The 273639-nt window shown below is 49.7% G+C and overlaps 18 protein-coding genes and 2 long non-coding RNA genes across 30 annotated transcripts in view; 9 read left to right on the forward strand and 11 right to left on the reverse strand.

The window, feature by feature from the left end:
* Nucleotides 1-491: 491 nt before the first annotated feature.
* On the forward strand, nucleotides 492-47817 carry Rusc2 (RUN and SH3 domain containing 2). Of its 2 annotated transcripts, none has more exons than XM_052176339.1 (12): nucleotides 492-719; nucleotides 35269-37368; nucleotides 42362-43000; nucleotides 43199-43384; nucleotides 43475-43615; nucleotides 44408-44484; nucleotides 44706-44880; nucleotides 44973-45078; nucleotides 45604-45650; nucleotides 46010-46829; nucleotides 46919-47056; nucleotides 47141-47817. In XM_052176339.1, the coding sequence occupies exons 2-12, from the start codon at nucleotides 35337-35339 to the stop codon at nucleotides 47340-47342; spliced, it is 4563 nt and encodes a 1520-aa protein (XP_052032299.1). In that variant the 5' UTR covers nucleotides 492-719; nucleotides 35269-35336; the 3' UTR covers nucleotides 47343-47817. The 2 variants fall into 2 exon arrangements, with proteins under 2 accessions (XP_052032299.1, XP_052032298.1); XM_052176338.1 differs by lacking the exon at nucleotides 492-719 and adding an exon at nucleotides 26318-26906.
* Fam166b (family with sequence similarity 166 member B) lies at nucleotides 47752-49817 on the reverse strand. Its single transcript, XM_052176340.1, is given in 7 exon segments — nucleotides 47752-48116; nucleotides 48119-48145; nucleotides 48148-48438; nucleotides 48441-48558; nucleotides 48686-48882; nucleotides 48953-49176; nucleotides 49756-49817. Coding segments are annotated over 7 exon segments (1125 nt in total). The 3' UTR covers nucleotides 47752-47910.
* Nucleotides 49818-62675: 12858 nt separating this feature from the next.
* Tesk1 (testis associated actin remodelling kinase 1) lies at nucleotides 62676-67138 on the forward strand. The gene is made up of 10 exons (XM_052176341.1): nucleotides 62676-62896; nucleotides 63043-63164; nucleotides 63299-63347; nucleotides 63900-64046; nucleotides 64382-64464; nucleotides 64620-64710; nucleotides 64858-64941; nucleotides 65042-65131; nucleotides 65278-65407; nucleotides 65951-67138. The coding sequence occupies exons 1-10, from the start codon at nucleotides 62693-62695 to the stop codon at nucleotides 66832-66834; spliced, it is 1884 nt and encodes a 627-aa protein (XP_052032301.1). The 5' UTR covers nucleotides 62676-62692; the 3' UTR covers nucleotides 66835-67138.
* On the reverse strand, nucleotides 67068-74458 carry Cd72 (CD72 molecule). 3 transcript variants are annotated; one of them, XM_052176342.1, is made up of 9 exons: nucleotides 74193-74430; nucleotides 73996-74103; nucleotides 73345-73416; nucleotides 72815-72904; nucleotides 72065-72397; nucleotides 69331-69479; nucleotides 68685-68794; nucleotides 67606-67740; nucleotides 67068-67376 (listed from the first exon to the last, which is right to left on the reverse strand). In XM_052176342.1, exons 1-8 carry the CDS (start codon nucleotides 74272-74274, stop codon nucleotides 67611-67613), a joined length of 1074 nt encoding a protein of 357 aa, XP_052032302.1. In that variant the 5' UTR covers nucleotides 74275-74430; the 3' UTR covers nucleotides 67068-67376; nucleotides 67606-67610. The 3 variants fall into 3 exon arrangements, with proteins under 3 accessions (XP_052032302.1, XP_052032303.1, XP_052032304.1); XM_052176343.1 differs by lacking the exon at nucleotides 67068-67376 and having other exon boundaries at nucleotides 67692-68405; nucleotides 74193-74458; XM_052176344.1 differs by lacking the exon at nucleotides 67068-67376 and having other exon boundaries at nucleotides 67692-67753; nucleotides 74193-74450.
* Nucleotides 73981-100596, forward strand: LOC127680709 (uncharacterized). 2 transcript variants are annotated; one of them, XR_007977005.1, is made up of 3 exons: nucleotides 73989-74072; nucleotides 96398-96488; nucleotides 100504-100596. It is a non-coding gene; the product is annotated as an uncharacterized LOC127680709 (long non-coding RNA). The 2 variants fall into 2 exon arrangements; XR_007977004.1 differs by lacking the exons at nucleotides 96398-96488; nucleotides 100504-100596 and adding an exon at nucleotides 78673-78947 and having other exon boundaries at nucleotides 73981-74072.
* On the reverse strand, nucleotides 99289-100842 carry Sit1 (signaling threshold regulating transmembrane adaptor 1). Of its 2 annotated transcripts, XM_052176346.1 has the most exons (5): nucleotides 100744-100842; nucleotides 100484-100622; nucleotides 100338-100396; nucleotides 100135-100196; nucleotides 99289-100041 (listed from the first exon to the last, which is right to left on the reverse strand). In XM_052176346.1, exons 1-5 carry the CDS (start codon nucleotides 100784-100786, stop codon nucleotides 99808-99810), a joined length of 537 nt encoding a protein of 178 aa, XP_052032306.1. In that variant the 5' UTR covers nucleotides 100787-100842; the 3' UTR covers nucleotides 99289-99807. The 2 variants fall into 2 exon arrangements, with proteins under 2 accessions (XP_052032306.1, XP_052032305.1); XM_052176345.1 differs by having other exon boundaries at nucleotides 99289-100196.
* A 5469-nt stretch (nucleotides 100843-106311) lies between these two features.
* On the forward strand, nucleotides 106312-117254 carry Ccdc107 (coiled-coil domain containing 107). Of its 4 annotated transcripts, none has more exons than XM_052176350.1 (7): nucleotides 106312-106504; nucleotides 106570-106721; nucleotides 108138-108198; nucleotides 108285-108375; nucleotides 108453-108568; nucleotides 108643-108843; nucleotides 117211-117254. In XM_052176350.1, exons 1-7 carry the CDS (start codon nucleotides 106393-106395, stop codon nucleotides 117237-117239), a joined length of 762 nt encoding a protein of 253 aa, XP_052032310.1. In that variant the 5' UTR covers nucleotides 106312-106392; the 3' UTR covers nucleotides 117240-117254. The 4 variants fall into 4 exon arrangements, with proteins under 4 accessions (XP_052032310.1, XP_052032309.1, XP_052032311.1 ...); XM_052176349.1 differs by lacking the exon at nucleotides 117211-117254 and adding an exon at nucleotides 110213-110311; XM_052176351.1 differs by lacking the exon at nucleotides 117211-117254 and adding an exon at nucleotides 110213-110311 and having other exon boundaries at nucleotides 106313-106498.
* Nucleotides 109091-112884, reverse strand: Arhgef39 (Rho guanine nucleotide exchange factor 39). The gene is made up of 9 exons (XM_052176348.1): nucleotides 112663-112884; nucleotides 112422-112516; nucleotides 112072-112192; nucleotides 111606-111724; nucleotides 110983-111053; nucleotides 110612-110740; nucleotides 110108-110337; nucleotides 109822-109910; nucleotides 109091-109701 (listed from the first exon to the last, which is right to left on the reverse strand). Exons 1-9 carry the CDS (start codon nucleotides 112798-112800, stop codon nucleotides 109659-109661), a joined length of 1035 nt encoding a protein of 344 aa, XP_052032308.1. The 5' UTR covers nucleotides 112801-112884; the 3' UTR covers nucleotides 109091-109658.
* A 3155-nt stretch (nucleotides 117255-120409) lies between the features above and the next one.
* Ca9 (carbonic anhydrase 9) lies at nucleotides 120410-127624 on the forward strand. The gene is made up of 11 exons (XM_052176353.1): nucleotides 120410-121032; nucleotides 121881-121910; nucleotides 122175-122345; nucleotides 122470-122612; nucleotides 122695-122787; nucleotides 124231-124297; nucleotides 125705-125862; nucleotides 126009-126144; nucleotides 126279-126305; nucleotides 126729-126810; nucleotides 126927-127624. Exons 1-11 carry the CDS (start codon nucleotides 120639-120641, stop codon nucleotides 126991-126993), a joined length of 1368 nt encoding a protein of 455 aa, XP_052032313.1. The 5' UTR covers nucleotides 120410-120638; the 3' UTR covers nucleotides 126994-127624.
* Nucleotides 127625-128605: 981 nt separating this feature from the next.
* On the reverse strand, nucleotides 128606-137832 carry Tpm2 (tropomyosin 2). Its single transcript, XM_052176354.1, has 9 exons — nucleotides 137568-137832; nucleotides 137009-137134; nucleotides 133764-133897; nucleotides 133543-133660; nucleotides 133364-133434; nucleotides 133153-133228; nucleotides 132544-132606; nucleotides 132353-132422; nucleotides 128606-128758 (listed from the first exon to the last, which is right to left on the reverse strand). Exons 1-9 carry the CDS (start codon nucleotides 137679-137681, stop codon nucleotides 128676-128678), a joined length of 855 nt encoding a protein of 284 aa, XP_052032314.1. The 5' UTR covers nucleotides 137682-137832; the 3' UTR covers nucleotides 128606-128675.
* Nucleotides 137833-145110: 7278 nt separating this feature from the next.
* On the reverse strand, nucleotides 145111-175252 carry Tln1 (talin 1). 2 transcript variants are annotated; one of them, XM_052176355.1, is made up of 57 exons: nucleotides 174978-175252; nucleotides 169485-169647; nucleotides 169152-169249; nucleotides 168724-168853; nucleotides 168487-168639; nucleotides 168160-168302; nucleotides 167938-168065; nucleotides 167201-167261; nucleotides 166369-166473; nucleotides 165893-166048; nucleotides 164338-164439; nucleotides 164123-164199; nucleotides 163364-163544; nucleotides 163102-163215; nucleotides 162890-162998; nucleotides 162495-162703; nucleotides 162260-162358; nucleotides 161140-161307; nucleotides 160660-160954; nucleotides 159902-160068; nucleotides 159003-159131; nucleotides 158767-158883; nucleotides 158568-158681; nucleotides 158281-158415; nucleotides 158014-158142; nucleotides 157740-157842; nucleotides 157428-157636; nucleotides 156965-157084; nucleotides 156586-156783; nucleotides 156286-156425; nucleotides 156015-156108; nucleotides 155841-155930; nucleotides 155615-155737; nucleotides 153983-154126; nucleotides 153441-153602; nucleotides 153102-153242; nucleotides 152835-153016; nucleotides 152543-152675; nucleotides 152133-152234; nucleotides 151887-152057; nucleotides 151648-151797; nucleotides 151454-151555; nucleotides 151259-151378; nucleotides 150012-150158; nucleotides 149736-149902; nucleotides 149467-149650; nucleotides 149256-149381; nucleotides 149047-149163; nucleotides 148135-148320; nucleotides 147938-148045; nucleotides 147433-147538; nucleotides 147118-147242; nucleotides 146893-147018; nucleotides 146719-146781; nucleotides 146425-146607; nucleotides 145780-145908; nucleotides 145111-145676 (listed from the first exon to the last, which is right to left on the reverse strand). In XM_052176355.1, exons 2-57 carry the CDS (start codon nucleotides 169612-169614, stop codon nucleotides 145551-145553), a joined length of 7626 nt encoding a protein of 2541 aa, XP_052032315.1. In that variant the 5' UTR covers nucleotides 169615-169647; nucleotides 174978-175252; the 3' UTR covers nucleotides 145111-145550. The 2 variants fall into 2 exon arrangements, with proteins under 2 accessions (XP_052032315.1, XP_052032316.1); XM_052176356.1 differs by lacking the exon at nucleotides 174978-175252 and adding an exon at nucleotides 170946-171021.
* Nucleotides 175253-175384: 132 nt separating this feature from the next.
* Creb3 (cAMP responsive element binding protein 3) lies at nucleotides 175385-179962 on the forward strand. The gene is made up of 9 exons (XM_052176360.1): nucleotides 175385-175812; nucleotides 175899-176055; nucleotides 176130-176200; nucleotides 176314-176403; nucleotides 178032-178138; nucleotides 178245-178313; nucleotides 179104-179188; nucleotides 179267-179351; nucleotides 179438-179962. The coding sequence occupies exons 1-9, from the start codon at nucleotides 175666-175668 to the stop codon at nucleotides 179764-179766; spliced, it is 1140 nt and encodes a 379-aa protein (XP_052032320.1). The 5' UTR covers nucleotides 175385-175665; the 3' UTR covers nucleotides 179767-179962.
* On the reverse strand, nucleotides 179894-192079 carry Gba2 (glucosylceramidase beta 2). The gene is made up of 17 exons (XM_052176357.1): nucleotides 191256-192079; nucleotides 187090-187181; nucleotides 186804-186919; nucleotides 184226-184444; nucleotides 183692-183931; nucleotides 183362-183464; nucleotides 183048-183201; nucleotides 182844-182969; nucleotides 182488-182660; nucleotides 182181-182285; nucleotides 181886-181993; nucleotides 181636-181787; nucleotides 181411-181517; nucleotides 181157-181299; nucleotides 180961-181076; nucleotides 180686-180877; nucleotides 179894-180427 (listed from the first exon to the last, which is right to left on the reverse strand). The coding sequence occupies exons 1-17, from the start codon at nucleotides 191576-191578 to the stop codon at nucleotides 180149-180151; spliced, it is 2748 nt and encodes a 915-aa protein (XP_052032317.1). The 5' UTR covers nucleotides 191579-192079; the 3' UTR covers nucleotides 179894-180148.
* LOC127680720 (uncharacterized) lies at nucleotides 181197-191261 on the forward strand. Its single transcript, XR_007977006.1, has 5 exons — nucleotides 181197-181292; nucleotides 181505-181683; nucleotides 181931-182013; nucleotides 190715-190828; nucleotides 191049-191261. It is a non-coding gene; the product is annotated as an uncharacterized LOC127680720 (long non-coding RNA).
* Nucleotides 192080-192123: 44 nt separating the features above from the next.
* Rgp1 (RGP1 homolog, RAB6A GEF complex partner 1) lies at nucleotides 192124-201041 on the forward strand. 2 transcript variants are annotated; one of them, XM_052176358.1, is made up of 9 exons: nucleotides 192124-192232; nucleotides 192589-192723; nucleotides 193090-193226; nucleotides 193480-193563; nucleotides 193661-193810; nucleotides 194045-194191; nucleotides 194390-194517; nucleotides 194693-194882; nucleotides 196594-201041. In XM_052176358.1, exons 2-9 carry the CDS (start codon nucleotides 192608-192610, stop codon nucleotides 196815-196817), a joined length of 1176 nt encoding a protein of 391 aa, XP_052032318.1. In that variant the 5' UTR covers nucleotides 192124-192232; nucleotides 192589-192607; the 3' UTR covers nucleotides 196818-201041. The 2 variants fall into 2 exon arrangements, with proteins under 2 accessions (XP_052032318.1, XP_052032319.1); XM_052176359.1 differs by lacking the exon at nucleotides 192124-192232 and adding an exon at nucleotides 192254-192414.
* On the reverse strand, nucleotides 197047-198042 carry Msmp (microseminoprotein, prostate associated). Its single transcript, XM_052176361.1, has 3 exons — nucleotides 197805-198042; nucleotides 197506-197614; nucleotides 197047-197227 (listed from the first exon to the last, which is right to left on the reverse strand). Exons 1-3 carry the CDS (start codon nucleotides 198040-198042, stop codon nucleotides 197047-197049), a joined length of 528 nt encoding a protein of 175 aa, XP_052032321.1.
* A 38649-nt stretch (nucleotides 201042-239690) lies between the features above and the next one.
* Nucleotides 239691-258933, forward strand: Npr2 (natriuretic peptide receptor 2). Its single transcript, XM_052176362.1, has 22 exons — nucleotides 239691-240996; nucleotides 241702-241907; nucleotides 248016-248129; nucleotides 248411-248546; nucleotides 248777-248871; nucleotides 249041-249173; nucleotides 249390-249474; nucleotides 250829-250949; nucleotides 251101-251175; nucleotides 251371-251448; nucleotides 251818-251922; nucleotides 252033-252104; nucleotides 254237-254396; nucleotides 254612-254767; nucleotides 254851-255019; nucleotides 255169-255315; nucleotides 255770-255893; nucleotides 256043-256111; nucleotides 257796-257970; nucleotides 258041-258139; nucleotides 258400-258491; nucleotides 258605-258933. The coding sequence occupies exons 1-22, from the start codon at nucleotides 240330-240332 to the stop codon at nucleotides 258668-258670; spliced, it is 3144 nt and encodes a 1047-aa protein (XP_052032322.1). The 5' UTR covers nucleotides 239691-240329; the 3' UTR covers nucleotides 258671-258933.
* A 95-nt stretch (nucleotides 258934-259028) lies between these two features.
* On the reverse strand, nucleotides 259029-261872 carry Spag8 (sperm associated antigen 8). Its single transcript, XM_052176363.1, has 7 exons — nucleotides 261158-261872; nucleotides 260297-261074; nucleotides 259998-260172; nucleotides 259790-259835; nucleotides 259597-259711; nucleotides 259436-259498; nucleotides 259029-259339 (listed from the first exon to the last, which is right to left on the reverse strand). Exons 1-7 carry the CDS (start codon nucleotides 261193-261195, stop codon nucleotides 259163-259165), a joined length of 1392 nt encoding a protein of 463 aa, XP_052032323.1. The 5' UTR covers nucleotides 261196-261872; the 3' UTR covers nucleotides 259029-259162.
* A 79-nt stretch (nucleotides 261873-261951) lies between these two features.
* On the reverse strand, nucleotides 261952-264307 carry Hint2 (histidine triad nucleotide binding protein 2). Its single transcript, XM_052176364.1, has 5 exons — nucleotides 264192-264307; nucleotides 262680-262820; nucleotides 262470-262574; nucleotides 262236-262308; nucleotides 261952-262136 (listed from the first exon to the last, which is right to left on the reverse strand). The coding sequence occupies exons 1-5, from the start codon at nucleotides 264270-264272 to the stop codon at nucleotides 262045-262047; spliced, it is 492 nt and encodes a 163-aa protein (XP_052032324.1). The 5' UTR covers nucleotides 264273-264307; the 3' UTR covers nucleotides 261952-262044.
* A 3484-nt stretch (nucleotides 264308-267791) lies between these two features.
* Fam221b (family with sequence similarity 221 member B) overlaps nucleotides 267792-273639 on the reverse strand; it is a 6686-nt gene continuing 838 nt past the window's right edge. Inside the window, exons 1-6 of the mRNA XM_052175463.1 lie at nucleotides 273562-273639; nucleotides 273265-273408; nucleotides 268781-268891; nucleotides 268411-268608; nucleotides 268175-268294; nucleotides 267792-267829 (exon numbers count right to left, since the gene is read on the reverse strand). The exon at nucleotides 273562-273639 is cut by the window's right edge and continues 838 nt beyond it. Of these exons, the coding sequence (XP_052031423.1) occupies nucleotides 267792-267829; nucleotides 268175-268294; nucleotides 268411-268608; nucleotides 268781-268891; nucleotides 273265-273408; nucleotides 273562-273639 (689 nt within the window). The remainder of the gene's footprint in view (nucleotides 267830-268174; nucleotides 268295-268410; nucleotides 268609-268780; nucleotides 268892-273264; nucleotides 273409-273561) is intronic.

Below are 273639 nucleotides of genomic sequence, written 5' to 3' on the forward strand. Positions count from 1 at the left end.
CTCCACCAGAAGCAGCATGGAGGCACTGGTATCCTTTATATACCCAGCACGGCATGGGCTGCCCTCCAAGGAGTATGGGTGCCAGATTTCACCCTGACTGTGCATGGGGTACTTTTTAAAAATACCAAAGCCCAAGTGCCATCCTGCCCACAGCACACCCCAGAGGCTGAGTTCACTGGTCTCAAGGGAAGTCAAGCTTTCGCGGTTTTGTCCTTGTTCTTTGGGGTTTTTGTTTTTTTTTTTTTTTTAACATTTTTTTTTTCATTTTTTTCATCGTGTTCTCTTGGAATCCACAGTGAGGCTCGCTGCCTTGGGCGAAGCTGGAGGTCACGCGCACCTGCTCCGGAGGTCCCCTGGTCTACGCACCCGCTCCTGCGGCTCAAGCGCAGGGCGGCGCCGCACTCCGCCCGCTGGCTCCCGGCAAAGCTGTGCGCGTGACTCGGTGACTCGCGCTGTGCGCAGCGCCGCAGCCGGGGAGGTGGGCGCGCCCGCGGGCTTGGCGGGCTGAACCAACGCGCCTCGCGGAGGGGCCGCGCGAGGGCTGCCCAGAGCGGACCATCGGCACCACGCCTGCAGGGGGCGCCGGGCGTTACCAACGCGCGGAGCCGAGGGGAGCGGAGGGGAGCGCCGGCGTGGGCTGCCACGCGACCCCTGGAGGCGCCGGGAGGCGCGAGACGACGCCGCCCGCGCGGAGAGACGCGGCCGAGGCCAGAAGCAAGGTAGGCGCGCCTCTCCTGAGGCGATCGGGACCCTGGACACCCACTGCCTCCACATTGCGAGGGGTCCCTCGGGACGGGGCCTCAGCTTCCAACTCACCCTGCCCTTCGCTAGGCGCCCTGCCTGGCCGCCCCGCCCTCGCGCCTCCCCTCTGCACCCTCTGGTCCCTGGCTCTGCTGCAGACCCTGCTGTTCGGAGAGCCAAGGAACCCTCCAGAAACCCAGCACCATCCTGCCCTTTGGGCACCATCTAAGGTCCACCCCCAACCGTCTCCTCAAACTGTCCCCCTTCCCCCGAGACGCCTGGACCGGCTCGTGCCAGCCATCGCTGAACCCACATCTGTGTCCTCACCGTGAGAGCACAGCTGCCTGTCATTCGGGCAGTGACCTCAGTGGGTCCTCTGCGCCCTCCCTCTGCGCCTTTGGATCCCGGTCCCCAAGTTGGTCCTTGCCCAACGCCTGCTTCCTTCCTCTCTCATTCTCACCTACTTTTATCTGGAGAAAACCTTTACCTCGCCAGTGCCCCATTACTACCCTCACCTGCCACAAAGGACAAGGTGATCCATTGTCATAGACTAGCTGTGGATTCCCAAGGTGGCCCTGCAGATACCAAGAGGGCCATGCACTCAATACTCATTTTTGTTTCCCCTGCCCCCAGCTCAGTGCCTGGCACATAGTAGCACGAATTAAATACCTTATGAGCAGGTGAACGAACGAACGAACGAACGAATGAATGAATGAATGAGTGAGTCCAATGCAGGGGCTGCGGGGCAGGATAGGTGTGTCTATTACATAAAGCTGGAAGGGGATTCCATTTGGGGCATTAGTTCTGTCTGTCGGCCTAGGAATATACAAAATCCATTCGTTCTTCCAGTTTCATTTGCATTAGGATTTCTACATACCTACTGTTTATGTTTTGTTTATTTTTTGAAGGCAATCTTAAGGCTTCAGAGATTCTTACTGGTTAGTTCCTTAGAGGTTACCCAGATAATCTAGAAAGAGCTTTGCCAGGGTTACAGCTCCTCTTCCCTGGAGACTAGATGCTCCTCTCCCTGGGGAGGAAGTCTAGAGCCAGCCCTAGCCCTAAAGTCTGACTGTAGGTAGTTGGTGCTTCGGGCAGGTTGAAGAAGCGAAGGACCTTGGTTAGGGTCGGGGTTCCGGGATCTATTTATGGCCCAGGCTTTAAGGAAAGTAGGCGGTGTTGCTGGATGATGAAATAAGGTTGGGAAACGGGTAGCCGCTCTCAAGCTAGGAAGTAGTGCCTGATCAGAGCACCTTCCGGGGCTTCGTTGAGCCTAAGCCGCAGTGTGGCTTCAAGGGAAGACGCCATCTAAACACTGTACCTAGTGCCCCTCCCGCTGCCCGCACTAGACCGTCGTTCCTTGCTGCTTTTCTCTGGTTTTTATAGGATGGTGAAAGGCCCTTTTGTTGTTGGTTGGCTGGTTGTTTTATTTTGTTTTCTTTGACCGGGTCTCGCTTTGTAGCCCTGGCAAGCCTTGAACTCATAGACATCTGCCCGCCTCTGCCTTCCAAGTGATGGGATTAAAGGTGTGGGACACCACACCCAATTTGACCTTCACTGTTAGAAGGTAAGCCTGCCTTAGAGGGTGTTTTTTTTTCTTGTCTGTGTCTGCTTTGATTCTCCTACCCTTTGACTCGTCTTTGTAAAATGAAATTCTAGATCACAGAAACTCAGCATGGGGAGAGACTCCTGAGCCTAATTAAGCAATATGACTTTATACTTTCCTTTTGTGTGATCAGTATATTTTTTTAACAGAACTTTCTACTTTTTCTGGCCTAGGCTCCTTGTGGGCCTCAGTAACCCCAGATCAGAACAGTCTAGATTATTGATTTTTCTCCTCAATCCCAGAATGTCAGAGCATTGCCAAATAAGATTGTTGCCCAGTGCCGGGCGGTGGTGGCGCGTGCCTGTAATCCCAGCACTCTGGGAGGCAGAGGCAGAGGCAGGCAGATTTCTGAGTTCGAGGCCAGCCTGGTCTACAGAGTGAGTTCCAGGACAGCCAGGACTACACAGAGAAACCCTGTCCTGGAAAAGCCAAATCCAAAAAAAAAAAAAAAAAAAAAAAAAAAAAAAAAAAAAAGATTGTTGCCCAGTTAAATTTGAATTTCTGATAAACAACAGAGCCCTATAATTTTACTTGCTAAAACTGGCAACCGTAGTTCATGGGGAGGCTTATGTGTTCTATTTTCCTCTCAGGGCTCACTTGCATATTTAGGACAATAACTCACCCTTTTCTTCCTGTCTGCCTGTTACTCATGCACAATGACTGTGCATTCTGCAAAAAGTCACTTGACCAAGGAGGTCATGCAGTCCGTGCTAGGCTAAGGACAGGCAGGACTGGGAAATTCTCTGACTGCTCTGCTTACCCAGAAGGTACCCGCCAGCAGTGGTTTGCAATATTGTTCTTCATATCCAGTGGTTTGTCTTACGTGGGAGCACCTTTTGGGTGGCCAGGTAGTTACACTGCTCTAAGACACTGGCTTCGGGCGTTGGGGTGGAATGGTGGGTGTGGGATTCTAACAAGAGTGTAACTGATAACACATTCTCTGTCATACTAAAATTACTCTCCTGTTCGTTATGATAAAACTTTGTATTGTACAGCCATCTTCATCCATTCTTAGAACTTTTATCTTTTTACATTTTTATTTGTTTATTTATTTTTATGTGTATGGTGTTTTGCCTGTTCGTGTCTGTGCACCAAATCCATGCAAGAAGCCCTAGCAGGCCAGAAGAGAGCGTCTCATCCCCCTGGGACTGGAATTAAGGATAATTGTGAGCCAGCATGTGGGTGCTGGGAATCGAACCCAGGTCCTCTGGAAGAGCACTGGCTGCTCTTAATTACTAAGTCATCTCTTTAACTCCTTTTCTCATCTCCTAAACTGACTCTGCACCAGTGAGACTGACTCCCCACTTCCCCGCCTCTCATCTCCTGGGCTCTGCATTTCCTTCTTTTTTTTTTTTTTTTGGTTTTCCGAGACAGGGTTTCTCTGTATATAGCCATGGCTGTCCTGGAACTCACTCTATTGACCAGGCTGGCCTCAAACTCGAAATCCACCTGCCTCTGCCTTCCAAGTGCTGGGATTAAAGGTGTGCGCCACCACTGCCCAGCCAAAACTTGATTCTTTTACCTAACAATGTTTTCAATTTTATCCATGTTATAGCTCATATCAGAAACATCCTCATAGTTAAGGCTGAGTAACACCGTGTGTGTGCACACACATGTGTGTAAACATGTGCATGCCACATTCCGTTTGTCTATCTGTCGGCATACTCTTGGGTCGCTTTCACCTTTTATTTGTTAGGAATAATGCTGGGAACGAATATGACTGCCCATGTGATGAGGTCCTTAAGGTTTGTGCGTATAGCAGGAAAGGAGTTGCTGGGTTATATGATAATTGTGTGAGTTTATTTTTATTCCAAGAACCAGCATAGTTTCTCAAACACTGTACACGTTCTCACACCCTTCAGTGTGCAAGGGGTTGTCTGCTTTTCCATATCCTCACCAACACTTGTGATCCTATAGGTTTTAAGTAGCTATCCTTATGAGTATAAAGTAATGTCATTATAGGTTTTGTTTGTTTTGTAATTCTGTCTTACGATGCCAGGAGTCAAATTCAAAGCCTCTGGAACTCCAGTGAAGTGTTCTCCCTTTAAGCTGAGGCACAAGCCCTTCGTTCCACACTGACCTAGGCCTCCTGGGATTGCCCTTGCCCTCGGGATGTAGTGGGAGCAGGCCTGGAGCTAGTTAGTGATCCTCCTGCCTCAGCTTCTCAGGTGGCTACCTTCTCCCTTCCCTCCCAGGCTCCCTCCTGCGGATTTGTTTGCCCTCCACCGTTGCTGAGCTGTGAGGCGTGGTTTGTACATTTACTGCTGTAGCTCTTATTTTGGGAAATATCTACTCAAGTCCTTGCCGTTTCTTACTGGGTGGTTTTCTATGGCTGAGTTACTTGAGTTCTTTACATTTTTAAACATTAACCTGCCAACCAGATACGTGCTTTGTGACTTATTTGCTCCTGTCCCATGAGCTGGCTTTTCTTTCTTGATTATTTTTTGTTTCTTTTAGACAAGGTCTGTTTAACCCAGCCTGTCAAACCCAGGCTGACTTTGAACTCAGTGTACAGGTCTTTTATTTCTTTGACTAAGTTTATTCCTAAGTTTTTTTTTCTTTTTGGTGTTATAATATACAGAATCATTTTCTTAGTTTCCATTTTGGATTTTTCATGGTTCATGTGTAGAAACACAACTGATCTCTCCCTGTTAATTTTGTGTCCTGTAACTTTACATAAATTCTTGTAAATGCTTTTTGTGGAATTTTGAGGGGGCGTTCTGATTGTGGGATCACTTTATCTGGGGATAAAGATAATTTTCCTTATTTTTTAATTTGGATGTCATCTACTTATTTATCCATTGGCCTCACTTCTCAGGCTAGGCCTCCTGGTAACTGGTGAACAGAGTTGGCATAGCAAAGTGTACTTACTCTCAATACCTAGTCCTTACGGATCGGATGATTTGGTATCTAAGTCCTCAGGTGACACCTAGGGAAAAAACGGTCCATTAATTAACAGTAGAGAATTGTGGGACTGGAGAAGTGGCCCAGCTATGAAGAGTCCTTGGTTCCTGGTCAGAGGACCAGAATTCAGTTCCCAGCACCCATCAAACACCTTACAACTGCCTGTCACTCCAGCTCCAGAAGCTCTGGTGCTCGGTTATTTTTTTGGCCTTAGTGAACCCTTGCACATGTGCATATACACATACAGACATACTTACAGTCATGTAATTTTTTTAATCTTTAAAAAACAGAATTGGCAAAGTTACATTATAACCTATGTGGTCTAAATAAGAACAAAAGTGCAGCTAAGGTTTTTTGTTTTCTTTATAAAGGTTTTTTTGTTTTCTTTATATATATATATATATATATATATATATATATATATATATATATATATATTGAAGATTTATTTGTTTTTATTTTATGTGTGTGAATGTCTTGCCTATATGTACATACGTGTGCCCTATGCATACCTGGTGCCCCTTGGAAGCCAAAAGAAAGCATCAGAGTTTTAAGTTGCCATGTTGGTGCTGGGAACCAGTCGCCTGCAAGAATGGCACACGCTCTCAGCCAAGGAGATGGGGGAGGGGGGAGTGATGGGCCTGCTGTATGTAAATGTGTGAAATTATAGATGAAATGGGTTCGACCTGTCTGCCCTCTTGCCTCAATGTAGCTATCCTATGCTCCAAAGGCTTCATTTATTTGCTGGAGAGCTAAACCAAAAAGCTGCAGGTGGAATTTTATGAGTTGGCTGAGTGTGGTGCAAGGGTCCTAGAATGTTTGTTGTTCATCGTTTTGAGACAGTCCACTATGTAGCATGGGCCGGCTTCAAACTCGGGATTTTCTTGCCTCGGCTGCCCCAAATTGCTAGGTGTACAGCAAGTGCCAGGCTCTGGAAAGCTGTTTGTCCCACTGAGTCATGGGTCCCAACTAATCAGAAGTTAAGAGACATGGTTGGGTTGGGAGACTACAACCTGTGCAGCTGTGCAGCAGTGGTTTGAGAGAAACATTACCAAATACTTAGTGCGTATGTCTTAGTTTGGGTTTTACTGCTGTGAACAGACACCGTGACTGAGGCAACTCTTACAAGGATGACATTTAGTTGGAGCTGGCTTACAGGTTCAGAGGTTCAGTCCATTATCATCAAGGTGGGAGCAGGGCAGCATCCTGGGAGGCATGGTGCAGGAGAGTTCTGCATTTTCATCTGAAGGTTGCTAGTGGAAGACCTACTTCCAGGAAACCTGGGGTGAGGTTCTTAAGCCCACGCCCACAGTGACACACCTACTCCAATAAGACCTCACTTCCTAATTGCACCACTCCCTGGGCCAAGCGTATACAAACCACCACCGCGTACATACCGTCCTAATTCCTAGGAAGCTCTTGGCCTGAAGTCAGTGAGCTGAACAGGGCCAGCTGAACTGTAGATCCTTCTCTCCTTTTGACTCTAAGGCCTAAACTCATTTGTCAACTTGTTTTATTTGGGCCTGAGTTTAAAAAAAGATGTTTTTCTAGTCATACTTTCTTGTTTGCAATATGACAACTTGGGGTTTTGATTAAGTACAGATACAGTTTAAATATCTGTGTGCATGGAGATACTAAGAACCAGAGGGCTCCTGATTAGAAGTGACTTCCTCCAATTTTACCTAGACATATGCTTTCAAATTTTAAGAGGAGAACAAAAAATTCTACCTGCATCACTCCTGAAATCACTGTTGGGAAGTCTAGCATAAGGCCCAGGTGCTCACATACCTAAAAATACGCCTAGGAAGGGGGCTGGAGAGAGGGCCCAGCAGGTAAGAGCGCCGGCTGCTCTTCCAGAGACCGTGGATTTGGTTCCTAACACCCATGTTGTGGTTAACAATCATTTGAAACTCTAGTTCCAGGGGATCTGAAGCTTTCTTGTAGCCTCTGCACATCATGCATGGATGTAAAAAACAAAACAAAAAAAAACCCCACATAAATAAAAATAAAGCTTCTATGTTTTGTTTTTTATTCAAGACAGGGTTTCTCTGTGTGCTCCACCCCTGCAAATGTCCTGGAACTCACTCTGTAGAGTACACTAGCCCCAGACTCTCAGAGATCCACCTGCCTCTGCCTTCCAAGTGCCGGGATTAAAGGCATGAACCATCACTGCCCAGCTTAAAACAAAAAAAAAAATTTTTTTAAATCCATAGATAGCGCACTGCCTGGCTTGAAATAATTTAAAAACAAAATCCCTCGGAAGGGCAGATGGTGCGGCTTTGTGGACCACCCTGGGAAGTGCTGCTGTTCCAACTGTAATCTCACCTCCTCACCCTGCACATCTCAGCTTGATCAGTGTAAGGGCTTTTCTTGTTTGGTTTTACTGTTACTGTTTTGTTTTGACACATGGTCTCACTATGTAGTCCTAGCTGACCTGCAACTCACTATGTACACCAGGCTGGCCCTGAACTTGCAGAGATCCATCTCTCCTTCCTCAGAGATCCACCTCTCCTTCCTCCCAAGCACTGTCTGGGATCAAAGGCATGTGTCACTCTACCCAGCTAAAACAAAAATCTAAGAAAAACCCTATGGAGTGGAGAAATGCTCTGCTGCTAAGATCACTGGCTGCTCTCGTGAAGACCCGGGTTCAGTTCCCAGCACCCAAGCATCATCTCACAACCACCTGTAACTTCCAGCTCCGGGGGATCTGACACCCTCTCTGGCCTCCTCGTGCCATGAAGAGGTGCTCATACATACATGGTGCACATGCATACATACACGGTGCACATGCATACATACACGGTGCACATGCATACATACACGGTGCACATGCATATATACACGGTGCACATGCATACATACACGGTGCACGTGCATACATACACGGTGCACTGCATACATACGTGGTGCACATGCATACATACACGGTGCACATGCATGCATACATGGTGCACATGCATACATACATGGTGTACATATATATATGCAGGCAAATGGTTCATACACATAAAATTTTTTTTTAAATTTTTGAGGCATAGTCTCACTATTTAGTCATAGGTGGTTTGGAACTCATATGTAGACCAGGCTAGCCTTGAATATACAGAGATCTATGTGACTCTCCCTCCCAGGTGCTGGGATTAAAGGTGTGTTAGGCCTGGCCATAAGGGTGGAAATGGAGTCTCTGAACCCAAGGTTTCTCAAAAACCTAGGAAGAACTTACTGTCTTACAGTTTTTGAAATTCTAAATTTATTAAGAATGATTGAGGGGCTAGAAAGATGGTTCAGTGGTTGGGAGCACTACTCATCCAGAGGACCCAGGATCAACCTCCAGGGAGCACCACTCATCCAGAGGACCCAGGATCAACCTCCAGCTCTCACGCGGTGGGTGGTTCACAACTCTCTGTAACTCCGATTCCACAGAATCCGATGCTCCCTTCTGGTCTCTGTGAATCCCAGGCATGCACACGGTGTGCAGACTTACATGCAGGAAAAACAAAATAACAATGTTTTAAATGTTTAAATGGTTGAAGTTCAGGCCTAGATCATAGTGTTTGAGGAATGGTTTAAATATTCACGTTAACAAATTATTTTCACCGGGCAGTGGTGGCGCACAAGTCCCAGCACTTGGGAGGCAGAGGCAAGTGATTTCTGAGTTAGAGGACAGCCTGGTCTACAGAGTGAGTTCCAGGACAGCCAGGGCTACACAGAGAAACACTGTCTCGAAAAAAAAAAAAAATCAAAACCAAAAATAAATTATTTTCATGCAAAAATTCCTGGAATGTTTGTGAAAGTGGGGAGGCAGGAAAATGACTGGTATTTCAGAAGAGATAACATTGGTGTGGCTGAAAGTCTCCCTCATGTTTGCTAAGCTGGAGTTCACTGAGATACTGGGACAAACAATATCAGAGGGGTAACAGGAAATGAGACCAGACAGTCGATTCAAGAGTTTATGGAAGGCTAGGGACAGCACATGTCACCAGCACTTAGGAGGCTAAGGCTGGAGGGTCCTGAGTTTAAAACCAGTCTGGACGGTTCAGGACATTTGAGGTCAGACATGCCTCTAGGGCCAGATTCTCTCTCTAAAGTGGGAAGAGAGAGTAAATATCAAATGGAAAATTAGATAGATAGAAACCTTGTGAGTAGCCAGTCGGTGCCACCTGCTAAAGTTACGAGCATCACAGGTCAGTGCGCATGAGTCGGCAGATTTAGTTTAATAAATAGTAAGCTTAGTTATGAAGCTACGGAGCAGTAGTTTCTGATGAGCAGCAGTCCCCAGCTACTGTGTGCTGCCCTCCCTGCCCTCCAGTGACCCTGCCCTCCAGTGACCCCCCCCCTCCTCGCTCTTCTGTGTTTGTTGCTGTTTTGTTTCTGACAGGGCCTCGCTGTGGAATCCTGGCTGGCCTGAATTTGTTATGTAAACCAAGCTTGTCTCAAAGTCGTGAACATCCTGCCTCTGCCTCCCTAGCGAGTGAGTGCTAGGATTGCAGGCCTGTGCCAGAGCCCCGAGACCCTCTGTCCTCCCTGATCTAATCTTATTCCTGTCCTCTGATTGCTTCTACCAAGATCACCAGTGGACTCCAGGTCGTCTGCGACCTACCATGCCAGAGAGTAACTACTGCCGCCAGGTCCCTTTCTGTTCACTAGCTATGTGCCCATTTCTAAGACTACATTTATTTATCCCTTCTTTTACTTATTCATTATGTAGTCCAGGCCACAGCAGTTCCTCTGCTTCCTGAGATTTTCAGACAGACAACCATACCTGGCTCACAGCCTCAGTATGGCGTGTGTGTGTGTGTGTGTGTGTGTGTGTGTGTGTGTGTGTGTGTCTGTCTGTCTGTCTGTCTGTCTGTCTGTCTGTCTGTCTGTCTGCTTCTGAGCAGGGCCTGTAGCCTAGGCAGACTTAGAACTTACTGTTTACTGCATATCAGATCTCAACAAGTTTGAAATACCTTTTAACTTCCTAGCATAGAAAGCAAAATCTCAGCATTTATAAACTACCTTCTTCACAAGTCCCAATTAATTTACTGTCTTGCATTTACTGAGACTTGGAGGTGTGTGAACACTATTGCTGTGTACTTTATTGTGTAACCTTTGGAATTTTCTGTCTCCCTCTCTCTCTTTTTTCCCTTAATTTTCTATATGATTTGTTCCTGAGTCTCCCCTAAGTTCTTTGGCAGAACTGAAAACACATTTAGTGTCATTTTCTAAATGGCCACCCATGTTTCTTCCTCCTCCGCCCAGAGTCTTAGTCCGCAGCCTCTACTGTTTAAATTCCTCTCAGGCTCAGCCCAACACCCCCGGCTCCCTCCAGACCAGGCCCCTGTGCCTGTCCTCGCCAAGGTTTATAGTGTGTGGTTGACATTTGCAGCGCTCAACCTCCCTGGTGCTGTGAGCTTTAATACAGGTCCTCATGGTGTGGTGACCCCAACCACACATTATTGTCATTGCTACTTCATAACTGTAATTGTGCTACTGTTATAAATCATAATGTAAATATCTATATTTTTCAGTGATCTTAGGCGACCCCTGAGAGGCCTTGTCCCACAGGTTGAGAACCACTGCTTTATATGACTATAAACGTTTATCTTGTGCAAGAATTGTTGAGGCTTGAGGGAGTCCTAAAGTAAAGCATTGATAAATAAGACGACTCCTCCTCCTCCTCCCCCAACCCCCATCACCGTCTTTCTGAGACCAGGCCTCTCTGTGTAGCTCTGGCTAACCCAGAACTTAGACCAGGCTAGCCTCAAACTTGCAGAGCTCCATCTGCCTCTGCCTTGTGAGTGCTGAGATTAAATGTGTGTGTCACCACCCCCAGCAAGAGCTTTCTACAGCCATGCTGTGGGCATAGTGAGGGTTGTGTGCTGTTCTGTGTGGAAATAAAAGATTTTTTTAAGAAGCTTGCACCTCCCCCATGGGCTCCCGTGGAGCACTCACTGTGTTCTGTTGACAGTGGGCGATTCAGTTGGTCATGTCATACCTAGCTGTGTTTATTGGATGGGGAGTTCTTGATTTGCAGATAGCATCAAATTCACTGTGCCTTTCTTTCTCTGTGTTCTCTTGGGATGTTTCTCATGAGAGACTCACTTCACAATTTACAGAGGAACAAAGAACAGAGTTGTGCAGAAAGGTCAAAGAGTGTAACGCAGTCACCTCCTGAGCAGAAAACAGTGGCCGTGATTAGGGACATGGCCCCCTGCTCTAAATGAGTATCAAAAGGTAGGAGCAGGAGTTTGGATTCGAGCAAAGGAGATTCCTCATCCATTATTTATGATACTTGTAATTTACGGAGCCCTCACTAAATACCAGTCACTGTCTTTGACGTTGTATACCTTTCCTCTTAACTCTTCTTTCCACCTGTAAGAAAGGTATTAGTATCTCTAATATAAAAATGAAATAGATAAATGGCTTAGTGGTTAAGAGCACTTGCTGTTCTTAAAGAAGACCTGGGTTTGATTCCCTGTACCCACATGGTGGTTCACAATCATCTGTAACTCCAGTTACAGGGCATCTGATGCCCCTCTTCTGGCCTCCAGTGCTACCAGACACTCTGCGGTGCGCAGACATACATGTAGGTAAAACACCCATGTACATGAAAACTTATAAATAAATAAATAAATACATAAATCTAAAATTTTAAGTGATTTGATACTGAGAATGATCATATCCCTCGCCTAGTGTTGTGGAATTAGTCCTTTATAGAATTGAAACCAGACAACTGTAATTGCAGCTGCACAGGAGGCAGAGGCAGGAGGATTGCAGTTTCTGTTCAACTTCATCTATACAGCAACAACCTGTCCTAAGGAAAAGTAAAAACAGCCAGATGTGGTGGTGCATGCCTTTAATTCCAGTACTTGGGTGACAGAGGCAGGTGAATCTCTGAGTTTGAGGCCAGCCTGGTCTATAGAGTTTTAGGACAGCCAGGGCTACAGAGAGAAACCCTGTCTCAGAAATAAGGAAGGGAGGAAGGGAGAGAAGGAAGGAAGGAGGAAAGGAAGGAAGGAAGATTAAAAACTGGAAAGTATACCCATTTTTCATAGCTGTCTACATTGATCACAAAGAAATAAAAACAAACAGCCTGGCGTTGTCCTGGGCAGTCAGTGGTTTGCTTGTGTGGCTTCTCGCGCCTTAAGTATAAATGGGAAATGTAAACAGGGTTAAACTCCAGCGAAATCCATGAGTCAAAGCAGACCTCAGCTAGGGTCAGGCTGTCGGTCTCTTCTAGCAGTTGTATTCGCTAGTACAATGTAAGCAGATCTCATTTTAAAAAGATGGGGTTGGGGGCTGGAGAGGTGGCTCAGCAGTTACAAGCACTGTCTGCTCTTCCAGAGGTCCCGAGTTCAATTCCCAACAACCACACAGTGGCTCACAACCATCTGTAATGGGATCCGATGCCCTCTTCTGTTGTGTCTGAAGACAGCTACGGTGTACTCATAGACATAAAATAAATAAATAAATCTTTTTTAAAAAAAATATGTTGGGTCTGGAGAGATGGCCAGTGCCCAGGATCCCTGGCTGCTCTTCCAGAGGACCCAGGTTCAATTCCCAGCACCTACATGGCAGCTCACAGCTGTCTATAACTCTAGTTCCAGGGCTTCCAACACCTTCACGTAGACATACATAGAGGCAAAACACCAATGCACAGAAAAAAAAAAAAAACTTAAAAGAGAGAGAGGGAGGAGATGTTAGCTGGAGCTGGTGAGATGGCTCAGTAGTTAAAGGCTGCGGCTGCCACACTGCCAGCCTGAGTTGTCAGTTGTCGGGGACTGAACTCCCTGGAGCACACTTGTTGGAAGGAGAGATTTTTTTTATTTCTTTCTCTTTTTGACTTTTTTTTTTTTTTAAGACAGGGTTTCTCTGTGTAGCCCTGGCTGTCCTGGAACTCTGTAGACTAGGCTGGCCTAGAACTCAGAAATCCGCCTGCCTATGCCTCCCAGAGTGCTGGGATTATGGGTGTGCGCCACCACCGCCCGGCAGAAGGAGAGATTTAACTCCTCAAAGTTGTTCCCTGACCTCCGTAAGCAATCATGACACACCCCACCCCACCCCAAGTAAATAAATAAATAAATAAATAAATAAATTTATAAATTTTTAAAAACATGCTTGGTAGCTGCTGTACACATGCTGTGTGTACATGACGCCTGCTGTGTATTCATGCATGTTCATGTGTACATTTGCGTATATCTGTGTGTGGCCTGGAACTTGCCAGTTAGGCTAAGCTCTGTGTTTCCACCTCCCCAGTGCTGCTGGGATCACAAATGCACACTAGCTTGGTTGGCTTTTTGTTTTTAAGATGTATATATTTATTATATGTAAGTACACTGTAGCTGTCTTCAGACACTCCAGAAGAGGGCATCAGATCTCATTATGGATGGTTGTGAGCCACCATGAGGTTGATGGATTTGAACTCAGGACCTTTGGAAGAACAGTCAGTGCTCTTAACCACTGAACCAATTCTCCAGCCCCCTGGCTGGCTTTTTATGTAGGTTTAATCAAACTCAGATCCTCATATTTGTTCAGCAAGCATGTTAGGGACAGAAATATTATTGCCACAGCTCCAGAACTATCGTGTGTGTGTGTGTGTGTGTGTGTGTGTGTATGCGCGCGCGCATGTGTGTGTCTACATATATATTAAAGATTTATTTATGTTAATTGTATTGTACAAATGCTTGGTTGTATCCTATAAGTATATACGTTCATGGTGCCAATGGGATCCAGAAGAGGACATGAAATAATCCCCTAGAACTGGAGTTGTGGATGGTTATGAGCTGCCCTGTCAGTGCTAGGAACACACCCAGGTCCTCTATAGCAAGAGATCTAACCACTGAGCAACCTCTCCAGCCCACTTTATATTTGTGCATGTTCACTACTGAAAATTGAACCCAGAAACTTATACATGTCAGGTAAGAATTCTCTCTGAATTCATTCCCAGAGACTCTTAAATCTTATGATTTAACTGTTTGGAATGCAGCCATTCCCAAGGCCTAAATGATAATTTGCATATTCATGTTTCAGTGGGGGTGGTGCCAGGTAGGCTCAGCTTTGCACACCGCCCAGCCTGGATCGCATGCCTGGAGCGGGAAGGGTGTGTGTCTCCTGGAAGCGGGAAGGATGGATGTGTGCTTCCCAGGTCCCAGTTGCTGTGCTGCTGGGTTGGGCTGTTGGATTCCCGAGAGCCCACCTCTTTTGGAGTGGGCACTGAAGGCCTGATACCAATGGACTTTGTTTTAGCAAACGGACTTGTCCTTGTTGCGAGGTTTGTTTGTGTCTGAAAGCGGATTATGCAATATTCTGTCCCCACATGAGCCTGGTGGGGCTGCGGTTGGCAGTGGGAGTGAACACTCAGGTTTCCCAGACCAGAACCTCCCTGTATCTAGAGATGACCCCAGTATAGGTTAACCAAGCAGGAAATGCCCAGGCCTTCCTTGAAATTCTAAGCAGTCTGAAGAGTCTTCCAGATGGAGCTGGAAGAGCTCCCAGCAAGGACAACAGCCTTATGTAACTTTATAGACTGCCCTCTTCCCCCCTGCCCTTTTAAGGGAAAAAAACAAAATGTTCCTTGACCAGTGCCGGACTTTCTGCCACACATCCTGCATTCTTTCCTCGATACTCAGCAGCATGAAGAGCTAACGGCAGAACTGGAGACTGTGAGGCTAAAGGCTGAGGGAGGGAGCGGGCAGAAGGAGGAAGGGGCGTGGAGCAGGCCGTTCTGGGTCTCACGCTGCCACTCCAGGCCCAGCCTGAAGTCAGCTGGTGTCCATGTTTCCCCCCGCAGCATTCCCACACCCCAGCAGGGGAAACCGGAATCAGACTGTAGACTGTCTACACTTGCGATAGCTGCAGTCCAGGCTGGAGAAAGACATCTTTCCAGTTTAGAGATATAGAGCTCTAGCCCGATATGTATAAGGTAGGGATGCACTTTGAGCGTCTATCGTGTGTCAGGCTTTAGGCTAGGTTGAGAAGCTACGAAGATGAAGATGCAAGCAGCCGAAGAGGAAAGAAAATAATGGAAAAGCATTGTTAAATGGTTTATAGCCCTTGGGGCTACGTGCATACTCGTGGTGTGCATACTCGTGGTTTTATTTCTCTCGTAAGGATGGCCACTGGGGTTGTAGTCATCTGTGAACCATTATGCTAATCAAGGCTTAACAAAGTTATAGGAAAATCTGAAGGATGTGTAGGCGTTATCTAGACCACTGCAGAGCAGTTTCTACATAGCACAGAGGTGATAGAGACCGCAGGGCAAAGGATGAGGCTAAAGAGACTGTAAAGGATCCGGTACACCTTGAGAAGTTTGGAAAACCTCTAAGTGACCATAATTGTACAATTTACAAGGCACAGTATGGTATTTCTCTGTATTTATATACCGTCAAATGATCAGGTCAGGGTAATTGGCACACCCGTCACCTTAAACATTTGCCAAAATCCTCTCTGATAGTCATTTTGAAATATCCAGTCAGTTATTCTGTCACGAGTTTTCAAGCAAGAGAGTAACGTAATAGACAGCATTTTAAAAGGATGACTCCAGGTTTCGGGTTAGACGTTGTAAATGTTCAGACAAGCGATAATTATAGGTTACTCTTTAATGGCAATAAAGATGGGGACCAGTGGACAGGATCAGAAAGACTTGATTCTTGAGGTGTAGTGGGACATCTAAAGTAGAATATGCATTAGTAACAGAAATCCAAACTGCCCGTGACTTTGACAAGATGAAGAGTTTACTTCTACACAGCACCTGCACAGTCCTGGCCAGGGAGGCATCCCACAGCCGCTCACCATGCTGGCCACAGCAGGGCCTTGTGCTGCTTCCCCTGGGCCTCTTCATAGCCCTAGCCAGGTGCGGTACTCATCACACCTGCCTTACTGGAACAGGGAATCGAGGAAGGATGCATCCGGTCTATCCTGCAGAGACTGCCCCGAAGGCTGCACACTTCCCCCACAAGCATGCCCAGGGCTGCGAGGGGCGTGGGAGCACAGAATCTAATCTGGACAACCTCATTCATGGTCAGCCAGGTCACCAAAGCAGAGAAAGAGTAAGGAGGGATATTTGCTTGGCAGCTAGCCGTCTGGGCTTTGGGAAGGTAGGAGATTCATTCAGTTCAGCCCAAAGTATCTACAAAATAGCAGAGGCGACACCAAGCTCTTGAAGAGACCTCTGTAGCCACGAGGCAAAGGTGAATATGTTTACCTTTTGTTTTAGTCTTCTGAAATATGAGTTCAAATAAGCCACCAGGTTACGTGCGAATATAACCGTATTGATTTGAGGTCAGTCACTACAACAGGAAATTGCTGTGCTTGTGATTTTTAATATCTTGTCATTTATTAATAGTCATATTATTGCAAAGGGCAAACCGGAAGATTGCTGCTGTTTTACAGCAAAATCTAAACAAGTCTCAAGGCATTTACTTAGTGTTTCTCTCTTCCGAGGACTTGAACAGTGTATTAGATTAGCGTGGTAAGGACAGAACTTTGGAGTGAGTCAGACCAGAACTCCAAGCCCAGCTCTGTGGTCCTGGATAAACTTAATCCCAGACAGGATGGGTTTCCTCAGCTGCAAAGTAGGCCTAGATTATCTACTCTGCATAGTTAGTTACTGTGATGATTAGAAATGTGTTTATGGCCAACAGCTAGCATGTGGGCCGAGTACCTAATAAGTCACGGTTAATACTCTAAGGATTAACTATTTAGCCGTCAGCCATTTCTTTCTTTGCAGTGTGCTGTACCTGGGGAGATAAAATTCATAACCACTTCCACATCATTCATAGGCTGCTTCTACAGCAGTTTGGTTCCTATTTATGGTGTCTGGAACTATTTGTGATAGTTCTTACATGCAGGCAGTCCTGTCTCTACTTAGAAGGGCCTGAGCCCTACCCTTAGATTTTTCAGCCATATTTGCTATATCCAGCCTCTCTTCTGTTCTGACCCATAGCATACAGGGGAGTCAGGGAGAGGTAGGTCCCTGAGGAGTGGAGGGAAAGACCCTGCAGGAGCACAGGGTGGTGACACTAAGGAGAATTAGAGAGCTGGTCTAGGCTCCTACTGAACTCTAGAATGCTAACACAGTAACATCTGCTGTCAGCCACATGGGAAGAAGAAAGTTTCTCAGCACACCCAGCACAGGCAGAATTCCTAGATATCCATCTTATATAATGAGGCCTTTAGGATCTAAAACAACATGCATATGTGCATATGTACATACATGCTTACATATGTGCTTACATATGTTCACTACATATGTGTGTTCATACATGATGCATACTCACTCTAGAGCTGGGGTCAGCAAATTATACTCCAAGCCATGGTGGTTTTGCTATGCTTTTACTAAGAGTAATTTTTACCTTTTTGTTTGTTTGGTCGGTTGGTTGGTTGGTTTTGTCAAGACAGGGTTTCTTTGTGTAGTCCTGGCTGTCCTGCTCTGTAGACCAGGCTGGCCTCTAACTCACAGAGATCCATTTGCCTCTGCCCCTGCCTCCCAAGTACTGGTATTAAAGGCATGATGATTTTACATTTTTAAAGGGTTGTACACTTCAAAATTTCTGACTGTAAAATTCAAATGTTCTTACTACAAATAAAGATTAGGTATTTGGGGTGATATCATCCACTTATTCCATATCATATGCATAACATCACTTTGAAACCTATAAGTATACGACTATAAATGGTCAATTTACAATGAAGTGTGTTTTTCAAAGAAACACCCAAGGGTGCATTGCATAACTATATTACCCATAGAGACAAATATCTGCTCTCTGGCCATTTCTGGATTGAGTTTGCTGGTCCCTTAGAGCCCCTTCTCCAAAGGCAGGTGGGTATCATTAGAGCTGGCGAGAGAGGTTCACACGTCTGTTTGGAATCTCAGAAAAGGCAGTGGCAGGAAAAGTACATCAGTGTCAATGAAAAATAGATTTCTTTTTCCGTCTCTAAGGATTGTAGAGACCGGGCCAGAGGAGTTGCAGGACAGAAAGGGCAAAGGCTTGTGCTGGGTTTGGGGTACAATACTGCCTTTGTTTCAGCCGTCACTGTTGCTTTCTGGGGCCCTTTAAACCATGGCCAGTGAGTCCTGCTGCCAAATGTACATCAAGTGGAACATTAGCCTCAAACCAGTGGCCTGGGCCACTGCAGTCAAGAGAGTTAGGTTTGCAACTCCTCCATAGAGCAAGGGGGCTCGTCCCTGCTGCTTCCCTGTCTGTGTTCTTTCTTACACAGTAGTAAGTCACTGCCTTCGTTGCTAAGCAGGTTCTTTTTGTTTGTTTTGTTTTGGTTTTTCAAGACTGGGTTCCTCTGTGTAGCCCTGGATGTCCTGGAACTCACTCTGTAGACCAGGCTAGCCTCGAACTCAGAAATCCACATGCCTCTGCCTCCCAAGTGCTGGGATTAAAGGCATGTGCCACCACTGTTGGGCACTCAGCAGGTTTTTAACTATTCACCTGCCACTCTTCAGTATGGCCCCTGTCCTAGAAGAGGGAGGAGCCCAGGAGGAAACCATGCCCTATAAAATTCTGACTGCGTGAATAATTACAGTTCTCAAATTCTTTGGTCCAAGAGCCAGGTGGCAAACCTGGAGCTTGTGAGAACAGATACCTACCCCGTGTGACCCAGCACATCAGAGGAAGTGGCGAGAACTGAAAGCAGTGTTCCTATCCTCGGGCAGCCCACCACGATCCCGGGCACACTAGCCTCCGAGGGAGCTGGGCTCAGATGCTTCTATCACCAGCGATCAAATCTGGTTGTCTTTGGGACTGCCTTGTTGTTCTGATGATCAGCAAGATGGGCCCTGAGTGGTCAAAAAAGAATGTACTGACTGAGTTCACACCCCGGCTCCTCAAGGCAGCTGGTGTCACTGAAGTGGCTGAGTCAGGCAGCGCCGGGAGGTGAGGGAGTCACCTTCCCCTGTGTTTGTCTGGTGTTTTGCACCTCGGCATTCCTACCTGACGCGTGGCACATTTTTATCATTCTCCAGCAGTCTGCTGGACGATGAGTGGCATCATTAGGCAAGCCTATAGCTATTTACATGAGCTGCCCAGCTGTCTGCTTCCTGTCAGCCTGGGGGGGGGGGGTGGCAGGGAGAGAGCTGTCAGGACTGCCTTGCAGGGAGATGATGGAAACAGCCTTGGGGCTCCACTTGCTGTATGTAGTCAGCATATATACGGCTACTGGGATGCATTCTATAGGCCTTTGGGAAGAGGTGACATGGGCGCTGGCTTCTGGCCAGGCAGCTGGTTTCTTGGTGACTCTGGCCAGTTGTGAGCTGTAGGAGTGCAGCCCCGCTGGCACAAATTTCTAAGAAATCTGATGTTCCTATTGGAAACTATGCAAATCAGAGGAGGGCACTCCCAGCCTGTTCTTTGTTTCCATGCCCTATAACATTCTCCCAGGTATTCCTTTTCTTCCTCTCCTCAGCATACACAGTGCCAGCCTGCGACACGGACAAGGCCAAGTTTGGGAACGTTGAGTCGAGATCTTCCCTGACTTTGTTCTGATCACTTTAATACAACCAGTGTGTGTGTGTGTGTGTGTATGTGTGTGTGTGTCTGTCTGCGCATATGTCCTGACCAAGACAAGCCATTAGCTCATCCTGACTGAGGGGCGTGCTCTGGGTGGCAGCTTTCAGTTTGAGGTCCGTGTGATCCCACAGACTTGGGACTAGACGTCTGTCTGTGGCATCTTCTGCTTCTTCCACTCACCTGTCTGTTAATGCTGAGAACTGTTTTCCACAAAGCTAGCTTCCTCCAGAACTCAAGTTAACAACCCGGAGAAGCCCGAAGCCACTCCTAGAGTAGGAAGCTGCCCTACATTTGGCCAGTAACCAGTAGAACTTGATACTGACGCCGGAGTGTAAAAATAAACACCAAGTACAGTTCTGTCTTAATCCACCACCATCAGAGCTGCTATTATTAGCCCGTAGGCTGAATAGGCAGCTGTGATGGGCATACAACAGCCTGGATAGACCTCTCCCGCCATCTTGGGACCAGACAGCTCCTCCCCTTGGCCAAGCTGAGGGGTACTCGGGTGCATGAGAAGTACTTCACTCTGGGAGCATGTGTTAGAGCAGGTAACTAGAGATAGGATGTTTGCTCTGGGAGGTAGAGGGGGAGTCCAGGAGAACCTCCCAGTGTAGATGTGATGGGCACAGGATCATGGACCCCAGTCTTAGTGAAGGGGAAAAAAGGAAGGGACATGACTGTCCTCCCATCTCCCTTGGCTCTGTTTGTGGTGTTTGAGACAGTGTGACTTCCAGTCTAGACAGGCCTGGAACTTGCTGTGTAGCTGAGGACGGCCTGCCTCTCTGTAGCGCTAGAGTCGCAAGCGTGCACCACCATGCCAGCTTATTCCTTTGGCTGCTAGATGATTTGCCCACAGATGCCGTAGACCTAAAGGCTTCAGGTTTTTCTGGAAACTGGGAAAAGAGAAAAGCAGCCACACTGGTCATCTGCCACAGACAGAAGGATAGTGGTGACATATTGCTGAGCACGGCTGCCAGGTGAGACATGAGCTCTTCACTTTAGTTCTACCTCAAGCCTCTGAGGGAATATCGCAGCAGTTTACAGTCTGATGCTGGGTGAGGCTGACTGATTTCCCAGAGTTCCATGGGTCAGATTGGAACCTGGGCCCGTCGTTGTTACAGCAACTCCTTGCTCTGTACATTTCATAGCCTAACCTCTTGAATCCTCAGGACAGGGCCCCGTAAGTGAATGAAAACAAAACTTACGCTAACCTTGGTCTTATAACTAAAGCAGATACCGTTGTCATGTCTTTACTGATACTACAAAGGTTGTCCCCAGTGTTCTCCCCCAGCATGGGGAGCTGGGCTCTGGACGCTGGTGCCATCTGAACTCTACTGGAAAAATAAGGCACATCCCGGAAAGTCCCAGAACCCCTGTCCCCACTGCTGAGAATGTGGCCAGACTGGAACCTGGTTGCCTAGGGCCGTGAGCCTGAGATGACAGTCACACTGAGGCGTGTGTGTGTGTGTGTGTGTGTGTGTGTGTGTGTGTGTGTGTGTGTGTTAGGGGGAGGCGTACTTGGAGATTTCCTTGAAAGGCATCAAGGGTTCCCTCTGCTCTCTCTGCCACCTCCCCCACGCTGGTCCCACAAATGGTGTTTGTAATTCAATCTAGATTCCTCTCGTAGCCCCTTCTCTGTGCACATGTGTCCTTTTATTTACAGCTCTGGACAAACTGATTGGCTAGCCGTTTGGCACCCTGCATGCTTCAGTCCACTGTCTGGGAGAAGGGGGAACAGAAAACACAGGGACTTGGCTCCCCAGAGCCCAGGGGCTGAAAGGCACTGCCAAAGGATTAGCAAGGTGTTGCCCGCACCGGACAGTCAGAAGCAGATTCTTTGACCCGGCTGGCTGCCTTACTCTCCTGCAAATTAGTCCTTAAGAACTTTCTCCAAGCAACACAGGCCACTCTGGGCTCCAGCTCCCCCTCTCCTGTCTCTAGCCTTGGTGGTTTCTTGCCTCCTGACTTCTCCTGTGTCTGGCACTGGGAGACTTAATCCTGAGGCCTGTTGACTGCTGTTTTCCCCACCCCTCATCTGAAGATCTCAGTCTGTTAAGGTAGGACCTGAATCTCGCCACGTTTCCTGGTGCCCTCCTTTCCCCTTTAACCTATGCTCGGGAGAAGGAGGGTTTGCAGCAGGCTCTCTATCTCTTGAGACATCCCTGTGACGTTAGAAGCTGGCACTAGAGAGTGAAGAGGGCCTGTCTGCACGTTCATGCTGAGATGCTGAGGGCCAGAAAGTGCCTGGCTACTAACCTTGCCTGGGAACCTTCCCCAGAGTCAGGACTTGGATTTGGTTTACTCTGTAATTATCCTGGAAGGGACCGTAAGAGTGGCCAGGTGCCGGGAGGTGAGCTAAGGGTAACAGGCTGAGGAAGAAAGCCAGACATGCTGGAGAGATTGGTAGAAAAGACTGATTTTCTAGGTAAGAATCCCTTCCCTGCAGCAAGAGACTCTGGAGCAAAGCTAAGATTATTATTGGGTTTTTATGGAACAAAGAAAACCGACTCTTGGTCAGTGCCCACTGTGGTTTGTTCTTTTCCTGGGTGTAATTGCCCAGGGCTGAAGTTTCTGTTCATTGACTGGGACCTTGGGAGCACTAGTCCTGCGGAGACTCAGGGGCTTGAAACCAGCCTGTGTGAGGTCTGCCATGGGTTCTGTCAGTGATGTTTTAAAGCTGCCTGTGCACCGTTGGTTCATATAGGAGCAGGCAGATTTGGGAAAGGAAGGTATAGCCACCCCAGGTGGTCCTGTTCTGCCACAGAGCCAGGCCTTTGGCAGAGTGTTTGACTTTTAGAGTCGGCAACATCCACAAGCCCAAAGCAGAACAACTTCTGTGCTTCGAAAGAGGACGCTATATTAGGGACGCCTAATAAGGAAGCAGCTGGGGTGTCTGGGACAGCCCTTCCAGAACACTCCCAGCATTCGGGCCAGCCTTGTTTAGAGTCCAAAATAACATGAAACCAGTTAGGAACAGTAAGTATCCTTGTCAGCTAGGAGCGGCTACACTCAGCGTCTGGGGACGCCAGACGACCTTGGGGCGTTGGCTGCCATTCCTTTGGTAAAAGCAGACTCCAGAGGTCATGGCCAGGTGTGCTCAGACATCTGGCAGCTTGTTTTTTCTCCTGTAACTCAGTCACCCGACACCCCAGCCAACTACAGCTACAGTTCTCCAATCTGCAAATTCTTTGAGCATGTCTGGATATTTCCTATAGGAAAGTTGGCACCATCATCTAATCTCACGGCCTCTGAAATCGTAGAACCTCACAGCCAGGGAAAGGTGGTTCTTTTCTAAAGAGTTGATTTAGGAGCCATGTGTGTGTGCATATGTGGAAGGATGCATGTGTGTCTATGCATGTAGACCAGAGATGGTCTCGGGTGTGCTCCTCGATCACAGTAAAAAGACCTTAGTGCTTTGAGGCGCGGTTTCCACTGAACATGGAGAGCTCACCTACAAAGCTAGACTGTCCAGCAAGCTGCAGGATCCTCCTAGGTCCCTGGCTCAGGAATTACAGGCATTACCGCCCTGATGCTTGGACTCTCACATAAATGTGTGGATCTTAGCCGGGCAGTGATGGTGCATGCCTTTAATCCAAGCAGGGATTTAATGCCCATCAGGCAGGCAGATTTCTGAGTTCAAGGCCAGCCTGGTCTACAGAGAGAGTTCCAGGACAGTCAGGGCTACACAGAGAAACCCTTTCTCGAAAAACCAAAAAAATAAATAAGTAAAAAAATAAATCTGGATCGAGGCCCTCAGACTCGCACGTCACTGACTGGGGTCTGGCGCCCCCCCCCCCCCCCCCCCGCCCCAGATGATTTCTGCCAGCTCACCATTTATTTCACAATTCATATTCCCATGCCCGACAAACCATGTTCAGTCCTAACTTTGCCTTTGACCAGATGTTTCTAGAATTTTTCCCTTTAAGGAGCATAATCCGTTTGAGTTGCAGTCAGAGGCCCCACAGTCTCGAGACAGAGTTGGTGCACATGGAGGTTTAGTGCCCCTTCAACCTGGAGCAGATCAGTTTGGTGCATTAAGGCTGGAAAAAAAAAATCAAAACCCTTGTTCTAACTCTGGTATCACTTCCCCAATCACAGCGCTGCCCTGCCCACCCCAGAGGCATACTGGCAATGATCCTAATAAAACTATGAGACCTTTATCTTAGATGATGATTCCTGAGCACCCCCACAGTACCTTGTACATAACTGAAGTCATGCAGATGCTCACCGTGTGATCTTGGAGATAGATGGCTGACTTGACAGAGTACTAACCCTGTGGACATGAGTCGCTGAGTTCAGACCCTTAGCACCCGTGTAGAGGCTGGACCCAGTGGCGTGCCTATAACCAGGCAAGTAGAGAAGGCAAAAACAGGCAGGTCTCTGTGGCTTGCTGACTGACAAAGTGTGCATGCGCCCACCAAACCCTGCACACAAACACACATGCATGCAGGATTTGCAATCTCTGCGCGAATGCAAAGCCGCGGGGCTGCCAGCAAGTCTGTTCTACAGGTAAAGGTGCTTGCCTCTGAGACTGACGGCCTGGGTTCAGACTGAGTCCTTGAAAGTTTACCTCTGACCTCCCTATGCACACATGGCATGGCTGTACACACACGGGCACACACACGCTAAACGCAAAAGAAAAAAATTGCCTCGGGATACTTCTAGATCAGAAAAATACAGTTTATCATAATTTATTTTAATTTGTCTTAATTTGAGCATTTGCTGTTAGATCCAGTCCTAATAGTTTGGGGTGATATATGGCCAAGTGCAGGTTGTTGCTGGCTTCACATATACCTGAATGGAATAGCATCAACAAAAGTACCCCCTTCTTTCCAAGTAAGTTCCCCGAGGTGAACGGTCAGCAGAGTGATTACGGGAAAGGTCGGGACAAAGGTGCACGGAGATTGCACAGTGCTCTCCTCTGTCCCTCTTTGAAACAGGGTTCTGTTGTGCAACTCAGACTGACCACAAATTCAGTGCTTTTCCTCAGCTGCTCAGATGCTAGGGTCGCTGTGCCTGGCTCCTGGGGCACCAGGCATGCAGTAGGGTAGTAAGGCCTGGTCTGTGCTGTGCGGAACCAAAGGAAGAACGGAGTGGGCGTGGCTAGCCCTGCAGACACGGGGTCATCTGCCTCAAAGACATTTCCGGGACAAAGACCCCAGGCCCAGAGCCCTCATGGGAATTAAGTAGTTAGTGCACCATGCACTTGATCACAGATGATGTTGCTCAGCCTACGGCAAGCCCCAGAAGTAGTCTCTCAGCTCCAGGAAAGGCAAGCGCCCTGTACCATTCCAGCCATCCCAAGGAGGCTGCTAATGACTGCTCAGGGTTTAAGTTCCTCCCTTTCCTTCTTCCCCTTCCTCATTGTTCGCTACTTTGTAGGATCAGGGGGCCGTTGATCCCCAAGAAAGTCAAGGTTAGACGTGAGTCTCTGGCCATTTTCTTCTTCCCACCTCTATAATTCAGCTCAGTTCAGCATGAAGTCAGGAAACAGCACGGGTCTCATGAGGCGGGGAAGACACAAGAACGGAAGATGAATGAGAAGGTGCATCCCTGGAACCCCTGCACGGCCTCCCAAGGCTTCAGGAGACCTGAAGCCCAGAGTCTTCACGGTGGAGTCGAGGTAGCATACGAGCTCTACCATGGGTTCTACGTCCACGGAGTCAACCAGCCATGGAGTGGAAATATTCAGGGGAGGAGAGCTTGCCTGAGACACATAAAGCCTTCAGTTCAATACCCGGTTCTGGAAATTGTATTGTGGGGAGAAAAGACAGTTTAGAGCAAAATCAAATGTGCAATTCCGTGGGAACCACTGAGCCTGCCAGGAGGGCGGCTGTTTGGTTGGTTGGTTTTGTGGGGTTTTTGAGACAGGGTCTCTCTATGTGGCCACACTAGGATTCTCTATGTAGACCAGGTTGGCCTCGAACTCACAGACATCTGCTTGCCCCCGCCTCCCAAGTGCTGGGATTAGAGGCATGTGCTGCCGTGGTCATCCTGGAAGCTGCTGTATTGGAGGGTAGCATCCGTAAGCAGAGTTCCCTTGCGGTTCATCTGGCTCCTACACGATCCACCCCTGCTGGGTTATTCTCACAGACCACAGGCCCAGAACCCGAACAAGGAAGAGGTGGATGGCTCAGAAGGTCTGCAGGCAACACAGAGACTGTAAGAAATCAGTGTCTTTTTCCAGACTCTCTGCCTAGTTAAAGGAATTCTACTTCCTTGCAACCCTGGTTGAGCCCAGGTCAGCAAACTCCAAAAGCTGATGTGACAGACCCACATCTGGGAGACCCAGCTGCAGCCACCCAGGCTTGGAACACCACAGCCACCTGCTCAGAGAAGCCCCCCACCTCCCCGTGGCCCTGGGCTTTTCGAAGGAAGCCCACCCTGAGGGACCCTAGGAACCCAGCGCTGAGCCTGGGCGGCTAGAAAAGTGCGCCTGCTGTTTTGCTGGTGGAATGCAGATCCGTCATTGGAATTTCTGTTTTGTTTTGTCTTGTAGCCTCTGGGTGGGGCTTCCAAAACGTCCTTCCAGGATGACCCTCCACCCTAACTCAGCTGGAAACCTCACTGAAGAAAAAGCTGGGAAACAAGTAGTCATTCACTGTAGGGAAAAAAGAGGAGGGAGGGACTTCTGGCCAAGGTCGAAAAGGAGCAGCCCGGGAGGGGACGGAAGGAAGGAAGGAAGCGCCCCGGCTCTGCCCAGACTCCGGAACCAAGAGAAGCTAGGCTGCGCTCTCCCTGTTTCTTGCCGCTGTCTGGAAAGTCTCCATCTTCCAGCACCCACTGCCCTCTGTGGCCGTCTTCTCTCCCCATGCCCCTCCCCCAGGCTCGCAGGCTGCGGGGACCGACCGGGAATTGAGCGGCCGCACTGTGGGCTTGCCTGCTCCTTCTCCTCCCTAACCCTCCCCCTTAGTAGCAACGTCACCGCAGCCGCGGCGGCAGCGGCAGCAGCAGCAAGGAGACAGGCTGAGGTTGCGCAGCCTTCCTGCATTGGCTAGGATGCCATTGTATTAACAGAAATCAGATCTTAGAACATCAGCCCGGTTCCCCTGTGCGGGCGTGAGGACCAGTGAGTCAGCTGAGATTGTCGAGGTAGAGCAGCGGGCGTGCAAAAGGAGCGGGAGCCACCCGGTCCAGCTTCGAGGCTCCCTGCAGAGGTACGGCTCTGGGGTGGGGAGTGGGAGGTCGCAGCTAGGCAGAGGCAGGACTGTCATTAGCATCTGGGCTCTGGTTTCTGAAGGGTAGCTTTGTCTTTAGGAAAGGGAAGGGAAGAGTGCCGGCATGCGCAGACAAACTCATCTCTGCACGGAAAGAAAGGAGGCTATTTGCTCAAGAAAGAGATCCCATTCTTTCATTCTTTCTTTCTTTCTGGGAATTTCTAATGAAGCTGCTGTAGCTGCCGTTGTCAGATCTGGACACAAAGGCTGAATGGGTGGAGGTCCTTCTACAGCTCTTGGAAGTTTATGCTGGAAACCACGCAGGGATCCATGCATTTTTTCAAGAAGGTTGGGTGGATTTCCCACCCCACACATGCATACATGTAGGCATACCTCCCCACACATGCACACATGTAGGCACACCTCCCCACACATGCATACATGTAGGCACACACACTGTAGACGCTGCCATAGGAGCTGCCAAGCTCCAGGTTTGGATGCAGTTAAGCTGGAGAGAGGGCGATGCTGAAGGCACCTGACCTCTTATGTGATACTCCGCACTCTTACATGGATGGAGCAGCTTCCTAGCAGGAAGGGACCTAACCATAATTATACTAAACTAACACCCTCCGGTCCACCATCCAGCCGCCCTCTTCCCTTCCATCCTGCCCTAGAAGACAATCAGCCCCACAGTGGCTCTCCAGGACCTCAGGTCAAGGTCAGATTACTGAAGTATAACAATGAGTGCCTTTGCCTCCCTGCTAGCTCTAAAGAAACCAGAAACAAGCAACTAGGTTCCCTGACCAACAGAAGGATGCTATTGGAGAACAAAGCTTTCTTCTGTAGCGGGTTTGCCTGTAGGCAGACAGATCCTCAGTTCTGTTTCCACCATTCATCCCGGTAGAGAATTCGGGGACTAGACTGTTGTACAGTGTGTGACTGAGCATTTGGGGAGTGTCGTGAGGGTAGGTTAGTTCCCAGCAAGCCGAGGACTGTGAACGGCCGAGCCAGGCGTGACCTGAGGGGCAGGAAGCCGGATTGACCGGTGTGAAAACAAGGGATGAAAGAGCCCATGGGCTCAGACTAGTTGGTAGAGCCTGGATAAGTGGCCACGACAGTGCGTGCTGTGGAACGGAGGAAACAGGTGTGGGTCTTGACCCGGCTTGAGGGAGAGGACGGGCCACCCTCAAGCCCTTGAGAATGAGTGGTAGTAGACACCCTTGAGAGGGACATGCCCCGCCTTGGGGCCATTCCAGCGGTGATTGTGAGTAAACTATCTATACCCTGCCGCCTCGGGTTCCGCTTGTGTTAAATGGATGTGAAGATGCACACTTCTAGTCTCAGTACTCAGGAGGCAGAGGCAGGCAGATCTCTGAGTTCGAGGCCAGCCTCACCTACAGAGCCAATACGAGGTGAGCCAGGGCTACACAGAGAGACCCTGTCTCAAAAACAAGTGAACTAATCTTCACAATGAAAACGCCTGTGACTATTTGGGGATGGAATTGGAGATAACTGCATCTGTGCGCCTAGACGGCACGTCTTCCTGCTGGCTGAGCCGCCACTCTGTCTCCCAAGTCAGACATAGGTAGGAGGCTCGTCTGTGGGAGCTTCCTCCTCCTCTCTTCATAGGAACAAAAAGTGTGAAGGAGTTCATTCATCTCAGAGTTCTCATTACCTGTGGCCACAGTGCTGGATTTGCTAGACTCCCGGGAAAGAAGTCTTAGATGTACTCCAGTGTGGGGGACACAGTCAATTGGCTTATTAAGTTCTTCCTCTTTTATTGTTTGAGTCAGACTCAGCAGCCCAGGGTAGTGGGAACCGACTGTAGCTCAGGCTGGCCTTGAACTCCTAACCTTTCTCCCTCCCCCACAGTGCTGCGGTTCTAGGCGGCACCTCCCCAGCTCTCATTTCATTCCTTTTTTTTTTTAATGTTCAAAAATTAGGGTTCCTGGATTCTATCTTAATGCTATTATGTGTTTGTTCAGACAATAGCTTTGGTATTTGTAATACTCTGGCATTGAGCTATATTTCCAGGCCTCTCTTTTTCTGATGTAAAAAAATATTTATGTATGTGAATAGTTTGCCTGAATGTATCTATGAATCCTCGGGGAAAATCTAGTATTGTGTGTAAGGACAATCTCCTTACTTAGAGAAAACTATTGTCTATATACATGGTATTATATATACACGGATGAAACAGAAAAAAATGAAAATCATCCAGAATTGCTCATCAGAGGTCTGCACTGTGAATATTTTGTTGTGTGTTTCCCATTCATATAAACATAAAGAATAATAAAGATAACTTAGAAAAATATCATATATACATATGTATACAGTTGATCTTCCATTTCCTCTTTAAGTCAGTGCTCATGTTACCACATTAACATTGTTTTGAGCCATGGTCTCACTGTACACCCAATCCGTATTTGAATCCTGGGTGGGAGAAACAACTTCTTCAGCCTTCTAAGTAGCTGGGGCCACAGGACCTCACCACGATCGGCTAATAGCATAGGATTGTTTTAATATCTCTCTCTCTCTCTCTCTCTCTCTCTCTCTCTCTCTCTCTCACACACACACACACACACACATCACAAGCACATGCATACATTTGGGGGTGGGTGGGGTTTCACTTTGTAGCCCTGGCAGACTCAACAAAAGGCCTGTACCACACCTGACTGTATATTTTTAATTGATTGGTCGTTGTTGGAACTTTAGAGCCTTGTCATCCTTGTTATCCTCATAGCATGTACTCAGTGTGTGTGTGTGTGTGTGTGTGTGTGTGTGTGTGTGTGTGTGTGTGAGAGAGAGAGAGAGAGAGAGAGAGGGAGAGAGAGAGAGAGACCCATTTTTTTGTAAAGGAGATAGGAAGTGAGGGGAAATTGTCTTATATCAAAGCATCCTAAAAAGTCCATTGCTCTTGTTCCTCAGATGTCACTAAGCTGTTGTCCCCCATTCCCTCTCTTGTTCTTACTTTTTTATGCAAATGTTCAGCCCTCCAGGCCATCCCCCCAGTGTCCCCCAGCAGGCCTTCTGTCTTACTCCTCATCCCAGAAACATAATCTTTTGTGGGTTTTGATTTTGTTTTTTGAAACAAGATCTCACTATGTAGCCTTGGCTAGCCTGGGATAGCCTTATTCTCAATACGATTCATAAACCAATCTATTCACTGGGTAGCCATTGCCAGTGTCTGATAGCAGTACACTTTTATCACCCCACAAAGACCCCCCTTATCCATCAAGCACTTGTTCCACACCCCTCAGCCCTTGGGAACTGCTAATCTACCTTCCATTTCAGTCGGTTTTCCTGTCTTAGACATTTCAAATAAGTCATTCACTAGGAGTCATTTGTGACGGCTTCTTTTACTTAATATCACCTCCTAAGGCTCCTTCATGTTGTAGCGTGTTCTAGTGACTCAAGCTTTTCTTGCCAAATAATAGTCCACTGCAGGTGTATATCACATTTGTACTAATTTTTAGCTGGTATAGAAAATAATGGGAGATAAATTACACCTTACTTATTCATCCATCAGCTAGCGGGCATTGGGGTCTTGCCGTGCTCTTGGTTGCTGTGCGTGCTGTGCTGTGAGCACGTTGATAGTGGCTTCTGTGTGGTCCACCTCTCCCCTCTGAGGTCAGTCCTCGAGGTGGGCTTCCCGGGTCTTGTGGGCCAGTCTGTGTAAGCGTCTGAGGGATGGCCAGACGGGTTTTCAAGGGCCTGCACCAGGACGCTGCCCCCAGCCACGTGTGAGGGTTGTAATCTCTATGCCAACCCCAAGCTTGTGGTTGCTGTATGTTTTGGTTTGGGGACTCTGTTGGCAGAGTGGTGGCATCTCTGTGGGGTTCTTATTTTCTTTTTTTCTTTTCTTTCTTTCTTGTTTTTTTTGTGATGTTTGATTCATTATTCTTTTCTTTTTAGTAGATATATTCTTTACATTTCAAATGTTGTCCCCTTTCCTGGTTCCCCCTCTCCCGAAAATCCCATAAGCCATCTCCCCTTCCCCAATCAACCGTCCCCCGCTTCCCTGTCCTGGTATTCCTCTACACCACAGCATCAAGTCTTTCCAGGACCGAGGGCCTCTCCTCCCTTTGATGTCCAACAAGGCCATCCATCCTCTGCTGCCTATGTGTCTGGAGCCATGGGTAACTCCATGTGTACTCTTTGGTTGATGGTTTTGTCCCTGGGAGCTCTGGGAGTACTGGGTGACTCATATTGATATTCCTTCTGTGGCGCTGTAAACCCCTTCAGCTCCTTGGGTCCTTTCTCTAGCTCCTCCATTAGGGACCCTGTGCTCAGTTCAATGGCTGGCTGAGAGTGTCCCCCTCTGTATTTGTCAAGTACTAGCAGAGACTCCCACATGATAGCTATACCAGGCTCCGGTCAGCCAGCACTTGTGGGCATCCACAGTAGTGTCTGGGTTTTGTAACTGTATATGGGATGGATCTCTGGGTAGGGCAGTCTCTGGATGGTCTTTCCCTCAGACTCTGCTCTACCTTTTGTCTCTGTATCTCCTTCTGTGGGTATTTTGTTCCCCTTTCTACAGGTTCTTATTTTCTGATGACAACTGGCATTGCCCATCTTTTCTTCCTGCTAAACCACACAGATGTGTTCTCTAAAGAAACATCTACTCAATCATCTACACATCTACTCAGTGATGGGCACGGAGCACTTCCAATCCCAGTTCTCTGTAGGCAAAGGCAGGTAGACTAATGTGTGTTCAAAGCCAGCTTGGTCTACACAGTGAGTCCAGGGCCATCCAGGGGTATATAAGGAGGCCTGTCAGAAAACAAACAAACAAACAAAGAAAGAAGTTGTAAGAGTTTTTTGTATAATTCGATTAGAAACCACTGTCAGACATGTGATTTAAAGGTGCTTTCCCCCGTTCTGTGGGGTGGCTCTTGTGTGTGTATGGATGAGTGAATGCATGTTGGCTTCAGGGGTCATTACTCAGGACCTTGGATTTGAGCCAGGGCCCCTAGCTGGCCAGAGTCCTGAGCAGTTGCCTGTCCTGCCTCCCCAGTGGAGGGTTTCCAGGTGTGTGCCCCTGTGCCCTGCCTTTCTAATACAGAGTCCGGGGAGCACGCTCGGCTCTCCATGCTTGCATGGTGAGCCCTTTACATCTGACCTGCCCCCCACTCACTTTCTACCTTTTCAGTGGTGTCCTCTCAAGCACAGCGAGCTTTAATGAGCTAAGGAACAACAACCATTGGGTTAGGTTTCCCAGGGATTACGCTCGAGCTGGTGATGATCTCCATGCGTAGAGTGCTTACTTAGCGTGCATGAAGACTCGGCTAAACCCCTTAGCACAGATAAACCAGGCAGGGTGGTACTGCCTGTGATTCCAGCACACGGAAAGTGGAGGCAGGAGGACCAGGAGTCCAAAGTCATCTTTGGCTAGATGTGGATTTGGAGGACAGCCAGACCCTGTCTCCAATTTTCTTTTTATTCTTGTATTTTTTCTTCTATAACTCTTAACCTTGTAACTTAGTTTAAACTCTCTAGTTTTTGCTTTTCTACATCCATGCTGAATATCATCCTCAACACAATAGCACTTACAAATCCAGTAAAGGAGGCTTCCTCTCAGCAGGCTTAATTTTAATATGATTTAACATACATAATTGTAATGTACAATTATGTTTAATTATAACTTACTCTATATAGTTATTGGGCATTTGCATTTCCCTTTAATGCATTTCCTGAGGCCTATGTAACTTATCTGCCCATTACTGTATTCCACACGCGGAGCTCGGCCCTTTGGTCTAAATGAGTTAAACTTGGAGCAATCGATGCTGTCAACGGTTCAGGTAAATGACTGAGAGAAAGTAAATGCAGAACTTAGAGCCAGGGTAGGTAAGGCAGAAGAGAGAGTACAGGCTCAGAAGAAATTAGTCCTGGGGTCTAGGGGAAAGAGACCTGAGTCTGAAGCCAGGCAGAGGGTTTGAGAGGTCATTTCTACACGGGGCCAAAGACCAGAGGGCCTCACAGCCGACAGAACTTTAGCCTCTCAGAGATAAAACTTGGATAGAGATTTTCCAGGAAATTCCAGTAGTGAAGGTTCTAGGCTACTGGTTTTCAACCTATGCATAGTGACCCCTTTTGGGAGTCACACGACCCTTTCACAGGGGTCGAATATCAGGTATCCTGACGATTCTAAACAGCGAAATTATGGTAATAAGGTAGCAACAAAATTTTTTTTTCTGAGACAGGGTTTCTCTGTGTAACCCTGGCTGTCCTGGAACTCACTCTGTAGCCGAGGCTGGCCTCGAACTCAGAAATCTGCCTGCCCCTGCCTCCCAAATGCTGGGATTAAAGGCATGCACCACCATTGCCTGACAACAAAAATAATTTTATGGTTGGGAGTCAGCACCACATAAGGAAAAGGGTCGCATCGTTAGGAAGGTTGAGACCCCCGCTCTAGGTTAAAACCAAGCTAAACTTGGGTACTTTAAAGGTTCTGAACCCTGACCTAAAGCCTCAGAACCGTGTTAGGCCCCATGTGTGCCAGGTCTGTGTAGGAGTGTGACAGAGTGATGGGCTGGGGAGGAGAGTGGTCAGCTCCCGGGCAGGGAGAGGTCGGTGTCAGCCATGCCCCATGTCCCCTCTACTGTGTTTGTGAAGCTGTGTTACCACAGTAACACAGCTCTCAGACACCAAGCCACCAACCAAAGAATACCTGTGGGCCAGAACGAGGCCCCCAGCACGTATACCGCAGACGTGTGTCTCAGTCTCCATGTGGGCCCCACAATCCCCGGAGCGGGGGCTCTCTGCCTAGAGCTGTAGCCTGACTGGTACGTGTCCCCATCGAGGCTGCCTTGTCTGACCTCAGTGGGAGAGGATGGGCCCAATCAGTCAGAGATATGATGCACCAGGGTGATCCCCCCCCCACACACACACATTCTCAGAGGAGGAGAGGAAGACCAGGAAGAGGAGTAGCATTCAGGATGTAAATAAATAAAAAACCAGTAGTAGCCCACAGGAAGCAGAGGGATAGGGGCTCTGGGACCCATAGGGAAGACAGAGCGTACGCGCTGGCCGACTTTGGTCAACTGGTATAGAATGTTTTGAGATACATTTCTTACAAAATTATAGCTGATATCTATGAACCTATGACATATGTCTAATTTATTTCTCCTCACCTGTAAACTTTCCCGCCACAGCTGTGCAGGCATCGCTGTCCCTTAGCGCCTTGTGCTCTCCAGACACTCTACATGGTTGTTCTTAGTTATGTCGTGTGAGTGTGTGTGAGAGAGAGAGTGTGTGTATGTGAGAGTGTGTGTATGTGTGTGTGAGAGAGTGTGTGTATGTGTGAGAGTGTGTGTGTGAAAATGTGTGTATGTGTGTGAGTGTGTGTATGTGTGTGTGAGAGAGAGAGTGTGTGTGTGTGTGAGAGTGTGTGTGTGTGTGTATGTGTGTGAGTGTGTATGTATGTGTGTGAGTGTGTGTATATGAGTGTGTTGTGTGTATGTGTGTGAGTGTGTATGTATGTGTGTGTTGTGTGTATGTGTGTGAGAGTGTGTGAGTGTGTGTGTATGTGAGAGTGTGTGTATGTGTGTGAGAGAGAGAGAGTGTGTGTGTATGTGAGAGTGTGTGTATGTGTGTGTGAGAGAGTGTGTGTGTGTGAGTGTGTATGTGTGTGAGTGTGTATGTGTGTGTGAGAGTGTGTGACTGTGTGTGTATGTGTGTGAGTGTGTATGTATGTGTGTGAGTGTGTGTATATGAGTGTGTGTGTATGTGTGTGTGAGTGTGTGTATATGAGTGTGTGTGTGTATGTGTGCATGTGAAAGTGTGTGTGTATGAGTGTGTGTGAGTGTGTGTGTGTGTGAGTGTGTGTGTGGGGGGGTTGTTATTTACTGTTTAGAGGAACATAGGAAGGCCTGAGAGGTATCTCGGCAGGTAAAGACACTTGCCACTAAACCTGGCATCGCGCGTTCACTCTCTGGGACTCAGACGTGGAGGGAGAGAGCAGAGCTACCGCTGGTTGTCCTCTGACCTCCATGCACACACTGGGGCACACTCGTATCTGCAACCACACATTCTCTCATAGTAAATAAATGTAATTGTAAAAAAGGAAAAAGGAGGCGCAGTCCCTGGCGCTACCCCCTCATACATGGCGTTAAAAGAGGCCTGGCCTTTTACTGAACCTGGATACACAGTGGCCTTAAAATGAAGCGGGGCCTCCGGACCCAGCCCGTGCGATGCAGAAAGTGTAGATGTGCCCCCGTGTGTGGTTAGCCTGTGCTGTCAGAGCTCCACCTTGGCCCAGAACCTATCTTCCTCTCAGATTCTTGTCCATCTGAAAATAGTTTGGGCAAGGGCCTGCCCCTGATTTCCAGGGAGGTGACATTAGGTTCCCTTTCTCTTCCAGGTGTCAAGCTCTCCTGATGAAATGTGTTCTGCCCCACTGGGCTCCAAAGGCAGTATCTGGTGCTGTTGATGCCTTTGTTGGAACTTTCCAGAATGGATAGCCCCCCTAAGCTGACTGGAGAGACCCTCATCGTCCACCATATTCCCTTAGTGCACTGCCAAGTCCCGGACAGGCAGTGCTGCGGGGGTGCGGGTGGAGGCGGCGGGGGCACAAGAGCCAATCCTTTCTGCCCCCCGGAGCTAAGCCTCACTCAGCCTGACCACGACCTGGGACAAGCTGACTCCCTCCTGTACACCAGCCTGCACCCGGCGCCAGGGGCACCAACGCGGTCTTCAGACAGCGTCAAGAGTAGGAGTCGGGATGGACGAGGCCCCGGAGCTCCCAAGCGGCACAACCCCTTCTTGGTGCAGGAAGGGGTGGGTGAGACCGGACTCGGTGACCTGCATGATGGCAGCACTGGCGACAGTGTCACTCAGCAGTCCTTCCACCTGCACAGTGCCAGCCAGCCCTTCCACCTGTCTTCTTTCCAGCTGCCACCATCCGGACCCGGACAGGGCAGGCCTTGGGGTGCGACACGCAGTCGGCCTGGAGTGGTGGAGGGGCAGGAACAGGACCCAGCGACAACCTTGAGGACCCAGTGCAGCACTAGCCACTGCTGCCGGCCAGAGCTGGAAGCTGAGACGATGGAGCTGGACGAGTGTGGGGGGCACGGGGGAAGCGGCAGCGGAGGGGGGGCCAGTGACATCTCTGGCTTTTCCTTTGAACAAGAGTGGAGGCTCAGTTCGGATGAATCCCCCAGACGCCCCGGGCGCACCGGCTCGGGAGCCCCGCACGGCCGCTGCAGTAGCACGTCCAGTCAGTCGGAGGCAGCCGACCAGTCCATGGGCTACGTCAGCGACTCCTCCTGCAACAGCTCCGACGGCGTGCTAGTCACGTTCAGCACCCTCTACAATAAGATGCAGGGCAGCTCCCGGGCCAACCTCAACTCCGTCCCACAGTCCTGCAGCGACTCCTCCTTCTGCAGCCATGCAGACACCGCAGACCCCGGAGCCTTCTACCTGGACCTGCAGCCCTCCCCGGCTGAGTCGAGAATGTCTTGCGAGTCCCACCACCCGGAGAACGGGGACAGGGAGGAGGGCTGTGGATGTCCTCACGCCTTGTCCCCTGAGCTCGATGCCAACTGCAACGCCTACCGCCCACACTGTGAGCCCTGCCCAGCTGTGGCTGACCTCACAGCCTGCTTCCAGAGCCAGGCCCGCCTTGTAGTGGCCACACAGAATTACTATAAACTTGTCACCTGTGACCTGTCCTCGCAGTCCTCCCCAAGCCCAGCCGGCTCCTCCATCACCAGTTGCTCCGAAGAACACACCAAGATAAGTCCTCCGCCAGGCCCCAGCTCGGACCCAGACCCCAGCCAGCCCTCTGAGTATTACCTCTTCCAGAAACCAGACGTCCAGCCGGAAGAACAAGAAGCAGAGGGCTCCTCAGCAGAGGCAGCAACCGCCATGGGCCCCACTGTACTTGAAGGGCAGGTGTACACAAATACGTCCCCCCCCAACCTCAGCTCTGGCCGGCAGCGCTCTCGGAGCTATGATCGGAGCCTGGAGCGCAGCCCCCCTGTCCGCCTGGGCTCACTGGAACGCATGCTCAGTTGCCCAGTACGCTTAAGTGAGGGCCCCTCAGCCCTAGCTGGGCCTGCTTCCCCACCCAGAAGGGTTACCTCTTTCGCTGAGTTGGCCAAAGGCCGGAAGAAAGCTGCGGGCTCTGGCTCCCCACCACTTCGGGCGAGTGTTGGAGATTCTTCCCAAGAGTTCTCACCCATCCAAGAAGCCCAGCAAGACAGGGCAGGCCCACTTGACCAGGGCACTCGATGTAGCCATAGCCTGCCATCCATGCCCTTGGGGCCAAGCCTGGACCTCCTTGGCCCCGAACCCTGGTCCACCCAGGTTTGTCAGGGCCCCCAGTTCAGTGAGATGCCACTTCCTGGCCTCAGAGCTGCCGGGCAGGGACCCTTGGCCCAGCCGACGGATCCTGGGCCCGCGCTCCTAGGGAGCCCGGCCAACAGCCACACTCAGAGGGACACAAGAGCTAGAGCTGACGGTAAGGAACTCGGAGAACACCACCACGATATGCATTCGTTCCATACCAGCCTGGACCTCTCTCTCTGGTCCAGCACGTGTGCTGCCCCTGGGGTGGGGCCAGGGGGAAGAGAGAGACAAATCGATAGATCACTAGGACTTGGAGATTGGTGTCCTGGGAAACTGTGGAAGAGTTGCTGACAGAGACAGACTAGGCATGTGGTCAGTTGTAGACATGCAGGGATTTGCAGGACTTAAGGCAGCTCAGGGGCACGTCCAGCGGGGAAGCCACACTGGGGAGCAGCATCACTGATGGTAAGGCTACACTAAAGAGCCTGATACCTAGGCTGAATACTTAGCACGTGCCTCCAGAGGCTGAGGCAGGAGAATTGCTTGAGGGCAGGTGGTCAACGTGGGCAACAACATGAGACCACTTCTGTAAGAAAAAAGCAAAGCAAAAACCCCAGAAGTGTGCAGGTCCTAAGCCAGTGCTCTGTGGTTTATTCCATTTCGAGTCATTACTTTGTAGCAGGGTCTGTACTGAAGCAGTGCTGGAGAGAGAATCTGTCCTGGTGGGATTCCAAGGAAGGGCAGAACAAAGGGGCAGAAAGGAACCCTGCAAAGGTGGTGCTGTAAGGTTTAAGAACATTCTAGGCTCCCAGGAGAGCCCGTTGTACGACGCCACACAGGCACAGAATCTGGCGCTTTCCAGGAACTGCAGTAGACTAATTTAGCAGAGCCGAGAGGGTGGGGATGAACCACTGAAGGGTTTTCGTCGGGAGAGTGGCTGTGTTGGTATTGTTTGATTTGGTTCTGTTTGCTTAATGACACGTTTTGCCTTGCATTTTAGAAAGCTTCTTGGTGGTTCGGGTGGGAGATGTGGAGACGTGTCTTCCCGACAGGAGAGACCAGCACGTAGAGCAGGAAGGCACTGGACTAGGAATGGTAGTGGGCCTCTGGGAGTTCTAAGCAAGCTGCTTTTCTTACTCGGTGATCTCTGGCTCAGCCAGGGCTACAAAGTGAGACCCTGGTAGGGAGGGAAGGAGGGAGGGAGGGAGGGAGGGAGGGATGAAGGAAGGAGTGGTACTTAGAACTAGTCATCCAGAGAGAATGCCTGGAATTACAAAGTGAACAAGGATAGCACCAGGGAACACTGAGACTTAAGGGCTGAGCGGAGCAACCCTCAAGGTTGGAGATCTAACTGGGCTTGGCCGGCATATCTGTAATTCCAGCATTTAGGAAGTGAAGGTTGAAAAATCAATCAGAAGTTTCAAATGGGGTCAGTGAGGTGGCCCGGCAGGTTAGGCCGTCGCTGTCCAGGCTTGGCAGCCTGAGTTCAGTCCTTAGGACTTATGTGACCTCTGACTCCCACACTTATACATGCACACGCACAATGATCATTAAAATATATATTTCAACCAGGCGTGGTGACACACACCTTTAATGCCAGCACTCATGAGGCAAAGGCTTGGTCGGCTTTTGTGATTTTGAGGATAGTGAGCTCCAGACCAGCGAGAGGTCTAAATTATCTCAAAATGTTTAAGTATTTTAAAGGAGGACTGGAGAGGTGGCTTAGTGATTACAGCACTTTGCCAGGTGTCACAGTTGACAGACACCCTTGAAACTGCAGATGCCACCAATGCCTGGTAGCTGTGGCAGCCTTCCCATAATTCCAGGCTCCGGAGGCAGAGACAGGGACACCCAGAACATGCTTGCTACAGAGACTGACCATATCCAAGAGCTCTAGGTTTGAGGTGAATGGGTGATCGAGGATGAACCCCAATATCAACTTGGGGCCTCTGCAAATACTCACAAACCTGTGTACACACATATACATCACATATACACAAACCTGAGTACACACACACCACATATACACAAACCTGTGCACGCGCACACACACCACATATACACAAACCTGTGTACACACACACCACATATACACAAACCTGTGTACATACACACACACCACATATACAAGATAATGGAACAAAAGAACAGGAGAGAGAGAAGAGACAGGAGAGGACCAGCAGCCACTGAAGTGTTTTCATTGAACTAAGACATTTAAAGAATTTCTAATATTTTTAAAAATGTAAGTATTTTTCTTGGGTCAGGGAAATGGTTCAGCCATTAAAGGCATTTGCCAATAGGCTATTTGATCCTGAAGTCTAAATGGGAGAAGGAAAAATTTAACCTATGATTTCCACAGGCCCCTTCCCATACACACACAAAATACGGTTTACATTTTCTTTCACTATTTTGAGGCGGGGTCTTGTACATCGCAGGTTATCTTTAAACTGTGCAGCCAAGGGTGACCTTGAAGTTTTGGTGTTGCTGCCTCTGCCTCCTGCTGGGATGATAGGAATGACCCTCCAGAGGTACTCAGCCCTTAAGACCGCCTTACTGGCAGGCTCTCCACCGGAAGAGCTTCTTCCCCAGTCCCAGTGCGACTTCTCCGTCACGGCAGCCTGCAGTGACCTCTGTCATGGTCTTTCCCCTGATTCTATGCACTCTTTTTAAAGCCAACAAATGAGTTGACAGTTCGTTGAATTTATGGATAGCCAGGGAAAACCAGCTTGGACGTGACTGGAAGAGGCTGAGGCACATCTGGAACCTGAGCAGCAGGATTGACGTTTAGGAAAAGGGATCTTGCCAGATCTTGATAGAACAAAAGTAATAAAGCAGAGGCCAGAGTGGAATTCGATTTGTAAAGTGTCCTTGAGTTGTTTTGGATGAGTAACAGATTGCAAAATGTGCACCAGCCATTTCCAAAGCCCTGCACAGAGGTCGAATCCAGCAGGCGATGGTCCCTCCCTCCCTCCCTTGAAACGCTGAGTACTGACTAGCTTCCCATGGAACTCTGGATTTTAAAAAGGAACCCAGGAACTGGGGCTGCTTCCCAGCTACGCAATATGTGTGATTCTCTGAGCAATAACCACAGATACATTCATATTTCAAGAAACTAGATTTTTTTTTTTTTTGGTTTTTTTGGATTTGGTTTTTTCGAGACAGGGGTTCTCTGTATAGCCCTGGCTGTCCTGGAACTCACTCTGTAGACCAGGCTAGCCTCGAACCCAGAAATCTGCCTGCCTCTGCCTGCCAGAGTGCTGGGATTATAGGCGTGCGCCACCACTGCCTGGCTAAGAAACTAGATTTATACAAGATGATCTGAGACAAAGGAGACCAGACTGAATCAGAAGTAGAGATTTGTTCATTTAATTGTCCGGTTCCCATGATGTGCCCAGGCCCTAGAGACACAGTGACCGAGGGGATTTGGCCCCGACTTTTCTAGAAATCTTGTGAAAAGCAACAGACAGCAAACACGTTAAGAAATACCTCCTAACGCTTTACCAAAAGGAAATGAAGCAGGTTAAGAGGGCTCCTGGGCCAGAGGCCTGAGCAGGAAGGCTGTGATGGATCTCAGGCGGACACCGTGGGGACGAGAGGCTCCAGGGTGTTGGTGTCTAGGAATGATTAAGGACTGAGTGCAGGGATGGAGGACACAGCAAGAAGGCAGTGTCCTCTGAGCACTGGGGCTGGCAGGGAGCGTGGGTCGGTAACACTTCTCCATGAGGCTGTGTATCCATCCCAGTGACTCACTGATGTGAATAGGAAAGACAGCAAACCCAGCCCGACATCACTGTGTGGTAACGTGATGTGGTGGAGAGCACTGGCCCCAGAAGCCACACTCTGGTTTGGGCACCATTCTGGGCTCTGCTATTTCCCATCTGGGTGACCTTAGCTGGAGACAGTGAGGTAATGTCTCTAATTTAAATTTCCCTGATCTGTGTGTAGCAAGGTGGCTCATACTTGTTACGTGGCCAACACTTAGAGGCTAAGGCAGGAGGATCAGGAATCCAAGGCCAGTCTTAGTTACGCAGCAAGTTCAAAATCAGTCTGAACTACATGGGACTCTGTCTCAAAAGACAAACACAAATAAGTCTCTTGATCTGTGGAGAAATAACTGCCTCTTAGTTGGTGAGCCACGCCCAGGGTTTGGGGCCCTGTAAGTATATGTGGCGCCACCTTGTGTTCATTTAGATATCTGCAGCATGAGCCGGGTTTTATTGAGATAACAGTTCATTAACAAATACCGAGGCACCTGCATTGTTCTGGACTCAGTTCTGAGACCTGTAATTTACGGACCTGAAAGGTGTCTGGAAAAAAACCCAGAGTTGGGAAATATCCCTATTCAAAGAGAGCAATAGTGGGTTTTGAAGTTCTTATGAGGGGATCAGGAGAGATCAGGATTGTGAGTGTACTGGGATGAGAAGTTTGGCCGATTTGGCTACAAGTAAACACATGTCTTGCTGCTGAATTTGCTCAAAGACGGAGTGCAGTGTGTGAGTGAGTACAGTGTGTGAGTGAGTGCAGTGTGTGAGTGAGTGCAGTGTGTGAGTGAGTGCAGTGTGTGAGTACAGTGTGTGAGTGAGTGGAGTGTGAGTGAGTGCAGTGTGTGAGTGAGTGGAGATGGTGATGAGTGGAGAGAGCTTGAAGGCTGCAGCACCTGGACCTGTAGGTGGTCTGCGGTTGACCAACATTGAAGGTGTCAGGAAAACCCGAGCAGAGCTGGTGGAGGAGCAGAGTCTGAAAGTCTCCAGGGACCTGGTTCAGGAACAATGTTTCTAGCGAGGCTCTTTTCATTTAAAAAGAAAGCAGAGGCCCACAGCAGGACGGTCAAGGGGAGCTCAATGCTATGGGCTCAGAGCCGTCTGCAGGAAAGTCTAAAATACCTTTGCAAGGGAGCACGTGCTCAGGGAGGTGAGCGCAGAGCCGCCAAACAAGTTGAGAAAGTAGAGAGGCAGAAGGCAGCCCAGGTCAGAATGCGCAGGACGAGTTCCAGGGAGGAGCAGCGTACCCTCCTCACCGGGTTGGGGGTGGGAGCATGCCTGCCCCTGTTGAGACCCTGCAGCCCAGGCTAGCCCATCATCCCCATTGGGTATCACCTCCTAGGTCCTCCTGGTTCTTCCTCGGTGTCTCTCTGTCTCAGTCCTCCTCCATCACTGTCGCTACAGGGGGTGGCACTGAAAGCCGACCCGTCCTTCGCTACAGCAAGGAACAGAGGCCGACCACCCTCCCGATCCAGCCATTCGTGTTCCAGCATCACTTCCCCAAGCAGCTGGCCAAGGCCCGCGCCCTCCACAGTCTTTCCCAGCTCTACAGCCTCGCGGGCTGCAGCCGCGCACAGCAGCCTGCCCCGCTGGTTATCTCTACTGCTCAAGGCCCAGGCCCGGCTCCCTCAGGAGAGCGGCAGGCATTCACGTCGCAGAGCACTGGCAGAGGCGCCAGGAACGCCGGGCCTGAACCAGAGACCTCAAGGCCATCACCCCTGGGAAGCTACTCCCCAGTCCGGAGTGCCGGCCCCTTTGGGTCTAGCACCGACTCATCTGCCTCTACCTCCTGCTCCCCACCCCCGGAGCAGGGCACAGCAGCAGAAAGTCTACCACCATGGAGCCACACCTGTCCTGCTGTGCGCCCGGCCACCTCCCAGCAGCCACAGAAGGAGGACCAGAAGATTCCGACCTTGGCTGAGTACAGGCTTCATGGCACGGGAAGCTTGCCACCTCTGGGACCCTGGAGATCCGGCTTCACCCGGGCAGAGAGTCTGGCTCGAGGAGGTGGCGAGGGCAGCATGGCCTCCAGACCCAACAACGGTACGCCTTCCTCCGCAGCCCAAGCAAGCCCACATCTCCTTGGGGTGGGTTCTTGTGCTTTCCGTGGAAGTCACGGCCACAGCCTCTGTAGGTGTTTGACACATCGGCCTGGCCCTGGCACTTTACACGGCCGGCCGCTGGGTAGAGATGAAATGCTGTCTCCTCCTAATTTGTCTTCTCATCTGCTTCCGCTTCCAGCCAACCACCTATCCCCTCAGGCCCTCAAGTGGCGGGAATACCGGAGGAAGAACCCATTAGGGCCGCCTGGTTTGTCAGGAAGCCTAGATCGAAGGTCACAGGAAGCCCGGCTGGCTCGCAGGAACCCCATCTTTGAGTTCCCCGGTTCTTTGGGCACAGCCAGCCATCTGAATTGCCGGCTGAATGGTGCGTGGCCAAGGTCCCTGGCTGTACCCAGGGCTGGCTGGGAAGGGCCCCGGGGAGAGCCTCTCAGGATTGTTTTCTTCCTCTTTCCAGATCAGATTGCAAAGCCATTGTCTTTGACGTGTCCTGACCTGCAGGACCCCTTCTCCTTGACTGAGAAGCCTCCAGCTGAGTTCTGTCTGTCTCCAGATGGCAACTCAGAGGCCGTGTCTATCGACATACTTCAGAAAAAAGGTACACGTCACACCCAGCGTGGTTCAGGGGTCCCGCCATCGCGCCTGCGCCTGGTATCCTACTACATGATGATCCTTCAGAAGACCTAAATACCAATCGAAAACCCCAAATACCAATAAGGATCCCATGAGCATTAGGGAGGAAGCTTGTGGAGAGTCTGAGTGAGCGAGGGCGGTGGGTCAGGAACTTAGGAAATGAGGCTTCATCCCTTCCCTCACCAAGTTAAGTCCAGTGAGAGAGACCGATATGTAATTTTAAAATGCTTCCTGGAGCCTGGCATGGTAGTGCATACCTTTAGGTTACCACTTGGGAGGCAGAGCAGGTGGATCTCTGAGTTCGAGGACAGTTTGGTCTACATAGTCAGTCCCGGGACAGCCAGGGCCACATAGTGAGACAGTCTCAAAAAGATACAAACAAAGCCCCCAAGTACTCTAGTTGAATACTGTCGTTGAAGCGACTCTGGGTGAGCGTGTTGGTGACAGAAGACAAGGATTGACAGGGGCACGCTGGTCAGCAGGTTAGTGTCCAGGAGCCTGCGAGCAGCTTCAGGGTAAATAACCAAGAGGGCCTAGGGGAGGAGCTCGGCAGAGGAGAGAGCAGAGCTCCTTGTAGAGCCAAGTGAATCAGCCAAAGGTCAGAGAGGGAAAAAAAACCTTCTGTGTAGAGGGCAGCCAACCCCTCTGAGAAAGAATGGGGAGGGGCAACTTCCTGTTCCCCGCCAAGGGGTCGGCCTCCACCAGGTGGGCTAGAGTCTTGCAAAGGGGACCTGGCACGTCAACTTCTCCCTCACAGGGCTGGTAAAAGCCGTCAACACCGCCGTGGACCTTATAGTCGCCCATTTTGGCACGAGCCGGGATCCTGGCGTCAAGGTATGCTGACACCGTCCGTCCGTCCGTCCGTCCGGAGCTGAGCTGTGCCCTGCAGACTCAGATGTCGCTTCCCTTTGCTCTCTTTAGTCCAGAACCCAGAGTTGGAACTCGGGGACGGAAATGGACGGGTGGTGGGGGTGCGGGGGGCAGGGGTGGATCCGGGAGGGCTGACTAAGTAAGACTAAGATCAGGCTTCTCACGGTCACCCTATGTATCTGCAGGCGAAGCTGGGGAACAGTTCTGTGAGCCCCAATGTCGGCCACCTGGTTCTGAAGTACTTGTGCCCCGCAGTCCAGGCCGTGCTAGAGGATGGACTCAAGGCCTTCGTGCTGGATGTGATCATTGGCCAACGTAAAAACATGCCTTGGAGTGTGGTGGAGGCGTCCACACAGCTAGGTGGGTACTAGCTTGCAGCAACCCTGGACTCCAGGCTGAATTCAGGGTTCCAGAAATTCAGAGTGTGATCTCCAACCCCGTCTTCTCCCCAGGCCCGTCCACCAAGGTCTTGCATGGCCTCTACAACAAAGTCAGCCAGTTCCCAGAACTCACCAGTCACACTATGCGCTTCAACGCCTTCATCCTTGGCCTGCTCAAGTGAGTGTGTGGAACAGCAAGATGGGAGCAGCCAGCCCCACCATAGCTCTGCTCTCCCCCTAAAGGGCTGGCTGCCTGGAAGGAGACAGAAGGGGCGTCTGCACCCCACCGAGGGGCAGCCTCTTGCAGGCACCGACACGTCCCACCACTTCCCCTCCACTTCCCAGGCCATGGCCTGGCCTGTTTAGAAAGGAGCTGGGTCTCTCAATGTCCAGGGTCTGCAAACTGTAATCTCTCAGCTGCAACTCTTCAGAGCTTCAGAGCTAAACCTGCCTTAGAACACACGTCATCGTAGCGTGTAGTAGTGGTGGCAGCCCGGCCATTCCCTTTGCCCCAGCAGTCTGTCCTCAGTCAGTAGTCACCCTGACTTACACGCAGGCCGTCTCCATTCCAAGAATTGACTGACTTGTGAATCTCGTGCTAACCCCACTCCCCTCAACCCCGTTGACTTTCCAGATGACATTGTGGGGAGAGCAATGTCATCTGGAAAGTCTCTTCCTAAACTCTTTCTCCATCTTCCAACAGCATCCGGTCCCTGGAGTTCTGGTTTAATCACCTATATAACCATGAAGGTAATGCCCACAGCCTGCCCTGCCGTCCCACCTCAGTATGGGACGTTGGGGAGGACCACCAGACTTTCATTCTCAGAGTTTGGGGCGTCTACTTGACTCAGAGCCTTGAAGCCGCAGCAGACTTGGGGACTCTAGCGGTTAGGGTGGCCACGAACCCCAGCCTTCCTCTCTAAACTCAGAGCTGCCATTTCAGGATGTATGTGCAGCACGCTGCAGCAGGCTCAGTGCTGACAGACAAACAGACGCATGGACGCGTGGATGCGCGCAGTGGCTGCCCAGGGGTGCTTCTCCGAGTCCCCCTCAGGCCAGGTTAGACTTGTGAGTGTGACTCTGTCCCTCTCTCTTCTCTCTTTCCCTAGATATCATCCAGACCCACTACCAGCCCTGGGGCTTCCTGCGGGCCGCACACACCGTGTGCCCTGGCCTCTTCGAGGAGCTGCTGCTGCTGCTCCAGCCCTTAGCCCTGCTGCCCTTCAGCCTGGACTTGCTGTTCCAGCACCGGCTGCTGCAGAGTGGGCGGCAGCAGCGGCAGCACAAGGAGCTGCTGCGGGTGTCCCAGGACCTGCTGCTGTCTGCGCACTCAACGCTGCAGCTGGCGAGGGCCCGAGACCAGGAGGGCCCCGGAGACATGGACAGGGCGGCCCCCGGGGAGCGGGTGAAGGGGGTGGGCGCCTCCGAAGGCGGAGAAGAGGACGAGGAAGACGCGGACGAGGCGGCTGTGGTGGCGGGGAGCTCGGATCACGGCAAGTGGGCCCGAGGGGGCCAGGCTGGCTGGTGGTACCAGCTCATGCAGAGCTCCCAGGTCTACATCGATGGCACTGCGGAGGGCTCCAGATTCCCTCGCAGTAGCAGCAGTGGCAGTGACAAGAAGAAAGCAGTCGGCGGTGGGGGACCGGCCCAGGCTCCACCCCCTCCGCCTCGGGAAGGGGTGGTAGAGGGGGCGGAGGCCTGCCCTGCCCCCGAGGAGACCCTCGGCCAAGAAAGGGGCTGGCCTTTCTGGATGGGGAGCCCCCCTGACTCAGTGCTAGCTGAGCTCAGGCGTAGTCGAGAGAGGGAAGGGCCGGTTGCCCCACCAGTGGAAAATGAGGAAGGGACCACAGAGCCTTCTCCTGGGGGCATCAAGTGGGGACATCTCTTTGGTTCTCGAAAAGCTCAGCGGGAAGCCCGGCCCACAAACAGGTGAGGGTCCCTACAGGTATACGGAGCGGCGGGGCAAGCCTGGTCTCAGGTGGGACACAGGCAGGACCAGAATCTCTCCTCTTCCCTAGGCTGCCTTCGGACTGGCTGAGCCTGGACAAGTCTGTGTTCCAGCTAGTAGCACAGACCATGGGGGCCCGTCGGGAGCCGGAGCCCAGAGAGGACCTGCAGGAGCCACACCCTCCAGCTGCGCCCTCCAAACCTCCGTGGTACGCCCAAGGGCATTGAGTACTGGGAAACTAAACTTGGCTGTGTCCAGGGCTTCTCCGACCCCACACTTGTTATTTCTCCAGCGAGGTGCAGGCGCTGTGCCACCATCTGGCCACAGGCCCTGGACAACTGAGCTTCCGCAAAGGAGATATCCTACGGGTGCTGGGACCGGCTGCAGGAGACTGGCTGCGCTGCAGCCGCGGCCCTGACACTGGCTTGGTACCCGTGGCCTATGTGACATTAACCCCAACTCCAAGTTCACCTCCTGGGAGCAGCCAAAACTGAGGCCTTGTGCATGCTGGTGGCCTCAGGGTCCCTCCTATCCCCCCCCGAGACGCAGAGCCGGAGAGTCCTTCCCAAGCCCCCAGGCTTGGCTACGGAAAGTTTGGGGAGAGCTGGGGGCCACGGGTCTCTGTGCTGGCGCCTGCTCCCGTGCTCAGTATTAATTACCCATCCTCAGTGTCCCAGACCTCCACCCGGGCAAGGAGGGGCGGGACGCAGTGCCGGGCTGCCAACATTTCCATGGTGTAGACGAGTCTGGAGGGAGGTGGCCCTAGTAGGTTCACTAGGCTGAAGGATAATGAAGATAGTTAACAGTATTGGGGCCAGAGTCCTAAGCCCCCCATGCTGTAAATAGGCAGTGACCAGTGCCTGGTCGTCAGAATAGGGGGGAGGAGCCCAGGCTTCTGTTTATGTATGTATTTATTTATTTATTATTTATTTATTACACCTAATAATAAAAAGGTGCTCAGCCTCCAAACCATTTTCTTTGTGCCCTTCCTCCACCCACCTCTCTTCATTCCAAAAGGTTCACTGGGTTAGGATGAGAAGGAAGAACTGGAAATCCAGGTATTTAGGCCGGCAGCTGTTTCTGAGTAATGCTGAGGCCCACAGCATCATGGGTAAGATGCCCAAATGTGCCTCCAAACCGGAACTTATATCCTGTGTGGCCAAGAGAGTCTGTCATGTATAGCCAGAGGTGTGAAAAAACCACTTAACTCTTAGCCAGTTGCATAGTCTCTCTAATCTGCCCTTTAAAATCTGCTCCCAACTCCCCGTTTCTCTAAAGCTAAATCACAGGATCGGACCTCTCTATCGGTTTATTCCGGTTCCCTGAGCACCCCGCCTGCGCACTGCACCCCGCCTTCCCGAAGCCTCTCACAGCCTCTTCTCACCTGGCACGTAGCCTCCATAGTGAGGGACTAGACCCAGATTCTGAAAGTTGGGTCTGGGGAGTGGGGAAAGAGCTTTGGGGTCCTTCTGCGCCCCGCCCCGTGAGCACGTCTGCCCAAATTCCTGCAGCGCCTGGTTGGTGAGCACAGGGAAACTGGAGCCAAAGAGGAAGCGGGCACGGGGCACGTAGCCAGTGAAGCCTGGGGGAGGGGAGATGCCGAGTCAGGACATCCTGGGGTCGACCCGCGCCTTCGGTCTCGACCCGCTTCCTCTCACCTGACATGAAGAACTTCCGGGGGTCTGTATCATCCATGGAGTAGGGGGAAACCTGGCGAGAGACGTTAATGAAGGAGAAGGACCGTAAGTTCAGGCTCCCCAGGACAGCTGGCAGCCAAACCCGATGCCCCAGGCAAAGCCCAAGTGCCCAGCCCCACCCACCAGCCTGCCCATCCCACGGGTACCAGCTTCTGCTCCAGCAGTGGCTCCCCTGCCTCCGGCCCTTGGTCTTTCTCCACCTCTTCCTCTCCCTTGGCTTCCTCGGGCAGTTCGAGGCTCTCCTGCTCCCCGCACCTTAGTGTAAACTCACTCATAGCTTCGGCCCAAACCTGGTTGCAGTTCTTAGCAAACATGAACTTCGCCTGTGGTATAAAACCTAACGGAGATGTGTTAGCTGAGGACACAGTCTCTTCGAAGGAGACACCCATGCAGACCTCCGTACAGACCTGTATACCCAGGGATCAGACTGGAGCTGAGCCTTTCATGCCCGTGCCTGGGAGGTGGCCTCCTCCTGGAGATCACAGGAGACCTTGGAGACTGGATGGGAGGCAGAAGTGTGCGGTGAGCAGGAGGCCAGGCTAGACCAGGAGGGCCTCGGAGTAGCTGACCGGTCACCTGCCCATAGGTCTGGCCCATGCTGAACCGAAGTAGCGGGCAGTGTCCAGTGTACCTGGGGCACAGAATCCTTGCTTAGCTCCAAGACGGACCCTTCCACCACCACCGTCCTGACAGGCGGGAAGGCCCGCTCTGGGTGCGCTTGCAGCAAGTGTGTGTGTGTTTACTTATAGACGGGGTCTCACTCCGCAGCCTAGGCTGACCAAACACCTTTGATCCTTCTACTCAGCACACCACGCTTGGCTCAGACAGGTGCCAACCAGTCCTTCCCCCAGCTCGAGTTTGTAGGTCATTTGTTTTGTTCTTTGTCATTTTTTGCCTACTGGGGACAGGACCCAGCGCCTGTGTGTGCCAGGTAATCATTAAATCAATGAAGCTACTGCATCCCCCAGCCCTGGAACACAGATTTCGGAGCCCCCTGCCTGGGTGTCCAGTCCTTCCTGCTTTAACCTGTTTCCATGGGGAAGACAACACACAGCTTTGTTAGACCCGCCTCTCGCAGCCACTCGATTCCCCTTTCCATACCACACCCCACCATAGACACCCCAGTTCTCAGCTTGGCCCCAGGGCCTGAGCGAACCGTCTCCTATAGCCCAAGCCCCATTCCCAGCAGCAAGCCGGAGACTATTCTTACCCTGGAATATAATGCGGATTCTCAGGGCTGAGCCCTGGGATGAAAGTGTTGACCATAGCCATGGGAACAGAAGCAGTTCCTTTTATTCCCTTCCAGGAGGGACTCTGGGCCCTGTGTACTGTGTCCAGGGCTGTGGGGCCGGAGGGAGGGGGTGGGGCCGAGGGTGGAGAATGAAGGCCCCGAGTGGGGATTGCTAGGGTAAAGTCAGCAGAGCTGGGGGAGAGAGAGTAGCCTCTTGGTCTGCCCTGGGCCAGGTGACATCCTGTCACATGGAGGGCAGAGGCTGAGGGGAATAGCTGTAACAGCCTCTAGGTGGGAGGCAAGGGGTGAGGCCCGCCAGGCCATTTGTCTCTATCTCAAAAGATTCCCTGTTTAAGGCCCTTCCTGGCTGAGGAGAGGGGCTGTGGTGCCCTGTGATGCTTCTGGGAAAAGGCTTCAAGGGGAGCTTGAGTCGTCCAGAGGGAGCTAAGGGGGTGGGGGGAGGGGGAACAGGGCAATCCTAGAGACTCTAGGCTGATCAGTAAGATAATTTGCAGGGTTATTTAATATATAAAAATACAGGGTTATTTACTGGATAGATGCTATACTCCAAATCATCATTAATAATGCCTTGCTCCGCTCAGCACCCTGAGAGTGGCAGAGGGCACTACGCGGAAGGGTCACGAGCCTCTGGGTAAGACTGAGGCGCTGTCCTCACATGCAGCTGCAGATGGTGCTGTTTACCATCTGCTCTGAAGCCCAGATCAATGTTTACCTATGGAGCTGGGAACTCAGGCCCGGCACATGCTAGGCAAGTCCTCTCCCGCCCAAGTATTTGCCCCAGGACACAAAGATATAAACTCAGAAGATGTGAAGCCAGAACTGTGGAGCGGGGCAAGAACCCCCCTGAGGCCTGGCGGGCTTTGACCTCTCTCTGAAGGCCTCAACCTCTTGGAGCAAGTACCCTCCTCTGGCCCCAACTCCTCCAAACTCCAGTGTGAAGGTTAAAATACCTGAGCTTCCTAAGGCTCTGAGGGTCAGCGGCCTTGCTGAGATAGGTAAAGGAAGTAGCTCTAAGGCCCCACAATGCCTCAGCTTCTGACGCAGGGACCGAGGGTGAGTGGTAACCCTGTGGGAGTGGGGGAGGGGCACTCCCACTCAGAGGGCTCAGGAAGGAGAGTCATGCAAGGATTAAGACCAGCAGGCAAGCCAACTTTGCTTTTTAAAGCAATCTAGACTGTTCTGGAACCCTGGACAAGATGAAGGGAGTATGTTGCAGCCAGAAGGGTCCTGAGGGACAGCCTTAGCTCCTCAGAAGGAGACACACAAGAGGAAATGAGGTTGCTTTCTGCCTCTAAATGGTCCTCGATGTGATGGTGGAACACTTGAACCCTTGAGAACGCTTACGGTGACAAAGCCTCAGAACATGAGGGAAGGGCTACACGGAGCGGAAAGGCCGGGTCTCTGGGAGTAACACTGAGCCGCTGAATTCACCTGCTTGTCCAGTCCATTATTGTTAAGGTCACTTTTACTTAGAGCCAAAGCACCATTTCTTAAGACTCTGAAAGCTAAACAGACTCAAAGCTAAATGTGGTAGCACACTCCTCTAACACTAGCACTTGGGAAACTGAGGCAGGAGGATTGCCTGCCTGGCCTACAGAGCCCGAGCCTGTCTTAAAACAAACAACTGGCTCTGATTTTTCCCTCCACTCCATGCTGAGTTTGCCCATACTCACTGCACCTCCGTCCTCTCGACTGTGACACGGGACCTCGGCGTCAGGCAGCCGGCATGGGTCACACACACAGCCCAGGTCTGTTCTGGGCTGAGCTGCTAACTTAACAGCAACCTGTAACATTTGATGGGATGGGGACGAAGAGGTAAGGCCAGTCATGGACGTGGAGTACGACAAGTATGAAATAGAACACGGGAAAGGTTAGAGCTCAAAGCCAAGGATTAGAAAGGGGTCCTTTTCCTCCCCGCGTGTGTGTGGGAGGCGGCTGAGGACAGTCTTGTGTACAGCCCGGGCTCACTGTGTAGTTGTGGGTCACCTTGCTGATCTGCCTCCCCCACCTGAGTTGTAGTTACAGGTATGGGCCACCGAACCTGCCTAGAGAGATTTTCCTGCAGAGGAGATGACAGCAGTTAGAGTCGGGGTATGAGTTACAGCAAACCACACACTGAAGCGAAGCAGCTGGATGGCAGATCTCGTACCTCGTACACACTGGCCCCGGGTCAAGTCCCTAGCACTGCATCAGTGTTTTTACAAGAGGAAATGGGTTCAGAGCTGGAGACGTGGTTCCGAGGGTAGGTGCCTGCCTATCCCGCTTTAGGCCCTGGTGTTGCATGCACTGCATGTAGTACCACTCCCACTCCATCATCACAGCCCTTGGCAGAGAGAAGCGAGAGGAGGGGAGATGGGGAGGAGCCAAAATCATCCTTATCTGTATAGGGAATTTGAGGTTAGCCTGGGCTACATGAAAAAATGAAACACCAGACTTTGTTTAGATTTGTGTTATTTATGTGAGAAAGTGTGCTCTAGTTGGTGGGTAGCCTTGTTTTCCCATCTGTGTAGAGAATATATTTAAGCCCTTGAAGAGTATTCCAACAGGGAAAACAGTGAAATGGCTTGTGAAGGGGGAACTCTGGCTGCCTCTGTGCTTCCCTCCACTAGGGGTCGCCACAGTAACACAAGTAACAAGGGCGCTACCGAGCCTGTTATCACTGTTGGGTGTGGCTGCCCACCTATAAAACAAAGTCCAGTTAGGAAAGCAGCAGCAGCAGCCTGCCTGTGCTCACAGCCTACTGGGCCAGAAGTGCAGCCACAGCTTCTGTCCGCCCTCGATCCTCTCTTCATACGGTTCCCAGTCCATCACTTGACCAGTAAGTCACCCCTGGGCAAGACTCCAGAAGGATGAGTAAGGGGAACATGGTGCCTCACACCGTTGGAGAGCGAGGAAGGATTCCCAAGAGTTCAGAGCCAGCCTGGACTACAGAATGGAACCATTAATGCCACCCTGTCCCCCAAAATAAATACATTAAAGAGAAATATAAGACCTTTGACAAACTTCTGCCAAATTTGCAGCAAGAAGTAAAAAGATTAAAACCCCCCTCCAAATTACATACAACACAATACTTATTAAGAAAAATAGAGGCTGGAGAGGTGGCCCAGTGTTTAAGAGCACTGGCTGCTCTCCAAAAGACTGGGGTTCAATTCCCAACACCCACGTGGCAGCTCGCAACTCTGTGTAACTCCAGTTCCAGGGGATCAAAAACCATCACACAAACATACATGCGGGCAAAACACCAATGCACATAAAATAAAAAGTAAATCATTAAAAGAAAAATATTTTTTTAAAAAAGTATAGACACCAGGGCATAATTCCAAGAGTTTAGTGATAGGGAGGGGAGAACCCAGAGTTTAAGATCATTCTTAAGATCGTCAACTACATAGCAAGTTCAAGGTCAGCCTAGGTAGTCTATTTAAAATATATTTTATATTATTATATATAATTGTTATATATAATAATATAAAATATATTCTCCCCACTGGAGTTATAGGCCAAGTCTTGTTTACGCAGGAGAAGATGTATTTAATAATTCCTCCTCGGGTGTGAACATTCATAACTAACATGTTAGCCAGAATGGAACCCTGGCTTAAACACTCTTTATTCTCCACTGAGCTCTACCAATAGTCTCACTTAGACCACAAAACTCCCTTCTGGGTGTTCCTGTAAACTACTTCTATTTGAATGTTTGAACTTTTGTTTCTAAAAAGTTTAATTTTAAGATGTTTGAATGTTGAATTTGCGTATTTAAACTACAATAAATCAACCCTTTTATAAAAAATTAATAAATAAAATAAAATATATAGCGTAGATAAACTAGTACTGCTTCACAGAGAAAAGCTGGCATGCTAGCTTCGATTCCAGATGCTCACCTTAGATGACATGAGACAAAACAGAGGTGCTGCTTGCGGGCTGCTCCGCCCGACATGCTCAGCCTGCTTCCTTAAAGGATCCAGGACCCCCAGTCCAGGCATGGCACCGCCCACAGTGGGCAGGGCACTACTATCAATTACTAATTAAGGAAGTGCCCCCCCCACAGGCCAGCCCATGGCCCCATCCTAGGGAGGCCTTTGTCTAATTGAGAGTCCCTCCTCTCAGATGACTCTACCTCGAGCCACACTGACATAAAACTAGCCAGCACAGGCATGCACATCTATATATACATATTCAGCATACAAGGTGCATCTGGGTTGTTTGACTTGGCCCTTCAACAGTTTGACTGTGATTGCAGTCACTAGAACAGCCCCCAAGAAGTTACAAAGTAGTGTGGAAAAAAAGAAGAAAAAGGAAAATAAAGCAAAGAAAAGCTGACCACCCCAGGTGTGCTGGAGGAGAAGTGTATTACAAATGTGGGGGGAGCATAGTCAGAGGCAGGGACATCTGGAGAGTCCAGAGTGGACGTGACCCTGAGCCGGGTAGGGTTTGCGGAGGAAGGGGAGGGCAAGAGAAGAAGGGGGGCAGCAGCAGGAGGCCCAAAGAGAGCAGCTAACCCAAATGATTGGATTATACAGAACAGAGCAGCCCAACTTCCTGGGCTGGAGAGTTCAGGGGAGGGGGCAGGGTGTGCCAGCCAGGAAGGCCCTGTAACAGAGGACGCAGGGAAATCAGGCTACCGGCATCTGATAAAAAGGATCTGTTAGTCATTTGTCCCAGGTTTGAAACCTAACACATAATACTAGACTTATCTGTAAGTGACATCTTGGTGTCACATTAGACATTCACTTCATATATCATTGTTTAGAATATGTTTTCCAGACCACCTCCTATGTAAACAGTCTATCTTGAACTTAACGTGGATCTCTGGAGTCTGGGCAGCCCGAAGCTACACAGCTCTGGAGCAGAGCAGCTAACAAGAAAGGACCAGAATAAGGAGTCAGCTTTTGTTCCCAACCAGGCCCCGCCTTGCAGTTCCACCAACTCCCAGAGGCGAATTCAAATTCTGACTCTATCAGTGGTTAAAGCATTGTTTGGAGCAGAGCCCTCTGGATCTCTTCTCTGGAAACTCGCTCACCGACTCCCCCCTGCTCTGCACTTGGTTGACCTTGTGATATCTTTAACACAAACAAGCTGGCAGACAAGCTAGCTCCACAGAGCTGCTCCTGGGGTCCTGCCCTCAGTCACTGTGACAGTGTGCCCAGACCACCCTGCTGGTCTAGGAGGGAACCTGGAGGGAGGTGGAAAGAGGGCACCAGCTCTAACCAGCCAACTTCAGCCGACCCACCGAGTTGTGAGAATGGCTGTGTCTTATGGCACTGTCTTGGGCAAGGGTACTTTGTTTTGGCTGGTTTAGTTTTTGAAACAGAGTCTCTATATAAGTGAAGCTGCCTGCCTCTACCTCCCAAGTAATTACAGTCACACTTAGACACAACTATGCCTGGCTACACGACTGAGATTTAATGCTACATGGCACTCTTGTGATAATATAAATTACTACTCCAAATACCCATATAGTAAACATTACACTTACATGTTAGAAGCATCCCTTTAAAGATTAAGAGTCAGTGAGACGCTCAGTAGGGAAAGGTGCTTGCCTCTGCTCCTAATGGGCCTAAGCGTGCTGCCTGGGGCCCACAGGATAGAAGAGAACCTACTGTACTGGACAAGTTGTCCTCTGACCTCCAAATGCACCCCATGGCAGGAGTGTACACACAGACACACAAACACACACACACACACACATAAATAAATACAAGCACAAACATAATAATGATCAGGCCCAGTGTGGTGTCCCACACCTTTACATCCAGCGCTCCAGAGGCCAAGACAGGTGGATCCCTGTGGGTTTGAGGCTAGCCTGGTCTGCATAGTGTGCTGAGGACAGCCAGGGCTACAAGGAGAAACCTTGTCTCAAAAATACATGCATAGATAGGATCAAAAACCTACCTCCCAGGAGACTGACAAGATGGCAGCCGTGAGTTTTACACCAACCTGGGCTATGTGTGAGCCCTCGTCTTAAGAAAAGCCGGGAGCAAGGTAAGGCCGGCTACTATCCACAACCGCTATCTCACACATTATACTGAAGATCTTAGGCAAGAAATTAGAGATCAAGCACATAAATATTAGGAAATATTTAGGAAAGAAGAATAAAGGAAAGATTTTTAACTTTATTTGAAGTGCAGGTTTTATAGACACAGGTAAAATAATCAGACTTAATATCTTTTTTAAAAGATTTATTTATTATTATATCTAAGTACACTGTAGCTGTCTTCAGACACACCAGAAGAGGGGGTCAGATCTCATTACAGATGATTGTAAGCCACCACGTGGTTGCAAGGGTTTGAACTCAGGACCTTCGGAAGAGCAGTCAGTGCTCTTACCGCTGAGCCATCTCCCCAGCCCCAGACTTAATATCTTAAAAAGAATATTCTGGGGGAGGCAGAGGCTGCGGCTGTGATTCTGGTAAGCACTTGCCTGGCCCTGTGTTGGATTCCTAGAACTGAAAACAAACATACAAAACCAAAACCCTCTTGTACAGCAGCAGTTTTCAACCTGTGGGTCACGCCCCTTAGAGGTAAAACAACCCTTTCACCAGGGTCCACCAAGACCATCTGAAAACACACACATTTACATTATAATTTATAACAGTAGCAAAATTAGTTATGAAGTAACAAGGAAATAATTTTACAGCTGGGGTTACCACACATGAGGGACTATATTAAAGGGTCACAGTGTTAGGAAGGCTGAGAGCCACTGTGGTTGAGAAAAGTTATGCAAGGGCAAAGGCATTAAGTAACGTGGAGACCTAAAAAGGAGGCCCAGGCCAGCGGTGATGCCGAACCCTGGGTCAGGGGTAGCAGGGTGAGCCAAATGTCCACACTGAGACCAGAGTTCAGTGTCTCAGAGTGTTTGCTGATGAGCTGGGTCAGGAGAGAGGGGAGTCAGGGCTAACTCAGCTGTCTCACCTGAGCATTTAATGGGATTTGTTGAGATAGGGAACACTTAGGGAAGACTTGGAATTAAAAGGGGAATCAAGTTTTTGTGCCAGGCATGATGGCACACATCTTTAGTCCCAGCATTCAAGAGGCAGAGGCAGGCAGATCTCTGAGTGTGAGGCCAGCCTGGTCTACATAGCAGGTTATAAGACAGATAGGGCTACATAGAGAAGCCTTGTCTTTAAAAAAAAAATAGTTTTTTACCCATGGGTTTGTCTGTTTTGCTTGAGATAGCCCAATCTGTCCTCCAACTCTCTGTGTAGCTTAAATGGCCTTGAATTACTGATCCTCCTGCCTTCATCTTCCAAGAGTTGGTCTAGTCCATTCATTCCTTAAAAACACGTATTCAGGTGATGAGTCATCGATGTAATTTTACAGTCTGAAGTTCAGAGGCAAGGGCAGGCCAACAGAAAGAACTCAGATTCTTCAACATAGAAGTAATCTTTAACTCTGGGATCAACGACCTGGCCTGCAGTGTGCGTACAGAGAAGTGGGGGGCACTCCTATTGGAAGGACAGAGAGGTGAAGTTAAAACAGCAAAGACCAGTGACTTATGGAGACTGCCAGGAACCAGTGGAGAAAATCAAGAGAAGACGTGTGGCGTGATGATGTGGGATGTCTCAGTTCCCTCCCTCACTGCTGTGAGGTGCAGCACACCCTGGCATAGGCAGCTTAGCGAGGAAGGCTTTGCTCTGGCTCAGCGAGGGTACAGTCCATCATGGCGAGGAAGTCAAGGCAGCAGCAGCAAAAGGAGCTGGCCACATGTGTCTGTGGTCTGGAACCTTCCTCTTCCTCCTAACCTGTAGTAATAGGAACTTTTATTCTCCTGTTTGTCATTTTTTTTTTTTTTTTTTTTTTTTTTTTTTTGGTTTTCTCGAGACAGGGTTTCTCTGTATAGCTCCTGTTTGTCATCTTGGAGGCTTACTGCCTAAGTTCGCTGACCTAGGCCTTGGCCTGGAAACTTTTAGCCTCCATACAATCTAATATAGGCATAGAACATTCTCAGCCTCTGAAACTTGCTGCTGAATAAGCTCACCCTTTTGTTCTTTCTGAACCCTAGCTGGATGGCTCAACTCAGCTGTTCTGGCTCAAACTCCTCTCCAAGATGACTGACTCGAACTGGCTTCTCTTGGCTTCTTACTGAATTACTCTGTTTGACCTCAAACTAATTTTGGCCATTCCACTAGCAGCCTTCAGATGAAGATGTAGAACTCTCAGGTCCTCCTGGCCACTCATGTTCTTGTCTTCTGGTTCCTTCTCATCCCTGGCTTAGTCTGTCTTCACCTGTGTCTGGCTTGTTCTCTCTCTGCAATCTGTCTCTGTACAACCGTCCTGGTAAAACTGCCCTCTCGCCTTTTCTTATTTCTCTGCCCTGCTCTCTAAGTGGCCTTTTTCTCTCTGTTCTGAGAGGTGGGCGTATCCTATTCTGTCAGATCTTTCTCTGACTTGTTACTTTGTCTGCCACTCAATTAGACATCACTTTCAAATATGGGTGCTTCTTTCTACAAACTAACTTTACCTTTATTGTTTGGGATCAAAGATATGTACTAAGGGTGTATTCCAGCCAGAGGGATTGAAGGTGTGTGCTATGGGCTGAGCGACACTACAACTAGAAACAGGTTTTTCCAGGACATGACATAATCTCGGGGTTCACAGTGTGATCAAATATTCTGTAGTCCAGGACCCAAGCCCAGGGAAGGATGTCAAGTGGCTCTTCCTCCTCAGCAGACTGAGTCAAGGCACACCTCACAGCTGTGCCAGGAGACCTGCCTCCTGGATGATTCCAGGCCCAACTAATTGACTGTCAACATCAACCATCACAGGAGACAGTGTGCTAACAGTTTTGAAAACAAGTTTCATGATTCAGGCAATTTATCTTCAAGTGGTTATGATAGTTTTACTTTTTCATGTGTGTGGTATGCATGTGTGTATGTATGTTTTACATGTATGCTGGCCCTTGTGTGTGTGAGAGAGAGAGACAGAGACAGAGACAGAGAGACAGAGATGCAAGCACGTGTAGAGGCCTGCGGCTGATGTGGAACATCATTCTGGATCACGCGTTTATCCACGAGGCAGGGTCTCTCAATCAAACCCAGAGCTATCGAACACAGCCAGCTTGGTCATCAGCAAGTGTTATAAGTCCCCGTTGGGTCACCATTCCCACCTGGTGTTTACATGGATCGTGGAGATCGGAACTCCCATACACAAGTTTTCCACGCCAGCCCTTGGACCACTGAGTGTTCTCCCAGCCCTACAGTGAGATTTTAACCTGCATTATCTAACATCCTTCCCTATCATATTATCTGCATTATATTATACACAGAACTGAAAGACATGTTAACCTAGGTGAAGGATATACATTTGCATAATAAAGACACTGGATGAGGTTGTTTTGAAGAAGGCAGCTATCAACTACATTCAGTTACCTGTTCTTCCTAAGGTCAAATAACCATTACTCCTAGTACTAATCTTCAGGTGTAAATGAGATTTCCTTAACAAAGGAAAACCACAGTAGAAATAGCTGATACCAGTTCTAGTCTAGATATGTACAAAATGAGCATTTTCTAAGATGAAACCTGTCTTATAAAACAGCAAACAGCAAGAAGCTGGAAGCGGTGAGGTGTACCTCTAATCCCAGCCCACTGGAGGAAGTCAGGGGGATCAAGAGTTCAAGGCTAGCCTCAAAGACATTGCAAGTTCAAGGCTAGCCTGGGATCTAAGGGACCCTGCCATTTTAAAAAGGAGAGAAGGGGCAGGAAGGCAGGGACAGGGAACATGCAGGGGGTGGGGAGGAAGGAGGGGAAAGAGAAGAAAGGAAACAGTAAGACGGCTGGAAAACTGCCTTAGATTTTTATTTTGTCTCTGCCATTGACTACGGGCAGACTATTTGGCTCATGGCTCCAGAAGATGGGTGTGGTGGTTTGTATGTGCTAGGCCCAGGGAGTGCCACTAGGGGGTGTGGCCTTGTTGGAGTGGGTGTGTCACAGTGGGTGTGTCACAGTGGGCGTGGGCTATAATACCCTTGTCCAGGCTGCCTGGAAGTTAGTCTTCCACTAGCAACCTTCAGATGAAGTTGTAGAACTCTCAGCTACATCTGAGATGTGATGTAGAACTCCTGCACCATGCCTGCCTGGATGCTGCCATGTTCCCATCTTGATGATAATGGACTGAAACTTTGAACCTGTAAGCCAGCCCCAATTAAATGCTGTCCCTTAGAAGAGTTACTTTGGGCCAGGCAGTTGTGGTACATGACTTAATTCCAGCACTTCGGAGGCAGAGGCAGGCAGATTTCTAAGTTCAAGTCCAGCCTGGTCTACAGAGTGAGTTCCAGGACAGCCAGGGCTACACAGAGAAACCCTGTCTCGGGGGTGGGGGAGAAAGAGTCGCTTTGGTCACGGTATCTGCTCCCAGCAGTAAAACCCTAAGATGGGAATTCCAAGAACATGGTGTCGTTATCTGGCATGGGACAGACATCCCACTGCTCTGTAACATGCTGGAGAGCAGGAACACAGGAAACAAGATAGGAACACTCAGGATGGGTCTGTCCTTTTGTCATGGAGAACCTGTCCTCATATGATAGCATCAGGACATTCATGAGGGCAGTGCCACCGAGAGCTAATTGTCACTATCTTCTCTCAAGTGTCTGTCCCTCCTCTCATAGCAGTTTAGATGGCAATTTAAATTTGACATGTATGTCCAAGGTAACATGTACACCATGGCAAAGCTCATGTCAAAAGAGCCTGGTCAAGTTGGGGAGGTTCCCAGGGACCAGAGAAAAACAGGCGGTCCGAGCATCAACACTTTAGCTGCCAACTCCTGAGCATGGTAGGGTTTTAGTTATGACCTCAGGGCCCCACAATCTTCCCTGGCACCCTTGGGAGAGACTAGAAAACCAACAGTATCCAAAAACTGATAACAGGAAACATTTATCCAGCTTTTCCTGTGAATTGTATCTCTGGATGACAAATAGTTTACATGGAAACTGTGTTAATTTTTTGTCAAAAACCAAGCCCTGCGGAATTATTAGGATTAGTAGGATTTATTCCGGCTCTGGGTTTCGGTGGTTTCTGTCTATCTGGTGAGGAGGTGGAACTGTGCAGTTCCCCACACAGCATCGTCCGAGAGGATTGAGGATACCCATGCCGTGGACTTTCCCTTGATCCCTGAGGCCCCAGATGGCCCCAGACGGTGCCACTCACATTCTAGGTGTGTCTTTCCCTAGGAATCCTCTCAGGAAGTCAAGACACACCCCAAGGTGCTTTACAAATTCGAGACAGGGTTTTTCTGTATAGCCCTGGCTGTCCTGAAACTCACTCTGTAGACCAGGCTGGCCTCGAACTCAGAAATCCACCTGCCTCTGCCTTCCAAGTGCTGGGATTAAAGGCATGCGCCACCACCGCCCGGCCTCCTTGTTTCAATCTACACAAAAAGATTACAAGTAGTTTCTCAGAGTTAACTAATTTAATGCGATGAGTATGTTTGGATGATAACCAGAGTTCCTGGGAAAACGAACGCGCACTGGCCTACTCTACTTTTCTAGAACAACTGTGCATAACTATTCCCTCTCCAAACCTGTATGATTCCCTTATACGGTGCAGTCTCAGGACTGCCTTGCACATTCAGCCAGCCTCGCTCCATCCCGCCGCGAGGTGGCAGGAGGCTCACGGTGGCCAGACCTCTGCCGGGATCCAGTGACGTCACGCAACCCTAGCGATGATTGGCTCCCTCGCCGATGACCTTGAGGGGAGGAGTCAGTGGCAGAGCCGGAAACATCGGCAACAGCGAAAGCCACGTCCCGAGACCGGGCGTGCGCACTCCGAGGATCCCAACCGCTGTAGAGGCCTCTGCACCTCCTCCTCTGGCCTGAGGGGGCAGACTCGCGTCTACCGACGCGGGGCGCAACCTGCCGAAAGGGGTCACACCGCTGGGCGACAGCGAGGGGAGGAGTCACCTTGAGAGGAGGGGTCACAATGACTAGCCGAGTCACTCCGAGAGGTCTCTTTTAGTGAGAGCAACACAAAGAGGAGGGGGTGCAGCACCGAGGGGCCCTGGGTACACACCGATGTGACAGTGTCATCCCAAGGAAAGGTCCCCCGAAGGAGAGCGGGTTCCGAGGGGCAGCGGCCTTTGAGGGGGCGGGATCCTGCCGAGGGGTGGGCTGTGACGGAGGGCGGGGCTTCCTTGCAGGTGCGGGCTTCTTCTAAGAGGGGGTGATTAGGACAAAGAAGTAAGAGGGTGGCCACCGGGAGGAGCGCGGGGATCTCAACTTAACTTAGGGGAGCGGACATGGAGTGAGGAGGGGTCGGGGCAGGTCAGGGATGCGGAGGCCAGAGGTTCCCTACAGCCCTGGGTACCACGACGGGAGAAGACAGGTGTTAGCGAGCCCCGAGGTTTAGCGTGTCGGGGTCAGAAGCCCCTTGAGATGGGCAGTCGGAGTGGGGCGCAGACGGGGCAGGCAGCGGGGTGGATCCGTGGAGCCCGGGGCGCCGGAGAAGTCGCGCCGGCCGTCAACCCTTAAGTCGTCCTGGTGTTCACGCCCCGGCCTACGCGCGGGTACGCACCTGAGGGGGCGTGGCCGGGCCGCAGCCCGGGCTCCAAGGAGTTAACCGCAGACCGGGCCCGGCCCCGCCCCGGGCAGGCCGCGCAGCCTGAGCCCGGCGGCGAAGCGGAGCAGCAGCCGCCCGCGGGGAGCCCGCCGCCGGCGCCCGGGAGCGCCGCCGCCGCCCGGCCCAGGCCCAGGCCCAGGCCCCGCGCAGAGCGGAGAGCCGCGGCGTTCCACCGGGCCCAACTCGCCGGCGCGGCGGGGGCGGGCCCAGGACCTTCGGCGGGTCCTCCAGGAGTCCACCGGGCGGGAGTCCCGGCACCCGGGATCGGGTTGGGCCGGCGCCCATGGCGAGCGCGGCCTGCCCGGGTCCCGGGGATCCCGCCATGTGAAGCAGGCCGGGGCTGGGGGCCCGGCCATGGCCGGGGAACGGCCACCGCTGCGGGGCCCCGGGCCCGGAGAGGCTCCGGGGGAGGGGCCGGGGGGCGCAGGCGGAGGCCCGGGCCGGGGCCGGCCCTCCTCCTACCGGGCCCTCCGCAGCGCCGTGTCCAGCCTGGCGCGTGTGGACGATTTCGACTGCGCAGAGAAGATCGGGGCCGGTTTCTTCTCTGAGGTCTACAAGGTAGGACCCGCGGAGAGGACAGAGGGGCGGGACCGAGCCTTGGACGGGAGGCTAGAACTTCGGGGCCCACAGCCTGGGTTAGAGACCCGACTTGAGTTAGCAGCCAACCAACCTGCCGGGCACACACCGATCCTTGCCTCCCCCAGGTTCGGCACCGACAGTCGGGACAAGTCATGGTGCTGAAGATGAACAAGCTCCCCAGTAACCGGAGCAACACGCTAAGGGAGGTGCAGCTGATGAACCGGCTCCGGCACCCTAACATCCTCAGGTGAACGGCCTAGCCTCTTGCTGGGCGGCTTGCTGGGTGGGAGGGAAAGGGAAAAGTCCCTCAGGAAAGGAAGGAGATGCCGTGGGTCCTGGGCTCTTACAGCCTGTCCTTCTGTCCTCTCCATCGCCTTTCAGGTTCATGGGGGTCTGTGTGCATCAAGGGCAGCTGCACGCGCTTACAGAGGTAAGCATTAAGCATAGGCCAGGAACGAGGGAAGGCACCACACCTCCAAGCCAAGGTGTCAGGGATCTTGGTGGATCTGCTGGGAAATTAAAAAGAAGCCACCTGCCTGCCCAGGACCTCAGGGCCTCCTCCAGCTAGAACCGTCCTGACCTTCCCTTTGGGCAAACCACTTACTAGAATACTCAGCCGGAGTTATTCTGTGTATCCCTGGGAACTTGCAGCCCAGAGGACTTTCTACCATGATGGAGATATTTTGTATCTGTGTCCAACACAGGAGCCACTAGCTACACATGGAGTAGACTAAAGCAAGAGCCGATGTAACAGAAGAATGTCTGATTGTATTTAAACGTATTCCATGGCATAACTGCAGTAGTCCTACAGTGAGGGACAGGGCAGCCTACTATGTAAATGGGAACCATAGAGCACAGACACACCAACCCTGCTGACCGTTGTGAGCCTCCTCAGTGCCAACTGTAACTGCCTTAGGGGTGGCAGACGCAGAATACAGACTGAGCCTTGGCGTTCACTCCCCTTCTCTTTCCGGTGTCCCAGTATATGAATGGGGGCACCCTGGAACAGCTGCTCAGCTCCCCGGAACCCCTCTCCTGGCCAGTCAGGCTCCACCTAGCACTGGACATTGCACAAGGCCTACGGTACCTACACGCCAAAGGTGTGTTTCACCGAGACCTCACATCCAAGGTAGGCTGGCCAAGGCGGGCAGAACGATGAGAAGGGTTTGCAACTGTTAAGTTGTGATTGGCCTGTGCATGTCGGCATGTGGGTGGTAGATAGGTTAGAATGTCGGGGGCCAAGGTGTTGGAAATTACTAAAGAATAGGAATGACAGGAGGGCTGAGGAACTGAGTATCACAGTGAGTATTGAGTGGTGTTAAAATAATGAGGCGCATTGGAGAACTGTGGGGGAGGGGGTTGGGGTAGTGCTTAGTGCTATAGTGACACGGGACTTTGGGTATATACTGGAAGACCAGAGAGGGGACAGGTGTGTGAGGAAGCTTGTGTGTGTGTGTATGTCAGAACTGTCTGGTCCGAAGGGAAGACCGAGGCTTCACAGCCGTTGTGGGTGACTTCGGACTGGCTGAAAAGATTCCTGTGTATAGGTAAGGTGAATGCCCTTCTGACCCTCAGCCTCCCAGGGGTGCCCTATACATGAGTGAACCCCCAGTGGTATTTTCTGTGGGTGGAGGAGGCTTGCCCATCCCCTTTAGTTGGGGGCAGATGTCTGAACAGAGTTCTGACCACCCTGCCTCTGCAGGGAAGGGGCAAGGAAGGAGCCATTGGCAGTGGTGGGCTCCCCGTACTGGATGGCTCCGGAGGTGTTGCGGGGGGAGCTGTATGATGAGAAGGTAAGAGGCCTTGAGGTGGTGCCCCATCCCGTAGGTGCGGTATATTTGGGAACCCCAGCCTTCTCTCTCCGGTACCCCTCCCTGCCACCCTCCCAACACAAGATAACTGCTGACTCCTCCCCCTTGGCATGGCCCACCTCCCTCCAGGCCGATGTCTTCGCCTTTGGGATTGTCCTCTGTGAGCTCATCGCCCGAGTGCCTGCGGACCCTGACTATCTGCCCCGCACTGAGGTGAGGTGACCTCCACTGTGGGTGCTCTGTGGAGCTTGATCAGTGGGCACAGGAGAGCCCACCGAAGGCTCACTGGGCAGCCCCTCCTCTGTCCCCACAGGACTTTGGCCTGGATGTGCCTGCTTTTCGAACTCTGGTGGGAAATGACTGTCCACTACCTTTCCTGCTTCTGGCCATCCACTGCTGCAGCGTAAGTGTCACCCCTTCCCTGACCCCTATCGTGAGTTGTCTTCTAAGTCTGGGGAGATAATGGAGGGAACCCACCGTCTCCGTGAGATAATGGAGGAACCCGCCGTCTCCGTGAGCCTTGAGCGAAGCTCTGTCTTTATCTGTCAGATGGAGCCCAGCACCCGCGCCCCTTTTAGTGAGATCACCCAGCACCTGGAACAGATCCTGGAGCAGCTGCCTGAGCCCACGCCCCTCACCAAGACGCCACTCACCAAGGCTCCTTTGACCTACAATCAGGGTGAGTGAGCGTGACCTTGACCCAGCAGAGGTCCTGCCTCCTGAGATTCAGTTATCTGGAGGAGGCTAATTGGATCTCTGAGTTAAAAAGGTGGGAAGTCGGGTGGGATGGAGAGGCACCTCACAGAAGATGGCTTATTGCTAGAACCCAGGAAGCAGAGGAAGGAGAGAAAAGGTGGGTAGAGAGGTAGCTGGAGGAGCTGGTGATCTGATCAACGGGTTCAGGCATTTGCATAAGGACCTGAGTTCCATCTCTAGGATCTACATCATGAAGCAGAAAACTGACTCCTAAAAGTTGTCCTCTGACCTCCAATCTCCACTGACAACTTTAGTGTCCTGTGGTTCATGGTTCACACGTGTGTTCATGCAGACACATGAATTTTTTTTTTTTTAAGTAAACGAGGTAGCTGGAAACAGCTGCTGTCCCTTCCTGAGCACCCGTAGGACCGCCTTGGTTAAGCTCTGGTCCCAGCACCTTCCGGGGGATTCAGGGCCTCACTCGGAGCAGCTGCTGAGAACAGCGGTCTCATTCCTCTCTCTGCAGGGTCTGTTCCAAGAGGAGGTCCCTCTGCCACACTTCCCAGGCCAGACCCCCGGCTCTCCCGAAGCCGGTCAGACCTCTTCCTGCCACCTTCACCAGAATCGGCCCCCAGCTGGGGGGACAATCTAACACGAGTCAACCCCTTCTCACTGCGGGAGGACCTCAGGGGGGGCAAGATCAAGCTCCTGGACACACCCTGCAGGCCGGCCACTCCACTGCCCCTGGTGCCTCCATCACTGACCTCTGCCCAGCTGCCCTTCGTGAGCACTCCAGACAGCCTGGTCCAGCCCGAGACCCCTGCCCGCCGCTGCCGCTCTCTACCTTCGTCCCCTGAGCTCCCCCGGCGGATGGAGACTGCACTGCCAGGTCCTGGCCCATCCCCCGTGGGCCCCCCGACTGAGGAAAGGATGGACTGTGAGGGCAGCAGCCCTGAGCCAGAGCCCCCAGGCCCGGCTCCCCAGCTGCCGCTGGCTGTGGCCACCGACAACTTCATCAGTACTTGTTCCTCAGCCTCTCAGCCCTGGTCTCCTAGATCAGGACCTTCCCTCAATAATAACCCCCCCGCCGTGGTGGTGAATTCCCCACAAGGATGGGCTAGGGAGCCCTGGAACCGGGCACAGCATAGCCTTCCCCGGGCAGCAGCCCTGGAGCGGACAGAACCCTCACCGCCCCCATCGGCTCCCCGGGAGCAGGAAGAGGGGCTGCCCTGCCCTGGCTGCTGCCTCGGCCCCTTCAGCTTTGGCTTCCTATCCATGTGCCCCCGCCCTACCCCAGCTGTGGCCCGCTACCGCAACTTGAACTGTGAGGCGGGCAGTCTTCTCTGCCACCGAGGGCATCATGCCAAGCCACCCACACCCAGCCTGCAGCTGCCTGGGGCACGCTCTTAGCAGTGAGGCCTGTGATCTCAGGCTTCCAGCCTTGGCCTCCGGGAGACCCTGTAAGGACAGAGTGCACTTGCTGGACAATGCCAGCCCCAGATGGGCTGACTGGCTCTTCTCCCCGTATAGGGGAGCCTCAGCCTCAGCATGGTCTCAATGGACAGAGCACTTCCCACCTGGCCCTGGGCCCACTGTCCCATTGGGATCACAGAACTAGACACAGCATTGCTGACACACAGGACTAACACGTGCAAATTATTTAAAAATGTTTCAATAAAACTGCCTGGCTGGCTCCGGGCCATCCATCCACTCAGCGGAGCGCCCTCCCCTGGCCCATCTCTAGTTTGGGAAGTTCTTAAGGAAGGTCAAAGTCTTTCTGGAGGCTTCTTTACTCTTCCCAAGAATAGTCAAGTTTCTGGAGCAGCTTTCAAGCAAGCAGCAGGTCGCCAGACCAGAATCAGCCCTTAGCTGGGAGTGCTGGAGGGATAGCAGTCTTAGGAATTGGCAGGCCACAGGTTAAGGATGTAGGTCACAAGGTCTTGTTCAAGTGTCTGGAAAAATAAAGCATCAGTGAGCTCCAGTTGACTGTCATCAGCCCTCATCCTATGTTCCCCCAGGCCCTCTTCCGTTCCAGGCCATATCTGTCCCCTTCCCTGCCTAGCCTGGTCCTGTGTAAACAGACTTGAGCCACTGAAGGTGGTGGATGTGACAGATGAGGGAACAAATTTTCCCTCTGTCCTCCAGGCCTCTATCTACATGCCCATGCACACCCTTGCTTACCCAGTTCAGTTCAGATGGATCCCATCAGGAAACCTGAACGCCTCCGACTCACAAATGCAGGGGTGAAGCTCTGTACAGTCTGATGATGTTTTCCACCAGTAGTAATTTTTTTTTATCACGATACAATATTCATACCTGGTGAGCAGAGCTGGGATATACTTCAGACCCCTGCAAGCCCCTCCTTTCCCCTTGCTCTTTGCAAAACCTAGTCCAAATCCTATCTCCTCCTAGGGCCACATGGTTCAGGAGCAGGCCTTAAGACCACAGAGGAAAAGTGCATGTAAGGAGCTGTGTGTGGTGGTGCTGCGTGCGGTGGAGCTGCGTGCAATGGAGCTGTGCGTGGTGGTGCTGGGTGCGGTGATGCTGCGTGTCGTAGAGCTGGGTGCGGTGGAGCTGGGTGCGGTGGTGGGCACCTTTACTCCTAGCACCCAGGAGACAGACCTCAAACTCCATGGAACATGAGGTAGCCACCCTGCTCTGGGTTCCTGGAGAAAGCTGCAGCTGCCCTGCTCGTTCCCGAGACAGTCCTAGTGCCCCAGTTGGCTTGGACCAAGCAGGTTTCTCAGTGTGGGCAGCCTGTCAAGGCTTAGTTATTCCGGCGCCAGCACTCCTGCTGAAAAGCCTTGTTGGAATCTCTTCTCTCGGCCTAATTTGTTTTTGTTTTTAGAGATGTGGGAAGGGGTCTTGCTGTGTAGGCCACACTGGCCTTAATTCACAATCCTTCCTCAGCCTCCTGGGTGCTAGGGTTACAGGAATATGCCGTCGTACTGTTTTGAGGATGCGCTAGAGACCTCCAGGCACTATGGATGCAATATGGGATAAGAATGGGTCAGTGAGGTGGCTTAGCTGGTAGGCACTACAGCCTGGGTGCCATCCCTGAGACCCACACGGTAGAGAACTGACTCCCACAAGCTGTCCTCTGGCTGCCACATGCCACCCTTCCCCCAGCACGTTTTTAATAGCTTAATGTTAATCAGGTAGAAAAACAAGAAACCACAAAACTGATTTGTGGAGCTGTTTTAGGAGCAGGGCTTAAGGAAGTAATAATATTCCTTTATGAAAGACTGAGTTGACAATACCTCCTCTTCCCATTTTGTGTATCACCTTCAGTAAGTCTCATCTGTTGGATCCAGTATGACTCTGAGCCATCTAGCAACTCCTTTAAACTGTTGGGCAGAGAAACCTGAAACTTCAGAGAGGTACATGAAGAACAGTGAGAATATGGAGTAAACTGGCACCCTAGGGGCCTATGAATTTCACTTAGCAAGAGGCCACGCCCATTTACTACATGAATTAATTGTTCTGCATCCCTCCAGTGCTGCAGACACGGGCTCTCTCTCCATCTCACCTCTGAGCAGGGGAAGAATTTGAAGTGAACTTCCGGTCTCAGAGTGTCAGGGCTGTCACTCTGCCTGAGAGAAGCCAATGAAGCCTTAGGCAGTCAAGGGGTTAGGCCAGCAAGCCACACAGGCTGAAGTGGAGATGGCCCAGACAGGTCAGCTCTCACCCACGCTAAGCAGTGGGAGCCATGGGAGAACACGGGACTGAGAAGATGCCAAAGCTACTGCCACACTTACTGGCTAGTAGTGTGACTTCCAGATCTGTCTTGGGGAAGCAACAGAAACCATGGCATGTGTGCAGATGTGCACTGCCATTCCTGACTGACTCGATGACACACACCCCTTTATATACCTCCCTGAAAAACACAGACAAGGCCATGCTCACTGGATAGGAATTCTTAGGTTCGATGAGTGCAGCCAGTTTGGAGGACTGAGATGCGCAGTAGTTTTCGCTCGTCTCCAGACTTCTGGGAGTACGTGAGATGTAAAAGCACCTTTTCTGATGCTGGAACCATCCCCTTGGACAGCAGGTGTCTACAAAGCAGAAAAACTGACAGCCACAACCCTTGGGATAAAGTGACCAATTGGCCAGCTGGTTGTTAAAATAGACACACCAGAAGAGGGCATCAGATCCCATTACTGATGGTTGTGAACTACCATGTGGTTGCTGGGAATTGAACTCAGGACCTTTGGAAGAGCAGCCAGTGCTCTTAACCACTGAGCCATCTCTCTAGCACCCTTCTGGAAACATTTTACTTCTTAACAATATAGGAAGCTTTTTCTAGTGGAGTTAGTATTACTGTCCCTAACAGTAATTAAAATCCATTACTAGCCAACCTTGCCTAGCTCCCATATTGATCAATGGGCTTCATTCATTCATTCATTCATCCCATTTAATCCCTAACATATCTCCACAGCACACTCAGAACTTTGCCACACTCCTCTAGCACATGGCTACATCTCCCTCCACAACTCTGTAAGCAGACGAATGGTTCCTGTTTTTCTAAAATTCTCCATTTCCATATCTCTTATTAAAAATGCCTATCTCTGTTCTTTTCTGGATTACCTTTCAGAAATGAAATCCTGCTGGACAGTGGTGGCACAGGCCTTTAATCCCAGCACTTGGGAGGCAGAGGCAGGCAGATTTCTGAGTTCGAGGCCAGCCTGGTCTACAGAGTAGTGAGTTCCAGGACAGTCAGAACTATACAGAGAAACCCTGTCTCAAAAAAAAAAAAAAAAAAAAAAAAAAAGAAAGAAAGAAAGAAAGAAAGAAAAGAAAGAAAGAAAAGAAAAGAAAAAAGAAAAAGAAATGAAATTCTTCTTTAACATCCCACACTCCTCTCCAATCTTGATCATAATCACCTCTTATCAGACCTAGCTCCAACATGGAAGTCATTCCCTGTCCACCACCTGACACACTGTCTCTCTCTCTCTCTGTCTCTCTCTCTCCCCTACATTTTCTTACGTCTCCATCCAGCTTCATTGTTCTGCACTGTGACAACTTAAAGGAATTTTTTTTTTAGTTTGGTGTGACTGATTTGAAGAAAGTGAGAGAATAAGAAACACGCCTAAAGGTAGGCAGGGCCTTGAAAACCATGTTAATGAGGGAGAGGGGGCAGTAGCCTAGGCTGGGCTCAATTTCCTCATCCTCCTGCCTTAGCTTCTTAGATGCTGAAGTTATGCACCACCATGTCTGTCTCAAGAATGTATTGTTCTATCAAGAAGAAGAGAACACTGATGTTGACTTTCACGTCGGGAGTTGTGCCACACCCGTGTCTGGGCACGCACTGAGTATATTATGCCCGTTGCTGGTTAGGTAACTAGTAAGAATGGCATGGCCTAGTCAGGGCAACATGATCAGATTTGTGCTTTTGAAGGATTTCCCCATAACTAGGGTTGGGTCAGTGGTTAGAGCACTTGCCATACAGGCATGAGGACCGGACCTGACTGTGGTGGTTTCAATGAGAAGGCCCTCATAGGCTCAGCTATTTGAAGGCTTGCTTCCTTGTTTGGGAAGGACTAGGAGGTGTGGCCTTGTGGAAGGAGGCGGGGCCAGGCTAGGCTTGAGGTTTCAAAGACTCCTGCTGCCCCTAGTGAACTTTCTCTGTCTCCTGCTTGTCGATAAGACCTGAGCTCTCAGCTGTTCTGGTGCCTTGGCTCTACCATCATGGATTCTAACCTCTGAAACTACAAACCAATTAAGCATTTTCTTCTATAAGTTGCCTTGGTCTTGGTGTTTTGTCACAGCATCAGAAAAGTAACTAAGACACCAAGTGAAAGGCAGGGTCAGAGAATCCTCACAGAAAGCTGGCCATAGCCATATCGACGAACTCGGGTTTGATTGAAAGTCCCTGCTTCAGGGAAGAGTCTCTTCAAAAAATGACCTGTGCACACACAAACAAGTGAGTGCAACACACCCTTGCATGCATAGAGGAGCTGGGGGAGAGGGGAGGCACACAGTTACACATATGTATGCAGAGAAAACAGAAGCTTAAGGAAATGAGAGCTAAGGACGGGTTCCTGTGATCTTGCTATCTTAAGTTTGGAGGGAGCATCTAGATGCCCCCGAGTCAGGAAGATTTGGACAGTGAACTGAGTCACTGGAGACAGCGTCCCCTTCTCTCCCCACTCATGATCTACCCTAGAGCTGGGTGTATCCTGATATGCCGTAGAGCTGGGTGCACCCCCACTCATGATCTACCCTAGAGCTGGGTGTATCCTGATATGCCGTAGAGCTGGATGCACCCCCACTCATGATCTGCCATAGAGCTGGGTGCACCCCCACTCATGATCTACCCTAGAGCTGGGTGTATCCCCACTCATGATCTGCCGTAGAGCTGGGTGTATCCCCACTCATGATCTGCCGTAGAGCTGGGTGTATCCCCACTCATGATCTGCCGTAGAGCTGGGTGCACCCCCATAAATACAGTGTGCAGCTTGGTCCTCGTCAATAACCGAGTTCACATAGCCCAGGGCAGACACTGTATGCTCACGGCCCCTTTCCTGAACAACTCACTGACTTCTGAGAGCCAGACAAACCCAGCCACTAGACTCCTAGATTCAGTCCATCTCTCATCGGCCACCAGCCCCGTCTCCCTGATCCCGGAGCAGATAGATACCTGATGAACAGGAGAAGAAGCGCCTCAGTGTCTCCCGCGTGCTCTTCAACCTCTGCTCCAGGTCCCTCCTTTGCTCCTCCTCATTTCTCAGGCTCCCCTCGGTCTTCTGTCTCTCAGCCTGGCAGGACTGCAGTTGCTGCTCAGTGTCCTCCTGAGTCTTCTGCTTCTCCTGCAATGTGTCCTGACTCGAGTTCAGCTCTCTCCGTGACTGCAGAAGCTCCACCTCCTTCTGCCTCAGCTGACTTATCGTCTCCCCGAGCTGCTGCTGCAAGCTGCTGTTGGTGGCTTCCCAACTCCTGCTCACCTCCTGGAACTGCCGAGACACCTGCAGATCTGTGTGGCCGTAGGAGAGATGTTGGGTGTAGCCCCACACACCTGTATCCCAATCCCGAGAAGGCTGAGATAGGAGGATAGCAAATTCGAGGCCAGCCTGGGCTACATAGAGAGACCCTTGTTGGGGGTGAGGAGTGCTGCAGGGAGACTTGAGGGCACTTCCTCCAGGTGTACCCTAAGTTTTCAGCATCAACCTTTTGTACTTCTTGAAACTTCTGGTATAATGTCCTGAACTTAAGATCTGGTTGCCTGGACTTTAAGGAATCCTGAACTGGGTAGGGATAAGAAGGCAGGAACACTCCAGTCCCAGCTGGATGTTGGAACAGTGTCTTTGAACTGTGCTAAGGAAAGGCCACTTGGCGGGAGAGGAGGGAAGGTGTTTAGAATGAGTGGGGAATGAGGGGCCCCCATACTCACAGCGAACTCCCAGGCAGATGACAGCCACCCCTAACATCAGACAGGCCAGGAGAAGGCCAAGCAAGAAGTATTGCAAGCAGACTGTAGGACCTTAGGGGACAAGGATGATAGGGAAGCCAAGTGAGTCAGGGAGAAAACGAAAGCATTCCTAAGCAGAGTAAGTGCTAGGGTCTATAGCGGGCGAAAAGGATTGAGGGGGTCTTCCCGGGCTGAAGAAACTAAATTCATGCAGGGAAGGGGCCTAGAGGCTCATGACTAGAGACCATCCGAACAAGGGAATTGTGATCTGGGGCTCCGTGTGGGAACAATCGCTACTGGGATGAGGTAGGTAATGGAGAGGCTGGGCTGTCATGGAAATCCCATAAGCTCATCTGGCGCAGGGCAGAACCCAGCCCCACCCCTCCGGAATGCATGTGGGTACATGGCGTCTGATATCCCCCTGCCCTGCGCCCGCGGGGCGGGCAGCTGGTGAATGGCACGCTGGGGCTGCGGGGGAGGGTGGGGGACAGAAGGAGGGGAAGAATACGCACAGCGGGGAATCGGCCCGAGAGCGGACGACTTCGCGGAGCTCCAGGACGCAGTTGGTTGCTCTGACCTGACCCCTGCCGAAGGGGAGCGCCCGCAGTGAGGATGGAAAGTCCCTGTAACCTCCCTTCTTCCCGCCCCACACCACGCTGAGACCCTCGTCTGCCCTGAGTGAAGGACTGTGGAACGCTGCTTCACTCTCTGAACTTCATCTGCTGCCCCTGGGGCACACGTCCCTGTTGCTTTCCAGGCTTTGGGGATAAACTTAGCTCACCTCTTGCTTGTCCCCAGAAGTGCCACGCCAGAAGGCTCTCCCTCTAAAGCCCTTCTTGGGTCGCTTTATCCACACTCCCTCATATTCCTCTTTTCTCTACTGGGTGTTCTTATCATTTCCTAGGGTCCCTTGTTTGTGACCCTTCGTCCTTCTTCCCCGTCCTCCCCACTCCTGTTTTCCACTGAAACCGGTCTCACACCTGCCTGCCCCATCCTAAACCCAGTTTACTTAAACCCACCTTATCGGGAGGAACACACACACACACACACACCCCTGCTCTACTGATATCTCTTTCTCAGAAACAACCCTGCTTCTTTCTCCAAGACTGCTCTGCACTCCCTGGATGAAGACACCCTCTGTAGGCGTCCTTGGCCCTCCATACCTGCTTTGTCCACTAGTGCAGGGGAAGCCAAGCCTGGTGGCCCTCCTGGGACTGGAGACACTTGCACATTCTCATAGGTGAGTTCTCCATCCTCATAAGCCTCACAGTCTGGAAAGGGAAAAACTCCAAAGGAGTCTGGAGTGAGGTCTGTGGAGTGGGGGTACAATATAATGGGGGGGGGAGCAAGCAGGACTTACCCTGTCCTAAATGGTTAGATGCACTGTTCTTCAAGGGCACTTTCACAAAGCGCAGGTCTGCATAGGTGATGGCGTCAGCCATAGCCCTGGACACCTCTGCTTCGCAGCTGTCCAGCTAGTCCACTGGCCCACACCTCCCCGGCCCCTCTCCTCTCTCAGGCATTGAGTTCTCTGTGTGACTGTAAGGCTCAGCCCTTTGCGCCGTGATGTCAAGTCACAAAAGAGGAAGAAGGTCTCTGGCAGATGGACTCAGTGAAGCAGAGAGGTCCTTGGGTTGGAGCCAGGGGGCCAGAGAGAGACGCTGGGGTCCAAAATACAGGCGCTGAAGCTCCCTGAACCCGTGTCCAGCCAGAGGCCCTCCTCCCGCACCCTGGACCCACTTTGGCCTCCACAGTGCTTCAGATCCTCATACAGGCCCTGGCGAGCCACTGCCTCCTGACAGCCATCCACTGAGATCCATCAGTGCACAGTTGGGACTCTGCCTCTTAACGCACAGGACATCACCGCAGTCACTACCCCAGGTTGCAGCTTCGTCCTCGACCATCAGCTTTGGGGTTCCTACCATGGAGCCTTAGCTCCTCGTTCTATGGGTTACCAGGAGGGGGTCCCTAATTTGGTAGCTCAGAGAAGGTGCATGTGTCCCTTTGTGCATGGAGTGCTCCTGAGGTAAACCTGACTCCTCCCCTCCAGCTGACTGAGCTGTCACCATCCCCAGGAACCTGACCACTTGTGGGAGGATGCAAGGGAGACAGGAACAAGCTGGTTTTCCTCTGTGGAGCATCTCAGACTCCCCACTTCATAGCTTTTCCCTGCTGTCTACCTGACCATGCCTGTGAGCAGCTCCCCCACCCATCTCTCCCTTGATATCCTGTGGTTCCCCCCATCTCCCTCCCCCCATCCTGTTCCCACATCAGAGCCACAGCAGGAATCAGTGTCCACTTGGAGCAGCTTTGGGCTGGGCTAAAGGTCTAGCCTGGAGCAACAATAGTTCTCACACACCCTTCCAGAGAGGGAAGAAAGGAAACAGTGAGTGGGAGATTCAGTACAGGATATGGTGGGCTGGAGAGCTGGTTCTGTGGTTCAGAGTGCGTGGGATTCCCGGCACCCACACAACCCTTCTCAGCCCTCTGTAACTCCAGTCCCAGGGGGTCCCATGCGCAGGCACGGACGTGGTATACAGACTTACATACAGGCAAAGCACATGTACACATAAAATAAAACCTAAAAAAACAAGAAGGGGGTCACCATGGTTTCCTAGGTAGAAATGAGGCAAAGAAATTTCCCCTTGTTCTTGCTAAGTCCTTCCCTTTGAAGGTCCTTGGGGCTGGAGATGTAGCTCAGAGGTCCAGTGGGAGTGTGTGGGTCTGATCTCACTTCCCAGCACACACAGACACACATACAGTCCAAACATTGTCCCATCGTGTTCATCCCTCCAAAAAAATGAACACTTGGGCCAAGTGTGGTGGTGCACTCCTTTTATCTCAGCAATCAGCAGGCAGAGGCAGGCACAGTGAATCCCTGTGAGTCAGAGGCCAGCCTGGTCTACACCAGGAGTCCTAGGCTAGCCAGGGTTATGTAGTGAGACCATGTCTCACAGAGAGAAAGAGAGGGAGACAGAAACAGAGAAAGAGAGACATAGACAGACACAGAGACAGACAGAGACACACAAAGAAACAGAGACACACAAATGATAAGAGGCATTTGTAGAGGAGACACAAGCCTAAGTTATTGTAGGTGAAGAGGTGAGGAGGGTCTCCTAGATCTCAGGGGGAGGGAGACCTTGACAGAGGGAGAGCCCCTGAGCTGAGTGGCCAGAGGTGCTCTCTGAAGTTCTTTTACCACAGTGTAGCCTCTTACAAGAATCCCAAAAGGCCCTCATGTCTTGAGGGTTGGAATGAGCTGAAACAGGATGAGATAAGGAGGTGAGAACAGCCCCCTCTTTGGGCCACATCCGCTCCCCCCTTCACCAGCTGTCCTCCAGCCTCGGGGAGGAAGAAAGAAAGGTAAAAGTTCCTCACCACAGGCTAACCAACTCATGTGACTGGTGGTGCTGGGCAGGGCCAGGGGGTGCTAGGAGAGCCCTTTTGCAGTGGTGTAGTAAGTCTGTCCCCTAGAGAGTGGGCCCTGAAGATGGAGAGCAAACATACCCATCACCTGAGGAAGGTGACTGAGGAGAGGTGGTATAGACACACACTTGTGTGTGTGTGTGCTTGTGTGTGCACAGCCCCCCTGAACTCATAGCCTTTTGGGGTGTCTGTGGGAGGTGAGTGTGTCAAAGTGCCTCTGGAGAAGGAAAAACAGCCTCCCTGTAGGCTGAGGGAGCTGTCGTCTTTTGCCATAGCAGCGAATAATGTGATATTATCAGAAAAGTCATCATAGCTCAGACAGCAGGTTTTACAAATGATTTCCTTTTGGTGGTTCATTAGTTCCTTAAGGTTTCTCTGCAGCTGTTAACGGTCCCTGCTTGATTAAAGTTTCCAACAGCCCAGGACCTTCCTCCAGGCGTGGTGGCAGGGCCTCCCCCGGAGACTGGGCAGTGGACTGGTGACTCCCTGGGGGGCTGTGGGGGGATGGGGGTGAGAAGGAGGGCACAGAGCAGCTGGTGTCGAGGATGGGTGGAGACAGTCACATGGCATCTGGGTACACAGGGTGTGGGGGCGGGCAGCCACATGAGTGGCTGCGAAGAGGCCGGTGGGGATTTCATGGACTAGAGACAATGCCTCCGTTCTCAGGGCCTCCGTATATGGCGAACATGACCTGGATTTACGTAAGGTGCCCAAGCTGAACTTCTAGTATGCACTGGAAAACAGCATCTGTGAGAGTCTTAAGAAAGTGGCCCCTAATCCCAGCACTTGGAGGCAGAGGCAGGCGGATTTCTGAGTTGGAGGCCATCCTGGTCTACAGAGTGAGTTCCAGGACAGCCAGGGCTATACAGAGAAACCCTGTCTCGAAAACAAAACAAAACAAAAACAAAACAAAAAAACCAAAAACCAAAAAACGGAAACACCAAAAAACCCCAAAACAAAACAACAACAACAGCAACAACAACAAAAAGTGACCCCTAGATGGAGCTGGGCTGAGAGGCACAGCTCACCGCATTGCCTTAGAAGTCTTCGTAAGGAGTGGTGTGGGCTCTCTCTTCTTTAGCCCTTTGGTGATGGTAAACTATCTCTTCATGACATTTTCTATTCCCTTCAGTCTAAGGTCAGCCTGTAGAGTCTACATCCAAGCATCCTTGATAGATGAGATGGGACAGATCCTGTAGGCTGAGGCTACCCACGAGAGCTCCTGTCTGTATCCCTCCGTGGGTGTCTAGATGGTCTTGTAGTTTACCGAAGGGAATGGGTAAGGGGACCGAGTCCCCCTCCCTGGGTGGGCATGAAGGCTTCTGTATTGGCATTCTCATTATCTTTCAAAGTTAGACATGCAAGTAGAGATCTGGGCCTCAGTTCTACCCGAACTGTCTGGATGTCAGAAACACTGGGGGCTTTAAGAACTGAAAGATCAGAGCTGTGCATCGGGACCACAATGTCACCACCTAAGATCTGACAGCAGGAGGACAAACACAAATGTTGGACCCTGCTATTTAAGTGCGTTCACTCTCTACCATGTCTAGGTAGCACGGCTGACCTCAGCACAAAATGGAGGCCTCCCTCTCCCAGCGGGACCTCCTCTTTTCTGCCTGACCTTATTTGGGTAGCCTGACCCCCACACCCTCTACCTGAGGAAGGTCATGTCGTCCTTGACAAAACTTGAGGTTCAACTCCATCTTTCCAGATAAGAACCTGCCCAGCAAGCACCCAGCCAATGGGTACATTCATCCTGAAAACTCCTTCCCACTCTCCAAGGCTCATGTAGCTCCCGATCACACCAGATAACATGTATGCACACAAGCTGTTTCACTAAGTTTGTCTGAGAAAGCCGTTTCATTGAGTATTGTCTAAAAGAACTGCAACTCGAAAGTCCTTAGAGAAGGCCCCTCCGTCTCCCTCACAGCTCTCCCAACTGAACAGGGACCCTGCAGACTCCACCCATTCCAGGTTCTGTCTCGTCCTTCCAGCCTGCTGTACCTGATGTCTGGACACCCTGAGGGAAGCAGCAGAACTCAGAACCACAGGCAAAGCCTTGCCTGTCCCTCTGCTTATTACAGAGAATGGGTTGTGGAGGCTGCCTGGGGGAGGAGGGGAGGCCCAGCTGTGAATTTATCATGTGGAAAGGGGTTCATCTTTCTCATTTTGATCATGCAAGTACCAAGCCGCCATCAAGCTAGGCTGTAATTTCATCGTCACTGGCCTCTGGGAAACCCTAACCTACCGACAGTGGCAGACTAAGGACGTCCAAAAATGTTCATACACTAATTCCAGCTGCCTATGAGTGTGTGACTTTATCTGACAAAGCATAGTTGTTTTGAGGGCTCAAGTGAAGGCCCTCTAGTTGGACGAGCACCCCTTCTTTCCTGGTCATCCCACTTTCATTTCAGGGGACCTCAAAGGAAGGTCTTTTCCCAGAGAAGAGAAGAAAGACATCCCAGAGGAGGAAGGGTTGAGAGATGAGATGCAAGAGCTCAACCTGGCTTTGAAGGGAAGGAGCTTGATGAGCCAACGAGTCTGGGCAGCTTCCAGACACCAGGAAACCAAGGAAATGGCGTTCTTCTTGAGCACCTTCAAATTAGCCAACCCTCCAGACGCCAGGTTGACTTTGAACTTGTCATCCTCCTGACTTAATGTTGGAGTGTGATTTTTTTTTTTCAAGACAGGGTTTGTCTGTGTAGCCCTGTCTGTCCTGGAACTCACTCTGTAGACCTGGCTGGCCTCAAACTCAGAGATTTGCCTGCCTCTGCCTCCCAAGTGCTGGAATTAAAGGCGTGTGCCACCACTGCCTGTCTTGGAGTGTGATTTTTTAAGAAGTCTTGTTAAAGTTTATTTCTCTTTCTAGTAAAACCTTGGCTGATTTCTAGACTGTTATTTACAGATAAGAAATAGTAACTTGTATAATCTAGCTCTTGGGAGGTGCAGGCAGGAGTTCAAGGGTAGCTGTGGATACAGAAAAATTTCAACTCTGGCCTGGGCTACATGAGAGCCTGTGTCTTCCCACTCCCACTGTGATATGCTCGCAGTGACAAGTGCAGAGCTGACCTTTATATCCGTAGTCATGTTCTTCCTGTCGCATCACAAACAAGCTGTCTACCGTAAATATGGCGGCTTAACCGATATCTTTCTTTCAGCTTTCTTTCTTCTTCTTTTTTTTTAGTATATGTGCTGCTGAAGCAAGCACTTCTTTTTTGTTTGTTTGTTTGTTTGTTTGTTGTTTGTTTGTTTTTGAGACAGGGTTTCTCTGTATAGTCCTGGCTGTCCTGGAAGTCACTCTGTAGACCAGGCTGGGCTCGAACTCAGAAATCTGCCTGCCTCTGCCTCCCAAGTGCTGGGATTAAAGGCGTGCGCCACTACCGCCCAGCAGCTTTCTTTCTTTTTAAATGTTTGTTTCGGAGTTTTAGACAGGGTCTATCTGTAGTTCTGGCTATACTGAAACTTGATATCTCAAGCTGTAGTAAGAAAATTGGCTTCTTTAAGAACCCAATTATATTATATGAATATGATTTTTATCTTGACCCCAGGTGTGGGGTATGGCTGCCTCCAATTGTCCACAGGCATCATGATTTGTCTCATGCTCTAGGAGAGGTGTGATTTTTGCCAGCTACAGAGAGTTTATGTTTGGAATTCTGGGGACTCTGGAGAAGGTATAAATGTGAGCGCCCTGAGAGAGCTGCCAATGCTGCTCCCCTGCTCCTCCCCTGCTCTCCCCCTGCTGCTCCCCTGCTCCCCCCTCCTCCCTGCTTCCCTGCTGCCCCCCACTGCTCCCCTGCTGCTGGTGGTGGTTCCTAGTGTTGCATTTACTGGATTGCTGGTTTGCTGGTTGGAAATAACTTGATGAAGATTGCACTTGCCTGTAGGAACCCGATGCCCCTGGTCAGTAGAAACTAGTCTAAGAAGAGCTAGCGGGCTGGAGAGATGGCTCAGCAGCTAAGAGCACTGACTGCTCTTTCAGAGGTCCTGAGTTCAATTCCCAGCAACCACATGGTGGCTCATAACCATCTGTAATGAGCTCTGATGCCCTCTTCTGGTGTGTCTGAAGACAGCTACAGTGTACTTACATACATTAAATAAGTAAATAATCTGAGAGAGAGGGAGAGGGGGAGAGAGAGAGAGAGAGAGAGAGAGAGAGAGAGCTAGGCCCTATTTCCCCTCTATCCATCTTCCTCACCTTAGTGTTGGGGGTTGGAAAGGATTGGAGTGATGGATGGTAGATATAAGACTCCAATAAAGTAGCACAAAAAAGTACACCTACCAGTGGTGCCCAAAGTAAGGCTAGGCAGAATGGGAAACTTGGTTTCTAATGCTGTAGAGGAGACGACAGGGTATGAAGGAAGGAATATTCTGTTTTGGAACGCCAGCAAAAATTTATTGCTGATGACACTGGGTTTTCCCTGCTTTGTTCCCCAAAGTGATTTTCTCCTCTTCCTCCTCCTCTTCCTCCTGTATTTTATCTCAAAAAATTTTGGGAGAACGGTTGCACTATTTAAAAAATTGCAAGGATATGGGCAGGTCTGAGAAACAAAAACTGGATGAACTGGGAAACCCAGAACAGTTGCTCTGTTCTCTCAATTTTGAAAGGGTTGCAGAATTGGCCGTGCAACTGGAGAGGTTATGGGTAAAAACGTGGAAGTGCTTGGGAAATGATCAGTGCCAGAGAAAGGGGAACCTGGTGATGGAGAGTCTGCTTCCCGCAGGATGAAAGAGGGAAGCCAACAGGGCTAGAGGGCAGATCTTGGCCCTGCCCTGCATGGTGCAGTTTCGGTTTCAAGTCCCCGCAGCCCCTGGGAAGAGTGGGGAGTCAGGAGGAGCAGGAGGCTGTGCAGGGTGACAGGGGGAAAACAAAAAATAAAAAACCAGCCAGTTTCAAGAGGAAGGGTTATGGGCCGAGTGTGCTGCCAGAGGAGGGCCTGGGGTTATGAGGTCACCATCCGTTTTCCTAGTAATTATGCAGCACATATCTTCCAATGGTGCTGATCATGATTATGATGATAGTATGTTGTTCTATAGAAATGACAGATCTGAAGCATTTTAAAGAGGCTATTATTTCCTATGGAATGCATTCGCCTATGTTAAACAAATATTAAGTAACTGGGCTACCCAAAATAGTCATTCCCCCAACATGGAAAGGTTTGGTGACAGCTGTGCTTGAGGCTGGTCAGCAGCTACAGTGTTTAATGTGGTAGAAGGAGGAAGTCAAGACAACTGAACAAAGAAACAGAGCGAGGGAAATGAATATGGTTAAAGATCAGTTGCGTGGTGGAGGGCGGTATTCCGCCCTACAAGAATGGATTCAACTTGCTGATATCACTATATGCCAATGTTGCTTGGCAGCTTTAAGAGCTTGGGAAGCCAGGCAGTGGTGGTGCACGCCTTTGATTCCAGCACTTGGAAGGCAGAAGCATGAGGATTTCTGAGTTCAAGGCCAGCCTGGTCTGCAGAGTGAGTTCCAGGGCAGCCAGGGCTACACAGAGAAACCCTGCCGGGGGTGGGGGGGGGGAACCTTGGGAGTTGGGAGAAGGTTGAGGAACCCAGGAAAGGATCCACCTCGTCCACTGAGACTGTACAAGGCTCTGGGAAAGCAAAGCCTTCACAGCTTTCTTGCAGGATTGGTGTGAACAAAGCCATATCAGACCCTGATGGGAGACAGGTACTGATAGAGATCTTTGTGTCTGAGAATGCCAATACCAGATGTAAAAAGAGTTATTAGACCATTAAAGATAGAAGCAGCACCAATGAACAAATGGATAAGGGACACAACTCATTGTCTCTCTCGAGCAATCATGCCTGCACCATAGGACAAGCTATAGCTAGACGTCTCAGATATCAAATACCGGTTCTTTAACTGCAGTGAATCCTGTCATTTACAAGGAAATTGTGACCAAGCTGCTAAAGTCTCAGAGCTCAAAAATGTCCAGTGTGGTTAATTGCAAAAAAATACCGTACTTTCTGCCAGAGAAGAGAACAAACCATTTCTGGTGGCAATGGTTTCCTGAGCTATAAACCAGAAAGAACACCTAGGCTTCCCAGGGTGTGCGGGCATTGTGGCAGAGGGTAATGAGTGCAGGGCCAGCAGGGACATACAAGGCAGTCTCTTGCCATCAGGAAATTTAATGGGGGCACTGTTTTCTCAAGGCCCCTGTGGCAAAAATATGAGCATTTCCCTCTGATCAGCCAAGCAAAAAAACCTCAACTAAGTACTACTCATCTACCTCTAGCCCTATGCTGGGAAACTCAAGGTTACAAAGTAACCCCTGGTGCTTACTGTCCTTAAACTTCAAGGGCAGTAGGAATATAAAGACAAAAAAGGGTAAACTATGTATCTCCTTGTAAAAGAAAAAAGAAATGTGGGTTATTCTATCTCCCTTAGACTAAGAAAGCAACAAGTCTCAAATATTTTACATTGGTATGGATTAGTGTATATTGATAGTGTATACTGATAGAAATTTAAGGTTTTATTTGCTACAACATACTCTAAATATGATCCAACTTGTTTAAGGTATATGTGCATATAATTTGAATGCAAGTCATTTAAAAAATGTAAAGTTCTAGTTCTATGAAAGATGATACTGAAAACTGCTTAGGATAATTAGGAATTGGTCACCTTAAGTTATCAAGATACTGAGTTTAGCTAATTACAGAAATGAGCTTCACTCAGCCTCCTGGATATGTTTTCAAAGTGAAAAGTAAATAGCAAGAAACAAGCAGCTTTGGTCTAGTCAGACATCCTTTAGATAGAGGTCCTCATGCACTTTAGAGATCTGCAGAATGTTTCATTTAAGATGTTTTAATAATAAAATGCCTTTCTGACAGAGTCACCGGAGCTCCTGGCAGCCCCCAATCTACTTCAAAGAAGATGTCAGCCATCGAAGAACCTCCACCCGGAGCTTGCTTTAATTGTAGCAAAGGTGGCTGCTAGGCAATAAGTAAATACATACATAATAAAAATAAAATAAAATAACATGCTGTTCAAACTGTGGATAAGCAGGACACTGGGAGGTCAACCGCCAACTTTGCCAAGACAGGGTAGGCCAATTCTTCAAAACTCCTGCTTCACAGATAAGTCTGTCAGATATTCTGGGTCTTCTGACCTAAGATTGGATGCCCACTGACACACAGGAACCTTGGGTGACTGACAGGCAGCCGTCAGTCTCTGACTATACTATCTCTATCTAAACTGTTTTGGAAGCTGCTTGCTCTTCCTGTTACTCAGGTAGTATTTATCCTTCTCCGGTCTCTGATGGGGTTGGGGACTAGATAGTTACAGTCTTACAGTTTTCCTTATTAAAGGTTAAAGACACAAAAGCTTGAGTTGTTTAGGATCTATGAAAATGTTTTAAGGTCAGACTTGAGAGATGGCTCAGCAGTTAGGAGCACTGAATGCCCTTCTGAAGGTCATGAGTTCAAATCCCAGCACCCATATGATGGCTCACAACCATCTGTAATGAGATCTGATGCCCTTTTCTGGAGTGTCTGAAGACAGCTACAGTGTACTTTACATACAATAAATAAATAAATCTTTAGAAAAAATGTTTTAAGATCTAAAAGATGTTTTTTAGGTTGATAAATGGAAGTTAAGAAAACTATTTAGGTACAGAACTCTGGACTCACCAGGGTGGGATAGGGAGTGGAATACTTTCTCCAAATGGACTGGACATTACAAAGAAAATTCTTATCTGATAGTTCTCATAGTTGATTTTATTGTTTATAGTTGATTGATGTTAGAGACAAGGTCATTATTGGACTAAAGTGGGGAAAAGTGGTGATAATTTTGGTTTCTTTAAAAGCCTAGTTACATTATGTGATTGTTTTTATCCCAGATGAGGGCGATGGGCCGCTTCAGATTGTTGTCAGCTGCTAGCTGTGATTGTCTCCTGCTCTCGGAGGGGAGTGGCTTTTTTCCAGATGCAGATAATTTACATTTGGAATTCCCGGGGGACTTGTGAGAAGGTATAAATGCGAGAGCCCTGAGAGGCTGCGGCCAGTCCCAGTCGCTGCTGTCGCCGCTGTTGCTGCTGCTGCTGCTGCTGCTGCTGCTGCTGCTGCTGCTGCTGCTGCTGCTGCTGCTGCTGCTGCTGCTGCTGCTGCTGCTGCTGCGTTTGCTCATTTTCTGGTTTCTGGATTCTGGTTTGCTGGATTGCTGGCTTGACGATATCCTGACAATAAAGATTTAAAGTGGAAACTTCTGGTTTCTTTGGAAAGTTATGTCAGATGATGTTTTGCTGGGGCACACAGGTGAAAGAATGTTTTGCTATAGCAAACACGGGAAAGGACCCATGATGTTTAGAAGGGATCTAAATCTGACCCCACAGACAGTGGGAGCTGGAGCAGGCTTGCCTTGCTCCACGTCATTAGTCTCCACTGACAACACACACGTATCAGTTGGTTCATCTTACACTTGAGTTACTGAGCTCTGCTTGTGGTGACTTCATAGAGAGAAACTGGCCAAAGAACTTCTCGTGAGGTTCCTGTTGCTTCTTGCTGCTTCAGGGGACTCAGCGATTGGTGAGCCCTGTGGATTGAAGCACCCTCGCTGATTTGTGTTTGGTGTTTGCCAGTGGACTGGACTGAGAACAACAAATCACCCCAAAGAACTATTTCTAAGCAGGTCCTCTTTCCCCATAGCCTAATACCTTTCCACTACCTCTGGTGGGTGGTGGACTTGAGGGGAGGACAAACCCTTATTAATGTAAGTTGTTGTGAAAAACTATATGCCTACAAAGAATGGACTTGCCCTAGGAACTCAATGCCCTGAATCAGTAAGAAATAGTCTACAGAGACCCATGTCCCGTCCCTTTCAGCTTCTTTCTCACTCACCTAGTGTTGGGGGATTGGAAGGGATTGGGGTGGAGAAGGGTGGTAGATATAAGAACTCAATGAAGTAAAAATTATGCCTCCATAGACCAGACAGGCCTTGAGCTCACAGAGATCCACCTTTAGCTGCCTCCTGAGTGCTAGGATTAAAGGTATGTACCACTATACCCAGCTCCTTTTTTTCTTTTTTTAAGTATATTTACATTTTGTCAGGCACAGTTACACATTGACAGGCAGCAGGGATTCGTGTAGGAACATTTAGGGTAGTAGAGTCTACTAAGTAAACTGCAGACCAGAACTACATGGTGCAGTGGTTCTCAACCATCCTAATGCTGTGAGCCTTTAATACAATTCCTCACGGTGACCCCTGGCCATACAAATATTTTTGTTGATATTTCATTACTGTAATTTTGCTACTGAACAGTGTCTCTGTTCCTAATGGAACTGGAAATGTTTTCCAATAGTTGTGGCCCACAGCCTGAGCTGGTGAGAGTCTATCCATTTAAGGAGAGAAAAGATTATTAAGCATTTCACACTTGCACGGTCTTAGCAATCGCTGTTGCTTGTTGTCAACTTGTTATAAACCCACTAGCTGACTAGGAGAGCTTGAGACAGAAGGCTGTTCCCAAGCCTGTTATCTGTTTCTAACCCTGGCTCCACAACTCTTCTAAGGGAGCAAAACTCTGGCAATGAGGCAGCCCTGGACACCCCAACATTGTGGTTTGTGACACCCCCATCCCCTCAGCTCCAGCTGGTTAAAAGAAGTGAGTGGGGAACTGAACGCTCCATCACATCACGCGGTCCAGAAATCAACGTGGCGTGAGCCCCTCCAATGACACTTGAGCGGAAATCACAGAGATGACCACTCAGGAGCTGGTGGCAAAGGCATGCACCAGGGAGTCTCTGCTGCCCCACAGAGTAGAGTCCATTCTTACGGCAACTGTGCCCGACTCGAGACTCCTACATTGAGGTGGATAAGGGGCCTGGCAGGGGCGCTTGGCCCTAAATGACAGACACAGAACGGGGACACACAGTAAGGATGCTCCAGGGGCTCTTGGTGCCCTGTGCCCCTTGACCACCAGCTGGGAAAAGATCCAGTTGTGGGGCTCAGGATGAAGTCTGATGAAGTCTGGGTTAAACCAGGCAAACTGTCTTGTCCGTGAAGCACTGCTTAACAGAGTCGAGAGCAGACGGCAGAAGATGAAAATGAACAGCAACTCCGTTTAGAAGAAACTGCATAGTAGGGATTTTATGTTTCACTGGCCTCTTCCTCCTTCTTTTTAAAGAAACTGACTTGAGAATTGATGACTGCATAAAGTTAATTTCCGAGCCAAGTGTGAAGTGTCAGACACTGCCAGGGCATGGAAACTGCTGTAGGACCTTATGGGCGTCCTCCCTAGGTGAGGGCACACGTTCCATAGTGGCTCTCAGAACTTCCTGTTGCTTTTCAGCCTGTTTCCACCCTGGATAGCAAGTGGATCCCCTTCTAGGTTAAACCGCACATCTGGACCCCAAGTGAATGTCGATATGTTTTCATATAGAAAATAGCAAAGTTGAATTTGCTCTGTTGAAGTTATAACAAAATCCTTTGCACATAAATTTTGCCTTGAAAAAAAAATAAGCCTAAAGTAAAGTTGAAAGAATAATACAATAAACACCCCTGTCTTACATCTAGTACGTCAGTCAGTCCAGGCCCAATAATAGAATTATAGCCATTAGGATGTGTGTGTGTGTTCATTTACACACACGCACATGGTTACATGACATAGAACAGCGTGGACTGGCTTGGGTTTTTGTGTGACTTGATTTGACTTGACTTTGAAACAAGGTCTCACTCTGAAGCATGGGCTGGTCTTGAACTCATGATGATAATTCTGCCTTAATCTGCCACATGCTGAGATTGCAGGCATGTCCTACCATACACACACCCATACACACACCTCCTCACAACAACATTCTGGTTACCAACAAAGAGAATACACAATATCATAATGGAGCTAAAAAAAAATCCTAGTGTCTAATTGTAACTTTAATTTTTTTCAAATCCTATTATTTTTGTTTGTTTGTTAGTTTGTTTTTAGAGACAGGGTTTCTCTGTGTAGCCCTGGCTGTCTTGGAACTCACTCTGTAGACCAGGCTGGCCTCAAACTCAGAAATCCGCCTGCTTCTGCCTCCCAAGTGCTAGGATTAAAGGAATGCGCCACCACTGCCAGGCTTCAAATCCAATTTTTAATGATAGTTCTTAAATGCTTTAACCTTCCTTGTAACCCACCATCCACGAGAGGCAGTGGAAAAGAAAGAATGGGGGCAGGGAAGTGGACCTGTTCAGAAAGGTTCTTTGGAGTAATTCCTGTCTGTGTTGTCTGGAAACCAGCAGTTCAGTTCACAGGTTAGCGGACAGTGGCCGCTCATTCGCAAACACCTCACAGATAACACCAGTAGTACAGTTCAGTAGAGCTGGGTTAGCAACAGCGGTGACACGCCCTAGCAGAGACAGCCAGGCCTCAGCCTCGGCTCCAGTCAGTAGGAGGGACACCAGGAGACGTTCTCAGCTGTGCCTCTTTCGGGGAAGCGAAGATCAGAGAAGACTCAAGACCTACAAGCATTATAGAGCTCACTGTAGCAGCAAGCCGAACTCTGTCAGTCACTCCGTGAGTCCTATTTAAACCCTCCTCACATCACGCGTCCTCCACGCGCCTTGCCTCAGCACATGCATCCAATCTGCCCAAGTCCTTGGAAGCCACAACAAAATGCCATACACCACCAGATTTTTGGTGTGTTTCTCTCTATGGCGTCCCAACAAATGCAACTCAACAACACAATGTAAGGGAGATCAATACATGCGTGTCATTAAAAAGGAATCTTTCATCACACGTCCTCTCATGTGCTTGCTTTAGCAGGACATCCTCTTCTGTGTCTGCTTCAGTGAAACGTTCCTTCACAAGTCGGCCTTAGCCTTTCACACCTGTGTCCACTTTAATGAAATGTTCCTTTACGTGTTTGCCTTAGAACAACACCATCCAACCGACTTTCCAAAGAACCCTTAAGTTTCCACTTCATCTAATACTTTCTGTTTAGATAAATACCATTATGTTAGAGTTGTCTACAGTATTTCCTGCAGAAACATGGTATAGAGGTTTGTAGACTAGGGACAAAAAGCTCTGTCCTGTAGCCAAAAGTATAGAAGGCACTGCCATCAGTATAGCCTATGGTGGTCACACAGGACAAAGCTGCCTAATAAATCTTTTAAATGTATTAAACGGAACACGGTTCTGTACACACTACTCCTGCACACAGCACATGGCTCCGTCTGGCGCTGAAGCTTAGAGTCTGCAGTGGGGATGAGAGTAAAGATGAGCAGGACCCATGGGGGGCAGACTGGAGCCTGGATCAGCCTCTCTGGTTGCAGAAGAGGTTCTGCTTTTACCCAGCATGCTCCACTCCCAACTTGGGATGCAAGCCCCACTTGGCACTCACTAAGGGTGGGGCCAGCACCAACAGTTTCCATGTCTTCCCAGGGAAATTGCCACGTTTTTCACTGACACTCATCTACTGTGTGTGGGCTTCTTCCTTTCATCCCATGGTTTAGTCTTTACCTTGCCTTATAGGCTGCACCTGGTCAGAGAATGATGCTCTCCCAGCGTAACGGACACTGCCTGCCATCTTACCGGGGCAGCTGTGTCCACTCGCAAGAAACGCTCAGGATCAGGCCATGACTTAGGCCACGAGACCCTCATCTGAGGTCCCAGCCTCTCTTTCTTACACTGGCATCCCAGATGTGTGTAAGTGAACCCACTGACTGCGGTGACTCTAGGAGGTACTAGAGTACACACACGGTTAACTGAAGGGGACTCCGCCCTTACTGCTATGGGGAAGTTGTTATTCATGCTGGGTTGAGATGTTTCAGCGGTGTGACTGCTTTGAGGTCACCCATGCTCTTTGTAAGTAACTCCTCATCCAAGCTTTGTGAGTCAAATAAACTCTCTGCTTCACTGAGCTGGGCATCAGTAAAATCGTACCCTATGTGGGGGCAGCGCACATTTATTTATATTTACCCAGGAAAAGTTCAAGAAGCACTTGGTGCTTCAGGATGAGTTTGGGGAGACCAGCGACTTTGTCTCTGCTGTAGGTGATGTGATGTGTACCTGAAGATCAACTGTCCGAGGGAGGGATATGTCTTCAAGGGAATCCTGAGGCAGCCATCTTCATATGCTATGGAACGGCAGGCCTCCTGGCTGTAGCAACACATGCATGCCCCTTTCAGGGGTAATAAGAAATGCAACTGAAGCTGAATTGTCTTCCCAGAGGCAAAGTCTTAGTGAAAATCTGTGAGGGCTAGCCCAGCGGGGCTATCCTTCTCTATGTGTTATGGAGTGGCATGCTTCTTTGGTGACTTCTATTTGTCAAACGGGTAGAGACATCTCAAAATGGCTGATGGGCCAGAGAGTTTCTTGTATCTTTCAGCCTCTGGAAGTAGTGCGCAGGAAAGATAGTTATAAGGAAGCTATAGCGGAAGATCAGGGCAGGAGCTTGCTCAGTTAGGAACTGAAGCAGAAACCATGGAGGGATGCTGCTTACCAGCTCACTCGCTATAGTGGTAACGCTCAGCTTACAGCAGCCTAGGGATGGTGCTGCCCACAGCGGGCTACAGCCTAGGGATGGTGCCGCCCACAGTGGCCGCACTCACATCATTCATCAGTCAAGACACACATGGTCCTAGACCAATCTGATCTGGGAATTTCTCAGTTGAGACTCCCTCAGATTGAGTTAACAGCAAAACTAACCAGGAGAGCTGACCACCAGACAGAACGAGATGTTAAGACCCCATCACTGAAGTCATCCCATGCTATTTTTGGAGTTTCAACTACTACTTGCAAGAGACTCTGGGGACTGAGCCTGTTGACGCGCCCCCCCCCCCCATGTAAGAACGAGGCAGAGCAGTTCACTGAACCCTGATCTGGATTCCTGCCAGGCTACACTTCCATCCCAGCTGTGGGTAAGGTAATTCTGTACAAGCTGCTCTCTGGAGGCGATGGAGACAGTCAACCGAAGTGTGAGCTCAACTATGGGGTTGAGACTTTTCAGTGGTGTGGCTGCTTTGGGACCATCCCTTCTCCTGTAGTGACCCCCACTCATGCTCTGAAAGCAAGCCCTAGAAACTCTTTTTTTTTTTGTTTGTTTGTTTGGTTTTTTCCAGACAGGGTTTCTCTGTATAGCCCTGGCTTTCCCGGAACTCACTCTGTAGACCAGGCTGGCCTCGAACTCTTTTGTTTGAACTCGAATATCCATAAGGTTGTACTTTGGTTTGTAATTGATGCCCCACTGAGTAGATATTTGTTTACATTTCCCAAGAGAAGTTCACACAAAACCTGATATTTGGGAAACTTTTTTCACTATTTTTTATGGTGCTGGGTATTGAACCCAGGGTTTTCCTGCACGCCAGGCAAGTACTTCACCACTGAAATGCATTCCTAGCCTTACCTCAGTAATTTTTTAAAAATAATCTTTGTGTGTGCACATGTTTGTACACATGTGTGGGGGTTGGCATGAACCACGACCTCGCATCCATCCATCTGTGGGAATCCTGGGGTTATAGATGCTTGATGTCACTTTACATTCGGTCTGAAGATTCGAACTCAGGCCTTCAGGTTTGCACAAGTGCTTTACCCACCGAGCCATCTCCCTAGCCCTCAGTCAATTTTCCAAACATTTTTCAAACGTTTCCTTGCCCTTTCTTTAAGACTGGAATTTAAGGTTGGGATTATGTTACCTAGACATGTCAATTTTGGAAAACTGACGTCTTAAAATTATCCCTTGTCCTGGCTGATGAGATGGCTCAGCAGGCAAAGGCAGTTGCTGCCAAGCTTGAAGACCTGAGTTCAGTCCCCGCCCCACACCATATCCACATGGTGGAAGGAGAGAGCCCAACCACCGAAAGCTCTCCTCTCACCTCCACAGGCACAGCCCCCCTCCCAAATAAAGAACTAATTGCAATGGATTTTTTAAATGAAAAGGGGGGATGGTACATTGCTTCAGTGGTTAAGAGCACTTGTTGTTCTTGTAGAGGACCTAGGTTCAGTTCCCAGGACCAACAAGGTGGTTCTCAATCATCCATAACTGCAGTTCCAGGGACCCGGCACTTTCTTCTGACCTTTGCTGGAATCAGGCACATATAAGGCACACATAGGTACATGCAGGCAAAACACCCATACACATAAAGTAAAGTAAAAAGCAAAGCTAAAAAGAAAAAGAAATGAAAAAACATTTAAAGAAAGAAAAGAGAATTCTTATTGCTTCCAAATTGCATCCAGTTTCCTTGAGGGGCAACCCTGCCCTGACCCCTTAAGCCTGGGTTATAGACTAAATTCTACTGGTTTGAAATCATTGGACATCTGCTTTTGTTGTTTGTTTGGATTTTTTTTCTTCATATCTCTCAATCATATCTTTATTTGGAAACTTTATCACTTTGCTGTGTGTTTCCCTTACGTAAATATTTATCTGACTTTGATTTATGAAACAGCTAGTCTTGTAGCAGCAGAATTCCGTTCACTTGGGTTTGCTCTGGGGTGAGATGCCTTTGCTTCTCTGTAGCAATTGTTTTCTCTTGTTCCCAGCTCTCACAAGGCTGAGGCATAGCTACGGAGAGTTCAAGGCCAGGATGGGATACACACCAAGACTTTGTCTAGAAAAAAACAGCAAAATTCCTTTGGATAATTACAGTCGGGTCTGTGCTGTCAGACACATGAACTCTTCTAGTGTATAAAGATACAACCAATCCCACAATGTCACGATTACCCTCCCAGCCCAAGGAAACGGAACCTTTAAATTATGTTCACTTTCCACTTTTCTGTCTCCTCACCCCCTCCTCTCTTACTCATCTGGAGTGAGGTTTTCTTCCCGTAATCCCTGCCACCTGACGCCAGCGTTTAATCGAGATCATTTTAGTCTTGGTTAGAATTTCCCCCAAAGGAGTTCCACCTGCCTTGAGCTCTTACTTAGCATGTGTATTACACATTATAAATAGATTTAGATACAAATATATAGGTCAGGGTTTGTTTCCTCTGCTTCTCTCTTTCCTCTTCGTCTTCTGTCTTGACATCTCCACTCTGATTCATCTTCTGTTTGCTTAGCATGTTTTCTTAAAAACCACTTCTCAGATGGGATACTTTGTGGCCTCTGCAAGCCTTTACAGATCTCTCATCCAGTCCTTGGCTGGGTCCATGTTGGAGGCCGTTTCTCTCATTTGCCCACATTCAATTTTGGTGACCTGGGACCTGCCTGCTGGCTGCAAGGGTGTAAAACTTGAGTTTTGAGACATTCTTTTTACTTGCACACACTGCTAGGTGTGTTTCCTTTCCTATCAACCTAGTCTAGAGGCTCAGCCCAGAGAAACAGTAGCTATCATTTTTATAACCTTCCTGTTCCTTTCTCTCTGGGAACCCACAGCCTTTGCATGGTGAATTTCCTGGTTCGGTTCCAATCCCATCATTCGCCACAGAATTTGCATGTCTGTATTTTTGTCTCATGGTTTGAAATAGGTCTTTTTCATTTCCTCGGCTTGTTTAGGGAATTTCAGCAAAGACACTCTGTTGTTTTATCTATGGAAATTATTAGCTTTGCGATCACATTCTGCAGTTGGAGGAAGTATTTCGTGTTTGAGTTTCCAAACACATAACTTTCTGGCAGGGGCTCACCCATCTCTGCTGGTGGCTCCCTCTGCCCTCGGGTTGGTTTGCATTCTCCTCATTACAAAGTCCGAGAAATTTGGTAGTTTAGGGAGAAGTCATAGAAACCCAGCCAAGGTACTGGTTTCTTCTGGATGCAATCTTCTTCTAAGATCTGCTTTCTTCCAGACAGCCTTGGCTGAGAATTGTTTGCAGGGAATTGTCTCTGCCAGAGACCAGCAGACACTGGGTTAACTCCTAGCCTATAGTTGGGAGTTGTCAGAGTGGGTATGAAAGGGACAGTCTCCTTACAGCGATCCACCTGCTTCTGCCTCCAGCGCTGGCATTGAAGGAGTGTGCCCCACTGACAGGCTGTATCTTAACTTTGAAAAAGCGTGTGTGTACACCATTTCTATCGTCAAATGTTCAACCAAGGTCATAGGCGAAGGAGGAAATGGGAAGCTGGTGTGAGGGAGCAGGCAACTTTTGGTGAAGGTAGGGGGTGGGAGGTGGGGGGTGGGGGAGGTTTGTAAACTGGGAAGTAAGATGTTCAGAAACACAGAATCAGAGCCAGAGAAAGCTCCTGCCTCAAGGGATGGGTGGGGCAGGAGCCTGAAAGCCTGCACTGTTGGTGCCAAGTACCACAGCCACAGGTCTGACACTCTCATTCTATTGGGCCTCCAATTTGCCCAATTGTCCTTTGAATTCAGGTTGTTACGTGTGAGGAAGACTATGTGGGTATAGCCCAGCCAGCAGAGCAGAAAAAAAAAATAACAAGGAGGCAGATTTGGTTCAAAATCTCTGAAGATCTGATTACAAAGAACGGAAGTAAGTGCTTCATCAAGCAACAAAGTCCCCCACCTCTGGAAATGTTCATGGAGAGGCTTGGAGGGTCATCCCTGTAAATGCTGTCAATTTAGACCTCGTACATTGCAGCTCCCAACTCCAGTCTCAGGGGATCCGACGCCCTCTTCTGGCCTCCTCCAGTACAAGTCTAACACACACACACACACACACACACACACACTAAAATTAAGTTAAATGATGTTACCAGAGCCTGAGGACAAAGGGTAGAGAAACAAGCTTTACTCAGTGCAACCAAGAACAAATAAAGGGGTTCAGTGTCCCCCAGGTTCTTTTCAAGGGGCTCATGGGAACTTTGCACTTTTAAAGGAAACAAAAAGGGTTTGCACCTCTGGCAGGGATGGAGGGGTGATCTGCCCTGCAAATTTTGCTGTTACTTAGGGAGTGTTTTATCCCCTTGTGATAAAGATTTTGTCAATGAGTCTCTCCTTTCTGGTGTCTGCAGAGGAGAGTAACCCAGGATATCAGGCCTAATGGTACAGGCCTGGAATCCTAGAAACTTGGGAGACAGAGGCAAGAAGTTCAAGGCTGGCCTGAGCTTCATGAGACTCACAGGAAGGAAAAAACTGCCAAACGGCAAAGCTAGAGCAGAATGGAACAAAACGATTTTATCTGGCGCCTCCTTCAGTGTCTTATATCTGTCGTAATCTTATCAGCTGCTGAGGACACTTGCCACCAAGCCTGGTGGCCTAAGCCCTTTCCCCAGGACATACATGGTGCAGGAGATAACCAGCTCAGGAAAATGGCATGATAGTGCATTTAAGCCAAGAGCAGAGAGGCTCATGGGAGAACTGAATACAAAGATGTCAGCTGTTCCACCTCTGTAGCCCTTCTCTGCTGGTCTTCCCACAGAGAATTACTCAGAACTCATGTGATTGCAGGTGGAAAACCTAACTCTGATAGAAACAAAACAGGGAATCCAAAAACCCCAGAAAGGGGGGCTAGTTCTGCTCTTGGTTAGATACAAAGCTTTAAGTGACTAGTTCATTAAGACGTGGCCTCACACAGCCACCCAGCTCTGCCCCCTCCTGGTAGGCAAAATGGTCCTGGAGTTTAAACCCACCTGATAAGCTGAGAAGTCAGGTTACTGCTAGCCAGGCCTAGTGTAGGCCTACATGCTATATGCTATATGCTATGTGCTATGTGCTATATGCTATGTGCTATATGCTACATGCTATATGCTATATGCTATATACTATGGCCCACAGTCCCTCACCACCTGTAAGTGTAAGGAAGTTGAGAACTTCCTGTTGTTCATCTTTGATCCAAAACCCTTTTCCTTCTGCTCCAAAGTTTATAGAGCAACAAAGATGAGGTCTGAGTGAGAGGGAAAGCTGTGGATGTGAAGGCTCTGGTGACTTCCCAGAAACATCTGCCACCGGCTGGTATGATACACCAGGAGGGCGATCCACAAAGAAAGGAACTTGGTACGCAGACTTGTACTGGGTCGGGTGAGGTGACTAACCGGAGAGGTGTGGTTATGTTCCTTGGTTTAGGAACCAGAAAGGGAGTTGCCGAAGTTTGCTTGTTAAGTGCTTAGAATTTGTGCCAGAGCATAAACCTTAATGATAGAGAAGAGAGAAGACAAAAAGAAAGGGGAAAAAGCCAAACAGTGGCACACGCCTTTAATCCCAGCACTTGAGGGGAAGAAGCAGGTGGATCTTTGGGTTTAAGGCCTGACTGATCTACAAAGCAAGATCTAGAACAGCCAGAGCTACACAGAGAAATCCTGTATTGAAAAACAACAAAACAAAAAGGAAGGAAGGAAAGAAGAGAGGAGGGAAGGGAGGGAGGGAGAAAAAGAGAGAGAGAGAGAGAAAGAAAGAAAGAAGAAAGAAAGAAAGAAAGAAAGAAAGAAAGAAAGAAAGAAAGAAAGAAAGAAAGAAAGAAAGAAAGAAAGAAAGAAAGAAAGAAAGAAAGGGAAGGAGAGTGGTTCAGTGGTAGATCTTGCTTAGCATGAATGAGGTCCCTGCGCTAGGGAGGAATAAGAAGAGAACACAGGGAACAAAGGCTTCAGATATTGGAAGAAAAATAAAATTCAGATCACACGCCACTGGGGCTACACTTAAAACAACAACCAACCAAACAAACAGAAACTCAATTATGAGCAATGCTTGCCCAGCTCCTATACCTAGGTGAGAGGTAAGTGCAACGCCAAAGCAGGGGACTACAATTCCCAGGATGCCATGATCCAGGCCGCATCACGCCTGCGCAGAGGTGGTAGCGATGCCGCCTCACGCCCGAAGGGGGCACTGGAGCTTGCTTAGTTCTGAGCGCTTTGAATCCAGACTGAGCCCAGTCTGGAGTTCTAAATCACCTTCCTGTGTTGGAGCCTTGGAGCACTCCGCCCTAGTTCCTGCTTGTGCGTATGTGCTATTCCGATCAGCTCCTGCTCAAAGCCTAAACTGTCTCGTACCCTCCGGGTGCGGACTCTGAACCAGCTTCAGAAGCACAGCCCCCCTCAAAAGCCCACATCCCGATGCTGTGGTTCCCTTCATCCGGTGTCTGTCCCCAAACCACTCTTCCTCCCTCCCACACAGTGTCTGTCCTTGATTGCGACCTAGGTGTCCCTTACAGAGACCCAAGTTGGCATCCTCAAAGGTGCAGAGACCAGAAGCACCCCACCACCATCCTTCTCACGGACACCCTTGTCTACCAAGCGCATGGTTCCCTATTCTCTGGTTGTCTTGGGGACTTTGCAAATGGAAGAGAGAAAAGTGTAGAAATGAAAACCTCTGCTTCCTCTTTCTTCTGTCCTTCAAACCCCAAACAGGTTGGTCGGGCTGGAGCTCAGGCTGAAGGCGGTTTCTTTTTCCTACCCCTGTTCTGCTGTGAGAAGCTGGAGCTAAGAAGGAGCTCACCAGGTTGGATTTTTGGCCGGAGTGGGGTGGATCATAGATGGGCTGCAGAAGAGGTGGAGGAGAGCAGCCAGTGGCATGCAAGGATTGGTTAAACAGAGCGGTGTGTTGCCACCTGGAGAGTTGGGGGTGCGGAGCTTACGTAGTATAGAACTGGGCTATATTTCTGTGATGGGGGCTCAGACCACAAAGATGAATGAATGTATAATGGGTGCCACTTTGGGTTTGTTTTGTTTTGTTTTGGATTTGGTTTTTTCGAGACAGGGTTTCTCTGTGTAGCCCTGGCTGTCCTGAAACTCACTCTGTAGACCAGCCTGGCCTGGAACTCAGAAATCCACCTGCCTCTGCCTCCCAGAGTGCTGGGATTACAGGCGTGCGCCACCACCGCCCGGCTGCCACTTTGTTTTAAAACCTAAATATGTCTAATCCTTCACTTCGTCCCCATCCCTTCTGCGACATTGTTGTTCGATGTTTTGTAAGGGCACAGAGACCACTGGGCTCATTCCGTGCTTCGCTCGGTGACTCTTCTCCACGTCACCAGAAGCAGGAAATCCAAGCTCCTTGGCACGACCGGCTTCTGTCAGGTACCAGACTCATCTTGTTCTTTTCGTTTAAGGCACCACCGCAGGGGCTGGTCAGCAACGCTACAGAAGCCTCCTGGCCTTGCCTTGTGGTGCCCCCTGCTGGACTGTTTCCCACTCTTCCATTGTGATCGGTACCTGTTGAGTCATTTCATCTGTGAACGCCTCCACGGGACTCCAAGTTTTCCTCATTTTAGTAATTCCTAACGTTATTGGGCACTCACAGTCTTAGTGTTTTACATATGGTAATCAAACCCATAAAACAAGCTTTGGGTTTTTTTTTTTCTTGTTGAAGAGCAAGGGTCTGGAGAATAGGCTTAGTATTGTGAGCACTTGCTCTCTCAAAGGCCCCTGGTTTGGATCCCAGCATCCACACGGTGGCTCACAACCATCTGTAGCTCCAGTTCCAGAAGAAGCAATGCCCTCTTCTGGCCTTTGTGGGACTGCACATGCACATGAAGGTTAAATTGTTTAATAATTTTAGGGGGCTGTAGAGATGGCTCAGCAGCTAAGAGCACTGGATCAATTCGGAGCATCCACATGGGGTTCACAACCGTCTGAAACTCCAGTCTCTTGGGATTCAGCGTCCTCTTCTGACCTCCCTGGACTCCAGGAACAAAAGTGGTGCTCAGACGGATGCAAACAGCACACCCACACACATGGGTAGTAATAAAAATAAGAAGAATTTTTAAAGAGCTGAGAAGGTAGCCCCTTTAAAATTGGTAAAATGGGTAAAGTGCTTGCTGTGCAAGCAGAAGGCTCGAAGTGGGATCCCAGCACCAATGGCAGATGTATGTATCCCAGAATGGAAGACTCGGGGACAGGTGGATCTCTGGAGCTCCACGGCCTGTCAGCCTAGACTACTCCAGTAGCGCCAGGGCCCAGTAAGGGACCCTCCCTCAAAAACAAAACCAAACAAAACAAAGATAGAAGCTGACAAAGTGGCTGGGGGTGCAGGGCTTGGGGGAGGGGAAAGGCTTGTGCTGACAGGTCTGAAAACTTGAGCTCAATCCCCGGGTTCCCACACAGTATAAGGAGAGAACCAACTCCCACACAGATTCTACAGAATGTGACAGTCCCCCATCACCTTCCCCACAAGCACCATTACTACTAATAATAATGTGATTTTTAAATATTTGAAATCCAACAAGCTAGACAATGCCTCACAAGGAATATTCAAGGTTAACCTCTGGCCTCCACATGTATACGCATACATGTCACATCTGTACCCTCCCCCATAAACATGTATATATACACATATACACACATAGATACACACACAATAATAAAAATTAATGACATGAATATCTTCCTCATCATACAGACTCAAAAACTGAGGCCCAGTTACTTAGGAACACTCGGGCGATGAGAGGAAGGTGTAGACTTTGAACTCGGGCAGCCTGGCTCTCACACCCACGGGTCCTGATCTGTTGCCGACCTGCCTACAACTACTGCGTGCTGCATAGTGCAGGCTAAGAATAAAGCAGGCGGTGGGTGGGTGGCAGAACATGTTGGATAGAGGTTTTAAACATAAGTAGTGACAAGCAAAGCTGTGGCCAGGACTGTAAGGGATAATTAAGAAGGTAGAATTGGGACTGGAGAGATGGCTCAGCAGTTAAGAGCACTGACTGCTCTTCCAGAGGTCCTGAGTTCAATTCCCAGCAACCACATGGTGGCTCACAACCATCTGTGATGAGATCTGATGCCCTGTTCTGGAGTGTCTGAAGACAGCTCTACATAAATATTTAAAAGAAGAAGAAGGGCCGGGCAGTGGTGGCGCACGCCTTTAATCCTAGCACTTGGGAGGCAGAGGCAGGTGGATTTCTGGGTTTGAGGCCAGCCATGGAACACAGGTGTGGGTGGCACTTATAGGGATGTGGGAGAATGGCTGTGGAAGCTGATGAAGGAGGTAGGCCAGAATGTGTGTGTGTGTGTGGGGGGGGAGACAGATACAGAAGTAACGGACAGAGCAGTTCAGGACCGGCGAGTTTTCAACCCCAGTAGTGACAGGGTGGCACTGAGTATGAGTCCTGTGAATGTTTTAGGATCTGGAGTAGCACCTAGGTAGCAGGGCTTCAGTCTTTCACCCTCAGCATCTACCTCTTCAATCCTTCCCCAGCTAGGCACCCCCAGAAATGCTCGACACAATGCCACAGCTCACCCCGGCGCAGACACACCCTTTAGAAGTCTGTTACAGACCTGGGTAAAAGACAAACATTTTTTTTTTTTGAGATACTTTATTTGGAACCCAGGGGACTCTGTCCAGGGTTTTCAGGTCAGAAAGCAAACTTGGGACCCTTGGAGCCTTCCAGATGTGGGCTCCCATGCATGAAACACACCCACATCCTCTCTGGTTCTTACCCACTCCTCCTGCCCACTTCCTGTGTCTGAGGAGACAATGAGGTATCTGGGTAAGCTTAGAGGGGACCTGGTTAAACCCTAAAAGGAGGGAAAGGTATGAGCAAAGAGTTTGGGGGGCACAGAAATTTACAGGAGAGCATAGGAAAGACAAATGCGGGGGGCTCTCCCTTTGCAACTCCATCCTCAGGAAACCAGGAGCCTTCACACTCTGAGATGTCTGTACGTTGTCATGTGACTTAGGAAGTTCAGGGGAGGTCGTCATCACCTGTCAGCAAAGTCTCAACGTCCTGGAGGTGGTTAGAAGCTCGACATGCCCTAGCCAGGGCAACAGGAGTCCCTGACCCAGTAGCCTAGCCAAACGTGCCCACAGTTCCAGGTCCTCCTCAGCTGGGTGCCGGCTGGCTGTTGGCATAGGCTTGATCTGGGAAGGAAGCCCGGCCTCTGCGTGTCTGGGCACACACGGAGGCATAGAGTTCTGGCTCAGGGCCTGGGGCCTGGGGCTTTGGCTCAGAGTCCAGTGCTACCTCACAGTACTTGATGGGGGTTCCAGAGCTGGGGATCCGACCTTGAGCTGGTCGCAGCTGCAGGCTAGTGTAGCACGTGGCCTCCTCTGCCCCCTGGAGATGCGAGGAGGCTGTTAGCCGGGCTCTGCACCCTCGGGAACGCTCCCCATTTCTTTCCTGGCCCTTTTCTTCGGCCAGCTGACTCACCCGGGCAGGACCTCCGGAGGATGGGTCCTGCTCTTCTGACCTTGGTTCTTGAGACAGCCGACCTGGGACAAGGGCACAGGGATCTGATGAGCTCCCGGTTGCCCCCCCCCACCCCCACACCTGTGTCTCCTTTCTCTCCATCTCCATCCCGGGTACTAGCAGCCTGCCCTTGTGCCCTGTTCCTCCCTGACCACATTGCCTACCTGTCTGTAAATAGTGCAGGTTCCCATACAGGGGAACTTCTTCCACGGATCTTCCAGAGCTGCAGCATAGAGTTTGAGAGAGAATGGGGACTTTTTAGTTAAGAGGGAGTTCTCAGTTAACCCATCCCAGTTAATCCTTCACTCACGGTGGCCCCTGTCCCTCCAGGTTCCTTCTCCGACCACGAGTCCACTGGGACAAGAGTGCAGCCAATGAGATGAGAAGCAGGATTGTCACGACTCCTAAGAGGGCCCACAGTCCCCACGCCTGGGTTATGGAGGGGATCCCTGTGGATGTGAGTGGGTGTGGCTGTTTCTAACCTCCACAAGCCCCTTCCCCAGCCAGGATCAGCAAGAACACGGAACCATATAACCCCTCCCCCAGGAGTCCCCGCCCCGCCCAGCTTACCCTGTGCTAGCTGTTGAGCAGCGGTACAGTTATCTCTGCTCATGACTGCTGCTGGTGTGAGAGTCGCCGGTCAGTCCTGCTTACCGCCTGACAGCTGTCACAGCCCCCCACAAGCCCAGAGTCTCCTTAAACCTGGCCTCCACAGCTCAGCATCGCCAACACTGACAGTGTCAAACTTGATGGTTTCCGGAGAGGAAGGCAGAGAGGAGGGACAGGCAAAAGAACAAAGACCCCGCCCTGTGCCTGCACCTGCATCGCCCTGCGCTAGCTCACAGCTCTCTGAAATCCCCGAGGCCCTGAGTCCCCTTCAGCAGGGCGTAGATTCGGGCCTGAGTGTTCGGTACCGCGCCCAGCTAGGTCCACGGAGGCTCCGAAGAGCAGAGGTGGCATGAGACAGGACTAACGAGGACAGGCGCCCGTAGCCACGGGATGTCCACCATTTCTCTCTGGCTCACGTTGCCATGAGGGAGACATATGTTCGATGATCTTGGCTTTAGAACTCACAGTTCCACTACCGGAAATGGCTGTATTTATTTCTGTAGCCCAGGCTGGCTTCAAACGCAATACGAACTTGAACTCCTGACCTTCTTTCCTCCACCAATCAAGTTCTGGAATTACAGCCATGGAAAACCGCTATGCCCAGTTGAGAGATATCTGTGTACTCTTGTTGTTGCTGCTGCTGCTGCTGTTGTTACTAGTATTATAAACATCCAAACTGTGTGTGAGGCCCTGTCACTACATTAATTACATTAAGGGAATCTCTGACTCAGGCTAACTCAGGCAGACTGGGCCTGTCTGTGCAGTTATTCACCTGCCAGAGAGACTGGTAGAGGATCCCAGCGCTACTCAGTGAAACTCTGTTTCAGGGGTGGGGGTGGGGCAGAGCAGGGAATAGCTCAGTCGCTAAAGGACTTGCCTAGAAATTTCGAAGACCCGTGTTTGAATCTCCAACACCGATATAAAGGCCAGGCTCAGTGGCACACTTCTGTAACCTCAGCCTTCCATGGTCGAGGGGACACAGGGGGGTCACTACAGCTCACTGGCCAGCCAGTCCAGGTGCGTCAGTGCTCCCTGTTAGGTGAGAGACCCTGTCTTAAAGAATACAGGAGAGAGTAATGGAGAGGACACAAGCAGTCAATTTCCAGGCCACACACACTCACACACACACACACACACACACACACGTGTACGCACTCACATACACTCACACACACTCACACACACACTCACACACACACACACACGCACTCACATACACTCACACACACACGCACACACACATACACTCACACACACGCACACACATTCACATACACTCACACACACGCGCGCGCACACACACACACACACACACACACACACCTTTTAAACTGTTTTACAGATCTTAGTTCGGAACTGCGGTGAACAATGGTGAGTCTCTATGATTTCTGTGTTTCCTTCAGCACTAGTCGGGGGTGGGGCTTATGTAGCCCAAGCTCAAGTTCGCCGGCCTTGACCTGCTCTCCACCTCCGGGGGACTGGGACCAAGGCATACTCAGCCAAAGGCAGCTGTCGCTTATCTTTTTAAAAAATATTGTAAAACAGGTGTGGTGGCTTATGCCCATAATACTGGGACACTGAATTAGAGGCCAGCTGGACTCTTGTCTATAGAGCTATAAACAAGTAAATAAAATAAACACACTGGATCTACATAGAAGTTGATTTAGAGAGCAGCTAGTGATGCAGGCCCTTGGCACCAGCAGATTCCTCTACAAATGTTTAGACCTAGAATTTGTTTTTTTAAGAGTTTGAAATTGTTAGGGTTTTGGTTTGTTTTGTTCTGTTTTTGCCACTGTCTTCAACCCCACAGGTAACTAAATATTTTTTACTCTTTAACCAGTAGAGTTAAAATAACTAAGTTGAGCTGGGCACGATGGCTCATGCCTTTAAACCTAGCATTAAAAGGCAGAGGCAGGCGACTCTCTGTGAGTTCAAAGTCAGCCTGGTCTATGTTAGAAAGCCCCAGGCCAGGCAAGGCTACAAAATGAAAGAGACCCTGTTTATATACAAATATACATACAGCCATGAAATAAATAATGATGGACTAGGGCATACCAGTTCATTGGCACAACTCGTCCTGAGTGTGTTCAAAGCCTTGGGTTCATCCCTAGCACCAGGCCCTGGCTCAGAATTTAAGACAAAGAAAATCAGGACTGGAGAGATGGCTTAGAAGTTAAGAGTACTTGCTGCTCTTGCAGAGGACCCAGGGACTGCAGTAGATAAAACAGCTGGAGAAGTTAAGGCTTCGAGAGTCACCGGCTCCTTCAGCTGAGCAAACCATCCAGCAGTGTCGTGAAAATCCTGCTGAATGCTGCTTGGCTAAAGGGAGACGTGGAGAGCGTTCACCAGTACCTCCTTCACCAGTACCTCCTTCAGCGGAAAGCCTCCCTACCCTCGGTGTGAAGCCTCCTACGCACCCCAGTCTCACCGCCTCTCAGCAGGGATGAGGCAGAGCTGCCAAACAGCTGATTCACAGGCCAAGAATTTGGAGTCTTACACCAGTGGGGGTTGGACAATGAATGCAGTTAACTGGTCCCTGTTCACGCTCCAGAATTAAATGCTACTGAAAAAGGAAAATTGGGGCTGGAGAGATGGCTCAGTGGGTAAGAGCACTGATTGCTTTTCTGGAGGTCCTGGGTTCAAATCCCAGCAACCACATGGTGGCTCACAACCATCTGTAAATGGATCTGATGCCCTCTTCTGGTGGGTCTGAAGACAGTTAGTGTACTCACATATAATAATAAGCAAATCTTAAAAAAAAAAAAAAAGAGGAAAAGGAAAACTAGCAATTCAGCAAAATAAAATAAAAATGTAAATATGACAGTAATAAACTAGAGCATAATGAAACTGTGAAAAAAAGAAAGAGCGCTTTTCTAGAGGACCAGAGTCTGATTCCCAGTACCCATATGGTCGCTCCCCAGAGCCAGTAAATAAATAAAACTAAAACTAATGGAACAGTGATTATAAACTTGAGACAATAAACCTGTTACTTAATTCTTAATCCCTTCATTCAAGGTCACCATTCGTCATTTTTATTAATATTTAAGATTTTTCTCAAACTTGTTCTGAAATGTGAATTTATGCCATGTTCGGTTGATCTCCCTAGGAGGTCTGCTCTTTCCTGAGGGGAGATGGAGGGGGTGGGGAGGGGAGAAGGGGGGGGCACTGCAGGCAGGATGAGAGACTACATTTCTAAAATGAATAAATAAAATTCTCAACTTTTTTATTTTTAAGTTTTGAGACAGGGTTTCTCTGTGTAGCCTTGTCTGTCTTGGAACTCACTCTGTAGACCATGCTGTCCTCAAACACAGAGATCCACCTGCCTCTGCTTCCTGAGTGCTGGGATTAAAGGTGCGCATGCCTTTGTGCCCTAACAGTTCTTTAAAAATCTCAGCTGATTCTTTGGGGGTGAGAAGTTAGAAGACCTGGCAATAGAGGGCAAGCGTTCTCTAAGTACAATCTGAGCTGGGCATTGTGACACAGGTCAGAAAGCTAAAGCAGAAGGATTATGAGTTTGGATCCAGGCTAGGCTAAAAAAATGAGACCCTATCTCAAACTAAAAATAAAACAAAGACAAGTAGCTGGGGCTGTAGCCAAGGGGTAGACTACTTTCCCGGCATGTGTGAGGACATTGGCTAGACACACGCCGACCCCGTAAATGAAACAACAAAACCTTATTCTAAAGATCAGGTTTGGTGGCACCCACTTAGAGTCCCAGTGTACAGGAAGAGAAAGCAGGAAGTTCAGAAGTTCTATTATGCATAGAGAATTCTGAGGCCAACCTGGACTACCTGACTCTAAACTCAAAAACCAAAAAGGCCACCATCAGTGACAGTCATTTATCCCATTGGAATGGACCTGAATGTATCTCCAGGCACCGTGCCAACTGGCAGCAATCCAGGTTTGTACCTCTCTTCTTCCCCATCTAAGCTATCTTGGAGCAATCAGACTTTAACAACTCCTGCTGCCCTGCCCTGCCCTGCCCTTCTGCCCGCCTCTCTGGGAAAACAAGATAAGACTCCCAAGAATTAGTCATTTATTTAACATACGTGTACCTCGTGTCTGGTGATTGCCAAGTCCTAGAGATGTTTCTTCCCTCGGAGAGCTAGTGATCTGAAGATGGCCCGGTTGTAAAAGATAACCGGGAAAGAGGCACGTGCTGGCTGCATCTCGTGCCTGCATCTCCAGTAACCCCATCACTCCAGAGACTGTCTCAAACAACACAGTGTGGAGCAGACGGGGTAACACCCTGTCCTGGGCCTTTTGTTGTTGTTGGTTTTTTGTTTTGTTTTGTTTTGGTTTTTTTTGGTTTTTTGGATTTGGTTTTTTCGAGACAGGGTTTCTCTGTATAGCCCTGGTTGTCCTGGAACTCACTCTGTAGATCAGGCTGGCCTACGAACTCAGAAATCTGCTTGCCTCTGCCTCCCAGAGTGCTGGGATTACAAGCGTGCGCCACCACTGCCCGGCCTTTTGTTGGGTTTTGAGAGAGGGTCTCACTATGTAGACCAGTCCTTGAACTCATAGAAATCTGCCTGCCTTTGTCTCCCCACTGCTGGGATTAAAGGAGTGTGGTGCCACATCTGGCAGCTCTGTGAATCTTGTGTGCATTTGAGAAACGGATGCAGGAGGATCAGAAGTTCTAGTCCAGCCCCAGCTACATGAGGATGAGGCCAGCCTAGGTTATTTGAGACCCAGAAAAACCCAGTTGGTTTTGCCTTTTTGGGTCGTTGAACATTCATTCATTCATTCAGTTCCTCAAGTTCTCCTACCACAAGTGAGTAGCCTCAGACGGTAAAATGGGAAAAAAAAGAAAGATGTAGTCCTGCTCTTTGGACTTCCAGACTAAAAAAAAAATTATAGCTATTAAAGAAAGAATAAATTAGAATGTTTTCTTTTCCTTTCTTCTTTTCGCTAGTGATGACTGTGATTCATATCTAGTTCTAAAGGTTGTGCAGAAAAATAAAAGGGTTGTCGCGCTGAGAATGAGCCCCGTGTGGTTGGTGCGCACCAGGTCGCACTGCCTGTGTCACTAGATGAGCTGACGGATGACACCCCGCCGCACGCCGCTCGGCTCGCCCCGAGGGGTCCGCTTCTTGGCGGGCTAACAGTGACTAGCGGGGGAGGTCTACGCGCGTGTGCACGCGGCACTCTCTGCCGAAGGTCCGGGGACTTTCCCCTAGGCGAAAGGATAAGGAACAGGTCCCCCGTACGTAGCCTAGGAAACAGGCCTTCAGAGCGAACTGCTTGGCTCTCCAGGTGAGAGCATTTTATGACTCCAACACACGCTCAATTTTTTGATTATGGTGAGAAAATTGGTTTCTTTAGGCCCAAAATCAATGAGCCATTGTTTTAGTTGTGATACTTTAGGCTGAAAGATTCTGGGGGTATAATTGTTTAAGAACGCTATAGATAGATGGGGCATTAATTAATGTAGGAACGCCAGCCAGGCGTGGTTTATGCAAATATTATTTAAATCAACCCCCGAATGGGCGTGGCCACCTTAAGCGACCCAGAACGGGAGTGGGTGTGGTCTTCTGCGCGTGCGCACTACGACTGGAGGCACAGCGCTGGAACCCGAGGACCCTGGCGCACGGTTCTGATGGGCCAGGCATGGCGGGCGCTGGCCCAGCGTTGAGTATTCTGGGGCTGCTGCTTGCGTCTGCGCTGTTTGGAGTCCTTGGAGAGCGCCCCAGCCCCGATCTGGGGGCACACCCAGGTACCAGCGAGAGCTGCTGGAGGGAGGCCGGGACTGCCTGGTAGAAGCTGACCGATGGCTTTAATCCACAGAACGCCGCTCCCAGGTCAGTCCCGGGGCCACCGAACCTCGGCGGCAGCCGCCACCCAAGGACCAGCGCGAGCGGGCCCGGGCCGGATCGCTGTCTTTGGGCGTTCTGTACACCGCGGCCGTCGTGGCTTTTGTGCTGTTCAAGTGTTTGCAGGTGCGGTTTGGCAGTGGGTTGTGGGAGCCCGGGCCTTAATCTCCTGGGGGCGCCAAGAACAAGACACCGCTGCCCCGCTGTCTGTAAAATCAAGACTAGTTCCTTGATTTTCCCACATTATAGGGGCGTACAATGATCCAGAGAGGTAATGGATGTATGGGGCTGAGAAATTGTAGCTCGTGACCGTTACTTTTACTCCTCCCTCCAGTGAAGAGTGATTTGCATACTGGAGCTCATCCACTTAGTGTGTGATTTAAGTGGTATTTTAACCCATCTAGTGTCCATATGCAAAAAGAGAAGTTACTGCGGAGGCTCCAGCCTTGGTCCGAGGGGTTAATCGCTGCAGCAACACAGTGTCTAGTGTACAAGACTCCTAGCCGTTTCGTGTTCTCCTTGGGAAGGAAGCCCTGAAATGTGAACTGACAGTATATTCTGATGGATTTGAAACTGTTGACATGGAAAGTGGTAGCTACCACCCGGTGCTGTATCTTCAACTCTAGTCAATTACTTGCACTAGGAAATAGGGGCTGAACTAATTAGTAACATAAAACTAGATGAGTTAACGAGCCCAGGCAGACTGACAGGCTAGGATGACGATTGGAATTTAAAGATAGCTTAATAAATTCTAGCCGGGCGTAGTGTTGAACGCCTTTAATCCTAGCATTCAGCGGAGACAGAGACAGGAACAGCTCTGTGACTTTGAGGCCAGTATTCCTGTCTTATGCACGGAGTTAAGCAGTTGGGAAGAAGAGGTGCAGGACTGTGGAAGAGCTGTAGGTGTTGTAGCCGACAGTTTCACAGTGTGTTATAATAACCCACTTTCCAATTAAAGGCTCTGAACAGAGGTTTGTGCATTATCTACCCATCAGAACACTGGGAGAATTGTATTCTAAAAATAAACCACAGGGCGCTACCTTGAAGAGCAAGAAGCACTATAGGTGTTGTTGTGTTGGTGGTGGTTGCTAATCTATAATGGGAGTAATATGAATTGAACAGATTGGGGATTTTTTTTCTTTCTTTTCTTTTTTTTTTTTTTTAACCAGCAAGGACTGAGGGACACAGTCCTGTTATTCCAACTACTCTGAGGGAGGATTGTAAGTCCAAGGCCTGTCTGGACAATTTAGCAAGACTCAATCTCAAAGACAGCGAAGTCTAGGGATGCTAAATAAGGAGACAGGAATATGAGGAGTCTTCAGATTCCTGCTGTAGCGTTTCACATTCCCAAGAAAGTTTTAGCAGTCTGGCCATGTGGGGGCATCCTGACGTGTCGCTTCATGTCCTGGGTAAGCAGCTGGACTAAACAACTGTGATTCTCTGAGGTGGGTGCCCAGAGCTTTCCCTGTGGCTCCTCTCTTCAGTGGCTCTGAAGTGCTGGGGCCTTCGCTGCAGTTTTGCCTTTATCTGCCTGCACAACAGGGTCCAGATGAGGCTGCTGTTCTCCGAGAGGAAAAGAAGAAGAAGAAATCCTTGCAGTCAGGTGAGCTGAGCAGTTAGCGGTGGTTTCTGGGGGTGGAATAGATCAGGGGACTGCGGGAGTAACCGTGTCATTTACCTTACTGCCAGAGCAACAGCTGGTGCAGCTGACACAACAGCTGGCCCAGACGGAGCAGCACCTGAACAACCTGATGACCCAGCTGGATCCCCTTTTTGAACAGTGAGAATTTGTGGGGAGGGTGAGGTGGGAGCAGAGGAGACTTGGACTGGGCAGCCCCTGAGTGGGTATTTCTACAGGGTGACTACTTTGGTTGGAACCCAGCGGGAACTTCTAAACACAAAACTAAAGACCATCCACCACCTTCTTCTACAAGACTGCAAGCCTGATACAGGGGTGGAAGTTCCGGAACCAGGTAAAAGGTTGGGAGGTATCTGATGACTGGGAGAAATGGCTGAAACTGGAGCAAGCCAGTCTTCTCCCTCACAGAGGCCGGCATACCCTTTCCTGAGGACCTGCAGAAAGACGACCAAGAAGCCGGAAACAGTCAGGCCTGCGAAGAGCCCATAAACTGGAGCCCAGAGACATGGAACCTAGCTCCCTCCTGGGAGGTGGAGCGGGGGCTGAGGAGAAGGTGGCCCAAGACGGTGACAAAGGGTCCAGCTGTAAATGGCGGACAACCACCGAAGGGTTAGTAAAAGCAATCGTCTCGTATTGGGTGTTCCTCTGTGCTTTTCCTACTCCTAGCTACACACACACACACACACACACACGGTGCATAAGCCAAGTGGGCTTCCTTTATTAGGAAAAGAGACTGCCTTCCAGAATGTGAATGGAGAAGACAGAGAGAGCTACAGTTCTTCCCTTGTGTTTCTGAGGCTACCGATATGCCAGCCACCAAGGTTCAAACTCCATTTTCTCATGGTTTAGACAGAAATGCCTTTGCAAAAGCAAAACAACACTTTATTAAAAATCCAGTGGGGAAATAAATTATAGAACTTTTACAACATAGGAGGTAGTTCAGGAGGATCTATCAGGAGTTCAAGGCCACTCTGGGCTACATGAAACCTTGTCTCAAGAAAGAAAGAAGAAAAAAAAACACCAGCTATGTACAATAGCCAGCACACACACCTGTAAACCCAGCATCTGAGAAGCTGAGGCAGAAGGAATTCGAGTTCATGGTCAGCCCGGGTCACACAATAAGATCCTTTCTCAAAAATAAAACAAACTATAGGCAAGAACCTCAAAATGGCCCTTACAAAGCTGCAACTGGAATAAACAGCCAGCCACAGCCAGCGGGAGCTTTACCGCCCCCCCCTCCCCCCAGTGGCGTGGCATTAAAGGGGTTTGCTCCACCGAGGCTCCGCCGAATGAAGTACATCCCTTTTGGTCTTGGCTCTACCGTATCTAGAGTTCTGGAATTTTAGGATTCTCTATAGGCATGCCCAGCTGCCGTGTATCCAGGATAGCTGTGAAGTGGCCCAGCACACTTGGAGATGACAATGTCATGTTGCAGAGTCACTTCTGTGGGTCGAGCTCTTCTGGCTTCTGTGGGAAGAGAACAGTTTGGGCACTGGAATGAGTGCGGGATTCAGTGGCCTACAGGGAGGGGGAGGGGCTGTGAGCCAAGGGGCTCCTTCCCATGCTTGCCAGGGAAACAGGGCTTACCTAACAGCCAGAGTCAGGCTGTGGTACCATTGTGACAGCTCCTCCTGGTCAGTAGACATAAGCAGTAGTTTCTCACGGGGAAAGGACAGCTAGGGAGAAACCACTTAGTTCAGAGCAAGTCAGGCTGGGGCCTTGACTGGCTCCATGATGCTAATTCAGGGATAAGTGTGACGCCTTAGCTCACCAATCCCCTTCTTCTCATGAGAAGGGCGCCGGCCCAGGCGATGGGCTGCTTTGCAACCACGTCAAGTATATTTGGGGCCCAGATTTCCCATCTGCTACTTACACTGAGCAATCCACCACAAGGTCCTCCTGAATGGCCAAAGACCCTGCTTAGTTGACACTGGGACATAGGGTACAGGGCTCTACAGACAAAGGTGCCACTCTTCAGCAGGTGCAGTGGGGGCCGAGGCTTGGCCATGAGGAGCACATCAGAGAAAAGGAAGAACATCCGGGGCCGAGGCTCTCCAGCGGGAGGCACCACTAGAAGCCAACCCTGTCGCAGGAACCAGCGTCCTTGAAAATGAGAGAGCCATTACTGTACAGGCACACAAAAGGACAGGAGGCTGGGGAAAGGGGCAATGGTACTGTGTGGCTACGTGGAGGTGTGGACCACTCGAGTCAGTTCTCTCCTTCTGCCTTTATGTGGGTTCCGGGATTAGCCCAGCTCATACGGCAAGCACGGCGTTACCCACTGAGCCATCTTGCCAGCCCAACATGCTGGTGTTGTAGAGGAAGAGGAGCAGATAAGCAAGAGGCAATTGAGTGCAGGGCGAAGTCCACGGTCTACCTGCGGTGAGCCCTTTCGCCTTGCGTCCGCTGAGCAGAGCCTGCACGCGCAGCAGATGCTGGTCGTTCTTCTGATTCTGGCCGATAGCCTGGACCTTCTGCGCAGTCTCACTCACCAGGCGGGCAGCCCCTGGAACAACACCCTGTGCCTCACTTCCAACAGGACATTGGCTTTGAGTAGCTCTTGGTGGGACAAGACAAGCTAGTCTGGGGGCGGGGGTGGGGTCTGGATCAGGTTCTTTCTAGCTTCTTGAAGAAAAGGCAGGGCAGTTAGGGACACTACATTCCATGGAAGACAGGGGCATACCAGACACTGTTGGGGGTCAGAACCAGACAGGCAGCCCCTGCCTGAGTTGAGGAACTAGAACCTACGTGTGAGCTGCTGGTAGTCAGGGCTGTTGGGAACTGTGTTTTCAGCCAAAGCCACGACAAGATTCTCGTACCTGGAAGCGGATAGTTGGAAGTGAAGGGAAGCAGAGGCAGGCTAAATGCCCTGGATTCACAGACTTGCAGATCAGCTTCCCTGATGTTCATTTCTTAACTGTCAGGACAGCCCTGGCTCCTCTGTTGCCCCTCTTTAATCTGGGACTCCGAATCTGGGCTCAAATTACACTCCCATCCTACACTGAAGAATCAGGAGGCTGGGTCAGAAGATGAAACTGAACCAAACCAAGAAGGCTACCACAGACAGCAGCCTATGAGCCCTGAATCAGAACTTCACAAGACTTAGGCCAACCCCTCATCTCGCTGAACTTTTCCAGAGAGCCTGTCTCTGGTGCAGGTTCCTTCAGTATACAGTCCGACAGCCCCAGATCTGACACTGCAGACCCTGGATACCCCTGTGGGGCCACATTTACTCTGGTCAAAGCTTCTTAGAAACAATTTGGCCCAGAAAAGCAGAGTTGGGATTGAACCTATGGCATCCCCACAGAACTTCGGACCTCGGTTACACAGCCTGAGATGATTAATTCCAGCCCAGAGGGATTCTCACGCACTGTTGGAGCCGTTGCAGAGGTAGAGGGAGCAGGTCCTGGAGCTGAAGACCCCCAAATTCAGGGCGACCTTCCTGAAGTTTCACGAACCTCCGAAAACGCTTACTCTTCTTCAGCTGCTCCTGGGTTGAGAGGAGAGTTCACCTCAGGGAGAGAAGCCTCCCTCTCCTCAGAGGACAATCAGCAAGGCGTGCATGCACTCCTGCGGGAAGCCTGGTCCTCCTAGAGTTGTTAGCAAGGAGCTGGGTTCTTGATAGGGTTTCTTTTGTGTAGCCCTGGCTATACTGGAACTCACTCTGTAGACCAGGCTGGCCTCGAACTCAGAAATCCACCTGCCTCTGCCTCCCAAGTGCTGGGATTACAGGCGTGCACCACCACCGCCCGGCAAGAAGCTGGATTCTAATGCAATAAACTAATTAGTTTAGGTTTCTAAATTAAGGGGTCAGGAGGAAGACAGACTGCAGGTTACCTGAAGGGTAGTCTGAGACCTCTCTGCGTTGGCAGCATATTGGGTGTAGAGCTCCAGGTGGGGGCAGAAGCCCTGTAGCCCAGGCCCCCATTGTCCTTCTTCCAAATAGGGAAGCAGCTCTCTGGGTGGGCAAAGGGCAGTAAAAGAGCAATCAACAACTACTCTACACTCCCTCATACACTTCCCGTAACCCTGCCTCGGAGGTAGTGCTATTATCCCATCTTAGAGCTGGAGACCTAGGCAGGGTAAGGCATTGGGCCAACCAACCCCACAGGTGAGAAAGTTTGCTGATGAACTTGGCCTTTGTGACTCGGCTTGATGCTCCCTCTCCCTGCAATTCTTCCACTCACAGGCTGGCGGCATAGATGAGCTCCCAGGTCCCAAACAGGGTCTGGCGCTCTGGTGGTCGTAGCGTCCCTTTGGCTTTCAGGATCCGCAGGAAGTACTGTGGAGGGGGGAAAATACAACTTTCTTAGTCTGTAGCAAGTGAGAGCCAACGTCAGGTGCAGCCAGAAACTGTAGAAGAAAGCCTGAACTCCGACCTCGGGGAAGCAAGGTCTGTGACCTTCCCACACCTCCACCGAGACCCACCGTGGCCACCAGCCCCAGTTGTTCCTGGTAGCGCCGCTCGGTCTCCAGCAGCTCCCGAGCGGTGCAGACACGTTTCCGTTCCCAACGAGCACGCTGCTGTAGCACCGGGCAGCACGCGGCGGAACCTTGATTCTCCATGCTTGACCCAGGATCTCACTCGTCCCGCAGCGCCGCGCCGCAGATTCAAATTCCAACCGCTCAGTGGGCGGGGCCGCGGGGGTGCAGTCCAGGAGCCGAGCGCGCAGCATGGAGCATGCGCGGGCAGCCGCTAGCGGGGAGGGGCGGGGCGGGGCTCGTCTGCCTGTGTCCGCCCCACCCGCCAGGGCGGCGCTCTAGGTGCGAGGTCGCGCGAGTCCCAGGTGTGGCATCCGTGCCAGGCGCTAAGGTGACACCACGGTCTGAACACGGAGACAGAAGACTCCAAAATGCAGACATTGACAAAGCCCCAGTGTCTAACTGTAGAATTGGGAACGTGGGGATAATTAAGGTCCATCCTGAACCCATGCCAGACAGTAGAGCGAGTCTTGGCCAGTCTTCCCAGGGCTTACATTAACTAAGAACCTTTGAGCTTTGGACAAAAGTATGTTAAGGTTTAAGTTAATGTTTGTTTCTACATCTTATTTTCCGTCATCGTTAAGACAGGGTCCTATAATGTAGGCTGGTTTTGAACTGTGTTTGATCATGACCTTGATTTTATCCTCCCGCCTCCAGCTTCCAAGTGCTCTCATCATCATATCCCGTTTGTGAGGTGCTGGGATGGAAGCCACTCAATGCATATTAGGCAAGCACTCTGCCGGCTACATCCCCAGTCCTAATTTATTTATTTATTTTTATTATTTATTTTTTATTTATTTAATTTCATACTGATCTAAGCTTGACCACCAACTAGCTTCTGGTGAAGAGGAGTCAGTATGCTGTGGCAGTTTGGGTTTATTCTCATCTATTCTCTCTCTCTCTCTCTCTCTCTCTCTCTCTCTCTCTGTGTGTGTGTGTGTGTGTGTGTGTGTGTCTGTCTTTCTGTGTCTCTGACTCTCTCTGTCTCTCTGTCTCTCTTTCTGACTCTCAGTCTCTCTATCTATCTCTGTCTCTTTCTCTCTCAAATTTTTCTCTCATAGAAAACATCCCACCACAGTTTTCCCTCCAGTCACTCCCCTCAGTTCCTCTCCCCACCTTTTCCTTCCCTAGTTCCAATAAAAGACAAAGCTTTGCTGTGCTAACTGCACTGCCTTATTTAAAAAGAGAATATTCTAAATTTTCCTTGGGACTTTGAGGAATGGAGATAGAGTTGCGGACAGTTATGACTACCAGATGTGGGTGCTGGGAATCAAGTCTGGGTCTTCTGGGAAAGCAGGGAGCACTCAACTGCCTAGCCGTCTCTCATACAGATACACACATCATTTAAAATAATAACAATAAATATTTTAAATGGGCATGGGGGCTGGAAAGATAGTTTATTGGCTAAGAGTGCTGGTTACTCTTCCAAAGGACCCAGGTTCAGTTCCTGTATGGTGGCCCACAACCATCTTCAACTCCAGTTCCAGGGGATCAGCTACCCGCTTCTGATCTTGTCAGGCACCAGGCAGACACATGACACACAAACTTATACATAGGGAAAACACCCATTTATATAAAATAATAAAATAATTTTTTTAATGTAAAAAAGTTGTAAAAGCTATCAAAATGAGAAAACATTTATAGTAAATATAATGCCAAGAGAGAAATAAAAGGTGATCTACAGAGCTGTTTATGTAATGTGATTTTCTCTGCATAAAAATTAAAAGGCTGGCAAGCGAAGCTATTGAAATCTGACTGTGGTCTGTAATCCCCGGGCGATGAGCCTGGAGATGATTGATGGAATGGTTGTCTCCTGCCCCAGACCGTGGGATGCTGTGGTCAGGGGTCTAAGAACAGGACAGGTGGGGAGATATCTTAAATTCCCCGAGACTCTCCTCCACCTCCCCACATTTCCTGCCTTGAGCATGCGCTATTTTGCAACTATAAAATACATGTCATATTGGAAAACTAACTGCAAGAAACATTAAACCCATTTTGGGCTCCTAGGAATCTGGGCCCTCGGCCAAGAAGCAGGGGACTGCCAGGGTTCTAAGCTCCCTCCAGCTCTGACATTCTAAGAATCCGAAAAATGTCAAAATGCTTCACTTAGACAAGAGAAAAGCAACCTGAAATGAAAGGCTTGGAGAAAAGAGGCGTTTGGATCGGACTGTTTCCTAGTTTGGGGCTCCAAGAAAACTGGTGATACTGACTCAGGTGAATGGAGAGAACCTGGCCTGGTGGCTTACATCTATAATCTCAGTGCATGGAAAGCTGAGGCAGGAGGATTGCTGCAAGTTTGAGGACAGCCTGGGCCATGTAATAAGACCCTGTCTCAGAAAATCAAAACAAAAGAGAAACAAATGAAGGGCAGTGTGTAGAGCTCACATGTGGACGAGCACAGATCACGCCATGTGGATCAGGTTAGCCCAAGCAGTGGGACAGAGATCAGAGCTGGAGACGCAGCTCAGAGGTCTAAAGCACTGGCTGCTCGTGCAGAGGACCTGGGCTCAGTTCCTATTACCCACATATCTATCGGCTTGTGGTACACATAAACTCTCTCTCCTCTCTCTCTCTCTCTCTCTCTCTCTCTCTCTCTCTCTCTCTCTCTCTCTCACACACACACACACACACACACACACAGACACACACACACACACACCAAATGGAAGAGTGATGATGATGAGGTGGTGGTGGTGGCCATTGCCGGGGGCACAGTTTAAGTATGTCATCAACTTTCGAGTATTCTCTAGGTAGGAGGGAGGGGGCTGGGAACAGAGCCCACTGTGAACTGGGCTTGGCAGCGTTGTCCATTTGCTAGAAGAGGGTGAGGCTGAGGAGACACCCTGTGGACACCTTGAAGTGCATCCACTTTAGTTCCTCTACACTGATGGACTAAATGCTGGCTATATAATGATTTGTCCATTTCCGTATCCATGGCAACCCCCAGACTTGCAAGTGTAGCCTTATCTGGAAAAAGCATTTTCACAGATACAACTGAGAGTGCTTGCTGTTGTCCCATTTGTTTATTATTATTGTCACTGTATTTTGAGACAGGTTTTTACTATGTATCTCTGGCTGGTCTGTAACTCACTATGTAGACCAGGCTGGGTTCAAACTCACAGAGATCTGCCTGCCTCTGCCTGGCAAGTGCTGGGATTAAAAGTGTATACCAGGGCTGGAGAGATGGCTCAGCAGCTAAGAGCACTGACTGCTCTTCCAGAGGTCCTGAGTTCAAATCCCAGCAACCACATGGTGGCTCACAGCCATCTGTAATGAGATCAGATGCCCTCTTCTGGAGTGTCTGAAGATAGCTACAGTGTACTTACATATAATAAAAAAATAAATAAATCTTTTAAAAAAAAGTGTACACCACCAGAATCCAGAAGTGGCAACAAGAGAGGCTCCCCCAAGCCTCTGAGGTAGGCTGGTCCTGTCAGTACACCCCAGACATAAGGCCTACGAAACTTTGAAATAAAATTTAAAAAAAAATTCCTTTGCCATAAAATGCCTGGTTTATGGGTTTGTGGTAATTTTTATGACAGCCCTAGGAATAAAAGTGAAATGGGCTGGAACTAAAGGTCGGCTCCAGACAGCATTTGGCACTTGCACCCTCTTCCTCCTCCTTTTGTTTTTAAAATGGTTTTCCTGAGACAGGGTTTCTCTGTGTAGACCTGACTGTCCTGGAACTCTCAGTAGACCAGGCTGGCCTTGAACTCACAGAGATCCACCTGCCTTTGCCTCCTGAGTGCTGGGGTCAAAGGAGTGTACCACCCCCGCCTGCTCTAATTTTTGCTTTCAATCCATGACTAGGGAGAAGGGGGCTTTTCTCCTACTCTACCAATGAGCAACTTCATCTTCTGCAACCCAGCTATTAGAAACACAGATCCCAGTGACCGAAGACTTGGCTTTAAACAGCTGTGGCGGTGCCCTGTGCCAGGCAGGGAGTGGCCCGGCTGGTTAGATTCAGGATACAAGAACCCAGAGCTCTAACTTGCTTTAGGGTTTGGCAGACTCCCGGGTTATAAAGGATCAGAGTCCACATCTCCACCCACCCCAGAGAAATGGCCACAAGGACAGGCAGAAGACTAAGGGACACAGAACCATAGAGAAGAACGTTTGGAAAGCCAGCAAGCCATAGCCAAATGTTGCAACGTTGCGCGCCTACAAGCAGATCTGTGCTCTGAAACCCAGCCGAGGCTCTGCAGAGGGGAGGGAGGGCTGCACCTAGAGGTGCGGTTCACGGTACTGCCAGCAAGCATACAAAAACCCTGACAAGGCTGAAACACCCCAAACAACATTTAGAAAGAGGGAAAATGACTAAAACTGAGATTGGCATTGGGGAAAGGTATGCATGCTGCCCTCAAGCGCCAGTTAACAGTATGGTCCCCTCAGCTCCTGCGGCCTCTCTATCCCAGAGTAGACTAACTATTACCACAGGCTGTTTTTGACATGTCCATCCAATTCAGATATTACAATGTTTCTTCCATGTGCCAGAGTCCAAGCAAAATTCTGAAAACAGCTGACTCTTCAGAGCACTTGATGCATCAAAATGCCGTGGACGGCGCTGACAGCTTCAGGAAGGCCAACGGGGCTTTGTGCATGCTAGGTGGCCACATCCCACTCCCAAAAAGGTGACCTAGAATCCTTGGCTGGCTGCTTTCTAAGGTGAGTACATGGAGGACGGCTTTATTCAGACATAGAAATTTTGATGTGCAATATGACGTATACAAGAACCCAGGGCTCTAACTTGGCTGTATCAGACAGGCAGACAATTTGAAGTCCCATAAAACTGATTTCATGTTAGGCACGATCGTACATAACCCATAATCTCAGTACACAGGAGACTGAGCAAGAAGATTATTGAGGGTTTGAGGCTACAAAGTGAGTTCCAAGCCAACCTGGACTACATAGTGAGATCGTGTCCCAAACAACAACAAATGGGCATTGGGAGCGTCATTGTGGTTTGGCACAAGTCATTAACAATGAACCCTAAGATAAGAGTACCTAACAAGGTGTTCTTTCTGCAGGGAGAACAATAAGTTAAATATCTTATAACTGTTGAATAAAAGATTGAGTCCATGGGCCCTCTCTCATGGAGTACAAGGTCAGAAAGAGCAGATAAAATGTCACAAATCACCTTAATATGAATTGACTTGTGAGCAAAATTATAACTGAGGTTAAGCATTAGACGGTGGTGGTTCAGAGGCACCACTAAACTCTTCCAGACAGAAGTGGGCAGAGAGTTGGTTAAGAAAGGCTTCCTCGGGTTAGCAAGATGGTTCAGCAGATAAAGCCACTTGCCTCGCAAGCCTGACAGGATGGCAGGAAGCCTATAAGGAAAAAAGAGAAGAGACACCCCAGAGGTGTGGGATCGTGTGCTACCAGGAAGCATACAAAAGTTCTGACAAGACTGACATGTTCAGAATATTCAGAAAGAAGGAAAATGAGGAAGAGCTGAGATTGGTGTTGGAGAAGGGTATCCATGCAGTCCCCAAGCTGCAGTTAACAGTATGGTCCCCTCTGCTCCTGTGGCCCATGGCAACCTGAGTTTGATCCCTGGAATCTACATAAAGGTAGAAGTACAGACACACGCACACACACTTAAAAATTAAACTTTAAAGAAAAAAGGCCGAGCGTGGTGGCGCACGCCTGTAATCCTAGCACTTGGGAGGCAGAGACAGGCGGATTTCTGAGTTCAAGGCCAGTCTGGTTTACAGAGTGAGTTCCAGGACAGCCAGGGCTACACAGAGAAACCCTGTCTCGAAAAACCAAAAAAAAAAAAAAAAAAAAAAAAAAAAAAAAAAAAAAAAAAAAAGCTTCCTGGAAAAATTGCCTAGGAGCTGAGTCAAAGAATAGAAGGTCTGGGGAGATGACTCAGAGGTTGAGAGCACACTGGCTGTTCTTCCAGAGGACCTGGGTTCAATTCCCAGAACCCACACATGGCAGCTCACAAGTGTCTGAAACTTCAGTTCCAAGGGATCTGACACCTCATACAAATATAATGCAAGCAAAACACCAATGCACATGAAATAAAAATAACCAGATTGTGTCCCTCAAATAAGGTTCCTTGGATCCTTCTGTACTAGGCATTACCTTTTATTTAGATCCCGAATCATCTAGAAGGCTCTCAAAGAGAAGCTGGGACAGCGGGGTTACCTAGAGTCATGGGATGTAGCCATGACAGGAATAAAAGCAGCTCAATGCATGCAGTTAGCCTAGACACCCACACTGACAAATGCTCGTTACATAATCTTAGATATGGGCATGAAATAGCGTTATTCTTTTTTAGATGCTGAGGCCATGGTGATCTCCTGGGAATGTGAGCTGCAGAAGTAGAGGCTGTCTGCTATTCCGTGCTGCATGCTTGGGGACATCAGCAGTGTCAGAGAGAACGGGAGAGGCTCGGTAGATGGTCATTAGATGGACAGCCCCATGCGTTCTCACTCTGTCAACTCAATTCATAAAGGATCAGGCTGCCTGTGAAATCCACGCTCATAGTTGTCTCCTGCATGGCCTGAGATGAGAACTAGGCTCTGGCATACTCTCAAAAGATTTCTTTTTACATCTCTTTATTTGATGCGTGTGTGTGTGTGTGTGTGTGTGTGTGTGTGCACATGCACATGCTTTGGCACACATCGGAGGGGGGGCAGAGAACAACTTGTAGGAGATGGTTCTCTCTTTCCATCATGTCGATTCTGGGTTCCAACTCAGATCATCAGTCTTTGCCCACCAAGCCATCTGACCAGCAGCCTCTATTCAAAATATTCCATGTCTCTTCTTTGTCCAGAATATCATTCTCTTTACAGTGATTATCCACTCCCTCCCTGTGGGGCCTCTACCTCTGCCTCATAGATGGGAACAGATATTACCTGCTTCCATATTTCCTTGAGGCAGAATTATGATACTTGTCCCCACTCCCTGGAGTGAGAGCTTCTCAGAGAGGAGCCTTCATATTCATTTCCGGATCCCTGGTCCACAGCCCAGTGCCTAACATACCGTAGGTATTAAACAAACACAGCGTGCAAACAAGAATGGCATTCTAGGCACCAAGACAGAGATTCACAAAGGCGGTGCAAAGTTTGGAGAGAGGAATGAAGAGTTTAGCTCTGGGAGCGTAGCTCAGTGAAGACATGCTTGCATGGTACCCATGGCACTCTGGAGTCAGTCCCCAGCACTGAAAAGCAAACAAACAAACAAACAAACAAAGCCTGCGCGCGCGCGCGCGCGCGCACACACACACACACACACACACACACACAAATGATCTGACCAGATTGTTAGGGGAAAAAGCAAGAGACAAGACTGGTTTCTTGGGTGGGGTTTTGAAGACCTGGACGTAGGGAACTAAAGTGGCCACACTTTGGCAGGCAGTGGGGGAGCCATCAGACTCTCAGATGTATACTCAAACAATCATGCTCAGATAGGCCTTCTACTTAGCTGTGAGCCCCCCCACACACACACACCTACTCAACCCTAGACTCCCCCCAGTGTCTTTACCCACCCCTTTACCCAAGTCCAGACTGGGCCAGGATATATGCATGGATTTCTTGCCTCCTCAGCCCAACTCCACGGGGGCCCAGCTTCCTCCTTTCCCCTTCCCTGCCAGGGCCCCGGGAAGCAGGCCAGGCCTAGCAGAGACTGGCCAGGAGCTGGGTGGTGCCAGGGAGAACCTATACAGTGCCAGGTGGCGCCTTGGGTTCCAAGCTGAGCTGGTGATCCAGATAACCTTCTGCCTATGAACACGCCTGCTCCTTACCCCCACCCTACCCATTACCGGACCAGTGTCCAGGCTTTAGTGTCGGGGAGGGGGCATAGGGCCAGACAGAACCTGTGGGACTTTGGCTCCATCTCTACAAAAGGGCACTGTGAGTCAGCCTGCTCCCCTCTAGGCTTGCCCCTCCCCTCCCCAGCTCCTATTTCCGATGCACGTACAGCCCGTCGTCCACACCGCGTCCTGGGGCACCCCAGTCAGCTGCATGGCTTCCCGGGGTCCCAGCCCCTGGGTCCCTTTGTTGAGCCCAGCCCCTACTGTGCAGCTGCTGCTGTTACTGCTGCTCCTAGTGTCTGCTCATTCCCAGGGCCTGTCCGGGATGCAGGGGGAGCCCTCCTTAGGAGAAAGTTCATCTGGGGAGGATGGTCTGGGCGTGGAGGATCTGCCCAGTGAAGAGGGTGCACCTGGAGAGGCGGATCCACCCGGTGGGGAGGATCCACCTGAAGTTAATTCTGAAGCCAGAAAGGAAGATTCCCTCGCGTTAGAGGATCTACCGACTCCTGAGGCCCCTGAGGACAGTCAAGGTTCCCACAGAGATGAAAAAGGTAAGTAGTCATTAACTTCCAAATCTAGGCTCAGGTAAGTCCCCCCCCACCCCCCAAACACACACATCTAGACCCTAGCGGAGAAGCATTCGGCAGTTGTACTCTAATAGGTAGTCTTTCTCCCCTAAAAGGGAAGAAGAACCGAGAATACTCAGACGAGATGAGAAAGAAAAAGGGGAGAAACAGAAGAGGAAATAGAACTGGGGAATGGAGGGGGGGGGAGGGGGGAGGAATAAGTGGGAGGGAGGGAGGAGGGGGAAGAGAGAGAGAGGAATGAAAAGGGACGAGAAGGGGAGTCTGGAGGACACAAGGGAGCTCACAGCTGTCACTCACATCTGATCTGCAGTGTGGGAAGAAGCAACCGACAGGTGGAGGAACTTTGGCTTGCTTTGGGGCCGAGAGTGAGATAGGGTCTTATCGTGTAGATCGGGTTAGCCTTGAACTATTTTCTGCCATTAACCCGCCTCTACCTCCGAGTTCTGGGATTTCAGGTGTGCTGCACCACGGTGCTTGGCTCTAAGCCAGCAACTGTAGACAGGCAAGAGGGATGAGTGGGAAGGTGGGTGAGGAAAGGAAAAAGAATGATGATTTGGGTCTCAAACTGAACCTACAGACCTAGTTTACAAACTCCCGGGAGGTCTACTGATGGCTCCTCCGGTGGCAGAGTGACCGCTGGTGGCAGTGTACTGTGCTTCCCCAGAGCCCTGCTACAGTCCTTTCTAGTACCTGTAACACTCTTGTAAGACATCCCGGGCTGGGAGGCCCCCTGCCAGAGCTAGAGGGAATCTTTTTTCATTCCGGGCACTGGGCTGTAAGGGTGGGCTTATTAATTCTTCTCCTTTATGCAGGAGGTGGCCACAGTCTTTGGAGCTATGGAGGTAAGACACCACCGGCTACACAAACCCAATCTGGGAGCCCAGCCCTGGTGACCCGCCGCACCAACATTCCCAGCAGTAGCTCTAGACTGGACCCAGGTCCTCGCTCTAACTCCACCCCCCCACACACACACACACACCCCGACCCTCGCCTTCGCACCTCCCCTTCCCCCCACCCCACCTCCAGGCGTCCTGACTCCGCCCCTCACTTATCCTAACGGTTCTGTCCTAATCGCCAGACGTCTTGCACCTTTCCTCCCATCCCAGGCACCCTACTCTGGCCCAAGGTGTCTCCAGCCTGTGCGGGCCGCTTTCAATCCCCTGTAGACATCCGCCTGGAGCTCACCTCATTCCGCCGCACTCTGCAACCCCTGGAACTACTGGGTTATGAGCTCCAGCCTCTCCCGGAACTCAGCCTGTGCAACAATGGCCACACGGGTGAGGAGTCTGGGGCGGGACCTCTGGAGGGGAGTGGCAATCGAGCTGTGCTTCAGAGTTCTGCCGGTGCTCGGTGCTCACGTGTGGGTAGACATCTCACTTGCCACTCCCCCCATACACACAGTACAGCTGACTCTGCCGCCGGGGCTGAAGATGTCTCTGGGACCCGGGCAGGAATACCGGGCCCTGCAGTTGCATCTGCACTGGGGAACTTCAGATCACCCAGGTTCAGAACACACAGTCAATGACCAACGTTTTCCTGCTGAGGTGGGCACTGGGCTCTCCCCAGAGGAGCCAAGAGGGTGTGACCAGAGGTCTGGCCGCTATCTGATCCTTACATCCTCTCTAGATCCATGTGGTTCACCTCAGTACTGCTTTCTCAGAACTTCCTGAAGCCTTGGGTCGCCCAGGAGGCCTGGCGGTTTTGGCTGCCTTTCTGCAGGTACCCCACTCACATCCTGTGGGTGCATGCATCTTGCTTAGCAGAGACACCATTCCAACCCAAGCTCAAACTGGTCCATTAGCTCTCAGCCCCATTCACTCCACTGTTCATTCATTCAGCACCAGCAGGGAACCAGCAGGCTTCCTTTAGGAGGAAGGCCGGCTTGGCAGTCATACGTGAAGACCACTAAAGATAGTGGCTACAGAGGAGGTGAAACTTAAATCTTTCACTGGTGGGAAACAAGGAGGAGTACTGCACACAGAGAGGTCAGTTTGAGCAAAGCAAGAGCACGAACCAGCAGGGAGTGCCACAGGCAACAAGCTAGGCCCGGGAACAGTCATTTCTCTGCTCCTGCTGTGGCCCCTCTTTTCCCCTTCATGAAGTGCGGTATTCAGTGACCTCTTTGTACCTGTAATAATCAAAAGCGCACACGCCAAGGGTAGGAGGAGGCCAGGAAGTAAGGACGCCTATAAGACTCACTAGTGTGATGTTCACAGCACAAAGTTCAGAGAAGTGCCTCTGGAGCAGAGTGCAGGCATGAGTTCTTAAAGTGAACGCAGAGGTAGCACAGGTACAAAATACATGATGGTCGTCTTCAGGAATCCATGGTGTGTGTGTGTGTGGGGGAAATGTGTGTATGTGTGAGTGTGTGTGTGATGTGTGTGTGCATGCATATGTGCATATGTGTATGTGATGTGTGTGGATGTGTGGATGTGTGTGTGTGGGGGGGTGTGATATGTGTGTGCGTGTGTGTACATGCATGTGTGTGGGGGTGTGGGATGGGGGTGTGTGTGATGTGTGTGTATGATATGTGTGTGTGTGTATATGTGTGTGTGAGTGTGTGTGTGATGTATGTGTGTGCAGATGTGTGGATGTATGTGTGTGAGTGTGTGGGGGTGTGATATGTGTGTGCGTGTGTGTACATGCATGTGTGTGGGGTGTGGGATATGGGTGTGTGTGATGTGTGTGTATGATATGTGTGTATATATGTGTGTGTGAGTGTGTGTGTGTGATGTGTGTGTGTGTGCATGCATACGTGCATGTGGAGGTGTAGGATGTAGGTGTGTGATGTGTGTGTGTGTGGCTTATGTGTGTGAGTGTGTGTGTATATAAAAACAAAGGTGAATGAAACTATGGGAATTAGCAGGGCCTAGATCTCAAGGGGCCAGGAAGTCTAGGAAACTTTCTCCTCCTTCAGTTTGCCATTGCTAATTCATTTGCAAAGCAAGAGTAATAGAAGTTGAATAAGATTGTATATCCCCCAGCATTCTTAGAGGTGAGGAATAGGGAAAGACTCTGGGAACTCCATCTGATGTTCAGGCCTCCAACTGTAGTCCTAGAAACTGTATCAATCTGCCTAGCACTGTGTCCCACTTATCCTAGCTGTAGTCCTAAAAACTGTATCGATCTGCCTAGCACTGTGTCCCACCTCTGCCCCTGCAGGAGAGCCCAGAAGAAAACAGTGCCTACGAACAGTTGCTGTCCCATTTGGAAGAAATCACCGAGGAAGGTTAGTTGGTGGCTAGCACAATGGGCATATGTGGAAGGAGCTGAGGGTGAACTGGCGCTGACTGGTAATGACTAAACTGATGGGAGGCACATGGCTATGGGGAAACCATTGCCCATAGGCTTGACAATTAGAAATCAACGCCAAACAGAAAAGAAAATTAGAGAAAACAAGCAAAGTTGAGCCTGGTCACGGTGGCCTACCTGGTCGACAGAGTGAGTTCCAGGCCGGCCAGGGCTCTGTAGTAAGACCTGGTCAAAAACAAACCAAACAAAAAGCAAAATAGAGGAAAAAAAAAAATAAAAGAAAATGTTTAAAATTTATAAGACTAAATATGGGAAGCTAAACTTTTTTTTTTTGGAGAACTGTCTATCATTTATAAACATCAAATGTATTATATTTATGAATGTTTTAGAGCAGGTCACGGTAGTACATGCTGATAATACCAGCTTTGGGAGGTTGGCTACCAAGCCAGCCCAGGCTCATGTCTTCATAAAGAATAGGGCTAGGGGGCGGTAGTGGCCCACGCCTGTAATCCCAGCACTCTGGGAGGCAGAGGCAGGCGGATTTCTGAGTTCGAGGCCAGCCTGGACCACAGAGTGAGTTCCAGGACAGCCAGGGCTACACAGAGAAACCCTGTGTTGAAAAAACCAAATCCAAACAAACAAACAAACAAAAGTTGAAAAAAAAAAAGAATAGGGCTAGGGCTGGAGAGATGGCTCAGCGGTTAAGAGCCTTGACTGCTCTTCCAGAGGTCCTGAGTGCTCATATACATTAAATAAATAATATTAACAAAAAGAAATAAAAAGGAAAAAAAAAAAGACTAGGGCTATAGCCTTGGTAGAGTAAGAACACAGAGAGCACGCACACCTGGGGCCTTACGTCCAGAGCTGCAAGAATACTTTAGCTGAAAAGCTCGTTCCTTCCCAGTGACTGAGTCATTTTAAACCTCACTTTACTAGACTTTTAGGTGTTTTGATAAACTGGAACTCATAGAACTCTTGTGTCTGTTTCTTATCATTGCAAATATTACATGTATTTACAAGCTATTCTACTTGTCTCTCTTCACGGGAGTGTGCTCACTAGATAGAATAAAGGCCCCCACCATGAGTTCCATCGCAGTCCCACTTTATTCCAGTCTGGTCTTAAGTCAGCCGTCCTGCACGGTATGGGTGTGTATTCAGGTGACTGAAGGTACCAAAGGAGGTCTTATGAGCTTTTTGCTCGAGGCAGGAGAGATGGCTCAGTAGTACAAGGCCTCCTCTAACCGCCCAAAGCCCTTGACTTCCTTTTGGATTATCCACACATAATAAGAAGCATCGAAACTATACTTGTCCCGAAGCTTCCAAGGGGTGGGGGTGGGGGCGAGAGAGATCTAGGTGAGACCTCAACACGGACCCTTATTCGTAGGCTCCAAGGTTGAGATCCCAGGTTTGGATGTATCTGCGCTGTTGCCCTCGGACCTCAGCCGCTACTTCCGATATGAAGGGTCCCTGACCACACCTCCCTGCAGCCAGGGCGTCATCTGGACTGTGTTCAATGAGACAGTGAAGCTAAGCGCTAAACAGGTGAGAACGGGGTGTGGCATTGACATGGGGGGGGGGTGGAAAATGGGAATGTGGGAAGTGAGGAAGGGCCATGCAGTAAAGACAGAGGGTTGGAGTCCCCTCATTTCCTTTTGTCTTGAGCCTTTATACTGACCACCCTCCCTCAGCTCCATACTTTATCGGTTTCCCTGTGGGGATCTCATGATTCTCGGCTACAACTGAACTTCCGAGCCACAAAACCCTTGAACGGGCGAATAATTGAGGCTTCCTTCCCTGCTGCAGCGGACAGCAGCCCCGAACCAGGTGCCCAGTTGTCTGATAGCCCATGTTGCCATATTCCCAGTCGCGGGTCCCGCCTCTTCCTGGGTCTTCATTTGTACCAGTCTGTCACAGGTACTCATGGGCCCTGGTTCTAATGTCTCCTTTTATCTCTTCAGTCCACGTGAATTCCTGCCTCGCTGCTGGTGAGTCTGGGTCCTTCTTGTTCCTGATGCCGGGGGGGGGGGGGGGGGGGGGGACACACCCTTTTAGTATTTCAGCCCAGGAGCTAGTCTTTACTTTTTCTGTAGAATAAATTTCATCCCTAAATCAATGTGATTGGTCAGGTAAGAGACCAGTACCTCTGGCTTAGTTGTTGAAATAAGGCTCCAGAACTTTCCTGAGACCCCTCCCCCAACACACCTTTCACCTAGCTGCTGGGAGGGGGACCAGGGCTTGTTTCGCCCTTTTCACTTCCTCTCTCTATCCTCCAGATGGCGCTGTTCTGGAAACATAAGCCCTGGGGGCTGCCTGAACGCTCACTGGGGAAAGGGTCAGGCAGGAGTATGGGGAGCCAGCTTGCTGGGAAATCCCGGGCACCCCCTGAAGCAGCCCCTTTCCCCTTCCAGGTGACATCCTAGCCTTGGTGTTTGGCCTTCTCTTTGCCGCTTCCTGCATCGCCTTCCTCCTACAGCTGAGGAGGCAGCACAGGTATCTGTGGCCCTCCCTTGTCACACCCAGCCTTTTCTGTCTAACCCAGAATTCCCAGACTGCAAATGAGCTGTCCTTCGGAGTTGGCTTTCTGATTCTCATTCCTTGTTCTATAGGCACAGAAGTGGGACCAAAGATGGAGTTAGCTACAGCCCGGCAGAAATGACAGAAACCGGAGCCTAATAAGGAGAAACCAGCTAAAGGAGTCTGGGAACCTTGTCCTGCCCTGCCCATTATACAGCTTCTTTTTAACCACTACAGAAATCATTTCCATCTTTTTAACTTTCTTCTTTTCGTTAAAGTATTGTGATAGGAACTTATAGTGAAAAAGCAAGATTGGACTCAATTCTTGCTGGGATTTGATGGTTTTTAAGGCAGGGTCTCCTTTCTTCCTTCCTTCCTTCCTTCTTTTCTTTCCTTTCTTTTTTTAAGACAGGGCTTATCTATGTAGCCCTGGCTGTCCTGAAACTCACTCTGTAGCCTGCCTAGGCTGGCCTTGAACTCAGAGATCCGATTTCCTTCTTAGTGCTGGGACTGAGGGTCTGCACCACTACGACCACCACCCCACAATTCTTGTTTTTACTATGCAGTCAAATGCTCTACCACTGAGCTCTACACCCATTGGTCTTACTATCTAGCCAGGCTGGCCTTGAACTGTGGGTGTATAGTACTGGGGTTTGAACCCAGGGTCTTACCTACTAGGCAAATGTTCTATCCTTGGCCTAAGCTTCTAGTCCCTTCTCTTGAACCCTCTATGCTCCTGTCCCAGCCTCTTGAATGCCTGGCTCATCCCAATTATTTAAAAAATATATAAATCTTCCTAATAAAACTCGTGTATTTGCCTTTATTCCTCAAACTGGAAGGATGTTATATTAATTTCTTATCGCTGCGGGGAAACAAAGCAACTTCCACAGGCTCAGGAGTGTCACGCGCCTGTAACTTTTACAGTCGCAGAGCTGGAAGTCTGCATGACCTTCACGGCCAGCCCAGGTGTGCGTGGGCTGTGTTCTCCCTGACTTTCTCAAGAGCAATTCTTCCATTTTAGATGACGCCTGCGTTCCTCCCTCCTGGCCCTTTCCCAGCATTCCTCGCTCCTGACCCCTTCCCTACATTACTCCAACTCCTTGCTTCCATGGTCACATCTTTGTCAGTAGGCCTCTGACCTCGTCCTCACCCCCACAATCTTTTCTTTCCTCTTTTGCCTTCTAGGCAGCCTCACTCTGTAGCTCAGACTGGATCAAGACTCGTTCCAGCCGTAGTCTCTGAGTGCTGGGATTACCGGTCTGCACCGGCACTCTTGGCTTTCCTAACCTTTGAGGACCCCGACCCTAGCCTAAGATAACCTCCTCCACTTCAAATCCTTTGCTCGTCTGAGTAGTCCCTCTTCTGGCTAAAGTGGCACTTCCCAGGGTTAGGATATGAACCTCTTTGGGGCAAGAACACCTAGCAGTGTGTGTTGGGAGGTTGGCCGCACCTCTAAATTTCAGTTCACACTGGTTTTTACCCCGTGGAGGAAAATCTGTCTGTTCCTGCAGTTTTGCCTTTAGAATGTCTGGCCCAGTGCCTGCTGGAACAGAGGTGTGTCATGGATGGTGGCTCTGCCCTGTGGGGACCAAAGGCCAGGATAGTTTCCAAACCCCTAGAAACCCTTCACTGGGCTCGCTTGCTGAGCCCGGGACCCATACCTCCCCGCCCATTGGAAAAGGGACTGAGCTACAGGGGTAGGAGGCAGGCTTCGCCCAGTCAGGGTCCTTCCAGCTCCACTGCCAACAAAGAAAGGCTTGAAGGGCCCTGGCACGCCAGAAAGATCAGTTTATTGGCCTGAGGAGGCAACTATGTAGTCTGGTAGGCAGGAGGGCCAGCCCTTACAGGTTGTTGAGTTCCAGAAGGGTCTGGTCCAAGGTCTGGTGAATCTCCACGTTCTCTTCCTTGGCACTAGCCAAAGTCTCTGTGAGGGGAAGCAGCAGGTGAGGTGGGGGAGGGTAAACAGGAGGGAACCATGGACAGGGAAAGGTGACACAGACAGACAAACAAACATGTTAGGAGACACTTTACGGACCTGGGGTGTGTTAGGAGACCTGGGGAGTGTTAGGAGACCTGGGGAATGTTAGGAAACTTGGGGCCATGGAAGGGGCAAATGGGTGGATTGTCCAGACACAAATCTTGCTCTAGGCCTTGGCTGGGGTAGTGACAGTAGGATGCGAGGCCTGTGTCATAAACAGGGTGCCTTCCTTTCCAAGATTAGGAAAGTTGGAAACAAAAGGAAAGACAAAGGTTCAGCCAGGAAAGGGAAGGTCAGACAGACAGAACTGGGATAGAAAACAGACCTGCAGCTGCTGCAAAAGCCCTTCTTGTAGAGATCCAAGACTTTAACGACCTTCACTCCAGACCTTTCCTGACCTTCCGGTCCCCTCCCCTGACCCCAGTACCCCCATTTCCCTTTCAGCCATTCCCTCAGATCCTGGAATCCCAGTTAAGTGCACCAAGGGTCAGTGACAGGCTGCGGAGGAGGGAGGAAGGGTGTGCGTGAGGGACCTACGTATAGCCACATGCGTTGATTATCAGACAGTGACAGGCTGGGAGTGCGGTGCAGGAGGGTCTGTGGGAGCCCCAGAGGGCTGAGGGAGGAGGGCTGAGGGAGGAGGGCGGAGTGCAAGGGGCGGAGCCTCACAGGTGAGGACAGCAGAAAAAGCCAGGATCTCAGGAGTGAAGAGTGATTTGAGAGTGAGGACAAGCTCTCTGGAGGAGAACAGCTCAGAGACCAAGTTCAGAGTTTATTAAGTAGTGGAGGGGTGGAGGTCAGTGGACGGTGGATAGGTGGCAGGAGAAAGCCAGTGCCAGAGTAGGTGGGTGGCAGAGGTGGCAGGTGTGTTCCTCAGGCTGGCTGTGCAATGTGGCCAACTGGTGCTCCTCCTGGCTGCCCCCTCCCCTCAGAGAGAGCGGAAAGAGAGGAGAGAAAGGGACCGGCGGCCACAGTGGGAACTCAGAGGGAAGTGATGTCATTGAGTGCGTTGTCCAGCTCCTCGCTGATGGCCTTGTACTTCATCTTCTGTGCATAGACTTCATCTGGGGAGTCCGAAGGGCGGAGGAGGAGAGGGAGCACAGGGAGAGGGCATGGAGAAGGGAGGAGGAGAGGAGGGAGACGGTGGTGAAATGGAAAACAGAATCAGAGGGGTGGGCAGAGGAGAGAGGCCGGAGGACAGGGCAGATGGCGGTCAGGGCTTTCTCTTCCCTGTTTCCTCTGCACCCCAACTTCTCACTACCCCTCTGCAGTCTCCCAGGAGCCTGTGGGCAGTGCTCGGTGCAGGCAGGCGGCCATGCTTAAGAGGGAAAGGAAGGGTGCTGACCAGGAGTCTAAAGTCCTAACACTGGAGATAAACTTCCTGCCTGCCTGAGGAGGCTAGAAACAGGAGACATGAGAAATAACGAGAGTAAATGGTTATCAGAGTGAAAGGGAAAGGCCACCTTGGATGATGACAGGAATTCTTATCCCACCACAGACCAGAAAAATTGTGCATTCCTGTGTTTGCATAGAATAACTTTTTTTTGTTTTGTTTTGTTTTGTTTTTTTCGAGACAGGGTTTCTCTGTGTAGCCCTAGCTGTCCTGGAACACACTCTGTAGACCAGGCTGGCCTCGAACTCAGAAATCCGCCCGCCCCACCCCCTGTGCTGGGGATTAAAGGCTTGGGCCACCATTGCCAGGCTGCATAGAGTAACTCAAAGCAGCACCTTCCATGAACAGCATTGTGTAAACCCTCATCTCTGATCAGGTAGCAGCTGGGGATATAGCTCAATGGCAGAGAACTTGCCTAGCATGTGTGAGGCCTTAGGTCTTAGGTTCAATCCCCAGCACTGAATTTAAAAAAAATAAAATCAAATAGCTCAGTATTTGGTACAGAAGTCTTGGGACTGCAGACAGTTCGGTGGTAGGGCACGTATGAGGCTGTGGGTTCCATCCCCAGCACTGGGGCGGGGTTCTCTCTCTAATATCACTATTGTCTCCTGCTTAGAGATGGTAATTACTAGATTAGTGTTATGCAAGGCTAGCAACACCAGCATTAAAGAGCTTGCAGCCTAATCCTGTAATTCCAGCTTTGTGGAGCCAGATTCCTGGGCATTAGCACAAGTCTGAGTCCAGCCTGGTCTACACAGTAAGACCATGACCAGTGAAAGTCAGCAAGAACTTGGGGTAGGGTCTCGAGTATGTGGGCTCTTGTTTTTAAAATCAGGGCCTCTGGTGTGATCTACCACTGCACCCCTCAGGAATTCAACTTAATTTTGTGGATATGTATGGTGTGTGTGTGTGTGTGCTATGGTGTCTGTGTGAAGGTCAAAGGTTAGCTTTGTATTTAGGTCCTTAACTTCCATCTTGTTTGAGGCAGTGTCTTATCACTTCAGATGCCAGGCCAGCTGAGCTTCTAGCCATTCTCCTGTCTCCATCACCCAGTCTCTATCCTATGGTATAGGAGTTGTTGCTGGGATTGCAGACACAGACTACTGGAGCCAGCTTTTACATGACTTCTGGATATCAGAATTCATGTCCTTGTGTTTGTGGGACAAATGCTTTACCCACTGAGCCACTTCCAAGCCCAGGAATATGTTGTCTTTTTTTCTAATTTAAAAAAAACCGCTGGAGAGATGGCTCAGCGGTTAAGAGCACTGACTGCTCTTCCAAAGGTCCTGAGTTCAATTCCCAGCAACCACATGGTGGTTCACAACCATCTGTAATGGGATCCGATGCCCTCTTCTGGTGTGTCTGAGAACAGCTAATATATCTATCTTCTATCTATCTATCTATCTATCTATCTATCTATCTATCTATCTATCTATCTATCTTTAGAAAATGTCAGCCAGGCAGTGGTGGCGCATGCCTGTAATCCCAGAACTCTAGGAGGCAGAGGCAGGTGGATTTCTGAGTTTGAGGCTAGCCTGGTCTACAGAGTGAGTTCCAGGACAGCCAGAACCATACAGAGAAACCCTGTCTCGAAAAAAACCAAATCCAAAAAACCAAAAAAAAACCAAAAAAAAAAAAAAAAAAAAAAAGAAAGAAAAAAAAGAAAATGTCAGGTGAGACACCTTTTGTCCCAACACTCAGGAGGCAGAAGCAGGCAGATCTCTGGGAGAACCCCTGACTTGAATTTTTTTTTAAATTTCACGTGTATGTGTGTTTTGCCTGCATGTCTGTTCACTGTGTGCATGCCTGGTTCCCACAGAAGCCAGAAGAGGGTGTCCTATCCCCTAAAACTGGAATTAGAGAATGTGAACCACTGTGTAGAAGTTGGGACTCAGCCTGGGCCCCTGGAAGAACGGCCAGTGCTCTTAACCACTGAGCCAGCTCTCCAGTCCCAGCCATCTGCCTTTAACTCTTCAAATAGTCCTCGATATTCTAAGCCCAGAAGCCCTGGGTAGCCTGACTTCATTGCTTGGGCTCTGGGCATGGCTGCACAGGGTCTGCAGAGCCCTGGGTAAGCCAACCCACTTAACAGACCATGAGATAAGGGGCAGGCTGACTCGTCAGGGGTGGAGGGGCATCGGGTTTACCTTCCAGGTCATCAATGGTTTTCTCCAACTTTGCCACAGATCTTTCAGCAAACTCTGCTCGGGTCTCAGCCTGAAATAAAGACAGGGTGAGAGACACGGCCAAGAAAGAGGCCTCCCCAGAGGGAGTCTCCCCTAAGTCACCCTTCTGTCTCATCCCTACCCCTCAGTTTCCCCACCACAGGTCCTCTCACCTCCTTCAGCTTCTCTTCCAGAAGTTTGATCTCTTCTTCGTATTTGTCCTCTTTGGTGGAATACTTTAAAAGACATACACGTGCCTTCAGGGAACCTCTTCAGTGACCCCAAATCCTTTGTCCACACAGAACCAACCCCTCAGGCTCCTGCCGACCTTCTTTAAGCACCTAGCCCTCCCTACCTAAGCCCTCCCCTCCGCTCTGCACAGTCCCTTCCTCACGGCCCCTCCCCCCTATACCTTGTCCGCTTGGGCTTCCAGGGATTTCAAGTTGTTGGTAACAATTTTCAGCTCCTCCTCTAGGTCCCCACATTTACTGCAGGGGTGTGTGGCAGGATGGAGCGTGAGGGCCCAGTGAGGTGAGACAGTGGGGCGGGGTGGGGAGGTGGGAGGGTGGGGTGGGAGGTGGCACAGTGGGGGAGGGGCGGAGGAGAAAAGAGAAGAGCGAAGTGGTGAGAGAGAGTGACAGCCGGCTGTTTGGAAGCCCCGCCCCCGCCCCGTTCCTTCTGCAAGAGAGAGACAGTAGCAGCCTGAGGTGCTGAGCTGGGCAGGGACGTGAGGTGAACGAGAAAAGGTGCCATTGCCTAGAAAGGCCCAGAGAGGCTACTACCTCCTCCTCTGAGGCTATCAGCGACTTGAGTGCCTGGTCCATGGTTCGAAGCTCCTCCTCCAGCTGCCTGGCTCGGCTGGGGGCAGCGAGCATAGATCAGAGGACGGAGCCTCTGGCCTGGGGCACTGCCTGACCGCTGTGCACAGTGTCCCCGCTGAGCCCTCGGGCGGCCTTCTACCGTCCCATTCCATTCGCACCCAGGTGTCCTTACCTCTCGGCCACCTCGGCTCTCTCTTCAGAGCGCTCCAGCTCTCCTTCCAGGATCACCAGCTTCCTGGCCACCTGAGGGGAAGTGGGGTGGGAGTGGGGATGGGGGAGAGATGTAGGTCAGTGGCGAACACTGGGATTTCGGGGACTGCTGGGGGAAAGTGAGTGGGACCAGGTCGTCACCTCCTCATATTTGCGGTCTGAGTCCTCAGCGATGTGTTTGGCTTCCTTCAGCTGCATCTCCTGCAGCTCCATCTTCTCCTCATCCTTCATGGCCCGGTTTTCAATGACCTTCATGCCTCTGAGGAGCAGGGACAGAAGTGTGTGTGGGGCCAGCGCCAGCAGAGACGGGTGCCCCCCTCTGCTGTCCCTTCCCTGCCTGGCGTCAGGGCCCTCTTCCCCACCTCTCGCTCTCATCAGCGGCTTTCTCAGCCTCCTCCAGCTTTTGTAAGGCTGTGGCCAGGCGCTCCTGGGCCCGATCCAGCTCCTCCTCTACCAGCTGAATGCGACGGTTCAGAGAGGCCACATCTGCTTCAGCCTGTGGGGCAGAGGTCAGAGGTCAAAGGACTTTTTATGCCGTAGTTAGGGTCTACTAAACTCCAAGAACAGTACATTTCTTCTCCAGAATCTTAACTTTCTGCTTTTTTTTTTTTTTTTTGGATTTCGCTTTTTTGAGACAGGGTTTCTCTGTGTAGCCCTGGCTGTCCCGGAGCTCACTCTGTAGACCAGGCTGACCTCGAACTCAGAAATCTGCCTGCCTCTGCCTCCCAGAGTGCTGGGATTACAGGCGTGCGCCATCATCGCCCGGCTAACTTTCTGCTTTTTAAGTCTTCAACTTATTTCCCCCGTGTAAACAGTCTTCTACCTAAGTAAAAACATGCATTCTCCCACAAGTTCCATTAGGAGAACTAATGTGGTGCCTCTTCCGGCACTATGCCGGGTTAGCGATTAGGTGATTGGTCCCAGTAGCTCCCCTGAGAGCACTTCAAATGCTAACACCTAAGTCTGTGCCAGCTCTGATTCCTACAAAGCAGAGCCTGGCTCAGGAAAAGGGTGAAATAGGCAAGAATCAAAGATTTTGCAGCTGCTAAAAAGCAGCCAATCAAAAAAATCGAGTTCTGTGATATCACCAGCTGCTGGGCAGACTTCCCAGCCAGGGACTTCAAAGGCAAGGCAGGCCAGTAAGGAACTGTGGCTGTAGCGAGGGGCTCCCTGCCAAGGTGACAGTGGGGTGGGGGAAGGGAGAGCAAGTGATGATACTCAGACTCTGAATATGGAAAGAGCTTTTGGAGCCAGTCCACAGAGACCCAGGCTACCCTGAGAAACAGACGTGGGGAGGAGCAGGATTGCCCATAAAGGAAAATGACAACAGCCGTGTGGTTTTTTAAGAGCACTGGCTCAGAGTCAGACTGTCTTAGAGCCATGGCTCGGCTACTCCACACTTGTTATATGACCTTGGGCAACACATTTGGCCTCCCGAAGCCTCAGTTTCCTCCTTCATAAATCAGAGTTAACAATCACGGCTTCTTAGGACGCCTCTGAGATAATGCACTATTAATCCACAGGACCACAGTGGAGGCTCATAAACTAAACAGGTTTTCAACTCCATGCTGCACTTGTTCAACTGAGCCCTCCGAGGAGGGGTCTGGGACTCTTGTGCCTTTAAGGAAAATTATTTATTTTTATTTTATGTGTCTCGGTGTTTTGCCTGCCTGTATGTATACTGTGTGTGTCTAGTGCCCATGTGGTTGCGAGACCCTGGGAACCGAACCCAGGGTCTTTAAGAGCAGCACATGCTCTGAACCACTGAACCATCTCTCCAGCCCCCTGTCCACTTTTTTATTTTAAAGCTCCCAGTTGGTTCTAATGATAAGCCACCTATGGAAATTGTGATACACTCTGCAAATATGACATTCTGCTCAGAGTCCTCCCTGTATAAAATGCTAGCTAGCCCTGTCTTCTTCTCCAAGACAAAAACATAGAGACCCCTGTAGTGATTTAAGGGCAAAAAGAAGAAAGGACTGGACTAGTGGAGGGGAGGGGAGGAGCTGGGCGGTAGCACTGGGGGCGGGGCAGGGTGGGGCAGACCCTGGGCAACACTGCAGAGCAGGAGAAATGCATCACCATATATAGAAAGCGGTTTATAGCTTGTCCTCCAGGTGCCTTCAGTACCTGGAGTTTGGCCACCTCGAACAAGAAGTCATCATGGGCCCAGGGCCCAGTGACTCAATGTGGAAACACTTTGGGAACAGCATGGGAGAACGGCTCTGGGGGGACACTGGGGGATTACTCTGGAGAGATGGTGGTGGTAGGGCAACAATTGACTGCCACACTTGGGAAGTCTTGGGTCATTACAAGACTGATATCCGCCATGTCTGTTCTTCCGAGCTACAGATGCTGGCTGTTCTCCCACCACAGGGATGCCGCAGTTCCCAGTGGATGAAGGGTAAGCAAAAGAGAGCAGAGCGATGGAGGCAGTGCCTGAGCTAACTGTTCAGGGCAACACTATAAACTTGGTCTCCATTTCCTATTTATGACTGGCAGGGCTGCCCGCTTCCCCAACTGTCCCTGTCCCCCCACCCCACCCCACCCCGAGCTCCTTGGGTTTCCAGTCTTGCCTCCAGCTGTACTGAGCCTAGGTTATTTATAGAGTATCAGATGCCCAGGGTCAACTTTGCTAGCAGCTGCAGGTCAATTCCCTCCCAAGTGCCAGAGCTCAGAGAGAACCGAAGTTGGAGACTAGAGGTGAAGGAAGCCGGGCCCTGGGAGAGGGGAGAGGGCTGGGGGGCTTGGGGGGGGAGAGAATGAGCATTACAAATGTCATCTCAGGTGGTCAGACCACGGCATACACCCTGATTACAGACTCATCTTAAATTTAAAACGGGAAACTGAGGCAAGGAACAGTGAAAGTGGAACATCCAAAGTCACATGACCAGGCTGCCTCTAAAGTCACGTGGCCAGGCTGCCTGAAGATGTGAGCTGGGGAATGTTGGAAAGCAGCAAAGTCCGGTTGGGGACGGGCAGAGAAACCTCAGGGTAAGCAGAGCCTGCCAAGGTGGCTGCTTTGGCAGCTGTGGCCCTGTCCCTCTGCCCTGTGGCCTGGCCTGGGCTCGAGGTTGACAGCTTAATGAGGGTAAATGAGGAGCCATTAGAACCTGAGCGGAGGGCTCTGGGGCAGCAGTCCTGCTGGGGCCAGAGGTCAGGGGTGGGGACTTCCTAAAGGCCCCGTCTCAGATCCGAGCCCTGTTTTTGGAGAGCCTGGCCTCTCCTGCCCCTCACACTCAACCCCAGCTCTCAGACACACCAAACCAGCCGCAGTCTCCTCCTCTTCATTCTCAGAGGGGAGGATTAACCAAGAGGGAGGGGTAAACTCTCACCTCCCACCCTGATGTGGTGACTCTACAATGACTCACCACTTGGTCACCGCACATTCTAAGGGCTGAAACCCAAAGGAATTACAAGGCTGAGCCCTATCGGGAAGTAGTAGGTGGTTTTGATTTACCTAGTGTCTTCGGCTACTTGTGTAAACCTGCCCTCGGTGGTGTTGCAGAGAGGAAACCTGTCTGTTCTGGTGCAGGAGAGACCTGGTCCCTTTCTCCCTTCTCCACCTCACCCCGGGCTCCTTTGAACCTTCCCAAGTCACACTCACATCGGTGGCCTTCTTCTCGGCCTGCTCCAGTTTCTCCTGGGCATCCTTCACGGACTCGGAATACTTTTCTACCTCATCCTCTGTCCCCTTCAGCTTCTTCTGGAGGGCCTGCTGCTCTTCCTCCAGCTGTGGAAGACAGAGATTTGATCAGCCAGCTCTGGGTCGGGCCCAGAGGCAAGGAAGACGGAAGGTCTGGGATGGCTGTGTGTGTGTGTGGGGGGGGGGGGGGGGAGCTTCTAGGAGATACTTGGAGATTGTTGGGGGAGAAGAAGGATAAACGGAAGGACAATCCAGTCAGTCGTGTTAGGACGCCCTGCGAGGAGAAAGCGACAAGCCTCAAGGAGCTAGGACCCATCAGGACCCATCGCAGCTTTGTAATGACAGGAGTGGTAACTTGGCAACCCCGAGGCCATGGTGGGTGAGGTGAAGCCTCTAGTGAGGGCTGAATTCTGGAGGGTCCTGTGGGGCCCAGCCCTCACACTGATGAGAAGGCATTGGAGAGCAGTGTCGAGGCTGGAGGCAGGGGAGCGAGGGGGAGGTTACACGGGGGACCCCCCACCTGCTTGCATCGGTCTTCAGCTTGCTTCTTGTCGGCTTCGGCCTGCTCGGCGCGGTCGATGGCATTCTCCTTATCCAGTTTCAGCATCTGCATCTTCTTCTTGATGGCGTCCATGGCTGCAGTGGGGAGTGGGCCGGCGGCGGGCGAGCAGTGAAGAGTAGGTAGACTGGGCTAGCCGCGAGCACTGGATGCACGGGGGACAGGTCAGGAGGACCAAGAGGGACTGTGATGTCCCAGCAGCGCGGGCGCCTAAAAGGCGGGGAGGAGCCGGGCGGAGCCGGGGGACCAGGACCCTCCCCCACCGAGGCCCAAACCTTGTAGGGGCAGAAGCACTGCCCGGTCTCGGGGCGCGGCCGCCCTTTGCGCCCACCCCTCGGGTCCGCCCCCTCGGGTCCCGGCCCCGCCTCCTCTCTTCCCCAGCCAGCCGTCGGAAGCAAAACCAGCTCACTGCCGGCTGCAAAAACCTTGGTCAGCAGAGGCCACAAGACCCTTGGGCCGGGGGCTCAGCGCTTCCTCTGAGTGACAGGCGGGCCCAGCGGCAGCTGTGGCAGGGGCCCCCGGGGCTATTTCAGGGCGTGAGCTCACGGCAGCTGCCTGGGCACCGAGACCGCGTGCCCTCCCTCGGCTAGCAGCAGCCGCTACCCTTAATTTAGAAGTTTCCTGTAAATCCCCCCAGATTAAATGTCTCTTGGGAGGCGGATCTCCTGCACGCTTCGAGTGCCTCAGTTTACCCCGGGTCCTAGACTCTAGGTTTGCGCTACCGACGTGGAGGTGGTGGCTAAGTCTTTTCGTGTGCTTGGGGAAACTGAGGCAGGACGACTGCTGGCCCCCCAAGGGCGGACCTGGCAGCTGTTAACTTAGTGTTCCTTCCCAGTCTCAGTGCCTAGAGCCAGGTCCTCAGCGCTTGCCCGCCCCGCCCCCCACGTGCCCCGCATATTTTCCACGAGGCTGAGGCCCGGCTGGCCAGGGCGCTCTCCCCACCCCCACTCCCACCCGGGACAAGGCGCTCCCGCCCCCTCGGGCTCTGACTGCTCCCCCCTTCGCCTCTCTCTCTTTCCCTGGCGCCCTCACTCCTCCTCCTTTCTCCCAGCGGACTCGGCGGTCTTCCCCAACCGGCCAATTTGACTCCGAATTTTCTTTTCTGCCCTTTTTTGGGATGTTTCCCCGTGGGGGGGCGGGGCCGGGCCACCGAGGGCCCAAGGGAATGCGGGGAAAAATTACGCAGCCACCAGGCGTAGGGAGCGGGCAGTGAGAGCTCCCCTCCTCCGTGGCTTCCTGCAAACACAGCACCAGAACTGGGCAAGGGTGGCCGGGTTCTCTTTCTGCTCGATGTGGTGGGCAAGGGTAGCGAGCGCTGCGGCGCCCCAGAGAGGGGCGCCTCTCCCAGACCAGCAGATGCAGTGGGGTCAGACGCCTGAGATTTGCTGGTGGCCTGGGGACCACCGTGGGAATCTGGGAAGGGAGGCTGGCGGGTATGAAGGGGACACGGGAGTGAATCCCCATCTGCTCGCTGGCTTCTAACTAGACCTACAGTAACTAGAGCACGTCTGACCTGACCTCGCCGTGGACTCCAACCCACGGCTGTGTGTTCCCTAAACTCTGTGCAAGACAAAGATGTCTCATCCATCTGATAGGCCTATGCTAGACCTCTAGGGTTTAGCTTTCACCTCCTCCTAGTCTTTTCACATGCACACCCCCTGGAGATCCTTCCGGCTACTAATCAGAGGGCTCCTTGAAGATGACAGTTCCCGTCACTTTCTGGATCGGCCAGCGGGGCCATCCATGCTCTTCCTTGTTCCTGGTTCTCTAATTTGCTTGGCTTTTGCTGTCAAAGTTAGTGTGTGTGTGTGTGTGTGTGTGTGTGTGTCTGCGCACACGTTTAAGTTAGTGAAATAGAAAATCCTCCCATTTTCCAAGTGCCCCTCCCTATTCCTTTTGTGCCTTCAAGATTAAAAAAAAAGAAAGAAAGAAGCCCACTCACTTATCTTAATATGGTAGAACCGCTCTTTGTTTGGGGCCCTGCTTACTTCCCAGCCTCACTCCGGTACTCATTCTGAGCTACGGCCAAGGGCTGGAAATAGCCATCTATACCTTTCTTAACAGCGTCCACATTTTCTGCATTCTGTTTCCTCTCTCTCAAACACCCTTCCCCGAAGCTAATTCCTAGTGGCCTTTAAGGCTCAGATCAGGTGTCAGTTCTTCTGGGAAGTCTTCCCTGGCTGACCCCCACTGGCCCTTCCATCCAGTAGGTGCTTGTTTTCCTGTGTGAGCTTTCTCAGCCTGGTCTCCTGCTACAAACGCTTGTACCTGTTTGTCTTGTGCGCCGCAGAGAAAGGTCTTTTGTTCTTGGTTCTGAGTCCTCAATCCTTTCCTTGATCGGCACGGGGCTTAGGCAGTCCTTGGTAAACATTTGTCAGATGTGTTTTTACACAGATGCTTCCAAGCACTCAGACGTGACAACCAATATGGAGAATTTAAAGAAATGGACAGCCTAGTGCAGAACTCAATTATTTTTGGTATTAGACCTCCTTACGCTCTTAGAAATTATTGAGGATTGCTAAATAGCTTTTGTTAAAGTGGATATTATCAGACATCTACACTTACTGTATTAGGCTGCAAGCCTAGAAATGTAAAGATATTTATGAATACATTTTAAAAAAGTCACAAAAGTTGGGGCTGGAGAGATGGCTCAGCAGTTAAGAGTACTGACTGTTCTTCCTAAGGTCCTGAGTTCAAATCCCAACAACCACATGGTGGCTCATGACCATCCATAGTGAGATCTGACGCCCTCTTCTGGAGAGTCTGAAGACAACTACTGTGTACTTACATATAATAAAAAAAATCACAAAAGTTAAAGCTGGAGATGTAGGTTAGCTAGTGTTTTCCCAACATGCACCAGACGCTAGGTTCTGTCCCTAGCACAGCATGTACTAACCAGGGTGGTGCACACCTGTAATCCCAGCACTCAGGAGATGGGGATCTGAGAATCAGACGTTCTAGGTTATCCTCCACTACACATCCAGATTGAAGCCAACCTGAACTACTACAGTTAGGTCTATCTCAGACAAAACAACCCCCACACACCCCTATTATACACTATCATGTTAATATAAATAACACTTGCATTAAAAAAATATATCAGGCCAGAGAGATAACTCAGTGGTTAAGAGCACCAACTGATCTTCCAGAGGTCCTGAGTTCAATTCCTAGCACCCACATGATGGCTCGCAACCATCTGTAATGGGATCTGATGCCCTCTTCTGGTGTGTATGAAGACAGTGTATTCATATACATAAAATAAATACATCTTTAAAAAATATACAAATAAAAGTAGATATTCCTCCCTCGATTTAGTGAAGTATGGCAAATGTATGCATGTATGTATTTTTAAGACAGAGTTTATCAGTATAGCTCTGACTGTCCTGGAACTCACTCTGTCTGAGACCAGGTTGGCCTCAAACTCACATATATCTACCTACTTCTGCCTCCCAAGTGCTGAGATTAAAAGTGTGCACCACCACCACTTGGCAAGAAATTATTATATTTTTGTTATCTGGGAAAGGGTTGAGACAGAGTCTTATATACCTACCATACCTACAATGCTGGTTGGCCTTGGACATCCGAGAATGGCCTTGAATTCTCTCTCTCCTCTCTCTCTCTCTCTCTCTCTCTCTCTCTCTCTCTCTCAGATGGATAGAGTTCATCAGAAGGATTACAGAAAAGGTGAAGTTAGTGTGGTCATAGTCCTAGCACATGGGAGGTAGAGAAACTCCCGGCCAGCTTTGGTTACACAGTGAATTTGAGGCCACCTGGTCTACTTGAGACCCTGTCTTAAACAACTATAACAACCATAACACACACACACAGAGAGGAAAGGAGAGAAAAGAAAAGCTTTTGCTTAAGAATTAAGATCCAGGGGCTGGAGGGCTAGCTCAGCAGTTAAGAGCCATGGCTACATTTCCAAAGGACTCAGGTACAATTCCCAGCATCCACATGGCAGCTCATACCTATCTGTAACTCCAGTTCCAGGATCCAACATCCTCACATAGACACACACGCAAGCAAAAACCACCAATGCTCATAGAAAGTTTAAGGGGAGAAAAAAAAAAGTAAGATTCAGGGCCAGAGAGCTGGCCCCTCAGTTAAGAGCACTTGATGTTCTTGCAAAGGACCCGGGTTTGGTTTCCATAGCAGCTTATAATTGGCTGTAACTTCAGTTCCAGAGGACACAGCGCCCTCTTCTGTCCTATGCAGGTATGTCACACATGTGAAGCACATATACATACACTGAGGTGCAGCACACATGGGTGAACACACATGAACATCAAATAAAAATATTCAGCACCTGAAAGATCTCCACGAGTTCAAGGCCAGAGTGATACACATAGCAAGTTGCAGTTTAACCAGAGCTGCATAGTGAGACCTTTCTTTAAAAAAAAATAAAAGATCCTGATTCTGGGCTGAAGATGTAATTTCACTTGGTAGAGTGCTTGACTGGCATGCATGAGGCATGAGGCACTGAGTTCAATCTCCAGAACCAAATAAACTAGGTACGATGGTCCACACTCACAATCCCAGCACTTTAGAATTGGAGAGAGGAGCATCAGATTCACAGTCTGGGCCAGGCCAGCCTGGGTTTCATGATACTCTGACCTGTCCTGCTTATCTGGACGTGTGTCTGCTCATTGTGCGTGCAGTGTGGAGGCTGGAGGTGGGTGCCAGGCATCTTCTTGTATTGCCCTTTCCTTTGCTTTTATTATGCATTTTGTTTTATTTTTGAGACAGGATGTTGTAATGAGTGTGGAGCGTGCCATTTAGGCTGGGCTGGTCAAGGAGGCCGCAGTACCTGCCTGCCTCTGACTCCCAGCTGTAGGGTACACTCACACACACACACACACACACACACACACACACACACACACACACACACAGCTTTTACATTGGGCCTGTGGTTCCCAGATTCAGGTCTTCATGTTTGAGGCGTCTCCCCAGCCCTGAGAAAGGAGTGATGGCTTAGTGGTAAGAATGTACTGAACCAGCATGAGGCTTGGAATTTCTATCCCAGCACCAACATAAAAACCTAGGTGTGGCCCTTATATGCACCTTTAACCCCAGCATTGTGGGTGGTGGAGCTACCAGCCTGGGCCAGGATCAGTGACAGAGCCAGTCTCTAGGGGATAAGATGGAGAGGGATAGAGCAAAACACCTAATGTCCTCTGGCTACCTCCCACACACATGCATGCACATACAAACACATGCTACATTTATACATATTAAGTGCACACACACCAAAAATCTAGAACAGTAAAGTTGATCAGTTTTTACAATTTATCTAGGACTTTTCTTTGCGAGCAGGTCTCATATAGAATATAGTTCATGTTGGCTTTGTCCTCTCGGCTCTTCTGCCTCAGACTAGAATTACAGGCAAGCGTCAATATCTCTATGATACTGAAGAACACTTTTTGTTTTTTCAAGACAGGGTTTCTCTGTGTAGCCTTGGCTGTCCTGGAACTTGTAGACCAGGATGGCCTCAAACTCACACAGGTCTGCCTGCCTCTGCCTCCTGAGTGCTGGGATTAAAGGTGTGTGTGCCACCACTCTGCTCAAGAACATTCTTAAATAAGTAGGATGTGGCGGTTCACATCGTTAATCCCTGCATGCTGGTGGCAGAGGCAGGTGGATCTTCGTGAGTTTCAGGCCAGGCAAAGACACATAGTGAAACTCTGACTCAAAAAAACAAAAACAAAACAAACTTTCTGAAATGAAATTGCATTTATGCCTTGTGTGACCATCAGTGTGATCTGGGGCCATCGCCTTAAGTCTGTGCTGAGATGAATTTTTGTACTGTGTAATGCTGAGTCTGTGCAAACGGGAGTTCTTTTCAGAGCTTCATTATGAAAATCATTTTGACATTGGGATAGCTTAAAGGGTCTTGGAGAGTCTCCAGAGAGGGGACCTCATCTGAAGAACAGTGCAGGCTGCTGGAGCTTTTCCTCCCAAGTTCCAAGCTTTCGCTGTGGAGATGTCCAGGATTGGTGGCTGTTCCTGAGGACGCCATCAGGAAGTGCTGGCTGGAGTGAGCAGCTGCCCCGGGCATGTAGCTAGAGCTCGGTCTAGATTACGGTTTACGTGGGAGGCTGTGGGGGAGACTTGATCTCCCAGGCCCTGGAGTCACAGTAATATGACATTGAATCTGCGGTCCCTGGCCTGCAGCAGTGTGCAGCGGAGTTACCCGTCTGTGCGTCAGGGAAGTGATAATGCATCTTGATTTTCCAGTGCTTAGCACAGGCATGGCTCAGTAAATATTGAATGAATGAATCACAGGAGACAGGAGCGATGGCAGGAAGCTGGCACTGTCCCTAATGGGCTTCCCTGGGGCGGACACAAAGTATTTCCATCCATTTTAAACTCATGGGAATGGGAGGAAGCTGATAGTGAAAGATACCCAGAGTGGCAGCAAATGAGCATTTTCTGCTTGGAGAGAGAGAGACACTGAAATACACTGGGCAGCAGGATTAGTGCAGAGAGAAGCCTGAGACAGTATGTAAATACCTCCTTGCCTGGCTCTCTCTGAGAAACCTCCAGATAAGCCAGCCAGCTATCAATAACCAACTCTTGCCTGGCCTCTAGGTGGCGCTCTGCCCCTCTAACTATAAAGTCTCAGACAAGATCGAGTTCACCTGTTTTTGACAAGAGCACTCGAACCCAATCAACAATTATACCAATGGAGGAGCCAGAGCCTGGATTTTTTGCTCGATAACTGCATCAGCCAATCCTACACACACAAGAATGCGCACGCACATGCACAACTTTTAAAAAAGGATTTGTGTGGACTCTAGGCCAAAAGCAGGCATTTATATTGCAGTTTCCCCCCCCTCCCCCGAGACAGGGTTTCTCTGTGTAGCCCTGGCTGTCCTGGAACTCACTCTGTAGACCAGGCTGGCCTCGAACTCAGAAATCCGCCTGCTTCTGCCTCCCAAGTGCTGGGATTACAGGCGTGCGCCACCACCGACGCCGGGCTTTGCAGTTTTTTTTTTTTTTAATGTGTGTGTGCCTGTGTGAGTTTATGTGAAGGAGCACACACGGTCAGAAGTGAGCACTGAATTCTCCCAAACTAGAGCCGTAGGCAGTTGTGAGCTGCCGTGTGGGTGCTGGGAACCGAGCCTGCATCCTCTGCAGGAGCAGCCAGTGCTGCCGAGCTCTCGCCAGTCCTTTAGTCCTATTTTAAGTAAAGTTGCTTTTGTAAATGGAATTTTTTTTTTTTTTGGTCACAGGCTAAATCTGCATCTCTCTGTCCTCTCCTGGACGTGAAGAAGGTGCACTGCTGGCCAGACCGCGGCAGGAGGTGCTGTCCTGGGCACGTGGAGCTTAAGCGCAGTCAGTGATGGACAGTGGGGAGCGGCTCTGCGGGCCGTCTCCCAAGCAGGGTGACTGCTGGCCTCGGGGAGAAAGCGCCTGATGGGCAGCCTGCTCTCAACAGACTCCCACTCTCCCCGAAGGCCCCGAGGAAGACTTCCCACCTCCTCACAGAGCCAGGCTCAGCTGTAGAATCACCTTTATTGGAGCATGACCTGTTTGGGTTTACAACCCTCAAACTCCACAGGTAGCTGGGTAGGGATATAGTATCAAAAAGATCTGAGTTGAGCTGATGTGGCCGTGGGGACTGGCTGGAAGCTGCTGGCAGACTGGAGCAGCTGGGGCCCTGGCAGGTTCAAACTGAGGTACGGCAGCATTAATAATACTCTCGGAGCGTTAATACTCTGGAGGGGGGCAGGCACTTAGGGGCCCTGGGGTGCGAAGGCACTTGGGAGTCAGGGAGAGGACACAGCTGGCAGTGGGACTGGGCAGGGCCAGGCCCAGGGTTTGGCAGGCACTTTGGGGGAATGCTGGGGTTGGGCAGCTTGGGCCCTGAGCAGCCCAGAAGGCTTTGGTAGTGGCAGGCACAGTCTCTGGGCTGGGTCTGCATTAAATACACGGGTTTCCTCAGTGCTCGTCTCGAAGCTCTGACGGCAAGAACTTGTACTGCTGCTGCCGGATCTGGGCAAGCTTTTTCCGAGCCTCTTCCAGCTCTCGCTCCTTCCGAAGCATCTCTTCCTGTGCTGCGATAATCTGAGGGACGAAGGGACAAGCGACTCAGGGAGATGTGCAGGAGGGGCAGAGGCAGGGGGTGCTGTGGTCAACACTGTCCCCAATGGTGTCTTCCGAGGCTCACCTGGGCAATGCCCCCAACCATCTTCTCCTTCACCACCACTGTCTCATTCTCCTGGTCCTCGAAAGCTGCAGCCTTCTGGGCCGCCTTCACCAGGTTATCCGAGGCTCTCTTCACGGCATTGCCAGCAGCCTGCAGGGAGCGAACGGCAACTCTGAGGACTCAGGGTTCTGGGTCAGAGACCGTCATCACGGTGCTCAGTGCTAACCATCAGCCTTCCCCAGCACAGGGCCGCCTAGGAGGAGTCTCAGGAAGGACTGTCTGGATGAGGTTGGCCTGTGGTACCTGCGGAGAACTGTCTTGACTGCATTAAGGGGGCACTATCACCTGTGGGCGGCACTACCCCCTGGGCAGGGGACTCTGGTATCTAGGAGTAGGAAAGTGAACCCTAGCAAGCAGCCGTGAGAGCGTGCATGGCTCTCTGCTCTCGCCTGTGAGTGGAACTTAATGAGCGGCTTCAAGTTCCTGCTACCCTGAGTTACCAGCATTGATGGTCTGTAACCCAGAATCGTGAGCCAAATAAACTTTCTCCCCTAAACTGCTTGTTAGGGAATTTTTATCATTAGCAACAGAAGATGAGAAGACCCCAGCATGGCAGTTCACAGCAGCGGAGCAGAGGGACAGTGGATCAGTCAGTGTCTTTCTTACCTGGAGCCGTTTCATTGCTTCAGAGTCCTGATCTGCTTTGACCTTGCAAGCTACCAGGAGCTGGGCTGTGGAGGCGGCGACCTGCTTGGCTGAGGAGATGAGTTTCTCCTGACTGGCGTGGCCCTGGACAGCAGCATTGGCTGCTTCGCACAGATTGTTGGTGGCCGCAGCCACCATACGGGCCTAATGGGACAAGGAGCTCAGATGAGAGGATGCCTCTTGCTCTGGTCCACTCCACCCCAGCCTCCTCAGGTTTACCCAACTCAGAAAGACACCGTGGGTGTGGACACTCACAGCGGAAATGAGGCCCTGAGACCACTGGCCGTCATCCAGGGCGTTGGCTGGAATGGCGCCCACCTGAAGAGGGAAGAAGGCGTGTCTTAGACCTAGGCTGGCTACTTCAGAGCGCTGGGAGGCTGAGGCTGGGGCACCCGCCCGTGCTCGTTCTCCTGGCACTACAGCACTGACCTTTCCTTGGGCCACCAGCTCCCTCTGGGCTGCCGACGCAGCCTTTACCAGGGCACTGGTGGCTGCGGCGATGGACTTGGCGGCTTCCAGGATTTGCTCCTCAAAGTTCAAAGACTCATCTGCCTCCTGTAACGAGGTATAGGGGTGAGGAGTGGGGGGGTGGGGGAAAGGGACAAAGGTGGAGACCTCTTGCCACCGGACAGGTGGGGGGAGAGCAGGCCTGACCTTGGGTTTGGCACGGGGCTTCAGCTGCTCTAGCTTTTTGGCTGCAGCCTCAATGGCAGCTGCGGCTCCTAGGAGCTCATTCTCAGCAATAACAGTCGGGTCCTCCGGGTCCACCCATTCTGTTCCTGTGGGAGAAGGCAGGAGGAGGAGGCTGAGGCAGGGCAGGGCAGGGCGGTCAGAGGCCCTGGGGAGTTTGGTTGGCATCACCTCACCTATGAGGACTAGGAGCACAGGCTAGTTCAGAGCCAACCAGGAAGCAGAGACCTTACCATGACAAGAATTTCCCTTCCCTTCCTGTCTCTCATTACTTCTTACCCTTCATGGCTTCAGCAGCCTGGATGAGCTCAGTCACGGAGCCGGCAACCCGCTTCGAGTGTCCTGTCAACTGCTGCTTCAGTTCTGGGTTAGGCTTCTGAAGGGTCTGTAGGGGGACAGAGTGCATGACAAAGAGCGTCAGGCCCTAGGTTCCACAGTGACCTGTGACACAGGGCAGCCCGTGCTCCCAACCCCAGTCCCAGAGCACTCCACAGCACAGCCCTTAGACACCTGGTCCTCCGCAGGCACACACAGTCAGCATGCTCCACACAGGGAGGGTGTGGCGTGCCACTCACCGGCTGACAAGCAAGAGTGATGAGAAGAGAGGAGGAGGCAGAGGGGAGGCCGGGTGGGAAAAGGAGACAAGAGAGGGAGTCATGAGTGGGAGCAGCCCAGTCCGCAGGGTCCACAGACAGGAGGCTTGGAAAGGAGAAGGAATTTGGAGACGGGTGGTGGGTGGGTTTGGGTGAGGAGCTAAGGCGGGGCCGAGGCACGGCCTCCTTACCAGCAGCACGTGGTCCAGCAGCTCCAGGTATCCATTGGCGCACTCCCGGCCATAGTGCAGGGCTCGAAGCCGCACATCAGGCGCCACTTCTGGGTGGAAAGCTGCTTCCTGTCCCCAGAGCAGCGGGTTAGCTTTAGAGCTTCAGGCCGCCTGCATCCCCCCCTGCAGTCTCCCCACCTCCATGCAGGCATTCCTACCTTGCAAGCCCGAAGCATGTCTGCAATGGCGCGTCGGCTCAGATTGGCTGTGGCAATGACATCTTCCTGCCGGCAGGAATTGCCGGCAGCAACAGCTTTGGCTGTTGCCATAGTAATACCCTTGGTCATTCGGATGAAATCTTCAGGGGTAGAGGTCTTGGCAGGCGGTTCTGGGGAACAGAAGACCTGTTGGAAAAAAAAGAAGAAAGACTTTATTTTGTCCAAGATGGGAAGGCAACAGCCATGACTTAGTTCGCAGATCCATGTGTTCCAAAGTGGTTTTTCTTTTCTTTTTTATTTATTGTTTTCTCTTAACAGAAGTTTCCTCTCCCTCCTCTCCTCCAATCCCTCCTCCACACCCACCCACCCCCAGATCTGGGGAGTGGGCCTCTCAGGATATCAACCAAATACGAATACGGCATATTAAGTTATAGTAAGACTAGGCACATATCCTCATAGTAAGGCTGGAGGAAGGGTCCCCCCAAACAGGCCGAAGAGACAAGCAGTCCTCACTTTCCACTCTTAGGAATCCCAAAAGAACACTAAGCTACAGAACCAGAATAGACACAGAGGACCTCGGTCAGATCCACACAGGTTCCAAGATGGCTGCTCAGTCTCAGTGAGCCCTAAGAGCCCTGGTTAGTTGATTCTGTGAACTGCGAAACTTTTCTAGAGTAGCTACTATGGGCAAAGTCCTTGCAGATATTATTCCTATATCAAAGCCAACAGCGAGCAGTTGGTCACGGTTCTGACTGGAGAGACTGTTTGAAATTTGAGTAGTGCCTTGTGGCCAGGCTGCAGCTCAGCTGAGAGACATGACGGGGTCGTGTGAAGTCTGGTTATGAGCAAGCAGAGTGCTGAGGAATGCAAGCCCGACTCAGTCTATCACCCAGCGCCCCGGCTTGTGCTCACCGCCAGCTCCTGACGTATGTGCTCTGTGGTTGCCTCTAGGGCTCGTGTGCCTTTGGTCGCCTCATCTTCCACAGCCTTGACTGTCTTGAGCAATGATGTCACATTGGTCACCATCACCTGAGGGCAGCAGTGGAAGGGGGAGGAGATCATTTTTAGAAGCAGGAGGAAGAGCGTGAAGCCCTCCTGCTGTCGCCCTCGCTGCTTCCAACCTTTGCCGAGTTCTTGAGCTGCCACACAGCAGGGTCGTCCCCAACTTTGCCCGCTGCAGCCTTCGTCGCGCTGATGAGGTCTCCCAGGGCCTTGGCGACATCCTTTACTGCATTGATCAGCACCACCTGTGTGGGAGAGGGCTCTCTGCTTTAGGGGGAGGGGCAACAGGAGGCAAGGCTCTGGACAGGATCAGGGATGTTGGGTAAATACCTGAGTTTCGGGGTCTTCAGCTCCTAGGCTGGCCGCACCAAGCTTGACGACATCAGCAAGACGGGTGATGGTGGCCACCGAGGATTGGGCGGCCTGTGCCAACCTCTCCTGGCTCCCAGCTGCATTTTGCACTAGGACTTTGGTGTCCTCCACAAGAACCTTTGCTGTCTTTAAGATCCCCTCCCTGGGGAGGCCCCAGCCTGGTCAGCCTTCCTCAGTGTCCCACCCTAGAGCCCAGGCCTCCTCCCTCAGGGCAGTTCCCTCCTCACCGGTGGTCAGCAAAGGTTTCCGCACCCTCGCGGTTAAGTGTGCCAGCAGTAGCAAACATGATGGTGGTGTCGAGGTCAGCGATGATTCCAGACACAGCACTGGCTGCTGTAATGCAGGCCTGGGTACCACGGTTCCCAGCCTGGAGTGCGGCCAGAACATGGGAGACCTGCAGGCAGAGGGACAGGGAAAGTTGCCCATGCTTGAGAGGAAGCCAACAGGTTGGGGGGGCACACAGAGACGGGAAGGACACGCAGCCCCAGGAGATGAGCAGTCACCTTCTCTGACACTCTGCGGGCACACTCTATGAGCTCCTTCTTGGTGTAGACGTCATTGGGGCTACACTGCAAGGCGCCTGCCTTGGTGACCAGAGCGGAACAGCCGTGGCCCAGCTCCTGTACTCGGTGTTTGATGTGGGCACCTATCTGTGAATAACAGAGGGAACAGTGATTTTACAGGTGTCTCAGAGCTTCCTCTGCACCTAGAAGAACTACTGAGCATGCTCAGAAGCTGGAGGAGTGGGAGGAGCAATGGATAGACACTCTTGTGAGCTCAGCATGGAGTTAGGTTCGTGGGGCTCACAGTGAAGGGGAAAACTGACACTTCCAAGTTGTCACATCTGACTCTAAACGTGTGTTATGACATATACACACACTGCAAACATACATACGGTAATAATAAACAAACTTTAAAAAGAAACATGTAGGGCTGGAGAGATGGCTCAGCAGTTAAGAGCACTGACTACTCTTCCTGAGGTCCTGAGTTCAATTCCCAGCAACCACATGGTGGCTCACAACCACCTGTAATGGGATCCAATGCCCTCTTCTGGTGTGTCTGAAGACAGCTACAGTGTACTCAGAAAATAAATATATCTTTAAAAAAAAAAAAGAAACCTGTATCACAGACTAGTGAGTTCCCAGAAAAAGTTCCCAGCACAGCCTCTTTTGCTTTCATATCCAAGCAGGAGTCACTCCTTCACATGGGAATGGTGAGAAGACCAAGAGCTGAGGACTGCTAAGCACCGAGGGGAGGAAGGAGAGTCCACTTATGCTTGGTTACTCTGAACCAGAGCCGGAGACTATGGCCCGGCCTGTTTGGGTGTATGAAGGGTTTGGGGATTAGGCATGTCCTACTAAGATCCAGTTACTCACTTTCTTAGAAAGAAAAGCCAAGAGCTTAAGCAAGGATAAGCTTCATGAATTTGCCACACGAAGTACTAGGGAGGGAGGAGACTCTCAGCCCAGCAGAGAAGACACCAGAGGTTACTAGGGCTGGCCGAGTAAGCTAGGAGGCTGGAGAAGCAGAGGCGGAAGCCTGTGGCCCTGAGCTGTCCCTCTGACTGCTACTGAAGGCTTTGACCTTTACATCCACACAGCCCTGCTCACCCTCTATGGAGTGGCCCTGAAGGCCGCCGCCTCCTATCTGACTAGGAAGGGAGGGAGCAGGCCAGTCCTGGAGGCTGCCGTGGGAACAGAGGCCACGAGCTGGAGTCTCCTGAGAGCAGGCAGCATGGCTCCGGGCTTACCTCCTCATTTTCAGCGGCCACGGCTGCAGGCTTGGCTTGTGAGGCCAGTCGGCCATAGTCACTGGTCAGCTGGTTGGCAAGAGGGCCCAGCTCTTCAGGGCTAGTGTTTGACTTGGTTACCTAGAGACAGGGAAGAGGTGGTGTTCTGAACAAGCTCAGCTCTCTCAGGGCAGCCCTCTTATGTCCCAAACTTACCATCTCCTGAACAGTGACAGCAATGGCCTTGGCCGTCCTAACCATGGTTGTCTGGTAATCTACGAACGAACCTTCTGGCTCACCCATAGGTCCTTCATCTAGCTGAGGGAGGAGGATGAGCAGAGAAAGCCTGTCAGGGCCACTGCTTCTGTGCGCACAGTCCCTCTGGGTGGCCTCTGTCCCCAGGCGCTAACCTGGTTGATGGCCTGGGTGATGGAGTCCACCATGCCGCCAACGACACCTGCAGCACTGGCTGCTTCGTTGAGGGTTGTCGTCAGGTCTTCCACAGCCTCCGTCATCATCTGCACAGCCTCCTCCAGGGCTTCCTGGGTGTGTGCTGCTTGCTATGGGGACACGAGCCAAGAAAGTCTGTAGCCCCCACCTTTCTGGATTACGCTAACAAATACTCTCCCGCCCCTGGTCCCCGTCTTACCTTGGGGTTACCACCAGCCTCCTTGGCAGTGTACAGCAACTGCAAGGCAGACTCCGCCAGTGTTTTAGTCTGGTCCAGAAGTGCCATCTGCTGCGGGTGGCTCAGGGTCTTAGATGCAGCACCCACTGCAGCCAGGGTGAGTGGCTCGAAGTACTGGGCCATTTGGGACACCTGAAACACGACGCTGGCTTTAGTGTCAGGTCCTCCTAACCTATCTCCTCAGACTCCACACCATTCCTTCCATACCTTGTGTCCCAGCTGGGAGGCTTCAGCCCGAGCAGCACTGGCCAGGGGCTCAATGAGATGGGAAATCTCTTGTACCGCAGTGAGCATCTGGGTGTGCAATGCCTGCGGAGGAGCGGGCAGCGGCTGTGAGTGTAACTGAATGGTGCCCTCTGGGCACAGACAGCTGTTCTTCCTTCTACTATGCGTGTGTGAGATAGTGGGGATGGAGCCTCGGCTTTGTGTGTGCGTCATACACTGCCACTGAGTCACGCCCCAGGCCCAGGCCTCCTTCCATAGCTACCTCCTCACCCAGCCCCAGCATAGTCCAGCCTGTGGATGTCTTTGTAACGATATCTCTGAACTCCTTCCTTCTCCCCCACATACCCTTCCCTGAGCCTGAAATCTCCACTCCTGAAAACATTTCTCCTCACCTCTTGAGAGATCCCTTCACGGGGAGCAAGCTGTTGGCTCACAGCAGCAAGAGAAGCCTGGTCTAGGTCCCGCAGGCAGCTGTTCAGAGCCGCAATGGCTGTCTCACACTCCAACTGCCCTGGGGCTTTGTCTCTGCAGATACATCACACATTCCACATAAACACCATCTCTTTAAAGGCTGTTATTATCCGACCCCAAAATCTGGATTAAATGTCCTCTGACAGTGTGCCCTCTCATTCCTCCTCAGTCGTCTGCCACACCTAGTCACACACGCTTCCTAACCCTTGGTACCTCATGCTTGTAATGAGCTTCTTGATAGAATCTGAGACAGTCCGAGAGTGGCCGGCGAGCACAGACCACCGTGGGGGGTCCCGGGGATTGACTGCTAGTGCCCGAGCCGTCTGGATGAGGCCGCCGGCACTCTCTAACATGGTCTTGGCAGAGATTACAATGGGCTCCATGGCAGCTCGGCCCTGAGGAGAGAGACAGAGGCGAGTCACATGACTTAAGCTCACAAACATGCAGTGGCTCGTGGGCTCCTCTGTTACACTGCCTCACCTCAGGGCTGATCTGGGCAGGGATGCTAGAGAACTCAGGGTTGGATGCAAAGGCACTGAGGTTGTCCACAGCTTCCAGCAGAGGGGCTGTGGCTGCTCGGCACTGGGCACGGTTCTCTTCGGTGAAGGCCCCATCTAGTGCCTGAAGCAAGCAGGGAGCCGTAGGACTTAGTACAGGCACATGAGTGAGACCCAGGCCACCCTCGAGAGCTCAGAGGATTGGAAACGTCTAGATAGGCAAGGACAGGAGAATCTAGCAAAAGACCCCAGAAAATGAGTAGGAGACTCAGGCAGAGAAGGTGGCTGGGTCAGGGAACCTGAAAATTTAAACACTTGAAACCTTGATGGTCTTGACAAGATTGGCTGTACTGTTGGCCACCTCCTTGGCTGACTGTACAAACTGGCGCTTGGCAGTAGGATTGGCAGTCCGAGCAGAAGCCAGGCGACAGCTGTTACACAGTGCAGACGTGTGTTTGGCCACAATAGTGGCTGCAGATAGCACCTGAGGAGACAGAGATGGAAAAGCTGTCCCAAGAAAGAATGCAAACCCAAGAAAGCCATTTCAGAGGCGGAGACAAAGGATGGCCCCTTTGGAAGTCTATATGGGAGCTTTGGGAGAAAAAGATGTTCAAAGAGAAACTGGACATGGAGGTGGGAGAAATGGGCACTGATACATTAATAGAGAAAAATCAAAATGGGCCCAGGTGTCCCTAGAGGATGTGCCCTCAGGGCCATGCAGAAGAACAAGGAAACATGGCGAGAAGCACTTGTGGAAAGTGGGGGACGCGTCCCTGCCCTTTCCTCCCTCACACGGGCTTCTGCTCCCTCTTTCCTCTTGCAGTCTGCCCATCCTTGCCCATGGTACCTGTCCTCTCGCATTACCTGGGCCTGGGTACAGCCAGGCTCCCCCAGGCTCTGACAGGCCATCTGAATCGCCTGGTTTGCACGGGCGAACTGTGTGGGCTCCACCAGTCCTTGCTGGCCAGCTTGGCTATTAGGGTCAGAGACACCAACAAGATACGCCGCCTAAGGAGAGATGCACAGTGGTGGAGGGGAGGCGGGTGAGAGAACGGAACTTAGCTTTCTCGGTTCTATGTGGAGACAAGCAGCAATAAGAAACCACAGTTACTCTGCTGAAAACAAACGTATTTTGTTAAGCTGACCCAAATATTTCAGAAGACCAAAAAGGTAAATAGGTTGGGTATGGTAGTGCTTGCCTATAATTCCAATACCAGAAGACAAAGGTGATGGTGAGTTTGCCTGGAGTACATAGTAAGTCACCATCTCAAAAAAACAGAACACAAAAACCAAACAAAAAAACAAAAACCACCACCACCAACAAAAAACCCCTCTCCAAAACTCCCAAGATTTTTAGTGAGCTTCATTTCCGTTTAGAAGCGTGTGTTTGTGGATCACAGAATGAAAACCGCAAGTGCAGCTCACTGCTGAGTGGCAGGAGAAGTATATGGGAGACACGAGCATGCGCAGAGACAGGAGCGCATACATGAGACTAGCCTAGTCTATGTAGTGAGGCTGAGGCCAGCCAAGGACCATTCTGCTAAAAAAGGAAAAAGAGGTAAAAGACAATTCTAGAAGTGTAAGGCTGTTAAGGTAGTTAGCACCAACAGTACCACCGAGCTTTAGCAATGGGACGGATACAAAGTTTTCTATTTTTATAATGGGAAGACATCATAACAATTCATATTTCAATTAACATACAGCAGCTTTGCTTTTTCTTCTATATGTTTCCCGAAAAATAAGAGAAGAACAACAAACCAGGAATATTTCTAGAAGTCAGGCCTGGGCTGGAGAGACAGCTCAGCAGTTAGGAGCAAGAGTTCTTGTAAAAGACCCCCTTGGGGGCTCAGGACCATAACTTGTTTTAGGAAATCTGACAGTCTTCTCATCTCTGAAGGCACTAGACACTCACATGGTACCCAGACATACATGCCAGCAAAATACCCGTTGTACACACTCGCTCAGTAGGGAGCCGGGAAAATCAGACAAAGGGGTGAGGGAAGACTGCAGGCTTCTAGGAAAGAAAAAAATAGCTACAAAGAAATCCTCAGGACAGTTTTTTTTTTGTTAATATTTTTTGTTTTTGTTTTGAGACAGAGTTTCTGTGTGGTTGTGGCTGTCCTGGAACTCACCTTTTAGATAGGGCTGGTCTCAAACTCAGAGATCTACTCATTCTGCAGGTGCTCGGATTAATAGTAACCCTCCTGACACTCCCTCCCCTGTAACTAATAAAAATGCCTCACCCGGGCATGAGGGCGGGGGCTCAGCTGAGGCTCTAGCTCAGTCCAGCAGCAGTAATAAACACCTCACAGCTGGTCGGTGTAATCAAAACAGAGTCACAGCAACCTGCCTGTTGGTATTCAACAGCTTCCAATGACCTCCCTCCCTGACAGAGGAGACCCAGATCTCACACTTGCTTCTTGATGTACAGCCTTGAAGGAGACAGGGCATGCATGGGAAGCGAGAGGTGCTTTCGGGTCCACCTTAGGACATTACCTGGGCGGCCGCCTCAGTGAAGCCACAGAGAGCCTTGGAGGCTGTGGCAATGGCTTCTCCAAACTCCGGCAGATTCCCATTCTTGGCATTTTGGGAGATGCCAGTCATGGCCTCACCTAGGACCTAAGGAAGAGTGGGCATTAGGAGGCTCTGATCATGTCCACTGAGCACCAGTGTAAAGTCACCTTTCCTATCTCCCCTCTCGGCAGCTCCTCGTCCCACTAACCTTTGAGTTCTCCATGACACTGTCCAAGCAACCGAAGTAGGACATGTCGTTGATGGGCTGGACTGGATTCTCCAGGAGCTCTCGGACTGTCTGTGGAGGCAGAGTGGCATGAAGTTGGACTGTCCCTCAGCCCCGGCTCCTCCGGCCCAGCCTGGCCCCATGCTAAAGGCTCACCTCAAGCTGCCGAAGGGCATTGTCACACTCCTTCTGGCCAGGGGCTTGCTGGGTACACATGGTGATGAGCTGGTTGATACTGTCTGTCACCGCCCTGATTGGGGGAGGGGAGTGTGGGACTGAGTACACCACCTTTCCCGAGTCCCGTGCGCATGGGACTGTACATATTTTTCTTTTGCTTTATTACTGCTAAGCCAGAGCGTCTCATGAAATGTCTTCTCTCTGGCCTTCACACAGGTCCCTAGAGCTGGGCTGTCCAGGTCCAGCTTACCGGGCAGCTGCAGCCAGCTGACTCTTGAGGTTGGGAGAAGCAGGGTCTGTGGACAAGGCCTTAGCAGCCAGAAGAAGTTTGCTTGAAGACATGGATATGCCCTTCAAGTTGGACACCACTTGGGCTCGGTCCTCCTGGCTCTGTTAAAGGGAAGGTACACATTATTCTGTCGTATCTGTCTCTATGAGGATCTCCTTTCCCAAATAGTCAAGTTCTATTAGATTAGAGCTGAAGGAAGCAGGAGTAAATCCTGAGCCTGAATGCCCTACTTGCTCTCAACTAGACCCTCTCCCTTCGTACCGGGGCCTGTCCAGCCATCTCCACACCAGCTTCTAGGAAGGTGCTGAAGTCCTGTCCAAATCGGCCGGAGGCGCGAGCCAGGTCCTGAGGGGTTCCCCGGGAGGCCTGCACCAGCTCTGTGGCTGCCTGGTTTAAGCCAGCAGCAGCTTCATTCAACCGGCTCTGTGCTTCTTGAAATGTGCCGGTGCTCGGAGGAAGCTGCAGGGTCAGAGGGCAAGTCAGATGGGTGGGGAAGATGGGAAGAGAATTTAGGAAGGGAAGGCCGGGGTGGTGCACAGCCTGGGATAGTGAGTGGGATAGGGACAGATCTGCATTGGCAGGGGCAAAGGAGGAGCCCAGAGTCAGAAAGCCCTCCATCAGCCGTGCCCAGTCCTCCTACCGAGTCACTCAGGAGTCGCTTGCTGGCGTCTCCCACTGCTCGCAGGGCATTATCCACATCCCTCTGGCCAGGCAAGCAGCTGACACAGCGGTTCAGGGCCTGCGTCACCGCTTTAGCTACCTAAATGGGAAAGAAACAGGGTTGCCAGAGGGAATAATTTGAAGAGCCCCCTTTTACACTGGGGCACAGGAGATAACCAGCTGTCCTGGCACTAAAACTGGAAGAAGAAAGGAACGTTTCTAGCTGAACAAGCTGAGGTTAGGGCCACAAACAATAATAATCCATTCCAAAACACCCACAAGCATCCCTAGCCTGCTGGCCGCAAGGTCTGTGCCTAAGTCTAACAGATCCTTCTATGAGCTGGCCTGAGAACACAGGACGCAGAAGAGCGTGTGCCCTGCTAGGTAGGCCTTGTGAAGAGACCTAATCGGGGGTAGGTAGGAGTCCCTTCCCAACAGCTGACCTGAGCAAGCCTTTGCTGGCTTTCCGGGTCCCCTGGATGTCCAGACGCTTTTTTTGCCTCCTCAATGAGGCTGCTGGCCTTGTCCAGAACATCGCTGGCTGTGTCAAGCACAATGGCCTGCATGGCAGGGTCCGATGTCAGTGCGGCTACACCCCGCGCAGCCTGGGCAAGTGACCTTAGTCCGCCTGCTACATCCCGAGCTGCAATACCTGGGGACACAAAGACCAGAGTTTTGCTCCATCAGCCTCGTTCCCCACGAGCCCCCCCCCCCCCCCCCCCCCCCCGTCTCCTTCTAGCCCCAGGCCTATGTACCTGCATAGTTCTCATTGCCCTGGGCAATCTCCCCCAGTAGCTTGGCGATGGCAGAGCTCACCGCTTTGGTGCTGTTGCCAAGATCTTGGGTACACTTCTCCATCTGCAGATGAGGGGGAGGGGGACGAAGGCTCAGGGGAGGAGGAGGAGGAAGGGAAGGGAGGGGGCATTTGAGAAGGTTCTTGGGGAAGGTTGGCAGTTTCAATAAAGATTCTATGGCACTGCTGAGGAGACTGTCAGGGTTTGAATGCGGGCACGTTATTAGACTACTCACTGTTTCCCCGGGTAAGGGTTTTAGCTTGCCATCTCGAGCTGCTGCTTTTATTTCCTGTAGGTCTTTCTCTAGATTCTGTACGACACTCAGTGCAGAATCCATCTCCAAAGGTCCGCATGCCTCCTGAGCCTGTGGCAGAGGTTATGGCTGTATTCCTGGCCCTCCGGTTACAGTCATCCGTCTTAGAGGCCAGTCTGTACAACTTCTCCCCATCCAGGTGTCTGCGTGCAGCGCCTTAGGTCCCACGGCTAGAAATGGTTGCCCTACCTTCTGAGCTGCAGTGCGGAGCTCTGCCAGGGCCGTGCCTAGGTTCTTTGCACACTGACTCAGCTGCATCGCGGAAGCCTGGTCCTGAATTGTCGGCACCGAGGCTTTTGCTGCAGCCACCATCTTCCCACCCGGCTGTTGGAGAACACACATGCAAATGAGGTACGGCACCCCCACCCCCACCCGCTCTGAACAGACACCCTCAGGGTCAGTTAAGCACTCGGGTTTGGCCTTGACCAATAGCAGACACTCAGACTGTGGGAAGTTTAAGGCGTGGAGGGTCTTGCCTGCAGGAAGCTCTGGCTGGCAGCAATGAGGGCGAGCTGTGCACTAGGGCTGTCAGGTTGGGCCTGGCTTCCTCGGACACCCTGCACCAGCAATGGGATCTGCTCTGCCACAGCCTGAAGGTCGAAATGTCATGAGTACCATGCTTTGGAAACCCTCCTCTCATTCCTCCCCACACCCACACACCTCTTAGAGACTCACCTTGCAGCTCTGCACCAGTAGGGGCTGGGGGCCCGCAGAGGCCTTGGGAGCAGAGGCTGCATGCTGGGCTGCAGCGATGGTCTGTGTAGCAGAGGCTGCAGCTTGCTTGGCTGCATGCTGGGAGGACAGAGTCATCAAATTATACCCTTGGAACGCTGGTTTGCCCATCCACCCGGCACCCCTCCCTCTGCATCCATGCTTTTCCCCTCCTGCCCCGCCCAGATCGCCAGCCTCACCTCCAGGCGCTGCACCAATTTCTTCTTGATGGCATTCTGTGCAGCTGCGTTGGTGGCCATGCGAAGCCCCTCCGCTGCTTCACGGAGTCGCTGCTGCTGCTCCTCACTGTCAGGGTGGGCGGCTGCTCCCTGAGAGGTGACAGTCAGCATCCATCATCACTTTGAATTCAACTCTTTTCTTTGAGCACACTCTTTTCTGACTCTTCTAAATCCAGTTTAAAGCTCATTTGTTTTCCTGACCTAATTCGAATTACCTTCACTGAGGCTTTACCTGCTGAGAGCTGAAAACTGTTTCAGAAAGGATACGATGTTTGGGGTCCCAGGGTACTTAATTTCCACTACGATGTGAATCTTTCACTGGAACTATGCCTGTCCTACAGAACTCTCAGTGTGATTAACTTCGTGTGAACAGGATGGCCTGGGAAGAGGAAGACTTTCCCTGGAGAATAGATCTCAGGGATGTGCAGCAGCTGCAAAGCCCAGGGGACCGCTGGCGAGCCCCTCTGATGGGCTTTGCACCTTGTGTGTCAGTGTCTAATGTGATCCTATTCTGTGTGGCTAGTGGAGACCTCTGAACCAAAAGGCTGCCTGCCGTCACAGGGACCAAGAACAGATACCAAGCAGATGTGGGAGCATCACAAGGAAAGAGGGAATAGTAGACCTTCAATATGAAAGAAGAAAAAGAATATGGACGCCCACGGTCAGAGCCCACTGTGCGCCACAGGGCTGGTGGGCCCTGCAGGCTGGGAGCCAGGACCGTCCTGCAGTTCCTATATCTGCTCTTGTCTTCTTTCTGCTTTCCTGGGGTCATCCCATCAGATGAGGTCCCATCTCGACATCTCCGTCCCACTTCCCTTCAGGGCCCAGCTTAGGGTCTGTACAGAGAAACCACTTTGTACCTTGGCCGCCTCCACCATCTTGGCAGTGGCATCAGCGAGGATCTTGGCAGCACTCAGGAGCTTTCTAGAGTTTTCCAGATCACTCTCCCCCTCAGCATCAGCCTTGATAGCATTGACCAAGTCTGAGGTGGCTTGGGCCAGGATGCGGGCCTGTCGCACCATTTCCCCTAGAACACAGGAGAGCCTCACATAAGAAAGCCAGAGACACTGAGAGAGGAGAAGACGGAGGGTGAGTGGGGCAAACAATGTAGTCTGGGCTTTCAGGAACAGAAGAGACTGGCAAAGGTCTCAAAAAATTTCCTCTGAGGTGCAGGTTTTTGGTTAAGATCTCAGAGGACAGATCTCCTGGGTGAGTTCCCATGAGAAGAAGGGCCAGTTTCCAGCCAGTATTTCTAGTACATGTTGAGAGGATGAGGCAGTCTTCTTTGAATGATTTGGGCTAAGACGCTGAAGTGGAGAAGCTACTTTCCCCCTCTTCTTCCTTGTTTACAAGCCCCGCTGGCTCTTATCCGTGCACCTTGCACCTTCTACTGTGCATAACTCAGTACCTTTTAAAATGCTCCAAGGAAAACAGAACAAGGCTTACACTTCTGCTTACCGGTGGGGAAGTGGAGGCTCGATCGAACCAGCCTAGGGTTACACAGTCGGCAAGGCCACTGTGCTGATCCTCAGAGGCTGGGTGGCCGGAGCTGTAAGGTGAACGCCCAGGGGCTTGGGGTACCCACCCTGGGGCTTTTGTCCCTGGGGGCGACTCTTACCAGCATCACCCATGGAGCTGAAGATATTTTCAGTGACAGTGAGGATGGTGTCAGTGGCTTGGTCGTACCGACCGGCAGGCCCGGCTCCTGTGGCATGGGCCTTCACGTGCTGCAGCAGCTCATTGAGGGCCTGGGTGACAGCCGTGGCCGCTGCTCCCACACCCTGCAACAGCTGTCCATCTTCTGTAGCTGCTTGGGAGGCAGACACACAGCCCTCCACAGCTTTGGCCACCAGTCGTCCGGCCTCTACCAGCTGTTCTTGGCAGACAGGTGAGCTGATTGTAGGTGCTACCACCTATGAGAAAAGAATTTCAGACATGTAGGCAAGAGAAAGAAGCTGTGAGATGGGTCTTTGTGGTTTTCACAGTAGTCACTGGGATGGGTGGTGAGGCCTCGAGTGTCAGAGATAAAATGAGAGGTTTGTGTACATATATTGGAAATATTATTCAGAGGCGCAGGATACAGTCAACCTGTGCTCACCTTGGTACAGGCCACCAGCTGGGAAGTGGACAGAGCACATTGTGTAGCGGCAGCGATGACTTGGGTCTGAAGGCCAGAGTCCTCTGTGCGCTGGGCCACGCTCTTGGCCTTGAGGACCAGGGCCGCTGCGGCACTAGCCACTGCCTTTGCTAACTGCATTAGAACATCCTGGGAGGAAGAGAGCAGCCAGTGAGATCTAAGGCTGAACTTAGCTAGAGCCACGGACACTCCTTACAGGCGGAAGCTGCTTCATTATTCCCATTGACGCCAATCAGAGGACAGCATACGCACAAGCACTCAGAACCTATCCCAAGCCCCTCTACCTTGAGCACCCAGGAGAGACGCTCACCGAGAACAAACCCTCACCAACAGAAACAGAATCTACACGGAAGGGAGAGATGCATGAGGCGGATACACTCGGACAGTGATGGGAAGGAGAGCAGGGAGGACAATGGGATGGGCCCTTCATGTCTCCGAGCTGCTCAGTCTCCGTGTGCAAGGCGACATCTGCAGGCTCTGGAGCAAGACCCTGCCCTACCCTATCTGATCTCTTCTTCAACCCTGTCAGTCTAAGCCTCCCCATCTCCCACCATGTCTGTTCCCCTAGGAGGCTGAGGAAGAGGTGTGGAAGCGAGTGTATGCGGCTCAGAGAGGACCAAGCTGGGAAGGCCCAGGCCAGAGACTGTTACCGTAGGGGGATCGGGGGAAGATGGAGCCCCAGCCCCTCTGGGCACACACATCTGTATGGGAAATCAGTGGGAAAAGTCAGCAGAGGCAGTTTGACTAGGGTCGGGGAAGGGAAGGGGAGGGAAGGGGGCGGCTAGAGGAACCTCATCCTCGGTGGGGCAGGGGTGTCTGGAGATAGCTTAAAGCTGGGGCCATGACTATGGCCAGGGAAGCCAGGGTTAAGAACATCATCAAGAAGTGCCAAACTGAACCAGGAGATTATATTTGTTCTGAATTCTCACCCCACGGGACTAGAAGTTCTCGGTATCATATCTGGAAACATGACTGGGCTGGTTTGGTAGGTCAATTCACAGAAAGAGGAACTAAGTTCTAGAATTCGGGTCAGAGATCACCTCCTAAGAGTGGTGGCTCTGGGAGCTGGGTTATCACCAACCTGGAAGTGGGGGTCAGTGTCACTTTCCCCGATTTGCTGCAACAGCTCCCCACTGGCCTGGCCCACGTTCCCAGCTGCCTGCAGCAGGTTCTGACGGGGCTGTGGAGAGTGGACACCTGTCAGAAGCTGCTTGACGCTGGCCATGTGCCCACAGGTCTCACTAGCTCCTGGGTCACACTTCCTTCTTGGGGTGGAACCCTGTGTCCACCCTCACCACAGTCCTGTGGCCTCTGACCTCAGCGCTGGCGGGCTGAGCACTGCGAAGTAGTTCTGACACTGCCCCTGCAAGGCCCTTTGCTGCTTGCAGAAGGGGCCGGCCACTGCCACCTTCATCCTCCAGCAGGGCAGCCAGCAACTTCACTCCACGGGACATCTCCGTCAGGTTGGAAGAGATGGTGGTGACTGCACAGCCCACTGCCGTATAGTCTGTCTCTGCAGGATCTCCTAAGGACAGAAAGCGGAGGGAGATGTGGAGATGGACGGGGAGACGCACCACTGCAGTCAGAGACGGACACACCCACAACCTGCCACAGCGAGTTAGGGTAGGCACATGTGGAGCGCATCCCACACTCTGCTGTGCACACCTGCTCTCCCACCCTTAACACAAACACAGGCTGCCATCCAGCCTACCTGCTGTCAGGTTCACCACGGAGGCAGTGCCAGCTGTGATGGCATCTACCTGGGAGTGGATTTCATGCTTTGATTCGTCCATCTTATTTTTACGCCAAGCTTTGGAGGCCTGAGAGGCAAAAGCAAAACCTTAGGGTCTGCTCTGGTTTAATTACCCTCTCTACTCCTTGGAGTCCCCACGTGAAACCACTTGGCTTCTACCCCATACTCACGGCGTCCTGGCCAAGAGGTGGTAGAGTATCAAAGTCATCCAGAGTAGCTTGGGCGGCCTGCACTGCCTGCATGCTGGAGTTAATGGTTCCAGTGAGCGCCTGCTGGGCTGAAGTCTAAAAGATAGGGAGAAGAGTAACAGAGACCGGATTGGAACGTTTGGAAGAAAGCAAAGATGAAGTGAGAGGCTGGGGAGAGGAGTATAGAAGACTGCTTACTCATGCCAGGGACCTGTGTGCATGGCAGAGGTGGGAGCGTTCTTACCAAAGGTGGCATGTGTCCTCGGTGCATCTGGCCACTGGTAATCTGTTGCTGGGCAGGTGGCATGCTCCCCACTTGGAAATTCTCAGGACCAGAGGCTCCAGAGCGCATGATGGCTGGGAGAGCCACCGAGCCATGCTCCACTTTCCCCACTCGGTTATACTGCTGCTGAAGGACTGTTGACCTGGGGGGCCAACGAACAGTTACAACACCTCTGCAGCCCCAGGATCTCGGGCAGTGTTCTCAACCTTCCTGATGCTGCAACCCTTTCATATAGTTCCTCATGTTGTGGTTACTATACCAAAACAAAATCCCCAATGCCCAACCATAAAATTAATTCATTACTAGTTCCTAACTGTACTACTGCTACTATTATAAACTGAAATGTACTTTACATCTGATATACAGGTTATATTATATGTGATCCCCCAAAGGGGTCATGAGCTATAGGCTGGGAACTGTTGATCTAGGGGTTACTAAAGTCTCTTGTAGCCTGAGCCTAGAGAAAGAACCATGTGCTGGAGCCATGGCTCAGCAGTTAACAGCCTGCTGCTTTGCAAGGACCAGAACCCATACCCCACAGCTTACAGCCACTGTTCCACCGCACAGGGAACTCCAATTCCAAGGGACCCAACACCTGCTCAGGCCTGAGAGCACCTGAATGTGCCCGCACTGTCTAAGGATGTCCAACGCCCAGTGATTCCGTGCCGTCACCTTACTTTCCCTACTCAAGGAACGGGATCAGCCCAACTCCCTTCCTACTTTTTGGGAGACACTGAGTCCTCCAACATAGTAGACTCTTCATCTCCCTCCAGCCCAAAATGGTCCTTGCTTTTTTTCTGTAAGAAGAGAAGAAGAAGAGTTGAGGCCATCAAGTAAGAGGCAGTCGGCCACTTCCTAGAACTTGGGCCCTGCTTCTAGAGGACTGGCTTAGGGAGCGGGGCCCAAGAAGGCTCAGGCTGGGTGGAAGCACTCACCTTTTTAAGGATGATATCGATGTAGCCAGCAATGAGCTGTGCGATCTGCTCGCCTTCTGTTGTCTGTACTGAGTAGTAGCCATCCTGGTAGTCCCCAAAGTCCTACAATGACAGGGTGAGGACTGAGCAGGAGACAAGTATCCACCCAGTGTGGAAACATCCATCCATCCATCCAACCATTTATCTTATGTATGTGAGTACACGGTTGCTGTCTTCAGACACACCAGAAGCGGGCATCAGATCCCATTACAGATGGTTGTGAGCCACCATGTGGTTGCTGGGAATTGAACTCAGGACCTCTGGAAGAGCAGTCAGTGCTCTTAACCACTGAGCCATCTCTCCAGCTCAACTACTAGTTTCTTTATCTCCCTCTTTACAGGAGAAACTTTGCTTAAGTAGATTTTCTGCTACAGTTTCATATACATGTCATTTAGACTCTTTACCCTTCCCCAGAGGATACAATTGGGAAGACATTAGCAGGGTTATTAAATGAGCATCCTTGAAGGTTGGCAAAAAGATCCAAAGTGGGAAAACAGCACCTCTCATTTCTATTTTCATTATCTGGCACTCTGTCAAGTTGATATCAGTTTTCAAGTCATAAGCTCAGAACCATAAGATCAGAGGGAAAGAGCAACCGTAGTGGCTGCCGCTGAAGGAGGGAGGCTTGTCTTGCTCTCAGCTTTCCTCACAATCCTGCGCACCCCCCCCCCACCCCCGCCTGCTGGTAGAGCTGTGTTCTGTCGGACTTCCTTTCTATTTGCCTTTTTGATACTAAATAGCCCTGGACAGTCTGGTCCTCACTATTAGGTCTAGTCTAGTCTCAAATGCACAGCAAACCCTTTTGCCTCAGAGTACCAAGTGCTGGGATTATACACATGACTACTTTTCTTTCCTTTAAAAAAACAAAAAAAAACTCGCTTTTCTTTCCTTTAAAAAAACAAAAAAAAAATTTTTACTCTTTTTTTTTTTTTTTTGGTGGACTAAACCTTTACATATGCTAGGCGGGTGCTTTATTGCTGAGGTTACAACACCCTGTGGTAGTTTGAATGGCTCCCCGTCCTCACCCCTGCCCTCGAGCATTAGAACACCTGGCCGATGTGTTCGGGGATGCTTAGAAGGGATGTCCTTGCCAGAGAAAGTGTGCCACTGGGGGCAGGCTTTGAGAACTTGAGACTGAGCATTCCCAGTTTGCTCTCCGCTTCCTACTTGCAGTTTAAAATGGGAATCCTCAGCTGCTCCTGCCCCAGCCTGCCTGCCGCCCCACCTCTCACACTGTGACGTGATGGTCTCTCATCCCACTGCCATCATAAATGCTGCATCGGTCAGGTTGTTTTATCGCAGCAATAGAAAGGTAACTCTCCAAGCTCTGCTGAATTTAAAGAGTGTATCCATCACCTAGCCATTTACACACCGTTCATTCTGTAAGAGCTCCTCCATCCCCTAACCTCCACTCCCCACAATAGCTGACTCATGCATACTCAATGCACTGTGCCCTAAGGGAGGGGAAAGACCTTTGTACTTGTTCTTGAACAACCACTGGAGTCCCAGCACCCACCAGAGTAAAGCTCTTGGGAGAGGCAGCCCAGCGTTTGATGTTGGTGAGGCTCCATTCCTGAATCACCTCCTTGGTCTTCTCATCCACACGCATCACACATTCCTTAGTGATGCCCAGCAGCCTGGGCACTAGTTTATTCTTCCCCTTCATCTTTTCCTGCAAGACAGAGGTTGGAATTGGTGTTTTAAGTTAAAAGTCAAATGTAAGGGATATGCTCAGAGCCACTCTGGACCACAGCCGGATGCTGAGGGCTAAACGACTGTGCTCACGGGCAGGCCCAGGACAAAGCTCTACTAGGGACAGAGGCATAAACTGGGGGGAGGAGGGAACGATGGCAGTGGAGGACCGACAACAGACAGGATATACACGGCCAAAGGAGGCCATGATGGGAAAGACTAAGGCCCAGCCAAGGAGTCCAGGGAGACAGGAAGGACAAGAATCAAACATACAGAAAGCCTAAGAAGGGCAGGACTCACCTTGACTAGGAAGAAGGAGACACCGTAAGTCTTGAGGGAACGGGCCAGCTTCACATAGCGTACTTTGGCCTCAATTTCGCTCATCTGCCCACAATTCTTGTGTGCCTGCAAGTAGGAAATGGGGAGAGTTAGACACGTGGGGATAGTACTGCAAAGAAGGCGTCAAGCGAGGGTGTTAACTGTAATGACAGAGTGTTATGGGCACACAGAAGGGCTTAGGAAGGCACAGGTGAGGAGATGCAATGTGGGCTGGCGAAGGAGCAGGAGCAACAACGTAGGAAATGCAGCTAAGGAACGTGCAGATGTTCTGCAGATGGGACTAAGACAAGAGGTAGAGGGCCCAGGACCTTCAGAGCTCAAAAGAGAAGGCCCTCGGGCTGAGCATTCCGAGTGGGGCTAACTCTTTACATGTGGACAAAGATTACATTTCACAGTCCTTTCAGGTGTAACAGCTCAGTGATGCTCCTATCTGGCTTCCAGAGTAAAGGCAGGAAAATGCTAGGTTGAGCCAAGCATGGTAACTCATATTCACAATCCTGATTCTCAGGAGGCTGAGGGAAGAAGATTGCTGTGCTCTGGAGGACAGCCTGGGCCTCAAAGTAACACCCAGACTCAAACAAAGAGCAAAACCCAAAATGGAAATTCCACAGCAAAACTGCTGATGAGCCGGGACTGAAATCCACATCTTCTGCCTTGTTCCATAAGAAGGTGGGAGAGCAGCTTGGAGGGCAGAAGCGAGGTGAGCAGAGATGGAGGAGCTAGGTCCACTCAGCCAGGAGAATCAAGCAGCCAAGCTCCCAGGTCACCCCGACACTTCCCCTACCCCATTCACCTGAAAGATCTTACGCTCTCCCTTCTGCTTCACATACTCCTTGGGCAGGAAGTCCTTCAGGCTACACCAGAAAAGGGAGGGTCAGCATGGAGTGGATAGCAGCAGGGGTATGTGGGCCGTGAACTGTGGGCCTAGAGGTTTGAGGAAATGTCTAGGACAGTATCATCTCTGAGAAAGACTGAGGAAACTTGTCTGCACTGGCTTCTGAGAGAGTGGGAACTCAACACGAGCTCCTGAGTAACCTGAGCCTTCTGTGGGAAGGGGACTGAGGACACTTAGATCCGAGGCTTAGTTCTCTGAGAGAGGGGGAGCCAAGCAGAGAGGAAGCCCCCTACAGGGATGACCGTGCACCTAGGAAACCAAGACAGCCTCATCAAAGTCTCTGGATCCTGAGAAATACCTGTGAGTGAGATCTGGGGACCCTTTAAATTTAATGTTTCCCACAAGGAAAATGCCCTGTTTTACTTTGGCTAATAGAGCAAATTCCTCAGAGAATCTAAAGCAAACAAAAACAAGTTTCAGGGGAAAGGGCAGAGATGCTGAACATTCATTCCCACTGTGATGGGGCCAGCGAGGAGACAGGACGATGGTGGCTGAAGGGTGATGACCCGTGGGTGTCAACCCTCAAACTTTGGAAGAGGAAATAAGGAAAGAAGGCTTGGGGTACAGACAGGTCCATTGGGTCACAGTGGTAGGGGTTCCAAGCCATAACTGGGTACGGGACATGGGTCACTTACTCAAGAAAGCCAGCCTTGTGCTTCTGTTCATTGTGAGGTCCAAACTGGATCTGGCATTGGAAGCCTGCAAACTCACAGGCCTTGTCAAAGGAGACAGGGTGGGAGCCATTCAGGATGTCATCTCGGGCCTGGAGAGCACAGAAGGAACAGTATATGGGTGCTGGGGTACCCCTGTTAACCATGGCCTGCTCCCACTGCACCCCAGCCAACTCTTCTCCATACCTGCACATAGAGAAGGTTCAGCTGTACAGGGTCACGGGAATCCACATTCTGGTCTGAGTAGAAGAACTTTCTCCGCAGCAGCAAGGTCTCATGCTCCTCCACTCCCTGCTCCCTCAGCGTCCGCCCATGGTCCAGCCAGTTCACTGCAACACAGAGCGCAGGGACCTTTGTTCCAACCCACAGCTCCTTGCTGCCGAGTGTCTGGGATTTTTACTTCTTCAGCGCCCGCCTTGCTCATAGAAGAGTAAATTCCATGATCCAGGGTAAATACAAAATAAATGGCTCCTTCCTCTCCCCTACATTTCCCAGGACGTGTCTACTGCTTACACTCGTCATCTGTGTGCAACTTTTGCTTTAGTTTCTCCATCTTCTTTTCATCTCGCAGCAGGGTCTTGTCTTTTCTTAGGGTCCCTGTCCCCTCATCCTTCTTTTCTTCCATCAGCTCTCGAACCAGTGAATATTCATCATGGTTGGTGATACCTAGGGAAAAGGGATGGTTTGCTAAGTCCTTTGACAGAGTTGAAGCCTACTGGCCCAGGCCTTTGTCCTACCAAGACCCCTCACCAATTCGGGCACAGATAGTCATGAGCATGTCTGTGACAGTCTTGGAGTCATCCACCATGACGGTCTTCACAGTTCCATCTAACATCCGGATCTTCAGGGGTCTCTGTTTTTTTCTGTATTCCATGGTGTCCTGCAAGGGCAGGGAGAGGTGGTCGGGGCTGATTTAAACTAGTTCCCTTTACACAGCCCAGGAGAAGGGAGGCAAACGGAAGACTGGTGGTTCATCCAAAAGGGGGGCTTTTTGACCGCCTGTGTCAGAAGGTCACATGGGTGCACTGGGGTTTGCTGGCCCGGTATGTAAAAAGCCCGGGGTTGGGGGAGGAGCTAGTATGAGGAAGGAAGAGAACAGAAGGGCAGAGAGCAACATGGGTGCTGGAAACAAGCGAGACAGCACAGGAGCATGTGGAGCCAGTGACGGAGTTACTCACCCCATTTCGGAGCATGTAGTAGTCCAAAGCTTTCCCAGCCTCTAGCCAGATACCTTTTTTGGGGTCATCATCTGACAGAAATAGTCCAAAGTCGCTGGCTAAAAGAGATGGTAGATCACCTTAGACTGATAAAAACTTCACTGTGGCCAAACAGCTGTACCTCTGGCTTTGCATACTATTTTCTCCCATGACCTTGGACTCAAAGAGGAAAGGAAACCTTGGACCATAGGCCTGAGAGGGGAGGAGCTCAGAACACAATGGGGATACTGCTCAAGACCAAGAGAATGAGGGATGGAGGGTTCCTGCCCCCACCACCTCAGTAGTCAGACTCACGAGGGCCAGCCAGGGCCTCTGGAATCCGCTCTCGAATCATGCGGCAGGCATCGTACACCATGGTAGATGGCTCAAACTGCATCGTCTTCACCACATTCCCAATGCTGATCTTGAGCGAAAGCGCAACCATGGTGGCAGCTTCTGCTCTTCGGCCTGGAGATACCTGGCCAGTAGCATCAGAGCTTTAGAATATGCCCTCACTGGAGTGCCTCAGAGTCCCAGAGAGAGGATTTTTAAGGGTATCACCATGATAGAAAATAATAGTAAGCTGTTTTGTCCTATTTAATAATTTCAAAAGGTGAAAGATTACTTACATCAAATAGACCAGTCTAGACCATTTAAGACATCACAGAGAAGCTGGTCTCTAGAGTACAATAGCAGGCCTGACAGTCAGTGTCGCCCGAGGACACTGTCCTGCCTGCACCACTGGAATGTGTGCCTCTCGGGTTCCAAGCGCCTTGGCCTCTTGCGTCTGTTCACCTCTTTCCCAACCTCGCCTCTACCTTGTTTTTTACTTCTCTGGAGTCAGTTTCTTCCTTTTCGTTGTCTCCTGTTCTGTCCTGGGACTCCAGAGCACTGCCCTGACCCATCGTGTGACCTTCTCTCTTACAGCTTTTGCCTTCTTGGCAAAATGCAGCGCCCCAGGGCTCCAGAGCCCTGCTTCCGCCTGTGGCTAGCTTGTTGGGGAGACCTACTTTTGTCTCTGCCTTCTTATGACCTGAGGGCACATGCAGGGCCTCCCAGTGACCCGTGCATTCATGGCACAACTACAATTCTCTGCCCTGAGACCTCAGAAATAACCTAGCCAATACCTGTTGGAGAGGAGAAACTTTCAAGGCAAGCAAGACCAGCAGTGCAGACATTGAGAATCAAGCCTTCCTGCAGTCTCCTACACTCGTCTTCATCAGTCCTCCCCAGACTGCCCCGCACCTTAACTAGGTACCAGATGATGCTTTCAGTGCCACTCAGCATTTGTAACGCCAAGCCCTTTCCTCTACCTTTCAGCCACCAAGAGAAGCTGGTGGTACACAGGCCCAAGATGACAGGTCTGCCCAGCAGCTGATGATGTGACCCAGTGTGGCATGGGACTAGGTACCTCTGAACTAAAAAAAGAGGGATCCCCATTCCTCACTGACAGAATGCTAGTCCGAGGGGGTAAGCAGGACTGGGGAGAGACTAGGTAACAGGCAGGTACCACAATACAGAAGGCATTTGAGAACCAGGTAAATAGGAAGGAGCAGAAGAAAAAGAAACTGGGAAAGATGGAATGAGAAAACCTTGATAGAAATCAGACCCAGATGCAGGAAATACCAGGATCAATGACTAGGAGAAAATTCTGACCATATACACAGTTCAGGATTACTTCTGTTTTATACTAAATGAGAGGACCGCCCGGCCCCCTCGGTCCCAGCTCTCTGCCCTTCCTTACTCCTCGGGAACCTTTCCAGCAGTGGGACAGACCTGGCTGTGGAGAGTGAGGGCTGGTCAGAGAAGCAGAGTCCAAGGAACCGGAGCAGGACTGACTGAAGGACTTCAGCCTCAGCTGAAACTGCATGTGTGCCCCTCCACCCCCATTTCCTCCGGACATATGGATACCCACTTCTTCCTCTGGCAAGGTCCCGATAAGAGAGTCGAGTCATGCCTGTCCTCCCCCAGGCTGAGCAGCTATCAATACAATCAACTGAGAGTGAAGGAAGTCAAGGAATTGGACACTGAGGTGGGACTAGCAGTGGCGAAGAACAAGAACCCTGGGACTATGTGAAGAAGCTACCTGCTTCCTGTCTTGATCTGAGAACTCTGGTCTCCTTTTATCTGTTGTATGAAGAGCAGCAACACCCCCTCCACGTCCCCTTCCCAGAGAACTCCTCCTCCCTCAATACATTCCTGAGATGCATTCCAGAGGCGTTGGGCAATTGGAAGGGGGGTGTGGAGGACAGGAGGTCAAATCCCAGCAAGGAATGGAATGCAAGTATACTAGGGCTAAGGAATTTTGGGGTACATGGAGAATATCATCAGTGTAGGTACCTAGTAGGGTGAACTACAGAGAGGCAGGGAGTTACAGAGGACAAAGGGAGAGAGAAAGCTGAAGACAGAGTCAGAATGTAAGAGGGCTGGGGGAATAACACTCAGTCTGTTACCAAATTTGGCCTCTGAGTCCTCAACCGCTGGGAGGGGAGGGGGGAGGGGGGAGGGGTTTGTGGGTGAGACTGACATATCCGGCCTCTGGGCTGCAGGAAGCTCATTTCAGACTGGACTGGGCAGCTGAAGGGCTGGATCTGACTTCCTCCAGCATAGGGTCTGTCTTCATATGCATACATGTCTTCTCATCCTTCACCAAGACCCTTAGCTTACACAGGACTCCCTCCCACAAAACTGCCTGTGCTGTCTCTAATGCATCTTGTCTGGGTTTCACAGGTACCCACAGAGATGTCCTTTGTAGGGAGCACATGCACACACAGCTTCCCCACCAGCCCCACTGCAGGCTCCTAGCATCTGTCCTACTATTACGCACCTTTTCCCTCCAGGCATTGTGTGGCCCATGGTGGGAAGGCCCTAGGACAAACTTTTGGTGGCCAGGAAGCACCATGAGAAGGCCTAGACTTTGCTATCTGTAGGTTGCCAGCCTTCCAGGTGGGTGGAAAAGCTAAATACAGACAGGCTGTGAAAGGAGCCAACCGTGTACACTCAAAAAAGGGAGCCCTGTAGGCTAGGGAAGGGAAAGCAAAGGATCCAAGAAAGCTATCATTTGAAGTTAGAATTTTAAGAACATGAAGATAATAAGAAGTAACAGTGATGTGCCATTTATTGACTAGATGTTAATTGCATTATATACATATATAATTTCACTCAGTCCTTACAACAACCCTGCAAGGTAGGTGTTCATTATCTTCATTTTTACAGATTAGGAAACCGAGACTCCAGAATGTTAAATGCTTTTCCAAAGGACTTGTCCAAATAATAAGTTGTGAGGCCAAAATCCGAACCCAGGTCTCTCTGCCTCCAAAGCCCAAGCTCTCTCCATTAGGTGAGTCGAAGATGAGTCAAAGGCATCGTCCCAGGCACAGAGACTAGCGTTAGCTAAGGTGGAGAGGCAGGAAATCGTGGAGGAATACCCAGCCAAGCTGGCTGAAGCGCAGGGCACCTGCAAGGGAGCAGTGGTGGGGAGTCAGGGTTAGGATGGAAAGCGAGCAAGCGAGCGAGAGAGGAGTGAGGCGCCCAGCTGACTGCAGGGGAACAGGAGGCCAGGGACACTTCAAACAGGGACACCCCAGAACGGGGTTCTAGGGCAACTCCAGGGCCAAGTTAGGCAGAGACTGTATTAGTATAGGAGATAATAAAGCCAAAGTTAGAGTTGCATGGAGAGGAGGTTGCCATTCAGAAAAGTAGAACTGACATGCAAGCTTCTTCTGTCAAACCCCAAAAACCAAGGCCAAAGTCAGCTTCCTGTGACCAGTACCATTCATTGACTAGACAGCTTCGGCTTAAGAAACCAGGGAAGGAGATGGGACTCAGTTAGGATGTGGGAATGAAGCTGTGGGGAAGGGTGCGATATGAAGTATTTGCAGGCAGGGGCACAGAGGTGGAGTTACTGACAACAGCAGGCTGTGACAGGGGATGACAGGGTGTAGAAAACAGACCAGGAGGGTGATGGCAGGGAACAGACATGTGATGCGCGACTGAGTCATGTGGGGACGGAGAAGCATGAGTCCATGGATGCTGACTAAACTGGAGATGACAGTGAGGCCTGAGGCCGGGTCAGGAGCTTCTGAAGAGCTGGGGATGTGGTAAGCAGCTAAATTAGGCCAGTGGAGGGTGGGCGGGGAGAGTGAGAGAACACTGAGAGAGTCTAGGCAACACTGGGTTGGGAGGAGAGGCAGCTTGGGGAAGGGCCAGCGGCTGAAACAGGCTGGGGAGGGGACAGTGTTGTGGTCAGTGGCAGGGTCAAGCTGGGAGTGACATGGGGGCGTGGTCAGTGGCCTGGCTGGGCGTGGGATCAGTAAGACCAAGTTTCCTCTTTGGGTATCATTTCCTCTTTTCTGTTGGGGAGTGGGGGAAGGGGATCCACAACTGGACCTAGGAGTTAAAGGAGGCCCAGAAACCAGGGGAGAGAGGGGAGGGGGGTATTCAGCAGAGGACAGGGTGGTAGGCAAGTATGAGAAAGTGCTTTCCGATGATGAAGCTCAGGCTTGAGCTACATGAAGGGTGTGTGGACAAAGAGGCGGGGAGAGGGGGTGGGAAACGGAACAGCAGGGGAAGAGCTAAAGACCACGACAGTATTATAAGAAAGTATAAAGGTGTGCAGCGTGGGACCAGGGAGGGCAAAGGGATGGAGAGAAGTCAGTGTGTGGAAAATGAGGGAGGCTCTACAGCCAAACTGTCATCATTTAGTTGACAGCGTTTCCTTGGCCCGCTTCCCCTCAGTCACGGGCCTCCTCTTCCCTACCCTCACTCCCCACCTGGTCTGACTCCTGGGTCTCTTTCCATGTCCCACCTCCCACCTAGTAAACAACATAGTCTAGAAATCCTCGTCTCCTTGGGAACTCTTGGGCTTAGGCAGTAGAAGAGAGAAAGTGGAGTGGCAGACGCTGGCAGGTCTAGCTGAGGTCCAGAGCTCTGACAACCTCTTTGGGTAAAAGAGGCCTCTGTGACTGCACAGGAATAAGAGAACTCACTACAAAACAAAGATAGCCACTTGCTGCCAATTTCTTACACTTCACCTGCCCAGCTGTAGCTGCAGCCTCAATCCCTAACTTTGTCACCAATTCCTGACTTTGCTTCCTAATTCCCTATACTTTGACATCCAGCCCTTTCCTAGAAGACACATAGACTAATCTGGCTTTTATTTTTAGGCCCAAATTCCCCAACTTTACCCCTAAATACGACCCCCCCCCCCCGCAGTCCTAAAGTTCATTTGTAACTTGGTTCTTAATTCACCTTGTCATTGACTATGACAATGGCTTTTAATCCCTAAAACGGGCTTCTAAGCCAATTCCTGTTGCTGATCCTTATCCTGTACTCTGACTTACGCTGGTCATTCCAGAAAATAATGACCTCAGTCTAAATGTCACACACTCGAAACAGACTTGACTCGTGCAGCAAATGTTTAGAATGTAGTCCAGCTTCTTAACTTCTAAAGGGATCCTTGCTTCTTAGACCCGACCGCACCTAACCCAAACTCACCCAAAGTTTCCCAAACCACATACTCACTATCGGCTAACACCAAAGCCCATCCCCGCCCAGTGCCTCACTGCCACCCCATTTCTACCGGTCCTGAAACCTAGCCAAGATAGAGAACTGTCTACCCCTGAGAAAGGGCCTGCCTCTCGCAACACGCCTACCTTAATTCCAAACCTAAATCGAAATGTACTGGACCCTGACCTCCCTAACCGGACACAGGATCTGCAGGAGGATTGGGGGCCCCGCCCGCCGCTTCCCGGGCCGGCCCGATCCCGCAGCCCCACCTAGAAGCTCGGCCCAGCCCGTCCGGCCTACCTGCGCTGCCCGACTCCGCGCCCCGCCCTGGGCCCGCTACCCGCTCGTTCTCCGGGTCGCTTTGGGGCTCCGGCCTCGCCCTCCCTTCGACACTCTGGTCCACTTCCGTCCTGGAAACGTCCCCCACCCGCCGGCGGCGCCCTGGGCCCGCGCTCTATGGTAGCGGAGACTGCAGGAAGCTGCTCTGGCCGCAGCTCTCGATGCTCGGGCGCCCGCGAAGCCTGGCCTCCCCTCCCCAGCAGGAAGCGAGTGTGCAGAGCTCTGGAGAGAACGCCCGAACTAAGCTGGAGTTCCCTTATGGACTCCTAGTTGGTTTTTTTTTTTTTTTTTAATAGCTCGCGGCGAAGGCGGATCCGGATCCACAGAATCCCCGCCCGGGGGGTGTGGGAAGCAGAAGGGACGTCCCCATAATTTGCATAGCCCCCGGGACGTGGCGCAGCACTCGAGCCACTTCCGAGTTGGAGAGAACTCCAAGTCCCAGGATTCCACGGGGCTGTGAACATCACTTCCGTTGTGTTGGAAGCTGAGGTGAATAGAAGCTGAGAGGCGGGTGTGGTTTAGGGTGATCACTAGGCCCTCGCCCCGGGGGGGACGAAGGTTAAGTCGAGCTGACTGGACAGAGAGGGGTCGTGCCTAAGGTTCGGAGTTTTGATCTGCGCGGAGGGATATCTATCCATAGATATTCCAAATGGATCCTGGTGGTGAGGACCTGCTAGCTTTGGATCCCGGTGATCAGGACCTGCTGGGCTTCCTGCTTGAGGAAAGCGGAGATTTGTGGGCTGCGACTGAGCAGGACCTGGAGGCTCCGCTGGACTTGGAGCTGTCACCTTCGGAGGTGGGTGGGTGTTCTGAGTGGGGAAGCTAGGGGATGTCCGCGAGACCCAAGGTACGGAGCTAAAGCAGGGTCTTTGAATTCTTTAGAACTCCGTGCAAGAACTGAGCGACTGGGAGGTAGAGGATTTACTGAGCTCTCTGCTCAGTCCCTCGGCCTCGCGGGATGTTCCCAGCTCTTCCAGCTCCTCTATTCTCCATGATCACAACTACTCCCTTCCACAGGAGCATGTCTCCATAGATCTAGGTGAGTGTGAAATGTTAAGTTATGGTGGAGGAGAGAGCTCACTGGTCTAGCTAGTCCTACTTTCGCTTTTATAGATCCTGGGAGCTTCACAAAGGAGGGGTTCCACGTGACTCCTCTGTGTGTGGAGGAAACAGCAGCAGAGCAGGTACTGGTCTTAATTTTTAAGGATTACCTCACCTTGCAGCGGCCAAGATTTCCCCCTACTGCACTGACAGCCCCATGCAACTCTGCTCTCTTCACTATTTTCTCCAACCTTAGGAAATTTCTAGGCTGATACTGACTGAGGAAGAGAAGAGGCTTTTGGAGAAGGAGGGGCTCACTCTGCCCTCAACACTTCCTCTCACTAAGGTAAGGTTCCTGTGGGTAGAGCAAAAGCTGTAGGGGGGTTTTATAACCCAAGTAGGCGAGTTCATTTCTTATCAATCACTTGCAAAAGGGCCGAGGTCGGAATGGAAGCTGAATTGCTGCTAATGGGAACCTGGGACAGGTAGATAGATAGTAGGGTAGATCCTGATCATGTGGGGATTACCTATATATTGGTGTTCCTTTCAAAATTATCAGTGCGGCTTAGTAGGAAAAGGCTCCTGCTTAGGCCTGATGACCTGTCTCTAACCCCAGGACCCGCATGATGGAAGGAGAGAACCAACTCCTACAAGTTCTCTCATCTCCAAACAAGCACACGCCCACACACAAAAGATAATTTTTTAAGTGTTGAGTAACTTTAGTACAGAGCCTTGAAAAGAACATCAAGTGAAGGGCCTTGATAACTTTCGTTGTTATCACGGCACCTCAGTCGGGCTCTGTGGTAGAGATGCTGGAGAGGCTGAACCAGAGTAACAACAGCAGTGGCCAACGCTGGACACAATGACTCACCCCTCTGTAATCCTAGCACTCTGGAGGAAGAGGCAGGAAGGGCCTCACAAGTCCGAAGTGCTTCTGTCCCTAGGACAGTAACTGTCTGGTCTTCTTTTACCCTGGTCAGAGCATACCATAATTCCCCCTACCCACTGGGATTGGAGTATGCACATCAACCACTGAGCCACACCCTCTGGCCCTTGTTTGTTAAGGCACAGGGTCTTGTAAGCCCAGGCTGGGCTGGCCTCTAACTATGTAGTACAGAAAGAATGCCTTTGAATTCCTGATTCTCCTGCTTCTAACTGCCTCAGCCTAGACTACAAGTGTATGACGTCACTCTTGGCTAGTGTCCAGATTTGACAGGCATTAGCAGAGAATGTAAGAGTTAACTTTATTCAGTTTTAATTCCTGAAAAAAAATAAGTTTAAAGTTTCTTAAGATAAGGATATATTCTATACCAGTTTAGAGAGTCTAGGAAAATCCAATGGATGGAAATTATAGGAAGATTGATTCTGGTTTAGATAAGGGTAGATGCTGTTAGTTTTGAGACATGGTCTTATGTGGTTAAGTCTGTCCTCAAAAATTGTCCTAGCCAAGGATGGCCTTGAAATCCTGACCTCCTTTCTTTATCTCCCAAGTGCTGATATTACAGGCATATTTAACCACACCTAGCTAAAGAGGAATTTTTTAAATTAATAAGAGACTGGAAAGATGGCTCAGTGGTTTAGAGCACTTTCTGCGCTTCCATGGGGCATGAGTTCGAGTCCCAGCACCCACATGGTAGCTTACAATTGTCTGTAACTCCCGTCCCAGGAGATCTGATGGCCTCTTCTAGCTTATGGGCATCAGGCACACACATTATACATATATGTTATACAGACATGCAGGCAAAACACCCATACATATAAAAATAGATAAATAAAAAAGTCTGGCTTTTAAGTGTTGAACATCTGTTCCTTGATGTTCACACAGAAAGTGAATGCCTATTGACAGAGAAGCTGTGGGGAGTACTTGATTGGGAAGAAGGTTAGCTGCCTTCCCACACACCTGTGTAAGATATATTGGTATAATATACAGGCATATAACATACCGTGGGTGACCTTTCCCCCATCTTCTCTTAGGTGGAGGAACAAGTTCTAAAGCGAGTACGGAGGAAGATTCGGAACAAGAGAGCAGCTCAAGAGAGCCGCAAGAAGAAGAAGGTGTATATAGTGGGGCTGGAGAGCAGGTAAGACGGACCGGACACGGGGACCTAGAAACCTCCTCAAGTTTTTGAAGGGAGGACACAGAATATTTTGAAATCCACATGTCCTCGTATCCATGTTGTCCTCCAGGGTCTTGAAATACACAGCCCAGAATCAGGAACTACTGAACAAGGTGCAGCGTCTGGAGGAACAGAATCTGTAAGCAACCATTTGAAGTCATTCATTCATTTTCTTTTTAAGATTTATTTATTAATATTTGTAAGTACACTGCAGCTGTCTTTAGACACACCAGACGAGGGCGTCAGATCTCATTCCAGAGATGAGCTACCATGTGGTTGCTGGGATTTGAACTCAGGAACTTTGGGAGAGCAGTCAGTCTTCTTAACCGCTGAGCCATCTCTCCAGCCCATGAAGCCATTTGTTTTCTAGTGCTTTCTCACTCTTTCCACTGTTCTACTCAACTTCTAACTGGATAGCTCCTAAGTGCAAACATTTGGAAGTTAGCCACGCCTCAAGCTCAGAGTGATGGGGAATAAACTTACAAGTAGCTAAGGAGCAATTAAGTACCAAGATAAAGAAGTAAGAAAAGCCCGCGTGCAGGTCGTCAACATCATTGCAGTTGTAGCTATGAGGATGGGCTGGGGAGGAGAGAAGACAGTGTATCTGTGCTTGGCTGGAATTCTAGCTCTGGGCTCCTGGCCCAGAAGGTAGAGAACACAGTGTTTGGTGAAGATTACATGTATAGTTGACCGGGTACTGGAGAATTTGTCTTGAAAGTATTTGTGTAAGTCAGGGCAGAGAAGTTTTATTTTCTGTCTCACTAAGGAAATCAGAGGCATTTTTATGCAAAGTCACTTGGGAGAAAAATGGCAGGAAGTTGCTCCTGGATTCACAGCGTCAGTGGAGAGGGAGGCTTAGACGGAGGGTCCTGTCGTGACTCAGGTGCTTGGTCCGCGCATGCTCACTGCTGTCTCCTGTCCTCTCTTAGGTCCCTTCTAGATCAACTGCGGAAGCTTCAGGCCACGGTGATAGGGATAGCCAACAAAACCAGCAGCAGCAGCACGTGCATTCTGGTGAGGAGGGTGACAAGATCCTTTCCCTGGCTGCCGGTGTGTGTGACAGAGCCCTTCACCTCCCTCTCTGTCTTCTAGGTCCTCGTGTTCTCGTTCTGCCTTCTCCTGGGGCCTGCTATGTACTCCTCCGATGCGCGGGGGAGTGTGCCCGCTGAGTATGTTGGTAAGAGGCTTAAGGACACCTTGAGGCATGGGCTGGGCTAGAGGGCTTCTTCTGTGTGCTCTCCTGACCAGTTTTTGTCTCTTCAGTGTTGCACCGCAAGCTTCGTGCCCTCCCCAGTGAGGACCATCATCAGCCGAAGCTGTCTGCCCTTCCGTCAGAGCTCCCCATGGACAGCACACACCAGATGCTGGATAGCTCAGAACATACGTTCTTGGTCTCCAGCAACTTTACCTGTGCACTGTACTACACGCTTCAAGCAGAGCAGCCCCTGCACTGCCCACTCCTTGATCTTTCTTCAGAGATGCCCTTCTCAAGCTCCAACCTTCTCCTGCAGGCAAATCTTTCAGAAAGTGGGGGAGAGCGACCTACCCACAGCCCTTCTTTGGTCATCTTGCAGGGCAGGTATTCAGGTTAGGTGTGAGGATATGCGGTGTCCTCAGCCTGAGGACTCTTGGCTGTATTCAAATAAAAAGGAGTAGGGGAGTCTGGCCTTTTCGTGTGCTCTGGTAGGATGCCCAGGAGCTCAGACACACCACACTAACTAGTTTTATGAGTATTTTATTTATATCCATGTGTATCTGTTGTCCCATGAATAGAACTGGAGACATTTACTGGCCTTGAATACTTCATGGAAGGAACGGGTGGGGTAAGAAATAAATAAGTGGCTCCTCAGCCCTTTTCACTGGCACAGTTGGGTAGGAAGAGGGGCCTGATTGTCCTATTGGCTCAGGGCTGCAGGACTTGTGGGAGGAGGGAGGAAGGCCCAGTGTGGAGGCTGGGCCTCCAGCTCAGAGGGCTCACTCTGGACCGAGGTTTGCCAGCGATCTCTGTGGTCCACATTCAGGCTGTGTGCTTACTCCTGGGTCTTGTGGGACTGCTGGCCTGCCGCTCTTTTTATGCTGCTGCTGTTGCAGGGCCAACTGCATGGCCCAGATGCTCAGGGGCCGCATGTAGGCCAGGGAGCGGAACACTCGTTGCTGGCAGTATGCCTCTGGGGTCTGGAAAGCCAGGCCCAGGCGTTCCCATACAGTGCGGTAACAGCCTTCAGCTGTGCGGAAACCTTCCCAAGTCAGGCCCTGTGGGGAGAGGTACAAGTCACACTTAATAACTGGCTCTTGGCACAGTTACCTTAGTTGAGTAGATAAGACAGGAGGCCGTTTGCCCTAAAGGCAAGAACTTAAAGGCAAGAGGTGGAACAGAACACACATCAGGGAAGAGGGCACTCTATGGACGGATAAGATGGCTGTAGGGTGTGCTTGGAATAAATTTAGTGGCTGAGGAAGTTTTCTGGACCACGGTACAGAAGGTGAGGGATGGGGAAGAGACTACATTACCTCTTGGATCATGGTGGCTGCCAGCCCATAGACTACACCCACCCAGACTTCATCAGACTGCACGCTGGATCTGTCAGGGACGCCATGAGGCTGCATCCCGTTCACAGCCCCCATGGCTCCTCCTGCGAAGGCTTGGACATTGAATTCAAAGATGGTCTGGAGAGCGCGGACCACGTGCAGGGTAGGAAATACCTGGAGGGAGAGCAAAGGCCCAGTCTCAGACTTGCCTCCCACCTCCAGGGAAACCCATACTAATGGCTTTTCTAGCCTCTCACTTCAGTGTCTCCTTCTCCCAGGCCGCAGGCCCTCAGGAACCACTGCCCAGCACACTGGTCAGACATGATGCTGCGGGACTGAGGCTGGGAGCTGCTATCGTAGTTGTAATAGCGTCCTGGAATAGAGAAAGAACAAAGTAAAGTTGCTTGTATCCCGTAGTTAGGTTTTAAGTTGCTCTAGGTTGCTTTTACTCACCGTTCCAGAGCAATCTCTCATAAGCTTCTCGGCCTCGGTACAGAATGGAAGCAAACTTATCCTGGACATCCTGGGCCCCACACAGAACAGCCATCTGAACCATCACAGCCACTGCTGCCAGCCACAGCCCTCCGCAGTAAGCACTGGTCAGGGACAGTGGCTGGAGTGAGACTCCAGTCCCTCCCGTGCCCGAGCACTACCATCCTCACATGCCCGGGTCCCTACCTCAGACCTAGAAATCCCTACCCCCAAACCTGGGGCCTGTGGTGACCCATCCGTCATAGGTCTGGTCTGCGTAGCCCCCATTCTCAATGAGTCCATCTTGGTCCTTATCAAACTTCATTTCAGACTCCATCACAGCCTAGAGAGGGATCAAGACACTGAAGACCTAGGTTCTAAGAAAGATACTAGCCATCTGAGTTCTCCCAAGACTCCAGCCATGTCCCTGATCTGCTGGACACTGCATTCTCATTCCTTACCAGACACACAGGCCACATGTCCTTCAGGAAGCCTTGATCACCCGTCAGGTAATAGTCCCGATAAACTTGCAACACAAACTTCAGGTTCAGGTCCTTCCAGTCAGCAGTGTCATGAATCAAATATGCATTGACCCGGAGCCACGGCTCATCATCTGTGGGAGGGAGGGGACCTGGTTAAGTGCGTCAGTGGACAGAATACGGGGTACAGAAAGTGACAGACGGAGTTGACCTTGGGATAGCAGAGTCTTACCTGGATCCCCGATATCGTGAGGGATAACGTTCCTCCTTTTCACAGGTGCCACTACGCCACTCATCAGGTACCGTCGCCGGGTCAGGTCCTCCTTGAAAGTTGCCAGAGCTGGGGGAGCGGAGACACAAGTATGTGAGGGAAAGCAGGGAATGGGCATGCTTGGGGTGGGGCGCAGTGCTGTGTGTGTGACCCCAGAAAACTAAGGGGCCAGATGCAGGCATGCTCAGGAGGAGGGGGAGGACACGTTATCTGAAAGATAATGAAGGCTCGAGGGTAGAGAAAGCCGAGACGTTACCCATATCATACTGAAGACTGAGCTCAAGTTTGGGCCACAGCATGACAAGGGCAAAGGAGGCATAAAAGTGGACGTCGTATGTGTTGTACATGCGGTACTCTTGGCCTAGAGGAACGAGAGACACTGTTGCCAGAACGCCAGCTTCCGCTCGGCAGCCCTTCAAAAGCTGCAAGAAGGGCACAGCCATCTTTCTGTTTTCCCAATTCTCCCCTTATCCTGTCAGTGTCTCAGGATAGGCAACATCTGTCATCTTGAGGTATGCAGGACACACCCAGCCTGACCCATGCCAATCACTGGCGCTCCATACCTTCAAGATAGCCAAATCGCCCATAGTCCTGCAGAACAGAGCGGAGCTGACGCATGCTCCCTCCCAGCTCCTCCGGGAGGGAGGCTTCAGGGACTTCCAGCCAGACTGTGCCTCCGTCGGCCAGGAAGTATAGCTCATTGAACAGTGCAGATTTGTACCAGGCAGGCAAGGTTCTGGGAAGCCAAAAGGAGGGGAGAGGTCTTTATGAGCCTCCCGGGACAGAACGGATTCTAGAGTCAGAGGAGTAGGGGCACCATGTGAACCCCAGCACAGCCCGACCAACTGCTGGGGAAATAGATCAATGTCCTATCTGGAGTAAGTGCCTGGGAAAAACTACAAGAGAGTGCTACTGGCACCTGTCTTCCAGTACTAGGTTCTGCCATGCTGAGATTCTGTTCTCCCAATCTGCGTATTGGCACAGCGCATAGTGGCTCAGGGCAGGTGCAGCATCACCATCTGAACCAAAGAACCGTGTGTACCGCCTGGGGTAGGGAGAAAGGCATAAGAACAGATGCTCTAGGCTGTCTCCCACCCCCCGGCCTTTGGATCCCTGTCTTTACCTGTAGTGGACTTGGCCTTTAGCTCCAAACATGATCCTAGGCATATCCCAAGCCAGTGAAAACTCCAAGCGGCACCGGCCTCGTGGTAGCAGCTTGCTGGAGATGCATACAGCCCCAGCGATACCCTCTCCTTTCTGTGTTGGGGTACTTTGGCCTAAGGAGCACAGAGGAATCAACACAGGCACCTCCTTGAGCCCCAAAGCTAGGGACTCCTAATTTGAAGACAAGACCTATTCATTATCAGGTCTTCCACCCCTGGGCCTAAGACAGGACAGCCTTTCTTCCCAACACCTCCCAGTCAAACCCCCCATCACCAGCAGGGGAGTCCAGCTGTCCATCTTGAAGTAGGTCCTGCCACACCTGCTGCCCAGTGCCGTCGGGGTCAAAGGCTGTGGTGTAGGTTACCGTGGTTTCTGCCTGTTAAGAAGCCAGAGACTATAAAGGCAAGCCCAAGCACACTGGATTCTGATTAGCTCTTCTGCTCCTTACACACCATCACCTCCAAGTTCTAGAGGCTTAGGACTGTGACGAGGATGGGACTCAGGAGTTGATGAAATGGAAGACCATGAGAGGTAAAGTAGGTTCAGGTCAGGCTGTGAGGGCGGGGGCTCCCAAGGAGGGGCACAGAGCAGACTCTCCCTTACCGTGCATCGTGCAGCCACAGCCATGGTATAGGGGTTCGGAGGGGTCGGATGATGCAGGAGTAGCCCCTGTACAGATGTCCCATCCTGTTCCAGACGGAAGGGCTCATTCCACAAACCTCCGGCAGCATCATCTTCACCTCCTAGCCCATTCCGCATGGAGAATGTGATGGACACATCCAGAGTCTCATCTCCTTCGTTTTCTACATCCCACACAAAGACTCCTACAGGGAGACTGCTGTCCTGGGATCAGAGAACGGACCTAGTCTCAGTGCATCCTCAGGAGTGGCCAGAGAGAACCTCGTCAGATCGTCCCACTACCCTCCCTCTGTCTTCCTTTCGTCTCTATATTCCCAGGAAAAGAGCTGACCAGGAAGTCTAGATGACTAGGATGAATTGGTGAGGGAAGCAGTGTGAGGTTCATAGCTCCAGCCTCTCCCTTTCATAGGTTATACAATTTATAGCAGCAGTGCTCTCCTGTGTCGCTAGTGGATCTGGGGACGGGCATGGAATGGAGCAGACGGGAGGAATCCTCACCTGGTAGTCATGAGGCAAGATAGGTGTGATCTGGCGACAGGTGAGGGTGACATTCTGGCCAGGAAGCTGATAGACTGTCCAGGCTCGGGGATAGAGGGCATGGTAGAAAGCAAAGTAACCACACAGGCCCCAGTTCCAGCTGCGCAGGACACTCGGAAGCTCCAAGGACAGAACTTGCTGATAAACTGTCCGCCCATCTCGACGCAAGCACACTATAAACTTGATCAAGAGAGCAGACAGGCTGGAACAAGTAACCCACAGGCAACACGCACTTGGTCCCCGCCCCCAAAGCACTCCTTTGCAGGATTCCTCCCGTCTGCTCCATTCCTGTCACCACCAGCCTTAGGTTGTCTCCAGGCCTTCCTCCCGGCTCAGTGAGCCAGCACCTGACCTACCTCCTTCCTGTCCAGCCAGCTCCTAGACCTCCGCCCTTCAGGCCTGAGCTCAGTACCTTAATCAGGCTTACACTATCTCTGCCTCTTAGCTTGGTAGCAGAAAATGATGTAACAAATCAGTATGTGCCAACGCCTGCCTAGCATGTTTTAGTGACTCCTACAGCATTCAGGCTGAATGCTAAACTCTAACCTGGTCACACAAACACACAGACACTCTCCAGTCTGTGAGCATCCTCACTTCCTGTTCATGTGTCCGTCCATCTCCATCCAGTCAGATCCCCTCATCCTTCAGGGCCTAAGTCAGATACCTCCTCTTCCTCCTCTCCAACAGGGACTGTTCTATTACATCCTATTCCTCTTTAGTATTTGGTGAATTCTGTCAGTGTTTTTATTTGCTCTCCTGAGGGCAGGGGTCATTTCTAGCTTAGTGACATGAACCTCACAGAGTCCGCATGCGTGCAGATTCTCTGCAGTACTGTCTGCTGCTTCAGCTTGCTGCATGCCCATCTCATGGTGGCAGTCTCCATTTTCTCCAAGTCTTATTTCTCCAGTAAAACCTTAGGGTCCAGGGAGGAGGGATGCTGAGGGCTTAGTCTCTTCCATTACTCCAAACTACGCTTGGTGTTTTTATTCATATAGTTTTCTTTCCCTTTCTTCTATCTCTTTTGAGACAGGCTCTTGCTTTGTAGCTCCTGGCTGGCATTGAACTGGTGATCCTTCTGCCTCAGTGCTGGAGATTGCAAATGCGAGCCAAACCATCAAATAATTTTTTATGTTGCTGATAAAGTACAAATGGTTAAGACCACCACCTCTGTCACAGAGAGCACTGGCTCCCATGCTGCTCTGAGCAGGTTACTAATGCCCCCTGGGTCCTCTTTCCTCATCTGTAAAATAATGATAATGGAACTTTGTAGGATATTTGAATATAAATATCCCCAAAGCCTACCAAAGTGTATTAACACAGCATACAGGCAATGATTAGTGCAGACCCATGTTTCCAAACATGACTTGCAATACAGAAGAGATGGGACACGGGCCTAGGGTGGAGACTGGCTATTGAGCACAGCCCGTAAGCTCGAATTGAGAAGGATACTGACATCAGTGGGCTGGAGATCTGCCAGTCCTATCTCCTTTGGAGGTAGACTCAAAGCTGGAGGTCTCCCTCAGGAAAGGGGCTCCTGCTAACTCAGAAGGGGAGGTCATTCAGGGGCTTTGTGAAGGGGAGGTCATATACTGTCAATGAAGGCCCAGGTATGAGATATAAACAGAAATGAAGAGCCTGAGGCTTTAAAAAAGCGAGGAAGGTTAGAGAGAAGGGTTAAAGGGAGTCCTGGGCAGACCATCTGAGGTCTGCAGCAGGGGAGCTGGCCTTTGGCTGAAGTGTTACTGATCTAGGTAAGGAGACTCCGCGCTGGACGCCTTTTCCCACCATGACTTTTTAGGTTTTACTTTTTCTCTTCCAGTCTTTTCAAATGTTCTTAAAAAAATTTTTTTTTGAAAGCCAGCCAAGATGGCTCAAGCAAGCAAAGGCACTTGTCACCAAGCCTGACAATCTGAGTTTAATCTCCCAAGCCCACAGGGGAGAAGCGAGAACCCACTCCTTCCCACGGCTGTCTTCTGACCGTCACGTCGATGCCACAGCATGCGGCCACAGTGAAGTTATGCATGAGCTTCAAAGATAACTTGTAGGGCCTGTTCCTCTCCCCCCACCCTGTGGGCCCGGGCATGGAATACACGTTGTCAGACCTGTGTAGCCTTCCTATTGAGCCATCTCACTGCCCACCACCTTTGTTTTGTCTTAAGTAGGCCAGGCTAGCCTTGAACTCCTGATCCTTTTGCATCTGTCTCCCAAATGCTAGGATTATAGGGATGTACTACTCCACGCAGTACCAAATGTTCTTTTAGCCAGTTTAAAGGACCCAGAAATTTCTAGTCGTTGGTGGGTACTGGCTGAGCTAGTGCTCAGATGAGGTAGGAGACTTGTACATGAGATTTATCAGGGCTGTTTACTCCTTCAAGGAACATGGGTTTTGTGTTCATTTTAACCTACTGTCCATCCTTGTAATGGGTGGGGCACGCGGCATCCTGAAAGCATTTACTGAACTGGACCATGTGGATATCTAACAGTCACATCCTAGGCTAGCCAAGAGTCACCCCGCTGCCTGCCCAACCCCCTTTCTTACTTGGTCTGCAATGACTGTCTGGTGCTGGTACATTCCAGGATTAAGCTGCCAACGACAGAACTGGCCTCTCCAGCCCCGGGTGATAGTGCCTCCTCCAATGCCACCCAGGGGACAACCTAGACAGAAAGTCAGGATGGCTAGTGGAGAACTGGAAGAAGAAAGCAAGTCCATATCTCTAAAAACGTAGGGAATGGAGCCATGCACAAACCAGAAGCCTTTTTGCCTGACTCTGCAGCAGCGCAGAAGTCAGCCCCTCTCTGAGAAGGGCAGCTGAGCCGGGACTCACCATAGATCTGTCTCAGGGGTACAGAGTTGAACATGTCGATGAAAGGGGTCTTCTTTTCCACGTGGGTCTTCCGGTACCACCACTTCAGGTACCTGAGGAGCAAGCGGCAGTGTGAGTGGAAGGTGAGTGGGCTGCTTCCTAGAGCTGCACTCACCGTCCTTTCCTTTGTGGTCACCTCAGTGTGACCTCAAGCTCAATGTCCTAAGGATGCCAGGCTCCATGAACATTCCTATAAGCATAGCATTCTGAAAGCTGAGGCAGAGGGATTACAAGTTTGAGGGCAGCAAGGGCTACAAGGTGAGACTAAAACAACAACCTAAGATTCATTCCTAGTGTCTGCAGAGCTGTCGTCCTCCGATTACTCTAGTTCAAGGTCCCTATCTTTTCGGCTGCCCAAGTACTAGTGTAGGATGCCCTTGTTTCTCTCTTCTGAGAGAGAAGCAGTTCTTCTAACTCCACTACCACTGTTTTAGCTCAAACCTCAGGAGCTTTTGTCTGGGTTAAAAGGGCCAGTTGCCTTCCCTGGCTACATCCTCCCCACACATCCCCCTAATTTCCACACAAGCAGAGGCTGCCAAAAAGACTATCTCTTTTGGGCTGGAGAAATGACTCAGCGGTTAAGAGCACTGACTGCTCTTCCAGAGGTCCTGAGTTCAATTCCCAGCAACCACATGGTGGCTCACAATCATCACTAATGGGATCTGATTGATGTCCTCTTCTGATGTGTCTGAAGACAGCCACAGTACTCATATAAATAAATCTTTTCTTTAAAAAATTCCTCTTTTAAAAATGATTTCATTTATGATTATGAAAGGTAAAAAATTGGAAAATATATCAGGTAGAGGGGAAGTCATTTTAGCTGAAGATAACTGATGTGTGTACGTATATTCTGAAGCCTTTGCTCTTAAGCTCCATCCCCGCTTCAGCATTTAATTTTCAGTTTTCAGATTTTGTTCTTCCAAAATACCCAATAAATTAACTGATCAGGATGGCTCATATCTGTAAAACCAACACTTGGGGTTGAGGCTAGCCTGGGCTACATAATGAGTTCTAAGACAACCCGGGCTTCAAAGTGAGAACCTTTCTCAACAAAACAAAGTCAGAATCCTCACTATAGTAGAGCTTTCTAACAGTCACAGTGTTTTCCTGCTCTTGTTCTGTAGCCAATAGGAGAATGATCACAGGGCTGTCACAGAGCAGTAGATGTCTGTATTTTCAAAGCAAGGACATCTGCCTCAGCCTGCCTTCTAACCTTATTCCTTATCCATTCTCATTCAGGACGAGCTATAAGCAAGCCCTGTTCGTCTTTCCCTCCTCCTTAACCAATCATTTTATACCCAACATGCAGCCACCTCTAAACGAGTCATTAGCCATGTCAGCCAAGCTTTTGTTTCCTCATCTGCGAAATAGGAATTACTTCTGCCCTAGCTACCTCGTATAATCATGGAAAGATCAAATAACCTAACAGATAAGAAAGCCGTAAAGTGGAATATCTGTGCCAGGTATGACGACTGTCACACTGTCTCAGTTCCTAATTAGACACTGCCTTGTTATGTCAGTGTGTTCCTCACATGAGCATGACAAATTTTTAAGTTCCTTGGGTTAAGGAACTTAAATGACCAAGACTAGGTGAACGTTCCCCGGCTCTAATGTGATGAATTTACGTGATGTGATGGATGGACAAACAGTGGACACAGAAAAGCGATGGACAGCAGAGTGGATCAGGAGTTGAGAGGGGAAATACATTAAAGAGGATAGGAGCCGCACATTCTGGGGCGGGGCGCAAGGCATGGAAGACGAAGGATGTGGTGGGAGCATGGCTGAAGGGCCTCACCAGTTTACAGGAAACAGGACAGCCATGGGAAGCCAGTAAGGATCAGAGGTGAATTATAAGATACGAAAATGGGCAGAACAAAGGTCTCTCTGGTAGTAAACATTTATTAAGTGAACTGACTCTGGCAAAAGGAAGAGCAATCAAAATTGAACTCTAACTTGAGAGTCCAATAACTATCCTGTCAGCACTCCTAACACGGTGTCCTCCAGTTCAACTCTGAGGGGTTCCCTCCTCTAGTTTGGCTGCTGGTCATTCCTGATGTCTTCAGTTTTTTCAACAGTATCAATTCAAACTCAAGAACGATCACTCTGAATCCTCACCTCTGCTTCCTCCTAGGCGTAGGACCTCATCCCATTCCCAAAGCTCTGTATGGACGAGTCCCAGCCCATCCTGGTATGGGAAGCCAAAGTCCACGGGGCTGAGCAAGAGCTTGAGGCCTCTGTGACTCAGCTGCCACTCAGTGGCTTCGAGGCTAGGATGAATGCATGTTCTTGACCTTCTCATCACATGCGACCCACTGTGCCCAGCTCAGGACCAAAGACCCCATTTTGACACAAAGGCTTTTGGGGTTAGAGTTCGGCTGGAATAATATGATTGTTAATTCCTACTGACAACTTGGGCAGATCTAGAATCACCAAAGAGACAAGCCTGTGGGCGTGCCTATGAGGAATGAATAGGTTGATCACAATGGGAAGATGCGCCGCCTTAACCGTGGGTGACTCTGTTCCAAGGGCTGGAGGCCTGGACTGGACAGAGAGGAGAAGAGGAGGAGAGCCAAGTTCTGGCGTTCACTGCTCTCTGCTCCCAGCTGCGGTACCGTGGCTGCCATCATTACTTCTGTGTCATGATAAGCCGTACCCTCAAAGTGTGAGCCAAAGCAAACTCTTGCTGAAGTTACTCTTGTCTGGTTTTGATAGCTAGGGTTTTTTGTTGTTGTTGTTGTTTGGTTTTTTGGATTTGTTTTTTTCAAGACAGGGTTTCTCTGTATAATCCTGGCTGTCCTGGAACTCACTCTGTAGACCAGGCTGGCCTCGAACTCAGAAATCCGCCTGCCTCTGCCTCCCAGAGTGCTGGGATTACAGGCGTGCGCCACCACTGCCTGGCTGGTAGCTAGTTTCATAAAGAGCTTGGATGGACGATTCTCTGAGATGGGCCACCCACCCCACAGGAGCCAACGGTCCAGGCAGCACCAGGCCCTCATTGCCTAGGGCAAGTGGCCTCCCCACCACAGCTCCAAAGCGCTGACTGGGGCAGAGAAGGGCTCCTTGCTTTAGAAGCTTTGGGGGCTGTGTTTGGCAACTTTAATGCTCCCCTCCCCAGGACTGTGTTTATATGTGAAGTGACTCAGAATGATGCTCTGTCTTTATATCAGTCTGTTCCGGTTAATAGGAATGGCTCTTCATCACTAGTCTTTGAACTCAGTGGGGAATCCAGAAGCTTCTATAGTACCCGGAGTGTTTGTAACCTCTGGGATACGCTAAGGCTGGCTCTGAAAGACCAGAAAAAGCACTGCGGGCCAGGAGTCATCTTTAGAGGCCTGGGACAGTATTTCAGCGGTAGCGTGCATGCTCTCTACCACTGAGCTTTATCCGTAGCCCTCCTCCCACTTGTTACTTGAGGATGCTTTCACTGTGATGTTCAAGTCTGCCCTGAACGCTTAGGTTCCAGTTATCCTCCTGCCTCAGCCTCCCAAGTAGGTGGCTTGCTAGGACTTTGCCCAATTCCAACTTGGCTTTTCTGTATGGAAGCCATCTGTCACAGAACAGAGTGAACTTCTCACCCTCTCTTTAGGGTTGACAACAGCCAGACTCAACTCTTCCAGGAATCAGAGCTTGAGGATAGAAACAGAAGAATCCTGGGACTGAAGAAGCGCGTGCTTAAATAAGGGACTCAATGTTTCAGCTGGTGAGGGTAAAACCGACTGGGGAACCTCCTCTTCCAAAAATAAAACACTGTATCAAGCACAACAGGGACTGGGTTTCTCCTACCTTGTCACAAAGTATAGCTAATCTCAAATGGAAGTCTGGGAAAGAGGAAGTGCGGAGGAGGGTGGAGGGGCGCGGGGTGGAGGGGGGACTTAAATAGGAAAGACTGACTTCAGGATTAAATGCTCTTTCTCTTTCAGGCCGAGAAGACAAAATGCTAGGAGAAGAGGGATGCAGACAAAAAAAAAAAATGTTCTTCAGTTCCACCCTCAAAACTGCAGGGCTAAAGAATACAGGGGCTATGACTGGAGCCAGGTGCCCACCTGCTTGCCAACCCTTTGCCACTTAAGCAGGGATTCTGCATGGGCACAAAGGAACCAAGGATACAGGCAACGGAATCTACTCACCTCAAGCCCATACCAAAATGCTTTACCAGATTACTGAGAGAGACGTTGTTAGCCTGAAAAGGTTTCCTCTTCTCTGCAAACTCGTGAGCCAAGCAGATCCGCCAACCAAAAGGAGGCACCTGGTAGCCCCTAGCTTTACCCTCGTAGGATGCCATCAGCTGCCCAGAGTCCTCTGAATTGCCGTAGCTTGACTCAGTCTGGGGTCCACTGTCCTCAGGGCTCCCGCAGTCTGTAACCTCCATGCCTCCGGTATCTTCACAATAAACTTGCGAATCTCTTTCGGCACAGCCGATCTGCTCCGAGGCTGGCACACAGGTTACCATGTTCACTGGATCCTGGGTCCTCACTACCCCGGTGGTCTCGGTTCCCTCTGACACGTTTCTGGCGTTTCGAAACGCCGGCGCCAGTTGCAGTCAGGTGCGGTCCTGCAGGGCCCGATGCTGGGGGAAGCCGTGGGAAGTTTCTGGGTAAAGTCAGAGCGCTCTTGCTGCAGCGGCAGTGGCTACAGCACTAAAGTCGCCGCGGGCTCTCCGTGGGTCCGTCTCTAGATCCTAGGCGGGAAGGGTTGGGCCTTGTTGTCATTGGGCCGCGGTGATTAGCACGCCCGGCCAGAGGCCGATCAGCTCCGCGGACGGGGGCGGTGCCTTGCGGGCAGGTACCGCGGCTCCGCCCCTGGGACCCGCCCGGGAGCTCGCGGCGACCCTCGGCCCCGCCCAGCGCCGCAGCTCCAGGGTCTCCAGGGCTGGGTACCGGGTCCCTCCAGCAGGGATCCCCAGCGCCCGCGCTTCGGTGCCACCGCTGGGAAGGTGACCCACAGCCCCGGGACCACCCGATCCCTTTCCGGCCGGAAACACCCCACAGTAGGACCGGAAGGGGCGCCTCAACCCTGAGATGTGACAAAGGAAGTCCCGCCTCTGCCGCGCGACAGACTCCGCGGATGCCACCGAGCTCCGAGCCGGTCTCGCAGGGGCGGGCAGGTGAGGGCCTCCATGTGTCAGAGTCTGAGTTTGGATCCAGAGACGTGACGCGCGGCGCTGTTCTGGGCTGGGACGTGGAGCCTCAAGGGAAGCGGGGCAGAGGCAGGCCAAGGGGCCTAACTTAAACCCTGGGCGCAGGGAGGTCTGGAGCTAAAGCGACGCCCTCCCGTAGTCAGTACGGAGTCAGTATCTGCCGCCCTACCGGCTCTCCAAACCCCAGTGCTTCCTATCCTCACTGGAACTTGAAAAACCCCACTTCTTGCCCCCTGGGACCCGGGTCTAGACATAACCCTAGGTATTAAATACTCATTCCTCCATTCCCCTGTACTGACTTCTGGCACTCTGTTTCCTTCTAGATTTGGTTCTGGAGCTGCCATGATTGAAGTGGTAGCTGAGCTGAGCCGAGGACCTGTGTTTCTGGCGGGGGAGGCTCTGGAATGTGTGGTGACTGTCACTAATCCCCTGCCCCCGACCGCCACTTCTGCATCCAGGTGGGGATGCCGGTACTGTAGGTGGTGACCTTTCCGGGAGGACGCCTGATATCGATCGATCGCTCTAAATCAGAGCTTGGGCTCTTCTGTAACTACATTACCATCACCACCTTCTTACTCTTTGTGCTCTCAATGAAGGGCTTTTAAGAAACGATGTGGATGGCAGGACCCTCCTCCTGCCCGGTGTCGCTCCTTTTCGAACTCAGTGTGATTTTCGTTGTGTAATGGTTTTATTTGGGGGGTTCTGGATTCCCTGGTCACTAAGATAGACATCTAACTTTGGTGATCTTGTCTGACAGTGTTCTAGAGAAAGCATTGGTGAAGCCAGGAATTAGCATCTCATTCCTTCGTTTCCCTTTTCCACAGTGAGGCTCTTGCCTGGGCCAGTGCCCAGATCCACTGCCAGTTCCATGCCAGCGAGAGTCGAGTAGCACTGCCACCCCCCGACTCTAATCAGCCTGACGTCCAGCCTGACAGCCAGACTGTCTTTCTGCCGCACCGAGGTGAGAGAGTGTGTCTGTCGTGGAGGGAGGGGAAGTCATTGTTGCCCAAGGGTAAAGTTATGTTGTTCTTGTATGATATGGTCACCAACATATCAGTGGTGGAGGGGAATGTACCTTGATTTGGGGCTATAAGACTTCCCGTATTACAGCAGAAAGAGTTGGCGGGTTCCCCTGCCTCCATCCGCTTGCTGTGCAACCTGGTCTGTAATGGACAACGGAGTAATTTCATTAAAGTCTTTCTGACTTTTCATAGGTGAGAGGGGTCAGTGTATCCTTTCTACTCCACCAAAAATTCTGTTTTGTGACCTGAGGCTAGACCCTGGAGAGTCCAAATCATGTGAGTGATTGTCTCCCAAGCCCAGATTGCCTTCTAAGTCTCCCAGAGGGAGCACCCTGGCTGCCTCTAGCTGCCCTGACTACTGTCTCCCAACCAGACTCCTACAGTGAAGTGCTGCCCACGGAGGGGCCACCTTCCTTCCGGGGTCAGTCGGTCAAATATGTCTACAAATTGACCATCGGCTGTCAGCGAGTCAACTCACCCATCACCTTACTCCGAGTCCCTCTGAGAGTTCTTGTGCTGACTGGTAACTTAGGTTCCTGGGGGGATGGGCTGGGGTAGAGGCTTACTAAGCCTGTGTGAGAGGACCTGCAGAGACTCCTGGTCTGAGGGACAGTGCTGGGGTGGAGAAAGATGAGAATAAGTTAAGATGTGGGCTCAGGCACGGCTCCCCTTCAGCCTTCTCAGGTTGGAGTCTAAAACCAGTTGTCTGTTTACGTCGCTGACTCCTTCCGATACTGTTTTTGCTCATTCATGTCAGGTCTTCAAGATGTCCACTTTCCCCAGGATGAGGCTGTGGCGCCGTCCAGTCCCTTCTTAGAGGAGGATGACGGTGGGAAGAAGGAGTCATGGCTGGCCGAGCTAGCTGGGGAACGGCTCATGGCTGCTACATCCTGCCGCAGCCTCCGTGAGAATTCTTTCAGAATTGCCCTGTGCCAACCCTTCCCTCTGTCTACTCCTGTCTGAGAAGTCTACCACGTCTCCTCAGGGGTCCACTAATATTTTGCCCCCATTGTAAAGAAAATCCTCCTTTTGGCTTCTGAGACTCAGTCTTGAGTTATTCCCCAGTGTAAATGGAAGCCTTTTGGTTTCTTCTCCTCCTCAGATCTGTACAATATCAGCGATGGCCGAGGGAAAGTCGGCACGTTTGGTATCTTCAAATCTGTGTACAGACTCGGCGAGGACGTGGTGGGGACCTTAAACTTTGGGGAAGGGACCGTAGCTTGTCTGCAGGTGAGGAAGGGGCAGCTTTCATTGTGCTCGGCCTGAGGGGCGAGGGTGGAAAGGGAGCCTGCATAAAGAGGGGTGCTTTGTAGACGTGGAAACTGGGGGTTCCTCGGGGCTACCTCTAACCTACAGTCCATATTTCCAAATGCCCACGAGTGTACGTCTCTCTTCCTGCGCCCAGTTTTCAGTAAGCTTGCAGACTGAAGAGCGGGTACAGCCTGAATACCAGCGGCGCCGTGGGACCGGAGTCGCCCCTTCAGTGTCCCATGTGACTCATGCCCGGCACCAGGAGTCCTGCCTGCACACAACCAGAACCAGCTTCTCTCTCCCGATTCCTCTCTGCTCTACCCCTGGCTTCTGCACCGCCGTTGGTGAGAACCCAACCGTTACTGGAGAAAGTAGTAGGGGAGGTGAATGCTGGGCTGGGTAGGGCGTAGTAGGCCTTGATCTCAAAGCACTCCCAGACATGCCCACATCTGGCCCAGCCCTCTGCTTTCTCCCATCTTTCCACTCCACTCCTGTTTCTTAGGTGTGCTGACCTAGTCATGACTGTCCCGATCCTGGGTTACTAAAGGTAGTTGATACTGGTATCTTTAATCGCATCTCTGGGTACTAGTGTTAACACCAGGTTTCTTTCTTTTTCTTTTTCTTATTTTTTGGGGCGGGGGGGGGGGTGGGTTTGGTTTTTTCAAGACAGGGTTTCTCTGTATAGCCTTGGCTGTCCTGGAACTCACTCTGTAGACCAGGCTGGCCTCGAACTCAGAAATCTGCCTGCCTCTGCCTCCCAGAGTGCTGGGATGACAGGTGTGCGCCACCACCGCCCGGCCTTTCTTTCTTTCTTTTTTTTTTTTTTAAAGATTTATTTGTTTTACTTATATGAGTACAGTGTCACTGTCTTCAGACACCCCAGAAGAGGACATCAGATCCCATTACAGATGGTTGTGAGCCACTGCGTGGTTGCTGGGAATTGAACTCCGGACCTCTCTGGAAGAGCAATCAGTGCTCTTAACCACTGAGCCATCTCTCCAGCCCTAACCCCAGGTTTCTTAGAAACAGGTCTCTTAAAGTTCTCTAACCTGTGCCTTCTCTTCTTTATGGATACAATCTGATTTTATTCTTCTAAAAAATATTTGGTTGTTTGTTTTTAAGACACGATCTCTCGCTGTGTGTGTAGCTCAGGCTGGCCCTCAGTTCCTATGTAAACCAGGCTGGACTCAAAACTCACAGAGCTCCACCCACTCTGCCTCCTTTTTCCGAAGCGCTGCTTAGGCGATTTCCAATGCGCGTGATTATTTTATTTCTGTGGGTCAGGCACAGGCATCGCCGTGTGTTTAGGTCAGAGGCCAGCTTCCTGGAGTTTCTTCTTTCTACCGTACGGGTTCTGATTCAGATCATCAGGCCTGGCGGCACGTCCCGGTAACCTGCTGAGCCATCGGGATGGTTCTGAGTTTTTTGTTTTGTAGTTTACTGACCTGTCGCTGTTTTTTACTACCTTCTAGCTGTTTGCCTTTTGTTTGTTTGGTTTTTGATATTTGGGACATCTTTGATATGTAGCCCCCTTCCCAGCTGGCATCAAATTGACCTTGAACTAGGTGATACCTTCACCTAGTCCTGGGATAAGCCTGTGCCACCAAACCTGGCCCTTTTTTGGCTTTTAGAGCAGTGGTCCTCAACATTCCTTATGCTGTGACTCTTTTTTTTTTTTTTTGGTTTTTTGGATTTTTTGCTTTTTTTCATGACAGGGTTTCTCTGTATAGCCCTGGCTGTGCTGGAACTCACTCTGTAGACCAGGCTGGCCTCGAACTCAGAAATCCGCCTGCTTCTGCCTCCCAGAGTGCTGGGATTACAGGCGTGTGCCACCATGCCTGGCTTGCTGTGACTCTTTAATACAGTTCATGTTGTGCTGACCCCCAACCATAAAACTATTTTTGTTGATACTGTATAGCTGTAATTTTGCTACTGCCATGAATCATAACATAAAAAATCTGCATTTTCCATTGTCATTTGACTCCCAGGGGTCATGACCCACAGGTTGAACAGCACAGTTTTAGAGCTTCTACCTCTTGCCTTTTTCTTTCACAGTGTCCTTGAAGTGGCGATTACACTTTGAATTTGTAACATCCCAAGAACTAGCATTGGTACTTCCGCCCCCACTGGAGCAGCCTGAGCCTGTGACCTGGACAGGGCCTGAGCAGGTGCCTGTGGGCAGCTTCAGCTGGGACCTCCCCATCAAAGTGCTCCCCACAAGCCCCACCCTGGTCTCCTACGCTGCCCCAGGCCCCAGCACCAGCAGTATAACCATCTGAACTGGTTCACACCCACCGCGGCAGCGAGTGTTTTCAAGAAACCGAGAACTCGGACACCTGGACTCCCATGGGGGCCCACGGTTCCCACCTGGCGGCCTGCAGCACAGGCAATGAGAAAGACGGGCTTTCAGCTGGAGCATTAATTTATTTATTTGGAGGACGTTGGCAGCTGCTAGTGGTTTCCCTGGAAGTGGCAGCAGCAGTGAGCAGTCAGCAGATGGGTGAGCCTTTAGCTGGAGTGGGGGGCGGGAGCCCCAGGAGCAGGGGTGTTAGCTGAGCCCCATTCTAAGTCGGGTCCTCCCCCTTTGCAGGGCAGCCGAGGGTCAGCTTTTTGCACCAGGGAAAACTGACAGGTTCCTGCCTCCTGTCGCACTTCACAGCCAGCAGGGAAGTCGATGGGATGCTGAGACCTAGAGAACCAAAGACAGGGAGGGAGTCAGTGCAGCGCGAAGTGAGGGCCCGCCCTTTGCCACGCCCGTCCTCCCACGCCCTCCTTCAGTGTCCCAGCTCCTCTGCTAAGCTCTCTGCTCCCCCGCAGATCTACCTCGACTCCCCTCCCGCTGGTGCCTTCACATCTGCAGTCTCCTGATGCCCTTCTGTCTACTCTTGCCTCAGAGGTCCAGGGACTCACTGGCCATCCCTTAGGCACACCAGAGGCACTCTCTCTTGGCCACTCTTGGCTACTCACGTGTCACAGCAGCCCACGCCAACAGGGTGCAGACAGGTACAATGGAAGCAGTCCTTGCGGAGCCAGGATTCGCCCAGAGTGAAATATCTCCCCTCGTAGTGGCAGGGGGCTGGGGAAGGAAGGATGAGAATTGCTGGGTTAGGAGGTGAGAATTGGGAGTGTGAGCAGAAGTCTGTCCTGGCCCGGGGTCCGAGAGAACCAATGCACACCACCGCTCCGGACCGCCTTCCTGTTCCTAATAGGGTTGGGCATCTCCAAGTCACCACTACTACCTTCATCTTCCCTTTAAGCATCTTTACCTTGAGCTTGGAAGTAACACTTGCTGTTAACTCCTGGGTGCTGCAGGAACAGAGACAGCACCAAGCAGATGATCCTCCAGCCTCCGAGGATTCCTTTGGCCTGGCCAGCCCAGGGCATCCTTAGGGCCATTCCCGCAGCTGAGCTCTCGCCGACCCTTCCTGGCTTCTCAGATTCCTCTAGTCTCACCCCCTGCTCTTCCTGCCTTGCTCCTTGACTCTCCTTGGGCTCCAGTCTCATACCATGGCAGTGCCCTCTGCTCTTACAGGCTGGGAATGTTTATAAAGTGAGGACCCTGGCCCCCTGCTGAGGAGAGCTGGACAGGCTGTAACTGTTTCCTGAGGTAAGGGCATGAAAACAAGAGGTCCGGCCTTTAACAAGCTGTGAGAGCTGATTCATGCCCCACACAGCTAGGAGGAGGGAGGTGGCCAGGGAAGGGGCACTGAACTGGGCACTGCCACAGCCAGGAGCGGGAGGGTGGGAGGCCCCAGGTGGTCCCCAGATCTCCTTGACCTGCAGAGAGGAAGCATTCCATCAACCCTCCCTCCACCAGCAGCAGGGGTGTGTGTGCTGGGATCCCTGCCTGGACCGGAGGGAGGCATTTCCTGGGGATGGCTAATCCTGTGCCCCAGCCAAACCAAGGAGCTGCACAAGGGCGCAACTGCCAAAGTCTCCAGGAGAGCAGGCAGGCATCTGGATTGGAGCACTTCCCTCCGATTCCCCTGATGCATCTGGAAAATGGCTGCCCTCAGCATTGGGAGGGGAGGGGCTCATCCGTAGACCCCTCCCAAAGATAACCTTTGCATTTTTACCCCAAGTGGACAGCAGATGCAGATTGTCCCGTCCCTGACAATGCTTCTGCACCCCCCCAGAGAAACATCTCCAAATACAGAAGTCACCCCACTGTCACAGAGATAGATGCCCCCTCTTTCCTCATGATGGAACAAAGCTTTCTAAGGTCTGAGTTTCTGCAGGCTCTGGAAGGGTGCTGGGATTCACATGACAAGGCACTGGCTAGCTGATCTTGCACAGGTCTCTTCACCTGCCTCCCTGCTTCCTCATCTGAACTGAGAGTAGAAATGCCAGTTCATGGCTTGTGAGACGGATGCACACAGGATATTCCTAGCTCCATCTTTGGCTCATGGCCCTTCAAAAATAGCCACTGATCGAGGCTAATGCTAAGAGACAATAATGATGTTCTTTTCTCTGGACAACAGTAAGTAGCTATGCACAGCTGAGGGCTTCTGTCGTGGACTCCCCAGACCAGCTGCTGCCCTTCACGTGTATGCACCATGGTTTCCTACAGTCTCCTTCAAAGACATATTTTGTCCTGGGAGCATCTTGGCTTTAGGCCTTGACATCTGGGTTGAAAGGTGATGTTGATAAAGCTGCTTTTCCCACTTCCGTACCTTGGGAAGAGGGATCATGCCTTATTCTCCCTTCAACTAACTTTAGGGCTCCGCTTTTTCTTATTTGGATTCTGACTTTCCCCTCTTCCCCTCATGTGGACTCCAAGACTCCTTTGTGACCCTGGTCAAACTGGACTTCTTTTGTTCTCCTAGCCCCGCTGTTCCCCTGGGACGTTTGTTGTGGTTTGCATTGAGGCCTGCAGTCCCATTCCCCCTTTCCCTTTACTCCCCACCGCCTCCCACAGCAGATATAGCTTCAGCCAGCCGACCTTGTCAGGTGCCCCAGGCCCCGCCTGTCACCTCTTCTGCAGCTGCTGTCAGTACACCTCCAACTCCTTAGCAGTCTTCCTCCAGATACCTTTTGCCTTGGCCCGGGCGGGCTGTAGTTCAGTAATAGTATTTGCTTATCATTCCAGTGTCCCTGGTTCCACCCCAAACACCTCCTAAAATTGAGTGGAGGAAAACAAGATTTCTTTTCAGATAGTTATTGAGATCTAAACAAAGGAGAACTTAGCAGGGGGACACCCAGGTAAGCCCCCTGGGGGCGTGGAGGGGAGAGCAAGGCCTTGACTCCTTCCTGTCTTGGCTGGAGAAGGATTAGAAAGGATCTAGCTTAGAAGTTTGTGTAGTAGTTAGCTCTCACCACTGCCTTTGGGGGATCTGCCTGAAGGCTGAGCGTAGACCATTTTCTGCAGTAACTAGAGATCCTGGAGGCAGAGGAGGTGCTGGAATGGGACCTGGTGGACATTAGTGTAGGAGCCACACCAAACTGCAAAGTGAGGGCGTGCCTCCTGAAGTGCAGGTGAAGGCGTGTATCTGTGGGAACATCTGGAAGGAGGCAGAGGCTGAGCAGAATTCCTTTCTGAGGTGCCAGGGCAGTGGGGACCTGGCTGATAGCCTAGGCAATGGGGTGTGTAGAGGCTGTGGTAGGAGCCAAGCCTACTGAGTCCCAGGGGAGTAGCCTTGGGGACAAGGGGCAGGACAGGGTCGGGGTGAGGGTTGGCGCAGGCCACCTATGCAGGGACAAGGAAAACATCCGCCAGAGCTGGACCAGGCTGTGTTCCAGCTGTGCAGGCAGGTGTGCAGGGTGAGGATGTGAGCTCATTCCGGGTCTGAGTCACCCCAACCCTGCCTGCTTTGCCCAAATGCGACAGGGCACGGTGTTTGGAGATGATGGCTCAGGGTGATTTGGGGGACTGGAGCCCAGAGAGGGGAAAGTCCTGAACAAACCCAAAGGAATCATGGAAGGGGCTGCAAAGTGCAAAGCCCCTAAATTCATAGCTTGTGGCTGAATAGACATATCGGGGCAGGTTAGAGCTGGAAACCCTGAGGGGAAGGGCAGAGGGAAGGCCCTACGGAGTCTTCCTAGAGTGGAGGATCCAGAGAAGCAGAGGCAGGAGGTGAGGCTCCCGCTGCTGAGGCACCGTCCATCAAGTCAGAAGGTGCAATAGGCCAGCCAGGACTGTCCAGGCCCGTGTGAAGGAAGGGCTCCAGGGAGGCTTTGATTATTTGGATCTTTGCAGTAACACCTGGTTCTAAAGAGGCTTTATGTTCTGGAATAGTCGTTAACTGGAACCATGTTGGCCCATGACCATGAAGATAGTGGATGGTGTAAGAAGACAGTTCTCTGTGTCTCCCATGGTACCCAGCCTACCATCCAGTACCCCACTCCCAGGCCCCAAAGGAAGGCTGATAGGGCTGTTTCCATATAACCATCCCAACACTGAGAAGCAGGAGGTTGCTCTAGCTTGGACTACAGAGTGAGACCCTATTTTAACAACAATTTGCTCTTACTGAATCTTAAAATCTTGAATAAAGGTTGAAAATCAATGTTAAGTGTTTAATTTAAAACCCAAACTTAGGTCACTAAGATAGTGTTATGGGGGCTGGGAGGATGACAGGGTTTAAGAGCACTTGACGCCCAGCAGTACCCCTGGACCATGTGGTTGTCCCTAACCATCCATCTGGTACCAGGTCATCTGGCGCCCTTTGCTGATTTGGGGCACCCAGCACACACATGTGTACATAGATGTAAACACTTAGACACATGAGTAAACCTTGAGACATTTTAAAAGATTAGTCATGTAGCTCGTGCCTGTAATCTCAGCACATGGGATGGGAGGTTGAGGTGGGACGCTCATCTGGAACCCTGCAGACTGTCTGAGGGAGAGCTGGTCTGCTGTGTCGAGCATTTCCCTTTGCTGATTTGAGCTCCTGGGCTTTGGTCTGCACTGGTGTCCGTCTTGGTTCTTATCAGCAGGACATTTCTGCTTCCCTTTCCTCTATTTAATTGTCTTTATTTTTAACCTTAACTTTTGCTCCACAAGCCTTTAGCCTGTCCTGCATATCCTGACCTAAGTGAAAGGTTTCTTAGGACGGGGCATTGGATTCCCGTATGCAGAGAAAAGCAGATCACGATCCTACTGTATCTGCTAGGTCACCTACTGTCTAATGTGGGCTGGGATGGAACTGTGTATTTCTGTTTGCTCTGTGGTTGGTAAGAGAGGAAGATGAGCTGGCTAACTCAGATAGTACTTCTACAACACGGGCACTTACTCTGATTTCTAAGTGGGATTTGCTTGTACTGACTTGGAAACTGACCTGAATCCTATCATGAGCCTTCTAATTTGTGCTATCTTACACCAAAGGCAATTGCAAGGGTTCGGCGCCTTTGTGATTTAGCTTAAAGAGCTTTAAATTCTGCAGTTGTCTTTGGTTCCAAACAAAAACATCTGGGTCAGTTAAAGAAAAAAGAAAATGCCCCGCTTTGGGCCGGGTGGCTTTGTTCATGGTGTCCCAGTCCCAGCCCCGCCTCCTTCCCAGGGCCGTGCTTTTATTTCTTTGCTCTGCTGGACATCTTGAGAGGAAAACTCCACACCAACTTCCTCTGCTATAAATTTTCTCCTTCCTCATCTCTTCACTTCCTTTTGCCAACATACACCAGTGCTTAGTAACCCCCTCCTTTTTCTTAAAGCCCACGGCCCTCTTTGGCTCTTCTCCATATTTAACACCCTCGTTGAAATGCTCTGTTTTTCTTTGATGTGTCCTTTGGTCTCTAAAAGACTGCGCTTTGGTTATTTATTCTGCATGCTCCATTTCTGCCTTCTTCCTTCCTCTCCGTTCGCCCTTTTTCTTTTTCTCGAGCATTTCTAAACTGCTTTTCACCACAGCCGTTACCTTCTCCTTGTGATTAAAATTCCTCTTCCAGATACTGTAAAGGATGTTTGTGTTTCTTTTATTATTATTATTATTATTATTTAAAGTTCTCAGTGGCTGGAGATACAGTTCAGTTGGTAGCACGCTTGCCCGACATGCACAAGGCCCTGGGTCAGGGTCAGGCTCCTCCAGTGCCATCCGGGCTTGGTGGTGCATGCCTGTGACCCAGCACAGGAGGTGGAAGCGGAGTGGTCAGATGTTTTAAATTCAACCTCATCCCTGTAGGGCTGCTTAGTAAAACCTTGTTTCAAAAGAAAAAAAAAAAAGACATTTTTAGAGTCACATTTCCTCTAAACTGTCTTGTCCAGAATGACAGTAAAGCTCATGCGTGACAGTTAAAAGATTGGCCGTTGTGGTCAGTACTGTGTAGAGAATCCATAATTATGGTATTGAATCCTAAATACCATCCTATATGTACATGAGTGATGCTATATGCACATATATAACAGTCCCAAAGCAAATATGCAAAATATGTATATTTAGTATATCGATATGTTTTGGGGATGGGAGATGACACTGGCTAAATTTATTGTTACAAGTTTAGCAGCAAGCCTCCTGGTCTTCTGTTGTAAACCTGGAGACTGGTGAGAGGAGAGACATTCATCCCAGGGAACTCCTGAGGAGGATGAGTGTCAGGGGAAGGTGGCTGCTAAGGCTGTGGTGAAGGAAGCACTGACCTGTAAGGATGGATAATTGCGCTCTCCAAACAGCCCGCCGGGCTGACATTCTGACTTTCTGACAGCCTGTGGAAGGTCTTCTTGCAGGTCTGGCTGCAACTATGATCAGTCTGTTCAGACTCATTGAAGCTGGGTGTGGTGTGGCCTGAGACAGGAGGATTGCTACAAATCTGAGGCCGGTCTGAGCTGTAGACTGAGATCCTATTTTCAAACAAAAGTTCTCATGGAGGTCCCCTCCTGTCTGCGCCGTTGGAGCCCTTCTTATCAGACCTTACATTATGTTTTGCTTGTAAGTTATTACATTCATGGTAGTTCCTACCCCAGTAATTAATCACCTTTCATGAGTATTATTATAATTATAACTGACAACTAACCAGCATTAGCCCTTATTAACTTCTCTACTTATCTCTGCTTTCTCTTTCTACTCGGCTGCATAATCTGATTGTAAGAATAAAGACTTAAAATTCCATCTGGGCAGTGGTGGCGCGTGCCTTTAATCCCGGCCCTTGGGAGGCAGAGGCAGGCAGATTTCTGAGTTTGAGGCCAGCCTGGTCTACAGAGTGAGTTCCAGGACAGCCAGGGCTACACAGAGAAATCCTGTCTCGAAAAACCAAACCAAACCAAAACAAACAAAAAAAGACTTAAAATTCTACTTGCTGCTCTTCTTTTTTAAAAAATATTATTACTTTTATTATTTAACAGTCAGGTCATTGCCCCCTCCTGATCTGCCCTCCCACAGTTCCTCATCCCATTCCTCCCTCCCCCTGTCTCCAAAAGGACTCTTCCTCCCCACCCCCAAGGCCTCCCCATTCCACAGGGCCTCAAGTCTTTCCATTAGGCACATCTTCAGCCTTTAAGGCCAGACCAGGTAGTCCTCTGCTGTGTGTGTGTGTGTGTGTGTGTGTGGTGGGGGTCTGCCTCGGACCAGCTCCTGTATGCTGTCTGTTTGGTGGCTCAGTGTCTGAGAGCTCTCTGGGGTTCTGGGTTAGTTGAGAATGCTGGTCTTCCTATGGGGTCACCCTCCTCCTCAGCTTCTTCTAGTCTTTCCCTAGTTCAGCCACAGGGATCCCCAATTTTAGTCCCAACAGTTGGGTATAAGTATCTGAGTCTGTCTCAGTCGGCTACTTGTTGGGCCTCTCAGAGGACAGCCATATTAGGCTGGACAGGAGTAAGCACACCATAGCATCAGTAATAGTGTCAGGCCACTGGACCGCCTTTCCCTGAGTCTCTTCTCCATTTTTGTTCCTGCAGTTCTTTTAGACAGGAGTAATTCTGGGTCAGAATTTTTGACTGGGGAATGGCAATTCAATCCCTCCACTTGATGCCCTGTCTTTCTCGAGTTCCCTCTCCCCACTGTTGGGCATTTATTTCATCTGTCCTTCCCTTTGGGTCCTGAGAGTCTCTCACTTCCGAGGTCTTTGGTACTTTCTGGAGTGTCTCTCCACCTGCCACCCCATGACACTGCATATTTCCATTCATTCTGCTGGTGTCATGGTGTCACCCTACCCTCACCCCCCACCCCATACCTGATCATGTTCCCCCTTTCCCCACTCGCTCCCCTCTCCCTCAACCTCATGTGATTGTTTTCTTTTCTCTCCCAAGTGGGATTGAAACATCCTCACTTGGGCCCTTCTGCTTGTTAACCTACTTGAGTTCTGTGGATTCTGTCCCAGGTATTCTGTACTTTGTTTTGGCTAATATCCACTTATTACATACCATGCATGTGAGTATATACCATGCATGTTCTTTTGGGTCTGAGTTACCTCACTCAGGATGATATTTTCTGGTTCCATCCATTGGCCTGCAAAACTCAGGATGTCCTTGTTCTTAATAGCTGAGTAGTATTGCATTGTGTAAATATTTTCTATATCCATTCCTCCGTTGTCAGATAACTGGGTTGTTTCCAACTTCTGGCTATCACAGATAAGGCTGCTATGAACATAGTGGAGTATGTGCCCCTGTGGTATGGTGGAGCGTCTTTTGGATATATGCCCAAGAGTGGTATACCTGGGTCTTCAGGTAGATCTATTTCCAATTTTCTGAGGAACCTCCAGATAATTTCCAGAGTGGTTGTACCAGTTTGAACTCTCACCAGCAATGGAGGAGTGTTCCTCTTCCTTCATATCCTTACCAACATGTGCTGTCCCGAGTTTTTGATCTTATTCATTCTGATTAGTGTAAGGTAGAAAAGGGTCATTTTGATTTGCATTTCCCTGATGACTAAGGACTTTGGACATTTCTTTAAGTGCTTCTCAGCCATTCAAGATTCCTCTGTTCTTAATTCTCTGTTTAGCTCTGTATAGAGCTTTTAAAAATTGGGTTGTTTGATTTTTTTTGAAGGTTAGCTTCTTGAGTTCTTTATATATTTTGGATATTAGCCCTCTATTAGATGTGGGGTAGTGAAGATTTTTTTCCCAATCTGTAGGTTGGGAAAGACCACAACGGTTGGCCATGAGCCACCATATGGTTGCTAGGATTTGAACCCATGGCCTCCAGAAAAGCAGTTGGTGCTCTTAACCACTGAGCTATCTCACCAGCCCCCAATTGCTTATATTTTTATTTGTTGAGAATTTCACACATGTATACAATGTATTTTGATCATATTTTCCCTAACTCTTCCCAGATCTACCCCATCCCCATTTCTTAAAATAGACACTAATTTAGATTACTAATAAGACTTCCAGTTTTGTTTGATTTATGATTCTCTTCATTGCTGGTGATGGTTCGCTGGGCTGTCTTCTACACGGGCCACCTGCAGCACCGCACAGAACTTTTGTTGCTATACTGGTCTGGTTTTGTTCATCTCTGCATTTTTTTTCTCTTAGTTCTTCTTTTGGAAACAATTTGGGAGAAATATTTTTACAACATGACTGCTTCTGTGGTTGTTTTTGGTTTTGTGGTATTGTTGTTGCTGTTTTGAGACAGTCTCACAATATAGGCTAAAAACTCTCTATATGGCCTGGAACTCTCTATACAGACCAGACTGACCTTGAACTCACAGACCTCCACCTTGTCTCTGCTTGCCCAGTGCTGAGGTTTGGATACAGGTGCACACGATGTCTCTTACTTTCGAGACAGGGTCTATCACTGAAGCATTTCTGCTGGACTAGCTACATCGATTCACCTGTTCTCATCAGCCCAGTGCTAGGGTTATAGGTCCACACCATCACATCTGGCTTTTACAAGAGTACCAGGGAGTTCAATGTGGGTCTCCACACTTGTGTAGCAAGCACTTTACCCACTAAACTAACTTCCCAACCCAGAGACTACCTTTAAAGCTAGATTTTAACATTTTATTGCATATGTATAGGTGTTTTTTGCCTGACTGTGTAACTGTGCACCGCACTCAGACCTGATGTCCACAGAAGCCAGAGAGGGCGTGGGATGCCCTGGGCCTGGGTTAGAGATGGCAATGAGCTGCCAGGTGTGTGCTGGGAATCAAAGTTGAATCCTCTGGCAGAGCAGCCAGAGCCCTTAGCAGCCAGGTCATCTTTCCACCTCCTTGGAAACCACTGTTTGTGAATTTCACTAAACGGCTAGGGAGGCAGATGGAAGGGGCAGACATTGAGGGATGGGAGTCAGACAGTGACAGTGAGACAACAAGAATCAGAGATGACAAGACACCAGGTGACACATAGGGACACTACCGTGGTGTCCTCAGTGGGTACGGCACTCTTATACTTAGGAGACCAGCAATGAAATGACAGCTTCTAACAGAATGAAGAATAAAAACTTAGAGGCCAGAGAGTGCTCAGCAGTCAGGAGCACTGGGTGGTCTTGCCAAGAACCCAGACTTGGTTCCCAGCACCCTGTGGCAGCTCCAGTTCCGTGGGCTCAGATTCCCGCTTGGCCTCCATGGGCACTGTACACAGACAGATGAGGCATATGTGTAACATGCAGGCACACACCCAAGCAGATGAAATGAAAAGAAATCTTCTTTTAAAAAATGCAAATCTAAAAACCCAACTAAAAAACTATCTGTAGAAGTAGCTTCAGGGTGTGTCTAAGCTTTAAGATCTGGAATGAAAAGAAATTGTTAGAGATTGCTTTAAAAGAATGCTTAAATAAATCTCCAGGCCAGTAATGGTAGCTGTCTGTAATCCCAGCACTTGGAAGGCTGGGGTAGGAGGGTTGGCTCAGTGTAACCCAGCCTGGGCTATATAATAAGTACTTTTCATGGTTCTATAGTCTAAAATAAGACAAAACAAACTTAATGTCTTTGACAGACTTGGTAGGTAACTACCTCATGAGTTTGTTGGTTCCTAAATTCGTCAATCTACTGAATCAGAAAATGCTAGAGGTGAAATCCACAGGTCTGAATTTTATATGACACCCTCTTCCCTCTACGAAGTAATTCTGTCCTAGGCTTGACCCTCCTGTGGCATAACTGTTACACTGCCCACATTTTTTTTTCCTGCACATCTTCCTGGTACTCCAGCTTTGCTTCCGCTCTTGGCCTCTGATGCCAATCCAAATAGGGAGGCCTCAGGTTACCATGACAACCGAAGCACAGGAAACCATAAAGGTTCCCACTCCTACAGGCCTCGCGGCCAGTGACTCTGCTGCTTGCTTTTTTCTTAGAGACTAAGCCATGCCTCTTACACCCCGTCTCCTTAAGGCCTGAAGCTAGAAGGTAGCCCAGCCCACACCACACCCTGACTTCCTGAGGTGGTGGGATTTTGTGGGTCTGGTGAGGGACAGTGAATGAAGCTTTTGTTCCAACGCTGATGCCTTGATAGTAATCAGATGTTGGAGTAACAAGGATTGTATTTCCCTAGAGTCTGGTTAGATCACAAGCTGGGAGTCAGGATGCTCTGACTATTTACATTGCTGATACCCACTTCATTAGCCTTAGGATCTTGACATTTTTTTTCCATCCCTCTACCCTACCCAGATGTCTTCATAATTTGCTTTAGACCCAAAAGTTTAGCTATCTACTTCTGATACTCAAAGAAGAGCTAATGTTAGCCTAGAAAGAAGAGTTGCCAGATAATAAAATGCGGCTTTTATTTACATATTGTTATTAGAGCTGGTCATTTAAGAGCACTCATCTTGCTCAAGTTCTTTCAAAGAGATGAGTAAATGAAAGTCTACTTGTGCTTTTTTTTTTTTTTTAAGATTTATTTATTATATGTTAAGTACACTGTAGCTGTCTTCAGACACTCCAGAAGAGGGCATCAGATCCCATTGTGGATGGTTGTGAGCCACCATGTATATGGTTGCTGGGATTTGTGCTCTTAACCACTGAACCATCTCTCCAGCCCCTACTTGTGCTTAATACGGAAGTGAAGCTGGGTTTAGTAGCTTGTGCATGGAGTCCCAGCACTCACTCGGGAGTCTGAGGCAGAAGGAACACTACATCTTCAAAACCAGTGAATCCCAGAACAGCCGGGACTATAGTAAGACCCTAGTGTGTGTGTGTGTGTGTGTGTGTGTGTAGTAGGGAAAAGATCAAAAGATCTGAAATGAATAAATGGAGGGTGATCCTCATGGACTTTTTGCAGCTGGAAGGGGCAAGGAAGAAGAGCAGTAGTAAGGCAGACTTTATAGCTCTCTCCTAGAGAAGATGCGCATGTGCGACAGCTTGGATTCCCTTGCTCTAGCTCCAGACAGTAGAACAAGAGCCCTGTATATATACATCTCTCTCTCTCTCTCTCTCTCTCTCTCTCTCTCTCTCTCTCTCTCTCTCTCTGTGTGTGTGTATGTGTGTATGTATGTATATATGAATGACAGTGATGGGGAGGAATTTTGGCTCGCTAAGGAAGATCTTCTGAATAAGGATGCTAGGTTAGAATGAATAAAAAGTATTAGGAAATGGATAATGTGGGTCACATATACAGGTTAGATCATGGCTTATATAGAAGTTGTCATTCACACAGGTTCAGAAGTTTGGGGGGCATTAAATTGTTACGAGGAGAGCCAAGCAAATTTAACACAACTCAATTCATCTTTTCTATTGTATGACTTTATCAACTATTCAAAAATTTTTATTTATTTATTTATTTATTTATTTATTTAGTGTCTCACTCTGCAGTCCTAGCTCACCTGGGATTCACTGTGTAGACCAGGCTGGCCTCAGACTCAGAGACCCACTTGCCTCTGCCTCTGCTGAGACTAAAGGCATGTGTTATCATGCCCGGCTTCAATTCAATATTTTCAAGCATCCAAATGCAAGTAGCACTCAAATATTTTTTTCCTTAGGTATCCCTGTCAAATTTACTCCTTGGACCATTGAATAGCAGAACTGGTAAGGTCTTTAGAGATTTCTTAAGCTTGCCCCTGGCTACCCAGAGGTTCAAGAGTGCCTTGGAAGTATCAGGGAGGCGTGGGATAAAGCTCGGGGCTTTTACCCTTGCTCCAACTAGAACAATCTTGCTTTTATTTTATTTTTTATTGTGTATTTCTATGCATGTTGTGTGGGTGTGAGCCACGGTGTACATATGGAGGTCAGAAGACAACTTTCTTTTTCTTTCTTTTCTTTTCTTTCTTTCTTTCTTTCTTTCTTTCTTTCTTTCTTTCTTTCTTTCTTTCTTTCTTTCTTTCTTTCTTTCTTTTTTTTTTTTTGAGACAGGGTTTCTCTGTGTAACCCTGGCTGTCCTGGAACTCACTCTGTAGACCAGGCTGGCCTCGAACTCATAAATCCATCTGCCTCTGCCTCCCAAGTGCTGGGATTACAGGCATTACCTGGGATTACCACCTGGCAGAGGACAACTTTATACAGTCAGTTCTCTCCTGCCCTTTGTGGGGTCTGGGGAATAAATTTAGGTAACCAAGCTTGTGTCTCACTGTGTCTATTTGTTTTATAAATTAGATTTCTTTCAATGCCTTTTTTTTGTTGTTTTTCAACAAAAGGGGTCTGTTAAAATACAAGTCAAGCTTCTGATATTGTAGTATAATTTTATTGACAAACCGAGATATGGAACTGGGAAATTCTATTTCAAAAGCCACACAGCCAATAAATTTTACAAATGGCCTTCAAGTCTTATCACATTTTTTTTCTTGGTAGTGCTGAGCATTATGGGACTGTGTAGGTGATAGCTTGTCAAGTGCTCTGCCACTAAACTATGTCCCCACGCCTCCCCAACTCTTCTAATTAGAGGTCGCCTCTTTCATTTTACTGGTTTACCTTATGACTCATGCGTTTGCTAGCCACCACTGTAATCTAGAATAGCATTGCTTCTGATCTATTGTTTATTGAAATAGGGTCTCCCTCTTAGCCTTGCTATCCAACCTCCGTCTTGTTCTGTTTCACACATCCCATTGCTATCTTTGTTTGCATGCTTTGAAGAGCTTCACTGTGTAGCTGCTTAGGGTGGCTGGCCTCCCCACCCTGCTGCCTCTGCCCTAACCCTGCTGCCTGTGCTCCCAGGGCTTAGATTTCAGGTCCTTACTCTGCTACTGTTGCAGTTCTTGAAACATTAGCTCACCTGAGAGTCCTTTGCTTAAACCTCTCCAGCTCCGCCTGTGTTTCCCTGTCATGCACACATGCAACTCATAATAATAAAGATGATAATACAATGTAACAAAATCATCTACCATCTATAGTAAGGCAGAATAGAAAGGGAAATTATTAGGACTTGAGAAGTAAGCCCCTCCCTGTGGAGTCTCAGTCAAGCCTCTCACTGACTGACAAGGATTCTAGTACAATTGATATTTACTGTGAAGGCTGCCAACATAAAAATATTTATGTATGAATACATTTGTACTGGCTGGTTTTGTGTGTCAACTTGACACAGGCTGGAGTTATCACAGAGAAAAGTTTCAGTTGGGGAAGTGCCTCCATGAGATCCAACTGTGAGGCATTTTCTTAATTAGTGATCAAGTGGGGAGGGCCCCTTGAGGGTGGTACCATCCCTGGGCTGGTATTCTTGGTTCTATAAGAGAACAGGCTGAGCAAGCCAGGAGAAGCAAGCCAGTAAGGAATATCCATCCATGGCTTCTGCATCAGCTCCTGCTTCCAGACCTGCTTGAGTTCCAGTCCTGACTTCTTTTTGTGATGAACATCAATGCAGAACTGTAAGCTGAATAAACCCTTTCCTCCCCAACTTGCTTCTTGGTCATGATGCTTGTGCAGGAATAGAAACCCTGACTAAGACAACATTCTTTAAAAAGTTTTAAGTTCACATGAATTTGTTTAGTGAGTGAGTGTGTGTGTATGTTTGTGTGCATTCACGAGCCCCAGCACATGTGGGGGTCAGAAGACAACATGGAGGAATCAGTTCTTCCTTTTATCACTTGAGTTCTAAGATAAAACTCATGTTGTCAGACTTAGAGACAAGTGCCTCTACCCACTAAGCAATCTTACCAGCAAGTATTTAACTTAATTTAATTTAATTTTTTAATTTTTTTATTTTTTTTGGTTTTTGTTTTTTGGATTTGTTTTTTTCCGGAACAGGGTTTCTCTGTGTAGCCCTGGCTGTCCTGGAACTCACTCTGTAGACCAGGCTGGCCTCGAACTCAGAAATCTGCCTGCCTCTGCCTCCCAGAGTGCTGGGATTATAGGCGTGCGCCACCACCGCCCAGCCAGTATTTAATTTTAAAATAGCAATGGATCAAGCTTAAGGTCTGTATATGATTTGGGAAGGGGCCTCATCTTCCGCCCAGACATTTCCTGGTAATCTCAAACAACAGTGTCACTTCTGTTTACAGTACCCATCATGACCTACCTTCCTCTCCCCTGTGGGCTAGAATCTACCTTGTCAATTGTGATCCTGACAGGTACCCCCAGGAAGCACCCCTCGATGCCATTTAGGTTTCTCAATAACCCTTGGGAGATAGTAACTTCAAATCTCACCGATATCCTATATATGACTGTTGTAGAAAACAGTTGCCTGACTCAGTGCAGCCCACACGTACTTGGGCAGCTAGGTCGTACCTTTCTAAGGTCCGTTCTCTCCTCTTAACCCTGTGAATACCATCCATAATGAGATCTGGTGCCCTGTTCTGGCCAGACACACATGCAGGCACAATGGTATCCAGAGAATAAACAAATAAGTCTTCAAAATTAAAAAAAAAAGATTTATTAAAAAAATCCAGAAGAGAGAAAATATGAGGGGTGGGGAGGCAGATAAAGGAAGGAGGATTGGGAGTACTGATTCAGTGTTGCTCTGCGTGAGGTGGCACATGCCATTTACAGGGGAGGGTTGAATGCCACAGAGTGCCCCGTGGAGCTGGTTTCAGGAGTGGACTTTGGGTGGCCAGGCTTGCAGAGCAAGATGCCTGCTGGGCATCTTGTCTTTCAAGACTACATCATTGTCTTTCAAGACTACATACTGTCATCATTGTCTTTCCAGACTACAAGTTGAGCCCAGTGCCTGGCGAGCACTCTACCTTTCAGCCATGTCACCAGCCCTAAAGTATTCGTGATACTTCCTTAAAGCATAAAAGAGTGGACCCAAGGAGCCAGGCGTAGAACCGACAGGGAGGCCGGACAGCAGGGCTGCTTAGCGGCCTGCCAGGCTCCTGCCGCTGTTGACTTTTGCTAGGGTTTTTCTATCTGGGGAAACCCGAAATGCCAGCAGGTTTGATTAGGTGCCACCCCTGTGGGAAGGCTGGCTTAGTGGTGAGGATGCGCGGCTGTTATAGAGTTCCCAGCACCCGCTTCTGGCAACTCTGACCAGCCCACACACACACACACACACACACACACACACACACACACACACACGCACGCACACACAGACACAGACATACACACATAAATAAAAATACTAGATGTTTTTAAAAAGAAGTACAAACTGGGGCTGGAGAGATGGCTCAGAGGTTAAGAGCACTTACTGCTCTTCCAGAGGTCCTGAGTTCAATTCCCAGCAACCACATAGTGGCTCACAACCATCTGTAATGAGATATGATGCCCTCTTCTGGAGTGTCTGAAGATAGCGACAGTGTTCTCACATACATAAAGTAAATACATCTTTTTTATTCTTTTTCTTTTCTTTTCTTTTCCTTTTCTTTCTTTCTTTCTTTTTTTTTTTTAAGTACAAACTTAAGAAGGAACCCTAGGGAGTCCTCATGCTTCTATGGAGGGAGAGAGCTAAGGATTTTATTCTTCCAAGAAGGTCAGTACATAGAAGGTGGAGAAGATTGCTTGGAAGGACATCAGAGTACAGAAAGGTGGCCTGTATGTTGTGACACAAAATGACAGGTGTGTCCAGTACACCAAATCCCATCAGCTCCCCTTTCTTATCTATATGCCTTGGCCCTAGGCCTTTTCTAATTTAAAATTTTGTCTAGCCGAAGCCCCTCTGATGTGGTGGTAACTTGTGCTGAGGGTTGAGAGCAGTCGGGGAAGGACTACAGCAGAGAACCGTGAGACGGAGCAGGTGGGGGAGCCAGTGGGTTTAACCTTGGTTTTTCCTTTCCTGGGTCTTTTCAGTGCCAGGCAGTGAATGTTGGCTAAGTTACAAAGAAACCCAACATCCATTCAGCTGTTCTAACAACTGCATGGGCAATGGCAAGCCACTCTTCCCTGTGTCTTATTGATTGTGCAGAGTCAAGTCTGTCCATCTCCTGACATGACATCTAGCGGATGGTTCTCTTAGCGGGTCCAGGATTCAGTGAGATTACAGTCTAAATGCTCCGTTTTGCCCTAACGGAGAGTCTTTATTTGGGAAGCATCAGCCTTCTGATGATATCTTATTGCCGCTCATCAGAGCTTGGAGGTGTGCCTTAAAAAACCTGTATGATGCTCTTAGCGACGGGGAGATCTTTAAGGTCTGCCCTGTGCAGGACAGCAGTCAGCGTGGACTTCCACAACCTTTCCCCAAGCCTCTGAATAAAAGCGTTTCGACAACAGCAACAACAACAACAACAACCCAAAACAAAAACAAAACCAGTATGATGGCTTAGGCCAGTGGTCCCAGCAGTCTGAACTATGGGGGGTAGAATGGGTATCTGAGTTCAGAACAAGCCTGGGCTTTGTAGGAAGTTCTGGGAAGGCCTGAACTTCAGACTGATAAACTCTGCCTAAATGAGTAATAAAATTAATAAATAAGTTTAGGTTAACTCATGAAAGGGTGCACAGCTCCCCTGACCTATTGTTTGCACTGAACAGGGAATCGAAGCAACAAGCAGACCATGTTCTAATTACCTGATAAACCTTTGCTAATAGTTTCTTTGGCCAGTCACAACTGATAACAGCAATGACTTCAAAGTAACTCTTTAACCGCTCCAGAATAATTTTTTTTAAGCTGTATCAATACACAATTTATACTTTGTCAATTGTGGGAGGCTTGAGGCAAAATCTCATTCTGTCTTCCAGGAATGCACTGTAAGTCTTGGCTAGTCTCAAACTGAGCAATCCTCGTCTTAGCCCACGGCATGCTGGGACTGCAGGGATGAGCTGTCAGGCCAGGTCGTACACCTATTTAAATATATGATGCAACAAACTGACAGATGTATATACTTATGGCTTGTGTGGCCATATAGCTCCCAGCAAAGGCACAGGATAGTCCTGTTCCTCCTCTCCCTTTTTCTTTCTTTTTTAAAAATATTTTATTTTATTTTGGTCTTTTGAGCCTTTCTCTGTGTAGCCCTGGCTATCTTGGAACTCACTCTGTAGACCAGGCTGGCCTCCGAACTCACAGAGATTCTCTTGCCTCTGCATCCCAAGTACTGGCGTCAAAGGCCCGGGCCACCCACTGTCTAGCTCTCTTTCTTTTTAAAAGAGAAATTAATTAAATTTTTAATTATGAGCATGTGGTGCAGGTTTTCGTGGAGGCCTGAGGAAGATATCAGATGCCCTGGAGTTATGGGCAGTTGTGAGCTGTCCAACGTGAGTGGTTGGAACTGAACTTGGGTGGTCTGAACGAGCACTACACATTCTTCACCAGCCTTCCCTTTTGTGCGTGGGATGGCATCTTGATACATTGCCCAAACTCAAGCATTCCTCCTGCGTCAACCTTTTTCATGTCTGGGACTACAGGTGCGTGCCGCTGTGGGACTCTGCACTCGCCTTCAGAGTCGTTCTCTTCCCTCAGGGCCCAGACACTGGCTCACCCCCACTCTCCTGACTTACATTCCCACAGTTGTTCTGCCTGTCGATGACCTTCATGTAAATGGAGTCACAGAGATCTAACCTGCTTTTGGCTTCTTTAATTTAGCACACCATGTTTTCATATTTCCTCAAGCCTCTGTGAATGTCACTCACTTCTCTTCTTGTTATGCTGATGGGCAGTGTCAGACTGTGAGAAGATATTACTCCATGTTTTGTTTCTCCTCTTAGCTCTCCACAGTTGTTGGGGTCATTTCCACTTTCTAGAAGCTGCTTTTGACATTTGTAGAAGAGTCTTGTGTGTACATCTTGTAGAAAGTGTTGGAGGTGTTTTACTTGACAAAGAATAGACAATCTTGGGCTGGAGAGATGGCTCAGTGGTTAAAAGCACTGACTGTTCTTCCAAAGGTCCTGAGTTCAAATCCCAGCAACCACATGGTGGCTCACAACCACCTGTGATGAGATCTGATGCCCTCTTCTGGAGTGTCTGAAGATAGCTACAGTGAACTCTTCTGGTGTGTCTGAAGACAGCTACAGTGTACTTACATATAATAAATAAATCTTTGGGCCAGAGTGAGTGAGCTGGAGCATGCAGAGATCCTGAGTTCAATTCCTGACAACCATATGATAGCTCACAACCATCTGTACAGCTACACTGTACTCATACACATAAAATAAATAAATAAATCTTAAAAAAAAAGAATAGACAATCAAGAATCTCCTAGACTATCCCAAGAATAGCACTTGGGATAGTCTAGGATAGTAAGGTGCAGGAGGATAAGAAGTTCAAGGCCAGCCTTGGCTATATAGCATGCTTGAAAGCCAGGCTAGGCTATATGAGACCCTGTAGTTTGTGTGTGTGTGTGTGTGTGTGTGTAACAAGATTATTGATGGTACACACACATGATCCCAGCACTCAGGAGAGAGAGGCAAGAGGATCTCCACAAACTCATGGTCAACCTGGTCAGTTTCCAGGCCAGCCAGAGTTACATGGAGAGTCTGTCTTAAAAAAACAAAAAACAAACAAACAAAAAAACCCAGACAAATAGAATACCTTGCTATTATTCTATTTATTCTTGCTGTTATTTGACGTGGCTGAGCAAACCAGTGCTTGCTAGAGTAGTCACTCTGCACCTCATCACAGTGTTAATCAGGATCATTTGTTGATAAAAGCTGTTTTAGAAGGGACTGGAGACACCGCCAGCCTTGCTTTGTGCTGTTCCTAAGTGGTCAGTGCTACGTCTTTCCACACACTTATTCATTAACAACCTTATACTTGAGAAACTCAAGTTTATGCAAATCTTTTTCCTATTAAAAATATGAATGTTTAGTTCTTTGGGTTTTTTTTTTTTTTGGTTTTTTTTTTTTTTTGGATTTGTTTTTTGTTTTGTTTTGTTTTTCAGACAGACAGGGTTTCTCTGCATAGCCCTGGCTGTCCTGGAACTCACTCTGTAGACCAGGTTGGCCTTGAACTCAGAAATCCGCTTGCCTCTGCCTCCCAGAGTGCTGGGATTACAGGAGTGCACCACCACCTCCGGGCTATGTTTAGTTCTTATTATTGACTGTTAAATGTTCTTTTTTTCATTAATTTATTTATAAATTCACTTTACAACCCGATCACAGTCCCCCTCCTCCCAGACCTGCCATCAGATACTGTTCACCCCACTTCCCCCGCCCCTTCTCCTCGGAGAAGAGGAACCCCCCCCCCCCGCCCCCATGGGTACCAACCCTCCCTGACACAACAAGTAGCAGGATTAAGCACAACTTCTCCCACCGAGCCCAGACCAGGCAGTCCAGCTGGGGGAAAGGGATCCAGTGGCAGGCAACAAAGTCAGAGACGGCCCCTGCTTCAATTGTTTGGGGACCCACCTAAGACCAAACTGCACATCTGCTACAAATGCGTTGGGGTCCAGCCCCTGCATGCTCTTTGGTTGGTGGTTCAGTCTCTGTGAGACTCTACTGGCCAGGTTAGTTGATTCTATAGGTTTTCTTGTGGGGTCCTTGACGCTTTCAGCTCGCTCAATCCTATCCCCCATTCTTCCACAAGACACCCTAAGCTTCGCCTGATGTTTGGCTGTGGGTTTCTGCATCTGTTTCCATCAGCTGCTGGATGAAGCCTCTTAGAAAACAGTTATGCTAGACTCCTGTCTGCAAGCGTGACAGAGTCTCATTAGTAGTGTCAGGAGATGTCTCTCTCCAGCTGGGGTAAGTCTCACGTTGGGCCAGCCATTGGCCAGCCACTCCCTCAGTCTCTGCTCAGTCTTCAGCTCTGCACATCTTATAGGGAGGACACATTTTGGATCAAAGCTTTTGTGAATGGGTTGGTATCCTCCTCCCTCCACTGGAACTCCTCCTGGCTATCCCCAGCTGATCAGAGTCTCAGCTAGGGTTACCCCATAGTCTACCAGGAGCCTCACCTGATCATCCCAGAGATGTTCCGTCCACCAATTTCCATTCCCTCTCCTGCCACCCACCCTCCACCTGATCCCCATCTCTCCCTCCCACCTCTCCCACAGAGTTCCCTCCCTCCACCCACCTCCAACGTCTATTTTATATCCCCTTCTAAGTGAGATTAAAGCATCCTTCCTTGGACCCTTTAAGCTTCTTTGGGTCTGTGGATTGTGGCATGGTTATCCTATATTTTGGGGTTAATATCCACTTACAAATTAGTCCATACCATACATGTCTTTCTGTGTCTGGGTTACCTCACTCAGGATGATATTTTCTAGTTTCATTCATTTGCTTGCAAATTTTATGATGCGCTTGTTTTAAACAAGTGAATAGTATTCCACTGTGTAAATGAATCACATTTTCTGTATCCATTTTTCAGGTTAAGGATATCTGGGTTGTTTGCAGTTTCTGGCTATTATGAATAAAGCTGCTATGATCATAGTTGAGCAGTATCCCTTGTGGTATGGTAGAACAGCTTTTGGGTGTATGTCCAGGAGTGGAATGCTGGGTCTTGAGGTAGAGCTATTCCCAATTTTTTGAGAAGCCACCAAATTGATTTCCAAAGTGACTGTACAAGTTTGCACTCCTACCAGCAATAGAAGACTGTTCCCCTTGCTCCACACCCTTGCTAGCATGTGCTGTCACCGAAGTTTTTGATCTTAGACATTCTGACGTGTGTAGGACGGAATCACTGAGTTGTTTTGATTTGCATTTTCCTGATGACTAAGGACATTGAACATTTCTTTAAGTGCTTCTCAGCCATTAGAGATTCCTCTGTTGAGAATTCTGTTTAGATCTGTACCCCATTTTTTAATTGGGTTATTTGGTTTGTTTGTGTCTAATTTCTTGAGTTCTTTATATATTTTAGATATTAGTTCTCTGTTGGATTAGGGTTGGTGAATATCTTTCCCCTTTCTGTAGCCTGCCAAAGAAATTAAGGAAGATATCAGAAGATGGAAAGATATTCCATGCTTACGGATCAAAAGGATTAACATAGTAAAAATGGCCATCTTACCAAAAGCAATCTACAGATTAAATGCAATTTCCATTAAAATTCCAACACACATTTTTTTATAGAACTCGAAAGAGCAATCTCCAACTTCCTATGGCAAAACAAAAAACTCAAGATAGCTAAAGCAATCCTGTACAACAAAAGAACTGTAGGTATCACCACCCCTGATTTCAAGCTGTATTACAGAACAATAGTTATAAGAATTGTATGGTATTGGCATAAAAACAGACAGGTTAATCAATGGAATAGAATTGAAGACCTAGGAATAAACCCATACACCTATGGACACTTGATTTTTTGACAAAGAAGCCAAAACTATACAATGGAAAAAGGAAAGCATCTTCCACAAATGGTGCTGTTCTAACTGGATGTCAGCATGCAGAATATTTATCACCCTGCACACAAAATTCAAGTCCAAGTGGATCAAAGGCCTCAACATAAAACTGGATACGTTAACCTGATAGAAGAGAAAGTGAGGAGCTGCCTTGAACACACTGGTACAGGAGACAACGTCCTAAACAGAACACCCACAGCTTAGGAACTAAGATCAACAATTAATAAATGAGACCTCATGAAACTTAAAAGCTTCTGTTAAATGTTCTTTATCCATTCTGTAAGTCTTTTGTGGGTATTCGAATTAAGACTATTTCAGGCTGTGTGGTGGTGGTATATATCTTTAATTCCAGCATTCAGGAGGCAGAGTTAGGGGCAGGCTGATCTTTGAGTTCGAGGCCAGCCTGGTCTACAGAGTGAGTTTCAAGACAGTGAGGGCTACACAGGGAAACCCTGTCTCTACATACCCCCCTTAAAAAAGAGAGAGAGAGAATATTTCCTCATCTTGTACTCACTTTTTTATTTTTTTTATTTTTTTGAGACAGTCCCCCAGATGGTCTAGGCTGGCCCCAGAACTCACTGTCTGTTCCAGTCTCTTATGTTTTGGGATTACAGGTGTGAGTCATCTTCCCAGCTTTTAATTTTATAAAAAAAATATTTTTAATGGCATTTTTTGAAGATCCAAAGTTTTAAAATTCTGAAGTCTAATTTATTGCTTCCTTTGGCTAATTATTAAATTTGTTTTTTTTTTTCTGACCCAAACAAAGTATGACACATCTTTAGCCCTTTTAACCCAAGAATTTTAAAAACGCACTTTGCTGACTTTTCTTATTTATGACTTATTTTTATTTGGTTTGCTTTATGGCGCAGGAGAAAATAAATTCATCGCTGTTGCTGTCAGCTTTTCCTCACATTCTCCAGGTGGCCTTTTCCTTGTGGAGTCACAGCGTAAAATCTAACCCTTGTTGTGTGGCTTTTTCTGGGGCCATGTGAACAAACATTTGTGAAGATACTGAAGACAACAAAGAAAGGATTCCATACTAGTGCAGCTAGACAAACAAGTGAGTTTCCCAGGGTTACGGGGTTGGGGTTGGTTACAGGAGTGCAGGTGAGTCAGAGTCCCACAACATCAGGAAGTCTCCTGTGATGACTCATAAAAGCTGCATCTCTTTGGCTGCGAGCACAACTGGCCAGCAACTCATCCGCTCTGAGGGTCTCCTCTCCGCAGCAATCGTCAGCATAAGCTCGGGGAGGGGCCTCTGGAATCTTAAGGTTAAGCACTTGTAAGCCTCGAAAGTCCCCCACCCCACCCTATCCCCACCCCCTGGGCTTCTGAGTCTCAGGAGCCTGCCCCTTCCCTCCAGGAGGAAGTTGCTATACCACATCATTGCTACTCAGCAATCTCCAAATGCCTTATCTGGGTAGCAAGTGGCAGCAGCCTGTCCGCACCCAGGGACGCAAGTCATGGCGGAAGGTATGTGTGATACTGTGACTGCGAGTGGACTCACCAGGGAAGTAAGCCTGGGCACAGGGATGCAGAAAGGCAAGTCCACACAGGAGGAGGAGGAGGAGGAGGAGGAGGAGGAGGAAGCATTCTGCAGTGACAGATAAGTTGGACTTGGCGTGGGAAGGTGACCAGGGCTATGAGCTACTGGAAAACCATGGTAAAAGTCTCAGGAAGGAAGTGACTAACAGCAAGGCCAAGGTGTCACACACATACTGTCACCTGTAAGCTAACAATTCCTACAAGTCTTCACCTAGATCAGGGGCTCTCAACAGCTGGGCTGGGTGTGACCCCGTCACAGGGGTCATCTAAGATCATCAGAAAATAGAGGTATTAAAATTATGGCTTATAGATATTAACATTATGGTTTATAGCATTAACAAAGTTAGTTATGAGGTAGCAAGGAAATTAATTCTGTAGTTATTCGGGGGTCACCGAAACGTGAAGATCTGTATTAAAGGGTCACAGAATTAGGAAGGCTGAGAGCCACTGGCCTAGATCATTTGTAAAAAATTCACATTAGGCAAACCGATCCTAGCCAAGTATTTAATTATTTATCTATTTTTATTTTACTTTTTGAAACAAGCTCTTACTCTGTAGCTTGGGCTGTCGTGGAAGTTGTGGGTAATCCTCCTGCCGTGGTCTTCCATGCGCTGAAATTAGAAGCATGAGCCGCCATGCCTGCTCCTTCAAAACATCTTTTTTTTTTTTTTTTTGTAAATCTTGAGATAGAATGTCATTGCCCAGGCTATCCCCAAACGTGCTCTGTAGTGCAAACTGGCTTTGAACTTTGGGAGCTCCTGCTTTAACCACCCAAGGATCTTGGATTACTGACAGGCACCGTCGTATCCATCCGCGACAAGTACTGATTGAGTTGATATGAAGAATGGTGGCGTTCCATCAAAGCCATGCAGCTGTATGGAAAAGCACCATCTCCCTGGGAATAGTATATGGATCTGGCCTTAAAAGAGTCATCATGGTTTTGTTGTTTTATGTTTATCTGAGGGAACTCACTGAGGTCAGGAGTTAGATCTCTGCGAGTCCCAATCTAGCCTGTCTACGTAGCTAGAGTTACAAGCAATTGTGAACTGCTCCACGTGGGTGCTGGGGTTTGAACTCCAGGCCTCTGGAAGAGCATGGAGCACTTTTGATCACCACAACTCTCCATCCTACGTATCGGTTTTTCTTTACTGGCAGGTTTTAGCTTTCTCTTTCTGCTGCTATAACAGAATGCCTGAGACTATGATATTTATAAGGAGAATGCTGCTACAGTTTCAGAAGCTGGGAGATCAGAGGTCAGGGGTCGAGGGTCGAGTAAGAGCCTTGCTGTTTCATCTCATGGTGGAATATCAGAAGGAAAGGGAGAGAAAGAGAAGGGCAGGGAAATAAAAGGGAGGGAGCAAGAGAGGGAGAGGGAGGGGAAGGGGCAGTGGGAGAGGGAGGGGAGAGAAGGAGAGGGAGGGAGGGAGGGAGAGAGAGGGAGAGAGAGAGAGAGAAGAAGAAGAAGAAGAAGAAGAAGAAGAAGAAGAAGAAGAAGAAGAAGAAGAAGAAGAAGAAGAAGAAGAAGAGAAGAGATAAAGAACCAAGCATATGATTTATCAGAACCCACCCAGCAGTAAGCAGTAATAGCCTTGGACAATTCATTATGAAGGGACCTTTTGGCCTTATTAACTCTTATTAAAGGTCCCCCTCCCCTTACCCCTTCCCCTTCCTCTCTTTCTTCAGATAGGGACTTACTATACAACCTTGGCTAACTTGGAACTCACTATGTAGACCAGGATGACCTTAAACTCAGAGGTCTGCCTCCCGAGTGCTGAGTAAGGAGGCGTTGGCCGGCCTGGAGCTGGAGCCACGGTGGCTGAGAGACATCCTGCGTGAATACTGCGGAGGGAACTTTGTCCCTATGCAGGAGCCCTAGTCCTAAGCCTAGGCTCAAACTTTCCTTTTCCTCCCTCTACCCTACTTCCCTTCCTTCCTGCTTCCCTCCCTCCCCCTTCCTTCTTTCTTTTCTTCCTTATATTCTTGAGACAAAGTCTCACTGTATAGCCCCAACTGAACTGGAGCTTTCTAGGCATAGACAGGTTGGATTTGAACTCACAGAGATCTGCATGTTTCTGCCTCCAAATGCTGGGATTCAACATGTGCATCTCTATACCTGGCTCTTTCAAAAATTTTCATTTCCTATTAGAGGATCTCTCTCTCTCTCTCTCTCTCTCTCTCTCTCTCTCTCTCTCTCTCTTTCTCTCTCCCTTCCTCCCTCCCCCTCCCCCTCCCCCAAGTTATACCCAATACAGCCTAGGAACACTTTAGTTTACACTGTTTGGGTTTTTATGTGTATGTGTGTGTTCACAACAAGAATGGACTTGTTCTAAACAACCTTTCTTATTTGAGACAAGGGTTCATTTTGTTTCAGACTCTGCTCACAATCCTTCTGCCTCAGCTCCTTGAGATCTTTTTGTTGGGATCTAAGTCATATGCCCATGCCCCCAGATCATTTTTCAACCTTTTATTCTGACTTGATGCACAGTAAACAATCTTTGATCTCTGAAGCAATGTTGAATGGGCCATTTTGACTTTAACATATAGGCATAGTAATTTAATCATGTAATGACCTATTGTTAGAATTTTAGCCCTTTCCTAATTTCTCATTATTTATTTATTTAGAGGCAGGGTTTCATGTATCCCAGGCTGGCCTTAAACTCACTGTGTAGCCAAAGATGATTTTTAATTTGATCTTGGTGGTCTTTTTGCCTTGACCATCCAGAGGCAGAGAGAGACAGAGGCAGAGAGACAAAGGTAGAGAGAGACAGAGAGAGGCAGGGAGGGAGGGAGAGAGAGAGAGAGAGAGAGAGAGAGAGAGAGAACTTCTAGCAGAGAGTCAAGCATGGGAGATTTTGCCCCAGACTCAGAGGAGACTGATGAATGAAACTGAGGACAACTAGCCCGTGTGACAGATAGACTAGAATAATTGGGTTACATAAGTTACAAACTAGTCAGAGAACAACCCAAAGTTTATATAGCTTAGGCATTTATTCATAAATAATTAAGTCTAAGAGTCATTATTCTGGGAACAAAGAGGCCTAGTAGAAAAGCTCATGGCTATACAACTCTCCTGCCTCAGCCTCCAGAGGGTTGGACTCAACAGGCAGGAGTGATCGTAGCCAGCTTAAAAGATTGGAATTTTGAAAATGTTTAGACACTAACATAAAAATGTTAAAATTATTATTTTTTCAAGTGGTACCGAAGGCAGAAACCAGTGCCTCACACATGTTGGACAAGAACATGTTGGAAGTTATCTTCTGGTCAAAACATAAAAATCCTTAAAAAGAAATTAACAGGGCTAGAGAGATGGCTCAGCAGTTAAGAGCACTGACTGTTCTTCCAGAGGTCCTGAGTTCAATTCTCAGCAACTACATGGTGGCTCACAACCATCTGTAATGGGATGCCCTCTTCTGGTGTGTCGGAAGACAGTGGCAGTGTACTTACATACATAGAATAATAAATAAATCTTTAAAAAATAAACAATTAAGTATCCCTTATATATAGATTCTGCTCTCAAGTGCTGATGGTAGGATCTGCCTAACTTTTCTACAAGGAAGACCTCTTATAGTTACCATGAGTAGCTTTCAAATAATGGCTTGCAATATGTTATGCTTCTACATTTATTTTATTCTAAATAGATTTCACTTTCTGGCTCCTGAACTATTTACTTCATCTGTGTCACCTTAAAGTAAAAGCCTAGATTTGAAGATAAAACACTGGGGCGTTTTTGTTTGTTTGTTTGTTGGTTGGTTTTTTGAGACAGGTTTTCTCTGTTACCCTAGTTGTCCTGGCACTCAGTCTGTAGATTAGGCTGGCCTAGAACTCACAGAGATGCTCCTGCCTCTGCCTCCTGAGTGCTAGGATTAAAGGTGTGTGCCACCACCAGCGGACAACACTGGAGTTTTTGCTTGTTACCTTTCGACTCCTGGTGACCAATGGACTTCTTTGGCCTTTTATCTAGTAGTTTAGTTTCTCTCCTGGTTGGTGTGTGATTGGTGAGAGATGTTCTCAGCTCTCACTTGGTGGGAGAGGCAGCGTCTCACGGCCACTCCCCTTTCATCTCACGGCCGGCCACTCCCCTTTCACTCTGAGGTGCTGGGGCCCGACTGACTTCCTGGTGGTTCTTTGTTTTTGCAGTCTCTGATGTCATACCTGCTGTTCCCATCTATTTTCCCATCCAAACACTTACTTACATATTGTTTTTTATCTGTTTCATTTTTAGATGACCATCCTTGGCATTCAGGACAGTCTACATCAGCTATACAGTTCATCTCTGGTGGTTGGTCCAGATGCGCTTTATGGAAAAAAAGAATTAGATTTATTCTTACATCAGAGATAGCCTAACAAATCTTAGCGCTTTGTTTATGTTTTTGTTTTGGAAGGGAGTTGTTGTTTTGTTTTATTTAAAATGCTTTGCCAAGATTTATTTTTAAAACTATTTTTTTTTAATTATTTTATGTTCTTGGGTGTTTTGCCTGCAGAGGTCAGAAGAGAGTGTCCAATCATCTGGAAGTAGAGTTACAGACAAGTGTGAGCTATCATGTGGGTGCTGAGATCAGACCCAGATCCTCTAGAAGAGGAGTATGTACTCTTAACTGCTCAGCCTTCTTTCTAGGACTATTGTTATTTTTGAGACACTATGTCTTACTATGCAGCCATAGCTGGCCTGGAACTCACTCTGTAGACCAGGCTGGCCTCAAACTCATAGAAATCTACCTGTTTCTGCCTCTCAAGTGATGGGATTAAAGATGTGCACCACAACACTTGGCTACAGTTTTGTTTTTATGATATTATGTATTAAACTATGCAAACCATGTTTAGTAACTTCTGGAGATACCTATTTCATATATAATATTTTAGTCCTAATTCTTCTTTAGATCTACTAATTTTGGATTGCACCCTCTATGATATTCTGTTAGTATCTTTTGTACCAAATGATTGGTCTTCAGAAAAAGCCCCTTTAGTTTTGATATCACCCAAACCTATGAGTCTAATCTCCCTAGGAGAGCTTTTACTTCTGAAATAGGCTCACCTTGCTCATCACAGAGTACCACAGTGTGCCAGCCACTGACAGATGAGAGCTGCTCTTAAAGAGCCAAACACAGATGTACCCAGCCCATAGGTTTAGATCTCTAAGGGATAGAGAAGTCGAGTCTGTAGAGTGCAGAGAAAGGCAGTCAGAGGTCACACAATTGTGGGAAATGCATGCACAAGCAGTTTTAGGGCTCTTTGAAAGAAGCATGTCCAGAAAATAGGACTTTAGCATGCCTTAAGAATAGCATGTGATCTTCTGATGTCAAACACCTCAGCTGACCCAAATGTGGTGGCTTCCACAAAAAATAGCCGTCAGGTCTCTCAAAAGTAACCCAGGCAATCATTACCATGACCCATATATGGAGCCAGGAAGGGAAATCCTTCCTGTGAGCCCAGTGCTTGGGAGGCACGAGCAGGAGGGAGCAAAGGTCAAGGCCAGCCTGGGCTACACAGTGATTTTGAGGCCAACTTGGAGTGTGAGGTGACCATGTCTCCAAAACAAAATGTGCATTTCAGAGTCATTTTTTAGGTATTGAGAAAACTGTATATATTTTTTAATGTCCGGTCTGTTGAACCCTAGAGCTTCCCAAGTAGGTTGGTACTTTAGCCTTTCCTGTACTAGGATTGTAAGTGTGTACTGCCAGGCATGAGTCCCATATGTTCTATATGGTCCATATATATATCTTCTTTTTTTCTTTTTTCTTTTCAAGGAAGGGTTTCTCTGTGTAGCCCTGGCTGTCCTGGAACTCACTCTGTAGACCAGGCTGGACTTGAACTCAGAAATCCACCTGCCTCTGCCTCCCAGAGTGCTGGGATTAAAGGCGTGCGCCACCACTGCCCAGCATGTTCCATATGTTCCGTATGCTCTATATGTTCTAAGGATTGGGTTCAGGACCTCGTGCTCATTCACATACAGCACTCATGGTACCAACTGAGCTATTCTCCAGGCTCCTCTCTCTGTCTCTGACTCTCTCCCTCTCCCTCTCCCTCTGGATGAGTTCATGTAGCCCAAGCTGGATTTTAACTCCTGATCTCCCTGCCTCCACCTCAGTGCTGGAATTGAAGGTATGTATCTTTGCTCTCAGCTAAAAATGATGATTAAAAAAAAAAACCAACAATAGCCCTGAGTCATGGTTAGCCCCAACCAGCCAGGTCCCTGGCTTAAAAGCAACACAAAGTCAAGCACAGCGGCTTGTGTTTGTAAGCCCTGCATTTGGGAGGTTGAGTTAGATAGACTCATGAATCTGAGGTCAGCTGACCTACAGGGTTAGTTAGAGGCCAACTCGGGCCTCAGAGAGAGAGTCTCAAAAACAAAACAAGGCAAAATTTATAAACAGGATGGTGTGGAGTAGGGTGTAGTTCAGGAGCAGAGCACTTGCCTAGCACGCAGCAGGCCCTGGGGCCAGTGACATGCACTGTTGGATTCTCTCTCTCTCTCTGTCTCTCTCTCTCTCTGTCTCTCTCTCTCTGTCTCTCTCTCTCCCTCTCCCTCTCTGTCTCCGTCTCTCTCTGTCTCTCTCTGTCTCTCTCTCTGTCTCTGTCTCTCTCTGTCTCTGTCTCTCTGTCTCTGTCTCTGTCTCTGTCTCTGTCTCTCTCTCTCTCTCTCTCTCTTTCTCTCTCTCTCTCTCTCTCTCTCCCCCTCTCCCTCTCCCTCTCCCTCTCCGCCTCCGTCTCCGTCTCTCTGTCTGTCTGTCTGTCTCTCTCCCCCCCGCCCCCCCCCCCCAGAATTGGATCAAAATTGTTTATATTAGGGCATAACACAGTGGAGAGGCCCCACTATACCTTCTGAAGAACTTGTAATTGCCCAGAAGAGCCAATGTTTTGACATCTGCCAAACAAGCTGAAGTTGTTTATCATGCCCAGCAAGCTGTAGTTTGCCTTGGTCTGGGTTACATGAGGAGCGCCCTCTAGAATCTTCTAGAGGACTAGGTGAAGTGATGGTAGATGGTAGAGACTCTGCTTTCTTCCCTGCTTCAGGCTCCTTAAGTTAAGACTCCACACTGATCTGGATGAGAATCATCTGATAAGGAAGGGAATTCTGCATTGAACCCGAAAATGGAGCGTCTCTTCAGACTGGGCTGGGTTTGTAGACACCCAGGCCGCAGTGTGACGGCTCCTGTTTGTAAGCCTTTGAAGAGTTGCATCTGAGACTTTTGTCATGGCATAGGTCTATGATAGTATGGGAGCTTGTATTTATATAAGACCGAGTTTAATGTTCAATATACATTTACTTATCACACATCACCCCATGTTGCCCTGCTGTCTAAGGAGAGCTCTTGCTTTTCCCTTAGCACCCCTATTTATCCAACGGAGACAGTTATCTGACATCGGAAAATGTATTACCAGGGCTGACTTGCAGCATACTCAGATCCTTCCAGTCACTGAAACACACTTGATGGGAAAGGCAAGGGCACCTACTCGCCTTAGTCTCCCTGTCACCGTTGGGGTGGCAGACCTGAGCCACCCTGCCTAGTGACACGGTGACATAAGTGGCTGCCACAGTCACTTTAGTAGCTAGGAACCACAGTGTCTAGACCCTGAATGATAGTCTTCAGAATTCAGAATGTATCACATAGGGCTGGAGAGGTGGCTCAGGGGCTGACAGCACTTTCTGCTCTTCCAGAGGACCAGGGTTGGGGTCCCAGCACTAACACTGGTCTGGAGAAATGTACAGCTCCAGGGAACCTGATGCCCTCTTTTTGCCTCTGAAGGCACAGATGTGCACACACACAAACAAATAAATCTTCTTTTAAAAGAATGTATCAAAGTAAGGAATTTTATTTTGTTGACCTTTTAGATATTAAAAAAATCCTGAATTCTGCATGATTAGCTGTCTGAGTTTGGCAAAATATTTGTACATTTTACCAAACAGTTATGTAGGCCTTTATCTATAAATAAATCTCCTCTGTTACCCTAACACTAGTGTCAAACTAGCAGCCTTTGTTATGTAATGGCTTTTGATCTTATTTCTCTTAGATTCTATCTTATTTATTCCTTAAGATGAAAGCAGGTCTCAACCTTCCTAATGCTGTGATCCTTTAACACAGTTCTCCATGCTGGACTGACCCTAGCCATAAAATTATTCTCATTGCTACTTTATAACTGTAATTTTGCAAATGTTATGAATCATAATTTAAATATCTGTGTTTTCTGATGGTCTTAGGCAACCCCTGTGAAAAGGCCATTCAACTCTCAAAGTATGGAGAGCCACAGGATGAGAATTGCTGTTCTGTCTGATGCTTCGTTCTTAAGTGTTCTTCAATGGCCATCTCCAACCACGTAGACACTGCACTATTCATCATTTTATGATGTATTTATTTCTCTATGTCTTTTTAAAAAAGATTTATTTATTATTATATCTAAGTACACCGTAGCTGTCTTCAGACATATCAGAAGAGGGAGTCAGATATCATTACAAACGGTTGTGAGCCACCATGTGGTTGCTGGGATTTGAACTCAGGACCTTTGGAAAAGGAATCAGTGCTCTTAACCGCTGAGCCATCTCTCCAGCCCCCTCTTATAGTTTTTCTTTTGGAAACAATTGGGGAGAATTATTTTTACAACATGACTGCTTCTGTGGTTGTTTTGTTTTTGTGGTTATTTTTGTTGTTTTGAGACAGTCTCACAGGCTGAGAACTCTTTATATGGCCTGTCACTAGTGTATTCTCTTTTGTTCCATTCATTTTAGACACCCCATTGAGGTCAGGTGTGCTAGTGGGGCCTATAATCCTGGCTAACCAGGAAGCAGAGGCAGAGGATCACCAGTAAGTTACAGGTCAGGCAGGGTTGCATAATGAGACCTTATGTTAGAAGAAGAGAAGGAAGAGGAAGAAAAGGAGGAGCAGGAGGAGGAGTAGAGGAAGAAGAAGGAGAAGTAAGAGAAGAGGAGGAAGAGGAAGAGGAAAAAGAAGAGGAAGAGGAATAGGAAGAAGAAGAAAAGAAGAAGAAGAAGAAGAAGAAGAAGAAGGAGAAGGAGAAGGAGAAGGAGAAGGAGAAGGAGAAGGAGAAGGAGAAGAAGAAGAAGAAGCAGCAGCAGCAGCAGCAGCCTGGAGAGATGGCTCATTAGTGAAGACCACTTGTTACCCTTATCAAAGACCCAGGTCTGGTCCCCAGCACCTACATGGTGGCTCACAACCATCTGTAACTTCAGTTCTAGGGATCCAGTGCCCCCTCCTGACTCCTGATACTGAGGGTACTAGGCACACATGTGGTGTGTGTCATACTTGCAGGCAAAACATTCATACACATATAATTAAATAAATATCAATTTAAAAAACCAAACAAAACAAGGCTGCGGGTAATTATTTTGTTACTGCCCAGCTCAAAACTCTTGCAGTGTACTAAACAGACTTTTCTTTCTAAAAACAAGTAATCAAATAACAGTAAAAAACAACTAAAAACAAAAATAATACCACACCAGAAGATACACATTAATCTTTTAAGTAAAAGAGAATCGGGGAATTTTTAGTCGCAGCACCGGGGGAGCAGAGGCAGGTGGACGTGAGTCTGAGCATGCTTTTCTCCCTTTGATTTTTTTGGGGGGACTTGAGGGTGTAGGGTAGATATGGAGGAGGCAGGGTGGGGTTGGAGGGGTGAGGAAGGGGTAGGAGGGGAGGTGTAGGGATTGGTGGGTGTGGGTGGGGTGGGAGTGTGTGTGGGGGGTGGGAATGGGCGGGTAGGGGTGTATGTAGGTGGAGGGATGAGGTGCGGTGGGGTGGAGGAGCTGGGTGGGGTGGAGGAGCTGGGTGGGGTGGAGGAGCTGGGTGGGGTGGAGGAGCTGGGTGGAGTGGGGGTGGAGGGGGGTGGAGAGGTGGGGTGGAGGGGCGGAGTGGGGGTGGAGGGGGAGGGTAGAGGGGTGGAGGTGGAGGGGCGGGGTGGGGGTGTTGTACTGGTTGTCCTGGAACTTGCTGTATAAAGTAGCCTAGCAGTGAACTTGTTATGATCCTTCTTCCTTAGCTTCCTCAGTGCTGGGATTAAGGGTCTGGGTCATCACCGCCCAGATAATGTGTTTTTTTTTTTTTTTCTTTCTTTTAGGAATGATAAGGACAGTGTAAATGCAGTTCATTCTCAAGCAGGTCGTTTTGGGGAAGTATACAGAAGGAACTCTGGAAATGTGTTCCTTAAGACCATCTTTACACACTCTTTGGTGAAGCTTTCTGTGCCATCTTTTTTTACACAAAGTTCCTTGAGGGTCTTGAGAGTCCTTGTCTGAGAAGGCTGTAAGGGCAAGGGTTGAGAGTCCTTGTCTGAGAAGGCTGTAAGGGCAAGGGGTTCTGGGGCCATTGGTGCCCATCTGAAGCTCTTGGGCTTGCTGAATTAGGTATTTATTTTCTGTTTTTTTTTTTTTTTTTTTTTTTTTTTGTTAGTTTTGTTTGTTTCATTTAAAGGCAAGGTTTTGCTGCTAAAACTGATAGTCTGTAAAATAGCTTTCTTGGGCAGTCATGGAAGAAATTTTTTTTGATTTATTTATTATATGTAAGTACACTATAGCTGTCTTCAGACACCAGAAGAGGGCATCAGATTTCTTTATGGATGGTTGTGAGCCACCATGTGGGTGATGGGATTTGAACTCATGACCTTTGGAAGAGCAGTCAGTGCTCTTACCCACTGAGCCATCTCTCCAGCCCCATCATGGAAGAATTTTAAACAGGTAAATATCATAATTTGTTTTTATTTCAAAGGCTGCTTCAGAGTCTAGATAGGAGGGAATCAGAATTGGAGACTCTGTTAGAAATGGTGGTGTCAGGCATTTAGGTAGAACACAGGCTTCCTGGGTTACAATCCCTGTGGTCCCTCCACCCACACTTCCTGTATTACAATCCCTGTGGTCCCTCCACACACACACACTTGCCCCGTGAGGGCTTTGGCTTTGGCAGCTCTGGATTTAGCCATCTTTGGCTCCTTTCTTTCCATCTTACAATTCTAAGCTGCTACCAAGTACATTGTTTCTTTCTTCAAGTTTGTTTCTCTGGCTTTTTTATTTTTTTAATAATGGAAGTTTGAATGCTTATTTTCATTTCTTTTTAAATATTTATCTTTATTTATATGAGCACACTGAACTGTCTTCAGACACACCAGAAGAGGGCATCGGTTCCCATTACAGATGGTTGTGAGCCACCATGTAGTTACTAGGAATTGAACTCAGGACCTCTGTAAGAGTAGTCAGTGTTCTTAACCAGTGAGCCATCTCTCCAGCCCTCTCTCGCTATTTTTAATCTTGTCATCTACATTAGTTTTGGTTTTGTTTGTTCTCGACAGGGTCTTGCTATGTAACCTTAGCTGCCCTGGAACTCACTGTGTAGACCAGGCTAACCTGACACTTGAAGTGATCCACCTGCTTGTGTGTTTCAAGCACCACTGTGATCCTGCACCAGGCACTTCAGATTTCCTTCTCCGGCCTCTTAACTTGCCTCTGGCTTCGCTCTGTCCCAGCCAATCACTGTCGTCACCAGAGCAAGCTTGTTTTTCATGGAACATCACAGCACAAACAAGAGAGCATCTTTTGTCCAATTGTTCTCCATCTTTCTTCCTAGACCAAGTCTTTCTTTGACTTTAGAAAATTGTAAGTAGAACAGAAGGTTGAAGTAGCTTCTGTGTTCTTGGCTTCTTTCTCTATGTACAGTTTGTAAACTTATCAGGGTTCAGTGCGAGGAAACTCCCACTGTTTGGCAGTCACCACTTCTTCTCAGGGAGTGATGTTTGTGAGAAAAGTGGAATTTTAAATGCTGTAGAGTAGGCACTACAATAGAATATTTTATGTGAGGCTTCCTGCTGTTGGCTGCTCCCCAAGGGGGAGCACAGGTGAGTAGAGTGTGGACCTGAGACATTCCTGGACAATCACAGGGGTGTTTGTCGGGACAAATGTGAAAGTTGACTTGTTAAGAATATAAATGCAGCCAGGCAGTGGTGGCGCACACCTTTAATCCCAGCACTTGGGAGGCAGAGGCAGGTGGATTTCTGAGTTCGAGGCCAGCCTGGTCTACAGAGTGAGTTCCAGGACAGTCAGGGCTACACAGAGAAACCCGGTCTCAACAAACCAAAAAAAAAAAAAAAAAAAAAAAGAATGTAAATGCAGCAGGACACTCCCAGCACATGGAGGCAGAAGCAGGGGGAAATCTCTGTGGGTTGGAGGCCAGCCTGGTCTACAAAGTGAGTTCCAGAACAACCAGGGATACACAGAGAAATTGTGTGTCAAAACAAAACAAAACTGTTAAGTGTAGCTTTTGCTATCCTGTCTAAGCTCCAGGAACAGGCCCACACTACCAGATCCCACCAGGTCCCCTTGAATTCATGAATAAAAAACAACACACACACACACACACACACACACACACACACCAGTTAATCTTAAAATGCTTTTGCTAACTCAATAACTGAGCACTGCTCAACTTCTCCTGTCACCTTAGGCATAATCAGATAGAGTGGTCGCTGGCCACTCAAAACCAAAAGCTCACATGGCCGGTTGGTTTTATCTCCTGCAGCTGCTCTCAGCCTCTTCTTCTCCCACACTCCTGACTCTGCCTGCATCTTCCCACACAGCTCTAAGTGTCCCGCCCTGTCCTCAGCCATTGGTAGCTGGTGTCTTTACTGATAGATCAAGAACCAATTGGGGAACAGGACCTTAGCATCAGAACCAATTCCTACATCTCACCTTTTCTGTCCAATAAAATAATAATAATGAAAAACTCTTCTCCGAAACATAAATTAAACAAAACTATAACAATTATTTAAATTAGAAAGTATGATATACAATTAACATCCAGTCCTTCATATTTGTCAATTAAAGTACTCTATCATCATTCCTAACTTGAAGAATTATGATTCTATCCCTGGATTATGTTTACATTTTAGCCCTTAATGCCACCTGAAAACCATGTCTTTCACTCTATAACCTCTCTCTCAATATTAAACAACTTGAGTTTGATTATGAGACTGTAATGAGTCTTCAACTCCATCAGAAGTCCGAGAATGACTTAAATATTACTGAGGTACAGCTTCTCAAACTTAAACAACTGTAGAAAAGGCTGACTACCTGGACAGCCCCCTAATTTCTTATAATGTTGGGACATCTGTCTTCAGCCTTTTGGCCTAGAATCTTCTGACAGACCTTTGCACAGCAGGATTATGAAGGACTGTCTACCTTGTCTTGGCAGAGCTATCACTATTCCGCTTAATGTGTCCTTTTTCCTGATAGTATTTTGCCGGTAAATGAAATAGAAAATTTCTGCTCCATGGATGTCTTTTTTATGAGTCAATCCAATTAATAACCATTTGTAATAAGTTTTCATTCATGCCCTGTGAAGGATGGCACTATGACTCTTTACCTGTCCTGTTTGATTCTCTTGAATTTTTCTAGTTCTTCAGGGGGCCTTTCCCATCATATCTAATCCATATGACCAGGATGGGGTCCAGAGCCTCTTCTTTCCTGTCAACACAAATGCAGATATTTTCTTCCAAAATAACAAGTCCTTGGTCCAGTAACCAGAAATCATTAAACATTTTGCTTGACCTCTTTCCCAGAGGAATTTTAATATAACTACCAAACTCAAAACCACACTCATTTTGATAAAACAATTCAAAACAAATAAAGTACTCTAAACAAATATTAAACAATGAGACAGTGTTCTACTGTCTCTTGCCCTTACCTTCATGAGATCAAGGCCTAAATTACCTAATACCTCTGCCACTTACTGCATGGACCTATTTCCAGGGTCTCTGTCTATAATTCTCAAGGCCTAATTTCCTACTGTCTGAGATAGGCTAGTGGCCTGCTCTCTGCCTTTGATCTAATTTTTTAAGATCCAATGCCTCAATATTTTATTATCTATGTCTATTTACTGTATAAGCCTGTTTCCAGGCTCTATTTTTGTTTTACCAGGCAAATAAATCCCAGAAATCCCACGAGAATACTATGTTCAAAGATCCTGAGATATTCTCCTGGCAAGACTTTTTCAAATCTTCTCTAAGACATTTTTTTCATTCATTCTCCTTAACTTCTCTTTTCTGTGGATCTTAGTATTTGCTGTGTCTACCATCTGGCTCTCTGTCTCTCATCTTAAGCTCTTTGTATCAGTTCCAACCACAGGAAGCATTCCCCATGTGAAATCCCTACCTAGATCCAGCAAAATTTGTATTCCTGGCCTTCCTATACTCAAAGGATAAGCAGTCTGAGAAAGAAATTAGGGAAATGACCCCCTTCACAATAGCCACAAATAGTATATAGTATCTTGGGGTGACTCTTACCAAACATGTGAAAGATCTGTATGACAAGAACTTCAAGACCCTGAAGAAGGAAATGGAAGAAGACCTCAAAAAAATGGGAAAACCTCCCATGCTCATGGATCGGCAGGATCAATATAGTTAAAATGGCCATTTTGCCAAAAGCAATATACAGATTCAATGCAATACCCATCAAAATCGCAACTCAATTCTTCACAGAGTTAGAAAGAGCAATTATCAAATTCATCTGGAATAACAAAAAACCCAGGATAGCTAAAACTATTCTCAGCAACAAAAGAAATTCTGGGGGAATCAGTATCCCTGACCTCAAGCAATACTACAGAGCAATAGTGTTAAAAACTGCATGGTATTGGTACAGTGACAGGCAGGCAGATCAATGGAACAGGATTGAAGATCCAGAAATGAACCCACACAATTATGGCCACTTGATCCTCGACAAAGAGGCTGAAAACATCCAATGGAAAAAAGATAGCCTTTTCAACAAATGGTGCTGGTTCAACTGGAGGTCAGCATGCAGAAGAATGCGAATTGATCCATCCCTTCTATCTTTAAAAACAAGTAGATCACATTTTAAAAATCTATCTTTTGATTACCTTCTTGTAAGAAGCAGGCATCTTTTACCCTCTGGCTCTCTGCCTCCGAGCAGCCATCTTGTCCCTTTGCACAACAGGGCATCCCAGCATCTCTGAGCTGAGGCTTTTCCTGTGTTCCTTTGTTCAAGTTTCCCCAGGCACTGGAGCCATGTAACTCACTCTGCTCCACTTTGCTGCGAAACCAATTCTCCCTTCTTCCTAGACTTTTATCACTGTTTATGTTTAATTCATTGGAGAATTCTTAGTTTAATGGAGGATTCTCGCCCCATGTTGGGCACCATATATTACATGTAACTTTTGCTTTCCTGCCTAAGCTCCAGGGATGAGCCTGCACTACCAGCCCCCACCCAGATTTCCTTGAATCCATGCATAAAACACACACACACACACACACACACACACCATTTAATCTTAAGAGGCTTTTGCTAACTCAATAACTACACACAGCCCAGATCTTACTGTCTACAGCCACAGCAGAAGCTTGGGTACTCTGAATATGTAGATAAACAAGATCCTCACTTAGGATACTTTTTAAACATTCATGTATTCTTCTCTCATACACTCCATCTCGACTGCAGTCTTCCTTCTCTCTTTCCATCCCTTCCTCCCAACCTTCTCTCTTCCCCAGATCCACTCCTATTTCCCTTCAGAAAAGGTCAGGCTTCCCAGAGACAGTAACCAAACACAGCATAACAGGTTACAATAAGACTAGGCACAAATCCTCATGTCACAACTGGATGAGGCAATCTAGTAGGGGGAAAAGGGTCCCAAAAGCAGGCAAAAGAGTCAGAGACAGCTCTATAACCATTATATATATACATACATATATGCATGTATACATATGTATGTATATATATATATATGGAAGACCTAGGTCAGACCCATACAGGCTCCCTGATTGCTGGTTCAGGCTCTTGTGAGCCTCTATGAGCCCTGTTTAGTTGATTCTGTGGATTTTCTTGTGGTGTTCTTGACCCCTTTTGGCTCCTACAATCCTTCTTCCCCACCTTCTACAGAATTCCTCAAGTTCTGCCTAATGTTTGGCTGTGCATCTTTGCATCTGCTTCCAGATGACTCTGGATGAAGCCTCTCTGATGATGATTATCTAGGCTCCAGTCTTCAAGTATAACAGAGTATTATTGACTTTTTTTTTTTAAACTGGTCGGTCTTATTTGGTTCTATCCTAGGTCTCTGGGCTATCCAGTCCCTGGTTCCTGTCACTCCAGGCAGTATCAGGGGTGGACCCCTCTCAGTTATAGGTCTCAAGTTGGGCCAGTCATTGGTTGGCCACTCCCACAAGTTCTGTGCCACCTTTACCCCAGCACATCTTGCAGACAGGACAAATCGTAGGCAGAAGGTTTTGTGGCTGGGTTGGTGTCACTGGAAGTCTTGCCTGGTTACAAGAGATGGTCCATTTAGGTTCCACATCCCTTATTACTAGGAGTCTTGTCTAGGGTCACTCTTATAGATTCCTTCATTGCCAGGCTAGGTCATGATAGGTTTAACCTTCCTTTCAAAATTAGAGAAAAATAAAACCTTTCACTGGATGTTAAAAGCCTTGTTAAGCTAGGGCTGGGAGATGGCTCAGTTGATAAGAACTTATTGTATAAGCTAAGGACCTAAGTTTGGATCCTAGAACCCAGGCAATAGTAAGCAGCATGTGCCTCTAATCCTAGCGCTGAGGAGGTGGAGCAGGAGGATTGCTTTGGATTGTTCGCCAGCTAGTATGACTGGAATTGTGAATGTCACCTTCAGTCAGAGACTCTGTCTCCAAAAGTAAGGTGAAGAATGACAGAGGAGAACACTGGCTCTGGGCTGATGTTTTTTATTTTTGTTTTTAAGTATGCACACACACATTCACATACCCGTGAAAGCACACCACACGTGTATACAATAAATGATAGATAGATAGATAGATAGATAGATAGATAGATAGATAGATAGATTTAAATCATTTAACTTTTCTGACCGGCCCCTTCTAACTGTCCAGATACACAGCTAATTGGAAGGAAGGAAGAGCACTGGTTGATGCTTGAATGGATGTTTAATCCTTAAGATAATGTCTAGTCCTAATAATAACTAGTCCTAATAATAATAATAATAATAACTTAGAATAGTGACATAGCTGTACTTGTACTTTCTGGGTAACTGTGGTGCCTATTTCTCACTGGGATCTCAGGCATCCCTGAAAGACTTGTCTGGGACTTGGTGGCCAAGAGACTGTGAGTCCACGAATCAGCAGAATTTCTACAAAGAGCCCCACCTTAGGAATCAGGGAACCTGGGTTCCAGTTTCTGTTCCACTACTGAAAAGCCGCTTGGAATAGGAGGGTTGGGAGGGCGGCTGTGTGACCTATCTCTTGGCAACTGCTTTTGATTATTTCTAAAGAGGAGGACTGGAACCATTCTACCTCTTCATTCTGGGAGTTGTCAAAATTATGTTATTTTTGACCTGCTTTTCTCACGAGAACAGTGATTTGGTTGACTGGTCTGGAGCTAGACAATGGTATTGTGGTGCATGCCTGCCGCTCCATTCAGGACACTGAGGCGAGGAGCATTGGGAGTTGGAGAGTAGGGTGAACTAAGCGTGGAGACTCTGTTCTAAACAAATAAGTAAATACATAAAATATATAGAAATAATAAAGTAATAAAATAATATACATAAATAAGTAAATATATATAAATAAGAGAGTTAGGAACTATTTTCCTTGAGACATTTGTTATTTAGCCCAGGCTGTCTCTGAACTCACTATGTAGCCCAGGCTACTCAAATTCATGGCCATTCTGCTTCAGCCTCCCAGTCCCAAGATGACAGGCCTAAGAGTCGCGTCTTTTTCATATTGTCCATCCCTCTTGAGACTGCTTTTCCTTTTCTGGCCCAGATGGAGCACAATTCCTTTTCACCAACAGGATTGGCAGCCTGGAGCAAGAATTCACTTCCCTGGGTGTTCAAGGGGTGGAGGCGGGCGGAGGGGTGTGTGTGCCCATAAGCTTCTATTTGTCTTGAGCACCCATCAGGAACATTTGCCAATGGGGCTTTCTTAAAGCCGCTGTGTTCACGCCGTCGTTTTCAGCTGTATGCCCCTCTAAGGTAAGGGCGGAAACAATTAGCTTCCTCTGTGTTTCAGCCTACAGCAGCCAGAGCTCATGGCTTTGAATAAAATGGCACGGTCTCCTCAAGCCACTAGGTGTCACCGTCATCTCAGAGAAAGATTGTCCGTCCTCAGCCTGTAAGCACTCCCTCTCTGCTGGGGAGCTTTTAGCTTCTTGGCACAGTGATTTCTCGAGAAGTGGCTTCAAGGCGGAGAGAAACTGGCTGTCAGCACGGAGGAGAATGTGTTTATGTGCATGTCCTTTATGACAATTTGAGAACTCCCCAAGGTGCCCTAGCTGTCCCCTTTGCAATGATGTCATCTCTCACAAGCTGTTCCTCCAGATGGGGCCAGCACTCCAGATGTGGGGTACCTGGATGAACTTTCTAGCCTGGAATTTTGGGAATGAGGTGGAACCCTAGGTGGGTACAATGGACTTTGATTGCTGAGGCCTGTTAGGCTTAGTCAGTCTGTAAGCGTCCACCAAGGGTGGCTCAGGAAGACAAAAGGACAAGGCCCTGGAACAGATGGCTGGTGGTCAAACATGCACAAGAGCAGAACGACCATGGAGACGGAATTAGAGTGGAGAGTTGAGTCCCCAGGAAGAGGAGGGCTCGTGGACTTCATTAAAGACCCGAGAAGAATGGAGATCTTTAGTGCCAGGAGGGCCTGGCTTCCTCCTGCTTGAGGAAAAGACCCCTGGCATTAGATGGGCAGAGCTTTCCCTATCCAGGAATAAATGGATATCTACTGATTGGAGATTTCTAACAGTTTCCTGGAGACTGGAGCATCTGGGGAAATCTGATTGAGCAAATGGACCCTAAGAAAAGTGGGGTGTTCAGGGAGAAGACAGGCCTAGGGGGTCCCAGACACAAGGGAGCAGTCTGTGGACAAGGGGCTTGGGGGAAGCCGAGGAAGGCCCTTACAGTGTGGGGACGCCCAGGAACCTCGCTGGCCTAGAGGCCCGGGCGCTGAGCTCCTGGGGCGCTCACCGGGTTGTTTGGGGATTGAGAGGTCCCTGGGCGCCGGGCAGGGGTGGGGGGAGGCAGTAGCAGCCGGAGGGTGGGGCCGGGCGGGGAGGGGAGGGGAGGGGGAGGGGCGGGGTCGGGCGGCCTGCCGGGGAAGTCACACTCGGCCGCCGCCGCGGGCGCAGCGAGCGGAGACGCGCCGGGCCGAGGCGACCTGACCCGGACGAGCGGCGCGCGCGGGGGCCCAGGCGGGGGGCGGGAGGCAGCGCCGGGCAGCGCGGGCCGCCGGGGCCCGGGAGCAGCGGAGCCGAGAGGAGCGGGGGACACGGGCGGGGCCGCCGCAGCTCCGGATGGGACCAGCGCCCGGGCCCGTTAGTCCAGGCAGGAGCTTCGGGAGAAGCCATCCCTGGGAGAGTCACCCCTGCCTTCCCCTCCCTTCTGGCCCAGGCCTCGCTTCGCTCCCTGCCTGCCCATGTCCCAGTCCTTCCGCGGCGGGCGCCCTCCCACCTCGGCCCGGGGCTCTGGCTTCTCGCAGCTCTTTGCCCTCCCGGCCCGGTCAGCTGTGAGGTGCCCCCAAGCCGTTTCTTTGTACCAGCCTCCCCCAAGTCCCTACCCCATCCCAGGCTCAGATCCCCCCTTCCCTGCTTGGGATTGTCAGGCTTCTTCAGCTCTCACGGTCCTCATCCCGGTCGCAGGCCCCCTTGGTCCCTTCCTCCTTCTGCCACCCTATCCTTAGTCCTTGGACCTTGCTGTGGGCTGGTAGCCCACTCCTTCCCGACCCAGGCTACCCCCATCCTCTTCTTGCGTGGTCCCCAGCACTTTCTGTATCCGGGCCGAGTAAGCTTGTCCCCACTTCTCTTCCTGGCCCACTTCCCCAGGCTCCAGGCTGGGTGGCGCTTGTGCCTGCCTAGTAGGCCAGAGCGGGCCCCTGGTTCGGGGGACCGTGGGTCAGCTGCTCTATCCTCATGGCACTGCCATCCCTGCTGCTGCTGGTGGCAGCCTTGGCAGGTGGGGTGCGTCCTCCGGGGGCACGGAACCTGACGCTGGCGGTGGTGCTGCCAGAACACAACCTGAGCTATGCCTGGGCCTGGCCACGGGTGGGTCCTGCTGTGGCACTGGCTGTGGAGGCACTGGGCCGGGCACTGCCCGTGGACCTGAGGTTTGTCAGCTCCGAACTAGACGGTGCCTGCTCTGAGTACCTGGCACCACTGCGCGCTGTGGACCTCAAGCTGTACCATGACCCTGACCTCCTGTTGGGTCCCGGTTGTGTGTACCCCGCTGCCTCTGTGGCTCGCTTTGCCTCACACTGGCACCTTCCCCTCCTGACTGCGGGTGCAGTGGCCTCTGGCTTTGCAGCTAAGAATGAGCATTATCGTACCCTGGTTCGCACTGGCCCCTCTGCGCCCAAGCTGGGTGAGTTTGTAGTGACATTACACGGGCACTTCAACTGGACTGCTCGGGCTGCTTTGCTGTATCTGGACGCTCGCACAGATGACCGGCCCCACTACTTCACCATCGAGGGCGTCTTTGAGGCCCTGCAGGGCAGTAACCTCAGTGTGCAACACCAGGTGTATGCCCGAGAGCCAGGTGGCCCTGAGCAAGCCACCCACTTCATCAGAGCCAACGGGCGCAGTAAGTGTGGCCCGGGCTGTTTTAGGAACAGGGGAGGTGGGCCACTATGTCCGTGGAGCGCAACACGGGAGAAATAGACAGAGATAGGCAGGGGCAAGCTCTATGTAATGGGTGGGATGGAGGAATTTATGAGGACAGAGCTCCTCGGAGACGGCCTGGGTTAGGGGAGAGCCTAAGCTTCAAAGTCAGAGGTCAGCAAGGTTGAAACCCGGGCTGGGGTTTAAGTAGTGGATGTTGTGATGTCTGCTCTGAAAAGTGCACCTGCCTGTGAGCAGGGACCCCGTAGATCGGAATGCAAGCTCTCTTGATAGCATAGAGATGACCCTATGGGTTCAGGTTTGGTTGGGAAACAAAACCACACAAAAGTTGTGAGCACAAGTGCTTGTGAGCCTAGGGAGAGGCAGGCAGGAGGGGGACGTGGGGGCTGTGCAGTACAGCAAACACAGCTCCGGGGAAGAAGGGGTTTGAGTCATCGCTCCTGTCTCTGGGGTCTGGAGTCTGGCTCTGCCTTGGACCAGATGGTCCATGTCGCCCAAGGGCACTTACGACATGAGCTCTAGTAGGGAGTGATGGGAACATCTGTTGGGTGGTGATGGGAACATCTGTTGGGTGGTCGATAGGTAGGGCACTCTCTTGTAATGGGATGACGGGGGTTGGGAGGCCTGGATGCTGTCTCAGGGTGCCCTTTGCCCTGTGCCCTCCCAGTTGTGTATATCTGTGGCCCTCTGGAAATGCTGCATGAGATCCTGCTTCAGGCCCAGAGGGAGAACCTGACCAATGGGGACTATGTCTTCTTTTACCTTGATGTCTTTGGGGAGAGTCTTCGAGCAGGTCCCACTCGTGCAACAGGCCGGCCGTGGCAGGACAATCGAACCCAGGAACAGGCCCAGGCCCTCAGAGAGGCCTTTCAGGTACTTTTGGAACCTAAACAAGAGATGGGAAAACTCACTGGTTGGAGGGGTTGCTTCTCTCAAGACCCTCCTGAAGGGCAGGAGTGGTGCGCTATGGAAGTGAAATGGTCAGAAGTGTCTGTGTCTGGTCTCCCTTTTCCCTCCTGAGATTGTGACTGTCACTTAGTGTGCTTGCCAAGACTGACTTTGGCCATCGCCAGGGATCTTAGGATGCTTTCCGAAGTGCCGGAGGTGAGCTAGAAGGCAGGAAGGGGAAGACTTGTGCCTTGTTCTGGAAAGGGCTGCCATGCTTACTGGAGAGGCAAGGTGAAATTATAATACAGTATGTGAGGAGACAATTTTGGGCATGAAGCCGGTCCCAAGAGGCCGTGGTTCTGGGGAGGGATGGTGGATACAGGCTCTTGTAAGGACATGGTCTGTTGTGTGCACATGCCATATTCCTGGAGTGGTGGGACAGGGATCTGGAAGACTGTGCGGGGGACAGATGGTTTACATGGCTGGCCTGGTAAGAAAGTTTGGTTCATTTTTTTTAAAAAAAAAGTATTTTTGAGACAGGGTCTCGGAGTGGTCATTATAGGTATGGGCTTTAAAAAGGGTTCCCTTAGAGCACATCTGGGAGACAAAGAGACAAAGATACAGTCAGGTTAAGAGGACTTGGAGTGTTAAGGACTAGGATTTGAGTTTAGCGCATAGTGTCCTTGGCATTTTTTTTTGTATGATAATACATGTATAGCAGAACTCAGGCTGTGTAGGAAGAGGCAACCAATGCGTAATTCAGCAAAGGGTGAGGTGATATGGCTTGAACTAAGGTGATGTTAGGAAGGAGGGAAGGAAATTAATTTACTGAAGGACTTGGAGAAGAAAGTCGGTGTTATTGTGCACCTCCCGCCTGTAGCCCCAGATTTCAGTGACCTTCTACCTGAAGAAGAAAATCCCAACTCTTTATCAAGACATTTAAGACTTGGTAGTTAGCTCTCTGCTTGTAGCTTCAGCAGTGCTTCCTGATAGCTCAAGCTGAGCAGTCCAGCTCACTCACCCCTTGCATCCCAGGCTCCCTACCCTCCTGCCCGTGTGCACTCTTTGATCCTTTAGTGTGCACTTTTTGATCCTTTAGTGTGCACTTTTTGATCCTTTAGTGTGCACTTTTTGATCCTTCAGTGTGTACTTTTTGGTCCTTTAGTGTGCACTTTTTGATCCTTCAGTGTGTACTTTTTGGTCCTTTAGTGTGCATTTTCTTTTCTCTTCTCTCATTTTAAACCTCCCTCTTGAGATCAGACTTTTGACTCTCCGTCTGGTTTTCACACCAGTCTTCACTGACCTGTGTATGTAAGTGTTTCCTATTTATTTATCCATGGCCCTCAAAAAGTATTTGAGGTGGCTTTCAGAATGAGGTAAGATCCTTCCCACTCTGAGATTCTTTGGTTCTAAAGCGAGCATACACAGCCTGGACCTGGGTGGCCATTCTTCTCCAGTGAGTAAGGTTTTATGTGGCTGAGATTATATATTAGGTTGTGAATGGTGAGCGTGTCTGACTGTGAATGACGTATCTGTTTGCATGGCTGCCTATTAGTCTGTGACTGTCATACTTGAACATGGGGCAGTGGCGGGACAGGTTTTGTTTATGTTGTAACCTTTTCCTGAAACAACCAGCTCACCTGTGTCTATATAATGATTCCATGTTCTGTAAGATTCCCAACCCCCAGGCTGAGCTGATTAATTCTGCTTACTAGAGAGCATGTAATCCGTTCATGTTTGAGTCGCTCAGAGGCCAACTAATTGTTGGTATATACTGAATACCTGTTATGGCCTCATCACCTTACTTGGTATGGATATATACAGAGCACACTAGAAATAGTCACCGTCTTTTTAGAGTTTACAGTTAGTAGGCGAGACAGACAAGAAGCAAGCTTACTCATTGGTGATAAGGGTTTCCAGAAGAAGAAAAACAGATGAGTGGCATGGGAAGAGAAACGGGCCGAACCTTGGCTATTTCAGGCAAAGCATGTCTGCTCCTTTCTGGGATCACAGGACTCCATAGCCCCTTGGTAGGGTTTTTTGTTTTGCTTTTTCTCTGTTCTGGAATTCAACCTAGAGCCTTGTGCCTGCTAGCCAGGATGCTACACATGTCCACCACTACGCTACGTCCCCGTCCCTGGGTTGTCGTCTTTATGCAGAAGAAAAAAAAAATCTCTTCGTTGTATGAGAATCAGCAGCAGGCAAGAGACCCTAGCACTTAGGAGAGGGGAGAGAATGACCTAGTCAGCTATCTCCATCAGTTGAGTCTCGGTTCCACTCCTCACTGCAGGCCTCATTCAGACAGGAAAAAAGAAGATGTTGTTACAGCTTAAGAGAAACAGGCAGGAAGGATAAGCTAGAGGGAGGTGTGGAGAGGGAGGTGTGAGGCTCCGGCGGTGGGAGTGAGGCTCGGCTCGGACTGTGGGAGTGAGGCTCGGGCGGTGGGAGTGAGGCCTTGGTAGGAAAAACTTCTCTCCTCCATTGCCAGGACTACCAGAGGGGAGGCAGCGTGGAGGTCAGTCCTCAGCAACAGCCAAGAACAAAAGAGCAGCGAGCCCTTCCTCCAGAGATGCTGGGCCCCTTAGGTCTCAGACCAGGCCAGCCCAAGGCAAGGAGGCCATAGATGCCCAGAACCTTTGTAACAAGAGGCTGTAACATCAAGTTAAGGGTGCAGGCTGGCTCCGGGTACCTGAAACCAAGGGGAGGGAAAGAGCTGAAATTAAGAGTATTGACAGGATTATTCTTTCTTGTTCAGTTGTCGAGGCAAGGCACAGATAGTGTCACCTTTGCATTCCTTGTATCTAGCATGTGGTAGATGTTTAATACATAGGTATTGAGTCAAATTAAAATGTGCACATGGGGGAGGGGGATAATCCTAGGAATGGTTTTAGAGGGCAGACCTTCCAGGCACCATAAACCAAGGCAATCAGCTAGGCCAGGTAAGAAAAGTCAATAAAGTGGATCTTAGTACGCAAGCAGCCAGGCTGGGAGGTTTGGGGTTTGCAGTGAGCAACTGAGAATTCAGGTTAGAAATCCTGAGCCACGCGTGCTCAGTGGGAAACACTCGCCACAGGAATGGAGGAAAGGAGCTGTGTGTGTGTGTGTGTATGTGTGTGTGTGTGTGTGTGAGAGAGAGAAAGAGAGAGAGAGAGAGTGAGTGTGTGAGTGTATGTGTGTGTGTGTGTGTGTGTGTGTGTGTGTGTGTGTGTGTGTGTTTGGGGCACTTATCTGTAATCTCAGCATTTGGGAGACTAAGGCAGGAAGGTTGCTGAGAATTTGAGGGCTACCTGGGCTACCTGGTAAGATCCTCAGGACTAAGCCAAGGACCCTGGAAGTCAGGCTCCATTCCTGGAGACTAGTCCTGGTTTCTTGGGGCCATGGCTGGCAGTACCTTGTGCTGTGCTCAGAGCAGGTTTCGAGGTGGGTGGCGCACTCCTGGGCTGCCCCCCACCGAACCCCTTAGTTCTGGCAGCAACGTTTGTTTGGTTTTCCACTTGGGGCCACTAGGAGCCAGGACTCAAAGCTACCTTTGCCTTCTTTTTAGTCTCTGAGTAAGTACAGAAACTGTCCTGAGTTGTTTTTGTTTTGGGGTTGGCTTTTTTTTTTCTTTTTTCTTTTTTTTTAGTAGCTAGTTAGTAACCACAGCAAAAACATTCTGGAATAGCCATTTTTTAAGCATGGCCTTGGGATCCTGGGGGCCCCAGAAATTCTTTTAGGGAACTGTGAAGTGTGAAAGCTATTTAAAAATAATGTCAGGATGTTACTTGCCTTTGTTGATGTTCTCCTGCGATTGCACAGTTGGATTTTCTAGAGGCTCCACAGTGCAGGGTGATGTCACTTCTCTGACAGCCATGGAAAACTCGCTTGAGTGTGTTTTGTGTTTTCATAATTTATCAGGCTCAGCTTTAATTTTAACTTCTAATTTGGTAACTATTGGTAGATACAAAATTTCTTTGGAGTTCTCAATAAATTTTAAGAGGAGAAAAGACGTATGTATGGCAAGCTTGTAATCCCAGCACTTAGGATCTGAAGCAGGAGGATTGGGAGTTTGAGGCAAACAGCAAAGCAAGAAGGAAAGAGAGAACAAACCAAGGGCTGGAGCGGTGGCTCAGCAGTTAGGGCGTTCACACACACACACACACACACACACACACACACACACACACACACACACACGAAAGGGGATTCAAAGATTATGACAATTTTTGTTTTTAAGATAGGGCCTGCTGTGTAACCCAATTCAGTTTTGAACTTTCCATCCCTCTGCCTCAGCCTTGAGGATGCTGGAACTGTTCCAAGGCAAAAAAAAAAAAAAAAAAAAAAAAAAAAAAAATTACATTACTGCCAGCTAGGGGTAAATCTTCAACCTGGAGAGTTACAGTGTCTGGAAAGTGTTAAAGCCAACTCTCAGCTTTTGTTGAAGTATAGATTGTGCTACTCCGACGTGTTTTCCAGCTCTTTGCTTGACTATGTCACCTGTCTCATTACCATAGATCTCTATTGGAGCAGGTGTTCGTGAATGAACCCTTTTAGCCTGACCCTGAGGAACTCTTTCTGTCTTCCCTAATCCCTCCAGGGTCTCCTTTTTCCTTCTCTCCATTTCCTTCTCTTTCTCCTGCCTGAGTGTGAATATTAAAAGTGTATACTCAAGCATGCAAGTCCCCCAGTAAGAAACTCCAGTCTAATATAATGACTGCGTGTTAGAAATTGATTCCTTACCTGGAACAAATTGGTACCTGTAAATCATATGTGATATATTGAGTATGTCTGTGTGTTTCACATGTGATATATTGAGTATGACCAGGTGGTCCACATGTGCTTTCTGTGATGAGAATAAGCAAAACTGGTAGAAATGGCCAGATTTCTGTTTGGATTTTGTTGTTGTTTTATGAGATGGTGTCTTGCTATGTGATTGTCTGGAACTCACTATGTAGACAAGGCTAGTCTTGATCTTATAGCATTCCTTCTGCCTCAGCCTCCTGAGTGCTTGGGTTACAGGTGTGAGCCATCACACCTGGCTTGAAATGGCTATATTTTAATCCATCGCTTTACATATAGTCATATTTCACGAAGTCTTTGAACTGACCTCTTACACTGGGTTGTAAGACCCGTTTCCTGTCTGAGCAGTCTCCTTTAGTTGTGCGGCCTGAGGCTGGGCAGTCCCACAGCTACAGAAGGGCATATATGAGACTCCAAGGACCGAGGCTGGCAGTTTAATGAGGGACAGAGATGTGTTGATTCATGTCAGTAAACTGCACGCACTGCCGAGACCATGTGTATCATTTGTTTGTCTGTGCAGTGTGTGTGGGCATGTAACTCACATGACACACACTTGGCGCTTAATGAGCTGGCTATAGTAGATGTTTCCTGTGTGCACAGTAAATTAAATTCATGGTTTCCGCAGATGGAATCGCTGTCTTAAAGTTTTTCTCATAATGTTGCTGGGAGGGACTATAGCCCAGGTTGGGATGGAACTCACAGATCTGCCCACCTCTGTTTCCTGAGCGCTGGCATCAAGGCGTGTGTCACCAGCACCTGGCCAGATAGTGGTGGTTGTTCTTGAGAGTGGCAGGTACCCAGAAAGTGTGGGGCAGAGGAACACCCATGAGTGACAGCCTGGCAGGAGCCTGGTGGTGGTAGGGGGGCAGGGAGGGTGATGGACTGAGTTTGATCACGGAGTTGATTTCATTCTACGGACACCTTTCCAGAGCCAGCCCTCTCTGTCTTTCATAGAGGGGTGCCACTACCCCTAATTTTCATACTCACCCCAGAGTTTAGTACACTTCAACTTTCAGACACCCCTCCCCAGTGCATGTGTTACACTGTGTGTACATGTGTGTGTGCTGTATATGTGGGTGTGTGTGTATGTGTGTGTGTGAGTGGTATGTGTGTGTGGTGTGTGGGGTGTATGTGTGTGCCTGTGTGTATGTAAGTGTGGTGTGTGTATGTGTGTATGTGTGTGTGTGTGTGTGTGTGTATTTACCCAGTTTTCCTATGTGTGTGTGTGTGTATTTACCCAGTTTTCCTATGATGATCCTTCCCTTCCTGCTCACCTCAAGTCCGGTTTGCTCTTCCCCGTGTACTGTGGTGCAGACTGTACTGGTGATCACATACCGAGAACCCCCAAATCCTGAGTATCAGGAGTTTCAGAATCGCCTGCTGATCAGAGCCCGGGAAGACTTTGGTGTGGAGCTGGCCCCATCCCTGGTGAGTAGATCTCTGAGAGTCAGAACAGGCTGCAAGGAAGGGACTTTTCATGGAGTCCTTGGTCATGGAGCAAGCCCCACTTCAGGCCGTCACCTCTAGCTAGGACATTACCCTTTCATTCGAGGGATGGGGTGGATGGGGATGACACAGTAGGGGTGGGATGAGGGAGTAAGTAAGCCAAGAAAGTGGGGAAGCATGGGGACACTGCAGGGGTAGAAGAGGAACTGGGAAGGGGACCTCAGGGGACATTTGAAGAGTGCTGCTGAACTTGCTGTCCCCAGATGAATCTCATCGCTGGCTGCTTCTATGATGGGATCCTGCTCTATGCCCAAGTTCTGAATGAGACAATACAGGAAGGGGGCACCAGGGAAGATGGACTTCGAATTGTGGAGAAGATGCAGGGACGGAGATACCATGGTAATGGAGGGTCAGGGAGTAGAGGCCTAGGGGCTGACACCAGGCTCAGGAATGCAGTGGGAGAAGAAGAAGAAATACTCCAGGCACCACAGGGGGAGCCAGTGGGCTTCAGGAAGTCAGAGGACACACATCACTGTGGGGAGAGACTCTGGGACAGCGAGATGGGGGACCGAAGGAGAATGGGCTAGGGTTATCTCAAAAGCGAGGGACACTCTTTTTTTTTATCTTAGGTGTAACTGGACTGGTTGTCATGGACAAGAACAATGACCGTGAAACTGACTTTGTCCTGTGGGCCATGGGAGACTTGGATTCTGGGGACTTTCAGGTGACGGGGGAGAGGACAGGGAGGAGGGGTTGACCCTAAGATCCAGTGGGGACAGAATCATTGGCTCTGGGGGCAGTAGTTTATTCCCTCTGCTGGGCCTTCATCATGGTGGGGTGTCAAGGTGAAGGCTGGGGCAGGCCTGTGGGCCCAGCGCTCTGCTTCCCCACAGCCCGCAGCCCACTACTCAGGAGCCGAGAAACACATCTGGTGGACAGGCCGGCCAATCCCCTGGGTGAAGGGGGCCCCACCTTTGGACAATCCCCCCTGTGCCTTTGACTTGGACGACCCATCCTGTGATAAAAGTGGGTGTGTGCAGGGACTGGGAGCAGTCCCCCCTTTACCCTGCCCCTGCTCTCTGCCCCTACCTCACTGACACCCATTCCCACTCCTGGCTATGTCTTATGTCTGCAGCTCTCTCTTTCCCTCAAGAAAGCTCTGAGCCTCCTGCACCTCTGCCTCTCTGCCCTCAGCCCCTCCAGTCTTTCTCAGGGTCTCTCTGTCTCTCCTCCTCTCCTCAGCCCCACTTTCCACTCTGGCAATCGTGGCCCTGGGCACCGGGATCACCTTCATCATGTTTGGTGTTTCCAGTTTCCTCATTTTCCGGTGAGTTCTGGGTTTTCCGACTCCTCACGGCCCTCTTGCTGCATGGCCTCTGGCTGAGGCAGGGGTCCCTGTCGTGTGGCTGGCAAGTCTCCTGACCTGGTGTGGGTGTCTTGGACTAGTATATATTTTACTTTTGTCTGTAATCTGGGTGGACTAGTTGTTTGCTTTGTTTTTGTTGCTGTTGTGTTTGTTTGGAGACAAAGTCTTACAAAGTAGCCCAGACTGGCCTTGAATTCAAGAAGAATCTCCTCCCTCACACTCCTGAGTACTGGCTTTACAGATGTGTGTCATGTTTCCTTGTTTGAATGCTGTTTTGTTTTTGTTTTGTTTGTTTTTTGTTTTTGAGATAAGGCTTTGCTGTAGAGCTCAGGCCTCTCTAGAATCCACTGTGTTGACCAGGTTGCTCCTGAAATTCTCAGAGATTTGCCTACTTCTGTCTTTCAAGTGCTGGGATTAAAGACCTCCTCTACCATGCCTAGCTCTGAATGTGGATATTGTTAATTGTGTTTATTTCTATCTCTCCTGTATGACTATGTAAATGTATGCCACTGCACACATGTGTAGGTGCCTATAGAGACCAGAAGAGGCCATCAGATCCTCTGGAGCCCGAGGACAGGCGGTTGTGAGCTGCCCAGGATGGGTGCTTGGAACGGAACTGGGCCTGGAAGAGCAGCAGTGCTCTAACCCTGGTCTCGTCTCCAACCCTGGAGTGCTGATTTTGGGTAGAGTTAGGGTCAAAGGTGGTCACCCCCCTCTCCTTCCTCACCTCATTCCCTCTGAAATGCAACACATTTTCACAGTTCTGGGTATTTGGGAGATCCGAGATCAAGTCACCAACAAATTCTATGTCTGGTGAGGCTGCACGTTCTGATTTGTGGAAAGCAGTGCTTCACTGTGTCTTCACAGAGTGGAAGACTGGATGCCCCGACTCAGCTATAGACTGGGGGCGGAGCAGCTCCCTGGTAGAGTGCTTGGCTAGCATGTTCAAGGCCGTATAGGTTTAACCCAAAGTCTAGAAGAGGGGAATGAAGAGAGATGAGAGGGGAGGGAGAGAGGAGGGAAAAGCAGAGTAGAGAGGGAGGGAGGGAAGGAGGCAGGGAGGGAGGGAGGGAGGGAGGGAGAGAGAGAGAGAGAGAGAAAGAACCAGAGCTGTGTGTGGTGGTATACATCTATAATCCCAACATCTGGAAGGCTGAAGCAGGGAGATCATCATTGGTTTGAGGCCTGCCTGTCTCAAAACCAAACCAAACCCTGAGTGTGCATGTCCCAGTCCTGTGACAGTTACAGCTTCCCTGAAGCTTAGTGGGTGGCAGGACAGGGCTTGACAGTCGACTGAGATGTGCGGTCCTTACAGAAAACTGATGCTGGAGAAGGAGCTAGCTAGCATGCTGTGGCGCATTCGCTGGGAAGAACTGCAGTTTGGCAACTCGGATCGGTATCACAAAGGTGCAGGCAGTCGCCTGACACTGTCGCTGGTGAGCCCTCGGCCCTCCACCTTCCCCTGACTTCCTGTTCTCTCTCACCCTGGACCTTTCCCAGCACATTGGCCTGTAATGATAGACCCTTGCACCACCACCATCTAATGTTCCTTTCATCCTTCCGCCTCCATGTTGCCCTTGGCCCCAGCGGGGATCCAGTTACGGCTCGCTCATGACAGCCCATGGGAAATACCAGATCTTTGCCAACACCGGTCACTTCAAGGTGAAGAGTCGTCTGCTTGTCCTGGTCCCCAACCATTTCATTGTGTCTCATCTCCATCTGCCACCTCTGCCCCCAAACCTCTACCCCTCATAAACCCCGCTCTGTTCCCGGCGAAGTTCTTGGGAGCTCTCGGTTCTCCAGCATCTCAGATACCTCTGAGGCTCAGTGTCTTTTTCTGTTTCCACCCCACCTTAGGGAAATGTTGTTGCCATCAAACACGTGAATAAGAAGCGCATCGAGCTGACCCGGCAAGTTCTGTTTGAACTCAAACACGTACGTACTTGGGTATGAGTGGGAGGTGAAGGTAGACTGGGAAGAGGAAATGAGGGGACCATGTTCCCCTGGCTAACAGGGTAAGGGGATTATTTATTAACTGGATTCCCAGTTGCAGCAATAATGATGTTTCTCTTAGAGAAAGATCATTGCTCACAGTGGTGTTTCTGTATTTAAATTATTTTTGAGGCAGAGTTTCTCTGTCTCTGGATGTCCTGGAACTTACTATGTAGACCAGGCTGGCCCTGAACTCACAGAGATCCTGCCGCTTCTGCCTCCCCAGTGCTGGGGTTAAAGGTGCACTACCATACCCAGCCCCTGTATTTAAATTTTAGGGTTTTCAATTCTCTTGGCGTTATTTTTTGGTAGATGAGAGATGTCCAGTTCAACCATCTTACCCGCTTCATCGGAGCCTGCATAGACCCTCCCAACATCTGCATCGTTACAGAGTATTGTCCTCGTGGGAGCTTACAGGTGGGGGAAAGGTGTAGGAGACTGTGGTGGGGTAGGGGAGGTCCCAAAGTCACCCTGTGCCAAGGGGTGAGACTGGGGACAGATGCTGATGTTTTCCGTGTCACTGTCAGGATATTCTAGAAAATGACAGCATCAATTTGGACTGGATGTTTCGCTACTCGCTTATTAATGACCTTGTAAAGGTGAGTCTTTCCCAGCCATTTAAAGTGCCTCAGTTGTTGTCTTTGCTGTAATGTCTCCCCTGGACCTCTAACAGCCAAGCTCTTTCCAAGCCCTCCATTCCTGTGGTTGGGTGATACAGCACTTCTGTACCCTGAGAGGTTCTTGTCCTCCTGTCCTAGATATCTTAAATGTTTCTCTAGTGTCTCTTTACCTCAAAGGGGGAATATTAAAATCCCTTAGCTATAGCTGGGCATGCCATTGTATGGGAAGTTGAGGCAGGGGGACTGCCCTAATTTTGAGCTTGGTCAAGGCTTCATAGTGAGTTTCAGGCCAGTTTGGACTACACAACAAGAGCCTATCCAGGAAGAAAGAAGACAAGCAATAAAACAGTGGAAAGACATCCCTTAGTTGGATGTGGGTAGTGCACATATGTAACCCCAGCACTCACTGAGACAGGAGGATTAGGAGAACAGGAGGTGTTGGAGAACAGCCTGAGCAGCACAGTAAGAATCTGTCTCAAAACAAACAAATGAAGAAGTTGGGTGAGCTCTCCACGCACTTGTCTCCTGTTATCTTATGCCTTAACCAATATTCGCCATGCCTATAGATAGCTGCTGTAGAGGTGTCTAGGTTCTAAATTTAACTGCTTGTTCCTGGAGACTGGGTCTCTCTGTGTAGCTCTATCTGACCTTGAACTCAAGAGATCTGCCTGCCTCTGGCTCCTCTGTGCTGGGATTAATGGCATACAACACTTGTAGCTTTGATTTCTTTTAGAGACAGGGTTTCATGTTGCCTAGACTGGCCTCCAACTTACTGTGTAAGCAGAAATTGCTTTGAGCTCCTGACTCTCCCATTTCTACCTCCCCAATGCTAACATTGTAGGTGTGCACCACCACGCCTGGCTAGAGACTGAAATTTTGTGTGTGTGTGTGTGTGTGTGTGTGTGTATGTTAAACTGAAAGGAAGGAAAATTGCACTAAATTTGTGTTTCTAATGGTCAGCTATTTTAAACGACTCAGAGGCCCACAGATGGTGGAAGCGCACAGGTGAATCTTGCGTGGGTTAGGCAGTGTTCAGAAGCAGGTCTTGTGAGCCTACTAATGAGATCACCTGACTGTGCCTGACACTGGCCCCAATCTCTGCTAAATTCTCAGAAAGTTTTTTTTAATTAATTTATGCATATGAAATTTTGTCATCACGTGAGAAAGGAAAATATTAGGGAAAGCCAATGTAGTTCTCAACAGGAGATGTGAGGATAAACACGAAATCCGGGGCTGCTTTTGCACTTTCCACAGCAGTAGATTCAGCACTCAGGCGTTCCTCCCTTAAGGCCTCGAGATACTCAAAGAAATAAAGAGGAAGAGCTCATAGACCCCAGGCCTGTCCACGCCCAGAGCTTACTGTTTACACCCAAGAGCCTTCCATTATCCTCTGTCTGTACCTACTGTACCAACTGTACCGACTAGGGAGGGCTTCCAGAGTTTCTGTTTGGGGAAACACTGCCCTGTCCTCCCAAGACCAGCCTTTTCATTCCCTGGGGCAATGTTCTGCCGCCTCTGCCGCTAGGAAGCTGTGGTTGCCCTCTGTGCTGATTTACTGTGTCTTCACTGCTGTGTGGTCTAGCACTCCTCTAACACACCCCATTCTGCCCCCACCATGACCTGCCTCCTCCACACTAGGGGTACAACCGACTGGCTTTCTATGGAGCATCTAGAGACTGGCCATGTCTTGTGACTTTCTAAAGAGTAGCTAGGTGTGTGAAGCAGACTCAGCTGCCATACTAGTCCTGCCTGCTCCCCTCACTGCTCAGCAAGCTGCCATTTTCAGGGAAATTACTGCTGGCTCTCCTTCTCCCTCTTCATAAGCATTTCCTCATATCCCTTGTGCCTGATACTTCGATGCTGTTTACATTGGAAGGGATGGCTCTCCCATTCTGCCTGCTTCCTTGAGTAGAGGCTCTGCAGGAGACATCATCCCAAAGCAGCTTTTTTTTTTTTTTTTTTTTTTTTTTTTTTTACGGTCCCAAGATCCTTTAGTTTCTAATGATTTGGGGTTGGTGGTCTGGATATATTTATGCAGTTAGCTGGATCGTGCCATGGACTGAGGTTGCCTAAGCCACATATGATCCAGACACTTACTCTGTATCCTGCAGGGTATGGCCTTTCTCCACAACAGCATTATTTCATCTCATGGAAGCCTCAAGTCCTCCAACTGTGTGGTGGATAGTCGATTTGTGCTCAAAATAACAGATTATGGTCTGGCTAGCTTCCGATCAACCGCCGAACCTGACGACAGCCATGCCCTCTATGCCAGTGAGACTGCTCTCTGCACCACCCCTCCCTCACATGTCATCCCCTCCCCACACCTCCTCCCCCTGCCACCTACCTTTTATGTTACCCTTCAGTCTTGGTCATTTCCTCCCAGGGAGGATGAAAGGGGTAGACCAGTAGCAGCAACTTGGGGATGAGCCCAGGTGGCATCCAGGATGCCGTGTGGGGAACCTAGCCAGCCTGTTCACTCTTTGCAGAGAAGCTGTGGACTGCCCCAGAACTGCTTAGTGGGAACCCCTTGCCAACCACAGGCATGCAGAAGGCAGATGTCTACAGCTTTGCCATCATTCTGCAGGAAATAGCACTTCGCAGTGGTCCTTTCTACTTGGAAGGCCTGGACCTCAGTCCCAAAGGTGAGACAGTTTGTTGCTATGCATGCCTGGTCTCTTCTGCTAGGGGAACCTGAGTCTTCATCCAAACTTTCTGTAACCCTTAGAGATTGTCCAGAAGGTGCGAAATGGTCAGAGGCCCTATTTCCGGCCAAGCATTGACCGGACGCAACTGAATGAAGAGTTGGTTTTGCTGATGGAGAGATGCTGGGCTCAGGACCCAGCGGAACGTCCAGACTTTGGGCAAATCAAGGGCTTCATTCGCCGGTTTAACAAGTGAGAGGACACCCAGGCTCAGAGGCTCCCAGGGATAGAACCTTATCATTCTTAGTGGATGAGGCTGGTGTGCCCCAAGGGTGGGTTGATAGGAAGCCTTGTTAGTCCTGAGGACCTTGGAGCAGGTGTGATAACCTGGCCTCCCGCAGGGAAGGCGGTACCAGCATACTGGATAACCTCTTGCTGCGCATGGAACAGTACGCCAACAACCTGGAGAAGCTGGTGGAGGAGCGCACGCAGGCCTATCTGGAGGAGAAGCGCAAGGCTGAGGCTCTGCTCTACCAAATTCTACCCCAGTAAGACCTTTGTCCCCCTTCTCCAAAAATGTCCTTGTGTTCTATCCCATCTATCTTCTGAGAATTTGTTTGCAAGCCTGGGAACCCTACTATGTGACATCTTGCCACAGTAAGCCCTCCTGGCTACAGGCTAAATGCTCTCGCTTTGTCTCAAATGGGATGTGCTGTCTTTCAGCTTCCGGTCCCTCTTTCTTGGGGCACTGTCCTCCCTCACCTTTGTCTGAGTGTGTGCAGAATGATGGAACTGCTTAGCCCACGTGGGTCCCCTCACAATGCCCTGCCAGTTGTGCACCCCAGTGTGCACTAGGCTAGGCGACATCTTCTCAGCCACTTTCCTCTTCTTCCTCCAAAGCCGACTTTCATTCTACAGCCTGGATGTGCTGTAGCCACATACCCCGCCCTCTCCTTCCCTCTCTTTCCTGGAGCTGGTCTGAGAATGCCTCTTGCTTCCTAGTTCTGTGGCAGAGCAGTTGAAACGGGGAGAGACGGTTCAGGCGGAGGCCTTTGACAGTGTCACCATCTACTTCAGTGACATCGTGGGCTTCACAGCGCTGTCAGCTGAGAGCACCCCCATGCAGGTGAGAGCCGTGAGCAGGCATGGGTGGCACTGGGTCACGGGAGCCTCGCTGGACTGGTTTGCTCTAGAGTTCTTTTTTGTCTTTTGGCTTGAGAACTAATTAGGAATATGGGCGCAATTTTCAGAGCCTCTGCTTTCCCGTCCTGTTAGGTGGTGACACTTCTTAATGACCTTTATACCTGCTTTGATGCCATAATCGACAACTTTGATGTCTACAAGGTGAGCGTTAGAGCCGACCTCCTTCTATGACCCATTTGAAGCCCAGTTTCCTGAACCCCACATACCATATCCACTCCACAGTCAGTGCTCCCCAAGTTTCTCCAGCATCCTAGTGTTCCCCAGTGGGTGTGAGTCCAGCAAACATGGACACTGGTGTACCACCCGTGGTTTCCAGGCATCCCTCATCAGTCACATGCTGTAGCCCCCCCTCTCTGGGGCATTAGTAATACAGACACCTGGTCTCCCCTGCCAGAACAGTCACAGGGGATGTGGGCACACACGTGGGAGACGTGGGCACAGACGTGGCCGTGGTGTGGGAGGGAATAACACGCACGTTATAAAGCTCTTTGTTAAAGTCACCGAGTTGACTTCCTTGCCCTTGGGAGTCAATGTGCTGCGTTTGGATATGGATTTCATAGCTCGGTATGTGGCCTCGGGCAGGATGGGGGTTTCTCTGAGCTTTGGTTGTTGCAGCAATAGTTTAGTTATGTGCAAACTGATGGGCTGGTGGGATGGCTTGGTGGGTCAAGGCACCGAGCCTGTTGGTGACTTAGGCTCGATCCCTGGAATGGAAGGAGGGAACTGACACCTTCAGGTGTCCTCTGACTTCCACACTGGTGTGCGTGTGCACATGCACGCACAAATAAATGTGAGAACTAATTTTTTTGAGTTCCTAAGAGTGTGGTTTATGGCAGATCATAATGTTGGGCATGGTGATACCTGCCTGCCATCCCAGTATTTGAGTTTAAGATCAGTCTTGGCTATATAACGAGACCCTATCTAAACACAAATGAGGATCTTTTCAAGCTTACTCTAACCTTTCTGATGCTTCTTTAACAAAATTCCCATAAACCCTTTACACTAATTCACCAATTATTTTTATTTCCTCCTATTTATTTTATATGTCTCCCTCCCTCTTTGGAATATTTGGGAATCAAACCTAAAGCTTTTCCCATGCTGGTCTGTTCTACTGCTTGGCTATATCCCTGGTCTTATTATTTTTTAAAATTCCATATAATTATATTCTGGACCAGTTGAGAGTAAGTTAGATACAGTACTTCTTTGTCCTTAAGTGCTTAGTGTGGGCTCCCTGCAGACCTCGCTGTGCATCACAAGTTGGTGCAGTTACTAGTGTTGAGTGCTGCTGCTTCTCTGCAGTCAGGCTACTGAGCAGGATTTACCTTCTTTGTGCCCCTAGGTTCTTTGGACTAGGACTGTGATCCTGCCCCTTTGCTCAGCAATGACACTGAGGACTCACCGGGTGCTAGGGTCATGAGGAGGAGGAGTTGTGTATTCCCCTGTCTGGCCTCCTCTTATCCCAAGATTCTTAGGACATGGCATGCAGTCCCTCATCTGTCTAGTTAGTCATGGTCTTCCAAGCCGTCAGGAAGACTTCTGCTGTCCAGATTACCCCCTTTCTCACTCTCACTAATACAGCTAGAGATGACCTCTTCAAACAAGTTTTATTAATTTACTTATGTGTGTGTACCTATCTAGATATGTGCCATATGTGTGCAGTTGCTATGGAGGCCACCAGAGGGCGTTATATCCTGTAGAACTGGAGTTATAGAGAGTTTGAGCTGCTCCGTGGGTACTGGGAATTGAACTCAGGTCCTCTGGAGGAGCTGTCAGTATTCTAACTACTGAGCATATAGGTGACCTTTTAATCTTCCCTTTAAATCAGGTGGAAACCATTGGGGATGCCTACATGGTGGTATCTGGCCTTCCTGGCCGAAATGGTCAGCGCCATGCACCGGAAATTGCTCGAATGGCCCTAGCATTACTAGATGCCGTTTCTTCCTTCCGCATCCGCCATCGACCCCATGACCAGCTGAGGTTACGCATAGGTGTCCATACTGGTAAGGCTGATTCTCACCTGGCCCTAGTGTCTACTTTTCTAGATCTCTCTTAACCAGTTTGTTTTTACAGGGCCAGTCTGTGCTGGGGTTGTTGGCCTGAAGATGCCCCGGTACTGTCTTTTTGGAGACACAGTAAATACTGCTTCTCGAATGGAATCTAATGGTCAAGGTAAGGACAAAAACTTTTAACTCGAAACTTGACCTGGATCTGTCTTGCTCTTTTCTTTCCAGAGTTCCTCCATATCTCCCTGTTGAATAGTTCTGAAGTGCCCCATTCTTGGGCATATGTTGATTCTTATAAATGTGCTCTGGGAGGACTGGGGCTTTCTGAGGCTGACTGGGGAAAGCACTCTCCAGCACTGACAATTATTCTCTTGGCTTTTCTTTGACTCTTCTTTCTCCCTCTGCTCCTGGCCTACATCACCCTAGCTCTAAAGATCCATGTCTCCTCGACCACCAAGGATGCCCTGGATGAGCTAGGATGCTTCCAGCTCGAGCTCCGTGGGGATGTGGAGATGAAGGTGACGGCAGGCTGTGGGGGAGTGGATCATGGGAGGATGAAGGTGGGGGAAGAGAGGGAGAAAAAGGCACTAGCACGGATGAGTCTGAACGATGCTCATCCCCCTGCCTCCAGGGAAAAGGAAAAATGCGAACTTACTGGCTCTTGGGAGAGCGAAAAGGACCTCCTGGACTCCTGTGAACCCCAGGCAGACAATTTCCTGCTGCTGGTACTTGGATGGGCAATGGTCACTGTGTCTCCACACAACAAAAACAGACGTTATCATATGAGATGGAACACATGCATACACACAAAACCCGTGCCTTATATGGAAGTCATAGCCCTCTGCAGCTCAGCCTTGTACATATACCTGTTTCTCCCTGTCCTGGCCCTCTTCCTGCCTTCTGTAAATATCTGTATCTAGACCAGAATATTTTGTCCAAGTATAAAACAACAACAACAAATCATGGTGTCATTGTCTGGGGTCCAGGCCACCCCAAGAGAATACTGGTTGTGGACACAGTTACTCACAGCACCAATGCATTAGCAGTTTCAGGATGAGTGTGCTTTATGTAAAACCCCTTGTTGAGGACAGAGAAGCAACTCCATCCAAACTACCTCTGTCGTGTAAACAGAAACAGATGCTAAAGCCCATGTTGGCTTCTCTCCTCACTCTTAGGCTGGAGCTGTTCTCTACCTTCCACACCCCTGCCCTCCTCCCTGACAGGCAAGGGAAGACATTACCCCCATTTGGTGGGGGCTGTCCTCAAGTTCGTAAGGCAAAGGCTGCCCCAGCGACAAGGGCACTGGCGTCGTGAAGCTGCAGTTCTTCCGGAATGGTGTGTCCAGTGTCCTGATGTAACTGACACCCTGGAGGAGTTCCAGGATCAGGACAGATGCCACCCTTCCCCAAGCCAGAACAGAAGAGCCTCTCCCGCACCCCAGTACCCAGTCACCCCCACATACCGGTAGCCTTGCTGCTTGCTGAATCCAGAAGGTTTCAGGCTGCTCCTGGCGGTAATCATGAGGCTGTGAGGGAAGAGACAGTGAGTAACTCCTGGCCTTTGGTGCGCTCTAAACTTCTGGGCAGAGCCGCGCTGGGTAAGCAGGGCAGGCTGTGTCCTCACCTTTGTTGGGGCAGGAGGACCTGCTCCTACGAGCTCCACTCTGTAGTCATGGTGTGCTATTGACTCGGTCTCAAAGAGCTTCCTTTCAGGCTCCTGCTCTGTCTGCACCTCTTTGCTATGTAGCCATGGGAGAGAGAGGTCAAGACCGGTCCCAGTTTCTCTCCTCCCCGATTCCCCCTTCCTGGCCTCTCACCAGATCTGGTGGTGCAGGAGCGTCTCCAGCATGGCTTCACGCTTCCCTGTGGGAGGACAGAAGAGGAATCTAGTCGAGAACCAGAAAGGAAGGGGAATCTTGGGGCTGGCCCTTATAGCCACCAAACAGTCCACAATCCCACCCGAAAGTCCTGTCTCCCTTTTCTGTCTCCTGGGCTCTTTCTGGTCTCGTCTCCTGTGCTTCATACCTCGAAGTGGCTGACAGGCGTGTCTTGGGAGCTGGTATGAGTCTCTGTGGGTGGTGCTAGAAGACATGGGCGACTGAAACTGCAAGCTCAGCAGACCCCGGTGTCCGTGTCGGAAGAAGTAACTCTCGGAGCCATCTTGCAATGGTGGGGTTTGATCCAGGTCATTGGTGGCTCTCTGCGGACCCCATGTCAAGTAATTATGAGTTCCCTTCTCATACTGACCCTCATCCCAAACTATTGGCTTCCCTAGGAAACTGGGGTAGGCCTTTAGGAAGAGAGAACAGACCAAACCTCCGTACCTCTTCCTCCCAGTTGTAGAGCAGGCACTGGCCACGTGGCCGTGTTTTACAGAGAATTTCCTCAGATTCAACTTCTGGAGGTTTACATGGACATATTACTACAGGTTCTGGAGGGCTACATGGTCCTCTTACTCCAGGTTCTGAAACTTGAAGAGGTTCCCAGGAGTGTTGTGGCTTCCAGTGTAAGTGCTGGCACCATGCGTTATAATCAGGGATAAGATCTATTGGGGCGCATTTGTACCCTTGAGGAATGCAAGTGCCGAGCTTATGACCAGGTCCAGAGTCAGCAGGCCCTGGTCCAGGCGCAAGAGCAGGGCCAGAGGCAGAAGAATCAGGTCCAGAGGCAGAACCAGGTCCAGAGACAAGACTCGGTCCAGAGGCAGGAGCAGGCCCAGAGGTGGGACCGGAGCCCTGGCTAGGCTCAGAGCTCTGGGCAAGACCACAGCAAGTGCCAGAGCCAGAGCCGTGAACAGAGCTATGACAGGGGTAAGAAGAGGTAGGATCAGGGCTTGAGCCGAGGTCTCCGGTATTACAGGGATCCTGAGGAATACAAGAAACATAGAAGGGCTGGAAGCCAAACCCATGGCCTCTCTGATGGGATGCAGGGCAGGTTGCCTCGTAAAGACTGTCAGAGGAGGGCTCTGTAAGCACCGAATACTGCACAGGAGCCCCTGCACGTAATGCTGGCGGGACAGTGGACCGAGGAGTACTACCCGACGAAGGAATGGGTTCTGAAGTGGTCTCTAGTCCTTCAGAGCTGGGCTGTACATCAAAAGTTCTGAAAGAAACGAAAACATCAAGGTTGTTGAAACTGCTGCAAAGTTAGTTCGTTTTACCTCTCCTGTTCTCCATCGCTCTTACCGCGACGCAGAGCCCTCCGTAGACTCGGTGGTCTCCATTTTCAGACTCCTCCTACCGGGTTACCATAGAGACGGCAAACAACTCCAGGAGACTGCGCATAACTAGAGCTGGGCGGACCAGAGCGTGGGGTAGGAGAGATAAACAAATACTCTCCAGGGGCGCGGAAGTCTTAGATTTGGTGCTCTCCAGATAGTCCGGGCTGCAATCTGCCTCACCGGGGCTTTTAAAGTTCCACTAATCTGAAATCTCGCCTCCATGCCCAACTTGATTAGTTCTGACTAAGGTGACTATGGGGATGCATTGGAGAAAAGCCAGGATGGCATCGATATGAACTCCCGTTTGATTCATTCCCCAAGATGGAAGAGCAGGGTTTGTTTTTGTTTTTGTTGTTATTGTTTTTTAAAGTTTAAGGTTGAAAATATATGAAATAGGGTTTGAGAATGCGGCTCATTGGTAGGAGTGCTTGCCCAGCATACCCAAGGTCTGGGTTCGTTACTTATCAAACACAGATAAGCGATGCGGATAATAGCAAAATGGAAGGGAAAAGGTAAAATAGACATGTCTCTGTCTAGTCATCCAGGCAAATTTCTACTGTTATTTTTTTCTAGTAGTACTTTGACCAAGAATGGGCCATTGGTCACTAGCACATCTGCACCATATTCTCCTTTAACCACTGACTGGGTCTGAGGATCTTTTATCCTGACCATGGTCAAGAGAGCTCATAGCCCAGAACTAATTTTCTTTCACCTTTTTTTGGTATAAATTTGTTACACATTTAAGACAGGGATACAAAATTGAGGGAGAATAAGTTTATTAACACCACAGGATTCCTTTTCCCGTTCTCCATCCAAGCACCCAGGCCTGTGGTCCTTGACCGGCTCGCAGGCTTAGCCAGGTGGCCACTGCAGCTGTCGGCCGCCAAGGACGTGAATGTGCAGGTGATACACGGATTGTGCGCCCATCTTGCCATCGTTAACCACTGAAACAGAGCTTGAGGTTAGGGGTCAGGGTCACGGGAGAGGTCAAGAAAAGAGAGATCACACCGAGTAACAGGGACTCAAGGACAAAAGCCGCTCACCAAGTCGGTACCCGTCTTTCAGACCCTCAGCCTGTGCTATCTTCTTGGCCACAAGGAGTAAGTGTCCTAGAAGCTACGGGGAGAGGGCAGAGGCAGAGGTGGCTCTCCCCACAGGAGCCAAACCTCTAGCTTAATCCAGGGCTCCTCCCAGACAAGCCCCTCCCCCCACCTTCCCCCTAGCCACCTCCCCCGCCCCTATTTTCCTCACCTGCTGGTCGCCCCTATTTTCCTCACCTGCTGGTCGGCTTCTTCAGCCTGGCTAATTCGAGGAATGGGCTTTCTAGGAATGACCAGAAAGTGCACAGGAGCCTGAGGGGCGACATCACGGAACACTAGGCACTGGGAGCAGCGACAGGTGAGAGATTGGTGTTACTTCATCAGGCCATCAAGTGCCATTGCACCCATGCCATTCACAAGAGGGGTGGGCCCTAAGGGGACCCCCACCTGCTGATCTTCATATAGAATGTCAGCTGGGACGCTTCGGTCCAAAATCCGGGAGAAGATGGTTGGCGATGCTCCACCAGGAGCTGCTTTCTGGGCCTTGGCCACTTCACTCCCGTCGGACGCCCCTGCATTTCCTCGGACCTGAGGGGTGGGGCAGGTGACCCCAAGGGAGAGAGCTGGCAGTAATTTCCCCACACCCTTAACTGGGGTTGGAAGAAGCTGGGTTCTGAGAGTGTTACTAACGTCATTTTTCTAAGAACCTATTAGTAGCTTCCACTCCAGGGAAAAATTCCTGAATTTCAGAGTCTGAAGGCTTGGCCAGGGGATGGTGGACCTGGTTCCAGAACACGAGGTGATTCCTATGTAGGATTTGGGAGTGCAACTGGTTCCTGTAACGGTGCCTAAGAAATCTAGCACCATCCAGGTAAAAGACCCAGGATAGCAGGTTCAAGAGCGAGGTCTCCATCTGGCTGTGGAGCTGTACCTCTGTGATTCCAGCACCTAGGACGGGGAGGTGGGAGGGTCTGCTACATAGAAACTCTAGGCTGGTGTGGGCTACATAAGACACTGTCCCCCCAAAGCGAGCAAAAGAACACTGAGGCCTCAGTTCCAATGCTGCTCTTGAATACATCAGATCAACGTTCCTAACTTCAAAGCATGGTTTGAATCCCATCCTAAGAGGGTTGAAGTTCTTTACCGTTTTTTTTTTTTTACGTATTTCTACTATGCGTATTTCTACTATGCATATTTCTACTATGCGTATTTCTACTATGCGTATTTCTATTATGTGTCTTCCGATCTTTAAGCCTCGCTACTTGCTTTAATGTATTTGCTCTGACACTGGCTGATCTCTCGTTCTTTGTCAAATCTTACTGTGAAGCTTTGCTGCTGTTGCAGGCCAAGCTGACAAAGTCCTGGTAATTCTGCTGCCTCAGTCTCCCAAATGCCGGGATTATAGGAATGTGCCACTATGCTCGGCTTCTATGCTGGATTTTTAATTCCAGTCATGTGAATCAGCTGAGTTACGTAAGGGTTCAGCTAAGTTAACTAGGCTGTACCAGAGGGGAGAGGAGGTAGGAATATCCCAGTTTCCCACCGATTCAGAGAGGGCTGGAGTCAGTGCGTTACACTGAAGCGAAACAGTGAGGTAAATTAAATCGCTGCTGCATGTAGAAGATGGAGGAGCAAAACTGGTGCACATTATAGGGTCAGAGATCCCAGGAAGACAATCGGATAGCTCCCAGAAGGGAGCACTCACTTCCTGCAAGGAGCAGGCTCCCGGACAGCAGCACCCGCTCCATCTCAACCGAGACCCCGACTGTTCCCGGAAGCGGTCGCAGCCAGATCGCATCTCTCACGGACTGGCGTCGGACCTGCCCGCAGACTCCCTGAATTTGACCCTTGGTAGAGGCAGTGGCTCCGGGGGTGCGGGTGGGGGATGGGTGCCGCGTGTGTCGGCTCCGGAACGCGCCAGTCCCTGCAAGACCCCTCGTCCCTCTGGCTGCTTCTCACCTGCGCCCCCCGGGACCCCGCGGCCGCCAGGGTTCTGTGCGCAGCGCGCAAACCCACGGCCAGCAGCACAGCGGCAGCCATCTTCCCGAGCGTGTCGCCTGCAGGCGCAGCCCCATTGGCCGTGGCCTGCTGGGGGCGGGTCCCGTTGTGCATTCATTGGCTGCCTCTGCGAACGCAGGGCCAATTTTTGTTTGGTAGCGTGAAAATTCTTTTTCCATTGGGTCCCTACGCAGTTTCACTCTGAGATACGTTCCCATTCCATTGGAAGGACGAAACCTGGGGGTGGGATATTTTCCTAATGGACTCAGGTTCACCACCTTGACCAAGCATAGGTTGTGGTTCCTGAATGGGTGGGACTTACTCGTGTTCCTTTCAGCTCTGGTCCCAACTGGTGGGGCAGAGGGCGGGGCCTCGCCACCTGCTGCACAAAAGACGTAGTAGTGCAGACCCGTCTCTGCAATGGGCAGGAGGGCGGGGTTCTAAGGACATTCCGTGTTTATTGGCTCCCGAAGTCACATGGGCGGGGCTGTGAACTGGGACCTGGTCTTTTTATTCTGTAGGATAGGTACATAATCTTTTCGTAACAATTTCAGCCTTTGGACCACTCCAAAGATTTAAAACATGTTGTATGAAAATATCTTTTAAAAATCGGGATCATTTTTTTCATGTTCTTGCTCCCACTTACATCAGTTTTCAGGGCATATATTTTTCTTAAACGGGTGAGGATGTATGCTATACTATGCATTATATTCTTTTCTCCACTCCATTAGTGGTGTGTGGTGCCGTTATCTCTGTGCCCAGCATTTTCAGTGAGGCAGGTTTGATTGTATACAATTAAGAATATATATATATATATATATATATATATATATATATATATATATATATATATGAGTACACTGTAGCTGTCTTCAGATACACCAGAAGAGGGCATCAGATCCCATTTTAGATGGTTGTGAGCCACCATGTGGTTGCTGGGAATTGAACTCAGGACCTCTAATAGAGCAGTCAGTGCTCTTAACTGCTAAGCCATCTCTCCAGCCCCAAAACACACAAAGTAAGAGTTTGGACAGCTATGAGCCATCAAGCAGTGACTGGGATTAGGATCCACAGTCAGTGTTCTTACCGGCTGAGCCACTGCTCCAGTCCAGTATACATTTTACAGCATTGTGTATATATTACAAAAATTGTGTGTGTGCCTGCCTGTGGGTTATGTGCATATGGATGTGCTGGAGCTGGAGTTACAGGCTGTTGGGAACCACCTGATGTAGGTGCTGGTAGCTGAATTCCAGTGCTCTCCAAGTTCAGGATATGCCCTTAACTGCTTAGCCATCTCACCAGTCCTTGAAGATTTGTATGCATATGTGTGGGTGTATGTGCAAGCCCATGTGGGTGTCTGTAGAGGCCAGAAGAGGGTGCCAGAGATTCCTGAGAGCAGGAGCTACATACAGGTGGTGTGAGCCTCCAGATGTGAACCAAGTTTCCTCTACAAGAGCAGCAAGCACTGAGCCATTTCCCCATTTCTGCTTCATGTTTTGAAATAACATAGTACTTCCCTTAAGCAGCAGAGGCAGGAGGATCACTCATGATTTTCAGGCCAGTCTGGTCTATACAGCAAGACTCAGTCTCAGAAAACATTAGTATATGATGCTAATGCTCATTAGTATATGATGCCCACTAAATGCTCACCACCTGTTGAGTTCTGGTCTGGCGCAATAATAAGTTACTACTATATCTTTAGAGGCTGTTTTGCTTTTTGTGCATGGCCTGATACATAAATACTCAATAGTTGTTGAGTATTTGGTCTTTTACTGTTCTGAAGCTTTTTATATGTTGTAATAAACGGCATGCTTCTTGTTATGTTTTTCAAATTATTGGAGTTTATATACTTTGCAATGGCTAACTCTTCTATTAATTGAATTAGTTTTATATGATTTTCACAGCACATACAACCAATGCTGAGAAACTTCTGGAGTTAGCACAATCTTTTTTACATATATTATTAGAAAACCCTTTCTTCTTCACAGGGTTGATATGTGATCATATGATTTTTGTCCTGGGGTCCTAGCAATCTAAGCTGCATCCCTTCCTTTGTAAAGACAAATGACCTTTCTAAACTTGAGGAAATGTAGGGTCACCTTGCCCTTCAGCTCTAGATGTGAGACTTGTCTGGCAAGGAGGGAACCTAGCATCACGAGCCACCAGTGTCAGACTGTCCAGTGGCCATAAAATCACCTATGGAGTTCAGTCACTCCCTAACATTCACAGTTTTGACCCTGGCTTAAACCTGACCCTGGCGTGGACTGCTTATTCTAAACACTGGTCATCACCTGCAGCTGCCCTCTGCAATCTGCATGCCCTGCGGGCCCCGTGCTGCCTGCTCTGAGGGCCCTGTGCCGCAGTGCATGCCACACACCTGCTCCTGGAGCTCAGACAAGATGCCTTATCCCTTTGATGGCTCCCATCGCCTGGCAGCTGCTCTCTGGCGTTGCTTTTCTCCGTTTGAGGCATCGTCTCCTTCACTTCTTCAGCCCCATGTCTTCCGCCTTCTTTTCCTCACTGTTCCGCAGCATCCCACGTGCACCCACGGATTTAAACACTTTCCCTTTGGTCTCTAACCAGAATCTCACTTCCAACCGACTCCAACACGAGCCCTAGACTCTGCACTTGTCCCGTGTCCTCCAGTTCCATCCACTAGCCTTCCCCATGGCTTGCCTTTCTTGTCCAGTCTCCCACTGTCCACTAATCCACTCGCTCCCTTTCCCAGGGCATGCCGATGCCATCAGAAGGGAACTTGTAGGAGGCTCCTACTCCCTGCAGCTCACACTTCCGTGTTCTAAAAAATGAAGTGTCTCTTCATCAGAGCATGTGCTGTTAGCTCCGCCTTAACCTCATCCTCTTCCTTCTACACCTGAGATCTTGTCTCACCAAGCATCTCTCCTCTCTTCTGCATCCATCAGGATCCTTTTGTATATGGCCTTTCCCCCGTTCCTCCTCCTCCTCCTCCTTTTTTTTTTTTTTTTTTTCCTGAGACAGGGTTTCTCTGTGTAGCCCTGGCTGTCCTGGAACTCACTCTGTAGACAAGGCTGGCCTCGAACTCAGAAATCCACCTGCCTCTGCCTCCCAAGTGCTGGGATTAAAGGTGTATACCACCACTGCCTGGCTGCCCCTGTTCCTTCTTAAAAGGTCGCTACCTTGATCTACAGCCTACTTTGGGTGTTGTCTGATTTCTTTCCTCTACTTCTTACCCAACCATGAATATTTGTTGTCTCCCTCCACTATGGCAATGTGGAACCACTGTCCAAAGTCTTACTAATTTCAGTGTCTTTGCCTTACAGAGCCCCAGCTACAACACATACCACTGCCTAGTCTATTCTTCACGCTCCTCTTGGCTCTCTTGAAGCCAGTCTCCTGGTGTCAAGGCCAGGAGCTTGAATGTAGCCATGAGGAGGAAGATGGCTGGAGTCAGCCTTCACTGGGCTCAGTGCTGTCTCTTGCTTGTAGTTAGAGCTGACTGAACTGAGTCTTGATGCTACCTGTTTCATAGAGAGCCAGCTCAGATTCTTTGGGCTTCCACTTTATTGTTGATCTTAGCCAGGCTCAGAAAGGCCTGTGCCAGTTCTTGACGGTGTTTATTCCTGGAGGAGGGAAGAGCAGAGGTGAAAGGGTCAGGTGTGGGGGTCAGATGTAGGGTCAGGATGGTGGTTGCTTGGGTCAAGGAGTGCAAGGAATCTAGGGTGGGAACTGGGGTGGACAGAGACACCCTGCCTCTGGAGGGCCTCAAGGTAGAGGTGGTGAGGATGACATCTTGAAGGGCAGGCATCTCTGCAAAAGACATATAATCTGCTCCTGGCAGCAGAAAGCACTGCAGATGTGGGATGTGGGGTAGGCTGTAGAGAATGGGGAGAGGGCAGGCGAGCCTTTCTGCCTGGCCTTCTGCTTACAGATGCTGGCATGGTTCCTGTCCCATGTTGTTCCCTCACCATAAGGTCTCTTTCCCCTTCGCCTGGTCTCCTCAGTCTCAAAGAACGTCTCGTGCTCCTCCCAGCGCCGGTCGCAGGCCGCACAGAGGAAATTAGACTCAAAAGAGCTGCAGAAACAGCCTAGAGTAAAAGGACACCGGAGAGGAATTATGGCGCCTCACCTCTTCCTTACCACATGCCTGTCTTCACCCCACACCCCTTCTCCCCACCAAGATACCCCTCAGCACTAGAGTTACCACGGTGCCTGCAGGGATGAGCTCCGGTGGCTGCGTGCTCTTCGTGAGTGTGTTTACAGCGACATTGAGCCCTCCAGGCCTTGGGGTCGAAGGTGGCCCGTTTCTTGAGCCAGAACTCACCCACCTCCTCTGGGCGTGACGGGATAAAACAAAACATGAGGCACCTGCACTGGCTCACACCGCAGGGCACTGAGAGATCTTGGAGAACGGAGATGGTAGAGTGAGTGTTAGAAACCAGTACCGGGCAGAGCCTGCCCGTTCTATGGGGATCTGTCCCCGATTCACCTTCATCTCCCTGTCTCTCCCTTCAAGAGACCAGAATGCCATAGCCCCTCCAAATTTGGCAAGAATCTGGTAACTTTTTTCCTACCTGAGATGATCTGGTGTTCTCTCAACAAATGTCCACAAAAGCACTTGGACTCATCTCCTATCCGGAAACAGTCCCATAAGTAGTGCGGGCAGCGCCAGCCAATGTAGATACCTACATACGGAGTAATATGGAATACTGAAAAAGGGAAAAAAAATCCTAAACTCCCTACAAGTGTTCAGATGGATCCCCTGGAGTAGGGGTTGGGGACCCATCACCTTACTCTGCTCACCTCCAGCGCTTAGACTTTCATTTTTTAATTTTCTTATCTCAAAGAATCATTAGTTCCCTTCCCATCCCGGGATCCACTCTGTGCCAGCCTATGAGAAATAACTGAAGGCGGTCTTCAGTTTTGGAGCGGGGAGATTATAGAAAACATTGAAGGCGACCATGAGGCCCCTGTGACCGTAGGGCTTCTTACCTCCTCCCCTTTCCATGCCAGAGCCCAACCTTTCTGAAGTGTCGACGGTGAGCCAGAGATATGCTAACTGGCCAAGAGGATAGTAGGTGATGGGGATTGGTTCATGAGGAGAATTGCTAGTGAAGGACCCTGGAGAAAGGCTGGAAGTTGGCCAGCTCTAGTGTGAAGAGGGAGGGAGGATGCCCGCCCCCTCACTGGCCAGGCTGATGCCCTGCGATGCCTCTGTGTTCTAGTGTTATGTAACTAACGCCCTCTATGATTCTGAGAAGGGTGGCTGATGGCTCTCTGGAGATCAGGAGAAAGGGGCCCGTCAGAAGTCATGACCAGAAGACCAGACTAATTTAGGTTGTGAGGAATGGAAAGGACACCTGGGAAGGAAAGGGAGATTCATATCCTTGGATGTGGGCACTAACAGGTGGTTCCAAGACCCTGGTTTTGGCTCTGAGGGCTGAAAGAATTCAGCTTTGCGGGCAAGTCCTATCACAAGTCAAGGACAGGGCTAGGCGGAGGTGACAGGAGAGCTGGACAGCCTCCTTCTTCATGAGAGTAGAGACTATCCCAATTTCTAGTCCAGATTCTAACCTGAGTCCCCATGGGGGAGCCATAGCTATAGTACCATGCCTGTTAGAGGTCTCAAGGGAAACGACACCTCTTGTAAAAGTTGTCCCCAGCTTCCCCACAAGGGCAGGATCTATATTTTCATCTATATCTCTAATCCTGCCATGAAAGAGATGTCAGAGAGTATAGATCTCCTGACTGACTGACTGAACAAGTTCCTGCTGTGGTGTCATCCACAACTCTGTGTCTCGGCCCAGGCGCTCTTATCTTACCCATAGTTCCAAGGTTCTAAAACCTGCTCAGGTATGTCCTTTGGCTTGGCCACTTCCAGATTGACGCAGTCCGGTCTGCAGTGCCAGGACCCTGCTGTATCCGGAATGTTTGACCGAGAGCACAGAGAGCAAGGTCACAATGGACGGGACAGAACCAGGACTCCACTAGAGGAATTCTGAACTCAACCAAAGCTAAACCTAGGGGCTGAGTGGGTGATGTGCATAACCGGCATCAACCCAAGGCGCAAAGCTTTGCCCGTCCGTGCCTGACCGTGGGAATCAGTATCTGGCAGTCAGATGAGGAGTATGAATATAGACTAGAGCGAATTCCCCATGTCCCGTCCTGTCCCGTCTTGTCCCATCCCGTCCTGTCCTGTCCCATTCTGTCCTGTCCCATCCTGTCCCGTCCTGTCCCATCCCGTCCCGTCCTGCCCTACTCTATTCTATGCCCTTAAATTGGGGAAGCTGGGCTCTGGCTCTGGATTTCGTTCTCTGATTCCAAACTCTCTTCCGGTTAGAGGTGGTCTAGGCAGGCGAGGATGCTATCGTGGATGTCGTTCTGACTCTGCACAGCCATGTAGCCATGCTTGTACATCAGCTCTTGATTTCTAGAAGGTTTCCATCATACATACAGCTGTCTTTCCACATAGGATGCTTCCACCCTAGCCCCCTCCTGGGCTTCAGACCCACAGGGCCATCCATCCGTCCATTGCATTCTCACTGGCATGTTCCATTAAACACATACCCGGCTTTCACCTCAAACCTTCTCTCCAGCTTGTGCCCTCAGTTCACCAGGCTTGTGTGTGCCCCACACCTGCTGTCTCAGGTGCTCGGTTTGCTCAGTCAGACCCTTAAGCCAAGTGTCACTCCAGGTAGTTAACCTTTCTTATCTTATTCTACACATCCAATGACCCAGTCATTACCTTTATCTTGTTGGTGTCTCATGAACCTCCCTCTCCACTTGTCTTCACCCAGCACCCTCTTGAATATCACTGGTGTCTCAGTGTGGCCTTCCTGTGTCCACTCTCCCCGTCTCCCATCCATTCTACTGCCAGAGTGGTCATTTAAAAGCACAAATATGCCTGCTGTTGTCCTATTCAAGATATCTTAGTAATTCTTTGGTGCCCTTGGGATATAACTCATCACCATGGGACAAAGAGGCCTACACAGTTCTGTGTCTCCAGAGCTGAGCTAGGGCTCCCACCAACATTCTTGCACCAGGCCAAACACTACAGTCTTCTAAGATCTCTTGCCCTGTCAAATCCTTTCGTTTTACTTAAATTTTTATTTTGATAAGCTCTTTTTGTTATGCTGTCCAGGCTGGCTGAGAACTCACCATATAGGTAGCGATAACCTCAAAGGTGTGATCCTCCTGCCTCCGTCTTCCAAGTGCTGGACATCAGCACACCCAGCTTGACTGTCTCTCCTTATCCTCTTACCGATATTAACTCTGACAATCTTTCCTTCTAATGCTTATTAGACTAGCACCAAAACTGGGTGCCTCTTTCCTCTGTCCCTGCAATACCCACAGCATAGCAATTTTTAGACTAAATTACAGTTGCCATTCTACTTATTGGCATTGCTTATTAGAGTGCAAATTATCTGAGGGATTTTTTTTTTTTTGGAGATAGGGTCTAACTGTGCAATTGAGGGGCAGTTTTATCCTTGAGGCCTTTCTTGTGCCACTGCTTGCACAACTAAAACTCAGTGCTTGGATATAGTTGGCACATAATAACTGTGGAAAGAGCTTAGGAAGAGCTCACATTTCACATTTCTTTGCACATCACATATATTCTGAGGGAGTCTCAAATCAAGATCTTCAACATTAGAAGGTTACAGAGCTCAGATATCCTAGGGTAGGAATAAGTGCACAAAGCGTTTGTTTAAGCAGGAAAACAGACATTTAAAACCAAGAAGAAATATAGAGATCCTAAACAGTAAGGAGTGGACAAGAGTCTCTACAAAGAGGACTGGACAGAACCTGAATTTGCAAAAAAAGAAAAGAAAAGAAAAAAGTAACAGTAGTAGATGTTAACTAAATAGAGATTTCACTATCAGTGGAAACCCAGAAACAAATGAGACTTTAAAAATAATAAAGATAGCCAGGCAGTAGTGGTACACGCCTTTAATCCCAGCACTTGGGAGGCAGAGGCAGGCAGATCTTTGCGTTGGAGGCCAGGCTGGTCTACAGAGTGAGTTCCAGAACAGTCAGGGCTACACAGAGAAACCCTGTCTCAGAACTGCCCCCCAAAAATAGGGATACAGAGATGAAGGGGTCCATATCTGGAGGTGTGGCTGAATAAATTACACAAAGGAGGATAAGGGCATAGGATTTTCTAGTTGTCTTTGTATCTTAGTCTTGTTGACATATTTCCATCATAACCATGAGCCGAAGTAGAAGGCTCAAGCAAATATAGTACTATCTACTGAATTCATCTAGGGAGTCCAGAATCACAGAGGATCAGAGTGGCTCTGACTGAGATTAATAAGTCTTATAGATTGTGAAGCCCAGTAACACAGGTAGACATGCTTACATGTAGTGTGCCCTGTGTTTATACAGTGCATTTCCACACCCATTACAGAGACGCTGCTTCCACTCACAGGACTATCAGGAGTTCTGCATGGACTGGGGATATAGCTCAGTGGGCAGTGTGCTTGTCTAGCATACTCAAAGCCTCGGCACCATGTCAAGCCAGCTGTGGTGGCACACACATGCAACCCCTGCTCTCAGGAGGTAGAAGTAGAAAGATCAGAAGGTCAGGGTGATCCTTAAAGGTCATCGTTGTCTGTATAGAAAATTTGAATAGAGAGGACCTCTCAACGGTTTTAGGTACTCTGATGTGCATGGATTTGGCATGGAGAAATGACAGTCTTTGGTGGAATAAAGGGACCAAAATATTTTTGACATATTCCTATGGGGAAAAGGCTCCTAGAAACTGTCCAAGGTCCTGGGACCTTAGGGTTGCTCTGGTATAGACTATCAGTGTGCTGTATCTGGGGCTGGCCCCGATTCTTCTGTTGGTAACAACTTTAGTTATGTTAGTACATCTATCTGTTGCTACTTGGACCTCATATGAAATCTTCCCTTTTTTCAGGATAGGCCACCTGCTCCCCCCATTCCAGGCAGGTGGCATGGCTACTTCCACACTGAAGAGGCATGGACTGGATTCCAATCTGTTGGATTGGAAGCTGTCCATGGGCCTGTTACAGACCCCTGGAAGGCCACCTGGGCTCACCTGTCTGGATGGCCTTCAGGGCTGAATTCTTCTCCCATTGGAAAAGATTGTTCACCTGATCATCAGATTGCTCTCTGTGCACTGCCTTAGCTACTTCCACCAGCTCTGCCCGCTTAGCAGGGACCACTGGGCGGCTTGTAGCACCTGGGAAGGGAGGGGCTGAGTGACCAGAGGGGAGAGGAAGGGCCTTAAGGCTAAGAGGAGTCATATGCAAGAGTAACCCAGTCCCCCACTTCTGGGTAAGTCAAGGGTAGTGAAAAAGCCATTGGAACCGGGAGGGGTAGGGATAGTTACCACCAGCTCTTTTCTCCTTCTTCTTCTTTGCGTGGACCGCAGACTTGGCTGCAGTGATCTTACTAGTACCCACTGTCAGCT

The sequence above is a fragment of the Apodemus sylvaticus genome, chromosome 3 (genome assembly GCF_947179515.1).
Source record: "Apodemus sylvaticus chromosome 3, mApoSyl1.1, whole genome shotgun sequence".
In the NCBI taxonomy this organism is placed as follows: Eukaryota; Metazoa; Chordata; class Mammalia; order Rodentia; family Muridae; genus Apodemus; species Apodemus sylvaticus.

What these genes read in the sequence shown, in the direction of transcription:
- Rusc2 (XM_052176339.1), top strand. Translation starts at nt 35,337, where the DNA reads ATGCCTTTGTTGGAACTTTCCAGAATGGATAGCCCCCCTAAGCTGACT. An exon ending in GGCCTCCAGACCCAACAACG is followed by an intron (nt 43,001 to 43,198) that starts GTACGCCTTCCT and finishes TTCCGCTTCCAG; the next exon opens with CCAACCACCTATCCCCTCAG. An exon ending in GCCGGGATCCTGGCGTCAAG is followed by an intron (nt 44,485 to 44,705) that starts GTATGCTGACAC and finishes ATGTATCTGCAG; the next exon opens with GCGAAGCTGGGGAACAGTTC.
- Tesk1 (XM_052176341.1), top strand. Translation starts at nt 62,693, where the DNA reads ATGGCCGGGGAACGGCCACCGCTGCGGGGCCCCGGGCCCGGAGAGGCT. An exon ending in AGCTGCACGCGCTTACAGAG is followed by an intron (nt 63,348 to 63,899) that starts GTAAGCATTAAG and finishes CCGGTGTCCCAG; the next exon opens with TATATGAATGGGGGCACCCT. An exon ending in TCCTTTGACCTACAATCAGG is followed by an intron (nt 65,408 to 65,950) that starts GTGAGTGAGCGT and finishes CTCTCTCTGCAG; the next exon opens with GGTCTGTTCCAAGAGGAGGT.
- Cd72 (XM_052176342.1), bottom strand. Translation starts at nt 74,274, where the DNA reads ATGGCTGACGCCATCACCTATGCAGACCTGCGCTTTGTGAAAGTGCCC. An exon ending in ATCTAACCATTTAGGACAGG is followed by an intron (nt 74,104 to 74,192) that starts GTAAGTCCTGCT and finishes TTCCCTTTCCAG; the next exon opens with ACTGTGAGGCTTATGAGGAT. An exon ending in TCTCGGGCCGATTCCCCGCT is followed by an intron (nt 72,905 to 73,344) that starts GTGCGTATTCTT and finishes TTGTCCCCTAAG; the next exon opens with GTCCTACAGTCTGCTTGCAA.
- Sit1 (XM_052176345.1), bottom strand. Translation starts at nt 100,786, where the DNA reads ATGAGCAGAGATAACTGTACCGCTGCTCAACAGCTAGCACAGG. An exon ending in CTGGAGGGACAGGGGCCACC is followed by an intron (nt 100,397 to 100,483) that starts GTGAGTGAAGGA and finishes TCTATGCTGCAG; the next exon opens with CTCTGGAAGATCCGTGGAAG. An exon ending in CCTGCACTATTTACAGACAG is followed by an intron (nt 100,197 to 100,337) that starts GTAGGCAATGTG and finishes CCCTTGTCCCAG; the next exon opens with GTCGGCTGTCTCAAGAACCA.
- Ccdc107 (XM_052176349.1), top strand. Translation starts at nt 106,393, where the DNA reads ATGGCGGGCGCTGGCCCAGCGTTGAGTATTCTGGGGCTGCTGCTTGCG. An exon ending in GGGGGCACACCCAGGTACCA is followed by an intron (nt 106,505 to 106,569) that starts GCGAGAGCTGCT and finishes TTTAATCCACAG; the next exon opens with AACGCCGCTCCCAGGTCAGT. An exon ending in GGTGGAAGTTCCGGAACCAG is followed by an intron (nt 108,569 to 108,642) that starts GTAAAAGGTTGG and finishes TCTCCCTCACAG; the next exon opens with AGGCCGGCATACCCTTTCCT.
- Arhgef39 (XM_052176348.1), bottom strand. Translation starts at nt 112,800, where the DNA reads ATGGAGAATCAAGGTTCCGCCGCGTGCTGCCCGGTGCTACAGCAGCGT. An exon ending in CCTCTGCAACGGCTCCAACA is followed by an intron (nt 111,054 to 111,605) that starts GTGCGTGAGAAT and finishes ATCCGCTTCCAG; the next exon opens with GTACGAGAATCTTGTCGTGG. An exon ending in CTTGTGGTGGATTGCTCAGT is followed by an intron (nt 109,911 to 110,107) that starts GTAAGTAGCAGA and finishes GTTTCTCCCTAG; the next exon opens with CTGTCCTTTCCCCGTGAGAA.
- Ca9 (XM_052176353.1), top strand. Translation starts at nt 120,639, where the DNA reads ATGCACGTACAGCCCGTCGTCCACACCGCGTCCTGGGGCACCCCAGTC. An exon ending in GTGCAACAATGGCCACACGG is followed by an intron (nt 122,346 to 122,469) that starts GTGAGGAGTCTG and finishes CCATACACACAG; the next exon opens with TACAGCTGACTCTGCCGCCG. An exon ending in ACCAACGTTTTCCTGCTGAG is followed by an intron (nt 122,613 to 122,694) that starts GTGGGCACTGGG and finishes CATCCTCTCTAG; the next exon opens with ATCCATGTGGTTCACCTCAG.
- Tpm2 (XM_052176354.1), bottom strand. Translation starts at nt 137,681, where the DNA reads ATGGACGCCATCAAGAAGAAGATGCAGATGCTGAAACTGGATAAGGAG. An exon ending in CCGAGAAGAAGGCCACCGAT is followed by an intron (nt 133,898 to 137,008) that starts GTGAGTGTGACT and finishes TCTGCCCCACAG; the next exon opens with GCTGAAGCAGATGTGGCCTC. An exon ending in AGAGCCGAGGTGGCCGAGAG is followed by an intron (nt 133,229 to 133,363) that starts GTAAGGACACCT and finishes CGCTGCCCCCAG; the next exon opens with CCGAGCCAGGCAGCTGGAGG.
- Tln1 (XM_052176355.1), bottom strand. Translation starts at nt 169,614, where the DNA reads ATGGTTGCGCTTTCGCTCAAGATCAGCATTGGGAATGTGGTGAAGACG. An exon ending in CGTGGTGAACCTGACAGCAG is followed by an intron (nt 162,704 to 162,889) that starts GTAGGCTGGATG and finishes TTCTGTCCTTAG; the next exon opens with GAGATCCTGCAGAGACAGAC. An exon ending in CTGCCCAGATCAGCCCTGAG is followed by an intron (nt 153,017 to 153,101) that starts GTGAGGCAGTGT and finishes CTCTCTCCTCAG; the next exon opens with GGCCGAGCTGCCATGGAGCC.
- Creb3 (XM_052176360.1), top strand. Translation starts at nt 175,666, where the DNA reads ATGGATCCTGGTGGTGAGGACCTGCTAGCTTTGGATCCCGGTGATCAG. An exon ending in TGGAGCTGTCACCTTCGGAG is followed by an intron (nt 175,813 to 175,898) that starts GTGGGTGGGTGT and finishes TGAATTCTTTAG; the next exon opens with AACTCCGTGCAAGAACTGAG. An exon ending in TGTGCCCGCTGAGTATGTTG is followed by an intron (nt 179,352 to 179,437) that starts GTAAGAGGCTTA and finishes TTGTCTCTTCAG; the next exon opens with TGTTGCACCGCAAGCTTCGT.
- Gba2 (XM_052176357.1), bottom strand. Translation starts at nt 191,578, where the DNA reads ATGGTAACCTGTGTGCCAGCCTCGGAGCAGATCGGCTGTGCCGAAAGA. An exon ending in AACCTAGTACTGGAAGACAG is followed by an intron (nt 182,661 to 182,843) that starts GTGCCAGTAGCA and finishes TTGGCTTCCCAG; the next exon opens with AACCTTGCCTGCCTGGTACA. An exon ending in TCACGATATCGGGGATCCAG is followed by an intron (nt 181,788 to 181,885) that starts GTAAGACTCTGC and finishes TCCCTCCCACAG; the next exon opens with ATGATGAGCCGTGGCTCCGG.
- Rgp1 (XM_052176358.1), top strand. Translation starts at nt 192,608, where the DNA reads ATGATTGAAGTGGTAGCTGAGCTGAGCCGAGGACCTGTGTTTCTGGCG. An exon ending in ACCGCCACTTCTGCATCCAG is followed by an intron (nt 192,724 to 193,089) that starts GTGGGGATGCCG and finishes CCTTTTCCACAG; the next exon opens with TGAGGCTCTTGCCTGGGCCA. An exon ending in GGACCGTAGCTTGTCTGCAG is followed by an intron (nt 194,518 to 194,692) that starts GTGAGGAAGGGG and finishes TCCTGCGCCCAG; the next exon opens with TTTTCAGTAAGCTTGCAGAC.
- Msmp (XM_052176361.1), bottom strand. Translation starts at nt 198,042, where the DNA reads ATGAGACTGGAGCCCAAGGAGAGTCAAGGAGCAAGGCAGGAAGAGCAG. An exon ending in GTGTTACTTCCAAGCTCAAG is followed by an intron (nt 197,615 to 197,804) that starts GTAAAGATGCTT and finishes TTCCTTCCCCAG; the next exon opens with CCCCCTGCCACTACGAGGGG. An exon ending in GGCGTGGGCTGCTGTGACAC is followed by an intron (nt 197,228 to 197,505) that starts GTGAGTAGCCAA and finishes TTGGTTCTCTAG; the next exon opens with GTCTCAGCATCCCATCGACT.
- Npr2 (XM_052176362.1), top strand. Translation starts at nt 240,330, where the DNA reads ATGGCACTGCCATCCCTGCTGCTGCTGGTGGCAGCCTTGGCAGGTGGG. An exon ending in CATCAGAGCCAACGGGCGCA is followed by an intron (nt 240,997 to 241,701) that starts GTAAGTGTGGCC and finishes GTGCCCTCCCAG; the next exon opens with TTGTGTATATCTGTGGCCCT. An exon ending in GCAGGGACGGAGATACCATG is followed by an intron (nt 248,547 to 248,776) that starts GTAATGGAGGGT and finishes TTTTTATCTTAG; the next exon opens with GTGTAACTGGACTGGTTGTC.
- Spag8 (XM_052176363.1), bottom strand. Translation starts at nt 261,195, where the DNA reads ATGGAGACCACCGAGTCTACGGAGGGCTCTGCGTCGCG. An exon ending in TCTACAACTGGGAGGAAGAG is followed by an intron (nt 260,173 to 260,296) that starts GTACGGAGGTTT and finishes TGGGGTCCGCAG; the next exon opens with AGAGCCACCAATGACCTGGA. An exon ending in AGCAAGCAGCAAGGCTACCG is followed by an intron (nt 259,340 to 259,435) that starts GTATGTGGGGGT and finishes GAACTCCTCCAG; the next exon opens with GGTGTCAGTTACATCAGGAC.
- Hint2 (XM_052176364.1), bottom strand. Translation starts at nt 264,272, where the DNA reads ATGGCTGCCGCTGTGCTGCTGGCCGTGGGTTTGCGCGCTGCGCACAGA. An exon ending in CGGGGTCCCGGGGGGCGCAG is followed by an intron (nt 262,821 to 264,191) that starts GTGAGAAGCAGC and finishes CCCACCCCTCAG; the next exon opens with GTCCGAGGAAATGCAGGGGC. An exon ending in GAAAGACGGGTACCGACTTG is followed by an intron (nt 262,137 to 262,235) that starts GTGAGCGGCTTT and finishes GCTCTGTTTCAG; the next exon opens with TGGTTAACGATGGCAAGATG.